A 231962-nucleotide genomic window follows, 5' to 3' on the forward strand; every position below is an offset into this window, starting at 1 on the left:
TGCAGGGACAACTCTCTAGGCTGCCTTTTGAATCCAGGTTTGGTTGAGTTCTCAGATGCCATGTGGTCAGTTGGGTAAAGTTCCTTAATCCCATCTCCTTGTAGCTGAAGTGGAGAAGTCTTTATCATGTAAAGGGACTAGCTTGGCCTTCTTAACGGCCCATTGACAAAGTGGGGATAGGCAGGAAGCTACAGGCAGCTATTCTGTCTTTTAAAACATGTTTCTTTCTTTTCCCATCCAGAGAAATATTCTGCCTTTTCAATATTTCCTAGGGTATTTCATTTTCCTGGGAGAGGGCTGGGTGATAACTTCCCACAGCAGGTTGTTAAAAAACAGGTCATTTGATTATGATGTAACCTGTTGGACTCACACGAACTATAATAAAGAAGCCAACAGCGAAAAGAACAGGAATGAAGACAATAAGAAATTCAGCACACCAACATTCAGGAGGAAAAAGGGGAAAGTTTGTCAGAAAGTTCTCAATCTTTTTGGGACCCGGTGGCCCTTTAAAAAAATATGTTGCAGGTATTTTTGCAAAATGGTGGGGAGGGTAGATGAGTTTCCCCATCCACCGAACTGTAGCCAGGAGGCATTTAATTAGTTACAAAGATCCTATTCACCAGAATGTTCCTTGCCATCCTTCTGGCCCTCAGTCTCACAGGAAATTATCTCCCGACTCTGCATAACTTTGTTCTTTTTTTCACAAGAAGCAAGAATCCTTTCCCTCTGGAAAAAAAAAAAGGGTAGGGGGAAATCCCACTCTGGTGCAGCTGCTCATGTTTTGATTTTCTAAGGAGGCTTCTAAGCCCAGTCTGATTTCTGTCTTTGGTTGCCAGGATGTGGAGCCAAGATGTGGAGGACATAGAGAATGGCCTTAAAGGACAGAAGGAAGATTTGTTACCAAGGCAACAATCAGACTTGAGCTCATTCCAAGAGACAAACTTAAGAAAATGCTCCAGACAGACTCTCCCTAATTTGCACAAAGATTAAAATAAACAGGGCGGGGTGGGGGGGATAACAATGGGAGCACATTCAGAGTTGGAAGATTCTCTTCTTCTAGCTCTTCCAATAAAAGGAGTTTTAAACCTGTGGGAAGTTATCACCCAGCCCTCTCCCAGAAAAATGAAATATCCTAGGAAATATTGAAAAGGCAGAATATTTCTCTGGATGTGAAAAGAAACATGTTTTAAAAGACAGAATAGTTGCCTATAGCTTTCTGCCCATCCCCAGCTAATGGGCCATTAAGATGACCAGGCTAGCCCACTTTACATAATAAAGACTTCACCAGCAGCTACAGAAAGGCATGATAATATACTCAACTGACCACAAGGCATCTGAGAATTCATCGCAGCCTAGAGAGTAGCCCCCTGCATGGCACCATGGGAGTCTGGCAACCAGTCAGAATACATTTCTTACACAGGAACAGGAAACAGAGAGGTGGGACTAAACAGGTTATAAAAAGCCTAGCAAGCCCCTCCCTCAGCCCTTCTCTTCTTCTCCACCAACATTGAAGCATGTGATCACTTTTTCTGTTCAGGGCTCAAGCCATGTGGTCCTGTCCACCAATAAACCATCTTTCCAAGCAGCCTCCATGTCTCCAGTGTCTTCTTCCCCACTTGGAGCTGAACCCAGAAGGACATTTCTTTCAACAAACCAATGTGGCTTTTGTTTCTTGGTCTGGTCTACATTTTAGAACCGACATAAATGTAATTTAGACTTGAGAAAGTATCTGAACTATCCCCAGCCAGACCACACGTTATCAGCTAGCACTGAAGTTGTTAAGAAAGTCTGGAGATATAATTCAGATTTTGGTTTTCCCAACCCTGCATAAGGAATGTTCTTGCTTCTGGTGTGTATCATTCCGTTTTGCATTCTTTTGCAAAAAAAATATCTTCAGTTTTCCTTTTTTGATCACACAGCTTTGATGGTGTTTTAATAACAATAGCAACTGATATGGCCCAATGCTGTATAATACAAGAAACAAACATGTTACAAACCATGGTACAGTTGTTATTCTATCCTCAATTCCCTCAAGAAACTTTTCTCTTTAAAGTTTTTTATATTTTTCATGGATCACATATGTATCCACCCCCACCCACCCCCGTGTGTGTGTGTAAGAGAGAGAGAGAGAGAGGGAGGGAGGGAGGGAGGGAGGGAGGGAGAGAGAGAGAGAGAGAGGTAGGTAGGTAGGTAGGTAGGTAGGTAGGTAGGTAGGTAGGTAGGTAGGTACCAGTGGTGGGAAGTAACCCATCTCCCAAATTTTATTCTCCTTTTCAGATTCTTTTATTTTTTATCATGATTTTGGATTGTTTTAATTTTGTTAGTGTTTGTCTTGAATTTGGGGGGAAAAAAACCCTCTACATTTTAATAAAGTCAGATAATTTTTTTTTTAATTAAAAATTTAATTCATTCTCTTTCCCAGCTCTTTATGGCACTTTTCTAAAAGTACCAGATCTGGTGTGGAAAAATCTGAATGACCATTAGACAGTTGCAAAGAGTTAAAGTTTGGTACTCTCCAATTTCTGCAGCTCAGATCTGGTGTTTTTAGATTTACTGATATTACAGCGGAAGACATTATGCGAAACAGTTGGTACAAGAAGTATTTATTATATGAATCGAAACACTTCAAGTATTCACAATCCATTGTTGCTATGGTTCACTTTCATGGGTTTGGGTATTATGTTATTGCTTGTTTATGAACTGAAAACATCCAAATTATTTACATTGAATGATTTCACTACGATAACTATTAAAAGCATAGTATGATTTGAAATACTTGTGTAAAAGCGCCCTCTGGTGTTACACAAAGAACCATATGTTTAATTTTTCTGAAAGAAAAGAAGTATGTGAATTTGACTTTATTCAGATATAACACTTTGCGTTAAAAAGCTATTCTTCCTAGTTGTACTGGGAGAAGACAAGTGATAAACCACAAGTGATAAAGAGCCGAGGTGGCGCAGTGGTTAAATGCAGCACTGCAGGCTACTTCAGCTGACTGCAGTTCTGCAGTTCGGCTGTTCAAATCTCACCGGCTCAAGGTTGACTCAGCCTTCCATCCTTCCGAGGTGGGTAAAATGAGGACCCGGATTGTTGTTGGGGGCGATATGCTGACTCTGTAAACCGCTTAGAGAGGGCTGAAAGCCCTATGAAGCGGTATATAAGTCTAACTCCTATTGCTATTGCTATAGATGTTAGATAAACAGAAAGAAATAGATATGAGATAGATAATTAGATAGATAGATAGATAGATAGATAGATAGATAGATAGATAGATAGATAGATAGATAGGCAGACAGGCAGAAAGAAAGAAAGAAAGAAAGAAAGAAAGAAAGAAAGAAAGAAAGAAAGAAAGAAAGAAAGAAAGAAAGAAAGAAAGATGTTCTTTCTGCAGTTCGGCGGTTCAAATCTCACCGGCTCAAGGTTGACTCAGCCTTCCATCCTTCTGAGGTGGGTGAAATGAGGACCCAGATTGTGGGGGCGATATGCTGACTCTGTAAACCGCTTAGAGAGGGCTGAAAGCCCTATGAAGCGGTATATAAGTCTAACTGCTATTGCTATTGCTAAACCAAGTATATTCTAAAAGACATGCTCTGGAACACTTTCAATTTTGTTATTCTACATCTTTCAAGTTGAACAGCTTTGCAGATGCAGTTAAAGCTAAAATTGGATAAAATCTCCCATTGCAAAATGAGAGGTTGCACTAGTGTGTCAAGAACATATTTCAACTACACCTTTTTATTTTAATGTTGCTACATATGTTGCTCAACAGTAATCATCAGTGCTTCTGATCTCCTTGTTACACGGAATTTCCCTTCTTTCTACTTATATATCATCTCCCTACTTTTGGTCATGCCATAATTACCACAAGGCAGGGGAGGACAATTTTGAGTTCTTCAGAAATTGAGAAGCAATTTACATGAAATCAAACATTCATTAATAAAGAACCTGTTTTGCTTGGCCATTTATCCTTTGAATCTGTAGCTGGATGTAGACATTAATACCTGTACTAGCAATAGCAATTAGACTTATATACCGCTTCATAGTGCTTTGCAGCCCTCTTTAAGTATTGCCTCCAACAATTTGGGTTTCATCCGACTCAAGGTTGACTCAGCCTTCCATCCTTCCGAGGTGGGTGAAATGAGGACCCAGACTGTGGGGACGATATGCTGACTCTGTAAACTGCTTAGAGAGGGCTGAAAGCCCTATGAAGCAGTATATAAGTCTAACTGCTAACTGCTAATTACAGTACATTGAATTATGTTGAATTATGTACACAAGTACACTACATGTGAATAGAAGACAGAATTTAGACCTGGTCGGTGACATCTTTCTTTTTTGCCAAAAGTTTATACATATAATATAATCCAAAGTATACCATTACATCTTAACAAACATTTTCTTTTAAAGGTATACTTTATACGAATTCCATTTGTTTCGGTCTGTGACATCTTTGATGTCTGACTTCGTTACAAGAGGCAGACATGAATATCTTGCCAATCTTCAAGCTTTAGTGGGGATTTTTCAAACAAATGTTCCAATTCCAAGCTGCCCCTTTTAATACTGGACACATTCACATTAGAAGAATCCAGAAAATCCTTATCGGCTTCCCCTTCATTTCGACAGCCTCTTTTTCTTCTTCCTCCCTTGTTTGCTGTCTGCATCTGAAGGACTGTCCGGAGGATCTGGCATTACTAAACCGTCCGTCAATTTATAATAGACAATTGTAGAGTCTGTTTCAACTATGGCCAGGGTGATAGAAAGGGGGGAATCCGGTTTCGCCTGCACTGCGCCTGAGCTCTTCATGATCTGCCTTAACCTGGAAAAAAATTGAAGGAAGGTACGAAAGTCATCACTGATGCCCATCTCATTTAAATGCCGCCTGAAAGCTATCCAGCTTGTGCCCTGAATTAATAATGTCCACTGTTTGTTCCTAAAAGCTTTTGTGATTTTTTCCCCCCAAGTGCTATAACTATTATAATGAAGACCTGCCAGAAAGGAAAGTTGGCAATACTTATGTGTTGTGGCCAAGCAGGAGCCGTTGGAGCTGCCACCAGACTCCGACAGCGAGGGGCCCTATGAGTCGGCTTTAGAGGATGTGGAGGACCCTGGACAGGGTTCTGACTCCGAACAGGGTGCAGAGAGGCTGGTTGGCCACCAGGAGGTGCCTGAACCTTGGACCAGTGGGGAGGAGACAAGGGAGTGTGATCCGGACGGCAGCAGTGGGGAGGAGACAAGGGAGTTGTTCCTGGATCCCCGGCACCGGAGAGCTAATAGGCGTCAGGAACAGTTGCGCAGTTACAGGAGGTAATTGCACTCAGCTGGTGGTAATTAGGCTCCTCTCCAGACTATAAAAGGACTGCTTGAACACATGCCCCTTTTGCAGAAGTCAACACATTAACTAATGTTGGAGAACAGTATTGTGAGCTTGGCAGGCTGGATTGCTGCCAAGGCTTGTCTGTGCCGGTTTGCTGCCTATCTGTCTGTTAATAAATTCCGTAAAGTATCTTTGGCTCGGAGCGCTTTGGTGTGGGACGAGGGGGGTCAGAACACTTATGTATCCCAATTTTAGAGATATTATGGCAGAGGTGTCAAACTGATGCATCATGCACAGGCTATGTCCACCCCAGCTCTGCAAAAGGGGGGGGGGGAAATGTCATGATGCGTCATGTGACAGCAATGTGATGCAGCGAGTTTGACACCTGTGTATTAAGGGGTTCCACACTGCCCAACTGTATTTCCAACAAATCACCATTGTGCTAAAATGGTATAATAATGTGAATGCTGCCACTACATACTGGCATCCTTAAAGTCGAGGTGGCGCAGTGGTTAAATGCAGCACTGTAGGCTACTTCAGCTGATTGCAGTTCTGCAGTTCGGCTGTTCAAATCTCACCGGCTCAGGGTTGACTCAGCCTTCCATCCTTCCGAGGTGGGTGAAATGAGGACCCGGATTGTTGTTGGGGGCAATATGCTGACTCTGTAAACCGCTTAGAGAGGGCTGGAAGGCTGAGTCAACCCTGAGCCGGTGAGATTTGAACCGCCGAACTGCAGATAACAGTCAGCTGAAGTAGCCTGCAGTACTGCACTCTACCCACTGCGCCACCTCGGCTCTCAACGAGGAAGTCAACGAGGAAGTCTCATTCACTTTACAACTGTGTTACTAACACAGTAACGCAGTTGTACTGTGTTACTAACAACTGCAGTGATTCATTTAACAACTGTGGCAAGATAGGTCGTAAAACAGGGCAAAGCTCGCTTAACAAATGTCTCCCTTAGCAGTGGAAATGCTGGCTCTATTGTGATGTATTTTCCATCCTTTCTCATGATTTATGTGAATATCCTATAAGGGAAGTTACCTCTGGCACTAAGGAAGTCAGCATTTCTGACGCCCGCAGGCATCACTGCTGGGGCGGAATTCATTTTACAAAGGTTATTTTGTGAAAGGAACAGAGAAAGGAATCAGACTGTGAAGCCCTTTATCTGTAAAAATACAGTGAAAGCATTGTATGGCGCATTTGCCATGAATGGGGATTTTGACAAGCTCTGCGGTGAACCAGCAGAACAATGCAAGCTGATATTCTACTTGAAAAGCCCTGTAGGGCCAAAAATTAAAGTTCCAGTGGAAAAGAGGGAAATGGGATTTGTATTTCCACATTACCTGCCCCTTCATTATTGTATGAGTTTATTATTAAATGAACATCGTTAGCAGATTTATTGGAAAGTGTTCACACTGTTAACATTAAGAGATGTTCCTATCAAACTACTTATATATATCAGAATAATGTTACGTTGAATTATGTTCCAAAACCCAGAAATGTGATTGCTTTTAGGGAACGTTGGTTGTATTAAATATGGGAAATTACTAAGAGAATAATTTTGTGAGAAAATTGGGAAAAGCACTATTATTCCAGGTATTAAGTAGAGGATGTATATGCTTCTGATTTTTGAAAAGGCATTTTTTTAAAAAAAACAAAAACAAATGATTGTTTCTCTTTGACACAAGTTTCATGGTATTTTACAACAGTGTTTATTTCTTTTTACTCTGAAATATTTGTATTTTCTTTAACACTAGTTTTACGTGGCATGTTTAGATTATTCATTCCCCCCCCTCATTTCTTTTGGTTTCCTTGTTTTCTGTTTATAATTATAGTCATTATGTTCTTTACTTTTATTTACAGTTTGGTTACAAATATGTTTTAGTTAGTTGGAGATATGTTTTGTATTTTTTTTTAAAAAAAATCTGTAATAAATTATTTTTTAAAAAAATACCTGCACTGTCTCACACTCATCTGACGATTAGCCCCAATTACTTTGGATGTAGCAATTTTACTAATTGCAAAGGAGAGAGCAGGAATGAAAAAGCCTATGAAAAGGCAACATTTATTACTTAATTTTGAAAATAAAGCCAACTAGAACTTTTCTACTCATCCTCCCAGGTATCACCTCTCAATTACTAGAAGGATCGAGAACCACATTAAAATTTATAAATCTCTGTTTTGCAGGGATAACTTTTCCACCTGCGTGACCCGTCAAAAGGGCGAATGACAAATCCGCGCCCAACTAAACTGCGTCGCTAAAACCGCGACGTCATCAACGTGCCGACAACAGCGCGGCGACAACAGCGCGGAGACAGAAGGACGTTTTACAACAGCGCGGAGACAGAAAGCCGATTTAACTTAAGGTGAGGGTTAGGTTTAGGGTTAGGTTTAGGGTTAGGTTTAGGATTAGGTTCAGGGTTAGGTTCAGGATTAGGGTTAGGTTTAGGGTTAGGTTTAGGGTTAGGTTCAGGGTTAGGTTCAGGGTTAGGTTCAGGGTTAGGCTTAGGGTTAGGTTTAGGTTTACGGTTAGGTTTAGGGTTACGTTTAGGGTTAGGTTTAGCGTTACGTTTAGGGTTAGGGTTAGTGTTACGTTTAGGGTTAGGTTTAGTTTTACAGCGCGCTTCTGTCACCGCGCTGTTGTCAGCGCGATTCAGTGCTCATTCGTCGGAGCGCTTTAGAACACACGGTTTTGTCACCGCGGTTTAGTCGGGTGCGGTTTTGTCGTTTGCCCTTTTGTCGGTGAACCTTCCACCTGCACACGCTGTAAAGGTGTTCTGTATGCTGGGTACTCAATGAGTATATTTAGAAATTCCAAAGACAAGAAAAGGTTAAGAAAAGGAATATATAAAGTGGTTTGTAATTTGTCTCCCTTTTATAATGATTTCATAGCTGAGTGTTATTTCAGCTTCAATATAGGGAAAAATGAACATAACTTCATTTCATTAAGCTTTTGAATAACGTTTCATCCTTATAATGCAGCCCTCTTTCCAGACTAGGAAATCTGGCCAAATGTGAATCGATGTGGTAATTCAGAGAATGTGTACAGAAAGTAGGATTTTGTGAGCAAGTGATATATTATTTGATGGACAAATGAGAGGGACCACCTGCTTCACACATACACAATGGTAAAAATTAAATATTGGAAACCCTCAAAGGCTGGGGGTGCATGCATAATGCCATAATTAAACAAGGATACTATGCACAGTCTGAAGAATCTAGTTTGTAAAATCCATATCTCCTCTAATAATAATTTGTTGCTTTTCCTTTTTCCTCTCCGACCCATAGAAAGAAAGGGTAGTGCCAGTATGATTGAACTCCCCTTCTTTGTTTCATTTCATTTTCATTTTTCATTTTTATTAGTATTTATAGGCCGCCCTTTTCCCTGAGGGGACTCAGGGCGGCTTACAGAAAATAAGGAAGGGGGGTACAAGACAATAAACACAGAACAATACATACAGGTAAAATAGTAAACAACATTCATTCATCATTCGGGTGGGGATAGATTATCTTTATCCCCAGGCCTGACGGGCTAGCCAGGTCTTAAGGGCTGTGCGGAAGGTCTGGACGGTGGTGAGGGTACGAATCTCCACGGGGAGATCGTTCCAAAGGGTCGGAGCAACTACTGAAAAGGCTCTCCTCCGTGTGGTTGCCAGTCGACACTGGCTGGCAGATGGAACTCGGAGGAGGCCTAATCTATGCGATCTAATTGGTCGCAGGGAGGTAATTGGCAGGAGGCGGTCACTCAAGTACGCAGATCCACTACCATGGAGGGCTTTATGAGTGACAAGTAGCACCTTGAAGCGCACCCGGAGATCAACAGGTAGCCAGCGCAGCTCGCGGAGGATAGGTGTTATGTGGGCGAACCGAGGTGCACCCACAATCGCTCGCGCGGCCGCGTTCTGGACTAGCTGAAGCCGCTGGATGCTCTTCAAGCCCCATGTAGAGCACATTGCAGTATTCCAGCCTAGAGGTCACAAGGGCCCGAGTGACTGTTGTGAGGGCCTTCCGGTTCAGGTAGGGTCGCAACTGGCGTACCAGGCGAACCTGGGCAAATGCCCCCCTGGTCACAGCTGTCAGATGGTGGTCGAAAGTCAGCTGTGGATCCAGGAGGACTCCCAAGTTGCGAACCCTCCCTGAGGGGTATAAAATTTGACCCCCCAGCCTGAGCGTTGGAACACTGATCGAATTATTGGGAGGGAAACACAACAGCCACTCGGTCTTCTCCGGGTTGAGTACAAGCTTGTTAGCCCTCATCCAGTCCATAACGGCCTCAAGGCCCCGGCTCATCACGTCCGCCGCTTCATTGAGTTGGCACAGGGCGGACAGATACAACTGAGTATCGTCCGCATATTGATGGTATCTTATCCCGTGCCTCCGAATGATCTCACCCAGCGGTTTCATGTAGATGTTAAATAGTAGGGGGGATAAGACCGAACCCTGCGGCACCCCATATGCTAGGGGCCTAGGGGTCGATCTCTGCCCCCCCACTAACACCGACTGCGACCTGTCCGAGAGGTAGGAGAACCACTGCAAAACAGTGCCTCCCACCCCCACCTCCCGCAGTCGTCGCAGAAGGATACCATGGTCGATGGTATCGAAAGCCGCCAAGAGGTCAAGGAGAACTAGGATGGAGGCATGGCCTCCGTCTCTGGCTCTCCAGAGATCATCGGTCAATGCGACCAAAGCGGTTTCTGTGCTGTAACCGGGTCTGAAGCCCGACTGGAAGGGGTCGAGATGTTATCTGTACTTGGTGAGGGGAGAGGATAGGAAGGAAGGAAGGAAGGAAGGAAGGAAGGAAGGAAGGAAGGAATAGCAATAGCAATAGCAATAGCAGTTAGACTTATATACCGCTTCATAGGGCTTTCAGCCCTCTCTAAGCGGTTTACAGAGTCAGCATATCGCCCCCACAGTCTGGCTCCTCATTTCACCCACCTCGGAAGGATGGAAGGCTAAGTCAATCTTGAGCCGGTGAGATTAGAACTGCTGAACTGCAGCTAACAGTCAGCTGAAGTGGCCTGCAGTACTGCACCCTAACCACTGCACCACCTCGGCTCGGAAGGAAGGAAGTCAATATATTGAGAAAAGCTGCTTAAAAGCTAGACGCAGCTAACAAATGAGGAAGGAAAATATTGGGCAAGACAGAAGGCCAGGCTAACTGGCTTTTCAGGAAACTGCATCCCACCACAACTAGCAGAGACCAGTTTGGGAAAGGCTGCTGTTTAAGGTCTTATGAAGCAACACGAAGCAAAATTGTAATATACAAACCATCTTGAGCACGGCTAAGCTATGTTTTGCTTAGAAACCAGTTAATTCAGCGTAGTAGTGAAGGTGCTGTGTCCGAACCAAGAAGATCCAGAATAAATTTCCTTTTTCAGCTATGGAGTTACTCAATGTTAGCATTACTACTCCAGAATGAAATAAGAAAATATCTCCTGAGATACATTCATACGCATGTGAGTTCTCAGAGACCTCCCATTTAGATCAAGTGTGGTACAACCCGCAAAAATAAACAAATAACGCCAGCCCTCTGCAGACACGCACCTCTCGTGGCTGAATGATACCTGGGCAGGAGTTGGCACCACTACCTGCAAAGGCTCGTCTTCTTTCTCACGTCCATGGAGACACACCAGCTGGAACTCTGCTAGTCCAGTGAAGGATACCTCGTGCCAGTTCCTGACTGAAAAGGGTATAGCAGAGAATAACAAATTTGTAATTTTAATAGATTTGTATGCCGCCCAATCCCGGAGGACTCCGGGCGGCTTACATAAAAGCAATTTAAAAAATATTAAAAAAAGATTAAAACACAGAACAGTACAGCTTAAAAACAGAAGCACAACATGCACTCAGTTATAATGGGACTGAAGTTCAGTCAAGATCAACAGCCCCAGGCCTGCCGGAACAGCCAGGTCTTAACGGACTTACGGAAGGCCAGGAGAGTGGGGAGGTTCCGGATCTCAGGGGGTAGATCGTTCCAAAGGACCGGGGCAGCAACAGAGAAGGCTCTCCCTCGAGGAGCCGCCAGACGGCATTGTGTGGCCGACGGTACCCGGAGAAGGCCCGCCCTGTGCGATCTCATTGGACGCTGGGAGGTATGTTGCAGGAGGCGGTCACGGAGATATCCAGGTCCTAGGCCATGTAGGGCTTTATAGGTAATAACCAGCACCTTGAAGCATGTCCGGAGACCGATGGGAAGCCAGTGCAGCTCACGGAGGATAGGTGTAACATGGGTGTACCTAGGTACACCCAGTATCGCTCGCACGGCTGCATTCTGGACCAATTGTAGTCTCCGAACACTCTTCAGGGGCAGCCCCAAAAACCAGAAGGAACTATGAAACAGGGATGATGACTTTTCCATTGAAGGATCTCAATGTTCTAGCCAGCATTTGTGCAATGAGTTACCATGGTCTTACATGCCTCAAGATATGGATTAATTACATCTGCCTCCTCGCCCTCCTTTCTCAACTGCATTTGTTCTCTTTCTCTTTAATTTCACAACAACTTTTGGAAAAAGGTAATCCAATTTAGTAAACTTTTGGAAAAAGGTAATCCAATTTAGTAAACTTATTATCAGCCATCCTGCTATTAAGGATGGCTGATAATAAACGTGGTCTGAAAGAGATTCCTAAGCGTGGAATTAACTGGCTGCCCGAGCAGAATCTCATTGCCCGGGGCAGAACAGTGCATGTAGGTTCACTTGTATATGCAGTGTTAAGATTTGCCCTGGGAATCTAAAGTTAGGAGGACTTGTAGTCATTTCACATAACTGAAATCCCAGTCTTCAATAGGCGTGACCCGACAAATGCGCGCACGACAAAAACGCGCCGACAAAACCGCGGTGCTAAAACCGCGACATCATCAGCACGACGTCATCAACGCGCTGACAACAGCGCGCCTACAGAAGCGCAATTTAAGTTAAGGTAAGGGTTAGGTTTAGGTTTAGGTTTAGGGTTAGGGTTAGGTTTAGGTTTAGGGTTAGGATTAGGTTTAGGGTTAGGTTTAGGGTTAGGTTTAAGGTTAGGTTTAAGGTTAGGTTTAGGGTTAGGGTTAGGTTTAGGTTTAGGATTAGGGTTAGGTTTAAGGTTAGGTTTAGGGTTAGGGTTAGGTTTAGGTTTAGGGTTAGGGTTAGGTTTAAGGTTAGGTTTAGGTTTAGGATTAGGTTTAGGGTTAGGGTTAGGTTTAGGTTTAGGATTAGGGTTAGGTTTAAGGTTAGGTTTAGGTTTAGGATTAGGTTTAGGGTTAGGGTTAGGTTTAAGGTTAGGTTTAAGGTTAGGTTTAGGTTTAGGATTAGGTTTAGGGTTAGGGTTAGGGTTAGGTTTAGGGTTAGGTTTAGGGTTAGGTTTAGGGTTAGGTTTAGGGTTAGGTTTAAGGTTAGGGTTAGGGTTAGGTTTAGGGTTAGGGTTAGGTTTAGGGTTAGGTTTAGGGTTAGGTTTAAGGTTAGGTTTAGGGTTAGGTTTAGGTTTACAGCGCACTTCTGTCGGCGCGCTGTTGTTGGCGCGCTTCAGTGCCCATTCGTCGGCCCGGTTTAGAACTCACGGTTTTGTCACCGCGGTTTAGTCGGGCGCGCTTTTGTTGTTCGCCGTTTTGTCGGTGAACCTTCAATAGGACACAGTTTGAAGCAGTAGCTGTAGAAATCTAGGGATTTCATGAATCACATGAAAACTATCCTTGGCGTTTGTAAATACTGTGCATACCACAGCACTTACACACACACACACACACACATCTTAAATCCCTTGAAGGTATCTCCACTAACTTACCTTCTAGAAGGTCCAAGTAAACTAAGAAAGCGGCATATACCCCTCTGCTGTCAGCCACTTTCAATGACATCATGTTTGTGAACTGAAACAGACAATGGAGAGCCATAGATGTAAAAGCTATTAACAAGAGTTCTCAGAAATGATATTCTATGCAAACAAAACCCAAACAGAATCTACAGAATCCCTGAAAGTATTTTCCCATCAACTGCGGAGGGTTTTCTTTTGGCAGAACTCCCAAGAAAAAAACACGACACACGTTTTCTTTCAAAAAAAAAAAAATGGGGGGTGGGTGGGCGGGAAGAAAAAGCCAGTGAAAATATTTAACACTAGATAAAGTCTGTTAAAAGACTTGCAGGTTGTGTTTCAAATGCCAATAAAACTGTCCTCCAAAAACTGTGGCCACAGGGAATAATTTACTGTAGCAGCACGAATGGTTCATAATAGAGGTCTAGTTCTGTCTTAAGCTTCCGTTCTGGAACTGATTTATTTCTGTGTTGTGCTTAGCACCTGGCACAAGAAGTTGTTATAGACGATTGTGCCAGAATCCAGACATGGAAGGATTGGGCCCAGTCTGTGTCTCTTGTTTTACATGGGGCTGCTTCTGAAAAGTGTTCGGAGACTACAACTGGTCCAGTTGTATATTAGGCTTGACGAGGGGTGTTAGATTTTAAAGTAATATGATTGCACATGTATACTGTCTTCTCTTATTTTTTCTTTAAAACTAAGATATGTTAAGTACATTGATATGGAAGCATAAATACCATCAACATAGAATGGAGTTTGCTCAGAAGCGGAAATACACCAATGAGAGGAAGAGTGGGAAATAGAGGAGAGAAGAAAGATAGGAAGAGAGGGATAGGAGAGAGGGTAAGGAGGGAAGATGAGGAGGATGAGGAGGAGTGGAATGTAGAGAGAGGAGAAGGAGAAAGGAAGGGGAAGTAGAGCAGAAAAGGATGATGGAGGGAAGAAAGGAGGTAGGAGAGAGGTAGAAGAAAGAAGTGTATGGAGAGCAGAAGAACCAATAATGGGTTTTTATCTTTCTGGGCATTGATGACAAGAGGAACTGATGGAATTACTACTTAATACAATAGGATACTGGCTATGTAATAGTATACATGTGATTGTATGTTATGAAAATGGAAAATAAAAAAGTAACAAGGAAATGTTAATGGATAATATTTAATGATACATACAGGTGTGTTACGGGGGGAGGGAATGCTTAGATATCTTACTTAACTGAATTTGTTTCAGAATATGTCATAAAGGTGTAATGTTATTGGAGATTTATTGAAACTGCAAATGAATGCCAGTAGGTGGTTGTGTCTTTAAATATAAATGATTCTAGATAAAAACATGTTTAAATAATGGTAACCAAATGAGAATTATGGTACAGGGATAATAAAATACATAATTTTTCTTTCTTGACTTAAAATGTACAACTCGATTTGAACGAAGTATATGTAAGGATGGTGGAAGAAACGCACGGAATATATTTGTAACCAATCGATACGCTTTCTACAAGATGTAACGAAAGATGATTCTTTTTGTGTGTGTGTGTTTTTGTTTAACTAAAACAATAACAAAATTTTCTCAAAAAAAAAAAAAAAAAGTTGCAAAAGGGGGGGGGTGTCACAGGACCTCAGGACACTGCAAATGTCATAAACGTGTTGTCAAGCAGCCGAATGTAAATCATGTGACCATTCGGATGCTGCAAGTTGTAAGTGTGAAAAATGGTCAGGTCCCCTTTTTCAGTGCCCTTGTAACTTTGAACCGTGACCCGTCAAAAGTGCGTTCCACAAAAGCGCGGACAACGAAATCGCGTATGTGACGTCATCACAACGCGACGAAAAAGATCGAAAAATTGAAATAAAAATTAAATTACAGCAAGCCGATTCACATAAAGGTAAGGGTTAGGTTAAGGGTTAGGGTTAGGGTTAGGTTAAGGGTTAGGGTTAGGGTTAGAGTGTTAGCGTTACATTTAGCGTTAGGTTAAGGGTTAGCGTTAGGTTTTTCGTTACGTTAAGGGTTAGGTTTAGGGTTAGGTTAAGGGTTAGGTTTAGGTTTAGGGTTAGGGTTAGGTTTGGGGGGGCTAGGGTAAGGTTTTGGCTTTATTTTTACATTTTTCGATCTTTTTCGTCGCGCTGTGATGACGTCACATACGCGCTTTCGTCGACCGTGATTTTGTCGTCCGCGGTTTTGTGGTGGAACCACTTTGAACAGTCACTACGTTAACTGTTGTTAGTTAAAAATTACCTGTATTTTCCGCTGTGAGTAACAAAGGTGGGGAAAAAAATCTAATAAACATTCAATGTTGAAGTACTTAAATTAGTAATACCGTGATACTTTTCTTGTTGTCAATAGGGAATAGAGGAATGAGCATTTTATTACTGCTGTTGATTTCATGATGACATCCAGAGATTTCCCACCAGCTGCTCATCAGAGGGGCCAAGATTGTCAAATCTTACTTCCTTTTAAACATGCATGCATAATTCAAAATAAATTGCCAGATTCAGACGCAGCCTCTCCTGATTGTATATGAATATCTAACAACAGCCTTGCTAAGGTGCTACGGCAAATTTTACCCACATCTGGCAGAGTTTAAAGCTTCAGCCAATTTTTAAAGCAAAAAAAATCTTCCCTGTCTTAAAAATTTAAAGTCTAAAAGAAATGTAATTGTAAAGCTTTTATTTTATAAGCTTGAACAGACTAATGCATTCCTACCCCTCAGATTATTTGTGTTATAAAAACAGCAAAATAAGTTTTCAACAGAGGAAAGACCTAAGAAGAGAAATAGATCATGGGAGTTCTGCATTCTGTGAAAAATCTGCTTATTAATCTAAATTCATAAACAGAAGTATTGTCAAGGGCACTGAACTTACATATACCTAACCGCAAAAAAAATCTGCTTGTTAATCTAAATTTATAAAAAGAACTATTCTCAAGGGCTCTGAACTTACATATGCATAATCTTAAAAACACTTGTTGGAAATAAATGTTTTTTTTCAATTTATAATTTCATTGAAGGATTTTTAACAGTGAAAACCACAAAAGAAAATAAAGGAAAAAAGTAGGAAAAAAGAAAAGAAATTACAAGGAAGCAGCTTCTGATCTTCTTGACAGCTATAAATGCATTTATATCCCCCCATCTCTCTAAAATTACATCAAAATTTCCTTCTTTCAATAAGCTACCCTTTCTAATCTTCAGACCATAAATCTCAAGTCCGTTTTCTTTTTTCGGCAAAAAGTCCATAAAGCATTTGCAGTCACTAATAAATTAATTCAAACAAGCTGATTTTGCCATCTCTGCTAGTTGCATGTCATCTTCACCAACCGTTCTCCATTCTGGGTATTTCAGAGACTTTCCAATTTTGCATTTATTGCATCGGTATCGTATACTAAACATAATCTTCTGTGGCTCTTTTTACGTTTACTGTCCATTAATCCCAGCATGAAAAGTTCAGGTTTGAATTGAATGTTTTGTTTTTAAAATTCTTTGTATCACCAGACTGTGGGGGCGATATGCTGACTCTGTAAACCGCTTAGAGAGGGCTGAAAGCCCTATGAAGCGGTATATAAGTCTAACTGCTATTGCTATTGCTATTGTTATCTGCAGTTCAGCGGTTCAAATCTCACCGGCTCAAGGTTGACTCAGCCTTCCATCCTTCCGAGGTGGGTGAAATGAGGACCCGGATTGTTGGGGACAATATGCTGACTCTGTAAACCGCTTAGAGAGGGCTGAAAGTCCTATGAAGCGGTATATAAGTCTAACTATATGCGTATATTTGAACCAGTGGTGGGTTTTCAAATGTTTTACAACCGGTTCCCACTCTCGCATGACATGCGCAGAAGCGTCCGGGTGGGTGGGCGGAGCCTTCCACCACCGCTACTACTGGTTCGCCCGATCTGGGCTCTGATTTGAACCCAGAAATTTCTGGCTTTTTTTACAAGCAGAGCAGGCATGACAAAATGACTTTTTACTTTTTACTTGGCAACTTTAAGACTTGTGGACTTCAACTCCCAGGATTCCTCAGCCAGCAACTTTAAGACTTGTGGACTTCAACTCCCAGAATTCCTCAGCCAGCAACTTTTAAGACTTGTGGACTTCAACTCCCAGAGTTCCTCAGCCAGCAACTTTTAAGACTTGTGGACTTCAACTCCCAGGGTTCCTCAGCCAGCAACTTTAAGACCTGTGGACTTCAACTCCCAGAATTCCTCAGTCAGCAACTTTAAGACTTGTGGACTTCAACTCCCAGAATTCCTCAGCCAGCAACTTTAAGACTTGTGGACTTCAACTCCCAGGATTCCTCAGCCAGCAACTTTAAGACTTATGGACTTCAACTCCCAGAGTTCCTCAGCCAGCAACTTTAAGACTTGTGGACTTCAACTCCCAGAGTTCCTCAGCCAGCAACTTTAAGACTTGTGGACTTCAACTCCCAGAGTTCCTCAGCCAGCAACTTTAAGACTTGTGGACTTCAACTCCCAGGATTCCTCAGCTAGCAACTTTAAGACTTGTGGACTTCAACTCCCAGAATTCCTCAGCCAGCAACTTTAAGACTTGTGGACTTCAACTCCCAGGATTCCTCAGCCAGCAACTTTAAGACTTGTGGACTTCAACTCCCAGAATTCCTCAGCCAGCAACTTTAAGACTTGTGGACTTCAACTCCCAGGATTCCTCAGCCAGCAACTTTAAGACTTGTGGACTTCAACTCCCAGAATTCCTCAGCCAGCAACTTTAAGACTTGTGGACTTCAACTCCCAGGATTCCTCAGCCAGCAACTTTAAGACTTGTGGACTTCAACTCCCAGGATTCCTCAGCCAGCAACTTTAAGACTTGTGGACTTCAACTCCCAGGATTCCTCAGCCAGCAACTTTAAGACTTGTGGACTTCAACTCCCAGGATTCCTCAGCCAGCAACTTTAAGACTTGTGGACTTCAACTCCCAGGATTCCTCAGCTAGCAACTTTAAGACTTGTGGACTTCAACTCCCAGGATTCCTCAGCCAGCAACTTTAAGACTTGTGGACTTCAACTCCCAGGATTCCTCAGCCAGCAACTTTAAGACTTGTGGACTTCAACTCCCAGAATTCCTCAGCCAGCAACTTTAAGACTTGTGGACTTCAACTCCCAGGATTCCTCAGCCAGCAACTTTAAGACTTGTGGACTTCAACTCCCAGGATTCCTCAGCCAGCAACTTTAAGACTTGTGGACTTCAACTCCCAGGATTCCTCAGCCAGCAACTTTAAGACTTGTGGACTTCAACTCCCAGGATTCCTCAGCCAGCAACTTTAAGACTTGTGGACTTCAACTCCCAGGATTCCTCAGCTAGCAACTTTAAGACTTGTGGACTTCAACTCCCAGGATTCCTCAGCCAGCAACTTTAAGACTTGTGGACTTCAACTCCCAGGATTCCTCAGCCAGCAACTTTAAGACTTGTGGACTTCAACTCCCAGGATTCCTCAGCCAGCAACTTTAAGACTTGTGGACTTCAACTCCCAGAATTCCTCAGCCAGCAACTTTAAGACTTGTGGACTTCAACTCCCAGAGTTCCTCAGCCAGCAAAGCTGGCTGAGGAATTCTGGGAGTTGAAGTCCACAGGTCTTAAAATGGCCAAGGTTGGAGACTTGGCTACAGATACCGATAGATAAGCAAGCCAAGTATGGGAAGGGAGATTTTATGTTCCCCCCGGTTCTTTCCCCACTAACCGTAGGATGAGTAGACATCCAATCCTCTGGAAGGGCCCATTTCTCGGGCTTTGAGGCTTCCTCCCCCTGGCCCCAAAACCCGGAGCATCCAGCGACCGAACCTCCCTCCTCGTTTGCTCCGTCTCCGCCGCGGTCGCCCTCCTGTTTTTCCATTCCCGATTCGAGTGTCATTCAGCTTCGTTCCGGTTGGTGTTTCAACCAAATAGTTCTCCCGCCCAACTTTTGAACGAGCGCTAAGGTTCCTCTTTTCAGCAAGCGAACTTTTCGTTCCTAAGAATATTTGCTTTCTTGTCTCGTTCAATTTTTTTAAATTTCTTATTTTTTTAAAAAAATATCCTTCTTTAGCAGCTCTTGATTTGAAATTTTTTCTTGCAGAAATTTTTTCTTGAGATTTTTTTTTTTTAAAAAAAACACCCTTCTTGATTTGAAAGGCATATTTTTGAGACAACAGAGAAGGAGATAAAATCTAAATTATTTTACAATTCATTAAGTTACTGTGCTGGTTCTACAGAATATTAAGCAGCCTGATTAATCTCAAGCAACTAGATTTAAGTATCCCTCTTGGTAGATGTAAATATTTCTGACTATTTACTTGAGACTGCTGCTAATATAAAAACACAATTTAAAACCCCATAAATTTACAGGGGGCGCAATATTGATATTATGTCAAGATTGATAAGAGGGATTGCTGTGTTAAATACCTTTTAAGGTATTTCAAATGAATAGTTGAACTGCTGGGAAGGATTTTATGGAAAGGAAAAGGATATTCTTCATCTAAATAATGGTCATCATATGATGAGAAAGATTTTAAATTTTATGACTTTCAATTTTATCACTGTGCATAAATTTTAACCTGTCAGGTGACTCTCAGACATCAAGACAATAGAATGTGAAACAAAGTAACAGAACAGAACATCTCTGAAAGCTGCACAAGAAAAACAAGTTTTTTTAAAAATGACTTGGATAATGTGGAGAAGAAAGGGATATTTCTGTAAAGATTCTAGAATTTTAAGGATTCTAGAATTTTAAACATAAGTAAGCAATGAATGTCCTTTCCCCACTGGAATGACCATTGAAATATGGATTATCAATTTTGAATGTTTGCAGGTGAAACCAGTGAAAAGATTTGAAAATAGCTAAGCACCCATAAATTTATGTTTTAATAGGTGAGATATTTCCATACAATTGGATTTTAGCACCAAAAATCAGATCTCACGTAGCTATTCTATTTTCCTCTATAGACAAAACATGGGTGAGTTACAAATGGAAACCCCTTATAATAAAGATTCCCTTCTCCAAGTAATAAACAGTGAATATTAACAGATAAAAGCAGCCGTGATATTTTAGAGTTTTTATTCAACTTTGAGGTTTTTTTATTCTATTTTCTGTTCTTTGCACACATTCCTTCTTTACAGCTTTTTACATTTACATCTGTCTGGGAACATATTTATTAATGCTGTTAATTACTAAATCAAATCAAATGTATTACAATTGTAAGACTGAATGTAAGGTTTATATGTTTAATTCAAATTGAATTCGTCAATTTATTTACGTAAACTAAAGAACATCAAAAGCAAAAATCTAACAGGAAATATTTAAAAAAAAAACTCTCAGTGTTGCAGATCTTTTGCTATTATTATCCTTATAACATTTCTCTCGTTGAATATAAATTGTATTTTTCTTCAATAGAAATTGGAAGATTAAATCTGTCTGGAAACAATTTTGGGATCTTCTCTGAGTTCAACTGGAGGAAAAAAGTAATAAATAAAGAACATCTGTTCCTTCTTTCATTACTTCTTTTACAAGAATGGAAACTGAGTGTTCAGTTATTTCAATTTTGTGTTACAAGTATGAAGTTCTAGAAGTATAGTCTTATTAAATGCTTCCTGAAATTATTCCTATCAATGGAAATACTGAAAGGACTATGTTGTGCTTCCAGAGAATATTAATTGAAAATATAGATTGAGAAAGGCAGCATCTTACAGATTTGATAAAATTACATTCTACTTAGTGAAAAATGGGTCCTTCATATATTTAAATGCAAAGCTACTTGCAGGAACTATCATATGTGAGATGTTTAGTTATTTAATCTCAGTGTCTTAACAATTTGGCTGGACCTTGCTAAGCTATGATAAGATTAATTTTCGTTTAATATGTAATGTGGATACAGGTATTCTGTATAAGCCATGATTTTATGATTTAACACGTAGAAATCAAGCCACTTGTGCCTTAGTCAATATATTATGATTAAGTGAACCATGACTTAAGATTTTTTTTATGAGCTCTCTCTATTTGCAATACCATGGGTACTGTATTTTAAATTATATTTACTTGAAAACAGGGGTGGGATTCAAATTCTTTACTACTGGTTCTGTGGCTTGGTGGTAGAGGCTTGGTAGAGGCTTAGTGGGAGTAGCAGGGGAAGGATACTGTAAAATCTCTATTTTCTCCCCCACTGCAGGGGAAGGTTACTGCAAAATACCCATTTCCTCCCAATCATCTGGGACTCAGGAGGCAGAGAATAGATGGGGGCGTGGCCAGTCAGAGGGGGTATTTACTGGTTCTCCGAACTACTCAAAATTTCCGCTACTGGTTCTCCATTCTCTTGGTTTGCCGTTCTTGGTTTACTTGCAAAGATAGATGTTGTCCAGTTGCTGCTAACATAACTGAATTGGATGGTAGTTCATTTCTGCTTCTGTCAATGTGCACTTGAGTCCAATTAAATTTCATAGGCTGTCAAAAATATACATCCTGGAACTGTATCCTGGAGATTTTGTGAGTGATCAGTTCTAGTGGATTGTACTGTTATAAAGACTAGTTTGATTTTGCATTTAATAACGGCAGCAAGACTGTTGGTGGCACAATACTGGAAGAAGGAAGACTTGTCTACTATTCAAGAATGGACATTAAAAGTAACCAACCCAGCAGAGATGGCTAAAATATCAGCATAACTTAAGGACCACTCAAACGAGAGATATAAAGTGGGGTGGAGAAGATGGATCGACTATACTCAAAATAAATACGGGACTAAGAAATTCCAGATAGTTTATGCCTGAAGAAACAAGGAATGATTATAATCTGTTTAGAGTTAGCCTAGCAAAGAGGAGTTAAAGCTTAAATGAAAGATGATACTAATTTTCTTTAAGTTTATTTTAGAACATCTTTGTTAAAGATTTATACCCTGTATTTGTTCTGGGAAGTCGTGGGGGGGGGGAGTGGGGAAGATTGGGGGTGGGTGGGGTTCGGGGGGGAGGGCAGGGGGGGGAGGTAAACATTTGTAAAAGTTTTTTTTTCTAAAATTTCCAATTTTAAAAAAATGTACATTCTGGAACTGTATCCTGGAGATTTTGTGAGTGATCAGTTCTAGTGGATGCATGTGATTGATAGATGGTTAAATGAGTTTTCTAAATTCTGAGAAGACTTCCATCAAGTGGAATGTTATTCACAGTCACACCTGTGTTGCATAACTACTGAGTAATGAGAAGCTTGGGAAATAAATTTGCCTGAAATAAAGTTTCCTGTGAATCAGATCACAGATGGTTTCCAGGCTGAGAAGATGATGAGGGACTACTTGAAGAAGTGCACAAACACTTTTGTTTCCCTTTCTCACTTCAGGCAAAAAAAATCTATCAGATGTAAATCCTTGGCAAAGAAAGGGGAAATTGTGAATATTTTATTTTCTCTCTCTTTATACATTTGTATTAAATACTGATGAAAGGAATGTCCTTCTGGGTTTGGCTCCAAGTGGGGGAAAAGACACTGGAGACACGGAGGCTGCTTGGAAAGATGGTTTTAATGGTGGACAGGACCACATGGCTTGAGCCCTGAACAGAAAAGGTGACCACAGGCTTCAATGTTGGTGGAGAAGAAGTGAAGGGCTAAGGGAGGGGCTTGCTAGGCTTTTTATAACCTGTTCAGTCCCACCTCTCTGTTTCCTGTTCCTGTGTAAGAAATGTATTCTGATTGGTTGTCAGACTCCCATGGGGCCATGCAGGGGGCTATTCTCTAGGCTGTGATGAGTTCTCAGATGCCTTGTGGTCAGTTGAGTATATTACCATGCCTTTCTGTAGCTGCTGGTGAAGTCTTTATTATGTAAAGTGGGCTAGCCTGGCCATCTCAATGGCCCATTAACTGAGGATGGGCAGGAAGCTACAGGCAACTATTCTGTCTTTTAAAACATGTTTCTTTCTTTTCCCATCCAGAGAAATATTCTGCCTTTTTCAATATTTCCTAGGCTATTTCATTTTTTCTGGGAGAGGGCTGGGTTATATATGTTAAAAGTTTGTCTCCCCCCCCCCCTTTTAAGTTGTAAGCCGCCCTGAGTCCCCCCAGGGAAAAGGGCGGCATATAAATAAACTTTAAATCTAAAAAAAAAAAAATCTAAATTATAACTTCCTACAATACTAACACTGCTGCATTAGAAATAGATCAGTGGGATTGGAACCGTATCAGTGGGACGCCTTTCAGGCGGAACACCAGAAAGTTGGAAATGGTTTCCCCCTCCCATTATTTTTTTTAAAAAATTTTTAAAAAGCATGATAAAAAAGCATTAAAATTCAAAAACGACCCCTGTATGGAATGAAATAGACAAGAAAATGAATGCAAGAAAACTCTTCAGGACTCCCAACATGGTCTTTGCACCAATCTGCTAGCCAGATGCCTGGGATGGTCCCTTTCTCGCTTGTGATTGGTCGGTTCGCGCTTAGCCTTATTATTCCCGGGACTTCGGGGCGACCGCGGAGAGAAAGGAAAGAAAGGATGAGAAGGCGCGCATGGTTTGTTTTGATTCGCGCTCAGAGTTAGCCAGGAGCTCAGGATTGGCTGCAGGTTTCGCCGCCTCCACCAATCCGCCTTTGGCAAAAGCAGAACTCCGCCCCCCCTCACTCCTAATTCATTAAAAGAAAAGAGGGAGGGGGGAAGAAGCGCCTCTTCGTTGGAGCAGCTGCTCTCCCGCTCGCTCTCCTCGCTTTCCCGTCCAGCCGGACCTGCAGGTACGCCGGGAGCTCTTGGCAGCCGACCCCCGCGGAGAAATGCCCGCGATCCCGGCTTTCCCGTTGCGCCGCCGGCTCCCGCTCTTGCTTCTGCTGCATTTCCCTCTCGCCCTCTGGATGAAGAACGGCTGGGTGGCCGGCACAGCGGCGGCGGCGATGATGCCCGGCTCGTCTCCCCTGCCGGAATCCGCCTTGCAGAAGCCCACCGTCTTCTTGGCCATCCTGGCCAGGAACGCTGCCCGCTCCTTGCCCCATTTCCTCGGCTGCCTGGAGAGGCTGCGCTACCCGAAGAACCGGATCGCCGTCTGGTAAGGATGCCAAAAAAGCGCCGCCGGAGAAGAACCGGACGGGGGATTCGATCCGAGCCAGGGGAGAGCGGGGTGGGGGGCAGGTTTGTAACCATCACATGGGGAATTCTCCCCCCCCCCCTCCAAGTTATTTCCAGGTACTTGGTCAAAAGGTGCCAGGGAGACTGAGCGATGGGCAGGAACTGATGCCAGGGTGTGCCAGGTATGGTTGCCAACTGATTGGGTGGGTGGGTGGGTGGGAAGGAAGAGACTTAACTCTACTACTTGGAAGTAGAAGGGGAATTAGTCGACCTCTTGCTCGGGATCTTCCAATTAAGTTTTTAAGGGCAGGGAGTTACAGTGAGAGAACAAGGATCTCTGGTGGTAGGGTGGCAAAAAGGATCAGGGAACGTGGTTTGGATTTTTTTTAAAAAAATGTAAAAGGTAATAGGTTGTGTAAATAAAGGGAGGAGATAAGGCAGATTTATGAAGCAAGCACCTTTTAATATCATCTGCTAATTGTGTTAGGCTCCTGCTTTTTATATAGTGGCTGTTCCCCTACAATAGTGAGTGAGTGTGTGTGTGTGTGTGTCTGTCTGTCTGTCTGTCTATCTTAATTTTAGAGAATATTGAAGGGGGACAGCCACTGGCTATATATGTATGTATTTATACATACATACATACATACATACATACATACATACATACATACACACACACTCTATCTATCTATCTATCTATCTATCTATCTCTATCTATCTATCTATCTATCTATCTATCTATCATCTATCATCTCTATCTCTTATCTATCTATCTATCTATCTAATCTATCATCTATCTATCATCTATCAGCTCTATCTATCTTAACTATCTATCTATATCTATCTATCTATCTATCTTATCTATCATCTATCAGCTCTATCTAGCTATCTATCTATCTTATCTATCTATCTATATCTATCTATCTATCTATCATCTATCTATCTATCATCTATCATCTCTATCTCTTATCTATCTATCTATCTATCTATCTATCTATCTATCTATACATACATACATACATATATATTAAAGTCACATCTATATCTATCTATCTATCTATCTATCTATCTATCTCTATCTCTATCTATCAATCATATCTATCTATCATCTATCTATCTATCTATCATCTATCATATCTATCATATATCTATCTATCTATCTATATCTATCTCTATCTATCAATCATATCTATCTATCATCTATCTATCTATCTATCTATCTTATCTATCTATCATCTATCATCTCTATCTATCTTAACTATCTATCTATCTATATCTATCTATCATCTATCTATCTATCATCTATCATCTCTATCTCTTATCTATCTATCTATCTATCTATCATCTATCATCTCTATCTATCTATCTATCTTATCTATCTATATCTATCTATCTATCATCTATCTATCTATCATCTATCATCTATCATCTCTATCTCTTATCTATCTATCTATCTATCTATCTATACATACATACATACATACATACATACATACATATTAAAGTCACATCTATATCTATATCTATCTATCTATCTATCATCTATCATCTATCATCTATCATATCTATCTATCTATCTATCTATCTATCTATCTATATCTATCTCTATCTATCAATCATATCTATCTATCATCTATCTATCTATCTATCTATGTATATTTCAGGAGGACTGTAATGTCAGTTTATACCTAATTTAAAGAAACCAGATGGGAATGTCTTTTGTATGACTTCAACCCCTACCCCACTTTCCAAACATGTTATGGCTGCCTGCGTTTGAAATCCCCCAGGAAAGGTATTTGTGAAGGAAGGCTGGAGGAGCTTCTGGGGGGGGGGGGGACTGCTGAAAAAGGCAGTTTGGCAGCCTGTGGATAAAAAATGTTGCTGCTGAATCCAGCTACTCAGGAATGACAATATAGAGAATTACTCCCTTAGGGGAGTACCTGTCTGGGTCTGCTCTTAAGTGTTAGGCTTTCCCAATTGCTGCTGTAGGAAGAAATTTATATGCCGCCCAATCCCGAAGGACTCCGGGCGGCTTACATAAAAGACAATTTAAGTTCAGTGGTGGACCACTATATTTGTATTTGCTAGGGCACATGATTCAAGTCAAAGTGGACATCTCTTTCAGCATGATAATTGCAGGTTTTAAATGATTTAACATATGGAGAGGATTCCTGGGGTTAAGGGCTCCTCGCTTTGCACCTCAAGAAGAAAAAAAAGTAGAAAGCAATAAAATAAGCTCAATTTTTTTTAAAATTAAAAATGTTTTCCAATCTTGTTCTCCGAGACTGTAAAATAGCCAGTACCTTGAGTCCCATTTAATATTTTATTCTTTGAACTGGAAAATGCAAAAGATAAGCAGTGCTTAGTGGGGAAGGCAGTCTATATGGGAAGTATGGCGGATAGGAGCAGGTTGTGAAGTTTTGTAGTCTGGTTGTCAAGAATTTGCCAATTCTGACAATGATGGTTTAGTAAAGGACTAAAGAGCCGAGGTGGCGCAGTGGTTAAATGCAGCACTGCAGGCTACTTCAGCTGACTGCAGTTCTGCAGTTCGGCTGTTCAAATCTCACTGGCTCAGGGTTGACTCAGCCTTCCATCCTTCCGAGGTGGGTAAAATGAGGACCCGGATTGTTGTTGGGGGCAATATGCTGACTCTGTAAACCGCTTAGAGAGGGCTGGAAGCCCTATGAAGCGGTGTATAAGTCTAACTGCTATTGCTATTGCTAAATCCCCCATGCCTGCAGCTAGCTATAACATTTTAGGTCTCCAGTTGTAGGGAAAAGCATTTGTTCAGAAAGCCATTCTGAATCATGCGCTCTGGCAAGCAGATGGCTTCTCTCCTCTTGTGTATGAACCAACCACCATTTTTAACAGACTGCAGTGCATGTCCATGTTGTTTTCCTTAGCATATCAATGTGGTTTCCCATCGGAAGAGAATGTACTGCGTGCTTTTGCCTTCCAAACCAAGAGTCATGTTGCATTATGACTGAGTCATTATGCTCCAGTCTTTCTTTTTTGCTTTACGTATTCAGAAAAAGACATTATGCGCTTTAGTAGATGAAAATGACAATCCTTTTTCGCCACTGCTACATGACATTGAATTGAATTGAATTTATTGCATTTATATGCCGCCCTTTTCCCCGAAGGGGACTCAGGGCGGCTCACAATCCAAGTCAGGGAAAGGGGTACAGATAAAGGGATAAAAAAGACGAACAGAACAATACACAATTTAAAAGCACACAACAACCATACCATTCGAGGGGGGGGGGGCAAAAGCTCTTTAGCCCCAGGCCTGTCGGAACAGCCAGGTTTTAAGGGCTTTGCGGAAGGCCTGGAGGGTGGTGAGGGTTCGAATCTCCACGGGGAGCTCGTTCCAGAGGGTGAGAAGGCAGTTCTAGCTCAATGATAGAGCAAAGCTTAGATCCAAAGGAAATTTGTTAAATCCCAGGTAGTTTGGATGACGATTAGCAAAGACTAATGTGAGAAAGACACCCTGGTGAATTCTTAATCTCTGAGCAAGGTAGGTGCAGCAGTGTTTTAACTTCTTATAAAATACTTCCCCATGTTTTTGGGAAAGAACTGCTTTGCTAGCTTTTTCAGATAACTGCAAATCATTTCTAAGCAATGAGTTCAGTTAAGTGCAACTTTATATGTGCTGGTTCAGAAAATATAACTACAGGTGATGGCAACATAGCTACAGCCTAGAATATTTTAGGCTTCAGCAAACCACTAACCAGACAAGATTCAGCAGTTGTCGGCCCTTGTAATAAACCTATTCCTTAAAATTAAACTCTCCCAGCCTGGCCTCTTTAAATATGGGAATTTTGAATCCTCAGAATTGTCAACATGGCCATTATTGGATAAGGAATTCACACATAGCATCAGAAGCTGAGATGGGCTGGCTAAACAGCATTTATGGTACCAAAGTTGGCTATTGGCTAGGGTAGAGCATGTGGCTTGTCCCTCCTTGGCAGAAGTCTCTAATCAGGATTTAATTTACATTTTATATGTCCAGGATTTAATATGTTGTATAACAGATGTGTGCAGCAGTTTTGTTTCTTCCTACCATGTGTTGTGGCCCAGCAGGAGCCGTTGGAGCTACCACCAGACTCCGACAGCGAAGGGCCCTCTGAGTCGGCTCTGGAGGACGTGGAGGACCCTGGACAGGGTTCCGACTCCGAGCAGGGTGCAGAGAGGCTGGTTGGCCACCAGGAGGCACCTGAGCCTTGGACCAGTGGGGAGGAGGCAAGGGAGAGTGAGCCGGACGTCAGTAGTGAGTTGTTCCTGGATTCACGCCATCGAAGAGCTACTAGGCGTCAGGAACAATTACGCAATTACAGGAGGTAACTGCACTCAGCTGATGGTCATTAGGCTCCTCTCCAGACTATAAAAAGGCTACTTGTGCACACACCCCTCTTGGCAGAAGTCAACACAGAATCGAATGTCAGAGAACTTTGTATGAGCTTGGCAGGCTGGATTGCTGCCAAGCCTTATCTGTGTTTATTGCTGCCCAAACCTGTCTGTGCTGGGTTGCTGCCAAGGACCTGTCTGTCTGTTAATTAAATGCCATAATTTATCTCTGGCTCGGAGTGTGCTTTGGTGTGGAACGAGGGGGGGGTCAGAACACCATGTTTCCCCAAAAATAAGACAGAGTGTTATTTTCTTTTAAAGGCACTTGGCCTTATTTTTAGGGAGGTCTTATTATTTTTGAGTTGCAGAAGGTGGTGAGCATGGTCACCTCATGGCTGCTGCTGTGTTGCAATATTTTCGGGGAGGGCTTATTTTCAGGGGAGGGCTTATTTTAGAACATGAGCTCAAAAGCCCAATTGGGCTTATTATCTGGGAGGTCTTATTTTTGGGGAAACCGGGTAGCATTTCCGCACAAAGGAAGGCTCTGCTTTTTTCAGATCAACCAAAGGTTGAACCATTTGGTGGTGATAAGAATTGACTGACAGACCTGAATGTCATGTTCTAGAGACAGTACGTGGTCCAAAGTAATCCAGCCAGTTTTCATGGCTAAGGCAAGACTAAAATTCAGAGTCTCCTAGTTTCTAGCCTGTTGTTTAACCATTGCAGAAACATCAGTTGTAGTTGAATTCAAGTAAGGGAAATGGATATCTAGTAGCCTTTTATTACGAAGGACCCTGAATACATATTTTCTCAATTTAATATGATTGATGTGTGACTACAATAATGGTTGAAGGTTGATAGAATCCAAACTGGGAAAAGAAATGTTTATGGGCTTTCTGCTTTTTAAAAACATTTGTGTCCTTGTTTTAAGATGCAAAGATGCTTATTAACTTTAACAAATGTTTGTATCGAAGATTTGGGAAGAAAGAACAAGTTGTGTTTTTATTTTAAGTCACTTTCCAAATATAACCTCATTCTTTTGCTAAAAGTATGAGCAACACTTTAAAAATCTAAAAACTCTTCTCTAAGGATTTGGGAGTATGTCAGAAAAATCACCAATGACATACTATAATTATCCACTGACATCGGTTTTCTTCCCATTAAGTCGCTTGTAACAATATTCTGTACTCTTTAGATAAACTTTTGAACTAATGGGATTTAAAAGATTGTGCTGAGGGATATCCAGGTTGTAATTCTGGAAATTATCAAGGGGAGAAAATAAATTCCTTTCGAACATTGGCTATCACCGCACACCTATAGTTCTAATATACAAGGAAGGAGAATTTAATTGAGTTACTTTGCTTTGCTGCAGGTTTCCATATCAAATGACACATTTTTAATTGTTGAAAATAGTAGTTTGTGTACATATTTTGAAAGATACAAGACTGCAATGCCTAAGTACATTCCAATGGTAGACAAATCAAAAGGATGAATTCAAAAGACCATAGATCAAGGCATTTTTTTCCCGGTGTGGAAAGATTTAAATCAATCCGGGTTTTTTTTGCCTTCACAAATAAAAGTGACATCCTGCATTACTCCTTGATTTTCTAAATTAAAACTACAAGTAATTCCACTGTAAGGTAGTCCTTTCCTTATAACCCTTCTTGGAGCGACTCTTTGAAGCTTCAAGAATGCTGAAAAAAAGCGATTTGCAGTCAGTCCTCATTCTCATGAGCCGAGGTGGCGCAGTGGTTAGAGTGCAGCACTGCAGGCTACTTCAGCTGACTGCTAGTTGCAGTTCGGCAGTTCAAATCTCACCGGCTCAAGGTTGACTCAGCCTTCCATCCTTCCGAGGTGGGTCAAATGAGGACCCGGATTGTTGTTGGGGGCAATATGCTGACTCTGTAAACCGCTTAGAGAGGGCTGAAAGCCCTATGAAGCGGTATATAAGTCTAACTGCTTTTGCTAGTGCTATTGCTATTATAACCGTTGCAGCATTCCTACAGTCATGTGATCAAAATTTGGACACTTGGCACCCAGCATGTATTAATGATGGTTGCAGCATCTTGAGGGCATTTGTGACTTTCTCAGTTGGTTCCCAGCCAGCAAAATCAATGGATTCACTTAACATCCTCATGATTCACCAAATACCCTCATGATTCACTTAGCAATCATTGCCAAAAAAAGGTAAAATTGGGAGCGAATCACTTAACAACTATCTTGCTTAGCCATGGAAATTCTTGCCCCAGCTATGGTCATAAGTCAAGACTACCAGTATTCAATGGAGCTTCCTCCATAATTGATGTTGTATAAAATATCAGGCTCGTATAGTAGAGTGAAAAGAGAAATTTATAACCGGAGATGAGACATTTCCCCCCCTCTTTCACTGTAACTCTGTAACTTGGGTGCCCTTCTGAACAATCTTTTTAAGTCTTCCAAAACATTAGTGGGAACTCAGAATAGATTTGAAGTTGAAGCAATATTTTGAATCTCCATCCTTTGCAATAATGTTTGTGACATAATTAAAACAAAAAACTAAATGTATCTGTGTACATTAAATATGCTTTTAATAGAACTCAAAGGTAAATAAAAGCTAATTATATTGCAATTAGCAGTAGCAGTTAGACTTATATACCGCTTCATAGGGCTTTCAGCCCTCTCTAAGCGGTTTACAGAGTCAGCATATTGCCCCCACAGTCTGGGTCCTCATTTCACCCACCTCGGAAGGATGGAAGGCTGAGTCAACCTTGAGCCGGTGAGATTAGAACCGCTGAACTGCAGATAACAGTCAGCTAAAGTGGCCTGCAGTACTGCACCCTAACCACTGCGCCATCTCGGCTCCTAGTAAGAATATAAAGCATAATATAGGTAAACAATATTTGGTTATAAATAGCTAAGTATAAATAAATATAGAATAGTACATAAAAATGGATAACGAATAAGGGGACCACGAATGCAAGATAGAAATGTAGAAAGGGAAAACACTTTCCATTCCATCACTAAATCTATGTCATTCTTTAGTGTCTTTTGTGTGTTACATATGGATTGCCAGTTGTCCTGGAATTTTTGACCTTTTTAAAAATCACTTCAGTGGAATCCAATTATCTATACTGCAGTCTTATTTTCAAGGCCCAGTAATTTTGTCCAAATTGCCTTTTTGAGATTAAACCAGAGAATCTTGGTGAACGTCTGCATTTTCATGTGAGTTTTAAATTCTCCAGACAGAGTTTATAAGAAATGAATAAATAAAACAGTCCTAATCCTACTCTGGCATTCTCCTTCTAAGCAGCCTTTTCCTTCTGGTTCAAAATCTGTGGAAAGTGCTAAAAGGCCATGTGGGAATTATAATGGTAGCCAAATACCCAGACAGCTGTCCTTAAGTATAGGAAAGGTTTATTTTTCCACCTCTGCAAATGCAAATAAATGATAGATATTTGGGTTTTCTTCAATGTAGTAATAAACCGGACACGTGTTACTTTCCCCTCTGCTAAAACTATGTTGTTTTTTTTAAATTCTTCCCTCTCCGCCCATGTTTTCAGTGATTCTCCAGCAGACAGAGGTTGCTGGTGGCTGAAATCTGTTCTTAATTCATTGCAGAATGACCACATTGTAGCTTGCAATTCTGAAACCTATGGAAGGCTGTTTTGAACTGTGGCTGATGGTTCACCCACAAAACCGCGCTCGACTAAACCGCGCCCGACTAAACCGCGTTGCTGACGTCATCAACAGGGCGACAACAGCGCGGAGACAGAAGCACGCTATAAACCCTAAACCTAAAATTAACCCCTAAACCTAACCCTAACCCTAAACCTAACCCTAAATCTAACCCTTAACCTAACCCTAACCCTAAACCTAACCCTTAACCTAACCCTAAACCTAACCCTTAACCTAACCCTAAATCTAACCCTTAACCTAACCCTAACCCTAAACCTAACCCTTAACCTAACCCTAAACCTAACCCTAAATCTAACCCTTAACCTAACCCTAAATCTAACCCTTAACCTAACCCTAACCCTAAACCTAACCCTTAACCTAACCCTAAACCTAAACCTAACCCTTAACTTAACCCTAAACCTAACCCTAAAGTTAACCCTTAACCTAACCCTTACCTTAAGTTGAATCGGCTTGCTTTCAAAGCGCTATTTAAAGCGCCCTTCTTTCTCCGTGCTGGCTGTTGGCACCCTGTTGATGACATCAGCGACGCGGTTTAATCAGGCGCGGTTTAGTTGAGCGCGGTTTTGACGGGTCACGGCGCTGACAGATGATCACTCTTTGTGCATAGGTTCAAACTTTCTGCTGTTTTGGGTTGTAAAGGTAAAAGTTCCCTTCGCACCTATGTGCTAGTCTTTCCCGAATCTAGGGCTAAGTGCTCATCTCTGTTTCAAAGCCAGAGATGTCCGAAGACGTGGTCATGCGGCCAGCATGACTAAATGCCGAATAGCAATAGCAGTTAGACTTATATACCGCTTCATAGGGCTTTCAGCCCTCTCTAAGCGGTTTACAGAGTCAGCATATTGCTCCCAAAAACAATCCGGGTCCTCCTTTTACCCACTTCGGAAGGATGGAGTCAACCTTGAGCCGGTGAGATTTGAACAGCCGAACTGCAGAACTGCAGTCAGCTGAAGTAGCCTGCAGTGCTGCATTTAACCACTGCGCCACTTCGGCTCTGTAAGCCGAAGGCTCATGGAACGCTGTTACTTTCCCACCAAAGGTGGTTTCTATTTTTCTACTTGTATCTTTACATGCTTTCAAACTGCTAGGTTGGCAGAAGCTGGGACAAGTAACGGGAGCTCATTCCGTTAAGCGGCGCTGGGGATTCAAACTGCCCAACTGCTGACCTTTCTCATCAACAAGCTCAGCGTTTTAGCCACTGTATCCCCTGGTAGCACAGTAGCTTCTCACAAAAGAGAAAACAGGATTAGGGTTAGTGTTAGGAAGTCGAGAAATATCTCTTTGTGGTGTGCTGTAGATTAAGGGCAAAATGACCCACTGAGGAAAGAAGTTGGGTTTTCACTAAACAATTGCAAAACAGAACACATGGGTACATGAGGAGGATCAGTTTTTAAAGTGGAAATTGGGCACGTTTAAGCCTTAGTTTTGTTACTTCCTTTTTTTCATGTATGTTTCAGAAAGAAAATTGCTTTGTGGAAGGCAGATTTCTGGAAGCAATAAATGGGGCAGAAGTTAATCATATTAATCATATTGACTTTAGCTTGAAACAGTTTTTCAAAGGTGTACATCGAATTGTCAATCATTTATTATTTAAAGAAGGGCTTAATATTCTTCCAAAAAGTAGATATATTGTTTTTGCATGATGCTTCTCCCTGCTAGGCATTTGATTTCATCATGGATTATTGATAGTGAAACTCCTCCAGTCTCACGACAACCATGAAGAGGTGGATTGCTTTCATAATTGGAGAAGGCATAAATTGGGCTTGGTGGAAGGAGTTGAATATCGGTGCAGCAAGAGCTAAAACAGGTGACTTAGCAGTTAGACTTATATACCGCTTCATAGGGCTTTCAGCCCTCTCTAAGCGGTTTACAGAGTCAGCATATTGCCTCCAACAACAATCCGGGTCCTCATTTCACCCACCTCGGAAGGATGGAAGGCTGAGTCAACCCTGAGCCGGTGAGATTTGAACAGCCGAACTGCAGAACTGCAGTTAGCTGAAGTAGCCTGCAGTGCTGCATTTAACCACTGCGCCACCTCGGCTCTCTTTCCAGGACTTTTGTTCCTGGAAATCAATGCAGGAGAATCTTACAAGCAACCTGGAAAATAGAATTTTAATTTCCTGTGTCTGAAGCTAGGATTCTCTCAGGCAGAACCATGTATCTGCTTGGAATGTCAGTCGTTTTGTAGTGGTTAGGAAGATTTTAATAACGACGCATCCAGTTTATTGGATTTAGCTCTTGATATACTTCCTTCCAATCTGTGTATGTAAAATAGCAAAGTATATTCTTAAAGTCCCCCTTCATTCTGTAGAATAGGACAGTGTCGTTATCACTGTTATAGCAAAAAAATGAGACTTGGCTACATTCTTTTCTTGTTTTCAGCCTCTGCATCTCTGTTCCTTCCTGATGTGATTTTACCCAGTGACCTTCATCTATGGATTTCATTTTCATAAGGTCCAGTTACTTGGAGTCCAAATTCAATACCATGCAGAGGCTCTGGCTAGTCTCCCCATTCTCTTGTCTAGTATATAACCCACCTAGGGGTGGGTTCCTGCCAGTTCTAACCTATAGAAGAGGTTGCACAAATCTACTGTGCCGTTTAGAACCGGTTCCAGCTCCCTCCTCCCGCCTGTCCGTACCACACTTGCCCTGCCCACCGCTCACTGATTGGCTGGCTCACCAATCGCCCCGCCCGCCTCTAAGAGTCCTATCTAAACCTTAAAGTCTTAAACTGTCAAGTTTGAACACCCCTGTGTTTCTTTTTCTAAAGGGTTAGGGGTGCAACTTGACAGCTTTAAGACTTGCGTTATTAAGACTTTAGCCTTAATATAACAGAATCGGATGGGACCTTGGAGGTCTTCTAGTCCAACCCTCTGCTGAAGCGGGAGACCCTATATCATTTCAGACAAATGACTGTCCAACATCTTAAAAAGCCTCTAGTGACAGAGCACGCACAACTTCTTCTGGAGGCAGCTCATTCCACTGGTTATTTGTTCTCACTGTCAAAATTTCCCCAGATTTAAGTGATCCCATTCCTTAAGACATTTTACAGTTCTATGTTATACTGTAGCTCATGTTATACTTTTCTGCAGGGGTCCGTGTGTTTTAGTTAGTCAAAATTGGGGTCGTCCCTGATCTTTTGACTTGGAATTATGCTGAGGGCTTCGACGTGTCTAAAAAATAGTTGCGTTGATTCCAGAGGTCAAAAAGACTCCTTGGTTGTATAGGTTCATTCATGATGGATAAACGTCAAAATCTTTGAGCTACCAGAGGAAATCGTTTGTGGAATTTCACTGACGAGTGATGTCCTCTTATCTTTTTAGTGACATGCTTGTAGAGTGACACATGACCTCACTCAATGCATTGCCCTCAGCAAAATCTGCTTAACCTGCAGATTTCTTTTGTTTGTGATATTAGGTAGATTTCCCCAAATTCTGGCACCTGGTTTGCTACTCTGCATATTTTTTTGCTATTCTGCACATTTTTTTTTAATAATTTTATTTTTTATTACATAGACAACATCACATAACAATAGAAAAAAAGGGGGGGGGGAAGGAGAGAGGAAAAAAAAAACCATCATCCCATACAATATGTCATTTGATCACAGGTGCATCCCTACTACGTTTCCCCCCATACACACATCCCGTATCTCTCTGTTGTATATTTAATAGACACCACAATAACCTAGGGTTTAAAAAAAAAGGGGGGGGGAAGACAAAAAAGAAAAAAAACATCATCACATACAGCATGTCGTTTGGTTACAAGTGTTTTAACATCTGCATCTTCAAATAATATTTACCGTCTCAAATATTTCATCTAATATAACTAAAGGCCTCATTTTCATTCTACAATATATATTCAGTTAACATTAGCATTGTTTTCCCCCAGGGAATATACTTCTATTCATTGTTAACCTTGCATTTCATACCTTCAAACAGAGATCTTATTCCTTCATTGTTCAACAAGGCATCGCTGCCTATATATACCAGTTTTCATTTGTTCCCCTATTAGAATTGCTTATCAGCAGCGAAATATCATTATAATAAGTTCTTAACCTTATACATTATATCCCCAGCCCTTATATTAATACTTCATTGTGTCATTATTACATTATTTCACAGCATAATTATATCATCATTTACTTTCTTCAATTAAGGCATAAGTATATCATTTTTCATTTCCAAAGTTTTTTTTTTCCCCCTAGCCACCGATAAAACAAATCCCATATCTTACAAAATTGTTCATCCTCTTGCTCTCTAATTTCAAATGTCAATTTACTCATTTCAGCACAGTCCATTATTTTTCGGATTCAGTCCATTATTTTTCGGATAACTTCTTCCTCTTTTTGGTATTGTTTCGTTTTTCCAGTTTTTTGCAAATACAATTCTGGCTGCTGTTAACACATTTACAATCTGCACATTTTTAATTATACCCAGAGACAAAATTCTCCCTTCGCTTGAAATAACTCTCTTTTGAAATTTACAAGTATCCATCTAGGTAGCTACAATGCAGTGGTGGGATTCAAATAATTTAACAACCGGTTCTCTGCCATAATGACCAGCTGGGTAGGCATAACTCGGTGGTCATGTGGCAATGTGGCTGTGGCCAACTCACGTCGATGGGCGCTTCGCCTTAGCTGTTGCAATGTAATAAGGGTTAACCGGAGAGGCAGTTTCTGTAAGCAGGGCAATAAAGGTTAGGCTAGAAACAACACCAGAATTTTTCCTTCCTGCCTTCCTTACAAGATTAGCCCTGTAAAGTGGGGAAAAAATAAAATAAGTTTTCTTCCAACAACCGGTTCTCCGAACTGCTTAGAAAGTTACGAACCGGTTCTCCCGAATAGTTGCGGTGGGTGTGGCCTGCTTTCCGGGTCCACTGGTGGAACCTCTTCTAACAGGTTCGGTAGATTTGACGAACCAGTTCTACCGAATAGGTGCAAACTGGTAGGAACCCACCTCTGGTTTCATCTGAAAATTAATGTAAACGGTAAGATGGAATGGAAGGGATGGTAAGACAGAGAGGTTCCTTTCTGGCACTGAAGAGATTGGTTGCTTGACCAATAAAATAGACTGACTCTCCCAAGGAGTTGTTATTTTAGCTTGGTGAGATCATAGCTGTCTGCTTGGCAGCCTCTGGCTTCAAGGAACTGCTTCCAAAAAAGGTTTATTGCCAGAATTCATCTCGTATACCTGAGACTTGAAGGAGAGCTTGACGCGGTCAAAAGACGGTGGATAATGGTTTTGCAATGAAAATTTTCCTAATATGAGTCTCTGCTGAGTGCAAGTGTTTAAAGAACAAGATATAAATAATATAAATATAAATATAAATATAAATATAAATATAAATATAAATATAAATATAAATATAAATATAAATATAAATATAAATATAAATATAAATATAAATATAAATATAAATATAAATAATATAAATATAAATAATATAAATATAAATATAAATATAAATATAAATAATATAAATATAAATTTATCAGCACAAATTAAAAAAAACACAAATATACAAAGGCAACAGTAAAAATATTGGGTTTCTGTCGTGATGGACTCTTGTGACGAGCCGATTGACAGATGATGGAAGCAGTTAGCTTCCTCCCATATTTGGGATACCGGGGGTTGTAAAAAAATCGAATAGATACCTTTCACCCTGGCTTTGCTGATAAGGGATAAGAGCCTGTGGCCTAATGGCTAAGAAGTCTGCCTAGTATGTAATATAGCCCAGGTTCAAATCCCAGTAAGGGTGTGGCTAGCTGATGAGAGCTAAATAGCTTGAAATAGATCTATACTAGTCTCCCTTTATTTATTTATCAGCACAAATTTAAAAAAAAAACATATTTGTATTGGTGATCCCTGTTTCCCTGTTGAGGATTAGAATTGGGGAAAGGAGTTGGGTTACTTTTAAATGTCTGTTCTTTTTCTCCCTCTCAACTTGGTGAAACCCTGCCTTCTCTGATCACAGTTCTTTTTGCAAAGAAATTACTGCTTCTCTGAAGCCCATCTAGGGCCTTTAGCTTAGTAGGTGATAAATGTAAGATGGATGGCCAGTTCTGATTGTATTTCCACTCCTTGCACATTGGATGTGTTTGGTTTGGTTGCAACCCCAGGACTTGTTGGAAACGCACTTTATAGAAAGATGTTGGGAATCCTGCCCATCTCCTTTGTTCCCCATCTACAAATGAGTGTCCATCAGAACTGAAGACCGAGGAGAATCGTAGTTCCATTTGTTTATTTATTTTTGCTTGTTGCTCTCATAGCCTTCAGGAAAGCCGTTAAAACCTGGCTGTTCCGGCAGGCCTGGGGCTGTTGACCTTAGTGTTAAGGTCCAGCCCCGATTAGGACGTATGTGTGTTGTGAATTTTAAATTATTTTTTATTTATTTTGCTTTTCTTTTTTTCTTCTTTCATTGTAAGCCGGCCGGAGTCCTCCGGGATTGGGCGGCCTATAAATTTAATAAATGAAATGAAATGAATTCATCAACTGTATTTTTTTTAAAATCCGTAGCATCTTTCTTTGACTTATGAAAAAGTTCTGAAAATATCAGGTTGCATCAGTGAATCAGAAAGAGGCACCGTGCTCCCATGAAAGAAATCCAGAATAATTCCAAATCATTTTCAGGTATGCTTAGCCCTGGAGATTAGTATCTTATTCCTCCCTACCACTACAATAGTCAAGTTGTCAAGTTGTATTGAATTCAACACATCGAGTGGGGGCAGAGAATATTCAACCTAGAGGAGAGGATAGCTTTTCCTAACTTCTTTAGAACATTTTTGGGTTGTGGAACACATTTGAACATGTTGAAAGTTTGTCACAGCTGTGACCACAAAATGACTGTCATAAGAGAATAAATGTTTACCAGATGGAAGACACAGCCAGTCTAATAACATCAAATTCAAAGAAAGGCTTACTGTTAAGGTTGAAAGATAAATAACATTCCCTAGAACCTGCGTTCAGGTTCTCATCTGAAAAACACAACCTCTCTATTGAATCCTTCATATTGCAGAGAAACCACATGCTGCCTCTCACATACACGCTCACCCTTCCAGAATTGCATTTCAACTCTGTCTAGAACAACCTTAAATTATATTTTATTCACTGTTTCACCATCACACAAAATGTCCATCCGAAATGCTCCTTACACAAATATATCCCTGCCAGTGCCGGATTTAGATGAAAAGAGGCCCTAGGCTATTCCACTTGTGAGGCCCTTTCACCTCCCATTTTTAAGTTTGTAAATTACACGAGAGACAATAAAATACATCATTACTGTGATATATATCAATATATATCAATATATATAGTTGGCGTCCCGACGGAGGGCGGCTCTGCTCTGCGGCAAAGGCAGTGAGGCCAGCCGCCTCCCCTGCTGCGCTCAGCTGCCCGGCTCGGCCCCCTCGCCCTCACCTGCCTGGCCGCTGGTGGGCTCCGCGTCGACGGGGCGACTACTGGGAGCGGCCGCGCCTCTCGCCCGACCGCCGGTGCCGGGAACGTGGGCGGGCTCCCCAACTGCTGCGGCGCTGGAACGATCTTAACCAATACATTTTTATGTTTGTTTATTAGTCATATGCGTAGAATTTCTCCTTATTTTCGGTTCAGTGTTTTAGTGTTCACTGTTTTTAGAATAGTGTAATTTTAATTTTGCTAACAATTTGAATGTAGGCCCCTCTTGATCTTGAGGCCCTAGGTTGAAGCCTAGTTAGCCTATAGGAAAATCCGGCCCTGATCCCTGCATCTTCTCAACCCCTAAGATGTTTCTCTGCCCAGATTTTCTGCTGGTTCCTGGCCCTTTTTTTAAATTCCCTCCTATTCCTGAAACTTTTAACTTCTTAACACAAATGACATAAAACTGTTGCCTCTTTTCTTTGAATTTGATATGCTTAGGCTCACGGCAGGAAAAGTTTGAGCATCCAGTCCTCCATTAATATTAATATCCTAAAGAATGGTGCTCAGTTTTTGTGATCTCCAGCAAATTCTGGGTTGGCAAAGGTGGTCTATAGTTGGAGGCCTTTGCTACTCTCTGTGGCATACCTGTTTTTGAGAGCTTAAGCACTTTATAGAGAATCCCAGAGGAATTTTTGCAATGCAATAAGTACGTATACACTAGGCACGAACACATCATAATACATGCAGCATGGACCCTCCAGGAGTGTGGAATGAAGAAGTGAAACTACATGCAGAGGTTGCAAAAATATATTTAGAATCCATGGGCAGGGGGCTGATGAAATAATGAGATTGCCTAATAGCACTGCAAAGCATAGAATTGGAATTTTGCAGAGCTGCGTCTCTAAATATTCAATGTAAAAAAAAAAAGATGAAATAATGAGATTGCCCAATAGCATAGAATTGGAATTGGAATTTTGCAGAGCTGCGTCTCCAAATATTCAATGTAAAAAAAAAAGAGTGATAGTTGTTAGCGTTTTACCTTTACTAGCTAAGGGCTTTAGGTATACGTATATATTTTATTAGGTTTAGGTTTATTAGATTTATATGCCGCCCTTCTCCCAAGGACTCAGGGCGGCGTACAACATTAAAAGGAACACATAATACAAAAGTTAAAAAAAATTAAATAGAATATCCCAAACCCAATTAAAATTGACAATGACATTTTTTTTTTTAAAAAAAATTAAAATTAAAATTAACAGTGATCAATAATTTATTTTGTTTTGTTCAGGCCAGGCTGGCTTGCTGGAAAAGCCAACTTTTTAGGGCGCGTCGGAAGGACCGGAGGTCGGGGATTATATGAAGCTCCGGGGGCAGCTCCTTCCAGAGGGAAGGCGCTCCCACAGAGAAGGCTCTCCCCCTGGGGGTCGCTAGCCGACACTGTCTGGCCGACGGCACCCTGAGGAGGCCAACTCTGTGGGATCGCACTGGACGGTGGGAGGCTACCGGTGGCAGTAGGTGGTCTCGCAGGTACCCTGGGCCTAAGCCATGGAGCGCTTTAAAGGTCATAATTAGTACCTTGAATCGCACCCGGAAGACAACCCGCAACCAGTGCAGGCCGCCTAAAAGGGGTGTAACATGGGAGATTAGCATTAGAGAACTGAGGATTTACCATACCTTTTACATTTCTATTCATATCAGGAGTAACATCCTTCTTTTCTGATGAAAGAAACTTTTGCAAGCGAGTCGAAAACTGGAAAAAAACCAAAACACTTTCAGTTCCCTAAAAGTGTTGCTTCACAGGGATCATGCTGAGAAAATCCCGATGATCCACTAGAGTTCAAATTTGCTGTTTACAGCATGCAAGAGAATGCTTGCTAAGACTGTAAGCACGAGCCAACAAATGCCCCTTCCAAGATCTTATAGACATCCTTATTGGGCTGTTTTGCCCCCATTCAGCTGTTGCCATTTTATTTCTTCTCCCCTAAGTTGACTTGCTGGTGGAAGAAGGGATCTTACTGACTATATGACTGATAGAGCCGAGGTGGCGCAGTGGTTAAATGCAGCACTGCAGGCTACTTCAGCTGACTGCAGTTCTGCAGTTCGGCTGTTCAAATCTCACCGGCTCAAGGTTGACTCAGCCTTCCATCCTTCCGAGGTGGGTGAAATGAGGACCCGGATTGTTGTTGGGGGCGATATGCTGACTCTGTAAACCGCTTAGAGAGGGCTAAAAGCCCTATGAAGCGGTATATAAGTCTAACTGCTATTGCTAACTGCTATTGCTATACCTCTGAACTTACTCTATTCATTACACTAAATTATAGACTAACTACATAGGTCAGTTCACACACTCATTGGAGTAAAATATTATTGGCTAATTTATGGCTTGGTTGTTTGTATATAAGCATTGTTTTTAAAGTGTTTTGATACATGTTACGGTATATTGTGTTTTTTTTGTAATTTTTTTTAATTTTCAAAACAAACATACAACTCCTCCTTCTTTACATACTGTAGAAAGTGTATCAGCTGGTTACAAAAGGCTTTTGTGCATCTCTTCCACCGTCATCAAATCTAATTCATATTAATTCTAATATCTTAACTCGGATATTTATTATATTACCATCATCATGCCTCCACTTTTATTTGACTATGATTACTTAAACGTCCTTCATCATAAAATATACAAGAATTAATACATAACCACATGCTGGCATTTTATTTACTTATTTATAAAATCCTCCATTAACATTAAATCCTCATATCCTGTTTTAGCTAAACATCCATAATATTTCAATACCAAAGTTTTCTAATCCTCCATGTATATAATTTATTATCATTATCCTTTCTTTAATTAACTATATCCTATATCATAACATTTTCCCCCTACTAGTTAAAACTTAACTGTGTCTAATTTTGTTTTTTTATTATTATTGTTATTAATAATCTTTATATATAGTCCAAAAATATTTCTAACCTTCCCTTCTCATATCCAATTATTACTTATCATAACAGCTCAACGTTGTATACATTACTATGATTATCAATTTTGTATTTTATTATTATTGTTATTAATAATCTTTATATATAGTCCAAAAATATTTCTAACCTTCCCTTCTCATACCCAATTATTACTTATCATAACAGCTCAACGTTGTATACATTACTATGATTATCAATTTTGTATTTTATTATTATTGTTATTAATAATCTTTATATATAGTCCAAAAATATTTCTAACGTTCCCTTCTCATATCCAATTATTACTTATCATAACAGCTCAACGTTGTATACATTACTACGATTATCAATTTTTATGTAACTATACATATTATCACTGATTTAACTAAGTTTAGCTAATTTTGAATTATATTGTTTTAACTGCCGCCCAGAGTCATATCAATGTGTTAAATACACAAATCAAAATTCAGAGTTCTAGTTTAAAGATGGATAAGGTAAAGGTAAAGGTTCCCCTCACATATACATGCTAGTCATTCCAGACTCTAGGGGGCGGTGCTCATCTTCATTTCAAAGCCGAAGAGCCAGCGCTGTCCAAAGACGTCTCCGTGGTCATGCGGCCGGCATGACTAAACACCGAAGGCGCATAGAACGCTGTAACCTTCCCACCAAAGGTGGTCCCTATTTTTCTACTTGCATTTTTCCATGCTTTCAAACTGCTAGGTTGGCAGAAGCTGGGACAAGTAACGGGAGCTCACTCTGTTATGCAGAACTAGGGATTCGAACCGCCAAACTGTCGACCTTTCTGATCGACAAGCTCAGCGTTTTAGTCACTGAGCCACTGTGTCCCCTGGTAGCACAGTAGCCGCTCACCAAATAGAAAACAGGATTAGGGTTAGTGTTAGGAAGTCAAGTTGAGAAATATCTCTTTGTGGTGTACTGTAGATTAAGGGCAAAATGACCCACTGAGGAAAGAAGTTGGGTCTTAGCCACTGAGCCACCACATCACTTTAAAGATGGGGTAGAGTATTTTAAATAAAATAAATATCTGGATAGAAATAGATAAAAGGGATTCGTTCAGCAGACTTGGTATTCTGACGAGAGGAGAAGGAAAGGGATAGTTTGCAAACTCAGCTTTGCTGGAAGCAGGTGCAAGCTAGTCCATTGTTGTTAAGAAGCACTTGTACAGCATTTCAACCCAAAAGAGATGAAATGACACTCATTTCTTGAACAAAGCTGTTCTTTTGTGTAACGTTAAGAAACAGTTTTTCCCTTCTGTTTAATCTGGAGAACCGCCTAATCATCTGTGTAACCGATCCCTGAACAGCTGAATGGTAAAAACACTGTTTATTCATTCTTAAGTTTCCTTGGTTTCGTGACATTAATCATGGAATCCGCTTGCCACCAAAAGTAAGAATAGCCTCTCTATTCCTATCTGGATTTACTTAATAATCCAGGGCAGTAGTTCTCATCCCCTGACACCTTTTCCGTCAAATAAATAAATACTTTTAAAATGTCTCTTTTAATTTCTAATACAGTAAATATTGATAGACATAACCCACATAAACCAAAGGTATTTGAGATCCTCAGTAATCTTTAAGAATGTAAAGGTGCTTTAATAACGGCAGCAAGACTGTTGGTGGCGCAATACTGGAAGAAGGAAGACTTGCCTACTATTCAAGAATGGACATTAAAAGTAACAAACCTAGCAGAGATGGCTAAAATATCAGCATATCTCAAGGACCACTCAAATGAGAGATATAAACTGGAGTGGAGAAGATGGATTGACTATACTCAAAATAAATATGGGACTAAGAAATTCCAGATAGTTTATGACTGAAGAAACAAGGAATGATATAATCTGTTTAGAGTTAGCCTAGCAAAGAGGAGTTGAAGCTCAAATGAAAGATGATACTAACTTTCTTTAAGTTTATTTTAGAACATCTTTGTTCAAGATTTATACCCTGTATTTGTTCTGGGAAGTCGGGTGGGGGGAAGGGTGGGGGAGGGTGGGGTTCGAATGGGGAGGAGGTAAATATTTGCAAAAGTTTTTTTTTTCCTAAAAGTTTCCAATAAAAAAAAAGAATGTAAAGGTGTTCAGAGGCCAAAGTATTCAGGAATTGCTGATCTAGGGCAGACCTTAGTAGTCGACATATCCCATAATATTTGTGACTCGATTGTAAAATAGTCCATCTTACCAAATGGTCTGGCAATTAATGGACACGAGGTCCTTGACCATCCCTGAAGACAACTGTCATCTGTGACAGTTTCCCATGTCCGAAACATGAATCTTAGCAAGAACAGAAAAATGGAACATTGCCACCAATTTCTGCCACTTAAAAGCTTGCCTCATTATATGACCAAAAATAGGATGCGGTTAATTAATAGTGTGAATTTCTCCCCACTGGCCAAGTCAGTTCATATACTGTGTATCGGGGGGTGGTAAGTTTGGATTTCACTGTTTCCATTGTTTCGGTGGTAAATAGTTTTGCTGTAAACATGTAAAAAGGCACATGTTGTGGAAATTATATTGTAGAGAGTTTGGGGGAAATTGTGGAAAATGTTAGGGCCCTGCAAACCATTTTCTCTTTGAAGCATTGACACAGTCTTACAGCTGTTTTGAAGATGCTCTGTGGTCATCTACATGTGTCCGCACATACCATATTTTCGCTGAAAGCTTGGGAATGCCAGCCAATGTACATGTGGAGGGGACCGAGGGCAGGGTCCTTTGGAGCAGCCATGCCACGTCCTTCAGAGGGTACAACAGCCCTAGCCTAGTATATGCTTCCTTAGTAGATACTATTTCAGAGAATGAAATCTGAAATTTAATTAGTCCTTCTCTTTAATCTCTGGAATCTTGCTAGAGATACTTGACCTCAGTGAAAATTCTTGCATGAAGTCAAGAATGAGACTGGCGAATCAAGACTTAGGTTGAGGATTAAAGAATGGGTTGTTAAACACTGGAAGATAATCTAGTAAGTGCAGATGGATCTGAAACTGACGTATGTTTCCCGCTGCAAAGCCCTGTATAAAGTATCTCTTATGTCCTTCATTGATATACGTGAAAGTCTGTAAGATTCAGAATTTGCTGCTTTCAGTTTAGCATATAAAGAAAGATGCTTATATATCAATTGTACTGCAACACTGTTAGAAGGCACAGGGTTAAAGAAGACTGGCCTATCTGTTAACAGTTTAATCATTCACACACGCCATTAAGCTTGTTCGACAGTGTTGTATGAATCCACCATTGTGGTTTGAAAACTGTGGTTCGTAGCTTTATGCAAAGGTAGACAGCTGCTTTTTGGCTCACCGACTCTCTGCAGTTGTCCTCAAGCAAACCCAGGATAGATTGACAACATTTGCTGGCAAAATGGCTGATTTTAACAGCCTGATACTTAATTGATTTATTTTTAAAATAAGACCAGAAATGGAAGCTTGAGGCTAGGAGATAAGTCACTTCCACTTCTACTTTTAATAATAAATAATCAACTGCAAGAACCAAAATTGTTCCAAGTGTTTTGCCGTTCAATTTCAATAGCTTTTGGTGTTAAAGGTCATTCAGGAAAGACTTTAAGGACAGACTCAAGGCATTTTATTCCCACCCGTAACTCCAGTGGTGGGTTTCAAAAATTGTTGGAACCTACTCTGTGGGTGTGGCCTCCTTTGTGGGAGTGCCTTGCCACCCATGTGACCAGATGGGAGTGGCTTGCTGCCCATGTGACCGGATGGGAGTGGCTTGCCGCCCATGTGACCAGAAATTCATAATTATGAAATTATGAATTAGTACTTAGGTCGGTCCAAGTAGCTATTCAGAAGTTAGTGGTTAGAAGCAATCGTAAAGCAAGATATGGAATTAAAACCAGACATATTTTGTTGGCTATTTGAAAGGGAGTATAATATATATTGAATTTTACACATGTTAGCAGCTGCTGGAATTGTGTTTGCACAACAGTGGAAAAACAGAGATATGTAAATGAATAAATATTACAATGTGCAGGAATAAATAAATTGACAATTAAAATCAAGAAGGCTTTGAATACTTTTTCACGTGGGATTGGTTTTAGCAATTGCCAACTAACGGAAACAGAAATTAGAAATCCAAAAGTATGAAAGAAAACACCAATTATTTAAGGAAAGGTCCCTAAAATGTATAAGGAGATATTACTAGATCATTATTAATGCGTAGATAACTGCGGGACATTACACACCCACCAGTGGTGGGTTTCAAAAATTTCTGGAACCTCTTCTGTAGGTGTGGCCTGCTTTCCGGGTCCACTGGTGGAACCTCTTCTAACCGGTTCGGTAGATTTGACGAACCGGTTCTACCGAATAGGTGCGAACTGGTAGGAACCCACCTCTGCGTAATTCCCTCTCAAATCTCCCCTCCCCCCAAAAAAATATGAGCAAGGGGGAAAAAAGCTGTTGCTACTTTTCATGAATTACTAACACTGTTCAATCCATAGGAAAGGGATGCTTTAATTGAAAACAAAATTGCACGAAATTCAGCCCCCGGGTTTCTTTGACAGACAAGGTGTAACAGAGAATGAGGAAAAAAGAAAGCAAGGTATTATGAAGTCCTGAAGTCCTTCAGACCCTTAAGGGATGATCTTTGAGGAGAGTAAAAGGATTCCAGATAGCAATTTTGGATGTGCTTCTTGTGAAATTTCCTCCTCCTATCAAAAGCACGACGCCTTTAGGTAGATAAGCCCATGTTTTGTAGTCATAGTATATTCTCCACTTCCAGTAACACAATATTCTGCTTTTTGCTCCTCTATCTATGCTTTTAGCTATGGTAGACTCAATTTGTCTCTGCCTTTTTATTCATCAGACAGGGGTACCTTTCAAGAGAGGAAAATGCAGAGTCATGTTTAGAAATGCAGAGGGCTAAAGAACTAACTATGCCTTGTCTGTTTCTTAAGGTAATTTTCCAAGAAACTGCACCACAGGAATATAACTGACGTCAGAATTAAAAAGGACTGATTTTGGCAACGTTTCTCTTGCTGTGTTAGCAAATCCCCGATTCTGATTAGATCACCAAGATCTACTCGCTTGCAGTCTTAGATATACATAGACACATTCTATCCGTTGGAACTATGCTCAGGTAGCACTAAGCTGCATGAACTTAATTGTACACAGAATCCAGTGGTGGGTTTCAAAAATTGTTCGAACCTACTCTGTGGGTGTGGCCTCCTTTGTGGGAGTGGCTTGCTGTCCATGTGACCGGATGGGAGTGGCTTGCCACCCATGTGACCGGATATGAAGATGCCGGCGACACTTATCAGAACCACCTTAAATTACCACACACACAGCACTGGAATGCATAAGAATAGGATGTAAACTTGTTTTTTAAAAGGCATCTTTGGTTTGCGTTAAAACATCTTCAACACAACCAATGTTCTGATTGCACCACAAACGCAGTAGTCATCCTTACCTTTCACAGAGGCACTGAGTTTTATAAATAGGAGCATGATAGTGTAGAATAATCATATCCAAGGACCAGTGGTGGGTTTCAAAAATGTTTGGAAGCTCTTCTGTAGGTGTGGCCTGCTTTCCACTGGTGGAACCTCTTCTAACCAGTTCGGTAGATTTGACAAACCAGTTCTACCGAATAGGTGCGAACTGGTAGGAACCCACCTCTGACGGAATCTATGCAGATATATTTTAAAGCCGAATGTTAACCTGTGTGTAAATTTATTGCACTTTTTTTTGTGATGAGCTGTAGACGAAGGGCATTAAGGAGCTGATGGAAGAGGTGATATTTTGGTCTCCATTCTTGACCTGAGAACCTGAAACAGGTGTTTGCAAACTCTGCCCTTTTGTAGCTACAGTGTGATGTTGCATGCATATGCAAAAGGAAGGGAGCTTGCACTGTACAAGGGGTTGTGCTGTGATCATTATGATGAGAGCATCCATTCTGATGCCTCTGAGCATAAGTCTTATCTGTCTCAGGAAAACTGCAATATTGATCATGAGTTGGGAAGTGGGGGAGAGAGAGTTAAGCTTGGGTACATATATTAGTTGTAAAGGATTTTATGCTTGTTTATGTCAGGCCTGCAATTATATTCCTTTTAGAATTTTGGCCTGCCACAATTTCTCTTATTTCATTATGCTGTTTCATTAGTATAGTCGATGGGAGGGGGGAATAGAAAGGAGTAGGATTGTGGAATGTATTGTTTTTCATTCTTTACTAGAAGACCAAGGTCATCTTTCGTCTCCGCACTTTTACACCTGACCGGAAGCAGCTGGGTGTGGATGCCAGCGTGGAAGAAGACGATTGGACCATGTGATGGATTGTGGGTGTGGGGACAAGATCATGAACTTTTAACTGGGTGGGATTCTGATGTCATTTCCAGAATTGGGATTAACACAGACTTGCTAAGATGTCTGATTTATTAAATTGGAACTTTAAGGATCGTTTTGCCTTGGACTCTGATTTAATTCTACATGATACTTGGAACGCAGTATACAGTATACATGTGCAATCATATTACTTTAAAATCTAAAACCCCTCGTCAAGCCTAATATACATCCCTCCCTCCCCCCTCCCCCCCAACCCCTCCCCCCCCAACCTTCCCTCCCCTGACTTCCCAGAACCCATACACGGTATAAATCTTTAACAAAAACAGTCTAAAATATATTTGAAAAAAGAATAGAAAATTGATAACATCTTTACATTGAACGTAGCTCCTCCTTGCTAAGCTAACTTTAAACAATTGTTTTGATTTTTGAAACAAAAAAAAAATAGTTAGATTTTTCAAAAGCCCCGGTGACTGGTATTCCTGAAAATATTTACTGATAAGTGATTTACCTGATTACTTCAATTACTTGAAGCTATGCTGTCAGACTGGAAAATGCCTGATGAGGAAAACTGAAAGAGGAAAAATGCTCTTTACATACATCATTTAGGATAGGAAGGCTAATAGTGACAGGCTGGTATTTGAGACTGCAATTATGAGTTTTTAAAGCATTTTTCCCCCTGTAGCTCTCTTCTGAGAACCATTATCTTTGTCAGAATAGATCCCCAAGAGGAAAGTAAGATTAAGAGCAGAGTGTCTAAAGGAATTTGTCACCTTGAGGACTATGAAATGAAGGAAGACTTGCTTTAAAGGAAAGTCAACATTAACATACGGTGAGGTTTGTAAGTAAACTGTTAGTTTCTCCTTAGAGAAAAGGTAGCTTTCTCCTATCTAGTCCGAAAGTAGGCGCATCGACAAGCAGATTAAAAGGGCGTTGAAAGTAAATTAAAGTACAATCTTTGCATTTCAGATTCAGTGCAGGATCCCCCCCCCCCCATGATATCTAATTTAGGAGTTTCATAAAATTAGGTAAATTGCAGGGATTTCTCCAAAATGGAGAAATGGGTCCTTGAAGATGAGTGGAACTTGCAGAGAGAGCCAAATTGGTGTCTTTGATAAGAGAAAAAGACATTAATTAATTTTATAGTTGACTGAAAACCTTTATAAACTTTTTTGATGAAACAAAAAGATGAACCTGTGACTTATGGTTTTGATGATTTAAAAATTGATTACAGAAGAAATAAAAATTATGATGAATCTTAAGAGTAAGAGGTAAATTTATATCTACATTTAAAATAGCTATAAAAATTGGAAACTAGACTTTTTTTTTTCATTCTCTCTTCTTTTTTTATTCTATTTTTTTTTCTGTTTTTATCTTTCTCTGCAAAAATTTTAACAAAATTTTGTCATTCCTAAAATCAGCTGCCAATTTTTACCCTTGAGTTTCTGCAGAATCCTGGACAAATTACACTTCTTAAGTGACTTGTAGAAAATGCAGATAATAGTTGAGATGTTATGATTGGAGACATCAGGGAAAGGGGTAGAAATAAATCAATCAAAGAGAAAACAGTGATTGCAATTGCATGGTTGAAATCTATCCCTGCTTGTGTGCTACAGGTCAGAATTAAAAAGGGTGGGGCTTCAATTGTGAAGTTTGAGTCTGCACAATTGAAGACCCATTCTTTTTAATTCTGACATGTGGCACACAAAAAGGGATGGACTTCAACTATCACCTTGAGGCTGTTTTTTTTAAGCAATAGGGATGTGTTGTGGCCCAGGAGGAGCCGTTGGAGCTGCCGCCAGACTCCGACAGCGAGGGGTCTTATGAGTCGGTCCTGGAGGAGTTGGAGGACCCTGGACAGGGTGCCAACTCTGAATAGGGTGAGGAGAGACTGCTTGTCCACCAGGTGGCGGTGGAGCCTTGGATCAGAGGGAGTGTTCCGGAAAACACTTGTGAGTTGTTTCGGGATGCACGCCATCGAAGGGCTACTCGGCGGCAAGAACAACTGAGTAATTGTAGGAGATGATTACGTTTAGCTGATGCTTATTAAGATCCTCTCCTGATTATAAAGGAGACTGCTTGTGCCACGCCCTTTTGCAGAAGTCAACGTTTACGATTCAGAGAAACCAACTTGGAGAATTGGTCTGCCGTGAGAGCTTGTTTGCATTGCCTAGTTTTGTAGGACTTGCTGCCAGAGTGCTTATCTCTTTGTTTATTTTGGGCTTGCAGCCAACGAGAGTCTGCACTGATTAAAAGTATTCTTATTTACGTTGGTTTCGGCGTTCGTTCCTGGACGGAGAAGGGGGGGGTCAGAACAGGGATGGTACAGTAATGAAATCCCTGTCTTCTCTAAGTTTGTTTCTGATGCTAGATCACACACTTGAACAAGGAAAGCAATATCCATAGTTAATAAACTCAGAACTTCCAATGATATTGGAAGAGCCGAGGTGGCGCAGTGGTTAGGGTGCAGTACTGCAGGCCACTTCAGCTGACTGCTATCTGCAGTTCAGCGGTTCTAATCTCACCGGCTCAAGGTTGACTCAGCCTTCCATCCTTCCGAGGTGGGTGAAATGAGGACCCAGACTGTGGGGGCGATATGCTGACTCTGTAAACCGCTTAGAGAGGGCTGAAAGCCCTATGAAGCGGTATATAAGTCTAATAAATAAATAAATAAATATATATTATATTGATTGGGAATTCTGGATGATGTGGTTGCAACACATCTAGAAGTTTGTCCAGTAGTGAAGACTAGATTGGGGCTTCCGTGGCTGCGTTAGAGAACTAGCAATAACAGTTTTCTAATTCTGAGGAAGCATTATTTTTCTTTGCTGAACAAACTGTTTGCAGTTCTGAGTGAAGATTATGAGTTTTGATCCTGTTATTAATTCTTTTTTTCTTTACGGCATCTGTAGTCTTACATATTTGTTCATGTAGAATTAGAAATCTGACTACTGTTGCCCAGATGTGCCTCCCCATAAATCTTCTTTTGCGCAATCGCTGTGTAGTTACTGGAATCTTAACGGTTTGTGTGAGCTGGTCAAACAAAGTTGTATTCCATTGGCAAGCTTTCTGTATTTTCCCACTTCAGCTTCTGATGCACTTTTCATTTCTCCTTCCATTAACTAAGGAGAACGAAAAATAGTTGCTGCGTAATACCCTTTGATTGTTAATGCTAAGACGTTAATGCTAAGACTGCAAGTTAAAACATGCAGCAAATAATTGTATAGAGTATATAAACAACCAGAGTAGCCCATGTGTTATTCTCTGGAGCAAATCTAAAGAGATCCTCTATTGCTGTGATGGTGGACCTATGGCACACGTGCCACAGATGTCACGCAGCACCCTCTGTGTGGGCACATGAGCTGTCGCCCCAGTTCAGCTCCACCACGCATGTCTGCGTGCCTCCTGCTGGCCAACTGGTTGTCAGGTCTCTTGTCGTGCATTCGTGGGGGGATGCCCCCCCCCTGCATGCATACGTGCAGACGGCGGGGTGCATGCAAGGGACCCCTGCACACACATGCATGGCTGCAGGGCTACGTGCGGGTGTGTGTGTGCACATGTGGACGAGGGAGCAGGGCACATGGTGTGCGTGCACATCAGAGGTGAGTTCCTACCAGTTCGCACCTATTCGGTAGAACCGGTTCGTCAAATCTACCGAACCGGTTAGAAGAGGTTCCACCAGTGGACCCGGAAAGCAGGACACACCTACAGAAGAGGCTCCAAAATATTTTGAAACCCACCACTGGTCCTTGGATATGATTATTCTACACTATCATGCTCATATTTATAAAACTCAGTGCCTCTGTGAAAGGTAAGGATGACTATTGCGTTTGTGGTGCAATCAGAACATTGCGTGTGTTGAAGTTGTTTTGACGCAAACCAAAGATGCCTTTTCAAAAACAAGTTTACATCCTATTCTTATGCATGCCAGTGCTGTGTGAGAGGTAATTTAAGGTGGTTCTGACAAGTGTCGTCGGCATCTTCATATCCGGTCACATCGGCGGCAAGCCACTCCCATCTGGTCACATGGGCAGCAAGCCACTCCCATAAAGGAGGCCACACCCACAGAGTAGGTTCAAACAATTTTTGGAACCCACCACTGGTGCACATGGACAGGGGCCAGGCCCATGCACATTGCATTTTTTTGATTTGGGGACGTGCATGCACATTTGCGCACGCAATCACTTTTGGCACTCAGCCTGGAAAAATTTAGCCGTCACTGCTCTAGGGGAAACATAGTAATTTTTTTTTTTGAGTTTTAAAAAATATCTAACTGAAACTTTTCCTGCTATGAACAGAAGGTGAATCCTGAATCTTGATTTTCTCTCCCTCTCCCCAATGAGGAAAAATATAGTATTTTGAAAGTGCAACAAAATGTTGAACAAGTATCTTTCGCTCACCCTGTATACAAATGCCATAATGATTGCTTTGATTGTATCACTGAAACCTTCAAAATTTTATTTGGTATCGTTATGATGTGCAAGTGTACTGGAATTTAATTTTTTTCCGTAGTGTTTCTCTGCCCACAATAATTAGTGGGGCACATTTTTTGTGCATCCCATATTGTGTATCCAGAGCCGAGGTGGCGCAGTGGTTAGGGTGCAGTACTGCAGGCCACTTCAGCTGACTGTTATCTGCAGTTCGGCGGTTCTAATCTCACCGGCTCAAGGTTGACTCAGCCTTCCATCCTTCCGAGGTGGGTAAAATGCGGACCCGGATTGTTGGGGCGATATATGCTGACTCTGTAAACCGCTTAGAGAGGGCTGAACGCCCTATGAAGCGGTATGTAAGTCTAACTCCTATTGCTATTGCTATCCGAACTAGTAAGAGTATATTGCATTTCATATTACGTTGGGGAAATAGGTGAGTAAACATTTATGTTTGTATTAGGGGTGTGTTTTCTCGGCCTGTTCTGCATAAACCACAATGTGGTACTTAATCTTGGAAACCAGGAAGCACAAAGTGTTTCTTTCGGTAGAAATTATGGTAGTTTTCCTAGCAGGATTTTTTTTTTAAAAAAAGCAAAATGTTCTCTGCTCCCTGACAGACTCACAAAGCAAATAAGCAGAGGTTCCAAATAGCGATGTACACATGGAAGAAAGATGGAATTTTTTCGTTAATTCTCTGACCGATTTGCTGAATATTATCTAGATGTCATAATGCTCTATTTGTTAAATACAAAATTGCTGCTGTCGGCCATTTTATTGCCAAATAAGAATGTTCCTCTTCTTTCAGTTACCTTTCAGTGAAATAAATATCTGATTGGATATCATGCTTTAAGTTGTCAGTCTCTACCAGCGGTGGGTTTCAAAAAATTTTAGAACCTCTTCTGTAGGTGTGGCCTGCTTTGTGGGAGTGGCTTGCTGGCCATGTGACCGGGTGGGAGTGGCTTGCCAGCCATGTGGCCAGGTGGGAGTGGCTTGGCAGTCATGTGACTGGATGGGCGTGGCCAACTTGTAAAATGTGGTGAAACTCACTTAACAACGTTCTTGCTTAGCAACCAAAATGTTGGCTCAGAAACTCTGGCATTTGAAGCATGCAAGTCTTAAAGCTGTCCAGTTACAAGACCCTCGCACCCCTAATTCTTTAGGAAAAAAAACCCTGGAGTGTTCAAACTTGACAGCTTTAAGACTTGTGGACTTCAACTCCCAGAATTCCTCCTCTCGCTCTTCATCTTGATGATCTGCGGATGGACAGGGGGAGGGAGCTGGAACCGGTTCTAAATGGCACTGTAGATTTGTGGAACCTCTTCTATAGAAGAGGTTAGAACTGGCAGGAACCCACCCCTGGTCTCTACCTATAAATGATTTGTTCTAAAAACCTACCGTATATACTCGAGTATAGGCCGACCCGAATATAAGCCGAGGCACCTAATTTTACCACCAAAAACTGGAAAAGTTATTGACTCGAGTATAAGCCTAGGGTGGGAAATGCAGCAGCTACCGGTAAATTTCAAAAATAAAAATAGATACCAATAATGTTTTTGAATATTTATTTCAAAGAAAAACAGTAAACTAGCGGTGTATTCAATGAAATACTTCACTCACCTCATGATGCTGATGTCCCGCTGTGATGATGATGTCCCGTGCAGCCGCGGGAGCGATGTCCCGCCTCCTATGACACACGGCACAGTGATTCCTATCATTGGATCCCTGTACCAGAGGAGGTGGGACATCGCTATGTGGCTGCTTGCCATAACAAGGAGGAGGTGGGACATCGTTGCAGAGCGGCAGGAGGGGGAGGAAGGGGAATCGTAAGACAGCCCTGCATTACATTAGAACGTGAGGAGGGGGGATGGTGCGGTGCGCGCTGCGTGGCAAACTGACACAGAGGGAGGGGAAACTCACAGGGGCACTGGGCCATTCACGAGTGTCACCCAGCGGCATGGCCCCGCCCCTTTTTCTCCTCCATTTCGGGCAAATTTTTCACTGACTCGAGTATAAGCCGAGGCGGCTTTTTTCAGCCCAAAAAGTGGGCTGAAAAACTAGGCTTATACTCGAGTATATACAGTACCTTCCTTCCCTCCTTCCTTCCTTCCTTCCTTCCTTCCTTCCTTCCTTCCTTCCTTCCTCCCTCCCTCCCTCCCTCCCTCCCTCCCTCCCTTATTTCTTTTCAGAGAGTACTGACTAGGGAACGAGATGATGGCTACGAGAATATGTAGTAAAACTGGATTGTGGGCCATAAAGAAAAAAAAAAGACTAATTTTAAATGTAGAGGAATTTGTATGTGTGTGTATATAGATTTGATATAAAGGGAGTATAAGCATCTGTATACATGATAATATGCTCACTGCTTTTAAATAAAAATATTTCACAACCGTTTGGCTTCTAGAAACGTTCTTCATCTGTTTAGGAGTATATTTTCTAACACAAGGACTAAAGTCATGACTTTTAGAAAAAAGGCCGCTCACAAGTTTAGGTCTGAAATCTTATGCCTAATTACTTGAAGCTTTAGGAGGCAAATATCTTAAGGCTACCAATGGGCCATTAGTCAAATATCCAAAATATGAAACAAGCGTGAAGGAGAACTGAAAACGCGATCCCATTTGTTATTTCTTTTTAATAAAGAAGATGCAAAAATCCAAATTGGCAATAGTCTTTTTTTTTGTATTCTGCTCTAAATTTCATGATGTTTGCAGTGAATGTATTCATCTCCTCTCGGACAAGTTATCCATTCTAGCATTTTCATATAACATCGCAAATGACCCAGAAACTTTCTGCCACCCCCATGAAGAGAACATGTGTGTAAGTCTTGTGTTTCTTTCATAATGTTCTCTCCTCTGCTTGGCAGGTTAAACGGAAGCACAGATGTGCATCTAGTTCCCCCCCCCCGTTTCCCCCCCTTTTGCTTCAGTAAAAGTTTCTACATCCATATCTTCCCATACCAAGAAGGAGGGAAATTATTATTTCAATAAAACAGAAAAGGTGATATGCTGGAATTGGAATGTTTGCATTTCTACACTGAGTTGTTGATGGCTAAAATTGCTGTCATCTCCCCAGTTTAAAAGGTTTAACTTTCCATAAGCAGATCTTGTCTTAGAGCCACAGAATTCAATTGCAAGATCCTTTATTAAATGAATAAAGAAGATTAGAGTCTTCTGTTGATGGGGAAATATATATTCCTAGCTGTCACAAGAGAAACTTTCATGCATAATCAGAACATGCACCAGGTGTGACTTTAACCTTCCTTCCTTCCTTCCTTCCTTCCTATCTTCCCTCCCTCCCTCCTTCCTTCCTTCCCTCCGTTTTACAATATTATAAACTACAATGTGGATAGGATAGAATAAAACAGGATCAACCAAAGCTGATTAAAATAGTATGAAGTCTGAGTACCAATGGTCTTCACGTCTGGGAAAGGTGTTTCAAAATTAGGGTGTGTGTGGAATAACTGAACCAATCCTATTCTGGCTCACCACTTGTCACTTTAAAGAGTTTGCCAAATTTAAAAAGATAAAAGGGCTGGTCTTAGTTGCTCTAGTCCAGGGGTGTCAAACTCAAGGCTCAGGGGGGGGGATGATGGATCTGGACTACAGGAACTTAAATCTGGCCTGTGGGGCTCCCTTGAAATAGCAAAAGACTGACTTGCGGTGCCTCTGCCAGCAAAAACAGAGCTCGTAAGGGCTGTGGGCGGCTCTCCCGAGCTCCATTTCCTCTGGTAGAGGATTGCAGGAGAAAATGGAACTCAAGAGCCCATTTTCACTCGGGCTTCCACAACATGAGTAACATTGAGCTGGCCATCCCCACCATGGCCCTCTGAGGTCAAACATAACCCTGATGCAGTCCTCTGTGAAGTTGAGTTTGACACTCCTGGTCTTGTAGAACTACGTAGGTAAGATAATATGGAATGTGTCCTCAAGCAGAATAGAAAGACAGACGATTTTCTGGACTGGATGCCCTCATCAGAGTGGACTGGTGAGAAATGTACCTTTTGTCATTTGAATTGAATAGGAAGATACTACTCTGTTGTGACTCAGCAGAAGTTTGCTGCTGCGAGTTGAGTCGGGATGCAGGAATAACAATGCAGCTGGGGCTCGTTAGTGTGGTCTTCTGGAGATAAAAGGACGGAGGGTGCCACGCCCTGGTTGCAGAAGTCAACGTTCGTCGTTTGTTCATGGAGAATTCAGTTCCATTCCTGTTTGAGTTTGTGAGACACTTGGATAAGTGATTTTGCTTCTTGAAAACTTGGTGCTGTAAGAGTTTTGTTTCTGCCTTCTGCTGCGTAACCCTTGTTTGCAAGAGACTTTATCTATGTTTATTTTGGGCTCGCAGCCAGCGTGAGCCGAGACTGATAAAGGCTTTCTTTTGGCAAGCTTTGTGCGACTTTAGTTTTGGGAACAGGCTAAGTGGGGGCCAGAACACTACTCATAAGTAATCTCTCTGATCTTCTAAAACAGTGGGTCTCAACCTTCCTAATGCCGCGACCCTCTAATACAGTTCCTCATGTTGTGGTGACCCCCAACCATAAGATTATTTTATGTTTTCCGTATTTTTTTTGAAAATATGTGTTTTTCAATGGTCTTAGGCGACCCCTGTGAAAGGGTCGTTCGACCCCCCCCAAAGGGGTCCCGACCAGTGGTGGGTTTCAAAAGTTTTTGGAACCTACTCTGTGGGTGTGGCCTCCTTTGTGGGAGTGGCTTGCCAGCCATGTGACCTGATGGGAGTGGCTTGCCACCCATGTGTTCTCCCTATCTATCTATCTATCTATCTATCTATCTATCTATCATCTATCTATCTATCTATTTATCTATCTATCTCTCTTTCCTTCCTTTTGTCTCTCTGTCACTTTTTTCTTTTTTCCCTTCATCTCTCTCGCACTCTTTTTCTTTCTTTTTTCTTTTTTCTTTATTTATTTCTTCCTTTCTTTCTCTTTCTCTCTCTCTCTGTGTCTGTCTGTCTGTCTGTCTGTGTGTGTGTGGCAGTGGTGGGTTTCAAAAAAGTTTGAAAGCTCTTCTGTAGGTGTGGCCTGCTTTCCGGGTCCACTGGTGGAACCTCTTCTAACCGGTTCAGTAGATTTGATGAACCGGTTCTACTGAATAGGTGCGAACTGGTAGGAACCCACCTCTGGTCCCGAGTGTGCTGTGGCCTAGAGGTGGACCTCTTGCTTCACAATCATGAGGTTGTCAGTTCAATCCTAGGTGGAGGCAGATGTAAGGTCTCCTGCTTGGGCAGGGGGTTGGACTAGATGACCTGCAAGGTCCCTTCCAACTCTGTTAACCACTGTTCTAAGAGAATGTTATTGCTCCAAAGTAGCTGCAAGCCTCGATCGATGTCACCCTTATTTGTCAGCTATGGAAATCCTGGGCTTATGAGCAGCCCTTACCAGAATTTTACTCTCTGCACCTCTCTCTGCCCTGCCTTCGGGTCATTAGTTTAATCCACCTAGTATTCACAAGCATAAATATATGAATATGACCATGTGTCTGTTAAAAATGTTAACAGTATTGTGTTCAGAGAAAACCTACCGTAATTACTTCGTTCCAACTGATGAATTATCCCGACCTTTATTAGAAAGCAGTTGTTCAGAACTAAATCTTACTCAGTGAACTATGAACAGTTCAAACACTGGAACTAATGACCCGGAATGGCTCCCCTTGATTTGATTATTTTTCAGGCAGAAGCTAGACAGTCAACTGTCTGGAATGTTTTAATTTGGATTATTGTGTTGAGCAGGGAGGTAGACGTGAATGGCTTTTCCCAACCCTAGGATTCTCTGATTCTTGTCAATATCCTTTTTGAAATGCTGCTGTAGAGGATAGTGCCCTGGAGAAGCTGCTCTCTAGTATATATCTTCTTTTTTTAGGAAAGTCTTAATAGCGTAGCTTCTAGCGGCCTGCAGTTGCTTTTTCAAAGAGGTGATAAAAGGGACATAAATGGAGGGGTGTTGGACTTTAAGGTATTATGATTGTACATGTATACTGCTATTTTTTCTTTTTTATGTATATTGAAATGGAATTATAAATACCATCAACACAAAAGGGAGTTTGCTCAGAAGCTGAAATACACCAAGCGAATGAGAGGAAGAGTGGGAAGCAGAGGAGAGAAGAAAGAGAGGAAGAGAGGGACAGGAGAGAGGGTGAGGGGGGGAAGATGAGGTGTACAAGGAGGAGTGGTAAGGGGAGAGAGGAGGAGGAGAAGGGCAGGGGAAGTAGAGTAGAAAATGATGGAGGGAAGACAGGATGTAGAAGAGTGGGAAGCAGAGGAGAGAAGAAAGATAGGAAGAGAGGGACAGGAGAGAGGGTGAGGGGGGAAGATGAGGTGTATAAGGAGGAGTGGTAAGGGGAGAGAGGAGAAGGAGAAAGGAAGGGGAAGTAGAGTAGAAAATGATGGAGGGAAGAAAGGATGTAGAAGAGTGGGAAGGAGAGGAGAGAAGAAAGATAGGAAGAGAGGGACAGGAGAGAGGGTGATGGGGGAAGATGAGGTGTATAAGGAGGAGTGGTAAGGGGAGAGAGGAGAAGGAGAAAGGAAGGGGAAGTAGAGTAGAAAATGATGGAGGGAAGACAGGATGTAGAAGAATGGAAAGCAGAGGAGAGAAGAAAGATAGGAAGAGAGGGACAGGAGAGAGGGTGAGGAGGGAAGATGAGGTGTACAAGGAGGAGTGGTAAGGGGAGAGAGGAGAAGGAGAAAGGAAGGGGAAGTAGAGGAGAAAATGATGGAGGGAAGACAGGATGTAGAAAGGGGGAGGAGAGAGAGGGAAGAAAGTGTCCTATAAGGTATAAATATGGTGTATGGAGAGCAGAAGAGCCAATAACTGTTTTTTCCCCCCCTTTGGTAGTTGATAGTAAGATGAATTGATTACTTAATAATACAACATGATATTGACTATGTAATAGTATACATGTGATTATATGCTATGAAAATGGGAAATAAAAAAAAAATTCTATCGGAAAAAAAGGGACATAAATGCAAGTAATTGTTTTCTATACCTATTTTTTTTTCTTTAGGGTGGCCACTGATCATAACATTGACAACACAACCGCCATGCTGAGAGAATGGCTGAAGCACGTACAAAAACTCTACCACTATGTTGAATGGAGGCCAATGGATGAGCCTCAGTAAGTATTGCACGGAAGAAATGCAATTTCTAAATGACTTGGTGGAGCAAGTGCCAGCCCATTAAGCTTGGGAATGCAGGTTGGGGTTAAAATTCTTGGCTGACCTTCCTTATTTTGAAAATAGGTGGGTTTTCCTCTTCTTAGAATCCCCCTGATGCTTGCTTAACGGATAACACATAACAGAGGTTTTATTGGATTGCCAAGTAGACATTTTCCTTGTGCATGGAAAAATAGGGGATTCCATAATCATAGCAATAGCAATAGCAGTTCGACTTATATACCGCTTCATAGGGCTTTCAGCTCTCTCTAAGCGGTTTACAGAGTCAGCATATCGCCCCCAACAATTCGGGTCCTCATTTTACCCACCTCGGAAGGATGGAAGGCTGAGTCAACCTTGAGCCGGTGAGATTTGAACCGCCGAACTGCAGTTAGCAGTCAGCTGAAGTGGCCTGCAGTACTGCACTCTAACCAATGCGCCACCTCGGCTCCAGGCATCTCTTTGCCTGCTCTCTTCCCCATTAGCTATTTCATTTGACACAGAGTTGCCTCCAGGAACGGTGTGTGATGTCATGTTACCTCCATGAAATCCAATCAGAAGTGTAAAAAAGTAGAAGGGACTTATTATCACGTATGGTGGATCTGCCCGGAAACACAAAAATATTGGACAAAAATTTGGAAATGGGTGCAAGAAATTACAGGAGAACAGATAAAATACAAACCCGAAATCTTTCTACTGGGAATAATCAAAGGGAAATATACAAAGAAAATTAAGTACATATTAACACATCTGCTAACGACAGCTAGAATAGAATTTGCCCAATGCTGGAGACAAACTAATACACCCTCGGACGAATTAGTGATAAAAAAAACTTTGGATTGTGCAGAGATGGACAAATTAACACTGAAATTAAAAGATAAAGAAGAGTCGGAATATTATGAAATTTAGAACAATTGGTACAAATGGCTGCAAAGCAAGAATAAAATTAATTAAGGCAAAAAACTATATATATAAATATATATAGAACTGTGTATAAAGGTGTGTAAATATAGAAGCGAAATATTATATACATGCACAGGTATGATGACATAACAATGTTGATGTAATGTGGTGTTGTAGAAGCGAAAAAATAATAATAATTTTTTAAAAAAGAAATCCAATCAGATGTGCCAATGGTCTTTTCCAAATCTGGCTACAGCAATGGGGGAGTTCTGGACAACTCCATGGATAAGTTTGATTGGCTATTTGGAGGAAAAGATGGCTTTTGAAGCTTTGATTCAGCTGTAGCTCAACTTTGAGGTTCTTGTTCGTCCTGCTGGGGCAGGAAGGAGGAAAGAATTGTATATAGCCCTCTAAACTATACCTCTCCATTGGCCCTGGAGTTGTAAGAAACTTGGTCTAATTCAGCACGTGACATTGGAGAGTTATTTATATAGAGTAAGGTGTTCCTGGATTATGGATTCCTGTTACTACATCAATAGCAATAGGAGTAGAGCTGAGGTGGCGCAGTGGTTAGGGTGCAGTACTGCAGGCCACTTCAGCTGACTGCTATCTGCAGTTCAGCGGTTCAAATCTCACCGGCTCAAGGTTGACTCAGCCTTCCATCCTTCCGAGGTGGGTAAAATGAGGACCCAGATTGTGGGGGCGATATGCTGACTCTGTAAACCGCTTAGAGAGGGCTGAAAGCCCTATGAAGCGGTAGATAAGTCTAACTGCTATTGCTAGTAGTACTTTGACTTATATACTGCTCCATAATGCTTTACAGCAGTCTCTGAACGATTTATAGTGTCAGCATATAATCTGGGTCCTCATTTTAACAATATCAGAAGGACGGAAGGGCAAGGCAACCTTGAGGCAGTCAGGATCGAACTCCTGGCTGTGAGCAGAGTTAGCCTGCAATACTGCATTTTAACCACTATGCCACCACAGCTCCACTGGCATTATATGCGGCAGAGCACAGTAGTGAGGTTAGCTTTTTGGTATTAATAGATGCCCCGGTGTAGAAAGCATCAGCAAAGTATGTGTCAGCTGAAAAACATGACATGTTGTAGCTTTCCTCAAAATGGCAAAAGCAGAGAGGTCTCAAGAGTTTGTACCAGGGGTGGTTTTCAACCGGTTCGCGGCGGTCCCTGCGAACCGATTGGTCGGCGAACCCGGAAGTAAGTAATTTCCAGGAATGGCAAAGGGCACGCCCGCCCGCCCGCAGTCCTTACCCGGTTTTGACGAGTTCTGCGCTTCCACGCATGCGCAGGACGCATACAGCGCCTGCGCGATCCTCCAGGAGCAGCTGGAGCATCACGCAGACGCTAGTACGCATGCGTGCACCGCGCGCGTGCACGAGGACGCCGCCGGCCCCGTTCCAACCGGTTCGGTTGGAACGGGGCGAGAAACCCACCCCTGGTTTGTACCATTTGGTACAAACAGTGTAACTTTACAACAGGTATAGAGAAAGGAATGAGGCTCGCATTGTGAATCTACAATACTCCTTGTATCTGCTGCAATTCTCTGTTGTGTCATTACATCCTGAATTTCTACTGAATTTTTAAACAAAATCCACACACAACTTTATCCTAATAATTATTTAACCGAAGGATAAAGCTATTGCCATGGACGGTAAGGCTACCAATAGCCATTAATCAGCTGATTATATCTTGCCACCCGCATTGGGAGCCACAAATCTTTGCTTCGGAAATCCCAGATGACATTCGGGGAAACCAAATTTCAATCGGAAAGGCCTCTGCTTTGATCTTGTGCATGACTCACGTTATATTCTTAACTTCTTTCAATCTAGAGCAGAAATCTGCCAGGAAAATGTGCCTTGCTAGGCTTCCTAATGCCAAATCTTGGCATGACCACAGAAACACACCTCCTGTTCAAAATGCCTAAGCAGGACATTGAAAGGGTGCGTGATTTTGTTTTTGAGGTTTGCCTCACAGTAATTTTCTGTCTCTCCTGGAAAGTGGTAGGAAACAAACAGGACCACCTAGACCAAATAAACTTTCGCTGGGTGTGTAGAATCCGTTTTGTTAACCACTGTTGGAATTTGCAGGTTATGGAATAATATAAGGCAGTGGCCCCCAACCTTTTGGGCACCAAAAGACTTTGGAGAGACGTTTTTACATAGAACGGAGGGGATGTGGTTTTGTACGCTGCCTGCATCCTACAGATGGGCCTTCACTTGTTATAGAGCCGAGGTGGCGCAGTGGTTAAATGCAGCACTGCAGGCTACTTCAGCTGACTGCAGTTCTGCAGTTTGGCTGTTCAAATCTCACCGGCTCAAGGTTGACTCAGCCTTCCATCCTTCCGAGGTGGGTAAAATGAGAACCCGGATTGTTGTTGGGGGCGATATGCTGACTCTGTAAACCACTTAGCGAGGGCTGAAAGCCCTATGAAGCGGTATATAAGTCTAACTGCTATTGTTTACACAGCCCAGTTTGTGGCATGCCATGGACTGGTCTCAGTCCATGGACTGGGGGTTGGGAAGCCCTGATATAAGACAACGAGCTGTACAATAGCTAGTCATACCGAGAGCTTATGCACCAAAGACAAATTCCTTCTGTGTCCAACCACATTTGGCCAATAAAGAATTATGTTCTGTTCTCTGCTCTGCTCGCAAGCTCATTTCACTCAGTGCAGAGGTGGGTTCCTACCAGTTCGCACCTATTCGCTAGAACCGGTTCGTCAAATCTACTGAACCGGTTAGAAGAGGTTCCACCAGTGGACCCGGAAAGCAGGCCACACCTACAGAAGAGGTTCCGAAATTTTTTGTAACCCACCGCTGGTCGTTGGATATGATTATTCTACACTATCATGGTCCTATTTATGAAACTCAGGGCCTCTGTGGAAGGTAAGGATGACAACTGCATTTGTGGCGCAATCAGAACATTGCGTGTGTTGAAGTTGTTTTAACGCAAACCAAAGATGCCTTTTAAAAAACAAGTTTACATCCTATTCTTATGTATGCCAGTGCTGTGTGAGAGGTAATTTAAGGTGGTTCTGACAAGTGTCGTCGGCATCTTCATATCCGGCCACATGGGCGGCAAGCCACTCCCATCCAGTCACATGGGCGGCAAGCCACTCCCACAAAGGAGGCCACACCCACAGAGTAGGTTCGAACAATTTTTGAAACCCACCACTGACTCAGTGCCACAAACTCCTAGATAAATGCAGAGAGAATTGTAGCTTAAGAATATCTTTAAAAAGTTCTCCTGCTTTATTATTTCTGATGGCTGAAAGATGGAGCCTGAATTGTAAAAAGAAAACTGTTGCACAGGCCTCTTTTACAGGCAGGAAGCCGAATTATTTTCAGAGGTAGGGGTTGCAGATCAAAGCAGGACTCTCTGAACAGTTTATAATGTCGGCATATTGCCCACAATAATTTGGGTCCTCATTTTATCGATGTCATAAGGATGGAAGGGCAAGCCAACCTTGAGGCAGTCAGGATTGAACTGGTGGCTGTGGGGCAGAGTTAGCCTGCAATACTGCATTCTAACCACTACGCCACTACAGCTCAGTAGCGTGGTTAGCTTTTTGGTGTTAACGGATGCCCTGGTAAAGAAAAAAACCAGCAAAGCTCGTGTCAGCTGAAAAGAGACCTAAAAATGCGTGACCCAACAATTGCGCGATAGACATATGCGCGCCGACAAAATAGCGCCGATTAAAACGCGACGTCAAAATCTCAACCGACAAATTCGCGACGATAAAATCGCGGCGACAAAAGGGCGATGACAAGCACAATAAAATTGAAAAAATTAAGATACAGTTAAGTTTTAACTAATAGGGGGGAAATGTTATGATATAGGATATAGTTAATTAAAGAAAGGATAATGATAATAAATTATATACATGGAGGACTAGAAAATTTTGGTATTAAATATTATGGACGTTTAGCTAAAACAGGATATGAGGATTTAATATTAATGGAGGATTTTGCAAATAAGTAAATGAAAGGCCAGCATGTGGTTATGAATTAAATCTTGGTATATTTTAGGATGAAGGATATTTAAATAACTGTAGTCAAATAAAAGTGGAGGTATGATGATGGTAATATAGTAAATATTTGAGTTAAGATATTTGAATTAATATGAGTTAGATTTGATGACGGTGGAAGAGATGCACAAAAGATGCCTTTTGTAACCAGCTGATACACTTTCTACAATATGTAAAGAAGGAGGAGTTGTTTGTTAGCTTTGAAAATAAATAAATAAATAATTTTAAAAAAAATCAAAAAAATTACGGTTAGGGTTATAGTTTGTTCTATAGTTTGTTGATGGCGCGCATTTGTCGTAGCGCATTTGTCGTCGCGCTCGTGTCGAAAATCAATTAGCTATTTTGACGGCGCTCATTTGTCCGTCGCGGTTTTGTCGGCGCGCATATGTCTATCGCGCATTTGCCGGTGAATCCTAAAAATGTTGCTTTGACCCTGCTGGATCAGACTAGAATAGAAGTAGCCCACATTCTGCTTCTTGGTCAGCCAGTGGTTTCTGGGAATGCACAACATGGGCTGTGCAAACAATGATTATCCCAGCATTTATTGCACACCTGGGGGCATTTCTATACGGAGTTTTCTCTCTTCATAAGCAGTTCGATAACAATCTTTCGTCTATGACGTTTCCTAATCCTTTATCAAGCTGTTTTTGCTGTAAACCCCCCGGATGGAATTCTGCACGCAGGCTTACATTTATGCTGTACCGATCTAGAAAGCTAGGCCTATGGAATTAAAAAAAAAACATTTATGTACAGTTCTCTGTCATTCACAAGCACTCATATAGGACAAGCAGTGCGGTGAAGCTCCATGTTCCAGTAAGTACACGCTCCAGGAATAAATTTGGAAGTGTTTGCTCAGAAGCATCATTCACATTTTCTCCTCTAAACCTTTTGGGAGCATTTGAGGTGGCTGGCTATATTTGTTCCACCTGATTTATTTATTTATAATTAAAATACTGAACTAAGAAAAAAAAATCATACTCAGTCTGGCAGGAAACACAGATTTCTTTTACTTTCTTCATTTGTTAGGTTTTATCCAGAAGAAATTGGACCGAAGCACTGGCCAAATTCCAGATTCACTCATGTGATGAAGCTAAGGCAGGCTGCTTTGAGAACTGCAAGGGAAAAGTGGTCTGATTACATCATGGTAAGTTTAAAAACCCTTCCTTCCTTCCTTCCTTCCTTCCTTCCTCCTTCCCTCCATCCATCCATCCATCCATCCTTCCTTTCCCTCTCCCCTTCCCTTTCCTTTCCCACAATTTGAGCCATGGCGGTGCAGTGGTTACAGTGCAGCACTGCAGACTACTTCTGCTGCCTGCTGGCTGCCTGCAATTTGACAGTTCAAATCTCTCCAGGCTCAAGGTTGACTCAGACTTCCATCCTTCCGAGGTGGGTAAAATGAGGACCCAGATTGTTGGGGGCAATAGGCAGACTGTTCTCACCCCCCTCTTCCTACAGCAAAGCACACCGAGACAAAGATACTTCAAGGTTTATTAACACACAGACCAGACCTTGGCAGCAATCCAGCCTGCCAAGCTAGCCACGAGAGTTCTCCAGCTCTAGTAAATACGTTGATTCCTGCAAGGAGTGTGTGGAAAGTCATTCCTTTTATAGTCTTGAGAGGAGCCTAATTACCACCAGCTGAGTTCAATTATCTCCTGTAACTGCGTAACTGTTCTTTACGCCTGTTAGCCCTCCGTTGCCGGGCATCCAGGACCAACTCCCTTGTCTCCTCCCCACTGCTCCAATGCATGACGTCAGGCTCACACTCCCTTGTCTCCTCCCCACTGCTCCAAGGCTCAGGCGCCTCCTGGTGGCCAACCAGCCTCTCTGCGCCCTGCTCAGAGTCGGAACCCTGTCCAGGGTCCTCCACATCCTCCAGATCCGACTCATAGGGCCCCTCGCTGTCGGAGTCTGGTGGCAGCTCCAACGGCTCCTGCTGGGCCACAACAGCAGACTATGTAAACTGCTTAACAGAGGGCTGTAAAAGCACTGTGAAGTGGTATATAAGTCTAAGTGCTATTGCTATTGCTAAATGCTAATCTCAGTTCACTGTAACTAGGAATACCAGGATTGCAATCACTACATGATGCAGAAACCCAACATTTTATGACCTCTTCGCATAGTGATAGAAATTCCAGTTTCATTGTTGCTGTAAGAAATACTTCCATTTCCTCCAGAGTATATTCCAAGATTATCACCAGGTCATCCATACATGCCAGTTATTTATAAGTTTCTCTTTTAATCCTCGCTCCAACAATTCTCCCACCTCTCCCTATATATCTCTCTTCAATATTTCCAAAGCTAACGGAAATAACAGTGGTAACACAGGATATCCTTGACTTGGTCCCTTCTTGCATCTCGCAAGTTTTCTTAATTCCCATTCCCCGTTATGTGGGCCTTTTGTGAAATGTAAATTGATTTTACCCATTTTGGGTAAAAGCCCTGTGATGATAGATTTCTGATGGAAACATCTTCATTAGGTTCTTTTCGCCGCCTCACAAGAATTCAAAGAGATGTAGCTTTTAAAATCTAGCTTATGATTCAAAGAACCTCAAAACTGCTTTATTCTCAGTGGAACATGGCCTAGGACCCGGATATCTGCGAGACCGTCTTCTGCCGCATACCTCCCAAAGACCGATAAGATCACACAGGATGGGCCTTCTCCGGGTACCGTCGGCCGGACAATGCCGTCTGGAGACCCCCCCGGGGAAGGGCCTTCTCTGTAGCTGCTCCGACCCTATGGAACGATCTACCCCCGGAGATCCGGACCCTTCCCACTCTCACGGCCTTCCGAAAGGCTATTAAAACCTGGCTCTTCCGGCAGGCCTGGGGCTGTTGATCTCATGTATGAGGTCCAGCCCCGCCTAGATTGAGTGGGTTCCACCACAAAACCGCGTTCGACTAAAGGGCGCTCGACGAAACCGCGTAGCTGACGTCATCACAGCGCGACAACAGCACGGAGAAAAAAGCACGCTGTAAAAGCTAAACCTAAAATTAACCCCTAAACCTAAACCTAACCCCCCCTAAACCTAATCCTAACCCTAAACCTAACCCTTAATCTAACCCTAAACCTAACCCTAAACCTAACCCTTAATCTAACCCTAAACCTAACCCTAAACCTAACCCTTAACCTAACGCTAAACCTAATCCTAACCCTTAACCTAACCCTAAACCTAACCCTAACCCTAACCCTTAACCTAACCCTAAACCAAACCCTAACCCTAACCCTAAACCTAATCCTTACCTTAACTTGAATCGGCTTGCTTTCAAAGCGCTATTTAAAGCACCCTTCTTTCTCCGCACTCGCTGTTGTCGCCCTGCTGATGACGTCAGCGACGCGGTTTAATCGGGCGCGCTTTAGTCAAGCACGGTTTTGTCGTGCCACGGATTGAGTGTATGGTGCGACCTTTTAATCTGCTTTTATTCTCTCTTTTTTAATTTTCTGTTTTGGAAACGTGTTTCTGTAAGCTGCCCGGAGTCCTTCGGGATCGGGCGGCCTATAAATTTATTAAACAGTTAAATTTAGTTGGATAAAATTTGATGTTTTCTTCCTTCCCATTTTTCTAGTTCATCGATACTGACAATTTTTTGACAAACCCAGAAGTATTGAATCTAATGATAGCAGAGAATAAAACTCTCTTGGCCCCAATGCTTGAATCCCGAACTCTCTACTCTAACTTCTGGTGTGGGATGACACCTCAAGCAAGTATTGTTACTGCTTTATTTACTTAAACAAGGTATAGGAGCAAAGGGGGAATAGATGGAATCCAAGAGAATTTGGATTTCTTTTTCAAATCTCAGGGGGGAAAACAATGTGATTAACATATGAATAAGATACAAATCATATGAATGAAATAGAAGTCTGGTGAATCAGAGGGAAGGCTCATATATATGGGCACCCCAGGCCTGGAGAGTCTCATCTACAAATTTATATTGACATTCTTTCGAAGCCGTTTGACTGCATCTTATGCAAATAGTGTTGTGCAGTAAAATTAAGCCATTAAGGGAAGACTCTTAAAATACAGTAGCAACTTGGAGATCTTTTTCTTTTCTCCTTCTACTTCTCCAGTTTTTATACTGTACTTTCAGTCCAGTGGTGGGATTCAAATAATTTACCAACCAGTTTTTAGAGCCGAGGTGGCGCAGTGGTTAAATGCAGCAGTGCAGGCTACTTCAGCTGACTGCAGTTCAGCAGTTCGGCTGTTCAAATCTCACCGGATCAGGGTTGACTCAGCCTTCCATCCTTCTGAGGTGGGTAAAATGAGGACCCGGATTGTTGTTGGGGGCAATATGCTGACTCTGTAAAACCGCTTAGAGAGGGCTGAAAGCCCTATGAAGCGGTATATAGGTCTAACTGCTATTGCTATAGTTCTCTGCCCTAATGACCAGCTGGGTAGGCGGGGCTCGGTGGTCATGTGATCATGTGGGTGTGGCCAAGTCAATGTCACTCAGGTCGATGGGCGCTTCGCCTTAGCGGTTACAATGGTAATAAGGGTTAACCGGAGAGGCAGTTTCTGTAAGCAGGGCAAGAAAGATGAGGCTAGAAACAACACCAGAATGTTTCCTTCCTGCCTTCCTTACAGGATTAGCCCTGTAAAGTGGGAAAAAACAAAAGATTTCTTCCAACAACCGGTTCTCCAAACTGCTTAGAAAGTTACCAACCGGTTCTCCCGAATAGGTGCGAACTGGCTGAATCCCACCACTGTTTCAGTCCGGTGACTCCACTCTTATTTTATGACTTTCCCTTCTGGGGATGAACTGCTGATTTACATCTTTAGTTCAGATGTGCAGTTGGAACAGGACGTGTCAACTGTTTTATGGAACAGAAAGCCCGACCTTCTTACGTTTGATGTTAGCTAGTTAGCTTGCGTACATTTTTGGATTTACATTCCTACGAACTAGGAACAGCCCCATTAAGTCCCAGTTCATTGTTGAGAGATAACAAAGATGGGTCAATAAAGAGAGAAAACACCTTGATTCTTCACCAGAATTCTGCTTCAGCTCAACTATTTTTGTGACTCATATTGAGTGAGTCAGAGCCGAGGTGGCGCAGTGGGTAGATTGCAGTACTGCAGGCCACTTCAGCTGACTGCTATCTGCAGTTCGGTGGTTCAAATCTCACCGGCTCAAGGTTGACTCAGCCTTCCATCCTTCCAAAGTGGGTGAAATGAGGACCCAGACTGTGGGGGCGATGTGCTGGCTCTGTAAACCGCTTAGAGAGGGCTGAAAGCCCTATGAAGCGGTATATAAGTCGAACTGCTATTGCTATTTTGGAATAGTCTTCAGATTTCCCTGTTTTGGTAGTGATACCTTTGCATCTTGGAACAATGTTGGGAAGTTGAGTTTCTAGAATGTATTGTTAGACAGCTGCTTATATAACCAAAAGGGCTAGTCACATAACTAGTGCAAAATAATTGCCAGTTGGTGTCAAGTAGAGCTACCTAGAGTGGGACAACATTTATTGGACATGTTATAAATCTTTGCATTAACCAAAGGAGAATCCCATCATTAACGCTATCCAGATTTCCAGGAAGGAAGGAGTGTATTCCAGAGGAGCAAGGGACAACTCAATTCAGAGAGTTTGCATGAGATAAAGACAGTGAAGAAGCTTATGCCTAATAGTCTCCAGAGTATGTGCTTTATGGGAATGGTAGCATGCTTTACTTTGACAAGATTCTGTCTATAGGTGAGAAACAGTAAAGAAATCTACTTGGAAGAATCACAACTTATCTTTCTTGGTTTGTGGGAGCCTGACAAATACTCTGTGTTGAATGTAACAATCGCTTAGATAGCTTTCATCTTAGGGCCAGATTTTTGAATAAATACAAGCAGGATTTAAAACTTAAGAGACTTAAAAGAAGAGCTTAATACTATATACTCTTTTTTTTAGGGCTATTATAAGAGGACGCCAGATTATCCTCTGATCAGGGAATGGAAGAGAACTGGTTGCTTTGCAGTCCCAATGATACATTCCACATTCTTGATTGATCTGAGAAAAGAGGCATCAGATAAGCTGGCATTTTATCCCCCACACCAAGACTATACCTGGACTTTTGATGATATCATTGTTCTTGCCTTCTCAAGTCGCCAAGCAGGTAAGGAGCCATTGACTAACCACATTTAGAAATTGTGAGTTCAGGAGAGTTTTGGATATCCTGTAACATTATCATACGTAAAGAGAGCTTCAGGTTTTTTTGCATCCCGGAACAACTCACTGTTGATTTCTGGATCACTCTCTCTTGTGTCCTCTCCACTGATCCAAGGCTCAGGCGCCACCTGGTGGATAACCATTCTCTTTGTGCCCTGCTCGGAGTCGGAACCCTGTCCAGGGTCCTCCACATCCTCCAGAGCCGACTCATAGGGCCCCTCGCTGTCGGAGTCTGGTGGCAGCTCCAACGGCTCCTGCTGGGCCACAACAGGTTTTATTTTTTTTTCAGCAAGCCTCCTAAAATAGACAGGGCCATTTTCAGACATGTTCTATTTGCAGCTCTATTGCTTGTTCTCTTCTTAATTTGTGTTCTTTCAGAGTTAAAGCCATTGTCCTTGTCCTCTTTCCAAGAGATTATCAAAAGCTCAACCATCTTTATGTTTATCCCCCTCCACTTTCTTTTACTGCTCTGTTGAGGAGGCTCTTCCTTTAATTGATTTTGTGCTGCTCAAGTCTGATTGAGCTGCTTACAAACCTCGAAATACAGAATAAAAACCACAACACATCTAACAATAGAGTAATTGCCCGTAGTGCTTGCTGTACTGTAACTTCTTTCCTCTTGCTGCCTTTCTCTTTTGTCTGCATCTTTGAGGCAGAAGGCAGAGATCTGTTCATTGTGTTCAGTGGCAGGTTAAATAGTAAATTCCTGAAATCTTTCCTCAAATGCAACCATTTGTGAACCTGCCCACTGCTGTAAATTAAGTTTAATAACACAATTGTTTTTTTTTTTTTTATTGGAAGGAAGGAGGTGTACTCAGTAATATAGAACCCAGAACTTAACAAGCAACTTTTTAGAACTCCTTGAATAATTATATTGCAAATTATGATTTAGTGATAACCACTGTAGGGGAAGAGGAATCCATTTTAATTAATGCTAATTAAATCAAATTAATCCACTGAACCATGTTTCATTTATTCATTTGTAAACTTTATTAGCCCCAAGGTAACTCTGGGTGGCTTACAATATTAAAAGATAAAACTGCAGAACGTACTGATATAAAAACAATGCTATAAAAATCCAGATAATCAAGCTAGCTAAAAGATGAGGAGGGAGGCCATGGGATGAGAAAGGAGAGGGATCTGTTGTTAATCTGTCAACCACCCACAATGTGAAACCTCACCAACTGGCAGAGTTAGGTTTTTAAGCTCTTGTGGAAGATCAGGAGGGTGGGAACCAGAGGTGGGTTCCTACCAGTTCGCACCTATTCGGTAGAATCGGTTCGTCAAATCTACCGAACCAGTTAGAAGAGGTTCCACCAGTGGACCCGGAAAGCAGGCCACACCTACAGAAGAGGCTCCAGATTTGTCTGCATCTTTGAGGCAGAAGGCAGAGATCTGTTCATTGTGTTCAGTGTCATGTTTAATGCGCATGAATAACGGGGGACGGCTGGGCCATGTTGTAGAGACTATGCAGCCTTTGAGTCTTTAGGAGAATCTTGAGGAAGGTGGAGTTCAGGACTCACCCCAAAAGACGGACGAGAACCCCGTGGGAACATCCTTTCTTTATGAGCACAATTTTTTTCCCCTACATCTCCAGTGTTCCTTCTCTTTCCAGATGTTCAGATGTACATTTGCAACAGAGAACATTATGGCTACCTTCCTGTGCCGCTGAAGCCACACCAGATGCTAGAAGATGAAGGGGACAATATTGTTCACATGCTGAGTGAAGCGATGAGTGAGTTCCCTATTTTGGTTCCCAACGATATGGATCTTGCGTTTTTATTTAATTCTAATTACAGTAACTATTGGGCAGTAAATAAATTTTGGAAACAAACATTCCCACCCCTGTCCCATTATGATATCCATTCCTTAGATAATAGGCTTCATGGGTCTAAAAGATGGAAAATAATGCACATTGATTACCTGAAGAACCTTTTAAAAACATTTCTGTGTAAACTGCTAATTCACTTTTAAATAGATTCTAAGAATAGCTAATAAAAGTGGTCAGCCACTAGATGGCAGCAAACTATAAGTCTATGGTGTTTTGCCACCCAGATATAGTAGCCCTATTATTTGTATGCCACATTGATTTTGATCACGACAGGCATAAATATTTCGATAGTGCATCATCTATTATTGGGCCAGAAACATACAAAGCATGTTATAATGAGCCTACAGCCATTGTCTGGCTTAATTTCTACCCTTGCTTTGAAGGACTTTTGGCAAATCAGAGGCTAAATAGACCCATGTTAAGCCACACTATAGTTTGATATTGACGTAGCACCCTGAGTCAATGTTTTGCATGCCATGGTCAAAACAATCATGGCTCGGCCCCAAATGCTTACCCAGTTATCAGTCTCCACCACTGCTAACCATAGACCATAGAGCCGAGGTGGCGCAGTGGTTAGGGTGCAGTACTGCAGGCCACTTCAGCTGACTGTGTATCTGCAGTTCAGCGGTTCTAACCTCACCGGCTCAAGGTTGACTCATCCTTCCATCCTTCCGAGGTGGGTGAAATGAGCACCCAGACTGTGGGGGCGATATGCTGATTCTGTAAACCGCTTAGAGAGGGCTGAAAGCCCTATGAAGCGGTATATAAGTCTAACCGCTATTGCTATTGCTATAGATGGGATGTGCAGTTCTTCAGATTTAAAGGGGAAAAGGCAGTTTGGACTATACAAGAATCCATGAAGCAGACACTGGCAACTCTTTAAGCAGCTGTGCCTTTTTGTGGAATTGCACAGCTGCCTTGCAATCCTTGAAAAAGATGCATTTGGCTAAAGGCATTGACAGACGTTACACGGGTACAGACACATACAGCAAATCTTATAGACTCCTAAACTGTGATTAACCCTAATGGGAGCTGATGCTATAATTTGAATATAGTCTTGAGTTGCGTTGAATTGAGTCTTGGATATTAATGACACAGCTGTCTCGTTTCTCTTAAACAATCACAGTGCTAATTTAACCTGTGGCAGGTTAAATAGTAAATTCCTGAAATCTTTCCTCAAATGCAACCATTTGTGAACCTGCCCACTGCTGTAAGTTAAGTTTAATAATACAATTGGTTTTTTTTAATTGTAAGGAAGGAAGTGTACTCAGTAATATAGAACCCAGAACTTAACAAGCATCTTTTTAGAACTCCTTGAATAATTATATTGCAAATTATGATTTAGTGATAACCACTGTAGGGGAAGAGTAATCAATTTTAATTAATGCTAATTAAATCAAATTAATCCACTGAACCATGTTTTATTTATTCATTTGTAAACTTTATTAGCCACAAGGTAACTCCGGGTGGCTTACAATATTAAAAGATAAAACTGCAGAACGTACTGATATAAAAACAATGCTATAAAAATCCAGATAATCAAGCTAGCTAAAAGATGAGGAGGGAGGCCATGGGATGAGAAAGGAGAGGGATCTGTTGTTAATCTGTCAACCACCCACAATGTGAAACCTCACCAACGGGCAGAGCTAGGTTTTTAAGCTCTTGTGGAAGATCAGGAGGGTGGGAACCAGAGGTGGGTTCCTACCAGTTCGCACCTATTTGGTAGAACCGGTTCGTCAAATCTACCGAACCAGTTAGAAGAGGTTCCACCAGTGGACCCGGAAAGCCGGCCACACCTACAGAAGAGCTTCCAACGTTTTTTGAAACCCACCACTGGTCCTTGGATATGATTATTCCACACTATCATGCTCCTATTTATAAAACTCAGTGCCTCTGTGAAAGGTAAGGATGACTACTGCGTTTGGGGTGCAATCAGAACATTGCGTGTGTTGAAGTTGTTTTAACGCAAACCAAAGATGCCTTTTGAAAAACAAGTTTACACCATATTCTTATGCATGCCAGTGCTGTGTGTGAGGTAATTTAAGGTGGTTCTGACAAGTGTCGTCGGCATCTTCATATCTGGTCACATGGGCGGCAAGCCACTCCCATCCGGTCACATGGGCGGCAAGCCACTCCCACAAAGGAGGCCACACCCACAGAGTAGGTTCGAACAATTTTTGAAACCCACCACTGGTGGGAACTGACCTTGCTCTGGGGGACAAGATGGTCCAAGAGGCAGGTGCAGTGACAGAGAAGTCTCTTCATCTGGACCCCACCAGCCAGAATATTTGGCTGATAGGGCCCTAAGCAGGCCTCCTCTGCCACCAATGGTGGGTGGGCCAATCCCAGTGGGGATGAGACAATCCTTCAAGTAGCCTGGACTCATGTCATCCCTTCCTTGGGATCCCAAGAACTGCACTGATGCAGTCTGTGCCAGCTCTGGCTTTGGAAAGTTACATATTTGGAAGTGCAGCCTTTCAAAATCAAGAATAGCCCATCGTTTGGAAAAGAGTTACATGATCTACTTTATTCATAAGCTGTAGCAAAGGGTGTGTGGGAATCAGCAAGATATCTACATGACCTGATCTCCCCAAAACAAAGAATAGCTTTCTTCAGAGCCAGATTTAACATACTTCCTTCAGCACTCCTCCAGGGCAGGTATAAGAGAACACCTATTGCAGAACGGGTCTGTATATGTGGCAAAGGAGAAGTGGAAGATAATTCACACGTTCTATTACACTGCCAGCTATACAGAGCTTGTAGGTCTGCACATATTCTCCCCTTATTAGAGAGATTGCCAGGGAGGGCAGACCATTTTTATCTAGGCTTCCTCCTCCAGGACACTAACCCGGTTACCACGTATGCAGTGGCAAAGTTCTGTGCTGCTGCAATGTCCATAAGGAAAAAAAATTGTCTACAGAAGTATAGTTGTCATCTTGTACCAATTATCTGGACATACCTCTAACAATCTTTGGACCATTATGTTATTATCCACTTTTAATGTCAATACTTTTTAATTATATTTTAATGTTAGCATTTTTTAATATAGTGTAAAAACTAATGTGTTTTGCTGGTCTTTGACCGTAATAAAGATTTTTACTTACTTACTCCTCTGCTGTAGCAATATCCTAGCTACACTTACAAAGGAGTATGTTTACAATTAAGGAAGAATTCTTCTTGCTATGTGCTACTGATAGTGCCTCACACCTATGTTGCTCAGCAATACACGGAGCTCGAGTCTGTTTTACTCAAAGCATGAATACATTTTAAAACTGTCAGCATTACTGTAATGTACTAGGATGAATGTTCTTAATCTTTTCCAGTTGACCATCCTCCAATTGAACCCTCCAAGTTTGTCACGGTTCCTCCAAAACACCCTGAGAAGATGGGATTTGATGAGGTAATGCAAGAATGGAGGGTGTCTCACTCAGCATGCCAATTTTTACAAGAGGGGAAAAGGTTGAGGCGAAATCCAGTAGGAGTTTAACACAGACCTCAATAATTTCCAATACTAAATGGGCTCACTCAGCCTTCCTTAAATTAGGGATCCTCATATAACAGTTAGACTTATATACCACTTCATAGGGCTTTCAGCCCTCTCTAAGCGGTTTACAGAGTCAGCATATTGCCCCCAACAACAATCTGGGTCCTCATTTCACCCACCTCGGAAGGATGGAAGGCTGAGTCAACCTTGAGCCGGTGAGATTAGAACCGCTGAACTGCAGATAGCAGTCAGCTGAAGTGGCCTGCAGTACTGCACCCTAACCACTGCGCCACCTCGGCGTGAGCTTCCTAGAAAATGTGGCCAAATGCATTGGTTGGGGATGATGGGTAGTAAAAACAAGCCCAAAATAGAAAAATAAGCCCTAAATAGAAAAATAAGCCCAAAATAGAAAAATAAGCCCTAAATAGAAAAATAAGATCAAAATAGAAAAATAAGCCCTAAATAGAAAAATAAGCCCTAAATAGAAAAATAAGCCCTAAATAGAAAAATAAGCCCTAAATAGAAAAATAAGCCCTAAATAGAAAAATAAGCCCTAAATAGAAAAATAAGCCCTAAATAGAAAAATAAGCCCTAAATAGAAAAATAAGCCCTAAATAGAAAAATAAGCCCTAAATAGAAAAATAAGCCCTAAATAGAAAAATAAGCCCTAAATAGAAAAATAAGATGACCAAAACAGAATTTTTTTTTATTTTGATCTTATTTTTCTATTTTGATCTTACTTTTCTATTTTGATCTTATTTTTTTATTTTGATCTTATTTTTCTATTTTGATCTTATTTTTTTATTTTGATCCTATTTTTTTATTTTGATCTTATTTTTTTATTTTGATCTTATTTTTCTATTTTGATCTTATTTTTTTATTTTGATCCTATTTTTCTATTTTGATCTTATTTTTTTATTTTGATCCTATTTTTTTATTTTGATCTTATTTTTTTATTTTGATCCTATTTTTTTATTTTGATCTTATTTTTTTATTTTGATCTTATTTGTGTTCACACTTTTTTTTCCAGCCTTTTTTTTATTAAAGAGTTTTAATAAATTTTACAAATGTTTCCCCTTCCCCTTCTCTCCCTCCCTCCGCCCCAACCCTGCCCTCCCTCCAACCCTCCCTCCCCCCAACCTCCCAGAGCACAATACAGGGTACAAACATTTAACAATCATACACTAAGATAAGCTAACTAACTAGAGCATCCTACCTCCTCTTGTACTTTAACTCCCCTTTTATCAAGCTAACTTTAGATAAATTGTAACATTCCTTGTTCGTTCACTCATAAGCTAATTGGAATTTCTTAGTCCGATATTTATTTTGAATGTAGTCAATCCATCTTCTCCATTCCAGCTTGTATTTCTCATCTGAATGGTCCTTCAAATATGCTGAGATTTTGGCCATCTCTGCTAAGTTCACTACTTTTAACGTCCATTCTTGAAGAGTAGGCAATTCTTCCTTCTTCCAGTACTGCGCCACCAACAGTCTTGCTGCCGTTGTTAAATTCAGAATCAAATTAGTCTCTATAACTGTACAGTCTGTAATTATACCTAGCAAGAACAACTGAGGAGTAAACTTTATCCTCTTTTTAAGAATATTTTGAATAATCCACCATATTTTTATCCAAAACGCTTTAACTTTTTTACAAGTCCACCATATATGATAATACGTAGCGTCAACAGAATCACATCTCCAGCATTTGGATTGCAAGTTCGGATACATACAAGCTAACTTTTTGGGATCTAAATGCCATCTATAAAACATCTTATAAAAATTCTCTCTCAAGTTTTGATTAAGACTTTTGACATGCCTTCATTATAATTACAGTCTGTAATTATACCTAGCAAGAACAGCTGGGGAATTTTCCAGCCTTTTTTGAAGGAAGTTATATTCTGCTTAATTGAGCTTCATACTAACTTTCTTCTGCATACTCCACACCATAATTCAGCTGGTTGGTTGAATCCTCCTGGAATCCCTTCTCTGATATCCATCATTTATATGGGTTTGTTAGTCGGACCTGACTCTTAGCTCTTAAAGCCCCCCACATTTAGCAATAAGGGTCTGCTGTTCAACTCCAAATTCCAGGCACAATTCTGCTGAGGATGTATTTATTAGAGGCTAGTCAATCTTTTCTGCAACCATATCGTGCTGTGGAATTCTTCAGCCCGCCCCGATCAACCGGTAATATCTTTGCTGAGATAGGCTGCCTTTATTTTATTTCCCCCACAATCAAAATCCGTTCAATTAGAAGGGAGCAGAGGCTGATATTCACTCACTTTCGCTCCTTCTATGTCAAGGCTATTTTATTTTATTTTTTTGCTTCCCTGCAGTTGCACAAATAATATAAGGGGCGAATAATCTTGAGGCAAATAATCTTGCCTCAGAAAACTACATTTGTGAGGGAACAGCTCAGACCTTACTATCTTCTGGCCTGGATATCTACGGGACCGTCTTCTGCCACATACCTCCCAGCGTCCGATAAGATCTCACAGGATGGGCCTTTTCCGGGTGCCGTCAACTAGACAATGTTGTTTGGCGGCTCCTCGGGGGAGGGCCTTCTCTGTAGCTGCTCCGGCCCTATGGAATGCTCTACCCCCAGAGATCCAGACCCTCCCCACTCTCGCGGCCTTCAGAAAGTCTATTAAGACCTGGCTTTTCCAGCAGGCCTGGGGCTGTTGACCTCTTGAATGAGGTCCAGCCACACTACGGTTGAGTGTGTGTTGTGTTTTGACCTGTCTTGTCTTCTACTTTTTAAACTTTTTAGTACTTCTTAAATTGTCTTTTATGTAAGCCGCACGGAGTCCTTTGGGATTGGACGGCATATAAATTTATTAAACTTAAACTTAAACTTCTACTTATGCACTATTTTCTTTTTTCATCCTAGAATGAACTCAGAGTTAAGACGGGACAGTTGTTAGTAAGTCTGGTAGAATAATTAAAAAAGACACATACTTCCTTTTTCATACACGAACAAGAACTCAAGGCAGAGAATGCGACCCTCATACAGACAATCTCAGATTTAGTTACCAAAGTCGCCAAATCTGGCTACAGATCCCCATTCCCATATAGGGTGATGTCCTTTTCCTTGAAACTGAATTAGCAATTCTCTCCCCCTCCAAGATGGCAAGTTAAATTTTAACATTGGCTGTCAATAAAACATAAAGGTGGGGGGGACACAACACATGTTATTCTTATAGTATTCCTCTATGCTTCTGGTATCTTGCACGAGGTGGCGAAGTGGGTAGAGTGCAGTACTGCAGGCCACTTCAGCTGACTGTTATCTGCAGTTCAGCAGTTCAAATCTCACCGGCTCAAGGTTGACTCAGCCTTCCATCCTTCCGAGGTGGGTGAAATGAGGACCCAGACTGTGGGGGCGATATGCTGACTCTGTAAACCACTTAGAGAGGGCTGAAAACCCTATGAAGCGGTATATAAGTCTAACTGCTATTGCTATCTTCTTTTCTAGATTTTCATGATCAATCTGAAGCGTCGAAAAGACAGACGGGATCGAATGTTGCGGACTTTATATGAGCAGGAAATTGAAGTCAAGCTAGTGGAAGCTGTGGATGGAAAGTGAGTTGAGTTGCCTGGCATAGAGTTGTAAAATTTGGGGTGGGGGAGTGATGTCAGAGAATCCCAATGCCGAGCCCCCTCCCCAGCAGCCCCCTACACGTACTTCAAGGCCCGGAGAAAAAACAGACTGGCCCCTACTCCAGAGCTGCTTGGAAGTCCAAGAGATGATGAGCAGGTGCCTCTGGCGCTCTCGGCTGATGGAAAGCCAGCTCAGAGGGACTGGGACTTGCGCTGGCCCGTCCTGGCCTCGTGGTGTGGACTGCCGTGATTCCTCCTCGGCACACACAGAAGCCAAAACTCCTCGGAGGAAACCGACTGTAACACCATCCATAAATGTGTATAAAATGTGGGATTTTGCATGCTATGCCAAATCGGAGCCATGCTGTGTATCTCTACAATTGGGAAGACTAGAGCGTTAAATCAAGGATGATTCAACAACATTCTTGCTCTGCAAAATAATTGCATGCTATCTCTCTCCCCGAGACACTGCTCAGAAGTGTTTTTTTTTGTGTTGTGCCGATATATGGTGGTATATATTTGTCAGAGGATAGATAATTCTCAATTGAGCATCTTCTTTAATCTGCTTAAAGAGCAAAAACATTTGTCTCCCACCACTAGCTATTTAAAATAGTATTTTGTACACAAAAGATTCTCACATCGTCTTTAAATAATCAACACTTTCCTCCTCATTTGTAAAACTGGGAATTTTTTTAGTCTCAGAATCAAATTCAACCGTGTTTTCTTGTTCATTACACTGTTGTTCGCCTAAGAAACATTTTCTCTGCTGAATTCTACAAATCCAGCTGAATTCTTCTTCGGTGGTCAAATCATGTACATTTCATACTATTCTGCAAGGCAAAATCCACATTTTTTGTTGAGTGCCCCAAAGTGTTACAAATGAGATCTTGTAAAATATGTTGTGAGGATTCACAGTACCACTTTTGACTGCAAGTAAAAATTATTTTAAAACGTTGGTTTATGAAAACAGTACGTTGAAATCCGAAGGCTGTGTTAGAAAAAAGAGTAATAATTCCTATTTTACCACACTGCATTGATTTCTACCTATAGGGAGGTTTGGGGTTGGGTTTTTTTTGCTACATATTGTACAAATACACCGCCTTCTGAGTTGAGGTGGCACAGTGGGTAGAGTGCAGTACTTCAGGCCACTTCAGCTGACTGCTAGTTCAGCAGTTCAGCGGTTCTAATCTCACCGGCTCAGGGTTGACTCAGCCTTCCATCCTTCCGAGGTGGGTAAAATGAGAACCCGGATTGTTGTTGGGGGCAATATGCTGACTCTGTAAACCGCTTAGAGAGGGCTGAAAGCCCTATGAAGCGGTATATAAGTCTAACTGCTATTGCTATTCTGGATTTTTCTTAATAGGTTGTAGCTTTCCATCTTGAAAATGTGTGGCTAAGGAATTTAATCATTGCCTCTTTCAGGATGTTGAATACAAGCCAGCTGAAAGCTCTGAATATAGATATGCTTCCTGGTTACCAAGATCCATACTCTTCCAGAGTGCTGACCAGAGGAGAAATTGGCTGTTTCCTTAGCCACTATTATATATGGAAGGAGGTAACCAAAATTGGCTTATCTTCATCCCCTCCCCTCTTCTCCCCTCTCCCCTCCTGTTCCCTCCTTTTTGCAAATCTTAAAGATAGACTCATGCTGATGGATTTCTCGGAAGACAGGAATTTACACCGGCCCACTTGCATTCTTCCAGAGAAGGCTAACCACAGAAAAAACAACTCATGGGATAATTTTTATAGCTTTTTCCAATACGGTGGTTAATGAATATAAACGTATTCAGTTTAGACCCTGCCCAGTCCTCGCCCAGCTCTAGAAAGTATACAAAACCAAACCGAATGAAAATAATAGTGCAATAATTATGAAATAAATTAAAGAGGTACAAACCCCCCCAAGAACTGAAGAGGAATCTGGCTAACCATGTCCACACCGAATCCAACAGGAATCCCAAGCATCCTAATCCAAGGCCCAACAGAACAGATAGGTCTTTAACACTTTTTCACTCACATAGATTTTGGAGGGGGGGGGAACCTTATGGCTTCTTGGATCTTGACAGATGAGATTAATTAACTGAAGGGGCCTGGAGCATGCCTACTCATGTTGGATCAAACTGGCAAGGCTGCTATGGGACGTAATAAGCAATCCCTCAAGTTACCAGGCCTTATGATCAATATAGGGAACTGTTCTGACCCCTCTCGTCCCACACCAACACACACTCCGAGCCAAAGATAAGGTACGGCATTTAATTAACAGACAGACAGGTCCTTGGCAGCAAACCGGCACAGACAAGCTTGGGCAGCAATCCAGCACAGATAAGCCGTGGCAGCAATCCAGCCTGCCAAGCTCACAATAATGTTCTCCGACATTAGTTCCTGCATTGACTTCTGCAAGAGGGGCGTGTGCACAAGCAGTCCATATTATAGCCTTGAGAGGAGCCTAATGACCACCAGCTGAGTGCAATTACCTCCTGTAACTGTGCAACTGTTCCTGACGCCTATTAGCTCTTCGATGGCGTGCATCCAGGGACAACTCACTGCTGGCGTCCAGCTCACTCTCCCTTGTCTCCTCCCCACTGGTCCAAGGTTCATGTGCCTCCTGGTGGCCAACCAGCCTCTCTGCGCTCTGCTTGGAGTGGGAACCCTGTCCAGGGTCCTCCACATCCTCCAGAGCCGACTCAGAGGGCCCCTCGCTGTCGGAGTCTGGTGGCAGCTCCAACGGCTCCTCCTGGGCCACAACAGGGAACTAATAGGATATAACCTCCACCTGGAAAAATACTGGCCACCAGCGCATCTCACAAAGCAAAGGTGCCACTTGGGACTATGACCGCATTCTGGACCAACCAAAGCTCCGGAGTGCATGTTAAGGGCAGCCCCACATTCAGCATATTCCAGTAGGCAAGCCACGAGGGGATCAGGGCATGAGTGATTTGTCTGGATTTAATTTGAACTATTTCAAATTGTCATTTTAAGGTAGTGAGCAGGGAGATGGAGAAGTGCCTAGTCATTGAAGATGACGTCCGCTTTGAGCATCAGTTCAAAAAGAAGCTCACAAAGTTAATGGATGACATTGAGAGAGGACAGCTGGACTGGGATCTTATGTAAGTAATAATCCACTAATCTTGCTTCTCTCTCTCTCTCTCTCTCCTTTCTTTTGTCTCTCTGTCCCTTTTTCCTTTTTTTCTTTCATCTCTCTCTCTCACTTTTTCTTTCTTTTTTCTTTTTTTCTTTTTTTCTTTCTTCCTTTCTTTCTCTCTCTCTCTCTCTGTGTGTGTCAGTGGTGGGTTTCAATTTTTTTTCGAACCTACTCTGTGGGTGTGGCCTCCTTTGTGGGAGTGGCTTGCCGGCCATGTGTTTTCTCTCTCTCTCTCTCTCTCTCTCTCTCTCTCTCTCATCTCTCTCTCACTTTTTCTTTCTTTCTTTCTTCCTTTCTTCCTTTCTTTCTTTTTCTCTTTCTCTCTCTGTGTGAGTCTGTCTGTGTGTGTGTGTGTGTGTGTCAGTGGTGGGTTTCAAAAATTTTTGGAAGCTCTTCTGTAGGTGTGGCCTGCTTTCCGGGTCCACTGGTGGAACCTCTTCTAACCGGTTCGGTTGATTTGACGAACCGGTTCTACAGAATAGGTTGTGAACTGGCAGGAACCCACCTCTGGTTTACATGAAACTCCTGGTAATTTTCTGGCCAGAGAAACTGGCACCGAGGTGCTAAGCGTAGATGTTTCTACACCACACCACATCAGCAAATGCCATATGGGTTCAATGAGTCAACTTTCTCTCTCTCTCTGTAGATATATAGGTCGGAAACGGATGCAGGTAGAACATCCAGAAAAGGCTGTACCCCATGTGATGAATCTTGTGGAAGCTGATTACTCTTATTGGACACTGGGCTATGCCATCTCCTTGCAAGGAGCCCAGAAGCTAATTGGAGCTCAACCTTTCAGCAAGATGCTCCCTGTAGATGAATTCTTGCCAGTCATGTACAACAAGCACCCAGTGTAAGTTATTGGCTGTGATTACTGTACGGGATAGCTTTCAATAGCAATAGCAATAGCAGTTAGACTTATATACCGCTTCATAGCGCTTTCAGCCCTCTCTAAGCAGTTTACAGAGTCAGCATATTGCCCCCAACAACAGTCCGGGTCCTCATTTTACCCACCTCGGAAGGACGAAAGGCTGAGTCAACCCTGAGCCGGTGAGATTTGAACAGCCGAACTGCAGATAACAGTCAGCTGAAGTGGCCTGCAGTGCTGCATTTAACCACTGCGCCACCTCAGCTCAGTAGATATATATATTCATTAGATATATGTTAGCTTTATACTGTGATGCATTCAGCAGCAATATTTATCTTCTTAGCAGTAAATAGTTGCTTCCTGTAGTCGTTTCGGAGCTTCAGGTTTATGTAATACTTTTCGGTGGGGATTGAACATCACTCCTCCTACGGCTGGCGTTGATTCTATTATCTCTTCAGCAGTCTCCTTCTGCAAACTGTTTCATGTGTGTTGGAAATGACTGGGCATGATATAAATGGGAATGCTTTCTGGGCACAGCCCACTAGGCCAAGGATACCTGCGAGACCACCTACTGCCACCGGTAGCCTCCCACCGTCCAGTGCGATCCCACAGAGTTGGCCTCCTCAGGGTGCCGTCGGCCAGACAGTGTCGGCTAGCGACCCCCATGGGGAGAGCCTTCTCTGTGGGAGCCCCTTCCCTCTGGAATGAGCTGCCCCCCGGAGCTTCGTATAATCCCCGACCTTCGGTCCTTCTGACGCACCCTAAAAAGTTGGCCTTTCCAGCAAGCCAGCCTGGCCTGAACAAAACAAAACAAAGGATTGATTATTGTTAATTTTAATCGATTTTTTAAAATGTTATTGTTAATCTTAATTGTGTTTGTTTTGGATATTCTATTTTTTTAAACTTTCATAATATTTTTTCTTTTTAATGTTGTACGGTGCCCTGAGTCCTTTGGGAGAAGGGCGGCATATAAATCCAATAAATCAAACCAACCAAACCATCTGTATGGGGCACATTGCTTCTGGGAATATGAAACCCAAGTCACATTGTTTTAGATTTCATAATTGTGCCTCTGTTTTCTTTCATGCACAACCTCATGGCAGTTGACAAAATCAACACTTCTAACAAAAAGTCTGCAATGCAATTAAATATCATACTCATTCCAATCTAGTCGAGGTGGCGCAGTGGTTAGGGTGCAGTACTGCCGGCCACTTCAGCTGACTGTTATCTGCAGTTCAGCGGTTCAAAGCTCACCGGCTCAAGGTTGACTCAGCCTTCCATCCTTCCGAGGTGGGTAAAATGAGGACCCAGACTGTGGGGGCGATATGCTGACTCTGTAAACCGCTTAGAGAGGGCTGAAAGCCCTAAATTTAAAATGAGCCGAGGTGGCGCAGTGGTTAGGGTGCAGTACTGCAGGCCACTTCAGCTGACTGTTATCTGCAGTTCAGCGGTTCAAATCTCACTGGCTCAGGGTTGACTCAGCCTTCCATCCTTCCGAGGTGGGTGAAATGAGGACCCAGACTGTGGGGGCGATATGCTGACTCTGTAAACCGCTTAGAGAGGGCTGAAAGCCCTATGAAGCGGTATATAAGTCTAACTGCTATTGCTATTGCTATTTAAAGTATGACATCAAAAGTGATGGCATTGGCACATTTTTTGAAAGGCTAAGAAAAGGGTTATACAGCCTGGGGGAATGGCAGGTGGCTGAGCTTCTGACATCAGAATATTTCATCCAATCTTAAAGATAGAGGGCCGTTTATGGCTTTACGGATTAGTTGTCCCTGTTAAGCAAACAACAAGCATTGTGGATCTTTGATCCCTATTCCTGGCAGTTATCTTAGCAGCCTTGCTGCTTTACTTTGCACCAGATGCCACTTCCAGGCGTTTCTCATGGTCAGCTGTACGTGGAATGTTTTGTAAAGATTATGTTGAATGTTTGTAAAGATTAGGAAACGCCAAGGCATGGCTAACTATTGCTAAGTGTAAGTAGCTCGGGGAAGTTCGCAATTGTTACACTAAGTGAAATGGCATTAAAAACATTCCTTTACACCTGCTTAGGCAGTGCCAGCTGAGGATGCCAGTGAGCAATCCCAGAACACAGAACTATTTTTTTTTCCAGTTGTATCATTCCTTTCAAAGTCCAGCAACAGTTGAGCAACAGCATATTGTCTTTTCTGGATTTAATTTCAGCTTATTCTTAATCGTCAATACAATTGTTGAATGACGGGTGCATACAAGACTACTAAATTCTGGTCAAGATTTAATTATCTGAGATACCATATCCAATAACTGAATCATGAGGTGTTGTTCTCCAACATCTCCTTGTAGACTTCAATACAATTGTTGAATGAAGGGTGCATACAAGACTACTAAATTCTGGTCAAGATTTAATTATCTGAGATACCATAATCAATAACCGAATCATGAGCTGTTGTTCTCCAACATCTCCTTCTAGACTTGGTATGGAAAATTGCAGTTGCTGCAGAATAGTCCTTCATAACGTCTAGTTGCCCACCGAATCTTAAAGAGAACCTTAGTTGAGGATACTGAAAGCCTCCAAGAGAATCAAGGGCTGCATTTATTCTCTCTGCTAAGATGACCGAAATCATCTTGTTGCCATATTCCAGCTGGAAGCTCAAATCATTGCATCTCCATATGCAGTTAAACCTTCAAGGGATATCGAAGAGCTTTAATAAGGCCAAGTAATCTTATGAGGAGAGCAATGCTAACTTCAGATATCTTTTGATATCTTTAGTTGGTGAATGTGTTTCATATTGAAGCTTGATTACATTTCTTTCAATCAAAATTTAAAATAAGGCCGAGGTGGCGCAGTGGTTAGAGTGCAGTACTGCAGGCCACGTCAGCTGACTGCTATCTGCAGTTTGGCGGTTCAAATCTCACCGGCTCAAGGTTGACTCAGCCTTCCATCCTTCCGAGGTGGGTGAAATGAGGACTGTGGGGGCAATATATGCTGACTCTGTAAACCGCTTAGAGAGGGCTGAAAGCCCTATGAAGCGGTATATAAGTCTAACTGCTATAAGGGAAATCATATTTGGAAGAGGTTTTCTTGCTAGATGTGCACTAATTTATGTTACACCTTTGCTTAATAAATTAGTTGTGAACCAAATTCTGGCAATACATTCTTACAGTTATTGTTGAACTTGCTTCTTGTTCCTCAGTTTTTTAAAATTATAGGCCATGTATGACATGTTTATTTTTACAGTGCTGGTCTTTAAGGCCTTTATGTTGAAAAATGGCTTATAATTGTAGAAAATATACAGGTCCTCCCAACACTTATCCCTAGATGTTTAAGTTGTGGGGTGGGGATATAGATTTACAACATTGATAGGAGAATGTTTAAGTTTATAATCATTATAAGTTTGTCCTGCTGTCAGGGCCGGATTTTCCTGTAGGCTAACTAGGCTTCAGCCTAGGGCCTCAAGATCAAGAGGGGCCTACATTCAAATTGTTAGCAAAATTAAAATTACACTATTCTAAAAACAGTGAACACTAAAACACTGAACTGAAAATAAGGAGAAATTCTACGCATATGACTAATAAACAAACATAAAAATGTATTGGTTAAGATCGTTCCAGCGCCGTGGCAGTTGGGGAGCCCGCCCACGTTCCCGGCACCGGCGGTTGGGTGAGAGGTGCGGCCGCTCCCAGTAGCCACCCCGTCGACGCGGAGCCCACCAGCGGCCAGGCAGGTGAGGGCGAGGGGGCCGAGCCGGGCAGCTGAGCGCAGCAGGGGAGGCGGCTGGCCTCGCTGCCTTTGCCGCAGAGCAGAGCCGCCCTCCGTCGGGAGGCCAGCTATATATATTGATATATATTGATATATATCACAGTAATGATGTATTTTATTGTCTCTCATGTAATTTACAAACTTAAAAATGGGAGGTGAAAGGGCCTCATAAGTGGAATAGCCTCTTTTCATCTAAATCCGGCCCTGCCTGCTGTGAGATAGAAAAGATATCAAAAAGACATAAATTGGAAATGAGGTAAGCCCTTTCTTCTTAGTGACTTCTTTCCTTTCCTTTTTTTTAAAGTGCCAAATACATGGAACATTATGAACCTAGAGATCTGAAAGCTTTCTCTGCTGAGCCGTTGTTGATCTATCCAACACACTACACTGGACAATCAGGCTACCTCAGTGACACAGAGACATCCACCATCTGGGACAACGAGACTGTGGCCACTGATTGGGACCGGACACTGTCCCGGAAATCACGGCAACAGGGCCAGATCCATAAAGATGCCCAGAACAAGAATGCCTTGCCACCTGGACCTTCCCTTGAGGTGTCATCCACCAGAGATGAGCTATGATTGTTAACTGGATCAGCTTCAAGTTACTGGAAACATCAGTGGGACTTCTAGAACTTCCAGAGATATTGACACGCTATCTTGCTTGGCAAAATAGTTTGATATGACTTCCTTGAAGGCGTTTGTCTCATTTTTTCAGGGTGCTTGGATGAACCTGACTGAATCAAAGGTAGTATTTTTTTAAAAAAAAAATTATTGAAAGGAGCCCTGGTTTTTGGCTGATCGGCTTGTACTAAAGGAAATTATATGGAGCTGCTGGAAAACTCTAGAAGGAAATGAGGTTATACTCAGGACAAAGATTCCTTAAGCAATGCCTTTCTACAATTCTTGGTGTAGAATTATTGTATTTATAAAAAGTAATATATACAAGAATTGGGAAGGGTCTGCCATGTTTTTCCACGTTGATTATTGGTCTGTTGTCTGCTGCATTGCCTGAATTCTTGCTGGTTCTGATTTTGTGAAGCATATTCTGAAGCAGAAATGTTAGAATGCTAAATAGTATCTGATGTCTTGAAATTATCAGATGATAGGACAGGATTTCCTTTTTGTTCACGATATGAATAGCAATAGCAATAGCAATAGCAGTTAGACTTATATACCGCTTCATAGGGCTTTCAGCCCTCTCTAAGCGGTTTACAGAGTCAGCATATCGCCCCCAACAACAATCAGGGTCCTCATTTCACCCACCTCGGAAGGATGGAAGGCTGAGTCAACCCTGAGCCGGTGAGATTTGAACAGCCGAACTGCAGAACTGCAGTCAGCTGAAGCAGCCTGCAGTGCTGCATTTAACCACTGCGCCACCTCGGCTCTATAATCCCCACTGTTGTTATTATTTGGTTTCATTTTTAATCGTAAGCTATCAATTTGTTTGTCATGAGAATTTCTGGAGTTCACAATTTTTTTTAATGTTTATCAATAGTTTTCCATCTTTATCCTTCATACCTTCATGAAATTTAGTGAAGATCTATACTAAATTGAAAACTGAGAATTGAGCAGCCTGTGAAAAGACCTCATCTCAGCCAACAGCTGGGAGTGATGGGCATCCTGATAGAAATAGAATATATGTAGCTCAGGGCTGAACTGTGGATTCCTCGGTGTCATAATCAGAGGATGTTACCTATTTGGGTAATATCCATAGCACATGGATAGGTTCCATTACAAACTGGATTTGAAGGGTAAAAATTAAATATCCTTTTAAACCTTTTAAAATATCCTTTTAAACTTCCTTTTAAGAGCCGAGGTGGCGCAGTGGTTAAATGCAGCACTGCAGGCTACTTCAGCTGACTGCAGTTCTGCAGTTCGGCGGTTCAAATCTCACCGGCTCAAGGTTGACTCAGCCTTCCATCCTTCCGAGGTGGGTCAAATGAGGACCCGGATTGTGGGGGCGATATGCTGACTCTGTAAACCGCTTAGAGAGGGCTGAAAGCCCTATGAAGCGGTATATAATAGCAATAGCAATAGCAGTTAGACTTATATACCGCTTCATAGGGCTTTCAGCCCTCTCTAAGCGGTTTACAGAGTCAGCATATCGCCCCCAACAACAATCCGGGTCCTCATTTTACCCACCTCGGAAGGATGGAAGGCTGAGTCAACCCTGAGCCGGTGAGATTTGAACAGCCGAACTGCAGAACTGCAGTCAGCTGAAGTAGCCTGCAGTGCTGCATTTAACCACTGCGCCATCTCGGCTCATATAAGTCTAACTGCTATTGCTATTGCTAAACAGGGTGCTCATTCATAATTTTGAGATACATTTTCAGTCACAAATGCATGCAGTAAAGCTCTCAGTAATTTATGCTTTTATGGCAGAGGAGGAATTTCAGCCCACATCTGTAAATTTAGGCAGAGTGTATAAACAATGAATAATGGAGATAAACAATGAATAATGGATTTCAAAATAATTTCCTTTTCCAACCCCTGAAAAATCTGATGGTACTAAGCATTTTGATGTAATCGTTGTGTCTCTTTGATGTCCTTTGCATGTGAACGATACAGAAAAGACACGTGGCCCGTTTTTTTTCTTTTTATGATGCTCAAACTTCATCATTTGAAATGAGCTGCAATATTCGCTCCACTGAACAACATCTCCGTATGCAAAGTTGGCATTTTTAGAACCAACTCCCTTCCCCCATGAAAGTTGTCCGTGTTCATTTCCTTCAAGGTTTTTTTTTCCTCTCTTTTGCTAATGTAAAACTTCTGAGCCTGATAGGAAAAAAAAAACATTCTGAACCAAAATGTTTAAAAAGACAATCAAAAGAATCTGAACTTGCTACAGATATTCTAGCCAGGAATAATTGCTGTTCTTAGAAGAACAGTACAATTGTATGTTTTTTTTAAAAAGCCACGTGTGCAGCTTATCAGCTGGTCTGATAATATATATATATAGCAGAGTGCAATGATTTGGTGTCTTGGTCATTTATTTATGATTTTAGCATCGTAGCCTGGAGCGATCTGTGGGAATCGGAAAGTGGTTTGAAGCTTTTCCTATCTAAAGAAATATAAAATGCTTTGAATCCTGAATCTACAGTACAGGTGATTGAATCTTTAACATATCTTTCTGCCCTGTAACACTTTTATTGTACTACATTACATTATATCCAACAATAACAACCTGACTCTAGTACTTTCCAATGTTCCTTACTGTTGTGGCCCAGCAGGAGCCGTTGGAGCTGCCACCAGACTCCGACAGCGAGGGGCCCTATGAGTCGGCTCTGGAGGATGTGGAGGACCCTGGACAGGGTTCCGACTCCGAGCAGGGCGCAGAGAGGCTGGTTGGCCACCAGGAGGCACCTGAGCCTTGGACCAGTGGGGAGGAGACAAGGGAGAGTGATCCAGAAATCAACAGTGAGTTGTTCCGGGATGCACGCCATCGAAGAGCTACTAGGCGTCAGGAACAATTACGCAATTACAGGAGGTGACTGCACTCAGCTGGTGGTCATTAGGCTCCTCTCCAGACTATAAAAAGCTACTAGTGCACACGCCCGTCTTTGCAGAAGTCAATGCAGGATTGAATGTCGGACAACATTGCTGTGAGCTTGGCAGGCTGGATTGCGGCCAAGCCTTATCTGTGTTTATTGCTGCCTGAGTTTGTCTGAATTGCTGCCAAGGTCCTTATCTGTTTGTTCTGCTTGGCTTTCAGCCACCGAGGTTTTGGTATCTTGCTCTTAAAGTACATTCCAGTTAAGCTTGTCTCGGCATTCGTTACTGGATGGAGGAGGGGGTCAGAACACCTTACCATGCCCTAAATTAAGAAAAGCCCGCATGGTCATTTTTTTTGTTATATTTTATATAATTTTAAAAACAAAATTCCAATGCTCACACGAATAATGGGGCATATAATTTAGGACCAGGTAAGTGGAATTGCAACAACAAAAAAATTAATGAGAGGCAGAGTGATTTTTTTTAAAAATCTGAATTTCCAAGTCTGTACCTGATGATTTATATATTTCTTGGCAAAATAAGTTATGGGTATATTTCATGTATGCCAGGGCTGTCAAAACTCCTGGCCCATGGCCTAGATGGGTCACCTGCTGGCCACGCCCATGCCCGTTTTAGCAAAGGGGGGGGAAGTCCCGATATGTCACATGACGATGCTGTGACGATGTGAGTTTGACACCTCTGGTGTATGCTGTGCCATTGTTTTCCCCCTTCTATTACAATTCATTAAAACAATAATGGGGGGGAGGAGGGGAATGTGGTGGGTCAAAATACATTTTCGGAAACGGTTTACATTACACTAAAGTAGCAAAAGACTACAGAAATCAAATGAGGAAAGAAGGAATATATAATCTGCTGCCATCAGGAATAATTAGCAGAAAGGATGTGTGTTATATCATACCTCTTTGATCCTTTTGGGGTTTTTTTAAAAGAAGCAGTTCTGTTTTCTATGCGATCTTTGTCCCTACAATTTTAGCACCATATGTTTGATACAGTGGTGGGTTTCAAAAAAATTTCGAACCTACTCTGTGGGTGTGGCCTCCTTTGTGGGAGTGGCTTGCCACCCATGTGACCTGGTGGGAGTGGTTTGCTGGCCATGTGCTTTCTTTCTTTCTTTCTCTCTCTCTCTCTACTTCCTTCCTTTTGTCTCTCTGTCCCTTTTTCCTTTTTTTCTTTCATCTCTCTTTCTTTCTTTCTTTCTTTCTTCCTTCCTTCCTTTCTTTTTCTTTCTCTCTCTGTGTGAGTCTGTGTGTGTGTCAGTGGTGGGATTCAAAAATTTTTGGAACCTCTTCTGTAGGTGTGGCCTGCTTTCCGGGTCCACTGGTGGAACCTCTTCTAACCGGTTCGGTAGATTTGACGAACTGGTTCTACCGAACTGGTGCGAACTGGTAGGAACCCACCTCTGGTTTGATACCAGGAAATGAGTAGCCAGTTTCTTAAAAGAATGGGTGATGATGGACAAGTACAGAAGATTGCTATTGTAGCAAAAATCATTGAAATAATGGAGGGCATTTTTTAAAACCCACCTGTGTGATACAATGAAAATTTGTTGTGGGGGGGTTGAATCAACTCAAAATCTTCTCATCAGTCAGAAGTAAAGTTATATACGTTTATTAGGGCAAACACTTGCAAATGTGCTTCAGATTTCTAGATGCACTGTAACTACAGCTCCTAGCGAGCTTGTCCAGAGACTGGATAAAAATTAGTTTTTATGTTTTACCTGAGTTAGTTTCAGTATATTTTGGAGAACCCCAACACATGGATAATCATGCATGCAGAAATCTAATGCCAGCAGTAGGGAAGTGTGAAAATGTTGGGAGTTGGGGGGGAATGGAACAAAGGCAGCCTTGGATCACATGTTCCCAAGACCTTTCATCCGTTAAATAAGTTCCAGAAATAGATTAATCCTCTAAACAAGAGCCAAGGTGGCGCAGTGGTTAAATGCAAGAGCCAAGGTGGCGCAGTGGTTAAATGCAGCACTGCAGGCTACTGCTAGATCAGCAGTTCAGCGGTTCAAATCTCACCGGCTCAGGGTTGACTCAGCCTTCCATCCTTCCGAGGTGGGTAAAATGAGGACCCAGATTGTTGGGGGCAATATGCTGACTCTCTGTAAACTGCTTAGAGAGGGCTGAAAGCCCTATGAAGCGGTATATAAGTCTACTGCTATTGCTATTGCTAAACTGGACTGGAGCTCATGTTTCTAACTTCCCTCTCATACTAATTGGAATTGGGAAGGAGAGAATGAACTGAGGAGAGAAAAGGAGTTTGGTACCAAATGTTCCTTTTATCCTAGCAACCAGAAGCAAAACAGGCTTTGTAAGCTGTGCGTGATGGATCCTATTTTACAGTCCCCACATAGGACTGGAAGCTTGTAATTCTGTAGTTCAGGGCTACTTAATATTCACAACCCCAGCTGAATTCATCATTCAAAGCACTGCCAAATCAAGAGGTAAAACGATTCTTGAAACCCTGGAATTAATGAGATGCTTATTGTTCTAATCTGTGTTGGATCTAAAATTCTACATCCAAAGTTTAGATAGTGACAGTGAATTGAATGTTTTCCTTTTACGATGATAGTTTTTTTAAATAAATCTTTTAATAAAGATTCAATGAATAGGGTAAATCATAGGGATAAATAAAATACTATTTTATACAACAATTGTTAATCATTCTTGTTTTTGTTTAGAAAAAAAATGGTAAGAACAAGCATAACAATATAAAAATCTAGCTAATTCTACAGATAAATACAAAGTGTGAATATGTGCATATACTTACCCACTTAACTCTTGTGTGTATTGCTTATTTTTCACCAGAAAACCTAAAGAATAAGTCTTGGTTTTCTGAATATTCATCCAGGATCTGGACACTTTTAAAGCTTACTGTTAATAAATACATACATACATCATACATACATACATACATACATACATACATACATACATACATACCAAGCTCTTCTATTTCAGAGTGAGCAACCTTATGTCAAACACAAAACAAGTAAGAAATAGTAAGATAAATAAGTAAAATGTATGGAATAAGAAATAGATAAAAATAGATTACCCTACCTCCACTATATCTCATAGTATCCTATCTTCAGAAACCATTCTTGCTTCCCCCATATTCGTGTGCCTGGCTTCACACATTGCCTTTTGTTGTTAAAACTTTTCTTCCCAACAGTGAAAAATATATACTGTAGGTAGCTCAGGGTTGAACTGCTGGGTTCCAGGGTTTCTCTGAGCTTGTCCATCTCTGAAGAAGTTACCTAACCCATCAACGAAATGGAACTGAAGAACCCAATGGTCTTTAAACTTAACGTCTCCCTTTTAAGATCATCATCAACTTGACCCAACTACAACATTTTTTTTTATCTTCCCCTTCCCTTGAGTCATACATCCTTCACATACTTGTTCTGCGATTTGATCTTCATTCATATTCTGTATATGACAAAACCTCGAAATACTTTGCTTCATACTGGTCCTTCAATCTTACATTCCTTTTAGGTCTGATTAACCTTCATTTTTGACCCTAGCTGCATTGGTCCTGCTAAGTAAAGCTTCCCCTTGCATTCAACTTCATTTTTCTCTAGCATTCAACTTCATTTTTTCTCTTGACCTCTCCCATTCCCATACAAAAAATAAATCTTATTTTTCTTTTTTTCATTCTTCACAAAATCACTCACCATCTACTTTATTACCAACATTTGTACTTCCTAACATTTTCCCTTCCATTTCCCCCTCTATAGTAAATTTTCTACCTCATCCACTCAATGTAGATCTTTCACCATTTATACAAAACTTGCAATTATTAACTCCATTTCCCCTGTGAGTACATTTACCTTGTTGCCAGATTAGTGTTTAGCTTCATGCTCCTTGTTGCATCATGTAATTTTTCACCCAATAATGTGACAGTAACTGTATATGAAATCGGATCTATGTTTAGGTCTCAAATCAACACACCTGTTCCAACACCCCAAACTCCTAGAAGTAAACAAAGTACTAGCCAAAAGCCAACATGGGTTTGTCAAAAACGGATCATGCCAGACTAATCTTATTGCATTCTTTGACAAAGTGACAAAGTTACTGGACCAGAGGAATGGCGTCGATATAGTTTACTTGGACTTCAGTAAGGCATTTGATAAGGTAGATCATAACCTACTACTAGATAAAGTAGAAGAATGTGGGTTGGACAGCATCACCCCTTGATGGATTCGTAACTGGCTGACCAACTGCACTCAACGTGTAGTCCTCAATGGAACTGCATCTACATGGAGGGAGGTATGCAGTGGAGTACCCCAAGGCTCTGGTTTAGGCCCAGAACTCTTCAACATCTTCATCAATGATTTGGATGAGGGAATAAATGGGGAACTCATCAAATTTGCAGATGACACCAAGCTGGCAGGAATAGCCAACACTCCAGAAGACAGGCTTAAGATACAGAAGGATCTTGACAAACTTGAACATTAGGCACTATCTAATAAAATGAAATTCAATGGTGAAAAGAGTAAGGTTCTACATTTAGGCAAGAAAAACGAAATGCACAGGTACAGTATAGGTGGTACCTTGCTCAATAGTAGTAACTGTGAGAGGGATCTTGGAGTCCTAGTGGACAACCATTTAAATATGAGCCAGCCGTGTGCAGCAACTGCCAAAAAAGCCAATACAGTTCTAGGCTGCATAAACAGAGGGATAGAATCAAGATCATGTGAAGTGTTAGTACCACTTTATAATGCCTTGGTAAGGCCACACTTGGAATATTGCATTCAGTTTTGGTCACCACAATGTAGAAAAAATGTGGAGACTCTAGAAAGAGTGCAGAGAAGAGCAACAAAGATGATTAGGAGACTGGAGACTAAAACATGAAGAACGGTTGCAGGAACGGTTTAATGAAAAGGACTAGGGGAGACATGATAGCAGTCTTCCAATATCTCAGGGGTTGCCACAAAGAAGAGGGAGTCAAACTATTCTCCAAGGCACCTGAGGGTAGAACAAGCAGCAATGGGTGGAAACTAATCAAGGAGAGAAGCAACTTAGAACTGAGAAGAAATTTCCTGACAGTTAGAACAATTAATCAGTGGAACAGCTTGCCTCCAGAAGTTATGAATGCCCCAATACTGGAAGGCTTTAAGAAGATGTTGGATTTGTCTGAAATGGTATAGGGTTTTTTATTTTTTTAATTTTTAATTTAGATTTATATGCCGCCCTTCTCCCAAAGGACTCAGGGCGGCGTACAACATTAAAAAACCCCACATATTACAAAAGTTAAAAAGGAAATTAAATAAAGCATCCAAAAACAAACCCAATTAATATTAACAATACAATTTTAAAAATTAGATTAAAATTAACAATTAAATTTATTTTATTTTGTTCAGGCCAGGCCGGCTTGCTGGAAAAGCCAACTTTTTAGGACGCGTCGGAAGGACCGGAGGTCGGGGATTATACGAAGCTCCGGGGGCAGCTCATTCCAGAGGGTAGGCGCTCCCACAGAGAAGGGTCTCCCCCTGGGGGTCGCTAGCCGACACTGTCTGGCCGACGGCACCCTGAGGAGGCCAACTCTGTGGGATCGCACTGGACGATGGGAGGCTACCGGTGGCAGTAGGTGGTCTCGCAGGTACCCTGGGCCTAAGCCATGGAGTGCTTTAAAGGTCATAATTAGTACCTTGAATCCCACCTGGAAGACAACTGGCAACCAGTGCAGGCCGCCTAAAAGGGATGTAACATGGGAGCACCTAGGTACCCCCATTATAACATGCGCGGCCACATTGTGGACCAGCTGAAGCCTCCGGGTGCTCTTCAAGGGCAGCCCCATGTAGAGAGCGTTGCAGTAGTCCAGGTGAGAAAGGACGAGGGCATGAGTGACTGTGCAAAGAGCATCCCGATCCAGGAAGGGGCGCAACTGACATACCAGGCGAACCTGGTAAAAAGCCCCCCTGGTCACGGCTGTCAGGTGTTCTTCTAAACTAAGCCGCATATCCAGGAGGACACCCAGATTGTGTTGGTAATCGCCAGGAGCCAGCCTCGTGTCACCTCCCGGGAAGCCGAAACTAACCAAGAGGGACACGGGTCCAGCACACAAGTGGCAGCACTGAGTCTCCCCATAATCCTGTCCACGCTCTCGGGGGGTCACAGGTTCAAACTCATCCCAGATAGTCTCCACAAGATTCATCTCCGTCGACTCGCCCAAATCTACCCAGTCAGAGTCCAAGCCTGTCCGGATCTGAGTGATTTTATCCTGCAGATACGGAGCAAATTTCAGTTTCCTCCCTAGGCAGAGGGTTGGACTAGAAGACCTCCAACCCTTCCAACTCTCCTGTTGTATTGTATTGCTATTGTACTGCTATTGTATTATAATTATTTCTTATAAATATGCCAAACAACCAAAGTGATATCACCTTGTAATACTGGTAATACTGTTCTGAGCAGGTTTCACATCCTCTTATATCTGCTTTTCAGTCATTGTGTTATCTTCCTTCCTTCCTTCTTTTCTTTCTCTTCTTCTTTCTTTCATTCTAGTTTCTTTTGCTACTTTCCTTTTGTTCCTGCGGGGACTGCCTCCTGCCACATACCTCCCAACGACCTATAAGATCTCACAGATTGGGCCTCCTTTGGGTACCGTCGACCAGGCAATGCCGATTGGGGGAGGTCTTTCTCTGTAGCTGCTCCGGCCCTGTGGAATGATCTCCCCGCAGAGATCCAGACCCTTCCCACTCTCTCGGCCTTCCGTAAAGCCACTAAAACCTGGCTGTTCTGGCAGGCCTGGGGCTGTTGACCCCAAAATATGGTCCAGCCCTACTTGGAATAGAATGCATGGTGTGTTTTTAAATCTATCTTTTCTTTCCTCTTTTTCTTTTGATTTGCTTGTATTGTTAGCCGCTCGGAGTCCTACGGGATTGGGCGGCATACAAATGTTATTAAACTTCGAAACTTCGAATTTCCCCCAAAATTTAATTGTAGAAATCAATCATAACTTTACATTTTTCATCATTCCTTTGCCATGTTCACATACAGACCTGTGCTTCAATCATATACTCAAAACGGATGATTTCCTAAGCAGATATCAATTAGCTTTCTCATTCAGTTTTACATATCAAAAAAATCCAGCAACTTTGTTCTGCACCATCTTGTTTTATTCCCATCCATTATATCATACTGCCCACCCATCCCTGCCCACAGACTGCAAAACCCATTGCTACTTCTTTTGCTACCATTGTACACTGGAGTATGACATAGTGTATGGATTCTTATTTTCATCTGTATCCACAATGTAACCTGACACCAATCCATACTTCCTGACATACGTTTTAGCTCTTTTCCTTCCCTACATGGATTCTTCAGTATTATAAATCTGATTATAGTACCTCCGTTGCAAACGATGACATCTTCCCCATTCCTAGTTTCACACATGCCCAACATACTTGGATTTCTTTCACTTACTAATTCATGTTCTTCCCACCTACCAGTGACGTGCAGTGAGGTTTATGGCTGGTGAGGCACTGACACAGTGGTGGGTTTCAAATTTTTTTAGACTTGTGGATGACGCTGCTTAACTGTTTAAAAAAGCCTCTAAAAAGCGCCCTCTACAGGAGGAGGCAGGAGAACGACGTGCCTCACCTATGTCAGGAATTTTTAGGCTTTTAACCCTTGCTTAACTCTGCTCGAGTGATCATAAAACGCCTAAAGTCAGACTAGATGAGGTACGTCGTTCTCCTGCCTCCTCCTGTAGAGGGCGCTTTTTTAGAGGCTTTTTTAAACAGTTAAGCAGAGTCATCCACACGGTGACTCTGGGAGCAACTAGCTCAGCCTGACCTCAGCTCTTGCCTTTTTCCTTTTACATTTTTTTTTCTTTTCATGATGACAGTGGTGAGGCTCTGCCTCCCCTGACTGCACGTCCCTGCTACCTACACATTTTTATTTCAATTTGCCATAACCAACATCAGAAAGGCCTACATGTATTAAACTTTTTGCTTATCATAGTGCTGGTCCCCGCGAACCGGTTGGTCGGCAAACCTGGAAGTAAGTAACTTCCGGGAACGCCGAAGGATCCACCTGCCCGCGTTTCTTACGAGTTCTGCGCTTCCACGCATGCGCAGAATGCATACAGCACCTGCGTGATCCTCCAGGAGCAGCTGCAGCATCGCACAGGCGCTAGTACGCATGCGTGCACTGCGCGCGTGCACGACGACGACGACGGCCCCGTTCCAACCGAACCGGTTGGAACGGGGCGAGAAACCCACCCCTGCAGTGTACATATATGTGCACATGTGCAAACGTATCAGTGGGAATTTCGGGAGACCCTTATGCCCTTCTACTTCAAGGAAAAACAAATCTACTTACTTCTTACTACTGATTCTGTGGCTTCTAGGTGTCACTGTGCTTCAACCAGCCATTCCTTTTCCTACATGGACTAAGCATGCTTTGTTGAAGTATTCAGAAGGTGTTACTTACGGTGTCAATTCTCTATTTTTTTTTCTATGATGGTGCAACTAATAACCAACAAACTGCCCTGAGTGTGATTATGCATTACTTTCTTTACAGTAGTACATTTGAGAATGCAAAGAACTCTGAATCGGAGTATGACAGACTTTCCGTGAACCCAATTAAACCTGGTAATACATTCAAGTTGAGGTTGTGAGAAAGAAGTGAGAAAAAAATCTTGCATGTAAATTAACAGTCATAAATATTATTACAAATGAGTGAGTTCCATTGATTACAGTCTGCTTTATGGCAAATGGGTGAAAGTCGCAGCTCTGTTTGGTCTTTACAAAAGACCTACAGAAGGGGTTGAATGCACGTGATGAATGCTACCCAGCCTTCAAAAGGAAACAGCTGATACTGCAGCAGACGGCAAGGTGGAGGTGGGGAGACAGGGGGATGTCACTGTTGATCACTAAAGCCGAAAAATCAGAAAAAAGCTATCAGGAAGAAGCTTGCTTAGCACCCGTGTTTGGAATATTTATAAATGGTACCAACATTATTACTCTAATTTCATCATTTCACTGATTGTACTACTGTTGTGCAGGCTCTGAAGGATTAATATCAACACTGAATGAAAGTGTGTGTGTGTGTTGCATTAGTGCTGATAAATAAATAAAAGGAGACTAGTATAGATCTATTTCAAGCTATTTAGCTCTCATCAGCTAGCCATACCCTTACTGGGATTCGAACCTGTGCTGTATTACAGACAGATAGATAGATAGGTAGGTAGGTAGGTAGGTAGGTAGGTAGGTAGGTATTTATTTAATTAGTTTGTATGCCGCCCACTCTCGGAAGACTCAGGGTGGCTTACAAATAAGAATGGAATATAGGATAAAGATAGATAGATAGATAGATAGATAGATAGATAGATAGATAGATAGATAGATAGATAGTGTCACAACCCCTGGTTTGCCCAAATATGGGAGGGAGCATATTGCTTCCCTTTTCTGTTTATCAGTTCACTCTGGGAGCCATCTAAGCAGAAAGCCATTTTTTTAATGTTGCCTTTGTTACATAATTGCGCTCTCTCTCTCTCTCTCTCTCTCTCTCTCTCTCTCTCTCTCTCTCTCTCTCCATACATACATACATACATACATACATACATACATACATACATATATAGCAATTGTGTAACAAAGGCAACATTAAATTTTTTTAAATATATATTCATTCATATATATGGTTGAATTCTAAAAAAATATAGGGGGATTCTTTAAATGTTTTTTTTTTAAATCACAAAAAATATCTGGGCTCTTTGAAACGATGGCTATTAAGCAGGTTTATTTCATTATTATTATTATTTTTGTTTTGCTCTCTCAGACTGAGTACGGTATAAAACATAACTGTTATAGTTTACTAGAATGCCAATATGGCTGAATACAGGAAAACAGCTCCACGGCTGAAATGGGAGTAAAACTGCACACTCCAAGGAAATATATTTTGACTTTTTATATATTTATATATTTATATATATATACACACACACACAGACACACACACACCTGCACACGTACACTCACCCAATTTTTTTTTATAAAAAAAAAATAGCAAAGCATAAGGAAAAGAACATAGTGGCATTAAGAGCAACTTCTGAAGTGTGCATTCATATAGTCATCGGTGAACAGCTGACTCCTGGAGCAGGAAATGGATTCTTCCAGCATTTCTAAAAGGATTGGCAGGGGTAGAATTCTAAATAAGGCTAATTCCCCGTGTTTTAGAAGCTGTGCTGCCTCTACCAAAGTGGCCCCAATCATCTCCCAGCACTATCATCAGCCAGTGGTTAGTCTGATGCTCTTCCACCTCTGATAAGAACACAAGGGATTAAAATGCTTTCTTCCGTTTATAAAAAAAACGCACCTAAAACACTCCAAATTAATACTGTCAAAACTGAGAAGAGGCGAAGAGTCTTGTGGTACGGCTGGAGCATCATCTGCATAGTCTTTGTCTTCCTGATAGAAAGTGGCTTTGAATTCATAGTGCCTACGGGGTGCAAATCCATTTGGGACCTTTTTCGTCTGCCCTCCGTAATTAACTAATTAATTATGTGCTTATTTATAGCAAGTGTTAGCTTTGTACTCTCTAAAGCTGAATACTGGCACATTCATCTTCACGTAAGTAGTTCTCTGCAATGGTCCTTCAAGCCCACCTCTTGGGTGTTGGGCTGATCCACCCTCAAAGGGTAATTTTGCTGTTTCTGTTGTTCCAGCAGCCCCTCCTGTTGGTCCTGGGAAGGGTCAAACTGGAGCGGTTCCTCAGCTTCACTTGCCCGTCGAGGGAGTTTTTCTTCCGCAGGACAAAGTCAAAGTTCACCTGGCTGTTCATGGCATAAAAGACGTTTGCGCTATCTGGGATGACCAGTTCTGGAAAAAAGCAGGGGAAAAAATTGTGACAAATGGCGGACAGACTCCTTCTACCTCATATTCCCTGAAAAGTGTTCGGAGACTACAACTGGTCCAGAATGCAGCCGCGCGAGCGATACTGGGTGTACCAAGATACACCCACGTTACACCTATCCTCCGCGAGCTGCACTGGCTTCCTATTGGTCTCCGAACGCGATTCAAGGTGCTGGTTATTACCTTTAAAGCCCTACATGGCCTTGGACCTGGATATCTGCGAGACCGTCTTCTGCCACATACCTCCCGATAAGATCGCACAGGGTGGGCCTTCTCCAGGTGCCGTCAACCAGACAATGTTGGCTGGCGGCTCCCCGGGGGGGGGGGGAATTCTCTGTAGCCGCTCCGACCCTATGGAATGAACTACCCCCAGAGATCCAGACCCTACCCACTCTAGCTATATCTATCTATCTATCTATCTATCTATCTATCTATCTATCTATCTATCTATCTATCTATCTATCTATCTATCTATCTCTATAGCTCTCTATCTCTCTCTCTCTCTCTCTATCTATCTATCATCTATCTATCTATCTATCTATCTCTATCTCTCTATCTCTATCTCTCTCTCTATCTATCTATCTATCTATCTATCTATCTATCTATCTATCCATCCATCCATCCATCCATCCATCCATCCATCCATCCATCCAGCTATCTATCTAGCTCTAGCTAGCTAGCTAGCTAGCTATCATCTATCATCTAGCTAGCTAGCTAGCTTTCTGGCTATATCTAGCTAGCTAGCTAGCTAGCTAGCTAGCTGTCATCAACTCAATATACATCACATGAATATCTTGGAGAATTGCTATAACATTGGCCCAGACATACTGTTCCTTTCCAAAGATATTTAGTGAGCTTCTCCTATCTTTTATTTTATTTGATCTGCTGAAGCTTAAATTTCCTAATTTTTGACTACCCCCATTCTCTGAATTGCCAAGGAATACGTGAATCTTCAACCAACATACAAAAAAGGTGGTGAGGCTGAAGTGTGTGTATGGGGGGGGGGGGGACAACAAAAACCAACAGCCAAAATAAGCAGTGAGAACATGCAATGTTATACACTTAACAGCCATTGATTTCTCAAGTGAGTTTGACTGAAAAGAGGTTCGTAAGGAGTAACAGCTTTGTAATTCTGTAAGGAGCAGAGTGTGAGTCCTCAGCTGGCAAAGACAGTTTAAAGATGGAGGGTTACAGAAATCCCACGTACCACTGTGTGATAGGATGAATCAAAGATTTGTGCTGTCTCCTCCGTTGAATGGCTTTGGCGTATTGCCAGGAGCTGCCCTTGAAGGCATTCCTACCACAGCCATCCCCTTTTCATCCACATCTCCCCCATGGCCACACATATGCATTACTTTGTGTGTTTTTTTTCCCAGTCATTTTAGCCACGCTCAACAAAAAATGACTCCAATGGCAGGGTTCCCTTGTTAAACTAAGCCATGATTTGTTTAACTCTGATTTATCGACTAAATTGGCTGGGATAGAGTCAGCTGAAAGCCATAAAGTTATGGTTGACTGAATAGGACTGCAGATCAGCACAAATTCACTTTATTTCTGAGGTTTGGAATAAACCTACTGTTCTGATGAATTAAAAAAGAAAAATGGGGGACTGAGAAAAGCCAACTAGTTGGGAATAATGACTCCAATTAGCAATACTAATAAGCTAAAATTCACAGGGGTGCATAGAAGCAAAAGCTAAAGAAGCAGCAGGAAGCAAAGCAACACAGCTCCAAAGATTTCCTTTCTTTTTCAGAGAGATAGTAATGGGAATATCTGAGAAGAGAATTATCACATCATAATTATCAAGGCAAAATGAAACACAGTTTGCACAGGATATTACCTTGACTTCTCTCAAGTTTTTTTGTTTTTGTGCAAACCAAAGGCCCCCCCTTGAACTACAGGAAGCGCACTGGCTGTTACTAACAGTGCACACCTTGATCATGGGATGGGGATGGCAACTGACTGCAGGTCTCATATTAGCTTTGTCTCTGGAGCCACATTCCATTCTACTGAGCTCAAGAATGCTGTTTGGGTTGGCGGAAATACCATCCCAAGGAAACATAAACTGAGATTCAAAATAGACACACCAACAACAATAGAAAAAGAAAGGGAGAGAGGAGGAGAGAATGAAAGGAAGACGGGGGGGGAAAGAAGAAAGAGGTAAGGAGAGGAGGTTGGAAAGGAGAGAAAGAGGAGGAGAGAGGGAAGGAAGGGGAAGAGGAAGAGCAGGAGTAGGAGAAAGGTACGGGAAGAAGGAAGGGGAAGGAGAGGAGGAAGGAAGAAAGTAGAGAAGGGAGAGAGGGTGGAAAGAAAGAGGTAAGGAGAGGAGGATAGAAAGGAGAGAAAGAGAAGGAGAGAGGATAGGAAGGGGAAGGGGAAGAGGAAGAGCCAGCAATGAGTTGTTCCTGGATGGCCGGCACCGAAGAGCTACTAGGAGTCAGGAACAATTACGCAATTACAGGAGGTAATTGCGCTCAGCTGGTGGTCATTAGGCTCCTCTCCAGACTATAAAAAGGCTACTTGTGCACACGCCCCTCTTTGCAGAAGTCAACGCAGGATTGAATGTCGGAGGACATTACTGTGAGCTTGGCAGGCTGGATTGTTGCCAAGCCTTATCTGTGTTTATTGCTGCCTGAGTTTGTCTGAGTTGCTGCCAAGGTCCTTATCTGTTTGTTCTGCTTGGCTTTCAGCCACCGAGGTTTTGGTGTCTTGCTATTAAAAGACATTCCAGTTAAGCTTGTCTCGGCATTCGTTACTGGATGGAGGAGGGGGTCAGAACAGATGCCTATGCGACAGACTGTCATTCTTGATTGAGAATGAATGCTGAAGAAAGTTGGATAATCCAAAGATAACTGGAAGCATGAAAAATGTGATTCTTAACGACGCTAATCCTGTGGTCCATCTGCACAGAGTCCAGTATGATGTTACGGGGGCCCAGCACTGAACCATGTTTGTGTGTGTGTGTGTGCATTTGTGTGTGTGTGTGTAAAACATTAGAAACTGAATAATTTAAGATTAAAATATAAAAACAAGATTGTAAAATTGCAAAAGGAGGCAGGTTCCAAGATGGAGGGTGACTAAGAGTTGTTAATACAGGTAGTTCTCGACTTACAATCCATTTAGTGATTGTTCAGAGTTCATCAACAGCACTGAGAAAAGGTGATTTATGACTATTTTTCACACTTACAACCGTTGCAGTATTCCCATGGCCATGTGATAAAACATTCAGATTCAGATAAAAGATTCAGTTCATATTTATGATGGTTGTAGTGTCCTGGGGGTTATGTGACCAACCCTTGGAAGCCTTCTGACAAGCAAAGTCAACGGGAGCCAGATTCACTTAATAACTGTGTTCCTAACGTAACAACTGCTGTGATTCACTTAACAACTGTGGCAAGAAAAGTCTTAAAACGAGGCAAAACTCAAACATAAGCGAGTCTCATTTAGCAACATAAATTTTGGACACAATTGTGGTCCTAAGTCAAGGACTACTTGTACAGGTGGGGCATTCCGTATGTGCCCTTGATTTCACTGTGTGTGCAGCCCTCCCCCACAACTGCCTATTTCTTTTAATATATTAAAGTTCAGATCTGATAGAATGGATTAATTTCAGCTACACCTGCAAATTAAAACACCCCAGAGGCAGGGCTTGAACCCTATGCCTTCAGGGGAAAAATAAATAAATAACTGGTTTCCTAAGCAGCCAACAAAAGCCTTGTTTTTCTTACCTTTGTCCTCAGAAATGACCTGCACGAGTTCATAATCCTCAGCGGGATCCGATTCCAGGTTGTGTTTCAACATCGCTCGCTGGATGACAGCAGGAGTCTTGTCTTGGCTAGTTAACTGGAAAGAAAGGACAGATTTCAATGAGGCCTTCCTCTTCTCCACATCTGGATTCCAGGCAGGCTTTATGGTTTGATTGCCTACGCTTTAATGCCCCGAGCTGTCTTTTTTTAAAGAAAGAAATACCAGTTGAATGGAATTCGTCAGATAAGAATGCTACATAAACAGTACACTTTATTTTTGCAGCTGAGGTTATTTGTGAAAGGAGGTTTTTTCTCTCTCTCCCTTGAGTTAGTGTTTACAAATTTTGCTGTGAGTTACATGTGTGATGTAAGGGGAACCAAAGTAGCGATGATAAAATTAAGCCCATTTTATGGCTCCCTGTTATGCACTTTTTATTATGGGATATTGAAGAGGGGAAGGAGGGGAAGAATTTCAGGATCTCCCAGAAGCATTACTTTAGACGTTTCCACTGTATGAAAGGGGATAAACCTGACGGAGGGAAGAAATTTCTTCTGGTCCTTGTTCTGGGAAAAATGTATGGCTCCAATTTTAATCCAGGGAAGGAAGGAAGGAAGGAAGAAAGAAAGAAAGAAAGAAAGAAGAAAGAAAGAAAGAAAGAAAGAAAGAAAGAAAGAAAGAAGAAAGAAAGAAAAAGGAAAGAAAGAAAGAAAGAAAGAAAGAAAGAAAGAAAGAAGGAAAGAAAGAAAGAAAGAAAAAGAAAGAAAATACATCTAAAATCTGGGGAAAGCTTGCCTTTGTTGCTCTGGGAGCATCAATTAACTAGTTTTAATTAAATGCTTGAATTATTTGGCTTATTTATGTACTTTTCTATGGATGTGATGTACAATACGTTTAATCAATATGTGGCTTTGTACCAGAGGTGGGTTCCTACCAGTTCGCACCTATTCGGTAGAACCAGTTCATCAAATCTACCGAACCGGTTAGAAGAGGTTCCACCAGTGGACCCGGAAAGCAGGACACACCTACAGAAGAGGTTCCAAAATTTGTTTGAAACCCACCACTGCTTTGTAGCCTGAGAAATTTGTATTGATGCACTGAGGGGAAGCTGTTTTTTACACACACTGGAGAAATCTCTTTCTTAAATTAGCTACAAACAGTTCAATCTGAGGTGTGTTGGTTCAAACAGCTTGAAAAAAAAAAGAAACACAATATGTGTTGTTTCCCCCTTCCCCTCCCCCCCCCAAAAAAAATGATCCGCACTTTCACTCAGTCTAAAAGAAAGAGAGATCCCATCTTACATTTTGGGTTGTCTTGGTATATCTGCATTCTGCACCAGTAGAAAAAGTAATTTCACAAACCAGTGGAGATTGCAACAAAAAAGGGAAATATAAAAGCACTGTTATATTGCTTTTACAACTAAGAGCAATGACTCTGTATCTTGATCAATAGCCCCCTAATTAGAATGCTCCCATTATTGTTTAGAGAGATTTGATATTAAAAACAAATTCCCTATAGAGGCAAATATTTTTTTTAAAAAAGAGAGAGAAATTCCAATAGGTCTTATACACTGTATGTTCTTGATTCAACAGCAATTCCATGTAAATCAAAACCTGGCTTGAAAGAAGGCAGAGCAGAACTGTAAATCAATAGAGCATACAAGACCCCCTTTCTCTTCCCATCTTCCTGTGCTAATTCAGTGCAACTTATTTCTAGGCATACACATAAATCTGCAGAATAGCTGGTACAATCATCTTGCAAAGAAGTGGTGTAAAAAAAAAATGATGGTGCAGTAATCTGAGGATGAATAAGGGGAAATGATATTTTTTTCTTTTAACTGATATGTTTTGCCATATGTAATGTAATATATAGTTTATATACAAATAGATACATAAAACATAGAGAGATGCATAACTAATTGGTTGGACTAGATGACATACAAGGTCCTTTCCAACTCTGTTAACATCCAACAATTTTCCCAATCTGATGTTCTTCAGATATGTTGAGATTATAATTCCCAGAATTCTCAGATAGTGTAGCAGTGGTGGGATTCAGCCAGTTCGCACCTATTCGGGAGAACCGGTTCTTAACTTTCTAAGAGGTTCAGAGAATTAGTTGTTGGGAGAAATCTTCTTTTGTTTTTTTCCCCACTTTACAGGGCTAATCCTGTAAGGAAAACAGGAAGGAAACATTCTGGTGTTGTTTCTAGCTTAATTTTTATTGCCTTGCTTACAGAAACTGCCTCTCCGGTTAACCCTTATTATGTTGTAACAGCTAAGGCGAAGCGCCCATCGACCTGAGTAATGTTGAGTTGGCCACGCCCACATGGTCACGTGATCACTAAGCCCCACCTACCCACCTGGTCATTAGGACAGAGAACCAGTTGGTAAATTATTTGAATCTCACCACTATAGTGTAGTTAATAAAGAGATCAGATTATTGTGTGGGGACGGGACTAAATTAGCTATTTCTGGTTCTATATTTCTCAGTGTCTGATTTTTAACTATCAAGTTCCATGTAGTAGATTATCTAGAGTTGATTGGTTGGTTATTGGATTAAAAAAAACTGTAGTTTCTTCCAACAGGTCTTACACAAAATATCTTTCTTTTTTAGGAACTTGTAATTGTATGCTTAAGCAATGGACCAAAAAGGTAGAAAAAAAATAGTTTTTAAAATGCCCTACAATTTGCTCTGAAGAGCCCTGGAAAAAATGCATGTTAAAAAAAAAAAAGCAAAGTTATTCAGCATGTCAGAAATTGTTACAGTGATTGGTAGAAGAGCTTTAAGATTTTTGACAGGAGGTAATAGGAAGTGAATTTGTGAATTTTTGCATGAACGATTCGGGATCAGAGCCGAGGTGGCGCAGTGGTTAAATGCAGCACTGTAGGCTACTTCAGCTGACTGAAGTTCTGCAGTTCGGCTGTTCAAATCTCACCGGCTCAAAGTTGACTCAGCCTTCCATCCTTCCGAGGTGGGTAAAATGAGGACCCAGATTGTTGGGGGCAATATGCTGACTCTGTAAACCGCTTAGAGGGGGCTGAAAGCCCTATGAAGCGGTATATAAGTCTAACTGCTATTGCTATTGCTATCTTTCAAATTGTGGTATCTCAGTGATACAGACCCCTTATAAATAACCACAGTTCTCATGACATACCATAATGCTCTTATACATGTTGCCATTATTGTCTTCAACACTGATACGGATAATACAGGTGTCTTCGTTCTGTTGATTGTAAACAGGAGAGGAGACTGTTGAGGTAATGGAGGTGACAGAGATGGAGCGTTTGTGGATTCTGGGATTGCTGGCGAGTGAAGGAGGAGACACAAGGATATTGGTGAAGGATGAGACTCCTGATGAAGATGTGTCCATGGAGTGGATGGAGGAACAAGAGGAGGAGGACTCTGTAAGCTAAGGAGTGAAGTCATAAAAGAAAAATCAAAATATTTATTTGATTTACACTAGTTTCTAAACTGAGGGTTTTAAAAAAAAAACAACCCACTACTAGCTACCATTCAAATCTGGTAGCTAAACTTTAGAGTTTAGGGCAGAGGTGGGTTCCTACCAGTTCGCACCTATTCGGTAGAACCGGTTCGTCAAATCTACCTAACCGGTTAAAGAGGTTCCACCAGTGGACCCGGAAAGCAGGCCACACCTACAGAAGAGCTTCCAAACATTTTTTGAACCCCACCACTGGTGGGTGTGTAATGTTCCGCAGTTTTCTATGCATTAATAATGATCTAGTAATATTTCCTTATACATTTTAGGGACCTTTCCTTACATAATTGGTGTTTTCTTTCATACTTTTGGATTTCTAATTTCTGTTTCCGTTAGTTGGCAATTGCTAAAACCAATCCCACATGAAAAAGTATTCAAAGCCTTCTTGATTTTAATTGTCAATTTATTTATTCCTGCACATTGTAATATTTATTCATTTACATATCTCTGTTTTTTCCACTGTTGTGCACACACAATTCCAGCAGCTGCTAACATGTGTAAAATTAAATATATATTACACTCCCTTTCAAATAGCCAACAAAATATTTCTGGTTTTAATTCCATATCTTGCTTTACGATTGCTTCTAACCACTAACTTCTGAATAGCTACTTGGACCGACCTAAGTACTAATTCATAATTTATAATTATGAATTTCTGGTCACATGGGCGGCAAGCCACTCCCATCTGGTCACATGGGCAGCAAGCCACTCCCATCCGGTCACATGGGCAGCAAGCCACTCCCATCCGGTCACATGGACGGCAAGCCACTCCCATCTGGTCACATGGGCGGCAAGCCACTCCCACAAAGGAAGCCACACCCACAGAGTAGGTTCCAACAATTTTTGAAACCCACCACTGGTTTAGGGCCATCACCTGGAGATAAAAAGGTTCCAATATTTTGGTCAGTTCAACTTTGCCTCCACTAAAAACTGTTATCCTGCCAATCCTTTGTAGATGTAATTAGAATTTTCAACTCTCTTGCTACATCAGATTGCTACATCCAAAATCTATGTTCTATCATATCTCAAGGCTTAAAATGGACACGCAACATCAAAAACGTCATCACAAAAACACAGCAAAGAATGTTCTTTCTGCACCAATTCAGAAAGCTCAAACTGCCCCAGGATTGGGCTGATTCACTTATATAGAGGAATTATTGAGTCTGTCATCTGCACCTCTATAACTGCCTGGTTTGGCTCTGCAACCAAACAAGACAGACACAGACTTCAATGGATAATTAAAACAATTGCTACCAACCTGCCTCCCATTGAGGACCTATATTGCAAAGTCCAAAAGAGGGCTGTGAAAATATCTACAGATCCCTCACATCCTGGACATTAATTGGTTCAACGTCTAACTTTAAAATGATGCTGTAGGGCACTGCACACCAGAACAACTAGAGACAAGGACAGTTTTCTCCTGAATACCATCTATCTGCTAAACAACTAATTCCCACAACACTGTCAAATTATTTGTATTGCTATTCTTCTTCTCATCCTTCCTATTACCTATCTCCACCCACTTATGACTATAACCACGTTACTGGTATCTTTTCGATTTATATTGTTTTATGTGTTTCCTAGTATGATTTGATTGCTTATTACTGTAGTAACCTATGACTATCACTGTGTTGTATCTTATGGCTCTTGATTAATGTTTCTGTTTCTTTTATGGACACTGAGAGCATCTGCACCAAAGACAAATTCCTTGTGTGTCCAATCACACTTGGTCAATAAAGAATTCTATTCTGTTCTGTTCTGTTCTGTTCTGTTCTATTCTATTCTATTCTATTCTATTCTATTCTTCTTTGTGTACACTGAGAGCCTATGCACCGAACATAAATTCCTTGTCTGTCCAATCACAATTGGCCAATAAAGAATTCTATTCTATTCTATTCTATTCTATTCTATTCTTCTTTATGTACACTGAGAGCCTATGCACCGAACACAAATTCCTTGTGTGTCCAATCACAATTGGCCAATAAAGAATTCTATTCTATTCTATTCTATTCTATTCTATTCTATTCTATTCTATTCTACGCTATTCTTCTTTGTGTACACTGAAAGCCTATGCACCGAACACAAATTCCTTGTGTGTCCAATCACAATTGGCCAATAAAGAATTCTATTCTATTCTATTCTATTCTACTCTACTCTACTCTATATACATATATTTAAAGTAAGTTCCATTGAAGCAGCTTATATTGAATTGCACCACTGGAAGAACTGAAATAGTCCAAGTTAAGACAGACATGCTCTTTTGAGCTTTTTATTTCTTTGCATGCTAGTACTAAATACTCTGAGGGAGAAGAAGTACATGTAACATAAGATGCCTTCAAACAAATCATATTTCCTGAATTTAGAACTGACCAGCAGATGGCAGAACCTACAATTTTTTTTGTTAGCTCCTTCTACAGCTGTAGCTACAATCTTAGAAAATCTTTCCTTTTGATTTTTTTTTTTAAACTGAAGTTCTTTCCCCTGTAGAGTAGGAGGGCCTTTTATAAAAATTTTAAGGGTTATATTCACCACAGAAACATTACTTTTCTTCCAAGATCACCTTTATGTTCATTTTGTTCCAGTCAAAGAATATATATATAAATCTTGGATTTGAACTAAGGAATCCTTGATGCTCTCTGAGCTTAATTGTTTGTTCGTAGACATGAATCAACCATCAATAGACATGGAGATATAAATTATATTTACAAAGCATTCAAAAGAGACAATGAAAAGGCTAAGAAGGAAACAAAAAGACCCGAACACATCCTCTCCAGCAATCAACACCCAGATAAACAAGGATTAACACCTGACAAACAATCTAGAAGAAAACAATGGCTTACTCAAGGAACTATCAAGGAGAAAACCATACATTCCTAATACTCTTGAGAGCACCAAGAACTCCATTGTTCTTGTCTCTGGAAGCTGATAACCTGATTCAGGGATGCAGAAACTTTTGACCAGCTATAGGATTACTAAAATACACTCCTAACGATGAGAGATACTGTGCATTATAATTCAGCAATATCTGGAGGTTCACAGGTTGCTTCACTTTGATCCTATAGAGCAGTGTTTCTCAACCTTGGCAACTTGAAGATGTCTGGACTTCAACTCCCAGAATTCCCCAGCCAGCGAATGCTGGCTGGGGAATTCTGGGAGTTGAAGTCCAGACATCTTCAAGTTGCCAAGGTTGAGAAACACTGCTGTAGAGAGATGGGATGGATAGGGACAAAATGATTTCGGGTTCATATTATGGGTAAACTGGGCCCCCTGTAAATCAGTTGGCAAAGTCAACTGAGCACATTCATTGTACCAGAATCTGGCTTTCTCCTACTGCAGAAAGTATCAGTTCAGTTTCAGTTCAGTTTCAGTTTATTGTATTTATATGGCGCCCTTTTCCCCCGAAGGGGACTCAGGGTGGCTCACAACTCAAACCAGGGAAGGGGGATACAGACAAAAAGTTTTAAAGAAACAAAGCATAACAATGCATAATTTAAAACACAACAGTCATACCATTCGAGACGGGGGCAACAGCTCTTTAGCCCCAGGCCTGTCGGAACAGCCAGGTTTTAAGGGCTGTGCGGAAGGCCTGGAGGGTGGTGAGGGTTCGAATCTCCACAAGGAGTTCATTCCAGAGGGTCGGAGCAACCACAGAGAAGGCTCTCCTCCGGGTAGTCGCCAGTCGACACTGGCCGGCGGATGGAATTTGGAGGAGGCCTAATCTGTGGGATCTAATCGGTCTAATGGAGGTAATTGGCAGCAGGCGGTCTCTCAAGTACCCAGGTCCAATACCATGAAGGGCTTTATAAGTGACGACTAGGGCCTTGAAGCGTATCCGGAGACCAGTGCAGCTCGTGGAGGATAGGTGTTACGTGGGTGAACTGAGGTACACCCACGATCGCTCGCGCGGCTGCATTCTGGACAAGCTGAAGTCTCCGAATCACCACTGCGGCAAATCAAAACCCTCCAACAAGACTATCAACCCATAGGGTGTGATTGCTAGTGCAGTGGGGGATGCTCCATTCACTTCCCATGAGGATCCGAAATCCTTTCTCATCATGCCAACTTTTTAACCAAGAGTTAAAAATTGGAAATGAGTTTCAGACGAATATCCCATGTTTACACCAGGAAGAAAGTTGGGTAGAAAAGTTTCTACAGGGTGGGGCATAACCTTTTCCTAGGGGGTCACAGCAAGATCGACAGCAGTTTACAACTTCCGCGACACCTCATTTTAAAGCCCATAAAAAACTGAATTGAATGAGCTATTAAATGTTAAATTTGCTTTAAGAATGGCTGGAAAATTCGATTCGGAAGAACAAAGGATCATTGACAGAATAAAATGCATTGCCTTTCGAGAGGCTCGCGATGCTGGAGCGACGTTTATCAATCCACCTCGTTTGAATGCTGTTCGAAGGGCTAATGGTGGTCATACTGACTATTAAATCGTGTCAATAAACTCAGTTTTTGATGGGCTTTCGAATGGTGTATGAATTATTTGTGTTGTTATTACAAGTGTTGCTGTGACCCCCTAGGAAAAGGTTATGCCCCGCCCTGTACATCACAGTTAGTATTTTCAGGTAGACCTAGCCCAGGATTTTCAAACCGGAAGATATATCCTTGGGGAGAGGCAGACAGCATGCATGGAAGGGGCGAAGAACTTTTTAGTTGTATGTTATTACAATAAATCCACCTTTCCCAAAGTTTCATTATATTAGTTTCCTTTTGGCCTTTGGCATTTTAAGGGAGCTGCCTCCATTAGGTTTAGGTTTATTAGATTTATATGCCACCCTTCTCCCAAGGACTCAGGGCGGCGTACAACATTAAAAGAAACACATAATACAAAAGTTAAAAAAAATTAAATAGAATATCCCAAACAAACCCAATTAGAATTGACAATAACATTTTTTTTTAAAAAAGATTAAAATTAACAATGATCAATAATTTATTTTGTTTTGTTCAGGCCAGGCCAGCTTGCTGGAAAAGCCAACTTTTTAGGGTGCGTCGGAAGGACCGGAGATCGGGGATTATACGAAGCTCCGGGGGCAGCTCATTCCAGAGGGAAGGCGCTCCCACAGAGAAGGCTCTCCCCCTGGGGGTCGCTAGCCAACACTGTCTGGCTGACGGCATCCTGAGGAGGCCGACTCTGTGGGATCGCACTGGACGGTGGGAGGATACCGGTGGCAGTAGGTGGTCTCGCAGGTATCCTGGGCCTAAGCCATGGAGCGCTTTAAAGTCATAATTAGTACCTTGAATCGCACCCGGAAGACAACCGGCAACCAGTGCAGGCCGCCTAAAAGGGGTGTAACATGGGAGCACCTAGGTGCCCCCATGATTACCCGCACAGCCGCATTCTGGACCAGTTGAAGCCATTGAGATTGCACTAAAGGGAGGTGTGATGGCAAAGATTTTAAGATCCCTCCTTTAATCCCAATATCTCCTCCTGGAAATCAAGAGTGGTCTTTCTGGCTCATACTTTCTTTTGGGCCTCATCCGGGGTATCCGTAGGAGTGATGCAGATGTCCTCCGATTCGGAATGGTTTGACTCGCAGGACGATACACTGACTGAATCCATGCTTTCCCCGGAGCTCCCGCTCGGTACGGACTTGGGCTGTTCTTTGGTAGGCGTGCTATTAGCAATCACATCGGGTCCCAGAAATAAGCTGTCTCAACACAACAAAGTGACAAATGAAAGAAGGCAAAATGTTGGTGAAGAGTAGAGAAAATGAACTGGATCTGAAGTGGACAAGCCTGCAATGTTATTCCCCGTAACCACATTCTTGGTAACTTCAGAGGAATTGAATTTGAATTTTAATGGATTTGTATGCCGCCCAATCCCGAAGGACTTTTTACCACCACCCCCCAGCAGCATTCTATAAGCCTCCATAAGGCTAGGCATGCAATTTTTTTGACAAAAAACGGACCCGTTTTTGCAAAATATAGGCTGTTTTTTGCTTGTTTTTGCCCCCCCCCCCCCCCCCCGGAGCACTCTGCAAGCTCCCCCAAGGCTATTCATGCCTTTTTTTAAAAACGGACCATTTTTGGGAGGTTTGCAGAGTGCAAAAACTCCCCCCTTTTTCTTTAAGTGATTGATGAGAATTACATTGATCAAGTGCTGTGCCAGCAGAAACAAAGTCTTAGGTGCTGCAGATTGTCAGCTATTTCCTTCTCCAGCACATTGATAAATACACATGGAAACATCTACCTACCTACTTCTCTCTCTCTCTCTCTCTCTCTCTCTCTCTCCCTCCCTCCCTCTCCCTACCTATCTACTGTATTTCTCTCTTCCCCCTCTATTTACCTATTTACCTACTTACCTACCTATTCTCCCTCCCTCCCTCCCTATCTATCTACTGGATTTCTCTCTCTCTATTTCTCTCTCCCTACTAACTTAGCTACTCTCTCTCTCCCTACCCATCTACTGTATTTGTCTCTCTATCTCTTTCTATTTCTCTCTCTCTATCCCGCTACCTACCTACATCCTCTCTCTCCCCCTACCTACTTACTGTATTTCTCTCTATCGCTCTCTATTTCTCTCTCTCTCTCTATCCCTTTATCTACCTGCCTACCTAACTACTCTCTCCCCCTACCTGCCTAGTGTATTTCTCTCTCTTTCTCTCCCTCTCTATCCCTCTATCTACATACCTACTTTTTTTTAAATTTGCTTCTTCAAAACCTTGGTGTGTCTTATACTCCGGTGTGTCTTATATTCCGAAAAATACGGTATCTAATTTTGTTCAGGGAAGTTTTATATATTATTGCAGGCCTAGTTGATGAAAGCTATACAGCTATATCAATTTCATTGGGAATTATGAATAAATATGGGCAGTGGTTGAAGTTGGGAGTTTTTTCCATGTGTATTTATGTATGTATTTATATACTATATTTATATATAGTAATTCATCAAAAGTACATACACCTAATATCAATTTTCTAATATAGATTCTCTTTATTATTCCAAATAGCATTGAGGCTTCAGTCAATTCTTCTTCATTTGCAACGTTTTGATTTAAATTTTCGGGGGGGGGGGGAGATTGTTTATTGTTAATATAGGATGGGGTCGGAATAGAAAAAAAGGCATTTTGCTTCAACATCTAACCATGACAGTGAAATGAGATTGGGATATATTCCTTTAAATACAAATATATGCTGGCTTGGACAACTATCACATGGAGTTGTATATATAGTAGACTTGTGCAGATATACTGTAGATATAGATATAGATAGTCAGGGAAGAATTATTTATTTCACTTTTCAAGTCTTAGTACAGGTGAGGAAACTCTAGTAGAGTGCTTGATTATTCACACTCATTTTTCTTTGTTTAAATCTATGAAAAACAGTTTGCTTCAGTTAATGAGTCTTGAAGTTACACTATTAATTCCCTTGGCTATGGAAGAATGAAGCTGATTAGAATAGCGTTAACTTGCAAATTTCAGTTGGGTATCATGACATAAGGTAAATACTATAAGCCCTCCTGGGGCTTAGAGAGACATCCTATATTTTAAATAGGATGAATTGTTTTAAAAGATAAAGGCTCCCCTCGCACATATGTGCTAGTCGTTCCTGACTCTAGGGGGTGCTGCTCATCTCTGTTTCAAAGCTAAAGAGCCAGCGCATCTGAAGACCTCTCGGTGGTCATGTGGCCAGCATGACTAAATACCGGAGGTACACGCAACGCTACCTTCCCACCAAAGTGGTCCTTATTTTTCTAATCGCATATTTTGTCATGGTTTTGAACTGCTAGGTTGGCAGAAGCTGGGACAAGTTAACGGGAGCTCACTCCGTTACGCGGCACTAGGAATTCGAACCGCCGAACTGCCGACCTTTCTGATCGACAAGCTTAGCCACTGAGCCACTGCGTCCCCTATGAATTCTTTACCTGCCTCTAAAACAAGGCAAGGAGGAAGGCTTTTGAAACGTCTATGCTTCCAAATGCCTTTCCTTTCAGCGAGGATCTGCAGTAATAACACAGGATTGTTCATTCGCACAGGTATAAGTGTGGTTTTTGCACATGATTTCAGTCTTTTCGCACGAAGGAGAGCAGATGTTCTCTCCAGGGAACAACCCTCAGTTCTCCAGACTCCCAACCTTCACTCCCCCGTGCAAACTTACAGGCTCAAGCGTTTCACCATGCTCTTCCGCGGTTTAGGAGACGTCGTGGTTGTGTCAATCATTGCTTCAACCTCACAGGAAAGGGCATAGCTGGAAGATTAGAGATCACCTTTTGATTAGAACTGCGTAAAATACCGCTATCATAAAATTAAATCACTGAATTATATCCAAAACAAGGTATTTTGTTTTTATTTCTTTATTTTTAGTTTGGAAAAAGGTTTTATACCTATGTAGACCTTACTTCAAACTAAGTAGCTATGTTACTATAAGTTATTCCAGTTTTTCTCAACCGTGGCAGCTTGAACACATGTTCAACTCCCAGAATTCCCCAGCAAGCATGTATTAAAATTGCCAAGACTGAGAAACTCTGTTATTCAATAAGTTTCAAATATAACCGAAGAGTGTTTTTTTCCCCTCTTTTTGAAGATATATTTTGTGTTGTATAGGAACTAGGATACTTCTTGGGTTTATTCTTCTTCCTTGGATCCTATTTATTTTTTTAAAAAGTTTTTATTTTTTTTATTAAAGGAAAACACAGACAAAAAAATCATCTTTCATTACATCTTGTAGAAAGCTCCTATTTCTGTATTTCCAATTTCCAATTCAATAAAATTTGTATGCCGCCCACTCCCTTGGGACTCTGGGCGGCTTACAGGCAAGATAAAAGAAGCATTTAAAATTTAAAATAAAGATGCAAATTTTAAAATTACACCATCCATTCAGTCTAAGTGGGGCTGGTTTAGTGGCTTTACGGAAGGCCGGGAGAGTGGTAAGGGTCTGGATCTCTACGGGTAGATCGTTCCACAGGACCGGTGCAGCTACAGAGAAGACCCTCCCCTGGGGAGCCGCCAGCCGGCATTGTCCGGTCGACGGCACCCGGAGGAGGCCCAATCTGTGCGATCTTGTTGGTCGTTGGGAGGTAAGTGGCAGGAGGCGGTCTCTCAGGTAACCAGGTCCTAAACCATGTAGGGCTTTAAAAGTAACGACTAGCACCTTGAAGCGCGTCCAGAGACCAATGTATGACCCAAGATGGATCCTTTTCAACGTATATGCAATATATTCTATATTCTAATATAATGTATTCTAACTCCATGAGCAGATAGAATAGAATAGAATAGAATTTTATTATTTGTATGCCGCCCTTCTCCGGGAGGACTCAGGGCAGCGAACAATTCAAGGGGGAAAAAGGGGAACATAAAAAGACAAAATGCAAATAATAAAAGTAGACAACAGTCGCACAACCATACATGTTGAGAGGGGAGGGAACTCATCACCCCCAGGCCTGCCGGCAAAGCCAGGTTTCGACGGCTTTTCGGAAGGCCTGGAGAGAGGTGAGGGTCCGAATCCCTGCGGGGAGTTCATTCCAGAGGGCCGGAGCTGCCACAGAGAAGGCCCTCCCCCGGGTAATAGCCAGGTGGCATTGGCTGGTAGATGGCACCCGGAGGATGCCAACCCTGTGAGATCTAATGGGTCTGTGGGAGGTAATTGGCAGCAGGCGGTCTCTCAAGTACCCAGATGAAATTCTGAGCACCAAGTAGGAACAAATAAATGTTCAAGTAAAATGCACTCCTGGCCTTATATTTCAAACATGGGCTAAGAAGAGAGGAGAGCCAACAGCGCATAGAAGCATAGACATGTACACAGAAGGCTTTTCTGTAATGAGTTAAATCTGTAAATAAAACCCATAAAATGCAATTGCTACTCTGCATTACTGAAATCCAGCCTTTTGGGCTCACAAATTACAATTCAACCATGGCAACATCAGAGAAAGAGAGAAGATAAAAAAAAACAAGCTTTGCACCTGTTTAGTGGAACTCAAAATGTCACGGGAAAAGGAAGTTGATATAAAAAGACAACTTCATGGGTTATATATAGCTGCATATTGCTGTAAATGCTGGCTGGCTATTTTGAGAGAAGCCAAAAGTCAGAATTTATTAACAGATACTACCTTGATGGATCATTTCAGTTTTAACAGAAGCATGTTGAAGAGTTTGGAAGGCTTAAAATGAACCTTGAGCTCAGCCTTTCTCAGCTAGGGTTCTGTGTGAGATCATGATTGGGGGGAAAAAATAGCATTTTTTAAAAATTTTGCACTACGCAGTATTAGCACTTGCTGTGGTGGGAATCTTTATGTGCCAGGACTCAAATGTTGGCCAACCACTTTGTTGTTATGGTAAATATTGCAGAACATGAGTTGGGTGGGCTAAAAGTCTTGTGACATGTTTACATTTTTTTGGCGAAACAAATAGCTGTCAAAATAAACATTTTTATGTAGAGGTTCTCCAGACCTAAAAATTATCAGATCTTGGGCGAGAGGAAAAAGCATTTAGGAGAAAGATAAAGTTAAGAATAGCATCTTCCAGGGCAAAGGAAGGATACCAATATCCTATTCCAAAGGATACCGTCTTGCAGTGATTGATTTCCTGGTTCTTGAGGCACTGTTTCTAGTATGTTTGAATCGGGTGGGTTCCTGCCGGTTCTAACCGGTTCGCTAGAATAGGTTCCACAAATCTAGCGTGCTGTTTAGAACCGGTTCCAGCAGTGGAACGCCCCCTCGCTCGCTCCACCCATCCGGGCCTCACACATCCAGTTGCCACTGGTCCGATCGCTTCCCCCCATCCGCACCACGCCTCTAAGAGCCCTATAGAGAGCCCTTGGCTCTCTATTGATGCCTGCCGAGGAGGTAAGTAAGCTCTTTGCTGGCGTAGCGGCCTTTGGGGCTAATGGGGCTTGGGTTTCCAGCCCGACAGCCCCCGCTGTCATGACCTGGATGACTGAGAATCTCCCTAGACCTCTCTAGGACTGTACTTGGAGTTCTCCACTGCTTCATGGTATGAAGAGTTCTATACTTCTCCAGGGCTGGTTAAAAAAATATCAAGGTGGCAGACCTAAACAAGTGAACAAAGCTTTGCCCTGTGTTTGTGTGTGTGTGTGTGTGTGTGTGTGTGTGTGTGTGTATTTGTAAGCATTGCACATAAGTACAGGGTCATACTTATCCCTCCCTGTGAAAGCAGCATGTGTGTTTCTTTTTTTTAATATACTTTTTTTATTTTCCATTTTCATAACATATAATCACATGTACACTATTACATAGCCAATATCCTATTGTATTAAGTAGTAATTATATCAGTTCCTCTTGTCATCAACGCCCAGAAAGATAAAAACCCATTATTGGCTCTTCTGCTCTCCATACGCCTCTTTCTTCTATCTCCCTCCTACCTCCTTTCTTCCCTCCATCATCCTTTTCTACTCTATTTCCCCTTCCTTTCTCCTTCTCCTCTCTCTACATTTCACTCCTCCTTATCCTCCTCATCTTCCCCCCTTACCCTCTCTCCTATCACTCTCTTCCCATCTTTCTTCTCTATTGTGTCTCCCACTCTTCCTCCCATTGGTGTATTTCCACTTCTGAGCAAACTCCATTCTATGTTGATGGTATTTATGCTTCCATATCCATATCCATACTTAATATATCTTAGTTTTAAAGAAAAAACAAGAGAAGACAGTATACATGTGCAATCATATTACATTAAAATCTAACACCCCTCGTCAAGCCTAATATTCATCCCTCCCTCCCCCCCTCCCCCCCAACCCCCCCCCCAGCCTTCCCTCCCCCGACTTCCCAGAACCCATACACGGTATAAATCTTTAACAAAAACTATCTAAAATATATTTGAAAAAAGAATAAAAAATTGATAACATCTTTACATTGAACTTAATGGTCATGTGTGTTTCTTGTAGACATTTCAAAGGTGATTCAATGTCTTGTGCATTCCACAACAATTTTAAAATACAGTTTTGTTCTTTTGTCTCAGATGATCAAAGGAGATAAGGAAAGAGCTGGAATTATGTAAAAAAAAATCTGCCTGTTACAAATGAAAATTTTATCTCACCTTTCTTCCTCTGTTAATTGTCGTTGTCTCTGGAACCACTGGATGAATTTTTGGTCTGAAGTCATGCAGTAGCTATTACAGGAAGACTGTAGGAGTTTAATCTGAGCAATGACTTCAAATTCCTGGAAAAAAAATGGAACAAGAGAGGCCATCTGAATAAGGAAAAAGGAAGCCCAATATAGACTCACAGTCTCACAGTGCAGAGCAGCAGAAGGACGTGGGATGATTAGAGATGTTGAACAACTCACGACCAGTTCACTGACAAGATAATTTGGCTCTGAATGGCATTAAGCATCTATTCTTGGGTTTTTAAAAAAATGATTAAAAATTTAAAAACTAACAAAATTAATACAGAATAAAGAAAAGGGGAAAAAAGAAATCAAAGACAAAAATGCAGAAAGAAGACAAAAAGTATAAGAATACCACAAAAAGTTATAATCTTGAGACATTCCTACACCTATGTTGATGTGCTTTACATACAGTATTATGGGGAGGCATATTGTACAGCCAACCAGGTGAAGAAAAAGATAAACTAGTCAAATTGTACTTGAGAGGAACTGCGTTTAATAGTCCAATTGTCTCTCCTGGAACTTGCTTTACAATTCTGGTTGAAAATGTTAAGCTCTATAATTACACTGTTCTCCTGTTTCTCCCTAAAAACAATAAATAAATCCTCAGATTTCTGTGGACCATTAAATTGTGACTGAATGGTGGAATCAAAATGCAAACTTACCCGCCTTCTCTTCTCAAAGTTTATCAGTCCTCCCTACAAAGAAATGGATGGTATAGTTACAAAATCTGCATTTTTAATGGAGGTAATAATGGCTACAAAGGAATACATTTTCCAAAAGGGCAAAACTTTCAAGACTGGTACCATGAAGATGCTTTTAAATCTCACTCCGCAATCAATCATGGCCTCTCTGCCAAACTTTCTTCAATAATTTGAATATATATATATATATATATATATATATATATATATATATATATATATATATATATATATATATATATATATATATATATATATATATATATACATACATACATACATACATACATACACACACATATATATACATATATACACATATATATACATATATATACAAATAGGTGTTTTGTGTCACAACCCCTGGTATGCCCAAATATGGGAGGAAGCATACTGCTTCCTTTCTCTGTCTATCGGCTCATCCCAAGACACCATACATACATATATACTTCCTCCCATATTTGGGCATACCAGGGGTTGTGACACTAAATACATACCTATTTCCCTGGCTCAGCTGATACAGGAGGAGAACCTTGTGGCTTAGTGGTTAACACATCTGCCTAAGATGTAATACAGCCCAGGTTCGAATCCCAGTAAGGGTATGGCTAGCTGATGAGAGCTAAATAGCTTGAAATAGCTATACTAGTCTCCCTTTATTTATTTATCAGCACAAATACAACACAAATGTAGCAAAGGCAACAGTAAAAATATTGGGTTTCTGTCTGGATGGTCTCTTGTGACGAGCCGATAGACAGAGAATGGAAGCAGTAGACTTCCTCCCATATTTGGGCATACCTGGGGTTGTGATACTATATAAAGTATCCCTTTATTTATTTATCAGCACAAATAAAAAATAAATAAATAAATAAATAAATAAACATATATATATATATATATATATATATATATATATATATATATATATATATATATATACACACACACACACACACACACACACACACACACACACACATATACATACATACATACACACACACACACACACACACACACACACACACATATATATATATATATATATATATATATATAGTATATAGTATATAGTATATATATATATATATATATATATATATATATATATATATATAGTATATAGTATATAGTATATAGTATATAGTATATAGTATATATACCCCTTAGCAGGGGTTGTAAAAATCTAATAGATACCTTTCACCCTGGCTTCGCTGATAACGGATAAGAGCCTGTGGCCTAATGGCTAAGAAGTCTGGCTAGTATGTAATACAGAACAGGTTCTGTTCTATTTCCCTGGCTCAGCTGATACAGGAGGAGAACCTTGTGGCTTAGTGGTTAACACATCTGCCTAAGATATAATACAGCCCAGGTTCAAATCCCAGTAAGGGTGTGGCTAGCCGATGAGAGCTAAATAGCTTGAAATAGATCTATACTAGTCTCCCTTTATTTATTTATCAGCACAATAAAACACACACACACACACACACACACATATATACACACATACATACACACACACACACACATATATATTCCCCACACTTTACAATGATGTAATTATGCTAATGCTGATGTACATGCCTATTAGGCTGAATCAGCTGCTTTCTTTACAGCTGCAGGGTGTCCTTCCCTTCCCACAGATGATTTGGGACTTTCAGGGAACAAATTTGACTTGAAGACATTAGTTAGCTTTGGGTTTGTAGTCTCTTATGTGGCACAATTCACACAAGTTATAAACGTATGCACGTGGTGGAGCTTCCTGAAGTGCAACAACCTTGAATCATGAGGTTACAAATACTTTTTCTACAGGCTCAAGGCCCCTTCTTATCCAGAACTATTAAAAAGCATTGCTTCACCACCTACTGAGATGGGAAGCACATGAAAACTGTAGCGGGAAATCCATAAACAAGTTAACAAAGGAGGAGGGGGAATTACTGCACCTCCCAAATATAAATTCCAGGAGCAACAAAAAATTCTGCCCACGCGTGTGATTAAGATTAATCTACTTGGCCTCCCAAAATGTTCTGTGTAGGTCTCTATTCCTGATCTATTGAAACAAATGCATTTGTACATTTATTTGTACACTGATAATAATACATTTGTTTTATGTATTTCCCCACGAAAGAATCCAAGTAATGAGCATTCAGCAATCCTGCTGCAATCCTTTGGGGATTGTCATAAGTTTGAGTTTGAGTTTCATTTTATTTATATGCCGCCCTATTCCCTGCGGGATTCAGGGCGGCGCACAAACCCGAAGGAGGGGAAGGGAAAAACACAAAAACTACAAAAGCACAGGGCATTTAATAAAAACTGAATCCAGAACTTCTTTGCACAGAGCGATTTTTTACTGAATTCATTAAGTAGAAGGGGAAGGTCCGCCTTGAGAGACCGCCTGCTGCCAATCACCTCCGCTAGACCGATTAGATCCCACAGATTAGGCCTCCTCCGAATTCCATCCACCGGCCAGTGTCGACTGGCGACTACCCGGAGGAGAGCCTTCTCGGTGGCTGCTCCGACCCTTTGGAACGAACTCCCCATGGAGATTCGAACCCTCACCACCCTCCAGGCCTTCCGCAAAGCCCTTAAAACCTGGCTGTTCCCACAGGCCTGGGGCTAAAGAGCTGTTGCCCCGTCTCGAATGGTATGACTGTTGTGTGTTTTTAAATTGTGTATTGTCATGTATCGTTTTTTTTTTTTTTGTCTGTACCCCCCCCTTCCCTGATTTGAATTGTTAGCTGCCCTGAGTCCCCTTCGGGGGAAAAGGGCAGCATATAAATATAATAAATGAAATGAATGAATGAAATGAAAGGTATTGTGTGCTGCCAACAGACAATACAATCAACACTAAGACATAGTTAAAGCATGAATAAAGCAAGAGCTACTATGCTTTTTCAAAGCCTGGAACAGCATCAACTAATTCTACTGTTGCACCAAAGCTGGCAGCATAAATACTCGGTAAAACTCTTGGAATAGTTCCAAAGGAAGAATAGCCACAACATTGGGGGTGGACTGATTCATAAGTGAATGTTTCTGAAGAAAGATAAGAGATAAACTACAATATTCTCGGCTTGTAGATAAGCACTAAGAGAACCTTCCATAATTTGGTGTCCTCAAGACTTCCTTAGTCAATTATATCTGATTCAAAGCTTGTAGTCTGACCACCAAACAGGAATGAAATTTAAAAAAAAAACTAAAAGCATAACTAAAAACAATATAATTTATCCAAACCTCATGGAACAACCATAACCTATAATACACATTTTTCACTCTCCAGGAGATACAAAACAGGACACGATGTTGAATGGTATCTGCTTGGGAAAGGCTGCAGTTAAGATCTAGAACTGAATTAAAAACTGAACAGAACCAGAGGCCAGTTCTTTCCAAAAAAAAATGTGAGTTGAAGGTTTCCAAATATTCATGAATTTACCCATTGGGTTCTCTACTATCATCACAATTTATAATTCATTTATTGGTTATAACTCCTGGTAAAGCCCACTTACTAATCAAACCAATCAGTCTATCACTTATGCATTATATTCACAATTATCAACAGAAATTTTTTGCACAGCAACATAGTGGCATAGTAGAGCTGCAGAACTGACTACAGTTCTAACCTAATGCATTACAACATTATTGCACATCTTTGTAATCTATAAAGTCTTGAGATACTATAAACATAAAACTTTACACAAAAACCCCTCATGTGGCAGATGACTTTTTTTCCTTCCTTCCTCAATACTTATTTAATGTTTTATATTTTATGTGCTTTCGTACTGTGACCCGACAAAAGCGCGCCGACAAAACCGCGTCACTAAAACCGCGACGTCATCAACGCGCCGACAACAGCGTATTGACAACAGCGCGTCAACAGAAGGGCGTTTTACAACAGCGCGTCGACAGAAGGGCGATTTAAGTTAAGGTAAGGGTTAGGTTTAGGGTTAGGTTTAGGGTTAGGTTTAGAGTTAGGGTTAGGTTTAGGGTTAGGGTTAGGGTTAGGGTTAGGTTTAGGGTTAGGTTTAGGTTTAGGTTTACAGTGCCCTTCTGTCGACGCGCTGTTGTCGGCGCAATTCAGCGCTCATTCGTCGGCGCGGTTCAGAACTCGCGGTTTTGTCACCGCGGTTTAGTCGGGCGCGCTTTTATCGGTGGCCCTTTTGTCGGTGAACCCTTTTGTACATTACAATGAATATATAACTTATTCCAAAGATATGGTGGAATTTGTGAGGAAATTCTGCTAATGTTAGTCTAAACAACAAACACTGGTATCTCTTATCCTGTGCATATAGATCTGTTTTTAACCAGGGGAACAAACCTGTGCAAGACTTGAATTTGTTTTAATTCAAGGCATGGGATTGGGAAGATTCCAATAATATAAACTCGGTTTTATAACTGTTAGCAATCGTTCCGTTTCCTAATTAAAATTCTGTGTTTGGTCCAGTGGTGGGATTCAAATAATTTACCAACCGGTTCTCTGTCCTAATGACCAGGTGGGTAGGCGGGGCTTAGTGGTCATGTGACGTGGGGCCGTGACCAACTCAACATTACTCAGGTCGATGGGCACTTTGCCTTAGCTGTTACAATGTAATCAGGGTTAACGGGAGAGGCAGTTTCTGTAAGCAGGGCAATAAAGATTAAGCTAGAAACAACACCAGAATGTTTCCTTCCTGCCTTCCTTACAGGATTAGCCCTGTAAAAAAACCAAAAGAAGATTTCTTCCAACAACCGGTTCTCTGAACCACTTGGAAAGTTAAGAACCGGTTCTCCCGAATAGGTGCGAACTGGCTGAATCCCACCACTGGTTTGGTCTGTGCCTAGTGAGATGATGCTTTACAAATACATGCTGAAGGCAAAACTATGACAGTATGCATGAGTGTGTGTTACAATCCTACCTCTACATAGTCCTGGAGCGCCGTATCAAGCATGGTCAAATCCGTTAGGAAAGTTCCAAGGTAAGGAACAGTGCCTTGCATTACACCCTGAGCAAAATGAAAGCATAAAGAGATTAACCAACACAGCTCTGATTCATTAAGTGGGTTTTGACTTTGGATCCAGTTCAAACTTCTATGTAGTTCAAGGATCTTTAGCCCTAGTTCCATAGTTCAAATATCTACACTAAGTTCTTTCCTACGTATATTTATTTCATTGATCTTTCCATGTTGATATGGCCACCTGTGAAGGAGCAATCGGGATTCTGGCCTAGCAGTGGCTGGTTTTCCTGATTGGTTGAGCTAAGCTGTCAGAACCATTCATACATCAAATGTGATCCGACAGGAAATGAATGAAGCTATTTCAATACAACACAATATTGTGGAGTGGCCTCTCCTGAGAGATTTGTTGAGGCTACTTACTATTTCATTAAGAACTTTTATCTTTGTATTTCTCTTTTTGTTTCTTTCCCGTTATGCTTTACTCCAGGATATTATTGCTTATACAGTATTTGCTTGCCATTGTAAGCAATTTGCTTTGGGGGAATAGTATATTCATACAAATAAAATGACTTGCCACTTGTAAAATTACAGCACCTTATTTTTACAGGGGAAGAAAAAGTGATGATCAAATTGGTAATGTATTATTGCAAGTATAATAAAATCTTCTTCTTCAATATGGTTTTTAGAATGTTTATAGAATACAGGAAAAGAAACAAAAATTTTGGAAGGGAAAAACAATACACAAATTAGATTTAAATATGTCATTAATAGCCCCTGAAGAACAGGGGGGGGAAATCTTATAAAATCATAAAAAACTTTTATTGTTAAATTTAATGGAACTCAAGGGAAGTAGAAGTTTAATTTCGCTGTAATTTTAACTTCAAATTTTCTCCATACAAATCTGATTTTTGAAGTATCTAAGGCATTATTCAAACATAATTGACCAACTATTGTTCGATGAGGTTACAAGTGTGTGTCTCAAAATTCTGGTCTAAAGAATTCATCCACCATTAGTAACTTAAGGAATTTGTTCACTATTACCTTTTGATTGATTTTAAGGAGCCGAGGTGGCGCAGTGGTTAAGGTGCAGTACTGCAGGCCACTTCAGCTGACTGTTATCTGCAGTTCAGCGGTTCTAATCTCACCGGCTCAAGGTTGACTCAGCCTTCCATCCTTCCGAGGTGGGTGAAATGACGACCCAGACTGTGGGGGCAATATGCTGACTCTGTAAACCGCTTAGAGAGGGCTGGAAGCCCTATGAAGCGTATATAAGTCTAACTGCTATTGCTATTGCTATTGCTATTGATTATATTTTTTTTCATGAAGCTATGAAAAAAAGTTAAGCAAATGTTCAGACTTGGTTGAATATACTGGTTCAGAGTGAGAAATTGTGATTTCCTAATTTTATTGAACTTGATTTAACTTGGACCTAACCTATTTTGTTTGTATTTGGGTGAATTCTAAACAGTTATCTTTCCTATAGCTGTTTGTTGTATTTTTCAAAGAGAAGAATAATGTCATCCTGGATTCTGGAGCAACTCATGATACAAATGGAAAAGAAAAAGGTTACCATATCTTTTTGCAGTTGAAGCCGCCGCTGGGTTCTCTTCTGGTTCTCTTTCACACTGCTGTCCAAATTTGCAAATTTAGATGTTCCTTCCTGTGATGAAATAGAAGGGAAATGAATGCAAAAAGGCCATAGAACAGGCTTACAAACATTTCCCATGCTCACTGAATGCTACGTCCTTCTTTCGAAAGTTGAAAAGACATGTGACTCATCTTACAACCAAAGAGATAAATTAATAAAAAGGCTCACACAAAAATGTTTCAAGAGTTTCCTGAAGGTGAGGAATGCTTGGTTCAAAATACAAGTCAAACTTGACATGCCAAATACCTCTGAGCCAAGCCAAGTATTTGTTCACTTCCAATTTTCTCTGAATTGGGTACATCTGGATGACAACCTTCCTGCTTCTGGACAGTTAATATGTTTTTATTCTTAAACAGTTCAACCTCGTGACCCGTCAAAACCGCGGTAGACTAAAGCGCGCCCGATTAAAGCACGTACGTGACATCAGCAGCAGCGCAACAAATACGACTGCGGAGAAAAAAGGGCGCTTTAAAAAGTGCTTTTAAAGCAAGCCGATTCACATAAAGGTAAGGGTTAGGTTTAGGTTTAGGGTTAGGGTTAGGGTTAGGGTTAGGTTAAGGGTTAGGGTTAGGTTTAGGTTTAGGGTTAGGGTAGGTTTAGGGTTAGGTTAAGGTTAGCGTTAGGTTTAGCGTTAGGTTTAGCATTAGGTAAGGGTTAGGCCTAGGGTTAGGATTAGGGTTAGGTTTGGGGGGGGTTAGGTTAGATTTACGCGTTAATTTTAAGTTACCGCTCACAGCATGCTGTTTTCGTCGCGCTGTGATGACGTCACGTACGCACTTTCGTCGAGCGCGCTTTAGTCTACCGCGGTTTTGTGGTGGAACCGTTCAACCTATGTGTTAATAATAACATTTTCCTTTCCATTATATAATGCTCTGTTGGTTTTTTTTCCCCTTATACACTTACATTATGATGTGACTAATATTTTTGCTTTGCTGACTAACAAGGAAAAATGAAAATGTTTCTGTGTTCCAACAACTTAAGCCTTGGGATCACTTTGCCAGTAACACTATGATTTCAGGAGCCATATTCACAATATGATCTGGTCCTTTGAAACAGATTAAAAATTAAACTTATTGCCATGTTTTAACTTGTTTTTCTGGATAACTACAGAGGGATATGTCTTCTCATGATGATAAAAAATAAGTCAGTATTTTTTTCTTTTTTTAAAAAAAATTTGCCTTGTTATCTTGATTTTCTGTTTTTATCTTTCCTTTTTTCTTCACTTTAATAAGAATGTTTTAAAAATGCCCTCGCTTTTTATGGGCTTCTTTTACATTGCTTTTCAACTTAATGATGCTGTCATCCTCCTGAATATTTCATATCCTTTCCAATCAATTGTATACATTTAATCTCCAACTCCTTAGAAAATTAGATAGCCTTCTGACCCTCCCTTACAAAGCAATAAATAATTGTATTTTTAGAAATGGCATTTCTAAAATTAAAGATGACTTTCTGGACTATCAAGGTAATTTCCTATAAATACCGTAGGCAGTTAGAACTTCATTGTCCTGTGATTACTGCTCCAAGTACTTCAATAATTTCTACATCTCAAAATCTCAGATACAACTCAGTACTAATTCATAGAAGATTTACCCTTTTATCAGCTCTACACTTAATGATCTACGACACAGATAGATTAATATTATCATGCAATGTCAGTTTGTGGATGATATTCAACTGGATGATATTCAAACAAGCATTTCTGTGGAGCTGTGGAGACTATCAAGATGTGGATGGGAAGAAACATGCAGAGTTTCAAACCAAGAAAGTTGGAATGATAATTTTTACAGAAGCTTGCTGATTTTGGAATTTTAAACCTCTACACTTTGCTGAGGTGAACAGGCCACACTTCCTGGAATTACAGTTCCAGACCACGACCATGGGGATCTGTTCAGCTTTGGCTGGTACACCCATTGGAGCCTTATTTATCTGAAAAATGCTGACATTTGTCATTCACACCATTGACATCTCCTGTATGGGCTATGTGTAGTAGTTCAATATACATGGGACTATCTTTGAAAACCACTAGCCAACTTCAATTGGGGCAAAGCATAGTGGCATGTTCTGAACCCCCTCGTCCCACACCAAAACACTCCAAGCCAAAGATACTTTACGGAATTTATTCACAGGACAGACAGGTCCTTGGCAGCAAACCGCACAGATAAGCCAGGGCAGCAATCCAGCCTGCCAGGCTCACAATACTGTTCTCCAACATTAGTAATGCGTTGACTTCTGCAAAAGGGGTGTGTGCACAAGCAGTCCTTTTATACCTCTGGAGAGGAGCCTAATGACCACCAGCTGAGTGCAATTACCTCATGTAACTGCGCAACTGTTCCTGATGCCTATTAGCTCTTCGGTGCCGGGCATCCAGGAACAACTCACTGCCGGCGTCCGGCTCACTCTCCTTTGTCTCCTCCCCACTGGTCCAAGGCTCAGGTGCCTCCTGGTGGCCAACCAGCCTCTCTGTGCCCTGCTCGGATTCAGAACCCTGTCCTCCACATCCTCCAGAGCCAACTCATAGGGCCCCTTGCTGTCGGAGTCTGGTGGCAGCTCCAACAGCTCCTGCTGGGCCACAACAGTGGCCTATACAGTCATCAGTGAGACTCAATATTGCTAGTAACACAGTTTCTTCAGGTGCAGTATTAGCTATTTTTACATTCTGAATATAATCAAAGATCCTGGGCATCTTCAAGATTACCCATCCCATATAGATTTTGCCCATACAGAGAATGTCTAATCAAATCCCAAACATTCAGGAGGCACAACTGAAAGTGTCCAAAGGGAACTTTCTCTGTATGGGCTCCATTCCTCTCAAGACAAGAATAACCACAACTTCCCTGGCCTGCAAGCCTCTTAAAAGGCCGTTCCAGAAGGCTTTCAAGACTTGATTATTGTTAAGCTCTGGATACCAAGAGCAGCATTATTATTATTATTTTTATGATCAACTATAATACTTGACCTTAATTATACATTGAATTAGTACATCTTTATTGTTACATTGGCTTTGAGGGTTGCATTTAAATACAATTGACTGAAGAGATCTATACAGTCATAAACAAAATAAATAAATAAAATACTCTGTTTGCAATCATTTCACGTATTTTTCTACAGTTGGCATACTTTTTTTCTGATAATAATTCAGTTCACATTGCCGTTGGCCTTTCAAGGAATAGATTATAGAGATATGCATACTGCACATTTGTACCAGTTTTTGTGTCATTTTGCATGTCATTTTTTTTCCTGCAACTACCTCTAAACAGTTTAATGACTTTTCAGAGTTATCATCTTTTATTTCTGTCTCACTGGAAGAGCACAGAATATTCAGATAATTTCCTTCGGGATGAGTTATCTCATACCAAATGCAACTCAATCCTTGCCAGCTTTCTGTTAACAAAACATTTTTTTAAAAAAAAAAATCACTCAAATGACCTCAATTTCAAATCAAAGGAATCTTTCTCTCCAACATTGCACTTTGCATAGCTAATCTGATTTCTTTATTTTAAATCCATGCACACCAGAGGTGGGTTCCTACCAGTTCGCACCTATTCGGTAGAATCAGTTCGTCAAATCTACCGAACCGATAGTTATTTAGCCAAAACTGAACACTGTAGTTGTAAAGTATTACAATGTCACTGAAGTATCTGTTGCTTCTCACCCTCATTAGCAGCTCCCGGCTTGTCAAATAGTTGTCATGATCTGAGAAGATTTCTGATAGTTCTTCAAACATCAACGTTCTATCTCTGTCCAAAAGAAAATGGAATGATTTTAAGATTTCCTGAAGCTAAATGACAATTTGCTCCATTAATTTAAAATTTCATGGTGATGAGGGCATCATCTTGTAAGGAGATTTCTCAGATTTAGGACCCAGGAAAATCCCCAATAACATCTCTTCTTTTAGGTCACTGTCTAAGCAAGAAGAATATGTGTCAGGCCTGCATTTATATTCTTTTTAGAATTTTGGCCTGCCACACTTTCTCTTATTTCATTGTGCTGTTTCTTTAAGAATAGTCAATGGGAGGGGGGAATAGACAGGAGTAGGATTTTGGAATTGTATTGTTTTTCATTCTTTACTAGAAGCAAGGTCATCCTTTGTTCTCCGCACTTTCACACCTGACTGGAAGAAGCTGGGCATGGACGCCAGCGTGGAAAAAGGAGATTGGACCATGTGATGGATTGTGGGTGTGGGGACAAGATCATGAACTTTCAACTGGGTGGGATTCTGATGTAACTTCCAGAGTTGGGATCCCACAGCTATGTGCCAACATGCCTGCTTTATTAAATTGGAACTTTAAGCATAGTTTTGCTTTTGATTCTGATTTGATTCTACATGGTATTTGGAACGCTGACAATATGATTCTAACCATAATGTAAAACAAGAAGCAGCTCATTATAATCTCTCGGTATTTTTCTGATGCAACAGTCCAATCCATCCCGCCCAGGCTTCTAGATTCTCTGAAATGCAGACATTTATACTCCACTTTTTGTTCTGAAGTTTAAAGCAGAGTAAACTGCTCCTTTCCCTCACAACAGACTAAGCTGAGAGAATATGACTGGCCAAAATCACCAAAGAGATTCCTTGCTGAGGATGGAGTCACAGACATTAAGTTGGAGAGACTTCAGATACTTCTGTATTTGAGGAACTGTAGAAAAATTGTAATATCAGCAGCTAAATTAGGCATCCTTAGAGAGGCTTCTGAGCCAATTTGTAACTGCTAGTTATAAATTAAAAGTCTAATTTTTGCTCATGATTGACTCCCCTTAATTTTCCTCCCACCTGCAACAGCCCATCAACAACTCTACAGGAATTGTAAATTATAGATTTCCAAGTCCCAAAAGCTACAGAAGCTTATAGGGGGATATCACTATCCACTGCCCAAGAATGGATGGATATTGATCTTACTTTGGCAACACATGCCCAGCTTTTCTTTAGCCGATAGATGGAGTTGGACTGAAGTGCTGAACGATGGCTCTCAAAGAGGAGAAATTCTTAAGAATCCTACATTCCTATAAGGGAGTGAAAATGGCACAAAGAAGGGTTACACATTTGTCAGTTACTCTTTTAGAAGCATTGTTTCTCTGAATTCTTATTTTTTTTACAAAAGGAACCTGTCAGCTACATAAACATTGACCAATTCTTTTTTTTAAAAAAAATACATTGCTTTTTTCAGACTTGAAAGTACTTCTAGAGTTTGGGTTACTGTATTCTTGCTTTCTTTACCTTCTGATCTTTAATATTATAGTTTCCAATCATTACGTGTTTCAGTTGTAAGTGAAAGTAACTAAATGCAATCTATGCAGAACATTGTTATCTTACGAATTGTCGTTATTCAGATTGTAGAACATCTTATAAGCCGCCCAGAGCACTTTGGATGAGCAGCATATAAAACAAAAGAGTGAATAAAGAAACAAATGCAATAAAAAATATTGGGACTGGAAAGGATTGGAATTACTTCCCAAACTAAATTGATCTACAATATCAAGGCCTTTCTACCATTGAAATTGGGGAAATTGACTGTTCTATTGAACTTCCAAGGACATCTGATATGCTATGGCCAAAGCTAGTCTACCTGTTGTCTATATTATTGGGAGAAAAAGAAACACCTCAAAGATCGGATTAGAAGAACCTTGATATTATGCATGCTATAATGGACACGGACCACACACACGGACACACACACACTCCAGCATTTGTATAATAGCAAGAAGACAACTGGAACAAAATGAGTCTTTACATGGGCGATATTGATCCACTTCTCTATGATCTTGGCACGCTGGTGCGTTTTCAGCTCCTTGCCATTCAAAATTGTCCTGATGACGCATTGGTGACTGCGTTGAACTGTGCAATGGTAGCTCTGATGGTGGGAGCCAGTGTTTGTTCTCTTTCTATCTCTCTGAGACCAGATGCAGCCCCAAACAGTGGTGAGGTACCACTCTTTAAACAGTGTCTGGAACAACATATAAAAACATCATGTCAAGGCTGTAAGACGAGTTTTGTTTATTTCTCCTATGTGAAGTGTTGAAATACACAACATGGTGGTCATTCCAGCCTTTCTGAAGGTGGAATGACACATCCTTTTTCCCTTGAATCTTTTTTCCCCTTGAATCTCATAGACAGCAATAGTCTTTTTTTTAGTAGTAGTAATAACACAAGTAAGTTGTAGCAGTAATATTTATTGGGCATGCATTTATATTCAAGAATAGTGTAAACCTTTTTATACCTACCACCCACTTTGTATCTCTGTTAGTAGTAAATTTTCTAACCGCCCACCGGTTCCGCAGTAATGGTGATTTATAAATTAGGGAAGTAACTTTACTTTATAAAATTTACAAAGCAGAGTTACAGCAAAACCCCCATCGCCCCCATGAAAGCTGGAACGCCCACTAGGGGCGGTAGGGACCCAGGTCAGAGGGGGGTTCCTACCAGTTCGCACCTATTCGGTAGAACCGGTTCGTCAAATCTACTGAATGGTTAGAAGAGGTTCCACCAGTGGACCCGGAAAGCAGGCCACACCTACAGAAGAGGTTCCAAGATTTTTGAAACCCACCACTGGTCCTTGGATATGATTATTCTACACTATCATGCTCCTATTTATACAACTCAGTGCCTCTGTGAAAGGTAAGGATGACTACTGCGTTTGTGGTGCAATCAGAACATTGCGTGTGTTGAAGTTGTTTTAACGCAAACCAAAGATGCCTTTTAAAAAACCAAGTTTGTATCATATTCTTATGCATGCCAGTGCTGTGTGTGAGGTAATTTAAGGTGGTTCTGACAAGTGTCGTCGGCATCTTCATATCCTTGGGCGGCAAGCCACTCCCATCCGGTACATGGGTGGCAAGCCACTCCCACAAGGAGGCCACACCCACAGAGTAGGTTCGAACAATTTTTGAAACCCACCACTGGACCAGGTTGACTACCACCGGTGTAAGCAAAACAAAAGTATCATGGGATAATACAATACAAGAATCAATTTAACTTATCTAATATTTACTTTTACAATATTCACAAGAAGAGTTCTCCCTCTCCCTTTTTCAACACCAGCCTCTGAGGAATGACTCAGGTAGAGATGCAACAAAACCGTATTTGAAACAGTATAAATCTGCCACGGTTCTAGTTTGCGAATAATCAAATATCAAAAAACAGCAAATGTAGCAGAGCAGAGGGCAGTTTGAAAGGGAATGATTTCTGAAACACAGAGGTCATCATTAGTGGTTACTCGCCCTTTATTTTTGTAGCTCATAACTTTCCACAAAGGGCCTGCTTGGGAATTGCAAAAAGCAACAGTTAGGGACATAAATCCCCCAGTGGAAATCCATGGTCTGTCATTTGCAACCCATATGCTACTTTATGTGACACAGCTCTTCCTGCAACGTTAATGTGTTTTACTGCATTGCATAAAATGCAGAAAGCAGCACCCATGTGCGTTATTGGGATGTATGACCAACTATCAATGAACAACTTTAAAACCATGGATTTAAAGCATTACTTCAAATATTTTGTACGCACGTAAGTATTCCTTTAGCTAATTTCATCTGGACTACCTATATTGCTGAGGAAATATTTGCTGTTGTTTAATTTTATTAAATGTATAAGGCTGTATGAGGACCTGAATGATGAGTCGATGCTTTTTAATTATTCTACAATAATTATAATTGCATGCCTGGAATTAAAGAGCCAAGTTCAATATTTGCCAATTTGTTTAGGAATAATTTAACAGTTAAGATACCTTTTATTATTCATTCCATCTATTAGCCCTACAGAAAAATGGTTCAAACTGCTTCAAAAATATCAGACAAATTGTGAGAATTCAGCCTGTTTAACTAAACTTTTGTCAATCAATTTTCATAAAGAAATATTCTGATTTCATAAACACCCTAACATTTTAGTTGGCTAGTTTATAACCTGAGATAGATCATTGATAGGTGAGACTGACAATATCCAATTTATGAGATGTATATTTTGCTGATGAAAAAAAAGAAATTTTTGAAACTCTTGAATTCTGATTTACCTGCAAAGTTTTTAAACATGTGCATACCTAAAATATTATTTCACTTAACTATGTTTAACGTGATTTAGACAGGTCAATGATATACTGTATTTGAGACGTGAGGCTTTTTAATCATGAATAATGAGCAAATACTGCTGTCTCTACCTTATTTGAAAACAGAATGTTCCTTGAAACATAATATTTGGAAACAAAATATATTCACTTAATTTGAATGCTCTTCTAGATTACAGTTGTATATGCTTAATTAGGTTTTGCAGGCTGTAAAACATAAATAGCCTGTGAATTTACTGTAATTACAGTTAATCAAATAGCCAGAGTAATAAAAGGATTTTCAAATGGTTTTGCAAACCAAGACCTTGCTCTTAATTGTGGCCTGTCACAAAATCTGAACTAACACAACACCACTAAGGCTATCATTCCACATCTGAATGTCACTGTAACAAAAATGTCAAATGAGGGGGAAAAAAAGCAGAACAAAATAGATTTAGAACATGGGATGCAGTGGTGGGTTGCAGGCGGTACGCCCCGGTACGGGAATACTGGTGCCTGCAGGGAGCACTGGGTAATAGCAATAGCAATAGCAGTTAGACTTATATACCGCTTCATAGGGCTTTCAGCCCTCTCTAAGCGGTTTACAGAGTCAGCCTATCGCCCCCACAGTCTGGGTCCTCATTTCACCCACCTCGGAAGGATGGAAGGCTGAGTCAACCTTGAGCCGGTGAGATTAGAACCGCTGAACTGCAGATAACAGTCAACTGAAGTGGCCTGCAGTACTGCACCCTAACCACTGTGCCACCTCGGCTCTTTCCGGTAGGGTGCTCTGGAGGGCCCACCTGCCCACCCGCTGTTCTTATCTATATTTTAGCTCTTCGGTGCTTCCGCGCACACAGCATATGACATCTGTGTGATGCTCCGCCAAGCAAGTGGTGCATTGCAGGAAGTAAGGACGCACACACGCTCTGCGCACATGCGCTGGTGCACATTTATGTGGTGGCCGCTGCACCATACCGGTTGCACCGAGATCCGGAACTGACCACTGATGGTTGCCTATGTATTTGAAAATTCAGTCCATGGACTGCCTTGGAATGAATCCAATCCTATCCACTTAAACTTTCATGCGAAGTTCTGTAATTCTTTCGAACGTTTTTATCACTTTCCAATTGCAGAAAACCATCTAGTACAACAAAATGGACCAATGAGCAATCAGCAACTAGTAACAGATGACGATACAGATAAACATATCACGTAAACAAACTTGCTTTAAACAATCTTTACAAAGAACGATCAATGTTTAAAAAGCCATTTAACTGGTTCACAATTTGTCCTAAGCTTTGCAATAGTTTTGCAACGTTAAAAAAAATCAGCAGTCTTCTACTGTAACTTAGTTTTTTTTTTAATCAAATGCTGTTTTAAACTATCTTTTAAGAAAGTATCGTTTAAGTATCCCTTTAAAATATGTGTTTTAATCAATAGTTGCAACCAAATGTTGTTGTTTTTTTCCATAAACTGATTCCAAGTTTTTAAAAAGGGACATAACTGCACAATCTTAGAGAAGACTATTAACAAAAGGTTACAGAATTTGGATGTGCAAATTTCCCAAATGAAAGAAATTAAACAGAGACCTATTTAGATGGCTCCATTATCGAAGTGATTTTTATCCTCCCTTGCTTTTATGGTATGCGTTAATACAGATTTCTATGTGTTGTATTTGCAGTGTTTACATTTGTTGGTTTTCTTTGATTGTTGTGCACCTCCCAGAGTTGCTTTTGATGAGATGGGTGATATAAATCTGATTAATAATTAACAATTTCTTCAGTCGGTGAGCATGCCAGGAAAATGGATGATGCAATTTAACAGCCCTCTTTATCATGCAATCAGGGTGAATTAAAGGCAATTTTACCTCAGCTAGGAAAAACAATAGAAATAACCCCACACATTTTCTAAAGAGGTATCAAAATGTCACATATTACTGTAACCCTCTCTACATGGGGCTGCCCTTGAAGAGTGTTCGAAGACTTAGTTAGTCCAGAACGCAGCCGTGTGAGTGATTGTGGGTGCACCCAGGTACACCACGTCACACCTATCCTCCACGAGCTGCACTGGCTACCCATTAGTCTCCGACCCGCTTCAAGGTGCTGGTCGTTACCTATAAAGCCCTACATGGCATCGGACCTGGGTACCTGAGAGACCGCCTCCTGCGATTACCTCCCATAGACCGATTAGATCTCACAGGTTAGGTCTCCTCCGGATTCTATCTGCCAGCCAATGTCGGCTGGCAACTCCCCGGGGGAGGGCCTTCTCTGTCGCAGCTCCAGCCCTCTGGAATGATTTCCCTGTCGAGATCCGGACCCTTACTATCCTCCCGGCCTCCGCAAAGCCACCAAGTCCTGCTGCTCCAGCAGGCCAGGGGGCTTGTGAAACATCCAGCCCCATGGAAACTGTGAATGTTGTGTATTTTAAAGTGTTGTTTTGTTTATTTATCCCCTTCCCTTGTTTATTGTAAGCCGCCCGGAGTCCTTCGGGAGTGGGCGGCATACAAGACCAATAAACTAGAACTAGAACTATATGGTTAATTAGCTGTTTGCATCAACTAAAATTGTATACAATAGTTTTCTGATGTTTCATCAACTTGTCTTTATATTTTGATTGTTGGTTTATATTTAACTGTTCAGTATCTTGGATACTATATGGTTGGAAAGCTAAATAAAAATTTAAGGGATAAATAAAACAAACACTTCAGAAGCATAATCTGTATTTATGCTTACAAAAAGTATACATCTGTTATACTTACTGCGTCCATGTAAGTTAACTGTTCAGCTACCAGATCTTCTGGGAAAAGAAGAAAATTCTTCTGCTCCACTAATCTTTGTTTCTTCTTCAGTTGCAAATATATCATGAATCTCACCTGTCAGGATATAATGCATTGTGAATATTTACTAAATGTGTCCTCTCATTTTACTTCATGTAAGTCTAACTGAAGTTAGATCTTGCGCTGAAGACTAGTTTGAGACAAAAAAACAGGGTTATGCTTTTAATCACAAAAAGGGTAGAAAGGGAAAGAGAGGGCATGGGCAATGAGGAAGCTGTTGGGCATGATCAAACATTGCACACCATTTTAAATGTTGCTTAGCAAAAACAAGAAACATACATTGATGAAACAAGGAGTATATTTTAGGAGACCTCTTTCATCTTGCACTGACCCACTTCAAGAAACATGTAAAGAACTCTGCTTAAGTGAAGCAAGAAGCCTAAAGACCAAAAGGCACTATTCACAAAGCACAAAGCCGTTGCGAGCGATATGGGGTGTATCTAGATACACCCATGTTACACCTATCCTCCGCGAGCTGCACTGGCTTCCTATTGGTCTCTGGACGCGCTTCAAGGTGCTAGTCATTACTTTTAAAGCCCTTCATGGTTTAGGACCTGGCTACCTGAGAGACCGCCTCCTGCCATTCACCTCCCAAGACCAACAAGATCGCACAGGTGGGCCTCCTCCGGGTGCCGTCAACCGGACAATGCCGGCTGGCGGCTCCCCGGGGAGGCCTTCTCTGTTGCTGCGCCGGCCCTGTGGAACGATCTACCCGTAGAGATCCAGACCCTTCCCACTCTCCCGGCCTTCCGTGAAGCTGTTAAGACCTGGCTGTTCCGGCAGGCTGTTGATTATATCCAGCCCCGCTTAGATGGAATGGATGTTGTGGAGTTTTAATTGTATTTTTTATTCTTAAATTTTAAATGTTTCCTTTGTCTTGCTGTGAGCCGCCCAGAGTCCCAATGGGATGTGGGCGGCATACAATTTTATTAAACTCAAAACTCGAATACTTGTATATAACATGCTAAGGAGGCTGGTGAGTGAGATACCCACTTCCAGTAATAGATGGTGGGGAGTAGCTAAGAGGTATTAGAAGGAAAACCTGTGAGTGCTATGAGTTTATGGTAGCAAAGACCTTTATACTATTATATATATTTACGTGAGAATGCTCAAAGCATCCAAAGAGGTTATAGCCCCCCAAAAATAACCGTTTTAGAAATTAAAAGGGTTGATGAAGAGACACAGCAAAGCAATGAAGTCAATGACATTCATGTAGATCACCACAGAGAATTTACTCTACTTAAAGAAGTCATTTATTTCTCCTTCCCTTATATTTAACTTTTCATAATGGGGATAACAAACCAATGGCTTGGAATCTATGTAGGATTTCCTAAGCACATTCTTACTTGAATCAAAGTGTCAGCTCTTCTATCAAGAGCAGTCAAACAAAGAGAAACTTAAATCAGCTACAGAGGCTGATTTAAAATAAAGGATCTGCAGATAGGATTGTTTTTTTGTTGTTTTGCTTTCTCCTTTATTTGCTATTCCAGCAGTTGATTCTTCCAGGTAAAATTGAGAAACAAACTGCCTTAGATTCTAAAGTTAGGGCCTTTAGATTGTAGAACTAATCAATTTATTTTTAGAACATTCATCTCTAGCAATAGATAACTGGCAGCTTTCTAATTCTACTGAAACTCCCTGAATCTGGCAGAAAAACACATGAGGGGAAATAATCTATGAAAGCTCAAAACACACACAAAAAAAGGAGCTTGCATAAAGTAGATCTTGATGAGTAGATTTGTAGAGTATCTTAGTAAATATGATGCTAATCTCCATTTTATGTAGAATGGAGTTTTTAGATCTAGGTAAGTTGAAGGGGAGATAATGAATACAAGTAATCCTTGACTTACAATCCCAATTGGGACCAGATTTTATGTCATAAATCATTATAGTCATCGGTCAAATCGCAGTCATGTAAACACAAGATGTTGCAAACCAGTAGTAAAGAAACAAGCGTATTATTCTTGCATCCATACCTGACTTTAGGAAATTTCATGGCATGAACAAGAGATTGTCTTACTAATTGTTCCCAAACCTTATGAGATACCTTAAGAACAGTGATTTGCTCAAAACCTGTCAATAAACCTCATGCTGAGCCAGAATTTGGATATCTCTCAGTTTGATTTTAAACTGTGGAAAATACAGCATATGAATGTAGTAACGGCAGGAAACCATATATTACAATATTACATCCACATTCTATAATATCGTACAGTCCCCAGATTCCTCTCTTTCACAGTTCATAGAGAACCTCTACGGATCTTTAATTTTGCCAAGGAAAAGAAAACTTAAATGGACCAATTAGTTAATTCTCTATAGGAGGATCAATCAATACTTATTTCTCACCCATCCTTCTCTACTTCCTGAATCCAGCCCCATCTTTTATATTTGTCCCAAATATATACATACAATTAGTTATTTTTTTCTTTTTAAACTTCCAGAGGCTTCTCTTTTTGATTTATCCTACGCTTCAATTATGACTCAGTGTTACAGAAACATTTTTTTTAAGTAGCAATAGCAATAGCAGTAGACTTATATACCGCTTCATAGGGCTTTCAGCCCTCTCTAAGCGGTTTACAGAGTCAGCATATTGCCCCCAACAACAATCCAGGTCCTCATTTCACCCACCTCGGAAGGATGGAAGGCTGAGTCAACCTTGAGCCGGTGAGATTTGAACTGCTGAACTGCTGATCTAGCAGTAGCCTGCAGTGCTGCATTTAACCACTGCGCCACCAGTAGAGCATAGAGGGAAGTAACTTACTTGTGGGATGTGGTGAATAGATCCTTAACCAGTTCAACCAAGTGAAATGTCAAAGGGGTAGCTAAGTTCAAACAAATTATTCGGGCTTTTGCAAGAAGTTTCCTCCTGCCCAGGGGAAATTAATTTATTTCTTCCTCTAAATAGCTGATATGCATGTTGTATCAAAAGCTACCTCTGGTACAGAATCACAGAATCTCTCCACTTGTGGCAATAGGTGAGGGTGGCCTATTCAAAGTGCAAAACTGTGGAGAATCCCTTCATCTCAGAGAATTAATTTCATTTAAAGTGCGGCCTCTATTTTATCCATACTACCTAAACATTTCTGAAGTTTTACAAAGCACTATTAATGGGGGAAACAAATTGTACTTGTTCTACTGCATCTGGTTTCTGAGATTACCATGACTGTTAGATATTACACAAGCTATAGCAATTCAGAGGTTGCCACAAAGAAGAGGGAGTCAAACTATTCTCCAAAGCACCTGAGGGTAGGACAAGAAGCAATGGGTGGAAATTAATCAAGGAGAGAAGCAACTTAGAACCGAGGAGAAATTCCCTGACAGTTAGAACAATAATCAGTGGAATAGCTTGCCTCCAGAAGTTATGAATGCCCTAATACTGGAAGGCTTTAAGAAGATGTTGGATTTGTCTGAAATGATATAGGGTTGTTTTTTTTTAAAAAAAATTAATTTGGATTTTGGATTGAAGAGCCGAGGTGGTGCGGTGGTTAAATGCAGCACTGCAGGCTACTGCTAGATCAGCAGTTCAGCGGTTCAAATCTCACCGGCTCAGGGTTGTCTCAGCCTTCCATCCTTCCGAGGTGGGTAAAATGAGGACCCGGATTGTTGTTGGGGGCAATATGCTGACTCTGTAAACCGCTTAGAGAGGGCTGAAAGCCCTATGAAGCGGTATATAAGTCTACTGCTATTGCTATTGCTATTATATGCCGCCCTTCTCCCAAAGGACTCAGGGCGGTGTACAACATTAAAAGAAACACATATTACAAAAGTTAAAAAGGAAATTAAATAAAGTTTCCAAAAACAAAACCAATTAATATTAACAATACAATTTTATATAACCATTTGTCTGAAATGGTATAGGGTTTCCTGCCTAGGCAGGGGGTTGGACTAGAAGACCTCCAAGGTTCCTTCCAACTCTTGTTAATCTATTCTATTCCTGTATTTTTTTCCCTGTAAAATGTGCGTCAATGCTTATTTATTTTTTTTAATGCGATGACAATCTGGGTTGAGGGTTCTCACTGAAAAAAACTTAGATTTGGCTGAAATAATCTTCCATTTCTCCCCCCCCCCCAATAAGAATCAAGAAGCAAGACTTCTGTACCTAGAGTTTCTGCTGTGTCTAGGAAGTTCTGTGGGAACTTTTTATTCTGTAAACAGCTAATTATAGTTCTCAGCATTTAGACTTCCTTTGTTTGATATATGTGTTCATTAGGTACAAATTAACAATCCTAGGAGATTTTGAAATTTCGGATGAGAAGAACCGTTTAGGGTTTTTTTTCCTTCGAGAGGAAAAAAAAAAGCACATTTAGTCGGTGCCAAGGATGACTAATTGTACGTAACCTTGTACGTTTGCAACATTCACGTAGATAATATTCGAAGGGAAGAATTCCTGAAGTTTATTGCATTCGTTCCTTACTGCGTGCTATCATTTCCTAGCCATTTCCTACGGCTTCTCTGTGAAAACTGGACATTCATTGGTTTGTGTTCATTAGGCAAGTTCCAATGGCTTTCTAGATATGCTAATTATGCCTTCTGTCTTGGGGGGGGGAAGGGGAAAGGCTATTTATCAGTCCTGCAGCATTCCAGTGTCACTACTGTTCACAATTGTTCCAGTGGCATTTTGACCCGCTAACGTAAATTTTCCTTTTGTCCTCGGATGTCAGCACCAGACCATTCAGATAGGAAAAAACAGTCACAGACACTTCCTTTGTCAAAGGAAAGTAATTTTAAAAAAAAATCCCTGCTGAATCACAGAACAGACCAGTTTTTAAAAGTGAAAAATCAGAGCAATGGTGAATTTGTTTTTTGAAAACTTGCAGGCTGCACTTAAGCTGATAATCATCTCAAAGCAGCAGTTTTAAATGCTAGGGAATTTGGCAGAAGCGTTCAGCTCCTCACCTTCCTACAGAGAAAAACCAGAAAACTGATTCACCAAGCACACTTAAATTAAAAGTTTACAACTCACTTGTCCTTTTTTTCCAAACCAATATCACAGCATAATAAGTTTACAACTCACTTGTCCTTCGTATTCCAACCAATATCACAGCGTAATAAATGCCAAAACAGTCAATGATTCCTTCTTTATAAAAAGTGGTTGCTAAAATATTTGCAGAATTATCCTTACTGTTGTTTACTACTTCTTGCTTCTGAAACTGCTCCAAGAGTTGCTGTGCCCTTCTTTCAGGATCTGAGCCTGGCATGATCCTGGCCAGATAATCCAGAAGTTTCTGCAAGCAAAGGAAATGGGGTGGTTCTTGGAAATCTTCCGAGCATTGGTCTAACCAGGCTCTGAGTATCGAGGCGATGGCACTGCAAAACAGAAATGCATCGTATATCATCAGCTACGTTGGTATCATTATATTCCGTGCCAGGCAACAAAACCTAAAACCCCCAAATAGGTTAAAATCAACGGTGCTATAATTCTGTCATAAATCTAAAAGGTAACTGCAGTATATGCTGGGTTCAACCAGGATCTCCATGGCCTTGTTGAAATCTGTATCAATCAGTTGGGTTTGGTCAAAGGCTTGAGACCAGTGGTGGGTTTCAAAATTTGTTAGAACCTCTTCTGTAGGTGTGACATGTGGGAGAGCATCCATTAATAAGGGGTGAGATGCATATAAAGAGACTATATAATGTATTAATAGAAATGGATTCGGAAACAGAATTAGTCAAAGACTGTATGATAAAGTGGGCACAAAATTTTGAAGAACCAATAATGTTGGATACATGGGAAAAGATTTGGGTAAGAAATGTAAAATTTACATAAGCCCAAAATTTGAGAGAAAACTTCTATAAGATGTTTTATAGATGGCATCTAGATCCTAAAAAACTTGCCTGTATGTATCCGAATTTACAACCTTAGTGCTGGAGATGTGATTGTCTTGATGCTACATATTATCATATATGGTGGACTTATAAAAAGGTAAAAGCATTTTGGATAAAAATATGGTGGATTATGCAAAATGTTCTTTAAAAAAGGATAAAGTTTACCCCTCTTGTTAGGTATAATTACTGATTGTACAGTTATAGAGATTAACTTGATTTTGCATTTAATAACGGCAGCAAGACTGTTGGTGGCGCAATACTGGAAGAAGGAAGATTTGCCTACTATTCAAGAATGGATATTAAAAGTAACAAACCTAGCAGAGATGCATACCTCAAGGATCACTCAAACGAGAGATATAAACTGGAGTGGAGAAAATGGATTGACTATAATCAAAATAAATACGGGACTAAGAAGTTCCAGATAGTTTATGACTGAAGAAACTAGGAATGATATAATCTGTTTAGAGCTAGCCTAGCTAAGAGGAGTTAAAGCTCAAATGAAAGATGATACTAACTTTTTTTAAAAGTTTGTTTTACAATATCTTTGTTAAAGATTTATACCCTGTATTGGTTCTGGGAAGTCGGGGGGTGGTGAAGGTGGGTGGGGATTTGGATGGGGAGGGTAGGGGGGGAGGTAAACATTTGTAAAAGTTTTTTTCCCTAAAATTTTCAATTAAAAAAATAAGGGGTGAGATGTTAGCACTATGTAATGACAGTCAATTTGTTCTGACCCGTCTCCCCAAATACGACAAATTTGAAGCAATGATTCCTTTATTAGGAGCGCCAGCAAAAAGTCTCTCTCTCACAGCAGGCTAAGAAGTCTGTTCGGCCGGGAGATGAATACCGAACCTATTCATCTCTGCACTCTGCCTTTTTTTACTTTGCGTGGGGCTTCACTAGCAGCGATGGCTTTTCTATCCCAAGGATCGGCCCATAGATTTCCACTGCTCTCCTCTCCTCTGCGCATCCAGATATCAAGCACTGGAACCCAGCTGTTCCTCCTCTTCTTCGTCAGCCACCTCCAGACCTGGGGGCTGTTGACTCTCCACCTGAGGGCTGATGGAAGGCTCAGGGTCTATCACTGACAGCCCCATTCCCTCTCCCCCCTTGGAGCTCTCAAATCGCCTTGATGCTGGCCTTGACCCCCACGCCGCCTCATCTCATTCGGCTGCTGGAGGGGTCAACGGTTGACACGCCACAGCACAATTATATACAGCCAGCCCAAGCCAGGCTGGAAATCCTGAATGGTATCTGGAGGCATTGAGGATCTGGATAGGCTCAAAGAAACTCAGCTTGAAACCTGTGACCCCCCCCCCACCCTTAATTCCTGGAATACCGTCTACCCAGAACTACATATTACCACAACCTATTACCACAACCTTGCTTGCATTTCTCAAACCAGTTAAAACTTACTTGTTTGAACATGCTTTCAAGCCCTGACTTCCTGGTGACTTGTCCTGATTTTTGGCTTTTTCTGATTTGGGTTTTGGATTCTGTGTTGTATCTCGTTAGATCTCATAGGGTCGGCCTCCTCCGGGTTCCGTCCACCAGCCAATGCCATCTGGCTACCACCCAGGGGAGGGCCTTCTCTGTAGCAGCTCCGGCCCTTTGGAATGAACTCCCCGCGGAGATCCGGACCCTCACCTCTCTCCACGCCTTCCGGAAAGCCGTCAAAACCTGGCTTTGCCGGCAGGCCTGGGGTTGATGAGTTCCCCTCCCCTCTCGACTTGTATGGCTGTGTGATTTTCGTGTATTTTAATCATGTGTACTGTGTTTATGTCTCCTTTCCCCCCCTGAGTTGTTCGCCGCCCTGAGTCCCTCCTGGAGAAGGGAGGCATACAAATAAACTAAATACAATACAATACAATTCTTGCCTACCCAGAATCCTGTCAGGATTCAGGCAGGATATAAATATTGCAAACTAAATAAATAAATAATGGGGTGTACTTAGGAAGGCCAGGTCAGCTGCACCGTGAAACTAATATAAACCTGCTATATAAACAAGTCCCCCAAAATTGGGAAAAAGGAATAAGGAAGGTGCTTAAAAATCTCATTCCAGAGGTGAGTGGAAGGGAGAGGAAAAGAAGAAGAGGAGGGAGGAAGAGAAAGTAAGAGAAGGAGAGAGGGTAGCAATAGCAATAGCAGTTAGACTTATATACCACTTCATAGGGCTTTCAGCCCTCTCTAAGCGGTTTACAGAGTCAGCATATTGCCCCCAACAACAATCCGGGTCCTCATTTTACCCACCTCGGAAGGATGGAAGGCTGAGTTAACCTTGAGCCGGTGAGATTAGAACCGCTGAACTGCAGATAACAGTCAGCTGAAGTGGCCTGCAGTACTGTACCCTAACCACTGCGCCACCTCGGGTAGGAAGGAGAAGAAAGAGGGTAGGAGTAAGGGAGAGGTAAAGGGAAGGAAGAAGGGGATGCAGAGGAGGAAGGAAGGAAGTAGAGAAGGAAGGGAGGGAGAAAAGAAAAGAAAGAGAAAACAAGGTGGTATCATAGCAGGTGCGAAGGATGGTAAACAAAGCATTCCAAACTATACCTTATAACCTCTTAAATGGAATAATAATAATAATATAAGAATGGCAAAAAAAAAGAATAACTATGTGAATGTATACCTATAACTGTATGTAAGAGAATAAATGACAGTAAAAAATATAAAGCATAATATAGGTAAATAATATTTGGTCCTAAGTAGCTAAGTATAAATAAATAAAGAAATGTACATAAAAATGGATAACGAATAAGGAGATTGTGAACGCAAGATAGAAATGTATAGAAGGGAAAACACTAACTGCAAAGAAACCGATTCGGAACTGCGGTATGATATACGATGGAACTTATTGTTCCTATGTTGTTTTTAAGTCATGTGTTTGTTTCTGTTGATGTGCTTATGTGTATAAAATAAAAAAATTTTTAAAAAAATTCTCCATTCCTCCTTTCTCATACAAAACTAACTTTTAAACCTCACGCTTTGCAGCATTCTGTTCCAATGCACTGGGCTAAAATAATCCCAGCTCTTGCAGAATTTCAGGGCTGAATCACACTCTCAGTATCAAGTGGAGACTTGCCCTAGATTTCCATCTGTAACTAAGGTCTCTTATGCAGACTAGCAAGCAAATGTAACTGAAGTTGGAAGACTGACTGTTCTTGTTATTCTCCGGAAAAAGAAACGCCGAATGAAGAACAAAAACCATATAAATCCTGTAGCATTAACTGTTTTAAGCTCAGCAAGCCCTCGCTGTGACGAAATGCACACTGCAAAGGACAGCAGAAACAAGCGTCCCATCAACAAATTGTTACTGACATGTGGATGGGAAACACTACAGTCACGTTCTCTTTCTCTACAGTGCGCACATTCCCAGCTCAGGCCATTGTGCCTTAGCAAAGCCTTGATATAGCAAACTCCTGATACATTAAAGAATAGCACCTATCAATTTTGGACAGCCCGAACAAATTCCCATGCTGTTGGGAATACTGGAAACTGTACTCTTGCCCATATTGGATGCCACAAAGCTGAAGAACATTGTCCAAGGGGTTCCACCACAAAACCGCGGTAGACTAAAGCGTGCTCAACGAAAGCGCGTACATGATGTCATCACAGCGTGACGAAAACAGCACGCTGTGAGCGGTAAAGTTAAAATTAACGCGTAAATCTAAACCTAACCCCCCCAAACCTAACCCTAAACCTAACCCTAAACCTAACCCTTAACCTAACCCTAACCCTAACCCTAAACCTAACCCTTAACCTAACGCTAAACCTAACGCTAACCCTTAACCTAACCCTAAACCTAACCCTACCGCTTAACGTAACCCTAACCCTAAACCTAACCCTTACCTTTACGTGAATCGGCTTGCTTTAAAAGCGCTTTTTAAAGCGCCCTTTTTTCTCCATGGTCGTATTTGTCGCGCTGCTGATGACGTCAGGTACGCGCTTTAATCGGGCGCGCTTTAGTGGACCGCGGTTTTGTCGTGCCACGTGTCCAAGGATGTGAATGCTGTGCCCTAATTCTCATTTGTGAATGCAGCATTTTCCACTATGGGGGGGGGGGCTTCCAAATAGCAATAGCAGTTAGACTTATATACCGCTTCATAGGGCTTTCAGCCCTCTCTAAGTGGTTTACAGAGTCAGCATATCGCCCCCACAGTCTGGGTCCTCATTTCACCCACCTCGGAAGGATGGAAGGCTGAGTCAACCTTGAGCCGGTGAGATTTGAACCGCCGAACTGCAGCTTAGCAGTCAGCTGAAGTGGCTGCAGTACTGCGCTCTAACCACTGTGCCACCTCGGCTATGATTCACCACCCAAAATTCAACAGCCAGCAGTTACTGCTCTGAATTGTAGAAGCTGAAATCTACATATCTGGAAGTTCCATAATCGGGAAGCATTGCCTCAAATGTGCTTCAAAAGGTTTTGGTAACAAGCAATTCTGACAGCGTCTCCCCAAATAAACAATAATTTGGCTTAGCATTAGTGAAAGGAATGTGCAGAACTGCGGGAAAAAAAGATTATAGCCTTTAAAAAAGCATTGATGAAAGTTTTGGAGAAAGGAACTTGATTCATAATGTAGCAATAGCAATAGCAGTTAGACTTATATACCGCTTCATAGGGCTTTCAGCCCTCTCTAAGCGGTTTACAGAGTCAGCATATCGCCCCCACAGTCTGGGTCCTCATTTCACCCACCTCGGAAGGATGGAAGTCTGAGTTAACCTTGAGCCGGTGAGATTTGAACCGCTGAACTGCAGATAGCAGTCAGCTGAAGTGGCTGCAGTACTGCACTCTAATCACTGCGCTACCTCGGCTCTAAATGTACACATTTTCATCAACAGAAGTTTATTTTATTTATTTATTTTATTAATCAAATGTATATAGCCGCCCATCTCACCAAAAAGTGACTCTGAATGGTGAATAACAATAAGATAAGAACAATAAAAAGAAAAATTTAAAAACGTATTCATAAATATCATCAAAGTAAAAACACAAACCATAGCAAAGGGAGAATTAAAAATGGCCATCTCAACGATGGAGCCATGTATGCAAGTCTCCGGTTGCCTGACAACGTATCCATGACTTAAGGCTTCACGGAATATTTAAAGGAGCCTAATCTAATTTGGGGGTAAGAATGTTCTATAATGGGATGCCACAACAGAGAAGGCACATCTCCTAGGGCCCACCTAATGAATGTACCTGCAACATGGCCACCCTGATATACCTATATAGCAGTGGTGGGTTTCAAAAATTGTTGGAACCTACTCTGTGGGTGTGGCCTCCTTTGTGGGAGTGGCTTGCCACCCATGTGACCGAATATGAAATTATGAATTAGTACTTAGGTTGGTCCAAGTAGCTATTCAGAAACTCTGGGATTGAAGCACGCAAGTCTTAAAGCTGTCAAGTTACAAGATCCTTGCCAGTGGTGGGTTTCAAAAATTTTTGGGAACCTCTTCTGTAGGTGTGGCCTGCTTTCCGGGTCCACTGGTGGAACCTCTTCTAACCGGTTCGGTAGATTTGACGAACCGGTTCTACCGAATAGGTGCGAACTGGTAGGAACCCACCTCTGCTATATAGTACCTGCAAGGTGGCCACTCTGCAGATCTAATAAGATGCGCTGATGTAAGCAGGGAGAGGCAGTCCCTCAGATAACCAGTACCATACAAGAAGGACTGAAAAGTTAAAACCAGCACCTTGAATTGGACTTGGAAGCAAACTGACAGCTAATGTAGCTTGCTCTCCTTCATTTTGTACCAGCTGAAGCTTCAGGATACTCTTCAAGGGCAGCCCCATGTAAAGCACACTGCCATAGGCCAGTCTGAAGGGAATGAGTGTCTACTTACACAACTATTTATAGCCTTAAATTTAATACTTATAGTATTAAGTAAGTTTAATCCTGTGTCAAAAATCTGCAAAACCTGTGTTTGGGGTCACGGTATGTATGTTACATGAAATTGAATTTCTGTACTCTTTCCTAGCAACTCTTTAAATCAATATGGCTGTATCCTTTATAGAGCAGGATTTCCTTTTTAAACGTGCTGTCAGCTTGAAGAGTTGTCTCATCTAAGTTGTACTTAAAGCAAAGGTGGGTTCCTACCGGTTCACACCTATTCGGTAGAACCGGTTCGTCAAATCTACCGAACCGGTTAGAAGAGGTTCCACCAGTGGACCCGGAAAGCAGGCCACACCTACAGAAGAGGTTCCCAAAAAATTTTGAAACCCACCACTGCCCCCACACACAGAGAGACAGACAGACTGACACAGAGAGAGAGAGAGGGGGGGGGGGGGGAGAGAGAAAGGGAGAAATAAATAAATAAAAAAAGAAAAAAGAAAAAGAGTGAGAGATGAAAGATAAAAAGAAAAAAGGGACAGAGAGACAAAAGGAAGGAGAGAGAGAGAGAGGGAAAACACATGGCCGGCAAGCCACTCCCACCAGGTCACATGGCCGGCAAGCCACTCCCACAAAGGAGGCCACACCCACAGAGTAGGTTCCCAAAAAATTTGAAACCCACCACTGACTTAAAGGCAGAAAAGCCTTTAAAATGGGCAACGGGAGTTTAGATGTTATCTATCAACAGTTAACAAAGAAAAAAGCTCGGCATTTACAATGATCCCCTAGTCATTTTTCCCTTGGTACACTGAGTCTATATAGATAAACTTTCCATGTATAAATTTGCAAACAATTATTTGCACATAAGTAATCATAGAAATCACTGTAACAAAAATGTATGTGAATGAAATTTCCCCCCAGAAATGCCGCACTATTCAGAAAGTGTTAGACTTTCTCCAGGAGATAAGATGCAGCTAACTCAATGGAGTAGGCATGTTATCAGTTCCACGGACAGTACAAGCAGGTCAGCCTGGAGCAAACAATATACTTTATTGTTTGGAAGATGTGAAGTTTCTTCTTTTGTATTCCATTCAGAATGTGGGTGTTATTAAGGATAAGACACATGGCTGCCGTCTTTGCGGAGTTCAAAGTTACAGTAAAATCTGAGTTTCCCTACAAACTCATGTCAATCAACACGGAGGCAATAAAACAAGCTATGCAGACTTGCCCTTATAACTTACTGGCCTCCCATCAGCTGACTGTTTAATCAGCACATTAGGGAGGAAAGCTTTCCGGAAAAAGGCTGGATCGAAGGCCAAAGTTTGTAGCAGCCTCAATGTTTACGTCCCTGAAAAATAACTCCCTGTTTCTGCCAGCTGAAAACACAGACAGAGCTAGTTTCCAAAACCTTAAACAGAAAATTGACCCAATGAAATCTTGGTGAGAACTTTTTAAATTTTTCTTAACACTTCGCCTTCTATTTCTTGAAAAAATGATGTGGAATTATGGTCATACTTTCGAAAAAACTGTGCTTTTTAAGTGGAAATCTAAAATATTTCACCAGCTCCTCTGCAATCCAAGTATATATACAGATATAAATTTAACAATCCAGGCCAGGAGAGGAAAACCCCCAAAATTTAAAAGCTTGGAGCTCAATTATTAACAACCTAAATTTTGTTGGGTTTAAATGAGACCAAAAAAAATAAAATAAAATACAATCATCCATTTTGCAGCCATGTTTATCGGGACTAAATTGGTCAATGAAAACATGATCAAACTGTGACATATTAAAAGCTGCACATAATGGGGCTCACTGAATAAAACTAAAAACCATCACATCATCTTGCTCATTGCAATTTTGCAGAATATATTAAAAAATTACTAAAGTGAATCCTACATTCATCCACTCCCCACAACAATAAATACTTTTTATATAACTTTCAAATAAGGAAAAAAAAAAGAGAACCAGGTCATCCCCTGAAGAAGAGAATATGTAAACACAACAACGGATAGAGTGGATGGAGGGAGGAGTAGAAGGAAAGATAGGAAGGAGAGGAGAAAGGAGAGGAATAGGAGAAAGGGAAAGGCAGAGGAAGAATGGGAGGGAATGTAAGAGTAGGAAAGAGGGGAGGAATGGGAAGAAGAGGGGAAGGGTAAAGGGGAGGAAGGGGAAGGAGAGGAGGGAAAGGAGAGGAGGAAGGAAGGAAGGAGAGAAGAAAGAGAAGAAAGGGGGTAGGAAGGAGGGAGGGAAGGAGGGAGGGAAGCAAGGGGGGTAGGAAGGAGGGAGGGAAGGAGAGAAGAAAGGAGGGAAGGAAGGAGGGAAGGAAGGAGAGAAGGAGAGAAGAAAGGAGGGAAGGAAGGAGGGAATGTAGCAGAGAAGGAATGGGGGAAGGAAGGAAAGGAAGGGGGAAACAAAGGAGAGAAGGAGAAAAGAAAGGAGGGAAGGAAGGAAGGAGGGATAAGAATTAAACAATTGTAGTTAAATGGAGGTATAATGATGGTAATATGTATAAATATCTGAGTTAAAATACTTCAGTCAATATGAATTATGCTTGATGACTGTGGAAGAGATGCACGAAAGTCTTTTGAAACCAACTGATACACTTTCTACAGTATGTAAAAAAGGAAGATTTTATGTGTTGTGTTTGTTTTGAAAAAATAAAAATAAAAAAAATAATAAAAACAATAAATATTCTGCAAGGAGCGAGCCCAAAATGTGGCCTCAAGCAAAAAAAGAATTGAAAACACACTTAAGACTCTTGAGATGAAAGGATGCATGTTATAATAGGTCTCTATAATTTCATGATATTGGCATTTATGTACTAAGCCACTATGATCTCATTCCTCTCTTTTCCCATTGTGCAAATAATTTAGCTTGTTTTGGAACCTTCCCCAATTTCCCAGTTCTCTTAATTGTCACTATTTGGCCTTTTTTTCTCCTTAGGTCATCCGCAGTGGTTTCTTTTTGTTATTTTACCCTTTCCTAGAATGAAAGTTGATTGTACTCAACACAAACACAACTTAAAACAGCTCTCACCGTGGATTTCCCAGGCGCCCCCAAGAAGTCTTTCACATTCATTCAGGGCTTGCTTTAACTCCCTCCATTCTTTTGATGCAATTATTTATATAACAGTGAAAGAAGACACCTTGCTTTACCGGAGGAATAATTAACAAAAGACAAAGGCAACAAAATCCTGGCCACCAAGAAGTACTAACTGGAAAGTGAATCATTAAAAGCAAAACCAAAAGCTATGATACTTCAAAAAAAAAACCCAGAATGATTCTGCAATTTTACTATCAAAGATTCTAATATTTGATAAACTAATTACCTCATCTAAAAGCCAATTTCCTAGGTCTCTCTTTTTTTAAAATTACCTATTTATACTATCATTTGCCTACTTAATTCTGGGTCTTTTTTTAAAAAAAAGTTATTTATGTTGATGTTTGTATACCATAACTCAGTGTTTCCCAACCTTGGCAAGTTGAAGATGTCCGGACTTCAACTCCCAGAATTCCCCAGCCAGTGAATGCTGGCTGGGGAATTCTGGGGGTTGAAGTCCGGGCATCTTCAACTTGCCAAGGTTGAGAAACACTGCCATAACTGGCAGCAGTGGTGGGATTCAAGTAATTTAACAACCGGTTCTCTGCCCTAATGACCAGCTGGGTAGGCGGGGCTTGGTGGTCTTGTGACTGGGTGGGTGTGGCCAACTCAATGTCACTCAGGTCAATGGGCGCTTCGCCTTAGCTGTTACAATGGTAATAAGGGTTAACTGGAGAGGCAGTTTCTGTAAGCAGGGCAATAAAGATGAGGCTAGAAACAACACCAGAATGTTTCCTTCCTTCCTGCCTTCCTTACAGGATTAGCCCTGTAAAGTGGGGAAAAACAAAAGGAGATTTCTTCCAACAACCGGTTCTCCGAACTGCTTAGAAAGTTACCAGCCGGTTCTCCTGAATAGGTGCGAACTGGCTGAATCCTACACTGACTGGCAGCCACAGAAGGGCAAAAAGATAACATACTCATACATACTGTATTTTCCCAGTTAAATATTAAATCATTTCCCAAAAGGAGGGCAATTGTAGAAGACAAAGAGGGGGGGAATTCAATCTCCACTGTCATCTCAGAGAAGCAAAATAGGTATCTACAATAATCCAGTTCCATTTTATAGCTGGGTTTTAAAAGTTACACAAGGATGAAGAGGCTTGCCCAATACCAGAAGGAAATCAATGGCATAGGCTGGAGCCACGCCAAGCCAGTTTATCTCTCCACCATATTATGCCAAAGTCCCCTTGGCATATCTGAGATAGCTTAAATTATCTTGTGAGCTACAAATGCTTACTTCACGACAAAAGGGCAGAGGGAGAGAATAATGCAGGGACTATTTTCTGCCAGGCATTGAAAAATCAGAAAGTCTAACCCAAAAAAAGACATTGTGTCAATGCCAAGTCAGAACATTTCTCAAGACCTGAAAGGTTAATAAATTAGCTCAGAGTCACGCTACAAAAGAATCAAGACTATGGGCCTTTTCAGATGCTGGAGCAGGAACCTCAAGTTTCTGTTTATTGCAAGAAGTTTTAAGTTTTATAGGCAGTACGCTGTTGTTCTGAGATCGGTGCTTGGAAACTTGGGCTGGTTAAAAAGTCTTCTCAGAAATGAAACGCAACTGAATTATTTCTCCCTCAATCATACTAAATCCATAGGGTTATGGATGAAAATTGAACACGCACAAGTCTTTTCCCTTGATTTTCCTAAAGAAAGAGAGTGGCTTACTCTGGGATGAACTTTTGAAAATAACAATCTGTTTTATCAGATGGATGAATGTGGGCTGGAGTGCTAGGAGATATACCATATGTGCCACTTATGTTACACTATTAACTTGTGAAGTGAACAAAATTGACTGAAGCATAATATGAGGGACAAGGAGCATTATACACACTGACTGAGGTTAGAAATTACAGTATTGCAGAGAAAGCAGAACATCAAGGCAACTTATATTTCTTATATGTTCAGACCATCATTAGCATGTCACATCGTGTCAGGCTTACAGATTGTTCCTTTTTTTAAAAAAAAAAAAGATTTTTATTAACAAACATGTAAAATACACACACACACAAAAATTAGACGTACACCACATTTACACAATACAATACGAACAGGAATTTCCTGTTCTTTATAGTAGCAATCATCAATCGATATCGCTCACCTTGTATTATTTCCCCTTCTATTGTATTTCATTTGGATTTCACCATTCTTAACCCTCTTATTTTACTCATAACTATTATTTTTTGAGTTTTGTTATATTCCTTCATGGATTCTTGTTTCTTTCCTCCAACCACCTATACCATTTATCCCATATCTGGTAGAATTCTGATTCTTCTTTTCCCTGGATTTATTTAGTTAGTTTGTCCATTTCAGCACAGTCCATAACCTTTCTTATTGCTTCATCTTCGCTTGGAATTAATTTGTTTTTCCATTTCTGGGCAAAAGAAATCCTTGCTGCCGTAATTATATGTAGTATTAAATACTGGGTTTCTTTTTTGTATTTCGCAGACATAATTCCTAATAAAAAAACTTTAGGTTTCCATTCTATTTTAACCCCTGTTATTGCCTCCAGCCAATTTTTGATCCTTTTCCAAAAAAAATTAGCCTCTTCACAGGTCCACCATAAATGGTAATATGTTCTGTGTATGGATTCGCATTTCCAACATTTTGGGGAGGTATTTGTTAAGATTTTAGCTAACCTTGTTGGTGCCAGGTGCCATCTGTAAAACATTTTGTACTGGTTTTCCTTGTATGCAACTGATAATGTCATTTTTAAATTTATTTTTAAAAATAAATTTTTTCCCATTTGTCTAATTCAATATTATAGCCAAAGTTCTGTGCCCATTTTATCATTTGTTCTTTCGCAATTTCCTCTTCCATTTTAGACTTCAGGAGGAATTTATATATTCTCCCTATCATCTTTCTATCTGAGCTTTGTTCCTATTTCAGAGAAGTAATCACTCATACATTGAAACAAGCATATATGGGAGGAAGAGGAAAAGCTGTTGTTTTATGCATGATAAGCCATATCATGTATTATATTTAACAGATCAGTGAAGATGGAACTGCTCTTAGTGACTCTGAAATTACGCTCAATTGTCATCTTGATGATTGCCTCTGCAGCACACCCAAGTTAAAGATTTCTTGTACATTTTAAAACTAAAAATGTTCTCTATTTCAACATGATGTCCTTTTTATAAGGCTGATAGTTAAAAAACAACTTCTAGCTTGATTTTGTCATAAATGCAATCACTGTGTTTCGGTGAAATTGAGATGACTAAAATCCTTCAAGCGCAATGCTGAAACCATTCACACATTAAATCAAATGTAAAAATTTAAGATAGTTTTTAGTTAAGTAAATGTACGGAATAGAATAAAGTTATGGCTATTGTAACAGGCAAAAGTAATACCGACCCAGTCATATTTGAGTCCTTCATTTCAATGGGAGATGCTGAAGCAGGTGGCCGAGGTGGCGCAGTGGTTAGAGTGCAACACTGCAGGCCACTTCAGCTGACTGCAGTTCTGCAGTTCGGCTGTTCAAATCTCACCGGCTCAAGGTTGACTCAGCCTTCCATCCTTCCGAGGTGGGTAAAATGAGGACCCGGATTGTTGTTGGGGGCAATATGCTGACTCTGTAAACCGCTTAGAGAGGGCTGAAAGCCCTATGAAGCGGTAAATAAGTCTAACTGCTATTGCTATCTGCAGTTCAGCGGTTCTAATCTCACCGGCTCAAGGTTGACTCAGCCTTCCATCCTTCCGAGGTGGGTGAAATGAGGACCCGGATTGTTGTTGGGGGCGATATGCTGACTCTGTAAACCGCTTAGAGAGGGCTGAAAGCCCTATGAAGCGGTATATAAGTCTAACTGCTGTTGCTATAAGCATGTATTTCCTAACCTACTTATCGGAATTAATTCAGTTGGATAATGCCCACAGTTATTTAATCTACTAATTCTAGTTTCTATGTTTAGCTTTATTTTGATAGTTAACTTCTCATATTCCTAAGAGGTTGATCTTTCATAGAGTTGTGACAAAGTTCCTACATTCCTTTGTGTAATAAACTGATTTGTGTATAATTTCCAGATGAATACTGACCACATCCTTTTCTCGGTATTCAACCTTGGCTGTGATTCTTGCTGTTCAGAGAAATGCAACACTTACTTCCTGAGCACTGTTTTGGTCTCCGCATTGTTCTGGCACCCATCTTCTTCACAGTTTGAGATCTCCAGAGTTCCATATCTAAAGGCAAAATAATTATAGGAATATTCAGGCAGTGAGTAAAAATAAAACGGGGAAAGCTATGTCTAAAGAATTAGATATTAGGAAGTGCTTTGAACTCAGTACTTAGTTTGTAGCAGAGAAGTTAACACAACGGGAATTTGTTCTTTTCTCCTTGTCCATCCAAACCATATGCTCCCTCATTACCAGGGCCAGATTTTCCTGTAGGCTAACTAGGCTTCAGCCTAGGGCCTCAAGATCAAGAGGGGCTTACATTCAAATTGTTAGCAAAATTAAAATTACACTATTCTAAAAACAGTGAACACTAAAACACTGAACCGAAAATAAGGAGAAATTCTACGCATATGACAAATAAACAAACATAAAAATGTATTGGTTAAGATTGTTCCAGCGCCGCGGCAGTTGGGGAGCCCGCCCACGTTCCCGACATCAGCGGTCGGGCGAGAGGCGCGGCTGCTCCCAGTAGCCGCCCCGTCGACGCGGAGCCCACCAGCGGCCAGGCAGGTGAGGGCGAGGAGGCCGAGCCGGGCAGCTGAGCGCAGCAGGGGAGGCGGCTGGCCTGGCTGCCTTTGCCGCAGAGCAGAGCCGCCCTCCGTCGGGAGGCCAGCTATATATATTGATATATATTGATATATATCACAGTAATGATGTATTTTATTGTCTCTCATGTAATTTACAAACTTAAAAATGGGAGGTGAAAGGGCCTCATAAGTGGAATAGCCTAGGGCCTCTTTTCATCTAAATCTGGCCCTGCTCATTACTTCCTTGGATTTAAGAAATAGGAGAAACAGCATTCAATTGATATACAGCTCTTAAGGATACAAAGCTCCTGTCTTCCTTGATCTGACAATTTCCAAATGTATTGGATTCCAATCCCATTACCCACACTTAGCAGGGAAATGTGGCAAACTCTTATCTGTCAATCCTACAAACCTCTTCTTCCTTTCGACTTTCTTCCAGTAGTGAACATCTAATCCTTATGTCAGTCTTCCTCTACCCGGTACCCTCCAAATGTTTTAAAAACAACTCTATTGGAATATGCAGTGAGCATAGCTATTAACTATCTATTAGTTAATTTTTTTTTAGCTTCTTAAGCCAGACTTCTTCTGTTTAATAAAGAAGGTTTCGAGTTTCGAGTTTAATAACATTTATATGCCGCCCGATCCCATAGGACTACGGGCGGCTTACAATACAAAAATAATCAAAAAAAAAGAGAAAAGAAAGTAAGATACAGGGAAGCAAAATAGATATAAAATGCAATACATCATGCATTCCATTCTGAATGGGGCTGGACCGTATTTCGGGGTCAACAGCCCCAGGCCTGCCGGAACAGACAGGTTTTAATGGCTTTCCGGAAGGCTGAGAGAGTGGGAAGGGTCCGGATCTCTGCGGGTAGATCATTCCACAGGGCCGGGGCAGCCACAGAGAAAGACCTCCCCCGAGTAGTCGCCAACCGGCATTGTCCGGTCGACGGTACCCGGAGGAGGCCCAGCCTGTGGGATCTTATGGGTCGTTGGGAGGTATGCGGCAGGAGGCGGTCCCGCAGATATCCAGGTCCCAAGCCATGTAGGGCTTTAAAGGTAACGACCAGCACCTTGAAGCGCATTCGGAGACCGATGGGAAGCCAGTGCAGCTTGCGGAGGATAGGTGTGACATGGGTGTACCTAGGTACACCCGATATCACTCGCGCGGCCGCATTCTGGACCAATTGTAGTCTCCGAACACTCTTCAGGGGCAGCCCCAAGTAGAGCGCATTGCAGTAATCAAGGTTGGCCTAAGAAGCTAAAGGAGATTTTGCCACAGTTCCTTTTCTCAGTTTGCATCCAAAATATACTTTAACTTCAAGCCTTGTTTAACATGCCCAATGCCCGAATCAGCTTAACTCTCCTGTCTCCCTCCCCTTGGCATAAACAAACAAACCACTTGAGTTTGTAAGCCTTCTTCTTGTAACGCCTTTTTTATTAAGCTCTTAGATATTTCCCATTTTTTTTCTCAAAGATTTCCTTCTTATAATCCTGGTTCCCAGTCCAGAAGTTCATTCCAGGAAAAGCCTTTTTCTCTTTATCCTTGACCTTAATTTTTCCCATTACCACATCTCTATCCTCACCCAAACTCATATACTTTTCTTCAAGGCTTGTGTGAGTTTGTAAGAACAGATTGAGAACATTGAAACAAATTTACTTCCAGAGCAACTGAAATATTAGATAATAGATAAAATTCTCTTCTGATATCAGCCAGAAAAGAAAATGTTAGTAGAGTTCAAATGTTAGGATTTTGATAGTACAATAATGAACCTATCTTATGTCCCATTTATATACTCATTATTTTTCTTATGATCAAATATAGGAAAATAAAGAGAATGGCAGAAATAGATTCTTGGGGAGGGGGGAGGAAATCATACATCCATACAGCATTTATTTATACAGCTAAATCTTCTTTATTTCAAAGGATACAGGCATATATCAGTTTTAAAGCAAAATAAAATCCAATAGAAATATGTACAAAGTAAAATCCTGATTCAGAATGAACTTTTAAAAGCCAAGTGATTCAATAGCAATAGCAATAGCAGTTAGACTTATATACCGCTTCATAGGACTTTCAGCCCTCTCTAAGCGGTTTACAGAGTCAGCATATCGCCCCCACAGTCTGGGTCCTCATTTCACCCACCTCGGAAGGATGGAAGGCTGAGTCAACCTTGAGCCGGTGAGATTTGAACCGCCGAACTGCAGTTAGCAGTCAGCTGAAGTGGCCTGCAGTACTGCACTCTAACCACTGCGCCACCTCGGCTCTTACCATTCACCATGGTAAGAACAAAGGTTGCAAACTTAATAAATCCATTCTCACATATAATGTATTTGAAATTACATGGTTGAGGAGTGTTAAACTTGCTGTCTGTTTCCACCAACGCTGAATTTGAACAAAGTACCAATAATGTTAATATTTTTCACAGTAAACGGTATTTTATGGTCCTTGCACTATTTATCCATGTGCGGTGTCCCTATTAAATTTGATTTTAGCATATCCTCTCCAGACGATGTGATCTACATTTTGCTTGTAGTACAAAGAAGACTTAAAAAAAAGGAAAATGATATCCTTTGCTTTTACCACTAAAACATGGTGGGAATATCATGTTTCACCACTTCTGTACATGGCACAGAGAATGCAAAATGCAGCCAGAATTGTACTGCTTTCAAAACTGAACAATGAAAATATACAGAACATTGATTTTATGAAGGATTACTTCAGATACTGGAATCTGACCAGCGGTTGGTTCCGGTTGGTTCCAGATCCTGGTGCAACTGATACGGTGCACCAGTCCAACACTTGAACACACGCAGAACTCACATGTGTCCTTACCTCCTGCAATGCTCCGTGATGCTCCAGCTGCTTGGCGGAGCATCATGCAGGCGTCGTGTGCTCCATGCGCATGCATGGAAGCACCAAAGAGCTCAAATACAGGTAAGGACAGCAGGCAGGCGGGTGGGCCCTCTGGAGCACTGTACCAGAATGGCCCCTGGTGCTCCTGGCAGGCACCGGTACATTCGTACCGGGGCGTACCGCCTCCAACCCACCACTGGATCTGACTGTAGATTCCTGTTAGATAGCCTTTGCCAAGGATATGCTGATGGCGAACCTGTGGCACGTGGAGTGATTTGTCAGGGCACATGAGGCGTTGTCCTGTCATCTGGCCAGCACCCATGCGTGCACTGGCTCACTGACTTCGGCCTTCAGCCTTCTTTTGAGGCCATTTTTCGGCTCCTCCAGAGCATGAAAAACCAGCCCTACGGGCAACCGGAAGTTCAGGAATATACTTCCGGTTCACTCGTATGGCTGGTTTTAGCCCTCCAGAGCGTTCAGGAGAAGCTTCCTGAAGGATCCTGAAGGTTCCGGAGGATGAAAAACGGGCCTACGAGCAAACTGGAAGTCCATTCCCAAACTTCCCATTTTCGCATTCTGGAGGCTTCAGGGAAGCTCATGAAGCCTCCAGAGGGCCTCTGGGAGGCTAGGTAGAGCGAAAAAAGCACACTAAAAACAGGGGGAGTGCTGGCCGTGTGCGCATGGATGCTGGGGTCGTGCGCATAGCATTATGGCTATGGCATGCCAGCACACGACCCCCCTGCGTTCCCCCCCGCTTTTGGCACGCGAGCCAAAAAAGGTTCGCCATCTCAGAGGTGGGTTCCTACCAGTTCGCACCTATTCGGTAGAACTGGTTCGTCAAATCTACCGAACCGGTTAGAAGAGGTTCCACCAGTGGACCCGGAAAGCAGGCCACACCTACAGAAGAGGTTCCAAAATTTGTTTGAAACCCACCACTGGTCCTTGGATATGATTATGCTACACTATCATGCTCCTATTTATAAAACTCAATGCCTCTGTGAAAGGTAAGGATGACTACTGCGTTTATGATGCAATCAGAACATTGCATGTGTTGAAGTTGTTTTAACGCAAACCAAAGATGCCTTGTAAAAAACAAGTTTACATCATATTCTTATGAATGCCAGTGCTGTGTGTGAGGTAATTTAAGGTGGTTCTGACAAGTGTCGTCGGCATCTTCATACCCGGTCACATGGGTGGCAAGACACTCACATCTGGTCACATGGGCGGCAAGACACTCCCACAAAGGAGGCCACACCCACAGACTAGGTTCGAACAATTTTTGAAACCCACCACTGACTGATATACTCAATAAAATACCAAGTCTACTACATCGTGGGTGAATACTTAATAAAAGGCTTGTGGTGAAAAAGATGCATCTAAATTACTTCAGGATAAAGTGAAAAGAGATAGTACTTGAGAAGTAGTGCAATTTTGGATGCATATCCATCAGTGTCCATTTCAACATTTAAATTGAGTCAATTTCAGAGGCATAAATCAGCTTTACACAGCATTTAATGGCTGGCTTCTCTAGTAGTAGGAACAGAATTGCCACCTCTTAATGGAGCAATTTTGTTTTCAGGCATACTTAAGTTTCAAATCTTTATAAATGTGCAGATGGCTGATGATCCTTTCGGAAATACCTTTTAGAAAAATGGAGAGCTTAGTCTGAAGCGCTGGGATTAGTATTTCAATCTCTATCAATGTCAGTGTAAATAAGTCTGTGTTTTTGAGAACACTCAAGGCTATGGTATGTAGCAGTATATCACAGAAGTGAGTACGCCCCCTCACATTTTGCAAATATTTAAGTATATCTTTTGATGTGATAACACTGGAGAAATGACACTCGGCTACGATGTAAAGTAGTGAGTATACAGCCTGTATAACAGTGTAAATATGCTGTCCCTCAAATTAACAGAACATACAGCCATTCATGCCGAAACTGCTAGCAAGATATATTTAAATATTTACAAAATGTGAGGGGGTATACTCACTTTTGTGATATACGTGTAGCAGAGGTGGGTTCCTACCAGTTCGCACCAGTTCGGTAGAACCGGTTCGTCAAATCTACATCTCAAAATCTCAGATACAACTCAGTACTAATTCATAGAAGAATTACCCTTTTATCAGCTCTACACTTAATGATCTACGACATAGATAGATTAATATTATCATGCAATGTCAGTTTGTGGATGATATTCAACTGTACATCCCCAACGTGGGCTGAATAGAGGATGCAAACAAGCATTTCTGTGGAGTCATGGAGACTATCAAGATGTGGATGGGAAGAAACATGCAGAGTTTCAAACCTAGAAAGTTGGAATCAGAGGTGGGTTCCTACCAGTTCGCACCTATTCGGTAGAACCAGTTCGTCAAATCTACTGAACCGGTTAGAAGAGGTTCCACCAGTGGACCCGGAAAGCAGGCCACACCTACAGAAGAGGCTCCAAAAAATTTTGGACAGACAGACACACACACACACACAGAGACTCACACAGAGAGAGAAAGAGAAAGAGAAAGGAAGAAAGAAATAAAAAAAGAAAAAAGAAAGAAAAAGTGAGAGAGAGATGAAAGAAAAAAGGAAAAAGGGACAGAGACAAAACAAAGGAGAGAGAGAGAGAGAGAGAGAGAGAGAGAGAGAGAGAGAGAGAGAGAGAGAGGACATGGCCGGCAAGCCACTCCCACTAGGTCACATGGCCAGCAAGCCACTCCCACAAAGGAGGCCACACCCACAGAGTAGGTTCGTAAATTTTTTTGAAACCCAGCACTGACATGTAGGATGAGTGGCCACATAACTCTTTTAAATAATAAAAAAACTCTGTAGAACAATCCAAAACATTAATATTAATATGTACACGTGACCACTGTAGATTCATATTTTCCTCTAATGCCTATTAAATCCAATAAACCTGATTTTTGAAAGATTTTTTAAGAGCAGTTTCAGTTTTATATGTAGAGGGAAAATAGAAGGCCTGTATCAGGAAATTTTTGCTAGGAAGGGGTGATCAATATGTAGGCCAATATAAAAAAACCATTATAGGTAAGTGTGATATGATTAACAAAACACACAAACACACACATTTATATACTCTGAAATAAACCCATTAAGGCTTGAACGAGATGCAGCAAAATTCGTTTACAGATTAATGAACGTAAGACTGTAACCTTCTATTTGTTAAAAATTTAATGAGATTATAAATGCCAGATGCCTAAATGCCACTCAAAATCCTATTGTGACTACTCACAAGTGAGGCTTATCCACCTAAAAGTTGTTTTGCATTCCAGAAATGTAAAAATATAAACTTCATAAGTGCTGCAATAATGCTTAATACAGCCATGTAATAAGGAACGAAGAAACCTCAGAAAAAATGGGAAGGATGAAATAACCTTATTCTGTTTTCTTCCTATGGTAGAAGTGAACCAGTTCAGTTTAGTAGTTAAGGAATCAGACTAATATCTTAAGAGAGTAGTTTCAAGGAGACTACAAGGTCTGGCTGAGTTCTCGTTCTTTCTCACCCCAGCTTATCTCACAGAGTTGCAGTTGCGAGGAAAATAGGAGGAGGGAAAATTTGAGAAGTCTACCATCTTAAATTTATAGCATTGAAGGTGGCACCTAAGCAGCAATGCCATCTAATTCTTATGGTTTCACAAGCAAGAACTCACGTCTAGCTGTTTGTGGAAAAAGCAACCCCAGAAGCAATTAAGACTCAGACAACACTATCAATCAATCAATCAATCAATCAATCAATCAATCAATCAGAATAGAGCTGGAAGGGACCTTGGAGCAGTGACGTGCGGTGAGGTTTATGGCTGGCGAGGTAGCAATTTTTTTAGACTTGTGGACTTCAACTCCCAGAATTCCACAGCCAGGCATGCTCAGTTCGGATTTAAAGTGATGGCATTTGTTTTTCTCCTTTGCTAAATAAGTTTCCTTCTTTCTTTTTCTTCTCCCGTCCCCTCCTTCCTCCCTTTCTATCTTTGGTTTGCGTTAAAACAACTTCAACACACGCAATGTTCTGACTGCACCACAAACGCAGTAGTCATCCTTATCTTTCACAGAGGCACTGAGTTTTATAAATATGAGCATGATAGTGCAGAATAATCATATCCAAGGACCAGTGGTGGGTTTCAAAACATTTTGGAACCTCTTCTGTAGGTGTGGCCTGCTTTCCGGGTCCACTGGTGGAACCTCTTCTAACCGGTTTGGTAGATTTGACTGAATAGGTGCGAACTGGTAGGAACCCACCTCTGATGCATATACATCAGCCAAAACAAGTGAACACAAATTTAATTAAATAAAGCTAGAATAAGAAATATACTGAGAACAGATTCTAACAATGGATAACTGAAAACTTTCCCTTTCCTTTCTCTTTCTCCTTTCCTTTCCTCATCTCAAATTCATGATTTGACAGTAAATGTTTTAAAACATAAAAAAACATGGGGGACGGGGGGGGGGGGGAACGGCAGAAAAACAACACACATAGAAACAGCAACTGGGGTAAAAACAGACTTATAACAAAATAAGCAAATTTTGACCGAAAAGACCATCCCCCTCCTCTTTTCCCAACTGCAGCCATCCCCATCCAATTCGATTTCAATGTTTACCTGATTTTCATATATTTTATTTCTCCAATTACTGGATAGCCTGCCTATAAATCTCTTTATTTGCTGTGGCTTATTTTAAATATTACATATCTCTGGATCCTTTTATTATTAATGAGCCGAGGTGGCGCAGTGGTTAGGGTGCAGTACTGCAGGCCACTTCAGCTGATTGTTATCTGCAGTTCAGCGGTTCTAATCTCACTGGCTCAAGGTTGACTCAGCCTTCCATCCTTCCGAGATGGGTGAAATGAGGACCCAGACTGTGGGGGCGATATGCTGACTCTGTAAACCGCTTAGAGAGGGCTGAAAGCCCTATGAAGCGGTATATAAGTCTAACTGCTATTGCTATTGCTATTCAAATCTCACCAGGTTGACTCAAGGTAGACTCAGCCTTCCATCCTTCCGAGGTGGGTGAAATGAGGACCCGGATTGTTGGGGGCAATTTGCTGACTCTGTAAACCACTTAGAGAGGGCTGAAAGCCCTATGAAGTGGTATATGTCTAACTGCTATTGCTATTGCTATTTATTGCCCATCTTTTCTCTCTCCCCCACACACACTTTTTTTCCCTTGCTTTGTAGTGGTTCTTATTTTCCAGCAGGAAATAAAACTTCCAGATATTGTCTGGTTGTAGTTATTTTATATTTGCTGCCTTTATTATGCTTCTTTCTCTCTCTCTCTAAGTCCCTGCGGGTTTTTTTTTCCTTTGTGCTCGGATCTTCATGTTCCTTACTGCTGAAATCCCCTGCTTCCTGAGATCAAAACCTCATCAAATTCTGGTGTTTAAATTCCACCAGAAGAAATGTTTGTTCTCCCTGGTTGCTACCCGTTACGAGAATTCCCTTATTATCATTTTTTGCATCTTTCGCCTTTTTAAAAAAAAAGTAAGCTTTTTTAAAATTGTGAAATAAGAATACTGTGAAAAATAAGGCAAAGTACACTATTTGAAGATAGCGTAGAAATAATGTACTCAGTTATTACTACTACTATGTTTCTAGAAATAATCTTAGATCTATATCACTTTGGCAGTTGTTGAAATCTTAAGTCAAGTCATATCAATCCAATTCAACTTTTATTAGTCACAGAAATCTCATTTATCTTGATTTCACTTCAGTTGCTTTGTCAAACATAAGCACGCATGATTAAAGTGACCAGATTTTAAGATGCGTAAAGTGGGACACCATTGACAGGGAGGGGGGGGGCTCGGAGCACCTGAGCTGTAAAAAAAAAAGAGGGCTGTAAAACCATGAAGCGTTACCCCTGCCGCCACCACCTCCTCCTCCTCCGTCCTTTTGAGGAGCATGGGGCCTTTTTTTTCCTGCTCCCACCCCCTCCGCCACCTTCCTACTGGCTCCCGCGGCCTCGTGGCTCCTCAAAAGCACGGCGGTGGAGACAGCAGGGGTAACGCTTCATGGTGCTTTTACAGCCCTCTCTGAACAGTTTACAGGATGGAAAGGGGAGGGAGGAGAAGGAAGGAAGGAAGGAAGGAAGGAAGGAGAGAAGGAGAGAAGGAGGAAGGGAGGGAGAAAGGGAGAAGAAGGAAGGAAGAAAGGAAGGAAAGAAGGGAGGGAAGGAAAGAGGGAAGGGAGGCGAAAGGGGGGAAGGGAAGAGAAGGGAGGGAGGGAGGAAGAACCCGGCTTTCCCGAGAATGGGCCGGGGAGGGCGAACCAAGAAATTTAGATGGGACTTCGCTGGCGGTTGCAAAGCAGCCTTCCCCCGATTGCCTTCCCCCAACGCCCCCCAGCCCTTTCAAAAGCCACCCCCATCGCCAGCCTCTCCCAACCGGATCCCCACCTGCCTCCCCTCGGCTCACCCAGACCAGGTTGCTGACGGCGGCTTGCACGGCATGGCTGCAGGGAGAGCGGCGCCAGAGAAAAGCGGGCAAAAAAAAAACTTCTGATGGCTGAGCCTCTTGGCACGGGACCAAGCCTCCTCCTCCTCGCCTTGCTGCCGCCGCCGGAACCCCCCCCGGCCAAGGCCGCCAGATGGCTGTCGCAAAAACATTGGGTGTCGGTGCACGCATGCGCAGGAGGGGAGGGAGCCTCGCCCCTCGTCGGGCACTGCGAGTGAGCCGAGCGGAGGGAGGGAAACCACTGCCCTCTAAAGGCCACATCGGGAATGATATTTCAGAGAAATAAAAACTTTTTTTTGAACGCCGTCCTTTGTAAAATTGATGATTCGGCGTCTTTTCTTTCTTTTGGAAAATCGGGAGTTTTTGAACACGCCACGGGACACGGGACAAATTTTGAAAAATCAGGACTGTGCCACCAAAAGCGGGACGTCTGGTCACCTTACGCATGATTTCAGTGCAACTTTAAGGAAAATATCCCACCCACCCACAACCACCAAAATAAGAAAAGGTCTACATTTAACATTTTTAAGTTCTTATTTCTCATATAGAATGTTCCGGTAGGGAAGGCAAGGATGCAAAATAATTAAAGCCTTTTCTCTTTGTTTTTTAGGTTATTTTTAAAAAGCATTTTCATATGTATCCTACTTCAAAATGATAAGATTAATTAGAACCGAGGTGGCGCAGTGGTTAGAATACAGCACTGCAGGCTACTTCAGCTGACTGCAGTTCTGCAGTTCGGCTGTTCAAATCTCACGGGCTCAGGGTTGATTGACTCAGCCTTCCATCCTTCCAAGGTGGGTAAAATGAGGACCCGGATTATTGTTGGGGGCGATATGCTGACTCTGTAAACCGCTTAGAGAGGGCTGAAAGCCCTATGAAGTGGTATATAAGTCTAACTGCTATAGAAATTGGGGGGGCAAAAAAAGGAGGCCTCCTGTGCATTTCCCATGCTGATTTCATCATATATGCATTGCAACTGTAGCATCCAAACTGTATTTCAGAATTTAATGGAGGGAACAGAAGCTCGCTTCATAAATCTGTATTTTTTTCAGCCAAGTTCCCTCCTCCCCCCCCCCCACACACAAAGTGACCCTTGAAGTTGATTATTACTTTGGGGGGGGATGGGGCAGGGGAAAATAGATAATTAAATACCGTATATCAACATCACAAAAAACAAAATAGAGCAAGAACTAAAACTCAGAAAGCTTTTGAGGAGCAACTTATAAATGGCAGAGCAGAGAAATCCCTCTCCAAAATTATGTGTTTGTTGCAGTCAAGGCCAAACTAAGTTAGCATGGGCTATCTTATCCACAACACTGAGCCAGAGATTGCTGCACGATTCTATCCACATAACAACAACAACAACAATAATAATTAGTAATTATCCAACAGACGAAACAAGAGTACAGAAAAGATGTGATAAAATCAAGAATGGAGAGTTGGCAGAACAAAGCATTGCATGGCCAATTTCTGGAAAAAATAAAAGATAAAGTGGACAGTGAACAAACTTGGTTATGGTTAACAACAGGTAAATTAAAGAAAGAAACAGAGTCACTAATCCTGGCTGCGCAAGAACAAGCTATCCGCACAAATGCCATTAAGGCCAAAATCGAAAAATCCTCTGGCGATGCCAAATGCAGACTTTGCAAAGAAGCTGATGAAACTGTTGATCACATACTCAGCTGCTGTTAAAAAAATCACGCAGACCGATTATAAATTGTGGCACAATTCAGTAGCACAAATGATCCATTGGAATTTGTGCAAAAATTATAATATTAAAACAGCAACAAACTGGTGGGAACATCAGCCTGAAAAAGTCACCGAAAATCAGATGGTCAAGATCTTATGGGATTTTCGCATACAAACCAACAAAATACTGGCGCATAATACACCAGACATCACACTGGTTGAGAAAAATAAGGTCACAATCATAGACATCGCAATACCAGGTGATAGCAGGGTCGCCGAGAAGGAACATGAAAAAATCGCAAAATACCAGGACTTAAAAATCGAAATTCAGCGATTATGGCACAAACCAGCAGTGGTAATTCCAGTGGTAATCAGCACACTGGGTGCTATTCCAAAAGCACTGGAATTACATTTAAAACAGTTAAAAATTGACAAAATCACCATCCGTCAAATGCAAAAAGCCGCACTGCTTGGATCTGCACGCATATTACGAAAACACGTTACGACGTCCTAGGCCCCTGGGTGGGGCCCGACTAGTAACCAATGCCAAATCCGGCGAAACAACTGGCCGCTGTGATACAATTGTATAATAATAACAATGACAACGACAACAACAACAATCTCTGTCACTTTTTCTGGTATTTCATGTCTTCGCTATTTTATAAATGCAGGTAATCCTTATTTAGCGACGTTACTATGGGGATTAAAAAAATAACTTTATAACCAATCCTTCTATTTACAACCTTTGCAGGTTTGTCAAGCAAAGGAAATAATATCATAAACACCGTTGAGATTTCGCTTAGTGACCACTTCACTTAACAACTGAGTTGCTGGTTCCAAGTGTGGTTATTAAACCAGGACTACCTGTAGTAGTACTATTTGTAAGCTACCTGTGTAGCTTCCCTAACTAAAGAATAAGAATAAGCTCCCCTCTGAAGGGAGTGAACATACTACTATATGGAGCCGAGGTGGCGCAGTGGTTAGGGTGCAGTACTGCAGGCCACTTCAGCTGACTGTTATCTGCAGTTCGGCGGTTCAAATCTCACCGGCTCAAAGGTTGACTCAGCCTTCCATCCTTCCGAGGTGGGTGACATGAGGACCCAGACTGTGGGGGTGATATGCTGACTCTGTAAACCGCTTAGAGAGGGCTGAAAGCCCTATGAAGCGGTATATAAGTCTAACTGCTATAACTGCTATTGCTATATATAGCTTTGTGTTTTATGGAAAGTGCTGGATTGATAGTCTGCAAACTGATGTTCTTTGTTAAACTGCAAAGCAAGAACAACAACGCACAGCTGCAGAACAAGCCGCCTTCTGCCACCCCTGGTCCTGTGCCTCAGTCCATCGGCCTGAGTAAGGCAAATTTGCCCACAGGAAGTTCATGCCTTATCAGGACAGAATAGAGACAGTTCCTGTTGCACTGCAATGCCCTTTCAGGAAAACAGAAAGTTTCCAAAGAGGAGCCATCCTTAGCGGGGAACTCTGATAATAGCCGTGGGCTTGCCGATACTTGTTTTGCTTTTAAAGTAACTTTCAGTTCTTGTTTTACAATACAAACCATGGGAAATCACATGAGTGATGAAGAAGAAAAAAATGCAAAGCAGGCGATAGGAAAAAGTTACTTTAGTTACCTTGGCCAGCAAAAGTTATTTCCTTGCAAGGACAAAGTGAATATTGCAAGACAATAGAGTTTTTCTTTTCTTCCATTGTTTAGAAGACACTGATTTTCAAAACAATCCTGGTAGAATGTAAAACAGGAGACAGAAGTTCTACCCTAAATGTAGCATGATTTCAGCTTCATATTAACTTTAAGAAAATGATAAGTATGCTGAAATCATTATGAGAATGAAAAGTTCTTCCTCTCTCTCTCTCATATATACACACACACTCACCCATTACCACAATTCCTTGGGAAAAGACAAAGAATAAAATGTGGTGGTGTCCAGTGACTTCATTTTTTTTAGTGTTAAGTGTGAAAAAAACTTAATTTATCACACTGATGGCTTTGCTGGACTTAGCTTTTAAGAACTCATCGCATCTTCTAATTGAAATCAGACAACAATACTTTAGCAATCAATGGTACATTCCAGCCTTTCCTAGCGTAATGCCTTCCAGGTGTGCTGGGATGACACATCCCCGGGAATTAAGGACTCCTTCCAGGGTTGATTTCTGTGTAGATTTGCCTAATGGATGGAGCTATCAGCATCCTCACATGGAATAAGGCACGAGTCAATTTCAATTGTTAATTTAATAGGTTTATATGCCGCCCTATCCCGGGGGACTCAGGGCGGCTTACAAATACAAATGAATAAAATAACACACAGGGGAAGATACAAACAATACAAACAGTTTAAAAACCCAACATACAACCGGTTTAATCGGGGGTTGAACCTGATTTGAGTCAGCAACCCCAGGCCTGCGGGAACAGCCAGATTTTGGTGGCTTTTTGGAAGGCCGCAAGGGTGGGGAGGGTCCGGATCTCTGCTGGTAACTCGTTCCCGAGTGGTCGCCAGTCGGCATTGTCCGGCTGACGGCACCCGGAGGAGGCCTAGCCTGTGAGTTCTTAACGGACGTTGGGAGGTGTGTAGCAGGAGACGGTCTCTCAGATATCCAGGTCCAGTGCCATGTAGGGCTTTAAAGGTAATCACCAGCACTTTGTAGCGCGTCCGGAGACTAATAGGGAGCCAGTGCAGCTCGCGGAGGATAGGTGTAACACGGGTGTACCGAGGTACACCTGATATCACTCGTGCGGCTGCATTTTGGACCAACTGCAGTCTCCAAACACAAACTCGCGACATCATGTTGTCGTCACCTGACATATCGTGACTTTTTCCCCCTTCGCTAAACGAGGGTGGGAGTGATCAGCATGTGAGGCTTCCGGGCCCCAAGCCCTGAGTTTGACACCCCTGGAATAAGGTAACGTCCCCACTGATTTATGAGAAGGAGAATGATTTGCAAAATAAAGGTGCCATTCACTCTTATACTGTTGTACTGTGATAACATTGCCATGAACCAAAAGCTTGAGGTACATTCTGAATGAAGTGCAGAGAATAAGTGAAAATAATAATCAATTTACTTCTAATTATTTCTTGGGTGGGGGGAATGCGCATAATGAATCAAGAAATTTTGAGGACCTTTGCCTAACTCACTATTTAATTAATGATACCGTACTTAAACATGTTACATTTATTAAAACCAGAAATTTGGATTATGATTGCAAATCTGTCTGCAACGATCTGTTGAATTCATTGGCATGAAGTTTCAGACATTTTTAAAAAAATAGGGACATAGAATAAAAACCGATGACTAAAAATGGCATAATTTCTTTCTTCTTACTACTCAAAGAACAAGAACCCTGTCGTTTCTTTGAGGAATAAACGCTGAGATATTTGAGATGCTAAATATTGCACAGTGTTAAATTCCCACAGTGAATTCATACTGGGAACAGAATAAAACAGAGACTTGATTACGAAACTGGAATAGCAAATGACAGACCTTTCTTTACTTTTAAAATGAATGTTCAGAACCAAACCCTAATCTACCAACATTGCAGTTCAGCACAACCTCTTGAAATCCATCATTGTTTTAAACAACTCACATATTAATTTATTAAATGGTCGAAATGTACTTGAATATCAGTAGCTCAGGTTGGTAGCTGGGCTTTTGGTTTGAGCTCCGAGTTTGGCAATTTGGTTGCAAATGTTTCATCACCATTCAAGGAGACATTGTCAGTGCACCTTGAAGTGTGCTCATCTGTCCAAGCATGGGCCTTTAAATACCTTTTTATGTGATGCCAATTGGTGAATGTTGTTTGTTCCAAACGACAACATTCACCAATTTGCATCAGATAAAAGGTATATAAAGGCCCATGCTTGGACAGATGAGCACACTTCAAAGTGCACTGACAATGTCTCCTTGAATGGTGATGAAACATTTGCAAACCAAATTGCCAAACTCGGAACTGAAACCAACAGCCCTAATTTATAAAATACATATCCTTTCTATAGAACTTCTTACCTATCAAGGAGCAATTCCAGAACTTCCTTTGTAGATGCAAATCCTCGATACGTTGATAGAAATATGCTGATGTAGGTGAAGTCATTGTCCCCAAATGCTGTCAATAGATTCTCCACAAGCTTCTCCAGAGTACCTGCCTTTATTGTCCTGATCTTACAGGTTTCATATTGGCTGACAGTGTGGCCTGGAGGAAGTTGGTCGCCTTCAACCTGTGTTAATAGACAAATTAAGAGGGGAAAGGGGGAGATTAATACACTCTTATTGGTAGAAATAACACTGCCACACAATATCTTTTCAGGGGTGATGAAATGGTCTGAAGATGTACAACTATACAAAATAGAACTGGTGTTTGAAAACACCTGGAGAATAGCAATAGCAATAGAAGTTAGACTTATATAACCCTTCATAGGGCTTTCAGCCCTCTCTAAGCGGTTTACAGAGTCAGCATATCGCCCCCACAGTCTGGGTCCTCATTTCACCCACCTCGGAAGGATGGAAGGCTGAGTCAACTTTGAGCCGGTGAGATTTGAACCACTGAACTGCAGATAACAGTCAGCTGAAGTGGCCTGCAGTACTGCACCTTAAACACTGCGCCACCTTGGCTCTTGTGAAGTGAAACCACAGAGCAGCTGGGTTCATACAGTGAAGCAAACAATAAATAATGAAACAAACAGAGTAGCTGAAACGTATTTTGATCATTTTTGAATTCTGAGAGATCTAATTGGACGCTGCAGATTTTGTGGGTCAGAGGATGTAGAATAACAGTTGACCAAGAAAGGGTCAACAGCTTTCAAGGGCTGTATATCCTTCCGAGGTGGGTAAAATGAGGACCCGGATTGTTGGGGGCAATATGCTGACTCTCTGTAAACCGCTTAGAGAGGGCTGAAAGCCCTATGAAGCGGTATATAAGTCTACTGCTATTGCTATTGCTATATACCAGTGGTGGGTTTCAAAAATTGTTCGAACCTACTCTGTGGGTGTGGCCTCCTTTGTGGGAGTGGCTTGCCGCCCATGTGACCGGATGGGAGTGGCTTGCCGCCCATGTGACCGGATATGAAGATGCCGACGACACTTGTCAGAACCACCTTAAATTATCTCACACACAGCACTGGCGTGCATAAGAATATGATGTAAACTTGTTTTTTGAAAGGCATCTTTGGTTTGCGTTAAAACAACTTCAACACACGCAATGTTCTGATTGCACCACAAACGCAGTAGTCATCCTTACCTTTCACAGAGGCACTGAGTTTTATAAATAGGAGCATGATAGTGTAGAATAATCATATCCAAGGACCAGTGGTGGGTTTCATAAAATTTTGGAACCTCTTCTGTAGGTGTGGCCTGCTTTCCGGGTCCACTGGTGGGACCTCTTGTAACCAGTTCGGTAGATTTGACGAACCGGTTCTACCGAATAGGTGCGAACTGGTAGGAACCCACCTCTGGTATATACCCTCCCTAATCAGCTGTGAGGCCCTGTGACTGAAGCTCAGCTCAAGAGAACAGATGGGTTTGTAGCAATTACATTAACTTCCTTACCATTTAGCAACATTCCTTACCTGAGCTGCTTAATTCCATCCACATATATATTTTTCATCTCAGAACGATAAAGAACTTCACTCAACATAGCACAGGTCGCTGGCTTGGAACCAGGCAGAAACATTTTAATCATGATTTTTCTTTTCTTGAAGAGTTAGGTTTTCCCCAAGCTTCCTTTCTTCTTTTTTAAAATAAATCTAGGAGTTTATTCTTTTACCATGATTCTAGGCAGCCCAGGTTTCACCCCCCAAATCCGAGATAATCCAAATAAACCTATGGTTGCAATGTTACATTCCTCCCTTGTTTGTATTTCAGAGATAAGACACTATACTGTACTTTCTAGTTTCATTCTTGTTAAATTATTAGCAGGCATATTTCATCCAGTGGTTCAATATGGTAAGATCTCATTTCAAAAAATTAGATGGATAAGGAATCTGCATTGCAGTGAATTTATGAAAGAAAAAAGTACAGAGAACCCTACTCCATTAATAAATAGGATAAAAGCAATTATTCCATAGTCATAACTAATTTGAATATGTGCATGCAAAAAAAGATATATTATTTTTCTACAGGAATCAAAGATAACTTAGAAGATCAGGCATGAAAGACTTTCAAAAACTTCTTATTCCAAATAAATAAAACGTTTGCAGATAAATAGATCAGTCGTTCTAAGTCTTCAGAAGACAGTCTTCCACATTTAAGCATCTAGCAAAAGGAGCTCAAAACTGGAAACCAGTAACAGAATAACAAAATAGCAGAGTTGGAAAGATCCTTGGAGGTATTCCAGTCCAATCCCAGTAGTGTGATGGCATAACTTCATTAAATATAGGGAAATGAAGAAGTCAATACTTCACCAAACATTAGGAGGCAGAGCAGAGGTGGGCTCCTACCAGTTCGCACCAGTTCGGTAGAACCGGTTCGTCAAATCTACCGAATCGGTTAGAAGAGGTTCCACCAGAAAGCAGGCCACACCTACAGAAGAGGTTCCAAAAATTTTTGAAACCCACCGACACAAACAAACACAGACACAGACACACACACACACACACACACACAGAAAGAGAAAGAGAAAGAAAGGAAGAAAGAAAAAAAGAAAAAAGAAAGAAAAAGTGAGAGATGAAAGAAAAAAAGGAAAAAGGGTCAGAGAGACAAAAGGAAGGAAAGTGAGAGAGAGAGAAAGAGAGAGAGAGAGAGAGAGAGAGAGAGAGAGAGAGAGAGAGAGAGAGAAAACACATGGCCAGCAAGCCACTCCCACCAGGTCACATGGCCAGCAAGCCAGCAAGCCACTCCCACCAGGTCACATGGCCAGCAAGCCATTCCCACAAAGGAGGCCACACCCACAGAGTAGGTTCAAAAAAATTTTGAAACCCACCACTGAGGCAGAGCTAGCAATCTGGAGTGGTATCTTTCATCGGTTTTTACTCTTTAAAAAAAGCCACAATTTTTGTTTGTGAAACAAAGGTTCTGTTTGCATATCTTAGTGAAATATATATTTCAATACATCTGTATCATATAGCAGAGGAGACTGCGTGTGTCAGACGCAGTGATTAGATGTGTGCATAAAGATGAAACCATACAAAACGCTGACCTGGCACATGTATCGCTGAGCCAAACCACATGGGCAGCTGTTCATATAAACAGCTAACCATGTGGCTAACTTTGTCTGCAGATTTGTTCTCCAGAAATGTAGTTTCCACAAAAGATAATGAGTAAACCAGTATGAGGGGATGGGAACTGAGAACAAAAGAGCAAAGAAAGGAGGAAAAAGGGAGTATATAAGTAGTTAGGCAATATCTAGGGGGTGAAACATTTAATTTTCCCCCACAATTTTTTTCATCAAATTATGTTATAAATTTTATTACAAGAAATGGGACACATACGTCCATCCCTTTAGTAGTAAGAGATTCCAGAAAAGAAACATGATCAGGCAATACTTTAAGGCAGCAAGATCTAGACGACACAAGCTATCTCTCAAGAGAAGACCCATCACTAGCACTTAAGATTCTGAGAAGCATCCATGCATATGTTATAAGAGAGAAATCCAACTGAGAAAAGCTCCAAGACCTCACTCTCTTTTTTATTCTCCAATTTCTGCTCCTGCATCAAGGCGGCATGGAAGTTGAAAGGGCCTTTTCCATTCCTGTGGAATACAGTCACTATTGTATGCGGTTGTGTGAATTTGCATGTAATTTTAACAGGCACAAGAAGCTACCTTCCATAGCTGTTTTTATGGCAAAATGAGAAAAGCAACATCCAAGATTTTCCCACAATCTCACCATAAAAGCATAAAACACAGCTTTCCACGTTTTACAATTATGCGCAAACTCATACGAATCTCTCTCTGCTTAATACTTCAAAAGGTGCCAGTAATTCTTGCTGAATACTCACTCTCTTTGTTTATTAGTTTTTATTCTGTCAAAGTTGAGGGGGGAAACAGTGGTGGGTTTCAAAAATTGTTGGAACCTACTCTGTGGGTGTGGCCTCCTTTGTGGGGGTGGCTTGCCATCCACGTGACCGGGTGGGAGTGGCTTGCTGCCCATGTGACCGGATGGGAGTGGCTTGCTGCCCATGTGACCGGATATGAAATTATGAATTAGTACTTAGGTCGGTCCAAGTAGCTATTCAGAAGTTAGTGGTTAGAAGCAATCGTAAAGCAAGATATGGAATTAAAACCAGAAATATTTTGTTGGCTATTTGAAAGGGAGTATAATATATATTTAATTTTACACATGTTAGCAGCTGCTGGAATTCTGTTTGCACAACAGTGGAAAAACAGAGATATGTAAATGAATAAATATTACAATGTGCAGGAATAAATAAATTGACAATTAAAATCAAGAAGGCTTGGAATACTTTTTCACGTGGGATTGGTTTTAGCAATTGCCAACTAACGGAAACAGAAATTAGAAATCCAAAAGTATGAAAGAAAACACCAATTATGTAAGGAAAGGTCCCTAAAATGTATAAGGAGATATTACTAGATCATTATTAATGCGTAGATAACTGCGGGACATTACACGCCCACCAGTGGTGGGTTTCAAAAAATTTTGGGACCTCTTCTGTAGGTGTGGCCAGCTTTCCGGGTCCACTGGTGGAACCTCTTCTAACCGGTTCAGTAGATTTGACGAACCGGTTCTACCGAATAGGTGCGAACTGGTAGGAACCCACCTCTTGGGGGGGGGGGAAGGATCTTGGCTCCAGTCAACAGGCAGGAATCCAACTTAAAGCAGATTCTAACAAGCAATTAGAAAAAGGACAATGATGCTAACTTGGGGATTGGTCCCTGCTGCAAATCCAGATGTCTATTTGCCTCCACATCTACACCAACAGCACTCACAACTGCCTCAACAATTTCATATACAAGATTAAAGATGCCTTTACATGCTTTTCCTCCAATGTGATATACTATATGACACCAACTGCCAATAATCCCCCTCTGGATTCTATGTAGGTCAAACAAGAAAGCTTTGTACAAAAGAACTAAGAGACACAAGTTTGACATTAGGGCTCAGAAACAAGGACAACATAATATCAGAGCATTTCAGCTCCCTACAAGAGGACCAGAGGTGGGTTCCTACCAGTTCGCACCTATTCGGTAGAACCGGTTCGTCAAATCTACCGAACCGGTTAGAAGAGGTTCCACCAGTGGACCCGGAAAGCAGGCCACACCTACAGAAGAGGTTCCAAAAATTTTTGAAACCCACCCCTGGTCCTTGGATATGATTATTCTACACTATCATGCTCATACTTATAAAACTCAGTGCCTCTGTGAAAGGTAAGGATGACTACTGCGTTTGTGGTGCACTCAGAACATTGCGTGTGTTGAAGTTGTTTTAACGCAAACCAAAGATGCCTTTTAAAAAACAAGTTTACATCCTATTCTTATGCATGCCAGTGCTGTGTGCGAGGTAATTTAAGGTGGTTCTGACAAGTGTCGTCGGCATCTTCATATCCGGTCACATGGGCGGCAAGCCACTCCCATCCAGTCACATGGGCGGCAAGCCACTCCCATCCGGTCACATGGGCGGCAAGCCACTCCCATCCGGTCACATGGGTGGCAAGCCACTCCCACAAAGGAGGCCACACCCACAGAGTAGGTTCGAACAATTTTTGAAACCCACCACTGAAGAGGACTTTCTATTGTAGACTTCAGAAGTAACCATTCTGGAAAATATTAACACCATTCAAATGAGATTCACTCACATACCTCAAAGGTTTTCAGGCAATTTCAGAACCTCTCCGCAAAGACAATGTAACACGTTGCAATTGTGAATTTATAAGATACTTGTACTCTCTTACACATGTAACCTGTGTCTGCATAACCTGTCTTCCCCTCCCTTCTTCCCACCTCATCCTAATTTAAATCCCACAACAGCCCAGCCATCCCATGCATCTAATGAATGCCTTTTAGTAAAATGTATTAGTCTGAAAAAGTCTTTTTTTCCCCCAACTTCCCAGTGGTAATTTTTACTGCAGACAGTCATGATTACTGCAGCAGAGACAGGAATTAAGATTCCTTCTTTGCATGCCACAATCTGCTTAAAAATTATCAAGCCATTGGGTCTGTGATTAAATGTGTATGCAACTATCCTGTGATATTTTTCTTCTTCTTCTGTATCTTATACCCATTTCCCTACTGTATTTCTTCTCTTCGTAGAAATAAAAATCAGAATGTGGCTTTAATACAGACGCCCAGAGTCACTGAGAGTGAGTTGGCGGCCATACAAATCTTCTAAATAAATCAATCCATAAAATAAAAGCATTCCAATGAAGCTTTTGATATACTTCATCCTACATTCCCATTTAATTCATTAGTTCAGTTTATTACTTTGCCCAATAATGCTTGGTAGTTAGCACCCCAAAAATGCCCACCAGAATGCTAGTTACCGCACCTGGTTATTTAATTCAGGGTCAAACAGAAACTTGAGTAAAGCTCTTCCCGAAAGTATTCAGATTTGGGCTTCGATGGTTCTCTAGAGGAAAGGAATGCTACATTGTGGGGGAGACATTAAAAAATGTTTCCTTGCATTTGTGTGCTTAAAAAAAAAAAAAAAGTACATTTTATCAGCTACCAACAACAATATGCTTGAAGTCATTTGAAGGAACATCTAAGGCATAATTTTGGTCTGCGTTATTAAAGCAGTTCTGCCCCCAAATTTTTAAGAGAGTCTTGGCAAGCAACCGTTCAATAACACTGACTTGTGGAATAAGACACGGAAGGCTGAGTTAGCACGCTAACAGGAAACAGCTCAATCTGGATTCAATCAGAGGCTCTTTTCTGACATGATTCCTGAAAACAAGAGGGGGTTTTGGGGGTTTGCTTCTTGGCCAACTGTCCACCTACAAGTAAACCACATTGATTGCTTTTCAAAGGGCACTTCTATAGCTGAAGGGCAATTTTTCCATCAGCGGGACTTAAGAATGAAGAACATATGAGGCCTCATTGAAGGTCAAGAAAAGTCATGTTGTTTTTAAAGGATTATCTTCTTACTTTCACATTTCAGTGTTATTTAGCTCCAAGTTCCACGGAGATGCTCTTCACCTGTTGTGAGTTTCTACTATTCCAAACCAGTATTTGGAACGTGTGCGTTTTTTTTTCCGTGGCACAACAAAACCGTGCTCGACTAAAGCGCGCCCAATTAAACCGCGTCGCTGATGTCATCAACAGGGCGACAACAGCGAGCGCGGAGAAAGAAGGGCGCTTTAAATAGCGCTTTGAAAGCAAGCCGATTCAACTTAAGGTAAGGGTTAGGTTTAGGGTTAGCTTTAGGGTTAGGTTTAGGGTTAGGTTAAGGGTTAGGATTAGGTTTAGGGTTAGGTTAAGGGTTAGGTTTAGGGTTAGGTTTAGGATTAGGTTTAGGGGGGTTAGGTTTAGGTTTAGGGGTTAATTTTAGGTTTAGCGTTTACAGTGTGCTTCTGTCTCCGCGCTGTTGTTGCCCTGTGATGACGTCAGCTACGCGGTTTCGTCGAATGCGCTTTAGTCGAACGCGGTTTTGTGGTGGAACCTTTTTTTTCAGTGCCTTCAAGTCAGTCTTGACTCCTGGCCTGCAGAAGTCACTGGAGTCTTCTTGGCAATGATTTGCCTCCTTCCTAGGGCTGAGAGGGAGAAACTGCCTGAAGTTCTCCTAACTGGCTGGATTATTGCAACGCGCTCTACATGGGGCTACCCCTGAAAAGCGTTCGGAGACTGCAGTTAGTCCATCGCGTGAGCGATATTGGGTGTACCGAGGTACACCGACGTTAAACCTGTCCTCCGCGAGCTGCACTGGCTACCAATTGGTCTCCGGACACAATTCAAGGTGTTGGTTATTACCTTTAAAGCCCTACATGGCTTAGGGCCAGCGTACCTGCGAGACCGCCTACTGCCACATACCTCCCAACGGCCGGTAAGATCCCACAGATTGGGCCTCCTTCAGATGCCGTCAGCCAGACAGTGTCGGCTGGCGGTCCCCCGGAGGAGAGCCTTCTCTGTGGCTGCTCCGACTCTTTGGAATCAGCTACCCCCAGAGATCCGGACCCTACCCACTCTCATGGCCTTCTGAAAGGCTGTTAAAACCTGGCTATTCTGGCAGGCCTGGGGCTGTTGAGGTCCAGCCCCGATTAGAACAAATGCATGTGTTGTGATTATAAACTGTCTTTTCCTTATTTTTTTTTTCTTTCTCTTCTTTTCTTTTTTGTAAGCCACCCGGAGTCCTTCGGGATTGGGCGGCATATAAATTTTAATAATAAATAAATAAATAAACTGACTTTGTCCCTAATGTGTGACTTGTCTCCTTGTTTCTAGTTTGATGCTTTAACCACCGCAACGAATTGACTTAACTTTTCCAAATAAAATATCTGGTAAGCATTTAGCATGCTTTTTTAAAAAGAGTAACTACAACTCTCTTGCAGCATTTTTTTTCTTAAAATAATGTGACAGGAATATATAGGCTACTCATTATCCAAGAATGTATCAGGACTGGCAGCTTAGAGCTAAGCTTCCCTCCACCCCCAAACACCACTTTTTACCCTTTCCTAGCGCTTCAAGGCGCTAGTCGTCACTTATAAAGCCCTTCATGGTATTGGACCTGGGTACTTGAGAGACCGCCTGCTGCCAATTACCTCCACTAGACCGATTAGATCCCACAGACTAGGCCTCCTCCGAATTCCATCCGCCGGCCAATGCCGACTGGCGACTACCCGGAGGAGAGCCTTCTCGGTGGCTGCTCCGACCCTCTGGAACGAACTCCCCGTGGAGATTCGAACCCTCACCACCCTCCAGGCCTTCCGCAAAGCCCTTAAAACCTGGCTATTCCGACAGGCCTGGGGCTAAAGAGCTGTTGCCCCCCTCCTCGAATGGTATGACTGTTGTGTGTTTTAAATTATGCATTGTTATATTTCGTTTTTTAATTTTTTGTTTGTATCCCCCTTCCCTGGTTTGAGTTGTGAGCCGCCCTGAGTCCCCTTCGGGGGAAAAGGGCGGCATATAAATAAAATAAACATTCAACATTCAACATTTCCTAACTTTTCTGACAATCTAATGTGTTGGAAGGTAGACAGTGGTTAGGGTGCAGTACTGCAGGCCACTTCAGCTGACTGCTATCTGCAGTTCAGCGGTTCTAATCTCACCGGCTCAAGGTTGACTCAGCCTTCCGTCCTTCCGAAGTGGGTGAAATGAGGACACAGACTGTGGGGGCGATATGCTGACTCTGTAAACAGTTTAGAGAGGGCTGAAAGCCCTATGAAGCGGTATATAAGTCTAACTGCTATTGCTATATCAGAAAGAGAAGGAGAAAGAAAGAAGTGTATTATAAAAGATTAGGCAGCTCTGCCAATCTTTCATTTTCCTTTTTCCATTCTGACTTCAGTCCTACTGTAACTCTCATGTGGTCTATTCCAATATATTACTTCCCATGAAAATGTAGTCCTTAGCAATAAAAAGGTTGCCAGTTCTAAGTCTATATAATTATAAGAAAGATATATAGTTACAGGTAATCCTTGAGTTACAGCCACAATTGGGACTGGAATGTCAGCTGTTGTGCAGAGAAGTCATTAAGCAAGACAGCCTCTGACTGCTTTTGTCAATGACTGCAATTCCAGCCTTCCCTGTCATTAAGTCTCAGGTAAACAGCACAGAGTTCCTCAAAGATGTAGGGGAGACCATAGGAGGTTTGAGGCAGGCTGCATATGAGTGTGTCTCTACCCAGAAGATGAAAATTCCCCCTGCCAAGAAAATATTTTTAACCCCTGAACAGAGACATATTCATACATGGCCTGTGCCACCCCTCAACTCCCATGACATTCTTTAGCTTACTATGGTGCCTCACCATCAGAGGTGGGTTCCTACCAGTTCGCACCTATTCGGTAGAACCGGTTCGTCAAATCTACCGAACCGGTTAGAAGAGGTTCCACCAGTGGACCCGGAAAGCAGGCCACACCTACAGAAGACGTTCCAACAATTTTTTGAAACCCACCACTGGTCCTTGGATACAATTATTCTACACTATTATGCTCCTATTTATAAAACTCAGTGCCTCTGTGAAAGGTAAGGATGACTCCTGCGTTTGTGGTGCAATCAGAACGTTGCATGTGTTGAAGTTGTTTTAACGCAAACCAAAGATGCCTTTTAAGAAACAAGTTTACATCCTATTCTTATGCAAGCCAGTGCTGTGTGTGATGCAATTTAAGGTGGTTCTGACAAGTGTCGTCAGCATCTTCATATCCGGTCACATGGGCGGCAAGCCACTCCCATCCGGTCACATGGGCGGCAAGCCACTCCCATCCGGTCACATGGGTGGCAAGCCACTCCCATCCGGTCACATGGGCGGCAAGCCACTCCCACAAAGGAGGCATAAGCCCTCCCTGAAAAATATTGCAACACAGCAGCCATGAGGTGACCACACTTGCCGCCTCCTGCACCTCAAAAATAATAAGACCTCCCTAAAAATAAGGCCAAGCGCTTATTTCAGGGGTCAAAAGAAAATAAGACCCTGTCTTATTTTGGGGGAAACACAGTATTTAGTTTTGGTATTGTAAAATGTTGAATACCACCAAGAGTCCTTTGGCATTGAGTTGGATTGTAAACACTGTCAAATAAAGAAAATAAATAGGTTTTGTATCCTTAATAATAGCATTCAAATGTAATGGAGCTTTATGAAATGTTAACAGGAATATCCCGAACTCTTACTGGTTTATTTTTTTTTTAAAAAAATACATTTGCTTAATAGCTGCTGCTATAATAAAGAAAAAAAGTGGATTTCCAGGTAGTCCTCAATTCACAACCAATCACTTAGTGACCATTTAGTGGTCCTCAACTTATAACCAATAGCTTAATGACCACCACAGAACTACCTACAACCCATTTTCAAAGTCACAATAGCCTCACACATCCCTGTGGTCATGTGGTCACATTTTGGGTTCTTGGTAACTGGTTCACACTTATGGCTGTTTACAGTATCCCGCGTCCCATGGACACAATTTGTGTCCTACCTGTAGTTTCTGGCAAAAATTGCTCATTGGGGAAAATAAATGTACTTAACAACTGTGGTGGCTACTTAACAACCACAACACTCACTTAATAATCACCATAAAAAAACAGTCATAACTTTGAATCCAGTCACGTGATATCTTGACTTATGACCACAGTGAGTTACGACTGTAACTCCAGGCTCAACTACAATTGTACGTCAAGGACTAAATGTATCTTGATATTAAAGATGTGTAAGGTAAAAGCACAGAGATAACTGTAACCAGTGCCAAATTGTTTCATGAAGCAATTACTATAAAGCTTTCCTCCAAAAAAACAATAGCAATAGCAATAGCAGTTAGACTTATATACCGCTTCATAGGGCTTTCAGCCCTCTCTAAGCGGTTTACAGAGTCAGCATATTGCCCCCAACAACAATCCGGGTCCTCATTTTACCCACCTCGGAAGGATGGAAGGCTGAGTCAACCCTGAGCCAGTGAGATTTGAACAGCCGAACTGCAGAACTGCAGTCAGCTGAAGTAGCCTGCAGTGCTGCATTTAACCACTGCGCCACCTCGGCTCTTATGGGATAGAATTTCTTCTCTGTGTTTCCCTTAAGGAAAAGGGGAGATTTCTAATTACTTAAAAGCAGTGTAAAATGCTATCTTAGATAACGCTATAAGATTTTCTTCAGAGATGTATCTCTTCCAAACCTGGCTGCTTTTTAAAAGTGATTGCAAGGGGTAAAGTTTTTAGTTGGCTAGCATGGCTTCTTTTTGTCTTTTGACAGATAGTATTTTCAGTTCTTTAAACACAGTACTGCAGTTTTAACCATTTTTGAAAACAACCTTGAGTTTGAATAAAACACCATAGTTCATTTAGTATTTAGCTCCTTCACACTAATCTGATTAGCTAAAGCACAACATGTATAGAACAGAGCATGCTGATCTCAACAGCATCTACTATATAAATACAAACTACTTAGATTTCACTGGACAAGTTTTTTTTAACAATTAAGAGAGGATAAATGAAGGGATGCTTTGAAAAGAGATGGATGACAAATAAGTTTAATAAATAATAATGTATGTTTATTTCATTTGTATGCTGCCCTTTTCCCCCGAAGGGGGACTCATAATAATAACAATAATGCTGAAATATTTGTACATCAGAGTCAGACATAACATTGTAAGAAAGAGCAGTTTTCCTTCGGAATACCCAATTTTGAAATAGACTAAAAATTTTACAAATAATTAGAAAGGTGTCAGAACTATGTTACTAATAACTCTAAACAGAATCACCAACAAATTGAATCTGCAATTAGCAATAGCAATAGCAGTTAGACTTATATACCGCTTCATAGGGCTTTCAGCCCTCTCTAAGCGGTTTACAGAGTCAGCATATTGCCCCCAACAACAATCCAGGTCCTCATTTTACCCACCTCGGAAGGATGGAAGGCTGAGTCAACCCTGAGCCGGTGAGATTTGAACCGCTGAACTGCAGAACTGCAGTCAGCTGAAGTAGCCTGCAGTGCTGCATTTAACCACTGCGCCACTTTGTCAGAACTTGAGACATACTAGCCATTCTTAAGAATCAGTTACCAAATCTATCACCCAAACCTTTGTTCATATGTGTATAGAAAGTTATATCTATAAAGGTTTTGTTTTAAGAGGTATGTGGCAATACAAAAGGTATCTATTTCACTCTCCTATAATCAGAAGTCAGCAGGTGTGATGGAAAGTCCCTTTAAACTTGCAGTTCCCCACTCAAAATCTGTTTTGGATGGTGACAGAGGTAAGAGAGAGCTGCCAATTAAGAAATGGGGAGGCTATCTCTGAGACCAAGGCCGAGGTGGCGCAGTGGTTAGGGTGCAGTACTGCAGGCCACTTTAGCTGACTGTTATCTGCAGTTCAGCGGTTCAAATCTCACCGGCTCAAGGTTGACTCAGCCTTCCATCCTTCCGAGGTGGGTGAAATGAGGACTCGGACTGTGGGGGCAATTTGCTGACTCAATTTGCTAAAAATCTGTAAACCGCTTAGAGAGGGCTGAAAGACCTATGAAGCGGTATATAAGTCTACTTAATAAAATAAATAAATAAATAAACTCAGTCAAGGTAGAAGTGTTTCATTTTCTACTCGACCGAACAAAGGAAGTGTACAGAATCAGAAAGCAAATCATTATGCAAATCAAGAGGACGGAAACATTCCTTAAGTCCTGGGAAGGAAGACAGTATTAAGAAGAGAGGGAGACTAAACTCCACTATGACTAATTGTGGTATAGCATGGAAGGAAGGAGAACCACAATCAGATTTTCAAGATTCTGTTATTATAGCCTATCTCAATGAATATAACCTTCCTGTGAGTTTCCTGATTTGGCCTACCTTGAAAAGCTGAAAGGAAGATATAGCAACATCAGGATAGACAAAGGACATTTCAGAGGATACAGTATATAATATATTTTTTTACAGGGTTGTTCACACCCAATTGTAATTTCACAGCCTCAGAGTTTTGATCACAAATCCACAATAGATAATCAACCTTATAATAAAGGGTGAAGGAATATCTCTCTGTGGACCTTGACTAAATCAAAGATAATAATGAATGCTTAGCTAAGAGCTGGTTGCATATGATTCAGGACTCTGTATAACCTATCACAAATATGTTGTATAGATTGATATAGGAATGTAAACCAATGATCTTTTAATAATCATATTTTCAAAGGAAGGTGCCATTCTCTAGCTTCCAACCATTTCTCTGTTCCAGTGCTATAGTCATCTGGGGTCTTCTGAAATCATCTGGGGTCCTCTGAAGATCTTCATCAACCTACTATGTTTTCTCCATGGAGAGAATCCATGGAGGGCGGGGGGGGAAATCTGTTTCTTTATCTTGAGTAGCGATCACTTCAGAAGTTGATAGTATTTCCTACAGTATGAAGGTTTTAGACTAGCTACTTGTTTAAATTATTCTTGTAAACTGATTGGCTGTTTTATTTGAAATTTCACTGGAGATATATCAAGATGTAGATATATCAAAAAGAAATTAAATAAGAAGCTCAGGTCATAAGCTTTAAAATAGCAGATGCTGGTAGCAAACCCAATGTTACTCCTGCATCTTTCTGGAACAATAAAATATAGGACACAAAGAATTTTTGTAAAATGAAGTCACAATTGAAACTAAAGATTTATATTTCTCATAGATGCTCAAATTACTTTGTTATTGCAGTGCCGCTCCTATGAGACACATGAGTAGCTTTGTGACATTTATGAAAAACTTTTCAATATGTCAACATATTTATATTCGAGTTATAAAAGTTCAGTTCCATTCTCTCTGAAAATCGCCACATTTCTTTTCTGCCTTCCAAAGAATGCATTATGGCTGCTAAACTGCTCTCCTCCTGCAAAATCCATAGAAACAGAGCAATTCCAGGTGAGTAAATACGGATCTTAAAAGTTTCTGCCCCTATTAATTACACTGCATTGCAAGAGCACAAAATTTTGTATTATTCAAATCTACTGCAGTGTTGGTAAACCAGATTGGAAAAAGTGACTCTGGTTTGAGATTAGAGAGTATATTTTAACCGTAGAAAGCACTGTAACAAGAAAGCAGAAAAAAACTTTTAAAAAGAGAAAAGCAGGGGGAAAAGATTTACCCAGGAAATTCAGAAACAATTTGTTTAACCTGTGAAAGATAAGGGAGTTCCTCTGAATTTAGAAGATGCGGAAAGGGAGGAGTAGCTAGAATAGACTTTGTAACAAAATAAAAGTCCATTCCGAGGAGGATATTATTCATTCCTCCTGACATAAAATTTGACACAGATACATAAACTTGAGTATTTCATCATCAACGAAGATGCAGGATTTAGCAACGTGAATATGGTTTTCTCAGTTCTTTCCCTTGCTTTCCAGATGCTGTTTTGCAAAATAGAAAAGCTGTTTTGGTCTGCAGAAAGATGGAAGTCTCATTGCTTGATATACAAATGAGCCAAATAGAACATGGCCAAATTAGCAGCAGGCTGAAACATTCAATATGGCGTTATGGGTGGATTCTGCAGCGCAATTAGAAACATGTCTGTGCTTCCAAGAACACAATTAGGTGCCACATAATTACATCTGTCTAAACACTTCATACTCAATTAGGTGCCACACTACTCTGGCTGTCTAAACAGACTTCATATACAAAACAACAGGTGGTTTGTCTCTCTGCTGGACTTACTCAGTGAAAGCAAAAGGTAAGGCGTATTTTTATTTACCTCATTTGGTTATATACATCTACATTTAACATCCTTCAAGAAGTTAATCACATTAACAAATAAGAGATCAAAGTTTAATGCATGTAAAGAGAATATACAATGTATTAATACAGATGGATTCCGAAACAGAATTAGTTAAAGATTGTATGATAAAGTGGGCTCAAAATATTGAAGAACCAATAATGTTGGATACATGGGAAAGGATCTGGGTAAGAAATGTAAAATTTACACAAGCCCAAAACTTGAGAGAAAACTTTTATAAGATGTTTTATAGATGGCATTTAGATCCTAAAAAGTTGGCTTCTATGTATCCGAACTTACAACCCAAATGCTGGAGATGTGATTCTCTCGACGCTACATATTTTCATATATGGTGGACTTGCCAAAAGGTTAAGGCATTTTGGATAAAAATATGGTGGATTATGCAAAATGTTCTTTAAAAAAGGATAAAGTTTACCCCTCAGTTATTTTTGTTAGGTATAATTACTGATTTAATTACTGATTGTACAGCTGTAGAGATTAATTTGATTTTGCACTTAATAACTGCAGCTAGATTGTTGGTGGCGCAATACTGGAAGAAGGAAGATTTGCCTACAAGAAGTTAATCACATTTTAAGCATACATTAACTCCAGGCCTGAAAATAGTTCAGATGAACTTAGTCCACTTACTCTAAAGCCACTAATAGCGGTCCTTTTCAAAACTAAAAACTAGTTATAGGACCAAAACATACACCTTATATTTTTCCTATTTTTATTCCTCTACTTTTTCATTAATGACTTGTACCTGAACATCCGGCAGTGCTTTTGACAGGGACAGCTATCTGCTTGATAACCACAGTAAGAGTAATATAGAATAAAATTGTAAGAGAAGCTACTGCATGTGTAAGAACATGAAACAGAAATTAAGGAGCAATTGAAAACATCTGCAGCCAGTTCATGAAGAAAGCATAACCAGCACTAAATCTGCTCAAGAAAAATAGAAGGATCAGGAGTAATAATATTATTCTAAGGAAGTACTTGGAATACCCACATTTAATTAACATAACTGCCCGTTCAAAAGATAGCAGTTTTGGCTCTGGACTACAAAGCTGTGGGTTCAAATTCTCTGCCAGCTCCCTTGATTTCATCCCAGCTGCTGACTCGACAGTTCCTATTTCCCAGAAAACGTGTTTTTCCATGAATTGCTATTCTGGGCCTTGGAGAAAGATGGCACGTAGGAAATGGTGCCACAAAGTCCAAAAGTACTTTATATTTTACTTGTGAAAATAAGTGGATGCAAGAGAAATGGATAATTAAAAAAATCATATAGATGAGAAATACATTGCTACAATTCACTAAAGCGTGAATTCCTCAGGGTTATTTCAGACAAGAAAAAAAAGCTTTGTGTGTCATTAACTTCACATTTTTCCTTGATCTCAGTGAGTAAAGTATATTGCAATAATTCACTTAATAGATCTTGGCTCCCTTAAGGAAGTTTCTGAAGAAAAAGGATTTTATTTTTTTTCATTAACTCCCTATCTGATGTCAATGTTAGTTTAAGTTAATGAAGGGGGAGTTAATTTCAGCATGTCATCATGACAAATTTCTGAAACATTCAGGATGAGCTTTAATCGCAATAGGCAGTTTAATGTCTATCTTGCTTTACACTTTGTCTTTATGTAAGAAATTCATGGTGGATTCAGTGAAATGTATTATTTATACACTTGGAGATACTTCTGTAATCATAAATAACATGAAGGCGATGATTATGGGACAATGACTTTCCTTCTCATATAACAGAAGTCGTGCAGAAATAAAATATGTCTGCTATGGAAAATGCAACATGCTCATTTACAGTTGTACTATGCAAATGACTGCCTTGAATTACCAATTCCTTGCTTACTACAGTTGTTGTCAACATTCCATGGACGAAAATCAGACCATTAAATAACTTTGGCTTGGTCCTAATTCAAAAAATAAAGCTACCAGTTTCAAATAAATCAGTGCATTTCAACCACAAAATGTCATTTGGGTGAGGGGGAGAGCTAGGCCAGCAAAAGCAATATCAAGTACCTGTTCCAACTGAGTGATTCCTTCCCCACCCTTAGCCTAATGCTCCACCAGAAAGATAAACACAGGTGAATAAGTAATACCTTCGGCTCCATCCTACAGCCATCTAGCAATAGCAATAGCAGTTAGACTTATATACCGCTTCATAGGGCCTTCAGCCCTCTCTAAGCGGTTTACAGAGTCAGCATATCGCCCCCACAGTCTGGGTCCTCATTTCACCCACCTCGGAAGGATGGAAGGCTGAGTCAACCCTGAGCCGGTGAGATTTGAACCGCTGAACTGCAGATAGCAGTCAGCTGAAGTGGCCTGCAGTACTGCACCCTAACCACTGCGCCACCTCGGCTCTACACACGGAATAGTTCATAAACTGGATTACAGGACCTATACCTATCATTATTACCATGGAGAGTCCCTGATCACTGGTCTTTGGGGGTCCAATATTTAAAGTACATTTTACAAATGGTCTGTTTACTTGAGCAATCTAAATCAGTACAGGTAGTTCTCGGCTTACGACCACAATTGAGCCCAAATTTATTGTTGTTAAGTGAGGTGTTTGTTAAGTGAATTTTTCCCCATTTTAAGATTTTTCTTGCCCCAATTATTAAATGGATCCCTGTTAAGTTAATCCCTGTTAGGATCCTTCTCTCATGCCCCTCAGAAATCAGCACTAACAGATCCTCTGCCTCTGTTGATGATCATCATTCTGCTTATTTAACAGTCTTACACATTGTGAATTTGGTAACGCCTCTTTTAAAATTGTTTGTTAATTATCCAGAATGCTTTAACCTTTTTACAAGTCCACCATATATGGTAATATGTAGCATCAACACAATCACATCTCCAGCATATAGGTTGTAAATTCGGATACCCACCGCTTCTGAGCTAGAATCTGTAGCTTCTTTAGCTGTTGCGTAAGTTTGTTGCAAAGCTTGTTGCTTCTTTAACTCTTGTTCCATATGCCTAGTGACCACACGGGTTTGTCTTTGCTCCTTCGCTCCTTCTAGTTAGCAATAGCAATAGCAGTTAGACATATACCACTTCATAGGGCTTTCAGTCCCTCTCTAAGCGGTTTACAGAGTCAGCCTATTGCCCCCCACAGTCTGGGTCCACATTTCACCCACCTTGGAAGGATGGAAGGCTGAGTCAACCCTGAGCCGGTGAGATTTGAACCGCTGAACTGCAGATAACAGTCAGCTGAAGCGGCCTGCAGTACTGCACCCTAACCACTGCACCACCTCGGCTCTTAAGTTCCAGCAGAGGTGTCCGAACTTGGTCCACCAGCAATGATCCTTGGGTATCTTGCTGTCTGTTCTGTCCTTCTTGCTCTCTTTCTCTAAGTCCTGGAGTGGGGAGGATGTCCAGCCTTCAGTATATTGCTGTAAAAATCTTTAGCCTTCCATAGTGAGTTAAGACGTTATCTTTCTCCCAGGTAATTGACCACTAATCCGGCTGGACCTTCCCATCTGAACTGTAACTGACGGTTTTTGAGTTCATCCACTAGATTAGTTTATCTCTTGACGTATTTATTATTCAATAACATTGTTTAGAAAATGTTATTAAGCTTACAACCGTATTACAATAGCAATAGCAATAGCAGTTAGACTTATATACCGCTTCATAGGGCTTTCAGCCCTCTCTAAGCGGTTTACAGAGCCAGCATATTGCCCCCAACAACAATCCGGGTCCTCATTTCACCCACCTCGGAAGGATGGAAGGCTGAGTCAACCCTGAGCTGGTGAGATTAGAACCGCTGAACTGCAGATAACAGTCAGCTGAAGTGGCCTGCAGTGCTGCACCCTAACCACTGCGCCACCTCGGGATGATAACAATAGTTATCATCCCCCTCTCCAACTCCATACTACAGAGCTGAACCTAGCAAAATCAACCAAAGCTGGAACAGCAGTTTGAAGCTGTTCGGGACAGCTCTGGATTTGGAGCAAGGCTTCCTCAGATGGCAGCTGAAGCTGTGGGCCTCTTTTGGCTCCAAATCCAGCCTAAAACGACCCGAAGCACCACTGGAGCCAAAGCTGTCAAACCCAGACTATTATCAACAATAGTTCTGAGATCGTAAGAAATGAAGTTGATGTTACACCTGGCTTTGAAAATTGTGGGCGGGGTGGCGCAATACTGGAAGAAGGAAGATTTGCCTACTATTCAAGAATGGACATTAAAAGAAACAAACTTAGCAGAGATGGCTAAAATATCAGCATATCTTAAGGACCATTCAGACGAGAAATATAAACTGGAGTGGAGAAGATGGATTGGCTATATTCAAAATAAATACGGGACTTAAAAAAAACTCCAGATAGCTTACGATTGAAAAAGCAAGGAATGATTTAATTTGTTTATAGTTAGCTTAACAAAAGAGGAGTTAAAGCACAAATGAAAGACGAAGCCAAGTTATTTTTTAGTTTATTTTAGAATATGATTGTTAAAGATTTATACCCTGTATTTGCTCTGGGAAGTCGGGGGGGGGGGAGGTTGGGGGGGGGAGATGGGCTTGGGTGGGGGAGGGTGGGGGAGGGTGGAAAATATTTGTAAAATCTTTTTTTAAAAAAAATTCAATTTAAAAAAGAAAAGAAAATTGTGGGCGGGGATAGGACGGGAATGGGGGATTAAAAATGATGACCGACTGAAATGCCCTCAAAATTCCTCAGCATCTACTTTGATTATGCAATGAAATACAGTACATTTAGAACTTTCTTTGTCAAAAGAAACTTTTTATTTCATATATCTGATTGCTGCTCTAAGAAGGAACAAAAGTAGTACATATTAAACTGTAGCTACCAACATGCAAATTTAAAGTTTAGTTTCTGTGTTTATATACAGAATGTTTGTTCTATTTATTCATATCCTTCCCTCATACTCAATCAGCAACAGCAACAGTAGTAATAGTACTACTAATAGTAGTAGTCTTTTTATTTTAGTAATTGACCAGCATAACATATCGTTAAAACATAAAATTATATCCATCCCATTGTGTTAATAGTGTAACTTAAATACTACAAATTCATATTATAGAACACACCATAGTCGTGATATCAATACCACTAAGACTGTATATTTAAGGTCTTTTGCGATAAAAGTAAATGTATTAGAAATTAATATAATTGTAATAAAACTATAGAATGAAGGAAAATAAATAAGATGAAATAATAAACAATCACAAACCTCTGCAGGTAAACTATTTTATATTGATATTGTAACTATAAGAATTTATAGTATGATGTAAAATAGAATTTTGTGAAAAGCAATGGTACTAACTTAAAATATTAAAATAATTACTTTGCAGTTGCCAGATTTCTGCATTGTTAAGGGGCTTTCTAGAAAACAAATAACAGTGATTATAAATATACTAGATGCAGGCATATCAATAATCATACAAATAACCAACTACAATTTGGTAAGCAACAGAGCCAGAGGGGAAATATGCTTCGTAAAATGAGACATGCGCCATGTTTGCATGTAATAGTTTCCATCAAAGAAAGCTGTAAGGGCAAGCAATTTGCAAATCCCCCCCCAGCAGATTATATTCAGAAGGAGCATTAATTTCTCTGGGTAATGTAATCTCTGCACGCATTGTTTATAATAATTTCTGGTCAAACCTAAATAAGCATCTATATATAGGAGATAAATTATTTTCCTTTGTCCAAAAGATATTTGTCACAATGAAAAGATAATAAACTCAAAAGACAGTTAAATTGGACTTTTCCTAATTGAGATAGGACTCAATATAAATGTTTTGCTTCATTTATCAATTATTTTTTTAAAAAATGCTACATTTAGCAGACTCAAATGAGCCTCCCCCCCCACAAAAAAAGGGCAACTGAACTATTTTTTTCTTGAGAAAGAAGATTTTAGCTTCTCATCCAAGAAACTTCATCAGTTTTGACTGGATGGTGGAAGGAGGGAAGGATAGTTCTGATAGTCCTTCCTTCCATCTCCCACCATCCAGAACCAATGAAGCTTCTTGGACAAGAAGCAAAACGTCTTCATTTTCTTCCTCAAGAAAAAAACAGTTCAGTTGCCTTTTGGGGGAAAAAATAAACATATTTGGGACATCTGGATGACTGAGAATCGTCATAGAACGTGCATTTAGTGGAACGATTCAAGATTCATTACTGCACTGAAAAGGATGTAGTTTGCTCCTTAGCCTTACGCTAAATTCACACCTTTATGGCAACACCTTGTAATCAAGTTTTACTTCATTGGTTTCGTTTCTTCCAAACATTCCTACATTGAAATAGTTGTCACATTCTATGGTGGACTTGTAAAAAGGTTAAAGCATTCTGGATAAAACTATGGTGGATTATGCAAAATATTTTTAAAAAGAGGATAAAGTTTACTCCTCAGTTATTCTTGTTAGGTATAACTACTGATTGTACTCTTATAGAGACTAATTTGATTTTGAACCTAACAACGGCAGCAAGACTGTTGGTGGCGCAATACTGGAAGAAGGAAGATTTGTCTACTATTCAAGAAAGGACATTAAAAGTAACAAACCTAGCAGAGATGGCTAAAATATCAGCATACCTCAAGGACCACTCAAATGAGAGATATAAATTGGAGTGGAGAAGATGGATTGACTATACTCAAAATAAATATGGGAGTAAGAAATTCCAGAAAAAGCGAGGAATGATATAATCTGTTTAGAGTTAGCCTAACAAAAGAGGAGTTAAAGTACAAGTGAGGTAAGTAAGAAAAAAAAATTGTCCTCCACGGCCCCCAGAAGCACTCTGCAGGCTTCAGCAGGACTGGGGGAAGGCAAAAATGCCCCAATTTTTGTGAAAAACAGACCTTTTTTTTGCAAAAAATGGGATTTGGGGGTGGGGCTTCTGGAAGCCAAAAAATGGCTCTATTTGGTGTATAAGACACACCAACATTTCCACATTCTTTTGGGGAGAGGAAGGTGCATCTTATACTCTGAAAAATACGATAACTGCCTTGGCCAGTTTTCATTTCAACCATGGGAAAATCTATTAGTAAGCCTGTTATAAATCTAAATGAAAGGAATATGTTTCCACTAGATGTTTGCTAGGCAAACAATGTCAAAACACTCCTACAGTTAAAAAAAAGGTTAGACAGATTTATTATCTACCCAATTTTTCTCTTTGCATTATTCTTACTATCTTGGGTACTTATTTTATGAAGTTGATAGAACTAATCAATAGCAATAGCAATAGCAATAGCAGTTAGACTTATATACCGCTTCATAGGGCTTTCAGCTCTCTCTAAGCGGTTTACAGAGTCAGCATATCGCCCCCACAATCTGGGTCCTCATTTCACCCACCTCGGAAGGATGGAAGGCTGAGTCAACCTTGAGCCGGTGAGATTAGAACTGCTGAACTGCAGACAACAGTCAGCTGAAGTGGCCTGCACCCTAACCACTGCGCCACCTCGGCTCTACACCACAACTAATGAGATTTATAACTGAATACACATCTATAGGACTGTGCTGCAGGGTTTTAATGCTGATCCACTTCAAAGGCGTCAATCAGATAAAAAAAATTAGCAACTTCATCTAGGAGTCAAGTTCATCTCAGGGTAGGCTATTGTTATAACATTAAGGAGCACATTGCTTCTAAGGAATGTGAATAGGCTATGGAATATTACAATGTAATATTTTTAAAAGGCCTCCCATATTTTCTCAAGTTATGCCAACAAAACTGTCCAACTGAAAATCAGAATCAACATGTATGTTGATATGTTGACAATTATCACACAGCCCTGAATGGAAGGAAGGGCTATTTAAGACACTGAAAAAGAAACAAAAATCAAATATAACTATGATTGAGTAGCAGAAATCTTTGGGCAAAAACTTGCACTTCTTGAATCTAATTTGATTTTGCTCTTTCATGCCATCCTAGCACTGGAAGTTGAAGTGTGAAATGCAAGAGCAGCCAAGAATATCGGTTGAATTATAAACCAAAATAAAAGGGAGAAGGGTGGTGATGAATTAGAAAATGGAGAATATGGGGTGGAAATGGAGGAATAAATCAGAAACATTGGGCATTCATCCTTTTTCCTGAGTTTATCCCAAGTGTGGGTAGAGGGGCAATTGCTGGAAGTTTCCAAAATTAATTAATGATGTATGATTGCAACAAAACTATCATTCTCCATTTCTGCAGGGCAAGAATCCTGCATTTCCACACATCTAATTTTCATTCCTTGCCTAAGACTTTCTGAAATCCTGGAACTGACACCAGGTCTAAGCAATCAAAGATATTTTATTATGTTTTATTTAGAAAAACTATTGTTGTTATTTAGCGTATGATGAGAAATAAGAGAAGTAAACATATATTCACAGTCCACGTAATTATATATAAAACTTTTTAGCTACTAGACAAGCAACATGGCTATGCAGTTAAATAGATTTTGTGCACTATTACACACTTACGGGTGCATTGCCATGCATACGAGCCGAGGTGGCGCAGTGGTTAGGGTGCAGTACTGCAGGGCCACTTCAGCTGACTGTTATCTGCAGTTCAGCGGTTCTAATCTCACCGGCTCAAGGTTGACTCAGCCTTCCATCCTTCCGAGGTGGGTGAAATGAGGACCCAGATTGTTGTGGGGCGATATGCTGACTCTGTAAACCGCTTAGGGAGGGCTGAAAGCCCTATGAAGCGGTACATAAGTCTAACTGCTATTGCTATTGCAATAGTAATGGGGCTGCCCTTCTCCATGGTGGCTCCCTCTCTATGGAACATCATCCCTCTAGAAATTAAGACTTCCACTCTTTTGAAAGGTCCTGAAGATGTGCGGACCTGAGGAACCCAGAGCGGGGTGGAGTCCATTAAATGGCTGGTATGAGTGTGTATTGTTGCTCTGTGTGTGTGTGTTTGTGTTATTATTTTATTATTATTTTATTTCTTTCATTTTGTCTTTTTATTTCCTGTAAGCTACCTTGAATCGCTGTGAGTGAGTAGGCAGCAATATAAATTTTCCAAATAAAACAAATTACTGCACATGTCTAAAAGCAGGGCATGGAAATCATAGAAATTAAACGCACTGCACAATGAATAAATAGCACGTTGACTTAATCAGAAATGATGCTAAGGTTTCCCTCCCCAGAAGGAAACAGATGCGTTGGGCACCCAATCAATGAGAATGCAACAATGCCTACCTATCATATTCTACACTTTCCAATGGTGAGTCAGATGTTTCTGTTGGAACTCTACAAAAGATTTTGGTAGAACCAAGCCACATGGCAAAAGAGCCGAGGTGGCGCAGTGGTTAGGGTGCAGTACTGCAGGCCACTTCAGCTGATTGTTATCTGCAGTTCAGCGGTTCTAATCTCACCGGCTCAAGGTTGACTCAGCCTTCCATCCTTCCGAGGTGGGTGAAATGAGGACCCCGACTGTGTGGGTGATATTCTGACTCTGTAAACCACTCAGAGAGGGCTGAAAGCCCTATGAAGCAGTATATAAGTCTAACTGCTATTGCTATTGCTAAAAGAAGGGATATATCGCAGGCCTAAATATAACATAGTTGGGAATGCCTTCTGGCAATTATGACAGATGTGAAAGAGACCCAGATTCATCACAATTCCTTGATACAGTAAGAATGCAAAAGTTAGTGAATCCTTGTAGTTGTGGCCCATTAATTTCTGGATTTCCTACTTCTTTCCCACACAATGTCAGAAATGAACTGCAGAACTGTGACCTTGTATTAAATTAATGGATATCCCTATTTGTCTTCCACAATTTTCTTTTTAAAAAATTATTAAATAATCTTGCAAAATGCACATTTATGTACTTCCCAGCCCAGTCAGGGAAAGGGTGATATATGTCCCACATTCTCCTCTCTAAAGAAACACAAGCCCATTGCTACTAAAGGCAGGTGGGATGGAATGAAACTTTTATCCTCCTAAAAAGGCTAGCATTATAAGTTTTAATTCTGGAATAAACTTCTGGATATTTTGCTCTTGAAAAGCATTGAAAAGAGCCGAGGTGGTGCAGTGGTTAAATGCAGCACTGCAGGCTACTTCAGCTAACTGCAGTTCTGCAGTTCGGCTGTTCAAATCTCACCGGCTCAGGGTTGACTCAGCCTTCCATCCTTCCGAGGTGGATAAAATGAGGACCTGGATTGTTGTTGGGGGCAATATGCTGACTCTGTAAACCGCTTAGAGAGGGCTGAAAGCCCTATGAAGCGGTATATAAGTCTAACTGCTATTGCTATTGCATTCCAGGATGGGGGGGAAAGTTCTTTCCAATCCAAGCTAAATTTCCAAAGAGATGACAAAAGTTTTCTATAATTGTACATGCAAAGATATTGTACAACAAAATGTGATGGGAAGAGTTTATAAAACCAGAAATACTATGGTTAAAACAACTGGCTCAGGAATTCAACATTTATGTATCAACTTATTTATTGGAAGAGGAAAACTGCTATAACTTGCAAACATTTTTTGCTCTTGGCAGGCTTTCTAGTTACATGACCTCAGCTAAGGAGCCATCTTAGAAGGCACAAAGGGGATGGAAACCTGGCTTCCACTGTATGGAAGAAAAAGTGGCTTAACACAGTTCTCTGTGGAACTTTTCTCTGTGACCTTTTGGCTACAATGAGACCATCGGAACAGCTCTCTTTCAAGGTTTTCTGAAGACAGGGAACTATTTTGAACAAATAAAGCATCCAAGAGCACATAAACCAACAGCTTCAAATTCATACATGGCCATTATGCTACAAATATGCATTTTTCTCACTCCGGGGACCAAACATCTCTCAATTACAAGCTTCGCTATTTAAGGGAAGTATCCTATTATGATTAACTGTACTGTGGTGCTCTAAAAACTAGCTCCAAAATAGCAGGTCCAAGAAACAGAACTGAGGGTACAGTTCTGCATATAGTAGAACTTGAATCTTAACTTTTGAGTTTACTAAAATATTGCCCAAATAACTCTCCTTATTTTTTCCAAAGAGAATGAAAAAAAGGTTGCATATAGGGGAGTGTTGTGGCCCAGCAGGAGCCGTTGGAGCTGCCACCAGACTCCGACAGCGAGGGGCCCTCTGAGTCGGCTCTGGAGGATGTGGAGGACCCTGGACAGGGTTCCGACTCCGAGCAGGGTGCAGAGAGGCTGGTTGGCCACCAGGAGGCACCTGAGCCTTGGACCAGTGGGGAGGAGACAAGGGAGAGTGAGCCGGACGCCAGCAGTGAGTTGTTCCTGGATGCACGCCATCGAAGAGCTAATAGGCGTCAGGAACAATTATGCAATTACAGGAGATAATTGCACTCAGCTGGTGGTCATTAGGCTCCTCTCCAGACTATAAAAAGGCTACTTGTGCACACACCCCTCTTGGCAGAAGTCAACACAGAATTGAATGTCGGAGAACTTTGTGTGAGCTTGGCAGGCTGGATTGCTGCCAAGCCTTATCTGTGTTTATTGCTGCCCAAGCTTGTCTGTGCTGGTTTGCTGCCAAGGACCTGTTTGTCTGTTAATTAAATGCCGTAATTTATCTCTGGCTCGGAGTTTGCTTTGGTGTGGAACAAGGGGGGTCAGAACAGGGGAGTGGTGGGATTCACTTACCTTCCTTACTGGTTCTCAAATGTGAGTGCATGCAAATGTTCTACGCATAAGCATAAGGTCACGCATAAGGCCAGCAACAGGCTATGCTGCGTCCCAGCCAATCAGGGCGCAGCATAGGCTGTTGCTGGCCTTTTAAGAATCCTGGAATATTCAACACATTACGTTGGGAGTGGGGTCACCGCAGTCACCGCTACTGGTTCGCCTGAACCAGAGAGAACCGGTTGACTACCACATCTGGTATTGGGGACTAAAAAGCTTGTATATATAGAACATTGGTGAGGGTTGAAATGGTATTAGACAGACAAGAATAAGTCCCATCAGAACACTATTGAAGGAGGTGAGAAAGAAAATCACAGGTCCCTGTTTTTTACTGCTTTAAGGTAACTTTTTCCTCCATTTATATTCTTCCTCTCTCCAGCAGTCAAGGCACAACACTCCCTCCTCCGATATATCCCTAATTTAGCATCCTAATGAGGTAGGATGGGCTAAGAGAAAAGGTTCACCGACAAAAGCGCGACCGACATAAGCATGCCCGACTGAACCGCGGTGACAAAACCGCGAGTTCTAAAGTGCTCCGACGAATGAGCGCTGAATCGCGCCAACAACAGCGCGGTGACAGAAGTGCGCTGTAAATCTAAACCTAACCCTAAACCTAAACTTAACCCTAAACATAACGCTAACCCTAAATGTAACGCTAACCCTAAACCTAACCCTAAACCTAACCCTAACCCTAACCCTAAACCTAATCCTAAAACTAACCCTAAACCTAATCCTAAAACTAACCCTAACCCTAACCCTAACCCTAACCCTAACCCTTACCTTAACTTAAATCACCCTTCTGTCGATGCGCTGTTGTAAATCGCCCTTCTGTTGCCGCCGCGCTGTTGTCGGCACGTTGATGACATCAGCGATGCAGTTTTGTGGGTGCGCTTTTGTCGTGCGCGCTTTTGTTGGGTCACGAAGAGAAAATCACTGGGCTGAAGTCATCCAGGGATCTTTCGTGGTTAAGTGAAAGCTTTACTCTGGTTCTCACCAGTCCTAGTCCATTACCTTAATGCCAACAACCAGCTCTCATCTATTTGAAACAACTAAAAGAGTAATGCTTTGGAACCAGAAAACACTTTCAGTTTTCTTAAGGGATATGGGGCAAATACAGCTAAGGAAAGAAAAGCTGTAAATGAATGGAACAAGGAAGATGAAACCTTTCCTTTCATTCATGTGGCGGCTGGCTTTTCACTGATTCTCCCTGTGTGAAATTGTTTCAGAGAATTAAAGCGCTGTGGCAATAAATGTGGCAAAAAATAATCTACTTATATACTCTTCATAAAGGGAATTTTCCTCAATCCTACGAAAAGTTCAGACTGTCAGTGTCAAACTGTAAGAAATCCAAGGGGCAATTCACGATTAAACTGGTATGGCCCAGGAAATCTTGAAAAACGCACACACATTAATAAACTTATCTGACCCAAGAGAGATGGTAGTGGGAAAGCACACCCTTAAATACAGTTTCAAAGCTGAAAACAAGAACCCCCATGTCTGTTTATAAACTTCTTTGTCCTCACAATAAGCAAGAGTTCTCTCTCCACATTACAAACTTCTCTTTTCCTGTTCCTTGAATTTATTTACTCTACGACAAAGGTTTCAAAAGCAAGGCAACAATTAGCAAGGTGGCAACACCTTCCTTTGTATAAAACTACTTAAAATCATAACGGAACTGATTATATTGTTGAATACTTTCAACAATCTCAGTATATCAAAGAACCCAAATACAGTAGCGATTTTAAATTCCATCCGACAAATGTATTTCTGCTACCTTTGTGTGAGCAGCTTCACGGGTTAGGAAAAGGATGGCTCAGGATCTGAATAATTGAACTGTCCATAGTGTGTGTGTGTATATATTATCACGCATTGATGGTTTTTCCTTAACTGTGAAATAATGCACTAATACGTTTTGTGGGTTTTGCAACGTAGCAAGACTAAGCAAATATATATTTTACAATCAAATGAAGCATCTAAGTAGGCAAGAGAGAACATTGACATTTTTTGCTGTAATCTGCCCGGATTGACTTATTCATCTGCAATAAATATGTCAATGGGCCATTGAGAGATTTCTGGTTAACAGGGAAGTGAAACCTGAAGCAGTCATGTTTATGTATATCAGAGGGAGAGGACAGTCACAAGACCTCCTCCTGAAAAGCAGATAGACCTTATGGAACAAAGATATCATGAACACATCTGGGGGGGTGGGGGAGATAAGTTGGAGTGGATGAAGATAGACCACCTTCCTTTGAAGTTCTTAACAATAGGAACAATACCTCCATTAGAAAGAGAGCATTTGTGTTATTGGTAATAAACAGCATACAGAATCCAATTATTAGTGGATCAACTCTTACACAAGATTCTACAGGCTCTCAAATTATAACTCTTCATTCCACACGGTGAAAAATAACTACAACGATAATTTATTCCACAACAAAGAATTATTGAGGCATTTACCAACCTCTAAATATTCTAAAGCTATCAGTCTATCTATAATCATGTATTTTATCTTCTGCACAACTGAAAAGTGGATATTTTTCCCTCACACGTTTTGTGTACCTAGAGTATAGCTATATTGATATAGTTGGCACATACTTAGCTATTTTGCATATAACTTGAGAAGGAGAGAGAAATGCCTAGCTTCACAAAGATAAAAGCAGTTATTTTCCTGGAACAGCAGATTATCGAGGACTAGGAAATGAAACCTTTCAAAGAAACAAGACTACATTTCAAACTATACTAAAAAAAAAATCCCTTGCTGACCCATGCGGAAACCAGCAGTTCCCAGTTTTAAGTCTTGCTGACAGTGAATTAAATCAACTTACTAAATGAATAACAAAATCCTTGTACCATCACTCTAGAAAGTGTGATTAGTTTTATGGTGGGCTGCTTTTAAGAATTGTATGGGCCCGACCTCTTTTTATTTCTCTCCAAAATTAATTCCAGCAGGTTTAAGCCAACTTAAGCCATCTTTCTTGCTTCTGGATTGGTGGCAAGAAAAAAAATGAAAAATTTAAAGGATTTAGGCCAGGAACTATGGATTGCTGATCTCAGAACTAGCTTTTCTCTTGAAATTATGTTGCTTCTATTAAAGCTAAGTATGAGAAAGAATAATGTATTACGGTAGAAAGCAGAGGCGACCCTAATATAAAGAAAACTGCCCTAAATGGAGAATTTTCTTCTAGAAACAAACTTTTAACTATGTTCCTCACTGTCATTCCATACTTGATATCTGCAGTTCTCCTCTTAATTCCTTCTGTTGCTTTTATCTCCCTCTTTCCCACACCAATGACTTCAAGGTCTCATATCAATGTGCTATTTTCTCATTATTCTATCTCACCAGGAATCCAGGAATCAGTGGGATTTGGCATGTTGTACAGACATTTTACAAGCTGATACAATTTAATCTGGCTGCAGATATGCATTCTCACTGGACAGTTCGTTCCTCCAGCCCAGAATGAGAAAATCAGAAGATTTTTGCTCCGAAAAGAGGACGAGAAGATTGCTCTTCCAAGTAGCACTATTATTTTGGGTTCAGAATGACACGATTGGATTGAATTGCCTTCAATAAAATCACGATGCCCTTCCAAAATTGTTAACGCTAAACCAGCTAAACATTTTGGCATTCTTCATATCCCAAATCAGCCATAATGGGTCTTTTCGAATTCTCAACTTCATACAAAAAACAGATTCTCCCCTAGTGGACATACAAGTACTCTTGGTGGCCTTGAGCCCTAGGAAAAGCTGCCATCTGTGTGCAAATATTGTATTTTTAAAAAACTAGTTTTTCGCTATAAACAGAAGGCATTGATGGGAAATCTGCCACCAAAGGAAGCAGATTTGAATTCATCCGTTCTGCTAAGAACACTTTGTACTCCTCCAGAATATGAAAAAGGGGAAACTAGCAACACAGCCTATCTATAAGTTTTGCAAAATTCGCTTTCCCTACTTGGTTGTATCATAATACAAAATCTAAAGCTGTTGTTTCAATTATATTTCAAGAGTGTCGGTAATGAATTGACAGGTATGTATTGAAATAAATTAACTAGCTTATATCTTATTTTCAATAATGCCTATCCGAATGAGAGAGTCTCAGAAAGCATCCCCAATTTCTCTTTTGATAAACGAGGCTTTTGTGAGTGGTAAAATCTACCAATAGCTTCCATTTTACAAATGTGTAAGTTCTTCAACCACAAGTCTTTAGTGAGAATGTCCACAAAAGATTTCAAGTAACTTAAAACATTTGCCTTGTCTTACCTAGTCTGCCTTTAGTCAAAACATAACCTACGATTTTTTCAATAATAAAATAATAAAAATCCCAAGGTTTTTTTTTTAATCCACAAACCTATTTGTGTATGTGTGCATTGTGGGATAAAATTAATATAAATCCCACAAGTACCATGTAAGACATACTCAGAGATGGCTGTGTATAAAATCAAATACTCATTCTATAGCTACTTTGTTGAGATACCCATATTCGCCACTTTTTCATAGTAACTCTCAGAATGCATAAACCTCCAATATATATGGGCCAAAAGAAGGATACAAGTACTATTTAAGTTTGACATCTATGCATCCCACAGTTTCAGAGTTGGCATGGGATCACAGGAGTAAGGCGTGATCCCATTCCTACATTGTTTTTACACCCTGCATCTAGGACACCAAGAAAATCTCCATTATTTTGCATGCAACTTGCATTCGTATCAGGCTTCCTACTTGAATGTTTTTAACAGTGGGAAATGGTATACTGCAAGTAAAACGCCAAGCTCTTATCTTAATGGTTTGCAAGCTTTGTTATGAAAAAAAATACAGCTAGACCCACAATAATGTCAAGTCGGAAGAATGACCGATAGTAATTTGTTTCCTGCATGAATTAAAACTAGATCTGGTGGCCATTTTGTGAATGGATACGCCTCCTCTGAAGTTATTTTGTGAGAGTATACACATATTGCTATCTACAGTTCAGCGGTTCAAATCTCACCGGCTCAAGGTTGACTCAGCCTTCCATCCTTCTGAGGTGGGTGAAATGAGGACCCAGACTGTGGGGGCGATATGCTGACTCTGTAAACCACTTAGAAAGGGCTGAAAGCCCTATGAAGCGGTATATAAGTCTAACTGCTATTGCTATTCTTAAAATCTCAAATGTGTCCACTTAGGCTGGCTCTCCCTGGTACAGGCCATTTTCCCTGAGAGTCATGATTCAAGTAGGGCGCAGTATTGTATTATAATTCAAAAACAGTCAGTTTCTCTAAATTAGCCGTGTCTAAAATGCAGACAGGTAAAGATATTTGTTTTCTTAATCCCAATTTCTTGGAGTCAGCAAGAAAGCAAGCTGAAACATTTCATCTGTTTCTGTTCATGCTGGGTGCTTGGTTAATCCTGATAATCTTGTAAGCAATTTTCCATCAGTCTTGACTCCATCAGGGTTCTGAGTCACTAATGTATCTTACACCTATATTTTCCCTTTCTTCCATGAAGCCAAGATAATATACACAGGTGTCTCCGGGTCCTCCTCAAAGCAATCTTGCCAAGTAGGTTAGATTGAAAGTTAATCAAAGATCAAATTCACCTGGGGAGCTTTATAGCTAAGTATTTGCATGATGTTGTTTTTTCTCCTCAAGTCACAGATCCCACATTCAAATGTATATACCACATTGGCTGGAAGTACATTCTGAATACTTCTGATCAACTCTACTGAAAGAAAATCGGTCCAACTATAAACTATATTGCCGTATCTAACTAAATTGTATCTCATTGCTCCAATGGAATTGTTGACATTTAATCCCAACTTTGGGTTCACTCTGTAAAGCACAGCAATTGGCAATTTAATAAATTTATATGCCGCCCAATCCCGTAGGACTCTGGGTGGCTTACAGAAACAAAAATAAAAGTTAAATTAAAGGAGAGATACAATTTTAAAAAGAAGAGATTCAATTTAAAAACACACACTAAACATTCTGTTTAAGTGGGGCTGGACCTTGTTCAACAGCCCCAGGCCTGCCGGAAGAGCCAGGTTTTGGTGGCTTTTCGGAAGGCCGAGAGAGTGGGAAGGGTCCGGATCTCTACGGGTACATCGTTCCACAGGGCCGGAGCAACTACAGAGAAGGCCCTCCCCCGGGGCGGCGCTAGCCGGCATTGTCCGGTCGACGGCACCCGGAGAAGGCCCATCCTGTGAGATCTTATTGGTCTTTGGGAGGTATGTGGCAGGAGGCGGTCTCTCGGATATCCAGCTTGATACTAAACGTACACATTTGGATTTAATTTATCAGAAAAGTATAATCTTGCCATTTTAAAACATATTAGTAGCAAACAAACATAACTGCAGATACAAAATCAGAGGAAGAACACATACATACAGGTAGTTCTCAAATTACAACTATTCATTTAGTAACTGTTTGAAGCTACGGCACTTATAAAAGTGACTTATAATTTTTCACACTTATGACTGTTGCAACATCCCCATCATCACTCCTGACACGTGGCTATTTGCTCATATTTATGGCAATGTCACGGCCTTCCGAAAGTCTACTAAGACCTGGCTATTCCGGCAGGCCTGGGGCTGTTGACCTCATGAACGAGGTCCAGCCCCACTAAGATTGAGTGCATGATGTGTCTTTTTAACCTGCTTTTCCCCTTTATTTTAAATTTTTTTGTATTCTTTTAGTGTTGTTTTTATGTAAGCCGCCCGGAGTCCTTTGGGATTGGGCGGCATATAAATTCATTAAACTTTGAAACTTTGAAACTACTGAACTGTTTCACATAGAAACAGAAATTTTGGGTTCAATTGTGGTTGAAAGTCAAAGACTGTATGTATCCACTATTTCAGTGGTTCCCAAACTTGGCAACTTTAAGACTTGTGGACTTCAACTCCCAGAATTCTCCAGCCAGTTGGCTGGAGAATTCTGGGAGTTGAAGTCCACAAGTCTTAAAGTTGCCAAGTTTGGGAACCACTGCATTATTTGTTCAGAGAAGTTTAGAAGTCCCACAGAAAGTTTCCCAGCTAGGCACGTCCAAACTAAAGCCAGCTTTTTACCCAAGTGTCCTCTTGTGATTATCTAAAAGAAGATAATATGGAACAAAGCAACTGAAAATTGGTCCACCTGGCTCAGAATTGCCAACTTTGAAGGGGAGGAATTCACAAGTGTTTCCCCACAGGTGCACAATCTTTGGAACATCTGCATTAAAGGCTTTCAGCTATTACTGAGGCCTCCCTCGTCTTCTTAAAAACAAAAAACAAAAATCTATTTGTTATGAAACTGTGGTGATGTATTGTTATATGGCCAAAAGTATCACTGATCCTTACTTTACACTTCCCCAAACACAGCATGCGCTTCAAGGCGCTAGTCGTCACTTATAAAGCCCTTCATGGTATTGGACCTGGGTACTTGAGAGACCGCCTGCTGCCAATTACCTCCATTAGACCGATTAGATCCCACAGATTAGGCCTCCTCCGAATTCCATCCGCCGGTCAGTGTCGACTGGCGACTACCCGGAGGAGAGCCTTCTCTGTGGTTGCTCCGACCCTCTGGAACGAACTCCCCGTGGAGATTCGAACCCTCACCACCCTCCAGGCCTTCCGCAAAGCCCTTAAAACCTGGCTGTTCCGATAGGCCTGGGGCTAAAGAGCTGTTGCCCCCGTCTCGAATGGTATGACTGTTGTGTGTTTTTAAATTATGCATTGTTTTCTGTCGTTTTAATTTTTTGTTTGTATCCCCCTTCCCTGGTTTGAGTTATGAGCTGCCCTGAGTACCCTTCAGGGGGAAAAGGGCGGCATATAAATAAAATAAACATTCATTCAACATTCAGCATGAAGAAAGTATTTGAATGTGAAAAAACCCAGCTTTAGCACAACACCTAGAATATAGGCAGCCTGGAATGCAGCTCTCAGCTGGGGACTCCAAAGTCCACTAAACACTTTTACAAGATGCCAAAGTGGCATTTTTGCACTCACCCCTAGCCATCTTGCGCCTTTGTTGGCGGCTTGTTGGATCTGTACCCGTTTGAGAGTGACATGGTAAACTGCTCCTTCCTCTATCTCTTCGCCCCAGTCTTGGATTGAGCTCTGCCACAGGAAGAAGAAAGGGGGAAAAAAGGAAATGCTTGGATTTCTTAGTAATAATAGGAGAAACAAAGTCATTTTCCCCGAGTTTTGAGCCAGCCGCTGCACAATTTGTTTTCAAAGGAGACTTTCCAAAGGACAACCGACATACAAAAAATACCCCAAATCTCCCCCAATTGGAAGCTATTCAATGGAGAAAAAGCTAGAATACATAGCAAGATCATTGCATTTCCATTTAGCTTCTCTGGCACCCTACCCGGGATTTATACATATTTCAAATAGTTCTATGGTATCATAAGGAAATACCCCCCCTCACACACACACATACACACATAATAACTATTATGGTCAGCATTTAAACTGCACCAAGAGCTGCAACCTTTAAAAGCTACACATGCATTTTGGATTGCAGGCACCATGGAACAATTAGCGGAGTTTATTTTAGCCTTTAAAAAAAACAAAAAAAAAACACAGGACTTGAGAGAAAAAATCAGATAAGGTTTAACAGTGCCTTTTGTAACACCACCTTATTTTCCCTTTATTTATTTCCCTCCCTTCCTTCTCTTCTTCCTTCCTTCCTCCTCTCCTTCCCCTTCTTTCTTCCCTCACCTCTCCCTTACTCCTACCCTCTCTCTTCCCCTTCCTGCCCTCTCTCCTTCTCTTTCTCTCCCTTCCACCCACCTCTCCTTACCTCTTTCTTCTTTCCTTGCCTCTCCTCCATTCTTCATCTTCCCTTCCTACTATCTCTCCTCTTTCTCTCCCTTCCACCCTCCTCTCCTTTCCCTTCCTTCTTCCCTTCCTTCTCTCCTTCCTTCCTCCTCTCCTTCCCCTTCCTTCTTCCCTTACCTCTCCCCTACTCCTACCCTCTCTCTTCCCCTTCCTGCCCTCTCTCCTTCTTTCTCTCCCTTCCACCCTCCTCTCCTTCTCTTTCTCTCCCTTCCACCCTCCTCTCCTTCTCTTTCTCTCCCTTCCACCCACCTCTCCTTACCTCTTTCTTCTTCCCTTGCCTCTCTTCCACTCTTCCTCTTCCTTTCCTACTATCTCTCCTTCTCTTTCTCTCAAAATCAGATAAGGTTTAACAGAACTCCATTAAAGTGTTTTGTTTTTTTTAAGAAAAAATTACGCATGTCAGAAAGTTGAAGGGATAAACTCGGGGAAACTATAGCAGAACTATACTTAACTGCACCGTCAGTTTAATCACTGCAATAAACCATTCTACAAGATACGCACACACAGATACACATATAGGAAAATAACTCTTTTTGATTGACGAAGGACTTACTAAAGCTTTCGAGATGTGCACAAAAGCTTATTAGCCCCTTCGTTTCCCCCCCCCTTCCTCTTCCCACCCCCCGCCGTTCTTTCCCACCCTTAAGAGGGAGAATTGCAGGCGTTTGTCGTTTCCAAACGCGAATTCGCATTAAGTCGCAGGGTTTTTTTTTTCCTTTAAAGAAAAAAAAGACTTCAAAATCTCTTTTTCTCCCTCTGGGAAGTCAGCACCAGAGCGGTTTCCCTTCTCCAAAAGTCAAGCCTCGGAGTCCCCAAAAGGAGGAATCCCTCTGGCTGGGCAGAGAAGCCTTTTAGGAAAGCAAGGAAGCTTTGTGTGCGCGCGTGTGTTACCATTTTAGCTCTCCAAAGCAGTTTCATCCTTGGGTTTCTCCTCCGCGCTCCGAAGGGGCATGGTGAGTCGTAGGAACCCGCTCTAATCAATCCTCTGGCAGGCACTGCTTCGCCTGGCTGGAAAGGCGAAGGTCTCTATCTCTCTTTCTCTCTCTCTCTCTCTCTCTCTCTCTCTTGCGCTCTGCGCTCTGCGCTCAATTCATGATCACAAAGAGTGGAGAGCAGGCAGGGCTCCTCCCCTACACACACACACACACACAGACACCAGGGTGATGTAAGGCTTTCCTGTTTATGCTAGTGAACTCTTTCTAGGCTTCACACGAAGCCAGCATCCTCCAATGAAGGTCGGCCATCCCTCCCTGGCTTTGCAAACTTTCTGAACTCCCGCTCCCTTCGGCATCTCTCTCCTCACTTTATTGCAGTGATTAACCCCACGGTACAACAAAGTAGAGTTCTGCTATAGTTTCCCGAGTTTATCCTTTCAACTTTCTGACATGCGTAATTTTTTTTTAAAAAAAAAATATCTTTAACGGAGCTCTGTTAAACCTTATCTGATTTGGAGAGAAAGAGAAGGAGAGATAGTAGGAAAGGAAGAGGAAGAGTGGAGGAGAGGTAAGGGAAGAAGAAAGAGGTAAGGAGAGGAGGGTGGAAGGGAGAGAAAGAGAAGGAGAGATAGTAGGAAGGGAAGATGAAGAATGGAGGAGAGGCAAGGGAAGAAAAAAGAGGTAAGGAGAGGTGGGTGGAAGGGAGAGAAAGAGAAAGAGAGGAGGGTGGAAGGGAGAGAAAGGGAAGGAGAGAGGGTAGGAAGGGGAAGAAAGAGGGTAGGAGTAGGGGAGAGGTAAGGGAAGAAGGAAGGGGAAGGAGAGGAGGAAGGAAGGAGAGAAGGGAGGGAAGAAGGAAGGGAAAGGAGAGGAGGGTGGAAGGGAGAGAAAGAGAAGGAGAGATAGTAGGAAGGGAAGAGAAAGAGTGGAGGAGAGGCAAGGGAAGAAGAAAGAGGTAAGGAGAGGTGGGTGGAAGGGAGAGAAAGAGAAGGAGAGGAGGGTGGAAGGGAGAGAAAGGGAAGGAGAGGAGGGTGGAAGGGAGAGAAAGGGAAGGAGAGGAGGGTGGAAGGGAGAGAAAGAGAAGGAAAGAGAAAGAAGGGAGAGAAAGGGAAAGAGAGAGGGCAGAAAAGGGAAGAGAGGGGGTAGGAGTAGGGGAGAGATAAGGGAAGAAAGAAGGGGAAGGAGAGGAGGAAGGAAGGAAGGAGAGAAGGAAGGGAGGGAGAAAAGAAAGGGAAAATAAGGTGGTGTTACAACAGGCGCTAGGGATGGTAAACAAAGCAACTCAAACTGTATGTTATAACCTTTTAAATGGAATAACAATAGTATAAGAATGGCAAAGAAAAAGAATAACTATGTGTGTATGTGGGGGGGGGGATATTTCCTTATGATACCATCAGTGGTGGGTTTCAAAAATTTTTTGAACCTACTCTGTGGGTGTGGCCTCCTTTGTGGGAGTGGCTTGCCAGCCATGTGACCTGGTGGGAGTGGCTTGCTGGCCATGTGTTTTCTCTCTCTCTCTCTCTCTCTCTCTCTCTCTCTCTCTCTCTCTCCTTCCTTTTGTCTCTCTGTCCCTTTTTTCTTTTTTTCTTTCATCTCTCTCTCACTTTTTCTTTCTTTTTTTCTTTTTTTAATTTCTTTCTTTCTTCCTTTCTTTCTCTTTCTCTTTCTCTCTCTGTGTCAGTCTGTCTGTCTCTGTGTGTGTGTGTGTTTATGTGTGTGTGTGTGGCAGTAGTGGGTTTCAAAAAAGTTTGGAACCTCTTCTGTAGGTGTGGCCGGCTTTCCGGGTCCACTGGTGGAACCTCTTCTAACCGGTTCGGTAGATTGGACGAACCGGTTCTACTAATAGGTGCGAACTGGTAGGAACCCACCTCTGGGGTAGGGGGTGTATTTCCTTATGATACCATAGAACTGTTTGAAATATGTATAAATCCCGGGTAGGGTGCCAGAGAAGCTAAATGGAAATGCAATTATCTTACTTTTTTCCTTAACCAAAAGCGGCACCAGGGAATCCGGTGTGTGTGTGTGTGTGTGTGTGTGTGTGTGTGTGTGAAAGATGAGGCTTCAATAAACTGCCATTGTCTGAAGCTAGCTGGAGTCCTTCTCTCCGAAGAAGTTTGAACCCCGAGTAGAAATTGACAATGGGGACGGAAGGCTCCTCCCCACAGAGGCATAGCTAAGTAGGGCTCTCAAGGCAGACAAGCCCCCAGCCTGGAAGCCTTTTCAATGGCTCAATCTGCATGGATTATCGAAGTCCTCAACACCAGAATAGGAAATGCTGATAGCAGGAGAGTTAATGAAATTCGCCTGTCAGCCTGGAGGATGAATCCTGCCGTCTGAAAAAAAAACTTTCACCTGTTTTTAGCCTACTCTTGTTAGTTTACTCAAGTTGTAGGAACATTACATGTAGGCTTTTGAGTTCTGTGGATCTCTTCCTCCCAATCCAACTAGGGGAGGGGTGCCATCTCCACCCAGAAAATATAAAGTAACTTAAGAGACGGAGGGTGTCACTGACCCTGATGAAAGCTTATGGTTTGCACTCTATTAAAGCAGAATAAAATATGGATTAAAACAGTGGTGGGTTTCAAAAGTTTTTCGAACCTACTCTGTGGGTGTGGCCTCCTTTGTGGGAGTGGCTTGCCAGCCATGTGACCTGGTGGGAGTGGCTTGCCGGCCATGTGTTTTCTTTCTTTCTCTCTTTCTCTCTCTCTCTTTCCTTCCTTTTGTCTCTCTGTCCCTTTTTCTTCTCTGGCAAGAAGATAACAGAATGCAAGAACAAAGATCTCTTACGGCCAAACCTGGTATACAGAAAGAAAGCAAATCACTTATCCAAGTGCCTCTCACAAACAAACCACGACCAATGAACGATGAACGTTGACTTCTGCAACCAGGGCATGGCACCATCCGTCCTTTTATCTCCAGAAGACCACACTAACGAGCCCCAGCTGCATTGCTAATCTTGCATCCCGACTCAACTCACAGCCAACTTCTGCTGAGTCACAACAGGTAACTATTATTTTGTTAACAGGGTCAATCTACACTGACCTTTTAACGTCTAAATTCTTGAATCTGAACAATTCCAAACAATTCCAAACAAAAATACTTCGATATTAACTTGGGAACTTCTGTTATACTTAATTATAACTATCAGTTGAAATTTTAATCTTATACAGAGTTAGTCTGGAGAAATCGAAAACTTAAGTAACTTGCTTAAAATGAAAGATGGCAAAATGGGAAAATCTTGCAAGATGGTTCAGTTTTCATAGAAAGTTGATAGTCATACTATGTGAGATCCTGCAGTTAGAATCTGAAATCTGAAAAGGTTGCCGAGGTGGCACAGTGGGTAGGGTGCAGCACTGCAGGCCACTTCAGCTGACTGTTATCTGCAGTTCAGCGGTTCAAATCTCACTGGCTCAAGGTTGACTCAGCCTTCCATCCTTCCGAGGTGGGTAAAAATGAGGACCCAGACTGTGGGGGCGATATGCTGACTCTGTAAACCGCTTAGAGAGGGCTGAAAGCCCTATGAAGCGGTATATAAGTCTAACTGCTATTGCCTAATACCTATTCTTGAAATACACTATTTTCTCCCAAAACATACAGCCTTCAGTTATTTGATTACAACTTCCAATAAAACTAACTACTTTGCTAGACAACTATAGTCTAACATACCTAATTGGGAAGACCGTGTTTTCCTAGATTAAGCAATATATTTTGTTTCAAATGTACGGTAATTTAGATAATACTAAAATGACATTATGAAGTCTGTTAATTGACCAGATGGAAATTTGTGGTATTAATCAAAGATACTGAAACTACATATTCTATTTTACTGCTTTCCCTGGCTTCAAGTAAATTACTCATTGTACGTGTTACATATTTATCGCTATTGCTGTTTAATATTTTGAACAGCTAATAGACTTGTCCTAATTCCAAGTGAATTTCCATATCCACATAATACATTGATTATAATTATGGATGATCCTTAATAAATGTACGCTTAATATATTTACATATGCTTCTAGTAAGCATTTTTCACCTAATGGGTTTCTAGGCAACTTCCGCATCAGAGGTGGGTTCCTAGCAGTTCGCACCTATTCGGTAGAACCGGTTCGTCAAATCTACCGAACCGGTTAGAAGAGGTTCCACCAGTGGACCCGGAAAGCAGGCCACACCTACAGAAGAGGTTCCAAAAAATTTTGAAACCCACCACTGGTCCTTGGATATGATTATTCTGCACTATCATGCTCCTATTTATAAAACTCAGTGCCTCTGTGAAAGGTAAGGATGACTACTGCGTTTGTGGTGCAATCAGAACATTGTGTGTGTTGAAGTTGTTTTAACGCAAACCAAAGATGCCTTTTAAAAAACAAGTTTACATCCTATTCTTATGCATGCCAGTGCTGTGTGTGAGATAATTTAAGGTGGTTCTGACAAGTGTCGTCGGCATCTTCATATCCGGTCACATGGGTGGCAAGCCACTCCCATCCGGTCACATGGGTGGCAAGCCACTCCCACAAAGGAGGCCACACCCACAGAGTAGGTTCGAACAATTTTTGAAACCCACCACTGTTCCGCATACATACAGGCATATAAACAGAAATATGGGACAGAACATTTGTGTCTTTGCTTCCAAATGCTCTGAGTTGTTTAGTCATCAAGAAAATGCCCACATTGACCTGGAGAAAGAGTTTAGTATCTGCTACAATAGTTAACAGCGTTGCAGAGAAACTATTACACTTAGAACAATACAACCAGATCACCATCATAGTCTTCTCTGCTAATCTTCAACTTTAACATCTCTGTTCATATTTCTTCTCAGCCCCCATAGCCCCTGTCACTTGCTGTGATTCTAAGCTGTGTTCAGGCATGGGAGACTTAATTATGATATTTACATTCAAATTCGTTATTTTGGTCTAAATCATAGTGATGAAAGAAATGTCCTTCTGGGTTCGGCTCCAAGTGGGGGGAAAAGACACTGGAGACATGGAGGCTGCTTGGAAAGATGGTTTATTGTTGGACAGGGCCACATGGCTTGAGCCCTGAACAGAAAAGGGGATCACATGCTTCAATGTTGGTGGAGACGAAGAGAAGGGCCGAGGGAGGGGCTTGCTAGGCTTTTTATAACCTGTTCAGTCCCACCTCTCTGTTTCCTGTTCCTGGGTAAGAAATGTATTCTGATTGGTTGTCAGACTCCATAGGGCCATGCAGGGCAACTCTCTGGGCTGTGTTTTGAATCCAGGTTTGGTTGAGTTCTCAGATGCCATGTGGTCAGTTGAGTCAAGGGCCAATATTACCATGCCTTTACTCCCATCCCCCCAGCTGAAGTGGAGAAGTCTTTATTATGTAAAGGGGGCTAGCTTGGTCTTCTTAATGGCCCATTAACAGTGGGGATGGGCAGGAAGCTACAGGCAACTATTCTGTCTTTTAAAACATGTTTCTTTCTTTTCACATCCAGAGAAATATTCTGCCTTTTCAATATTCCCTAGGATATTTCATTTTTCTGGGAGAGGGCTGGGTGATAACTTCCCACAATAGATATGTAATTAATTACATTTTAACTATTATGTGAATTATATTAAATATTTGAGTCATTGGCAAACATTTTTTTCTCTTTGTATAATAACAACATTGAGGTAGGGGAAAAAATGATATGCGATAATGTTTCCCATCCTGCACATCTTGGCTGGGGATTCTGGGAACACGCATCCCCAAAGATGACTAGGTTGGGAAACACAGATCTATAGAGGTCAGTAAAATGAGGAATAAGATTATTGGGGGGCATTTTTAAACTGCTCGGAGAGTGTGTGAAGCACTATGGAGAAGTACATAAATCTAATTGCTATTGCTATTGCTATTACACAGTTATATAAACTGGCTACTGTTTCATGGGGCCTACTTAGAAACAGAACATTTAGGGAAGTCATTGGGCTAAAATGTACCATCTCCAGATATCCTTATTTCATCCTTTGGAGTTGCAATGGGATGGAGGATTTTCCATTCCAAACACGCCAGAGAAGTCGGCAAGTTTTATAAAGACTTAATAAAACCAATATTTAGTTAACTGAGTTGCAGGACCACAAGTGTGCGTCGCACAATTGCTCAATAGGATTTTGTCCTGAAAAGCAGATGCTTTTAGGCGATGCTGAAAGCAAGAACAGATAGCTTTGTTCTTGCTCCCATTCCTGGGCTTTGATGAGCAAATGGATCCCAGGAATTTTAGCCGAGAGATGAAAGAATATGAAGAGTTAAGTAACTTACTTTCTTCGTGTCAGTGGAACTCTTGAAGACATAGGACCCAGGCCAGAAATAAAAATAGTAAGAAGAAGATTGGGGGATTGTGCCACTTATCAACTAAACAACATATTTTCAGGAATGCATTACCCAAGACTGAATTATTTACAAGTGGGCAAATCACTTCCCTTCTGTTGCCAAGAAAACTACAGAAGTTGTCCAAGGGAATGTTGCCTCTTGCTTGCATTAATACATATTCTTAAGTGTATCTGTTTCTACATTTATACAATATGCATGGAGTTGGATGTGCCTCTGTGACTCATTTGGTTATTGCATTTTTCACTATTTGAATGTCCGACCTGATATCGCTATAGATAGCTTAAGTGGGACAAGCAAGGAACCAGTGGTGGGTTTCAAATTTTTTAGAACCACTTCTGTAGGTGTGGCCTGCTTTGTGGGAGTGGCTTGCCGGCCATGTGACTGGGTGGGAGTGGCTTGCCGGCCATGTAACTGAATGGGAGTGGCTTGCCAGCCATATGACTGGGTGGGCATGGCCAACTTGTAAAATGTGGTGAAACTCACTTAACAACGCTCTTGCTTAGCAACCAAAATGTTGGCTCAGAAACTCTGGCATTTGAAGCACGCAGGTCTTAAAGCTGTCAAGTTACAAGACCCTTGCACCCATAACCCTTTAGAAAAAAAAAACTCCAGGGGTGTTCAAACTTGACAGCTTTAAGACTTGTGGACTTCAACTCCCAGAATTCCTCCTGTAGTCATGTTGGCTCAGGAACTCTGGCATTTGAAGCATGCAAGTCTTAAAGCTGTCAAGTTACAAGACCCTTGCACCCCTAACCCTTTAGAAAAAAAAAACTCCAGGGGTGTTCAAACTTGACAGCTTTAAGACTTGTGGACTTCAACTCCCAGAATTCCTCCTGTAGTCATGTTGGCTCAGGAACTCTGGCATTTGAAGCATGCAAGTCTTAAAGCTTTCAAGTTACAAGACCCTTGCACCCCCTAACCCTTTAGAAAAAAAAACCAGGGGTGTTCAAACTTGACAGCTTTAAGACTTGTGGACTTCAACTCCCAGAATTCCTCCTCTCGCTCTTCATCTTGATGATGTGCGGACGAGCGGAGGGAGGGAGCTGGAACCAGCTCTAAACGGCACTACAGATTTGTGGAACCTCTTCTATAGAAGAGGTTAGAACTGGCAGGAACCCATTCCTGCAATGCACCTTATGCTGACGGTCCCTGATACAGAAGTGGCCAATTAAAGAAAAGCATGGGAGGGCAATGTTACGGAAGCTTCTACTGAGGACGTATTTACATTATCTCCAATTTCCAGCCTGCTTCCAAATATCAGTTGGTAAGGAGCATGAATGTTACTATGTTCATGTTCTGCATATGTACTTTCTGAAAGCATTGCTTGGACATGGTAGGAAGAGAATTCTGGATTAAATCAGGCTTTGCTCTTATGCAACAGGCACTCTCTGAATACACTTAATACAGTTTTGAGATTAGAAAAAAGTTGTTTTTCCCAGAACTAAAGCTGGTATGATAAGCCACTATTGGGCTGTGATTCATTTACAGATCCTTGAAAAACATGTTTGACTTTAGATGATAATAGGACATAAGAAGTGACTGTATATATAAACAGTGATAGCTCAGCATAGTTATCTATCCATTTTTTTAAAAAAAAGGCTGGCCTCCAGCTTCAAAACTCATAGAAGGCAGTTTCTGTCCTCACCACCCATTCCTGGAGTAAGCCAAAGCCTACTTTTAACACAGCAAACTACAGATGCAGAAAGCTAACATATGTACTATATCCTTACATTGACCATATTTTTGCTCACACTTGCAAACACAAAGGAAAGTTAATTTTTAGCAACTCTTCTGTCGTGCCCTCTCTGTTTAAGAATGAATTTCCATACCCTACTTCTAAGTTTCTTTTATTTAGCCTAGCTCAGAGGATGGGACTTTGTCCCTTCCTCCAAGTACAATCACTTGGCTTAATTTTTAGTCATTCCATCCCAGTAATCACAGATTTTAAAGGGAGCTATTTTAGCTATATAGATGTTATTCCTTCCAAAAAGTTTAGCTTGTCCAGAAGGTTAATTTTATGATGCTGTAATATATGTTAAGCTGGCTTTTCCAAATTATATAACAGATTCATAGTTTAAATTCTGAAATTAATGTTTGCATCCTCAATTAGAAAACCTAAATTAAAACTTGCGGTTATAATATTATGTTTATACATCAAATTTATCCACTTAATTAAGTCCGATGTGAAAAGGAGTTCATGACAGTCTGAACTGTAAACTAGCTACATTTTGGGGGCTGGTCTTACAGCCCATTAAGCTAAAATGTGATTTTCTTATTTTTGATTCAGTATGCTTTGCAAAGAATGATGATCGAAATTCTCATAGTGCACTGAATCACCAAGTAAGCTATATTATTATATTATTATTAGCATAGTAAACCAATTGAGCAACTGCCAAATCTGGCTTACTCACTGTACTTTAATCAACAAAACATTGGTTAAAATTGTGGCTACATGAACATATTTCTTTACTGTTGAAACTAACCAACTTTCACAAGGAGTACCAAGTTTCCATTTTTACATTCTGAACAAATACTTGTCGTTCACCATCTACAGAAACCTTCCCCAACTCAGTGCTCTTGAGGTATATTAGATATTTGTTTAGAGGACGAAGTTAAGCTAAAGTTAACCTTAGAAACTACAGTTTCTAAGATGCTGAGCATGTTCATCAGAAGGTCAGCAGTTTGAGACCAATTACCATGTGGCAGAGAGCGAGCTTCTGACACTGGTCCCAGCTCCTGCCAACTTAGTTTGAAAGAATGCAAATGCAAGTAGATAAATAGGTACTATTTTGGTGGGAAGATAACAGCATTCTATGCTCATCTGGCATATAGTCACGCCAGTGGTGGGTTTCAAAAATTGTTCGAACTTACTCTGTGGGTGTGGCCTCCTTTGTGGGAGTGGCTTGCTGCCAATGTGACCGGATGGGAGTGGCTTGCCACCCATGTGACCGGATATGAAGATGCCGGCAACACTTGTCAGAACCACCTTAAATTACCTCCCACACAGCACTGGCACGCATAAGAATAGGATGTAAACTTTGTTTTTTAAAAGGCATCTTTGGTTTGCCTTAAAACAACTTCAACACACGCAATGTTCTGATTGCACCACAAACGCAGTAGTCATCCTTGCCTTTCACAGAGGCACTGAGTTTTATAAATAGGAGCATGATAGTGTAGAATAATCATATCCAAGGACCAGTGGTGGGTTTCAAAAAAATTTGGAAGCTCTTCTGTAGGTGTGGCCTGCTTTCCGGGTCCACTGGTGGAACCTCTTCTAACCGGTTCAGTAGATTTGACAAACCGGTTCTACCGAATAGGTGCGAACTGGTAGGAACCCACCTCTGACATTCCTACATAGCTATGGAAGTGTCTTCGGACAATGTTGGCTCTTTGGCTGCGAATCAGAGATGAGCACTGCCCCCTAGAGTTAAAACACGACTGCACAAGGAAAACCTTTATTCTTTATCTTATTTTTATATCCTATTTTTGGTGGCGAATTCTTATGTAAGCAGATTTAAAAAAAAAACCTCTAATAAATCTCCAAATGGCATATTTCAGGGGGAAAGAATGGTTCTCAAAACTAGACTTCTATGCGAAGATGTACCTTTTGAAGATGGTGAAGTAAAAAAAAAAAAAGCGCTAGACAATTTAATCGCTATCGGAAGACAATTTTTGGTTAGTTAAAGTGTTCGAACTCTTATTGTCTATTCCAAAATAACACCCTGGTTTGCTCATTTAAACTAGTGTAAAAGCTCTTTTAATATACTTTTGTGGAGCACTTTTCAAAGATTCGGAGCCACAAAGCTTTTTCAGACTTACAGGATAATCATTAGTCCCATTACCAGGAGCAGACAGACTTGTGATCTACCCTCCAGCTTTGAAAAAAGGAATTGCGTAAGTGGGATAGTTAGAGCTGGTGGAAGATTTACCAATTCTTCACAATATACGGTAATTGCTGCAGATAAGAGCCAGAACACAGAATAATGATCCCCCCCCCCAAAAAAAACATAATCTGAGTAACGTTATGAAAGCATTTAATTTAAAAGGAAAACAAAAAGATCTATTATTGGTAGTTTAAAAAAAATGGCGTTTTTTAAAAAATATGGTGGATTATGCAAAATGTTCTTTAAAAAAAGGATAAAGTTTACCCCTCAGTTATTCTTCTTAGGTATAACTACTGATTGTACAGTTATAGAGACTAACTTGATTCTGCATTTAATAACCACAGCAAGACTGTTGGTGGCGCAATACTGGAAGAAGGAAGATTTGCCTACTATTCAAGAATGGACATTAAAAGTAACAAACCTAGCAGAGATGGCTAAAATATCAGCATATCTCAAGGACCATTCAAATGAGAGATATAAACTGGAGTGGAGAAAATGGATTGACTATACTCAAAATAAATATGGGGCTAAGAAATTCCAGATAGTTTAGGACTGAAGAAACAAGGAATGATATAATCTGTTTAGAGTTAGCCTAGCAAAGAGGAGTTAAAGCTCAAATGAAAGATGATACTAACTTTCTTTAAGTTTATCTTAGAATATCTTTGTTAAAGAATTTTACCCTGTATTGGTTATGGGAAGTCGGGGGGGGGGAGGTTGGGTGGGAGCGTAGGGGGAGGGGAGGGAGAGAGAGGTAAATATTTGTAAAAGTTTTTTTTTATTAAAAATTTTTAATTTTTGATTTAAAAACAACATCTTTCTTTACATGCTATAGAAAGTGTATCAGTTGGTTACAAATAAACTTTTGTGCATCTCTTCCACAGTCAACAAACATAATTCATGTTAACTCGAGCATTTTAACTCAAATATTCATACATGTCACCATCATCATATATCCATTTTCATTTGACTATAATTATTATTAAATAATAATAATAATAATAATAATAATAATAATAATATTTTTGTTTCTTAAACAATACATGCCCACACCAGTGGGAAAAGGAAAAAATAAAAATAAAAAGGGAAAAAAAAGAAAAAAAAAGGAAAAAAAAGAGAGACCAAAAAGAAAATAAATAAATAAAAGGAACACAGGTATATATTATTTAAAAAAGTATATCAGCTGGTTACAACATGTTTTGGTGCATCTCTTCCATTAATTCATATTAATTCAAATATCTTAACTCAAATGTTTACCATATTGACATCATTATACCTCCACTTTTAGTTGACTACAGTTATTTAAACATCCTTCATCCTTAACTATGCCAAAGATTTAATCCAAAATTTGTAAAAGTTTTGTTTTTAAATTTTTCAATAAAAAATGGTGTTTTTCTAAATCTTTAAAAGTGTCTTCAGACTAGAGGTGGGTTCCTACCGGTTTGGCCTGGCTTGGTCTGCCTTTTTGTATCATTTCAGTCAGCTTGTATCTGAATATTTGTGTGGGTTTTCTTAATGTGTGCCCTTTTGCAATTTTACTTTAATAATATATAATATGGACATTGCTGTATCATTCTTTGTATTATTACATTACAAAATTGAACAAAGTCTGTTTGGAGAGGGCCACGTGAATGAATTATACGAGCATTAAGACAGAAGCCAAATGAAGCTCCCTTCTCTCTTGGTCAACAATTTTTTTTTTTTTTGCCTTTTAAAAAAGAAGTTTATTCTTTTTTTTTTAGTTATTTTAATTTTATCAATTTCATATATACATTCACAATTATATGATCTCATAACTGTTATTAATAATATGTATTTATAACAATTTTTTCCCTACAGTTGACAATATACTTGAAGATTGCTTTCTTACCATCCCATAGATCCATCTTATCTTACAACGGTCCTACTTCTTCTTCCCTCCCTCCCTCTTTCCTTCCCTCATTTCTTCTCTCATACTCCCCTTCCTTCCCTCCCTCCTTCCCCTTCCCTCCTTCTCTCCTTCCTTCCTTCCTTCCCTCCTTCCTTCCTTCCCTCCTTTCTTTCCTCCTTCTCTCCTTCCTTTCCCCCTTCCTTTCCTCCTTCCTTCCCCCCTTCCTTCTTTCCTACATTCCCTCCTTCCTTCCCTCTTTTCTTCTCTCCTTCTCTCCTTCCTTCCTCCTCTCCTTTCCCTTCTCTCCTTCCCCTTCCTCACCTTTACCCTTCCCCTCTTCTTCCCATTCCTCCCCTCTTTCCTACTCTTACATTCCCTCCCATTCTTCCTCTGCCTTTCCCTTTCTCCTATTCCTCTCCTTTCTCCTCTCCTTCCTATCTTTCCTTCTACTCCTCCATCCATCCACTCTATCCGTTGTTGTGTTTACATATTCTCCTCTTCAGGGGATGTCATGGTCAACAATTTATGCATCGTAGATAAAACCAAAACTAAACAGACAAAAAACTGTTTTTTCAATGGAAGATCCCATTCAACAGAATCATAAGTGACCAAAAAATCATAACATTAATTAATTCAATTAATTAAAAAAGGCGAGGGGTCCTTGGTGCTCTCTGAGTTGCTTGTTTTCTTGCAGGCGTTTCATTACCTAACTAGGGGACATAATCAGTGCTAGTAAAAAGTGCAGTTTGCTGTCAGTAACATTCTCCTGATTTGCTTGTCTATATGGTTTAGGTTTATTAGATTTATATGCCGCCCTTCTCCCAAGGACTCAGGGCGGCGTACAACATTAAAAGAAACACATAATACAAAAGTTAAAAAAAAATTAAATAGAATATCCCAAACAAACCCAATTAGAATTGACAATAACATTTTTTTAAAAAAAATCGAATTAAAATTAACAGTAATCAATAATTTGATTTGTTTTGTTCAGGCCAGGCTGGCTTGCTGGAAAAGCCAACTTTTTAGGGCGCATCGGAAGGACCGGAGGTCGGGGATTATACGAAGCTCCGGGGGGCAGCTCATTCCAGAGGGAAGGCGCCCCCACAGAGAAGGCTCTTCCGCTGGGGGTCGCTAGCCGACACTGTCTGGCCGACGGCACCCTGAGGAGGCCAACTCTGTGGGATCACACTGGGCGGTGGGAGGCTACTGGTGGCAGTAGGTGGTCTCGCGGGTATCCTGGGCCTAAGCCATGGAGCGCTTTAAAGGCCATAATTAGTACCTTGAATCGCACCCAGAAGACAACCGGCAACCAGTGCAGGCCGCCTAAAAGGGGTGTAACATGGGAGCACCTAGGTGCCCCCATGATAACCCGCGCAGCCGCATTCTGGACCAGATGAAGCCTCCGGGTGCTCTATATGGGTGAGAATGGTCTTAAGGAGTTTTGTAATGGTTTTGGTACCACTGGATTCTAATATTTTATTATTTTGCACCACTGAGAGAATTATGTTCCTAAGTAACATACGGTATTAGAAATATATTTGTAGTCCTCATCTTTTCTATGAAAATTATCACAGTTACAATAGAACAATAAATTATTAACAGTCTTGAATGAACAATACTGTATTCTAGAGCTGTGTTGGTTACTAACACCAAAAATTAATTTCCTCAGATGGTTCCCTTTTACATTGGCATTTATACAATCCTGGGTTTTGTCCTCCCACAGTTAAAGATACCTCCATAATTATGAAGATATAATTACTCTTCTTTACTATAATTATATAGTTAAGAGGAGTAACTATATCCCCATATTAATGAAGTATATAGTTCAAGAGCTTTTCAGTATGGGATTTACAAAAATATATGTTTAAAACATATCATATCTCTGACTCTATTAGAACAATTTAAACTGATGTAACCAGCAAATTTGGAAAGAACAGATTATTAAAATGGAATCCTGGGATTTTCACTCTGCAAAAGATCTTACTTAGTTTAATTACATTTATTTCACATGAGTGAATGTTACTTTTTCTTTTTTTTAAAAAAAAGGGAGAAAATTGTTATTTTCAAATCCCATTTGTACGTAAGGACTTTCAGTGAATTCTTCTTATAATAGACTGTGTATAAACATGGCCACTGGGGGAAAAAATAGCACAGTAAGATTCATAAAGCTGACATACCTCTGCTTTATAAAGTAGATTTATCGTCAGTATGAAAAGGGAGTATTGTGAGAGTAGAAAACCAGGCTTGCTCTAAAACTGGTGCAAAATGTTTGTGTTGGGTATCTAATGCTGAAACCTATTTGTACCTTTCTAACGATGGAAGTCCAAAATCCATATTTGGGAGATTATAGTCATAGAAACTTGTTGTGGCCCAGCAAGAGGCGTTGGAGGCTGGTTGGCCACCAGGAGGCGCCTGAGCCTTGGACCAGTGGGGAGGAGACAAAGGAGAGTGATCCAGACGCCAGTAGTGAGTTGTTCCTAGATGCCTGGCACCGAAGAGCTAATAGGCGTCAGGAACAGTTGCGCAAGTACAGGAGGTAATTGCACTCAGCTGGTGGTCATTAGGCTCCTCTCCAGCCTATAACAAGACTGCTTGTGCACACGACCCTTTTGCAGAAGTCAACGCAGGAACTAATGTTGGAGAACATTATTGTGAGCCTGGCAGGCTGGATTGCTGCCACGACTTATCTGTGCTCCCCAAGCTTGTCTGTGCCGGTTTGCTGCCAAGGACCTGCCTGACTGTTAATTAAATGCCGTAAGTTTGGCTCAGAGTGTGTGTTGGTGTGGGATGGGGGGAGGAGGGGGTCAGAACAGAAACCTGTACCAGATTCCAGTGAATGATTCTTTCTCTCCCTGGGCAACCATTGAAGGAGAATTGGACTGAATGAGATAGAAGGTTTTCCACCTCTTCCAATCCTGAAGAGCTACTCCACAGGGTCTCACTAGAACAGCATCCATTTGCCTCACCTGCCTCCTTCCTTCACACCTTTCATGTGGCCAATGATAATTTTTCTGGTACAGTCCCTGGCCCAAGTGAGGAAAATTAGGGGAACTACTCCTGAGACCACCCGCTTTCACAGCATACACACATGCGGGATGGTGATGATGATGTTCAGTCCCCTAACATTAGAAGATTCAATCCCTGAGCTTCAACTTAGTGAAATTCATTCACAAGATGCTTGCATGGTGATCAATAAATTCCCTTTCTCTTTCAGACTTCGTAGTGAAACTCTCACTGGAAACCCTCTATAGGATTTAATTAGGTGATTCTTTATCATTCCCTGAGCAACCACTAAGTGGCAGACTCAAAACGGCAACTAAATTTTCTTGAAAAGGCAAAATAGAAAAAAAAATGGAAATAAACTTGTACTGTACAGATGAATCTATATATACATAGGTGTTCTGACCCCTCCCCCCATCCCACAACAAAACACTCCGAGCCAAAGATACTTTATGGAATTTATTGACAGACAGGTCCTTGGCAGCAAACCGGCACAGCCAAGCTTGGGCAGCAATCCAGCACAGATAAGCCTTGGCAGCAATCCAGCCTGCCAAGCTCACAATACTGTTCTCCAACATTAGTTCCTGCATTGACTTCGGCAAAAGGGGCGTGTGCACAAGCAGTCCTTTTATAGTCTGGAGAGGAGCCTAATTACCACCAGCTGAGTGCAATTACCTCCTGTAACTGCATAACTGTTCCTTACGCCTATTAGCTCTCTGGTGCCGGGCATCTAGGAACAATTCCCTTGGCTCCTCCCCACTGCTGACGCCCAGATCACACTCCCTTGTCTCCTCCCCACTGGTCCAAGGCTCAGGCGCCTCCTGATGGCCAACCAGCCTCTCTGCGCCCTGCTCGGAGTCTGAACCCTGTCCAGGGTCCTCCACATCCTCCAGAGCCGACTCATAGGGTGCCTCGCTGTCGGAGTCTGGTGGCAGCTCCAACGGCTCCTGCTGGGCCACAACACATAGGGTAGATCTATGACATCATTGTGTAGTTCTTGCCCCATCCAGTATCCTGAGAATGGGCTTTTGAGCATCAGCAGACAGTGGATTTAAAATGTGATGGGCTTCTGAAGACCAATGTACAAACTCCACGCCTACTGCTTCTGGTGAGGCCAACTCTACTCCTTCCATCACACATAGTATTGCTAGAAGCAGGATTAGTTGGCTCCACCTGCCAAATATATTATCTCCACTTTGGAATTGTTAATGCATCATAGAATAAAGCCCCAGGTTTTCTCACTCACAGGCCAGTGGACAGTTTTATCTAATGAAGTCAATTGGGATCACATCTAACAATTCTAAACAGGCAACATTCCCAGTGCAAGCCATTCTAAAACATAGATAAAGCTGGCAAGGGATAAATTTAAGCATTTGTTTTGAATAAGTAGCAATCCAGTCCAGAGGTGGGTTCCTACCAGTTCGCACCTATTTGGTAGAACCGGTTCGTCAAATCTACCGAACCGGTTAGGAGAGGTTCCACCAGTGGACCCGGAAAGCAGGCCACACCTACAGAAGTGGTTCCAAAAATTTTTGAAACCCACCCCTGGTCTTTGGATATAATTATTCTACACTATCATGCTCCTATTTATAAAACTCAGTGCCTCTGTGAAAGGTAAGGATGACTACTGCGTTTGTGGTGCAATCAGAACATTGCGTGTGTTGAAGTTGTTTTAACGCAAACCAAAGATGCCTTTTAAAAAACAAGTTTACATCATATTCTTATGCATGCCAGTGCTGTGTGTGAGGTATATTAAGGTGGTTCTGACAAGTGTCGTTGGCATCTTCATATCCGGTCACATGGGCGGCAAGCCACTCCCAGCGGTCACATGGCAAGCCACTCCCACAAAGGAGGCCACACCCACAGAGTAGGTTCGAACAATTTTTGAAACCCACCACTGATCCAGTCCCTAAAATCTCAGGGATCCATTTTCAAATCAAATGGGTCTACCGTCTGCTACAGTCATAAACACGTTGGCCCAGTCAAGACAGAACCTTAATTTAACTCTCAAACCTATTGTGAAATCAAATGATATTCCCGACTTCGTAAAACTGACGTCTGTATACTATCTTCCACATTTCTATTTACTATTGTCTTAGGAAACGATTTAACAGAAATGATATGTTTATAAAACAACGACTCGAGGTTTAACTTTTTTTGCTTTTAGAGGATGAGTTAATAAAAACACTCACTACGAAATTAAAATAGGGCAGTCTTCCAGTTTTTGCATAGACAGAAATCTTGCTTCACGAGAACAGTTCTGATGCAATGTTTGGCTTTTGTCGGAGGCTTTCTTCAAACAATCTGAAAGAGAGAAGAAAATAATCATAGTTCTTTGTTAGTAATTGGCTCAGACAATCCTTGAAGAAATCACGGTGGTCCTCACTGAAAAGATTTGTAAATTACACGAATCAAGTCTATCAACATAAAAACAGGCTTCCCCTCAATTAGGTTCTTATGAAACACCCTATTTGTAAGGTGTGTTTACATTTTTTGAACTGGATCAGATATATAAAATTGACAGAACCCACATTTTTCACAAGGGGAAACCAAAGCAGTTTCTAAAAATAATAATAATAGTCCTACAACAAGGGGGCCACTAGCGAAAAGGCTTTAATGGCAGCAGGCCACGTACTATTTTGCTATGATATTTGGAATGAAGATTAAATGTTGAGTTTATATTCAAGAACAAACACGTGGAAAAAGCTAATCTGTAATGCAACAATTCAAAAATTGAACGGATCATGGAAGGATGATGTTATTTCACTGATTATTTGCCTAGTAGGAGTGCTGAGTTAATTCTTTACACTGAGGGTAGAGAATTTGTAGCTGTTTAGAAGAAGCTCAGCTGCAACATTCATCATCAGATACAGGCAGTGTATCTGTGTAGTATCTGTGTAGTTGCCTGCATCCATAGAGTTGAGAAATAAAACCCATGACCTCATCGTTAATTGTGATATATGCTTTTCAAGACAAAAACATTCCTTAATATTGCTGTAACACCACATTGCAAAGTTCAGAATTAGCAATACATTGGTAGCTGTGCATGTGTTAAAAGCCAAGCCATGATTAAATACAGATTCCTAACGTGGTAGAAAAATTATAATGGATAGGGAAAAATTGGTGGAAAAAAAACTAATCCCTAATTGGATGCCAATTTAATATCTGTTGGAGCCAGAAAGAAAGACCAAAAACTGGAAATATTTTTCATAACTGTAATGGATTATTCATAAATAGTAATTATAAAATTTCAATAGAAAAGTGATTTTTTTTTTCAGAATAAATCAATGGGCAATTTTATTTTATATTGTTATACATAACAGTTATACTTTTGGATGGTAATTTTTATTATCTGAATAGTTTCCATTCTATGCATCCAAGACAGATGTGCAAAAAGAACTTCAGAATATCACATATAACCTCTCCAGAACTGATCCCACAGTAGCTTCTGATTTCTTTTTTTTTAATTGAAAATTTTTAGAAAAAAAAACTTTTACAAATGTTTACCTCCCCCACATGGTATACTGCAAGTAAAATGCCAAACTCTTATCTTAATGGTTTGCAAGCTTTGTTGTGAAAAAAAATACAGCTGGAACCAAGCAACAATAATGTCAAGTCGGAAGAGAGAATGACCGATAGTAATTTGTTTCCTGCATGAATTAAAACTAGATCTGGTGGCCATTTTGTGAATGGATACGCCTCCTCTGAAGTTATTTTGTGAGAGTATACACATCAGAAGTGGGTTCCTACCAGTTCTCACCTATTCGGTAGAACCGGTTCGTCAAATCTACCGAACCGGTTAGAAGAGGTTCCACCAGTGGACCCGGAAAGCAGGCCACACCTACAGAAGAGCTTCCAAACATTTTTTGAAACCCACCACTGGTCCTTGGATATGATTATTCCACACTATCATGCTCCTATTTATAAAACTCAGTGCCTCTGTGAAAGGTAAGGATGACTACTGCGTTTGTGGTGCAATCAGAACATTGCGTGTGTTGAAGTTGTTTTAACGCAAACCAAAGATGCCTTTTAAAAAACAACTTTACATCCTATTCTTATGCATGCCAGTGCTGTGTGTGAGGTCATTTAAGGTGGTTCCGACAAGTGTTGTCGGCATCTTCATATCCGGTCACATGGGCGGCAAGCCACTCCCATCCGGTCACATGGGCGGCAAATCACTCCCACAAAGGAGGCCACACCCACAGAGTAGGTTCCAACAATTTTTGAAACCCACCACTGGTTATCTTGTACATACTGTAGATATGAAGGAAGCAAAAATCTTGAACTTGTAAATCGTCCATTGTTCCAGTTCCCCAGTTCATTTACTGGGAGTGGTTCCATGAGTGTGGACAGAGAGAAATGAAAAACCCAACAAACTATTCTGAATGCAGAGCAAAATATCTAAAGCTGCTAAGACGAGGGAACGGCACCAGCCCGACTGATGATATACACTGGAGTAGTGACTTTGGGGAATAGTTTCAAATAAAGCAAAGCTTGGCCTGATAATAAAATCAACAGTTTGGCAACAGTTTTAGAGACGGAATTCTGCTTAGGGTTTTTGTTCCACCAGCTGTTCCAAAACCATGTGTTGCTTGATTCTTCTCCAACTTGGTCTCTACTGAGAAATAAAAGTGCCAAAAAAATCTGCTTTGTACACGCACGTACATACCTTCTACTGACTTTGCAATTAAATACTTAAACATCGGAGTGTGGGATGAGAGGAATCTTCCCTTCCAAGAGAGATTCTTCTCCTGAGAGTTCACATATTTCATCACTCGACTCATCTGTTGTTACTGGGATTAAATTTAAAGAATAGGAACAAGCTATTGTACAGTGTTGAGTATTTTGGGGGGGGGGATTTATATCCACTGCTGAGCCATTCCAACTGTACATTGAGCTCCAGGACCAAGAAAACAACTGCGGGAACTACCCATTTACCATTTGGTCCTAGTGATTCCGTTGAGAGTGTCAAACCGCTGTTTCGTTCTTACCCCCCAGTAGGAGAAATTGCAACTTCTATTTCAACAATTGTGCACAGCAGGGCAGTGTGAATAAAAGACATGTGGGATGGAAGAGGGAAGTAAGACTGGGGGAAGGGGGGAATGGAGATTTTTTCTTGGGGGGGGGGGAACATTGCATTTACAAGGCCGCTGCAATGAAATTGGAAGGTTCTTCTAGTTTCCTTCAAAAAGGTCACGTCAGTTTTCTTCACAAGTCTCTCGACGTCTCAACCAACTTGGCTTTTATTCTGAATTTGTAGTCATTTTTCTTTTGTTTTTTTTTTAAGTCAAGACCAAAAGTTAACCCAATCTGAAGTTTCACAAACGCTGGGAACTGGACCATAAAATTTAAGGTTTTGACAGATACGCCCTGTAAATGTTCGTGATGTTGAGCAATCTCAATAAATGGCTCAGATGCTTCTGTTAGGGCAACACAGGGCAAGGAGAACTTTTAAGGATTTGGGCCTGAAAGATCAAGAGAGGGTAGGTGCAGGGGGGGATCCCAGGCAGCAATGGATTGTGGTCTATGAGAGCTATATAACCTACATCTGGTTTCCAAAGAGAAACCCGGTTATTTCCGATGAAGATTAAATGAAATGTTGTTACAGAACTGTAGGAAGTTATCACCCAGCCCTCTCCCAGAAAAATGAAATATCCTAGGAAATATTGAAAAGGCAGAATATTTCTCTGGATGTGAAAAGAAAGAAACACGTTTTAAAAGACAGAATAGCTGCCTGTAGCTTCCTGCCCATCCCCACTTTGCTAATGGGCCATTAAGAAGGCCAAGCTGGTCCACTTTACATAATAAAGACTTCTCCACTTCAGCTACAGGAAAGCATGATAATATTGGCCCCAACTGACCCATCTGAGAACTCAACCAAACCTGGATTCAAAACGCAGCCTAGAGAGTTGCCCCTGCATGGCCCCATGGGAGTCT

General features: G+C 41.2%; 3 protein-coding genes and 1 long non-coding RNA gene across 4 annotated transcripts; 2 read left to right on the forward strand and 2 right to left on the reverse strand.

Moving 5' to 3' along the window:
• Nucleotides 1-4176: 4176 nt before the first annotated feature.
• On the reverse strand, nucleotides 4177-18946 carry TSEN15 (tRNA splicing endonuclease subunit 15). Its single transcript, XM_032226835.1, has 4 exons — nucleotides 18776-18946; nucleotides 13075-13156; nucleotides 10859-10994; nucleotides 4177-4816 (listed from the first exon to the last, which is right to left on the reverse strand). Exons 1-4 carry the CDS (start codon nucleotides 18944-18946, stop codon nucleotides 4612-4614), a joined length of 594 nt encoding a protein of 197 aa, XP_032082726.1. The 3' UTR covers nucleotides 4177-4611.
• Nucleotides 18947-23713: 4767 nt separating this feature from the next.
• On the forward strand, nucleotides 23714-89283 carry COLGALT2 (collagen beta(1-O)galactosyltransferase 2). Its single transcript, XM_032226115.1, has 12 exons — nucleotides 23714-24074; nucleotides 60197-60307; nucleotides 66321-66438; nucleotides 68862-68996; nucleotides 71185-71389; nucleotides 73058-73177; nucleotides 76597-76673; nucleotides 80230-80336; nucleotides 81777-81909; nucleotides 83331-83458; nucleotides 84140-84346; nucleotides 88411-89283. The coding sequence occupies exons 1-12, from the start codon at nucleotides 23806-23808 to the stop codon at nucleotides 88685-88687; spliced, it is 1887 nt and encodes a 628-aa protein (XP_032082006.1). The 5' UTR covers nucleotides 23714-23805; the 3' UTR covers nucleotides 88688-89283.
• Nucleotides 89284-101279: 11996 nt separating this feature from the next.
• Nucleotides 101280-211100, reverse strand: RGL1 (ral guanine nucleotide dissociation stimulator like 1). The gene is given in 25 exon segments (XM_032226674.1): nucleotides 101280-102449; nucleotides 106211-106325; nucleotides 109381-109635; nucleotides 115193-115379; nucleotides 117829-117918; nucleotides 121719-121840; nucleotides 122452-122484; nucleotides 127377-127463; nucleotides 128986-129075; nucleotides 132719-132803; nucleotides 133166-133173; nucleotides 133973-134025; nucleotides 134028-134067; nucleotides 134796-134884; nucleotides 134887-134933; nucleotides 134935-134972; nucleotides 134974-134995; nucleotides 136612-136625; nucleotides 139861-139908; nucleotides 139910-139974; nucleotides 145061-145245; nucleotides 158779-158856; nucleotides 174390-174598; nucleotides 209179-209289; nucleotides 210907-211100. Coding segments are annotated over 25 exon segments (2286 nt in total). The 5' UTR covers nucleotides 210934-211100; the 3' UTR covers nucleotides 101280-102261.
• Nucleotides 188600-200486, forward strand: LOC116514876. Its single transcript, XR_004256167.1, has 3 exons — nucleotides 188600-188792; nucleotides 189272-189594; nucleotides 200085-200486. It is a non-coding gene; the product is annotated as an uncharacterized LOC116514876 (long non-coding RNA).
• Nucleotides 211101-231962: the final 20862 nt, after the last annotated feature.

This window comes from Thamnophis elegans, chromosome 11 (genome assembly GCF_009769535.1).
Source record: "Thamnophis elegans isolate rThaEle1 chromosome 11, rThaEle1.pri, whole genome shotgun sequence".
NCBI lineage: Eukaryota > Metazoa > Chordata > Lepidosauria > Squamata > Colubridae > Thamnophis > Thamnophis elegans.

Coding starts and splice junctions, on each gene's coding strand:
- TSEN15 (XM_032226835.1), bottom strand. CDS start 18,946: ATGACACTCGAATCGGGAATGGAAAAACAGGAGGGCGACCGCGGCGGA. Junction 13,157..18,775: donor GGATGTCTACTCATCCTACG/GTTAGTGGGGAA, acceptor TGTCTGTTTCAG/TTCACAAACATGATGTCATT. Junction 10,995..13,074: donor TTACTTGGACCTTCTAGAAG/GTAAGTTAGTGG, acceptor TACCCTTTTCAG/TCAGGAACTGGCACGAGGTA.
- COLGALT2 (XM_032226115.1), top strand. CDS start 23,806: ATGCCCGCGATCCCGGCTTTCCCGTTGCGCCGCCGGCTCCCGCTCTTG. Junction 60,308..66,320: donor AGGCCAATGGATGAGCCTCA/GTAAGTATTGCA, acceptor TTCATTTGTTAG/GTTTTATCCAGAAGAAATTG. Junction 84,347..88,410: donor ATGTACAACAAGCACCCAGT/GTAAGTTATTGG, acceptor TTTTTTTTAAAG/TGCCAAATACATGGAACATT.